Source organism: Aulonocara sp. 'chitande type north' Nkhata Bay, linkage group LG13 (genome assembly GCF_057382095.1).
Source record: "Aulonocara sp. 'chitande type north' Nkhata Bay isolate Kocher_YH1m ecotype deep benthic linkage group LG13, A_spYH_male_GT1.1, whole genome shotgun sequence".
In the NCBI taxonomy this organism is placed as follows: Eukaryota; Metazoa; Chordata; class Actinopteri; order Cichliformes; family Cichlidae; genus Aulonocara; species Aulonocara sp. 'chitande type north' Nkhata Bay.
In genome coordinates this window covers 33,939,113-34,212,077 of record NC_141356.1, presented here as the reverse complement: position 1 = coordinate 34,212,077, position 272,965 = coordinate 33,939,113, and the positions used below count along the sequence as shown (strand labels likewise).

Genomic DNA, 272,965 nt, shown 5'->3' with positions numbered 1-272,965 from the left:
ACATGAACTCCCTCAACAAGATGTACAATATAACAAATTAAAAACACCACCATAAACTAATGAAGAGGCTCACCTTGCACAGAGCTGAATGCCGCAGGTCTTTGGATAGAGAGAAAGGATGAAAGCAGAGGCAGGAAGTAACCAAGGACAAATTCTCCGGTTTTTATTCGTTTTTTACGGTTTTTATTATTATGAATTTGCCTTCAAACACCAAACCTTTCTGAACCTATATGTGGAGAACAATAAGAGATAAAAGACAACCCTCTTGGTGTATCCATCACCAGTAGATTTACACTACAAGTCAAAAATGTGGACACGCCTTCTCATTCAATGGCCTTCTCTCCATGAGCTTCATGAGGTCGTCACCTGAAATGGTTTTCCAGCAGTCTTGAAGGAGTTCAGAGATGCTGAGCACTTGTTGGTCCTTTTGCCTTCACTCTGCGCTCCATCTCATCCCAAACCATCTCTACTAAGTTTATGTCAGGTGACTGTGGAGGCCAAGCCATCTGCCGCAGCACTCCACTCTCCTTGTTGGAAAAATAGCCCTCACACAGCCTGGAGTTGTGTTTGGGGTCATTGTGCTGTTGAAAAATAAATGAAGGTCCAACTAAACACAAAGGCTGGTGACTCGTATGAATTATCCTCAGCAGCAGAGGTGACTCTTGCTCTTCCATTCCCGGGGCGTCCTTGTGTGAGTCGGTTTCTTCATAGCACTTGATGGTTTTTGCAGTTCTTGCCAAAATATTAATTCTAACAACCGTCAAATAGGGCTGTCAGCTGTTTACTGACTTCTACACAACACAACTCATGGTCCCGACTCCATTAAGAAGGCAAGAAATTCCACCAATGAACCCTGACAGGCTCACAAGTATTGAAAGTCAAGAACTATTAAACAGGAAGGTGTGTCCAAACTTTTGACTGGGTGTGTACAAACAAAATTTATGGTTTTATATTATTTATTGCTCTATACTCAAGGGTGAAAGTTGGCTGGAATGACTTGGAAAGACATTCAAGGTGCCAGTGTTAATACGCTTTCTGTTTATTCAACATTTTTTTAGCCCTAAAGTGATTATTTTACAGTTCTGTGTCCTGGATAAGACGGAGTGCTTCACCCGACACCTATAAAAAGAATTGAATCAAGGGACCAGTCTATCCTGCCCAAATAGGGTTTATTCAATTAAACTGAATTGAATTTCTAAACTATTTAAGGGGGGAAAGGTCGCACAATAATTGCGTGAAAACAGAAAAACGTCCAACAGTCAGATGACCCCCCTTGCTTTTCACAGGAAGAAACATCAGGCAGAACCAGACTTAAGAATCGGTGGCCATCTGCTGCAACTGGTTAGGGTTAAAGGGAGGATGAGGCCCTATCCTGGAGCCGGTTCTAGGGAGGGAGCTCGATGATCAGGCTCTACACTGTAGTGAAGCGAGAGCTGAGTGTGAAAGTGAAGCTGTCAGTTTGCTGGTCAAGCAGCAGAAAATAGCTTTTCTGAAAGGTGGCTGGATTGATGAATGGTTCTCATCAGATGACCGTTATGGAGATAATATAACCAAGTAACCTCACACAGAGCAGAAATACTGGGAGCCTGCCTTGTGGATCTAATCTAAGGAAGATTTGGGGTGGTCTATTACTTTGTGGCAGGCAGTGGCAAAAGTGGCCAGAGGCAGTTGCCTTGGCAATCCCTCCCAGGTTACCAAGTCTAGCTTTAGGGGATGAAAACTAATTTCTCTAATGAGGAAATATTCCAAGCTTGTATGTGAAAATACCACTAGATATGAGAAATGAGCGAGAAACACTATTTATTCTATAGTTATAACCAGTGTTGGGTAAGTTACTTTAAAAAAGTAATTCATTACTAATTACTTAGTCAATATTGTATTTTAAATACTTATCTAATTACTGTGTCAGAAAAGTAACTTAATTACTAAATAAGTAATTTAACCAAATACTTCTTAGAATCCCTCTAAACCTCGAGTGGCAGACGATAGAAATTAAACTCTTTAAATAATGAATAAAGACGGAGACTCTGCAGTACGCAGCGGCAGCATCTCTTCCACAGTGTAGCCTGCAGTCGTTTTTAAGCTCACCTTCAGACGCTTTCTGCGCTGCTGAAGTAAAATCAGGTTTTGCTGCCTAGCGGGAGTTGCCGCGGTGTTATCCATGGATGATGAACAAGGATCGCTCAGAAGTGTTCGTCTATGCTCCGTGTCAGGCGCTTCAGTAGATGACTCGTGCTATGAACAGCAGCCCATAGTTTTTACATATTACTGTAATGTTCTTGTCTGCTCGTTTCAGAAAAGTGAAGAGACGGGAATATGTCCACCTCAAAAAACAGCCACTCGCTTCAGTCCGACAGCTTCCGCTGTAGAAAACGACTGTGCAGCAAACCGGTGTGAAATGACGCGCAGCTGCACTACAGCCATGTTAAAGCGGCAGAGTTTACTTCTACGTTTAGAAGACAAATGATTGAAATGAAATATTCAGCCAGTTTAATTATTTTACCATGTAACGCAAGTACATTGTAAGTAACTGTAATTGAAATACCTAAAAATGAACAGTAATCAGTTACTCTACTCTTTCAGTGGAAAAGTAACTTAATTACAGTAACGCGTTACACCCAACACTGGTCATAAATAATTTGTGGAGCACATAGTCGCGGGGCATCTAATAAGCATCTAATGTGCATTATAATTATGATAGTAAGAACACACACACACAGATTCTGTTTTAAAGAAAATAATTAAGAAACAGAATATATTAGATTTATATTTCAAATATGACAAAATGCTGATTTTACAGCAGCAAAATGATTCTATTTCTACAGTTTAAACATTTAATAAGTTTTCTGCCTGCACAGAGTGAATAGTCAAACAAACTGAATTATCATAAATACATTATTTTATATGTATGACTTAATTTTTTTGCTATTATTATTATTATTATTATTATTATATCACTAGGAATAAATAATAAGGAAAAGATTGTGGATCAGTTTTTATTGTGGCCATAGTATATACAGTATTGTGGAGAACGTATAAAATCTCATTGTATGTCCGTGTGTGTGTTTGTGTATAGATTTTTTTAAGTTATTACTCAACTATAAAAACAATAATAAACACAACTGCAGTGCTTTGGTTCTATAACATTCTTCTGTCATTACTTTATCATGGATTAGGTGAAACGAGTTTAAGTGTGGATAATTAAGTAATAGATCAGTGCAATAGCAAATTGTGCCTTGTTGTCAGATGGACAGCAAGTGGAGAGTGATGGATCAGAGGAGATGGAAGGAGAAAGAGTGAGTCACAGGCAGAGTCTAGTTTATTTCCTGTTGCCTTATGGTTCCAAGTGCTGTCACCAATATGATCCCATATTAGATTCTTGATGAATGTGGGTTGTTGTTATTCAGCCTGGTTCTGTGTGCTCCTTTTTAACTTAACCCTAACCCTAAAACATCTCTGCACATTTTCCCGAGTGGATAATCAACCCACTCTGCACTGTTCTACAAGCCTCAAATCCCTGCTTTTTCAGGTGCTGGAAGAAGGCTGGGCAGTGCACGTTTGCTGATAGGTGATAAGTAAAATTTAAAATAACAAAAATACAAAAAACTTGGCACGAAACATGAAAAACACAGCAAAAACAAAATGTCAAACATAATGTCAGTTTTCTGTATAACTCCTTCGCACTCTCTTTCGACCTTCATCTTCCTGATGCTGCTGTGGCGCTGTGCTTGTGATTACCTTAATGACTTAATGAATGAAAAGCACTGAGTCGCTCCTTTCAGAAACCATTGGAATTTTTAAGATTGCACAAACTGTTCAAGATTTACAGTAGTTTAAAGAAACATTGGAAAAACCTTTAGCTGGTGGCAGGTTGGAGGTTAAAGGATTGCTCACAATGAGCATAGCATGTGCAAGCCTTAGAACGGTCACCACAGCAGGTCATCTGCCTTCCTTTCACCCTATCCTTACCATTCTTCTCTGGCACACCAACCGTTTGCATGTCCTCCTTCACTACAGCCATGGATCTTTTTTGTGGTCTTCCTCGTTTCCTCCTGTTTGCAGCTCCGTCTTCAACTTTGTTCAACATATGCACTGTCCTTCTAGTGTACAAGTCCATGGTGGTTTATTAAAAATTGGGTAAACACTGAAAATTTGTAATGATTTATGTTACTACAGCACCATGTAGCACTGTAGCTATTTTAAAAACAGTCATTTGTGGACTGTGCTTATTTTTTGCAAATGATTACAATAAATTCATCTTGTCAGCTGGAAAATACATCACAATTCACTATTGTGAACAAATAAGTATTAGTATTTCTATTGAATTAAATAATGAATGCAGTATTAAAGTATGCATTTATTATTCTGTTTTCTGCTCTGTTGTATCTGTGCTGTCACCTACACAATATGTTGTATTTCTTCCTAAAGGCCTTCCATGGCAGAGGCAGGGCGTCCCATGTCAGAGCTGCATCCAATGGGAGGAACTATTCCACTGCAGCCTATTTTTTCCAACCAGTCCGTCTTTGACACCACAGAGACACCTACACAAGTAACATCACCCTCTGGACTGCCTCAACGACCATGTTACAACTGCCAGGAGAAATCCCCCAGTGAAATCTGTGAAGAACAATGTCATTCAACTCCTACTGCAACAGAAACCGCTAAACACCAACAAAGCCCATCTGAACACTTCCCGCTCATCATGGCTTCAAATCACCCACTTCGTCCAGTTGTGACAGAAACACTTTCAGACAATGATGAGATAGTTGTGAATACAAACACTAATTATCCTGAGACCATCAGAACAGAGCAGAATGTGAAGCTGGCCACCCTGATTGTTCACAGGAGTCACTCGGACACTTTGCCTTTGGCGAAAACTGAAATTGCTTTCCACAGCAGAGATGCAAGCGTCCAAGAGGCTGAGACTCACTCCATGATGGCTTGCAAGCAGCCCATGCAGCTACATCAGTGCAACACTGTTACCACTATTTGCAGTGGAGACTGTAGCTTACAGCATCCTCAGAGGAGAGGTCTCTGTATCTCATCTGATGACGCAGATATCAAAGCGCAGTGTCAAGGAGAAGGCGGCCCTCTTTCCACTAAATGTGACAAGCCACACTGTTGCAGCTCCTATATCCACCATGCCAATTTTGAGGATACATTTGCTGCCTACTGCCATCCTCAGCCTATTCCAGCCCCCTCGCAGATGCTGCCACGTCTGGCAGACTCCAGTATCCAGCCTCCAGTACCACCTTCTTCAGCAGGAAACCACCTTACACTGCCTCGCCTCTTCTCCTCTGTTAGTGAGACTGGCTTAGATGCCAAACATTTGCTGCGTTGCTGCAATCTGAGCTGCTCCTGGATTAGTTCACAGCCACCTGGTACTGGCCCACAATGCTCCCAAAAACACTTAGGTAAAGATGACTGGTGCAGTACGACAACTGGCCAAGAAAGAATCACAACGCGTGACATGGGAACTATGACAGCCCAAAAAGTTCTGAGAGATATCGGGGTGCAGACAAATCAGACCACCGGTTCTCATGTGTTCCCTCAGATCTATCTGGCAGAAGCTAACAAGAGTAAGATGTCTTCTAGCCAGACTGACAGCGACAGAGACAAAAAAGCAAGTGGTGCACCTAAGTCCCCAGTCAAGGAAGTGAAGTGGGATGCAGAAGGGATGACATGGGAGGTCTATGGGGCCTCCGTGGACCCTGAGGAGCTGGGTCTCGCCATCCAGAAACACCTTGAGCTGCAGATCAAGGAGACAGCAAACCGTGCGGCCAAGCTCTCACAGCAAAACCCCAACCCCTCCCAGCAAGTCAGGAATGCTGGCTGTTACAGAAAAAGAAGGATGATGGGCTACCTCCAATCTCCGGCTTGCTGCAGTTGCAGCTCTGCAGCTGTTGATTAACTGAGCACCTGACAGATGAACAGGACCTGAACACTGTGCTTAGTAGCCACAAGGTCTGCTCATAGCGTCAACCTCAAATGTCTGGATGATACTGCATTCTTATAAGACAAACCTCTATACCAAATTGAATGGAAAAACTTTTCAGAAAGTGATCCTTATTCAAATATTGTAAAGATTATGAAAGCCTGATAATGATTAAAGATCACTATGACAAAGAAAATGTTAAAAAGAAATAAAACAAAAAACAACAAATTTTTGTTCCATCATTTCTCAGTGAAATATTACCCAGGGACATATTCTATTTCTCTCTCAGTGGATGCAGACATCATTCATCAGTAGTCCATAATATGCTTCTGTGCACTATTACTGTTAATTAAATTGGTGTTTAGCTCAGTCAACATCTCTTTTCACTGCCAGTTTTGCACAAACAGTACAGTACCAACGTCTAAATAGCATTCATTCTTTTGGAGTTAACAGACTCCATGACAGTTCTCTGGGAAACTGCTAAAACTTCCACGTTTCACCTCTTTAATGCTGCATTTTTATTGGTCATTAAAATTGTCAATGTTTTCATCTAATCTAGTTCTAGCTGTTGAACTGAATCTCTACCTTTTATTAAGAGTGTTTCATGAATGAAAAATGCCTGAAGTTCCCCATATCTTAATATAATAATAACTCACGATTAACTGCACAGTGGTGTGTAAAACACAGTGAGTGAAGGTTATCAACTCATCAAGTTAACCCAGCGTTTCCCCTGCGAGTTCACATCATATGACCCTTCTACAGAAAATGATCCCTATGAGTGCCACCTTCTCAGAGATGTTATCAAACTGTGATTTATAAAAAAAAAGAAAAAATTGTGAAGATCAAAAGCATATACCAATAAAATGCAACACTTTTGTAAAAAGGATACAATACACAATAAGATTTTAATTAATTTAAATACAGTCCCACAACCTGATAAAGGAGATGTGGAAATCACGTCAGTTTGTCACAGATCAAAGTAAAATGGTAAATGGCCTGTATTTGTACAGCGCTTTACTCGTCCCTAAGGACCCCAAAGCGCTTCACACTACATCCAGTCATCCACCCATTCACACACACATTCACACACTGGTGATGGCAGCTACATTGTAGCCACATCCACCCTGGGGCGCACTGACAGAGGCGAGGCTGCTGGACACTGGCGCCACCGGGTCCTCTGACCACCACCAGTAGGCAACGGGTGAAGTGCCTCGCCCAAGGACACAACGACCGAGACTGTCCGAGCCGGGGCTCGAACCAGCAACCTTCCGATTACAAGGTGAACTATAAATGTGACCGATTAACAAAAAACTCCACGAGAATCTATAACACACGTTCCCAACAGTTTTAGTTTTTACTTCTTTATCTACAGACTCTGCTGTTTATGGTTCAAGAGTAAAGATTACATATAAAAACACAATTCAAACATAGTGCAAATTTGATAGAAGTTGTGCAAGTACATAGCAGATGTCCTGTTTCAGGATCTGATATGAAAGCTTATAGAACAATAAAAATATTGCAATGTTTGCTGCTAACAGAGAAAGCATTGCATTAAAAATCTACATTATTTATTATTTGTTGCAGATGCTCTTTAGGCAAGGCAAGGCAAGGCAAGTTTATTTGTATAGCACAATTCAACAACAAGGTGATTCAAAGTGCTTTACAGAGACATTAGAAACAAGAACAAATAAAAAGCATGATTTAAAATTGATTAAAACAAGCAAATAAACTAACTAATTAACTAACAAACAAACAAACAAACAAACAAACAACAGTATATAAAATCAAAACAGATAAAATCAGAACAGTAGATAAAATCAGTAGTTAAATGTAAGTTTTGAAATTTAAGCTTAAAGTGTGGATTTGGTGCTTTATTCAAATGCAGCTGAGAACAGGTGAGTCTTCAACCTGGATTTAAATAAACTGAGTGTTTCAGCTGATCTGAGGCGTTCTGGGAGTTTGTTCCAGATATAAGGAGCATAAAAGCTGAATGCAGCTTCTCCGTGTCTGGTTCTGACTCTGGGAACTGATAAAAGACCAGATCCAGATCCAGGGAAACATAAAGACATTACATGGTATTATTAAACTTCAGGCCCTCCTGCTGTTTGAGCACAGAGGTCCGAGGGATACAAAGGAATATTAGGACCACATTAAGAAAAAATATATATTATTGATCATTATGAGATTAGATTCAAAATTTCTAGATTAACTTCAAAATAATATTTTGAGAGTAAAGTTGAAATGTGGAGATTAAAGCCTTCTAGAAAACGCTTTGTGTACATGAGTTTGTGATCATACTTCAGAATTGTTTTTAGTTAGAAGGAAATAATTTCCTTGTAAGAGCTTTGAAAAGATTGCAGAAAGCTGCATCTGGTCAGAAGGAAGAACACACGACTGTGTACAAAATGAAATACCTGGCATTGGACAGACGCAAGGATAATGATGGTTTACACCCTCAAGCAATAAACACGATGTATGTTGTATCACAAGACCCAATACAATAGATGACGACGTCTATGCATGGCATTTTCTAGAGCAGGGGAGTCAAATTCAAGGCCTCGAGGGCCGGTGTCCTGCAGGTTTTAGATGTGTCCTTGATCCAACACAGCTGATTTAAATGGCTAAATGACCTCCTCAGCAACCTCCTCTTGAACTTCTCCAGAAGCCTGTTAATGAACTAATCATCTGATTCAGGTGTGGTGACCCACGGTGATATCTAAAACCTGCAGGGCACCGGGCCTCGAGGCCTGCAGTTCGACAGCCCTGGCTTAAAATGACAACTGCAGTCTCCACATTTCAACTTTTTTCTCAAAATAGTATTTTAAGTTTAATCTCAAAATTCCATCTTTAATCTGAAAATTAACACTTTTTGTTTAACTTAATGTGCCCCTAATACTCTGTCAGACATGGAATGGTGACACTATTTTCTGGAGAATTGATTGGTCAGTAGGCAATGATTTCAAACCTACTCCAGAACAGGTTACCATGGCAATTTACCCAGGGTTAACCCTGATGTTACCTGGATAAGTCAAAACCCTGGTCCATAGTGTAAGGCTCCGGCCCTAAAAATATAACACTGAGCAGACATGGATCAATATTTTGCAGAGATAAATAGTTTTTGTTTTTTTTTGATTTTGTGTAAGATTGATGAGACATGTGCAAGCCATTTTATTTAACTTTTTAATATTGTTAATGATAATTAAACTATATATATATATATATATATATACATATATTAATATATTATTATTATTTAACACGGTAAAGGCAACTAAAATGTGTTAAACTCATCTGTTTAAAATTGCCTATTCTTAAATTTCTGTATGTTTTAACTTTATCTTCTATTTTTATCATTGTGTATATTTCCAGTTTTTATCTGTTGTACAGTGTCCTTGGGTGCTTTGAAAGGCGCTATTTAAATAAAATGTATTATTATTATTATTTATTATTAATCTGACACTTTTTTAACACAAAAAATCTCACCTACTTCTTCAGATTTCAGGAGTGTATACGCAGAGCCGGACAGCTGAGCCAGAGGTTTGGCCTGGCAGCAGGTCGTCAGATGAAGTGATTTTTAAAAAGGGTCTGCCTGCACCAATTACATGTTGAATAAAAGGACAAAAACAAGCACCCCCTTCTAGCTCTCAGCATCAGCTAGGAGCGCGTGCACCTGGACCAAACCAAATCATGAAATAAGGATGGGGGAGACGCCAAAAACTAAAGCGGAAATCAAGACTTGAAACTAGATCATTTTTAAACGACTGACTTTTACTCAATGCACAGTTTATCCCACCGAGTTCTTTTTCGTAGGCTGAGTGCTTGATGTTGGCCTTTGCGTCTATCACCACCATATCAACCACAAAGAACTGATTATTCATCACCGATAACCACACAGTGCCTCTGAGTGCTACTGACGAATGACTGCAGTTTTTATTCATCACTCAGTGTGAACTGGCGCAAAGTCCATGAACACTGCAGTATGAGCATACTGTGAAAAACACCCGATGCTGCAATTTTGATCTTGTCTCCCGTATAAGAGCCAAATTTCTCCGCGTGCATATTAGAGAGAAACCCCCTGATTCATACAGCTGCTGATGGAGAGGAGAGAACCACTACTGTACCGTAAAGGAGGTGCGGGCGGAGCCAAAGACTCCCCGCCCACTCGGCAAAATGGCAGCCCGCATGGAGAACGTGGAAGAAATTCGGAATCGAGTAATATTGGGAGAATTTGGTGTGACGAATGTAAGTGCGGCTGTGATCGTGGATTTGGAGACGTACAGCATGTCCTCTGTGGGGTAGTGAGGCTCTGACTGACACGCTTTAACTGATACGCGTGTTTGACACGGACTGCATTAATATTACTTAATGAGCACTTATTATAATATACAACAAGGAGGTGAAAGCAGAATGTGTTTCTGCGTTGATTATTCACTAGTAGTATCACCTGCCGGTGTCGTGCCAAACTAGGTATCCCCGACAGAATGTGTCTGATCATACTTGTGGACCTGTGTGCTGTTGTTGTCTCTTATTACTCTCAGCCATTATTTATCTGTTGCTCTTAGGTTCATACTACGGATTTCCCTGGAAACTACCCCGGATATGACGACACTTGGAACGTGGAGAAATTTCAAAAGGTAAAATGTTGTCACTGCGGTGGCCCTGTAAACGCTGGGAGGACGAATGTCATCAGTTTTCTTCTGTAAATCTCACATGGCTTTTCCAAAATGTGTATAAATGGCCTGCATTTGTATAGCGCTTTTCTAGTCCCTAAGGACCCCAAAGCGCTTCACACTACATCCAGTCATCCACCCATTCACACACTGGTGATGGCAGCTACATTGTAGCCACAGCCGCCCTGGGGTGCACTGACGGAGGCGAGGCTGCTGGACACTGGCGCCACCAGTAGGCAAACACGGGGTTAGTATCTTGCCCAAGGATATTTGGCATGCAGCCAGGAGGCAGCCTGGGATCGAACCACCGACCTTCTGATTAGTGGCTGACCTGCTCTGCCACCTGAGCTACAGCCACCCCTAAATGTTTGCACAGCAACAGATTTGTAATTTCACCTATGCATACCACCACATTTCATTTTTAATCAAGTAATCGAGATGCGGCTGAAGTGCAGCCGTTCAGTAGTAACTTAAAGCATTTAACCAAAGTACTGCTTTTAACACACCACAGGGTCATAATTACTCTAAGCATCATTCCTGGCCTGATTCGACGCCAGCAGCACCTTTAGGTTATGTTAGTCACCTGCCTTTTCCTTACATTTGTCTGTCCACCAGTAAAAAGTATTGAATGTGTATTTGGACAAAGATGTGTACAGACTAGAGTGACTAACGTGCTAAATAAGACCAGTGCTTGACTTGTGCCTTTAACAAATGCGTGCGATTCTAAATAGAAATGGAACTCTCCTGTTTCTTTGCAGAACTTCAGAATCGATGTCGTGCATCTGGATGAAAACAGTATGGAGTTCGACATGGTGGGGATTGATGCAGCCATTGCCAATGCCTTCAGAAGGATCTTACTGGCAGAGGTGAGCTTGTTTTGTTGTGTCACTACGGTTTCAGACCTGGTCTTGAACTTTCATTATGTGAGGGACTTTGGTTGATGAAGAACGTGTACATTTTGTGAATTTAGGCATTTAGTTTATTCATTTTATGCAAATATATTTTGAAAGCTGCTAATTATTATTTAATTTTTTTTAGGTGCCTACTATGGCTACAGAAAAGGTGTTCATCTATAGTAATACCTCCATTGTCCAAGACGAAGTCCTGGCCCACAGATTAGGCCTCATCCCCATCAAAGCTGACCCTCGTCTGTTTGAGTACAGAAACACTGGTAAAGCATCATATTGAACCACTCACCCATAAGGCAGTTGACACCAATGCTCATTTTATCCCACTGTGTCATCTTCTTGTCATGTGACAAAGTGCCGGTTTAGATAACATCTTGCTTAGTCATAAGTCTAAGAATAAAGACAGTTTTCCTGCTGTGCTGCAGAAACTGAAACTTGACAATGAGCCTGACCTCAGTTGTACTGAGCATCTGAAACAGATATGACGGAGAGGTCATGCCTGCTTCCTACTTATGCCATGTTCTAGTTGCCTCGTTCATTCATGCGTTATGAGCATTAGTACCTTTAGAACACATCTCGTCCTGTAGCTGTGCTTGGTGGGGAAAAAGCTGTGACTCCACGTGAATGTGGAGTCAGCCATCTGTCCGCAGGTTTGTGCTGTGACTGAAAGACTAAATAATCACTTTTTATAATTTCATGAGCTGCAAATTTCCAGTGTCTCCTGCACTTGATTTAACAGTGATGATGTGCAGCATGTTAAGCAACATGTCTAAAATGCTGCTTTGGTTTTTTTAGGGGAGGAGTCTGCAGAGGAAGAGGGTTCAGAAATAGACACAATTCAACTGCAGCTGAAGATTAAGTGCAGCAGGAATCCCAGAGCAAGCAAAGACTCATCAGACCCACGAGAGCTGTACTTAAACCACATGGGTGGGTATTTTTAGGTGTCACAAAATGGTGCAGATATCCTAGTAAAAAAAAAGTATTCCTGTCTAATTGCAGATATCTGCTCTGTCCACTTTTATCTGCTCATAGTTTATTCCAAGGACATAAAGTGGGTCCCCATCGGGAACCAGGCAGACGTGTTTGCAGACTGCTGTATTGGGCCTGTGCATGATGACATTCTGATAGCTCAGCTACGACCGGGACAAGAGCTGGACATTGTCATGCACTGTGTCAAAGGAATTGGTAAGCTTTGTCTCTGAGCGGCTGCAGTGCTGAAGATAGAGACACTAAACAGGCAAACAGAAACAGGAGCATTATTATTATTATTATTTACATTATAATAACAATGCATTATTTCTATTGGCTGGACAGAGATGCTCATAATACACTGCAGTAAGTAGGTAATGTAACATGTAAGTAAGTAAGTAAGTAAAATTTTATTTATATAGCACATTTCTAGATAAAAGATCACAAAGTGCTTCACAAGGTATAAAAGAAAAAAACAGTCAAAAGTTAACAAAATGCAATTTTAAAAAGATGTTTTTAGCTGCTTTTTAAGAGTAATCACTGAGTCTGCAGATCTTAAGTTCTGAGGAAGAGAGTCCACAGTCTGGCGGCCACAGTGGCAAAAGCTCTGTCACCCTTGCTTTTCAGTCTTGTATACTGAATAACAAGTAGGCCCTGATCACAAGACCTCAGGGACCTGCTAGGGACATAGGGCTGTAAAAGTTCAATGATGTAGGCTGGTGCTTGTTCTTGAAGAGCCTTAAAGGTCAGAACCAGAATCTTAAAGTGGACTCTGAATTCAACAGGGAGCCAGTGCAGCTGTATAAGCAACGGTGTTACATGAGAGTACTTCACCCGTTGCCTACTGGTGGTGGTCAGAGGGCCTGGTGGCGCCAGTGTCCGGCAGCCTCGCCTCTGTCAGTGCGCCCCAGGGTGGCTGTGGCTACAATGTAGCTTACCATCACCAGTGTGTGAATGTGTGCGTGAATGGGTGGATGACTGGATATGTAAAGCGCTTTGGGGTCCTTAGGGACTAGAAAAGCGCTATATAAATACAGGCCATTTATTTACCATTTAGATGTTTTGTCAGAAGCCTTGCTGCAGCATTTTGGACAATCTGCAGATGCTCCAGGGAGTTTTTGTTTAGACATGTAAACAGTGAATTACAGTAGTCCAATCGTGATGAAATGAATGCATGAATAACAATCTCCAGTTCAGTATGAGACACTGTAGGGCTCAATTTAGAAATGCTTCTTAAATGATAGAAGCAGGACCGAACCAGAGATTTGACGTGGACATCCAGGGTAGGAGCAGAATCAAAGGTTACCCCGAGGTTCCTGATAGACGGTTTCACAAATGTTGAAAGAGGACCAAGAGCATTCATTATGTCAGGTACATGTCTGTCTGGAGCACATACAAGGACTTCAGTCTTTTCTTCATTAGGTTGGAGGAAGTTGTCGGCCATCCAACCTTTGATGGTTTCTAAGCACACACTTAGAATCTGCAGCTTAGAAACATCTTCAGATTAATTTCATCAAACTGATATTAAGAAATTTCTCAGTCCGACACAAACCATTGGGATATGTGTTACATCTGGCTCCAGTAACATTATACAATAGTGTTTTAAACAATCTTTGATTTAACAACATTTTATATGTTGAAGTGCTTCCATGTCACACTTTATTGGTTTGGGATACACGTGGTCCCATTAGGGTTTGAAACTCCTGGGTTTGAATCCACTGGTCGGTCAGGGGCTCTCCGTCCTCAGTTTGCATGCTCTTCCTGTGTGTGTGGGTTCTCTCAAGGTACGCTGGCTCCCTCCCACAGTCCAAAGATGTGTATGCACATGCATTAATTGGCAACACTGAATCGGCTATAATGCCTGGATTACACTTTGCTGCGGACATCGACACGAGCAGCTGGAGGCCAGATTCCTGAATAGTAATTCCTGTTATATTTCTTTGAATTCATAGTTGTTGGGTTGTAATGTAAATTCTCAGCAGATGAGTACATACAGTCACAAAAAAAGGCCTGGCCAACGGACATCTGTGTGGACCCTCATACTACTGAAGCATGGAGGAGAGGGGGTGTGATGGTGGGGGGGTGCTTTGCTGGTGACACTGTTGGGGATTTATTCAAAATTACCTAAACTCAATGGAGATGGTTTGGGATGAGATGGAGCGCAGAGTGAAGGCCAAAGGACCAACAAGTGCTCAGCATCTCTGGGAACTCCTTCAGGACAAGAGAAGCATTTCAGGGAATACGTGACAAGCAGTAATCCAAGCAAAGGGTGACTGCTTTGAAGAACCTAAAATATCAAACATGTTTTGAGTTATTTCACACTTTTTTGTTTACTACATAATTCCATATGTGTCCATTGTGTTTTGAGACTTTCAGTGAGATGTGTGTGCGTGTGTGTTTGTAGGGCTTTAGATAGGTGTGTGCACCAAATGGTGGCGTACAGGAGTGGCTGACTTTTTCCATAATATCACGTTCTGGCTGCAGGGAGTTCAAGTACAAGATGAAATGTGAGTTAACAGGTGACCCTGGGTATGTGGCTGGTGCACTACTAAAACATCTCAAGCTAAGGGTGGAATGTTTTCAGGATGTGCTGAAGTGAATGCAGCAGTTTACATACTACTTGGATGTTATCAGTCCAAATAACGGGATAGTCTGTAAACAGTATTTTCTGCTGCCTAATGCTAAAGTGTGTCCTCTGTTGTGTGTTTAGGCAAAGACCATGCCAAGTTCTCCCCAGTGGCCACAGCGAGTTACCGCCTCCTCCCAGAGATCACCCTCCTGGAGGTGGTGGAGGGAGAGAAGGCGGAGCGATTAAAACAGTGCTTCTCACGAGGAGTTATAGACCTGGAAGATATTAATGGTAAGAGTGGCTTCACTTAAATTCAACAAGTTACATTGTATTAACCTGCAATCAGTCACCTGATGCTGCGAATGTTATCACATTTTTTGTGTATTTAAGGGACAAAGGTTGCCAAAGTTGTGAACAGTCGCCTGGACACATGCAGCCGGGAAGTCCTCCGACACAGTGACCTGAAGAATGTGGTGAAGCTTGGACGAGTGCGAGACCATTTCATCTGTACGTTCATGTGTAGCTGCTATAAGACACCATGCAAACTCACTGATAAAAATGCAAATATTCCTTTTACAGTGGCCTAGCCACTCCTAAAACCATGAATCAGTGCCCTGTCTCTTTGTTTATTCCACACACAGTCTGTAACAGAGTCAGTTTGAGAGATCGCGGCATTCAAAGAATCTGAAGTCTATATGTTGTGAAACCACTGCTGCTTTATTCAAGGGGTCAATCCATACCTGAAATGATAAATGATAATGAGTCTTGGTGTTGGACAGATGCGCATTCACTTGTATGCTAAACTATATCTGTACTGATTATTAGTCGGTGTTCTTTTCGGTGTTTACCCCTCGGCCAGAATAAGCTGATTGGTTGTTGTAGTCACCCTACTGGGTGGGCGACGTGGACACTTAAGTTTGTGATTGCATTACTCACCTAGAGTTGTGAAATTGATACCATAGGTGCATCTACTAAAACCCTCAGACGAGTTCAGTGACCTCAAACTTAAAGCCAGGGGTCAGAGGTCGAGTTTTCTGAAAATCTTTTGAATGCGATAACTCAGGACCCCGTGGGGCTGCACGGTTAGCTCGTTAACACGTTAGCGCCGGTGATCCGCGCTAACTTGCTAACAGAGATTTGCCACGTTAATGCGGTTATGGCGTAAACGTCATTTTAACAAGATTAACGCTGACAGCACTAATTTCTACACTTGCACAGACTTTGAAGGATAGGATAGGATAGGATAGGATAGAACTTTATTAATCCCTCGGGTGGGTTCCTCTGGGAAATTCGACTTCCAAAAAAGCACAGCAACGACAGAAGTTACACACACACACACACACACACACACACACACACACACACACACACACACACACACACACACACACACACACACACATATATATAAATACAGAGACAAATATAAATAAAATATACAAAGGGGATAAATAGAATAAATAGGAATAAAAAATAAAAATACAAGTGAATTGCACATTTCAAGTATTGAGTCTATTGCACTGTTGACTATTTACAAAAAGTATTGCACAAAAGGTATTGCACAGTGAGGTGAAGAGGCACTACAGCTTAGTTGTTCCCCCCTCCTTTGTCCTCCTGTTTCCCCTCCCTCTCCCCTCCAGAGAGGAGTTAAACAGTCTGATGGCGTGTGGGACAAAGGAGTTTTTAAGTCTGTTAGTTCTTGTCTTGGGGAGAAGCAACCTGTCACTGAACAGACTCTTCTGGTTGTTAATGGCCGTGTGCAGAGGATGCCCAGCATTGTCCATAATGTCCATCAGTTTCTTTAATGTCCTTTTCTCTGCCACTGTCACCAGAGTGTCCAGCTTCATGCCGACCACAGAACTAGCCTTCCTGATCAGTTTCTCCAGCCTGGATGAGTCCCTCTTTGCTGTGCTGCTCCCCCAGCACACCACAGCATAGAAAAGTACTCCAGCAACCACCGACTGGTAAAACATCCTCAGGAGCTTCCTGCAGATGTTAAAAGACCTCAGCCTCCTGAGGAAGTACAGTCGGCTTTGGGCTTTTTTATACAGGTGCTCTGTGTTGCATGACCAGTCCAGTTTATTGTCCACCCACAGCCCGAGGTACTTGTTGACCACCTCCACCTCCTCCCCCTCTATCTGAACCGGCAGTGGACCTTCTCTGGACCTCCCGAAGTCCACAACCAGTTCCTTAGTCTTTGAGGTGTTGAGTTGCAGGTGGTTTGTGTGACTCCATGCGACAAAGTTCCTCACCAGACTTCTGTACTCCTCTTCCTGATCATCCCAGATACACCCCATGATGGCTGTGTCGTCTGCAAACTTCTGAATATGGCATAATTCAGAGTTGTAGCAGAAGTCAGAGGTGTACAGGGTGAAGAGAAGAGGGGACAGCACAGTTCCCTGTGGTGCTCCTGTGCTGCTGACCACAGTGTCAGACGTGATGTCCTTCAGCCTGACGTACTGTGGTCTGTCGGTGAGGTAGTCGGAGATCCAAGCCACCAGGCAGGGGTCCACCTCCATCCTGTTCAGTTTTTCCTGAAGCATACAGGGCCGGATGGTATTAAAGGCACTGGAAAAGTCAAGAAACAGGATCCTGACTGTGCCTTTTCCCCCATCCAGGTGTGAGTGGTCTCTGTGTAGGAGGTACAGGATGGCATCCTCCACTCCGACACCCGCCTTGTATGCAAACTGTAGTGGGTCCTGGGCATGTTGTACCTGTGGTCGGAGGAGGTTGAGGAAGAGCCGCTCTAGAGTCTTCATAAGATGTGACGTCAGTGCCACCGGTCGGAAGTCATTCAGCTCATTGGGCCGGTTCCTTTTGGGGACCGGGACGATGCAGGATGTCTTCCATAGGGCGGGCACTCTCCCCAGTCGCAGACTGAGGTTGAAGACTCGTTGTAGCGGCTCCCCAAGTTCAGCAGCACACGCCTTAAGCATCCTAGGACACACCTTGTCTGGGCCTGCTGCCTTTCTGGGGCGAAGCTTCCTCAGTTGCCTCCTGACCTGATCCACTGTGACACTGGGAGATGTTTGGGAGGAGGGGAGGGGGGGAGATGTCTTGCTGCTGAGAGAGGGATTGGAGGAGGGGGGTGTCATGGTGTCAGGAAGGGGGGGAAGCGAGGGAGGCAGGAGAGTGGGGAGAGGACTCTGTAGTGAAGGTGAGGGTGGGGGGGTTGTGGGCTGGTCAAACCTGTTGAAGAAGTTGTTGAGTTCGTTTGCCTTCTCCACAGTCCCCCCCACTGTGCTTTTCTTGGTGTTGTGGCCTGTGATGGTTTTCACACCATTCCAGACCTCCCTCATATTGTTCCTCTCCAACTTCTGCTCCACCTTCCTCCTGTAGGTGTCCTTTGCTTCCCTCAGGCAGCGTTTCACCTCCCGCTGTGCTGCTTTCATCTCCTCCTTCACTTTGCTCCTGAAAGCCTTCTTCTTCATGTTGAGGACAGCTTTGACTTCCTGTGTTACCCACGGTTTGTTATTAGGATAACACCGTACCGTCTTAGCAGGGGCGACCGTGTCCACACAAAAGTTGAGGTAGTCTGTAAGACAGTGTGTCGCCCCCTCTATGTCCTCACCATGTGGGCTCAGGAGCACATCCCAGTCTGTGGTGTCATAGCAGTCTCTCAGAGCATCCTCCTTTTCTGGGGTCCATCTCCGGATGGAGCGCGTTGTGACCGGCTGCCTTTGGACGAGGGGTGTGGGAGGTGGCTCTGGATGCATCTCTCACATTAGCATACAGTAGGTCAATTGTCCTTTTGCTCCTTGTGGGACAATTCACAAACTGGTGAAAAGCAGCCAGAGTAGAATCCAGTGTGGCATGGTTAAAGTCTCCAGATATAATAATGAAAGCCTCGGGGTTTTGTGTCTGAAGTCTTGCTGTGACTGTGTGTATTTTCTCACAGGCAGCTGTTGCGTCGGCCCTCGGAGGGATGTAAACACACACACAGATCACATTACTGAACTCCCGAGGTAGATAATATTGCCGCAAGCTAACAGCTAGCAGCTCCAGGTCCGGACGGCATACCGAAACTTTAACGGAGACGTGTCCAGGGTTACAGTATCTGTTGTTAACGTAGACAATGAGTCCCCCACCTCTGCTTTTTCCGCTGGCCTGCGTGTCCCTATCGGCTCTCACGGATGTGAAACCGCATAGGTCTACGTTAGCCTGCGGCGTTAGCTCGGTTAGCCACGTCTCCGTGAAGATAAACAAGCTGCACTCACGGTATAGTCTGTGGTTGTTCAGAGCGCACAGTTCGTCAATCTTATACGTGAATACGTGCATCACTGTCTTTACACTATTTTAGCCCATGGATGTTTTTTCTTTTACAGTTACAGTGGAATCCACCGGGATCCTGCCTCCAGACGTCTTAGTCACAGAGGCGATTAAGGTCCTCGTGGCTAAATGTCAGAGGTTTCTCAATGAACTGGACTCGACTGCTATGGAATGAAAGGATGACTGAGCAGCCCGTCAGACCTCGGACGGTTCTTACTATGCTGTCAGTGGAATGACTGTGTTCAAATATTCTATACTGATAAAGAGTACACAGAAATTTCAAAATGCAGGTGTTTTGTTGGTATCATCTGAGTATGTATATACAGCTTTGTCTGGTATTTTGTATACTTTCCATTAAACAAATGTTGAATTGAAGACAAACATCTTAATATTATTGACTGTCAGAGTACTTTCCACTTTTTTCTCTTTTCTAAATAAAATAGCATTAACTGTTTAGGAATTACAGCTATTTTTATGCACGGTTCTCCATCGTTAGAGACTCAAAACCAAATTGGACAGTTGACTGACAATATGAGATCCAAAGAGATTTCAGTCCAAATGAAGGAGACCACCATGAGATCTATTTTGTTTTCGAGCTTCTCAGTTAGAGAGAAAAACACTGCAAGAATGCCAAACTCATTGTTAAAAAAGGAACTCGCTGCCAACAGGTCCAGAAGACCACAGAAGTGGATGTACTTAGTAAAGTAAAAGGAGGTATGTTTATCGTCGCCAAAATCTGCAATCAAGAGAAATTACTGTTTATTTTCTAGAAGGAGAATCCCAGATCCGACTACCAGGAAGCATGTAAACAGTTCTGGTAAAGAATGTTTGGACAGATTAAGCTGGGAAAAGGGACACGGAGGAGGAGAGAAGCAACTCTTGATTGGACACCACATGTATCAAATATGATGGAGGCAGTGTAATGGCATAGGTATGTATGGTTGACAGTGGGATGAAGTCAGTAGTGCTTATTGATTGTGTGATAGAAGTATCAGGATGTATTATGAAACACACAAAACTATGTCCTCTGCTTCAGTCAAATGCTACAAAACTGACAGAGCTTTACATGGATAGCGACCCAAAGCAAAATGGAAACCGAACCAAAGACTTTCTTAAGGCAAAGAAATGGGATATTTTTCTAGACTAGACTACAAAAACCTTTCCTTACATTTAAAATTGTACTAGTTTGTCCAGTTACGTTTGAGCTTGTGATAATGGGTGACTGTATATAATGTAACTCATAAACAGTTACAGAACTTCTGTTGAGCCCTTTGAGTCTAAAAGTGTGCACTTCTGTCCCGTCTTGACAGTGTGATTTCAAATTCACCATTGTGGTCCGCACAGGCAGAACTATGAAAAACATACCATTGACCCAACTGTATGCACTACTGTCCAAAAGTTGTGGATACTTTGCACAGCTGGACTGGCCATCGGGCATACCGGGCATTTGCCAGGTAGGCTGATGTTGTTTGTTTGTTTGTTTCTAACGTTATAAACAATGAAAGGTGGTGGATTGAGTGGTCATGATCGACTCTGGGCTGGACCAATTACAATACATCCATATTGAGGTGAAAAGGAACGTGATTTGTCCCGTACGTCACATCTGCCTCGGGTACAAACAAAGGCGGCGGTGTATGCATTTACATCAACAACACTGGACCACAGCGCTAGGACTACTGCATGACATCATCAGCAAACACGAGACTGCTCACCCAGTTGCTGCGTTTGTTGCTGCCGGGGATTTTAATCACTGCACCCTCAGGACTGTGGTCCCAAAGTTCCATCAATACTTGAGCTTTCCGACAAGGAATAACAACATCATAGACCAGGTCTACAGCAATGTAAGAGGTGCATACAAGGCAGTGCCTCGCCCGCATTTTGGACAGTCCGACCACATTTCTGTGTTCCTCTATCTGGCAAACAGGCAGCTCCTCAAACGAGCCCCCCAAGTAAGTAAAATTACTAAAGCTTGGAGCGAAAAGACTGATTCGGTGCTTCAGAACTGCTTTGGTGCTACAAACTGCGACGTGTTTAAGACTGCTGCCATGAGAGAGGACTGCTCTGTGGATTTAAAGGAATATGCACCAGTGGTCACCAGCTACCTCACCACATGCATTGACAATATTGTCCCCACCAAGCGCTACAAAACATATCCAAATCAGACACCATGGTTGAACTGTGAGGTACGTTCCATGCTACATGCACACTCCACTGCGTTTGCCTCTGGTGGCACAGAGCGCTACAAAAAGGCCAGATATGACCCACATACAGACTGAAGCTGGAGGGATACTACAACAACTCGAATCCCGCCGAATGTGGCAGGGCCTCCAACACATCACTGATTTCCCCTGACAACATCCCAGGCCATGCTTTGAGTGTTTGCTCTTCAGAGACATTTTCAATTTGTCCCTCACCCAGTCAGCTGTGCCCACATGCTTCGAGACCACCATCATAGTGCCCCTCCCCACGTAAATAACCTGTTTGAATGACTTTCGCCCCATTGCACTCACTTCAAATTGTAATGAAGTGTTCTGAGAGGATTGTCATGTCCCATATCAAAGAAGCCATCCCGGACAGATTAGACCCTCTGCAATTTGCATATCGGAGGAATCGCTCTCCCGAGGACGCCGTTAATGCAGCTATCCACACAGCCCTCTCACACCTCGGAAACAAGGACATGTATGTTCAAATGCTGTTTATAGACTACAGCTCAGCATTCAACACCATCATCCCACCATGAAAAAGCTCTCTACTCTTGGACTGACACCCCCCTCTGTCTCTGGGTCCTGGGCTTCCTCACAGGCAGACTCCAGGCAGTCAGAGTTGGTACCGGGACATGAGGTACAAAGATAGTGAGCACAGCGACTCCCCAAGGCTGTGTGCTCAGTCCACTCCTGTACACCTGTTCACCTATGACTGTGTCCCCTCCCAAAGCAACACCTCCATCATTAAATGACACAACCATCGTCAGGCTGATTACTGCTGGAGAGGAGACTGCCTACAGGGAAGAGGTGGCTCAGCTGGTGCCTGGAAAATAATCTCTCCTTAAATGCTGAGAAGACTAAGGAGATGGTTATTGACCCAAGAATGAGGAGAGAGCAGCACGCCCCACTATGCATCAACAGGACTCAGGTGGAGAGGGTGAAGACATTCAAATTCCTTGGCACCCACATCAGTGAGGATCTCACCTGGACCCATAACACACGGCAGATCATCGAGAAGTCTCAACAACGACTCTTCTTCCTAGGGAAGCTGAGAAAATTTGGATTAACCTCCAAACTTCTCAGCAACTTTTACAGATGCACAGTGGAGAGTATCCTGACAAACTCCATCACAGTGTGCTACGGGAACTCAGGACAGGAAGGCTCTCCAACGTGTCATCAAAATGGCACAACTCATCTGTGGAGTACCACTACAGGACATTTACAACACTCAGGGCAAACTATATCATTAAGGACAGCACCCACCCACAGCACACACTGTTCACACTCCTACCATCTGGCAGACAATACAGGAGTGTGAAAGCTTTGGAGTTTGTACGTGTTTTGTCTCTAGGGCCCACCGTATTTATTTATATATAAACATATATAAATAAAGCCACTTTTTTACATTAGTAATTACTTTTGTGCATAATTTTATATTATTGTTAATAATAAATTAATTAAAGCAACAAAACAACCTGAAGAGCCGGTTTGGAGCCGAAAGAGCCGTAAATCCCATCACTAATCCACAGCAGAGATGGGCAGTAACGCGTTACTGTAATCTGATTACTTTTTTCAAGTAATGAGTAAAGTAAGGGATTACTATTGCAAAAACGGTAATTAGATTACCGTTACTTTCCCGTAGGAACGCTGCGTTACTGCGTTACTAAAACCGTGATTTTTCTGCGAGAACGTCTCATGACAGTGACATAAGCGAGTGCGACGTCCGTGACAACAGCTGTGTGCAGATCAACAATGGATCATATATCGAGTGCAGAGAGAGTATGAGCGTGCAGCGTTTAAAGCGTGGAAGTACTGACCTTACTTTGAGTTTGATTCCATAAAAAGTGACAAAAACATTAGTGTCCGCTGTGCGTGGGAAGAAAACTTCTTTTTACAGCGAAAAAAACCCCTAAACTTCCAACAAGCACCGAGTAGCTACGACGTAATGGGAAACTCACAGAGAAACTCGCGGATTCTTCCACTGACCGCAGCACACCTGCACCAGGGTAAACCTCCGCCTGCCCCACTCCTGCTTTACAGGTGAAAATAGAGCAACAGGACCGCTGAGTCTTTGACTTTATTTATTTTCTGCTGTGTTTTACTTGCATCTATTTGAAAGACTGAGTGTAAACACACAAAATATTTTATTTTATGTGCTGGAATGTGTAGAAAATAGGTTTAAATGTTAAACTAATTTCTTCCAGTCAGTGAATGTTGCAGATAATTACATTTTTGCTTGATGCATAAAGTTAAAAGATTAAAACTAATAAAACAAGTTTTAAAAAGAGACTTTTCCATTTGATTACATTTGTATGATGGATTATGTAGAAAAAGTAGAATTGGGCTGAAAGATCTATCGCTTTTTCACCTCTTCAGGTTGTAAATCGTGTTTTTAAAAAGTAACTAAGTAACTAAGTAATTAATTACCTTTGAAAATAAGTAATCAGTAAAGTAACAGGATTACTTTTTTGGGGAAGTAATCAGTAATTAGTTACTGATTACTTTTTTCAAGTAACTTGACCAACACTGATCCACAGGCCATCAGGCTACTGAATCAACCCACACAAACATTTCAGCGTCAGCTACAGTGACAAAAGTCCAAACTGAAACGCTGAGTCAATGACCCAGGTACTCTGACAAGTATATTATTCCCGTTTTATCCTCACTACACTGGTTGCCTGTCCATTTTAGAGTTCCGTTTATTCTTTTATTTTATTCTTTTATTTATTTTTAAAGCATTAAATGGTCTTGCCCCACACTTCCTCTCTGAGCTCCTAAATTGTGGTACGCACTTCCATTACAAATTAGAAAGGCTTCCTGACTCGGCTTGGCTAGAGCTGGTCTACTCTGTGGCATCACAGACATGCAGTCTGTTTGCTTCTTTCATAGAATGATGACACACTGAAAAGAATTCCACATGACAGAACTTCAAAGTCTATAAAGAGAGGTTGTAACCTTGAGTCATTCCATATCACCTTAGCCGGAGGAGAGAGGAGGTGGCTACGCTCCGTTGAAGAGGCCCGGTGATACATCGACCACCAACCTACTGTGCCACCCGCACAGTAACTGAGACAGACTGCCTTTCTGATCAACACAGCACCTTTACTCGGACGATAACCCCCCCTTTTTTTCCTTCCTCTGTTTTTTAAGCACCTTACAACCTTTTCAAAAGGTGCTGGACTCACTGTCGGCGCCAGAGATATGGTCAGGTGACGTAGCGTTTTAATTCCATACCCTTCTGTTCCATCTTAACTCAGATGTAGAAGAATTTATATATTTATATTTATAGTTATTTTTATTTAATTTATTCACTTGTGTTGCCTTCATTACCATTGTCTATGTAACTATATCCCCCCTTTTTTCTCTCTGTTTTTACTGGGTGGCAGGGTGTGGTTAGTATTTTTATTAGTTTGTTTTTGCTTTAGGGTTTCTTTTCCATACCTTTCTACTGTGCTGTTTCCACTAACAGAGTGCGCTGTCAGTCTTCCCTTGTGTTTTTGTTTTGGTTTTTTTCTTGTCTTTTTGTCTATAGGGAAGTCACTCTTCATTCTGGATTTTTTGTGAATGGGGAGAAATCGGGCAAACTCCTAGCTAACCAAGTAAGGGGTCTAAAGCCATGTCAGTGTATAACCGCCATTAACTCAGATGATGGGCTCGTTACTGATCATGCCAAAATCAATGATGCGTTCAGGGAATATTATCTGAAGCTTTATTCCTCTGAATCTCCCACCGACCACTCACTAATCACAAATTTTCTTAAAAGCTTAGACTTTCTTGAGCTGGCAGACACCCACAGAGAGATCTTGGATGCGCCATTTTTCAAAGAAGAGATTAGCGCTGCAATTTTCTCTCTGCAGTCAGGGAAGTTCCCTGGCCCAGACAGCTTTTCGGTAGAATGACACTCCAGAATGTGTTCTTCGCTTGATGCGGAAAAAGCATTTGACCGTGTCGAATGGAACTATTTATTTGCTGTGCTGGAGAGATTTGGGTCCGGTCCCAATTTCATCTCATGGATCAAGTACCTATACTTCTCCCCTGTTGTGTCTGTTTGCACCAATAGCCAGAAATCAAAACCATTCCAACTTAAACGAGGCACACGTCAGGGTTGCCCCCTTAGCCCGTTGTTATTTGATCTAGCTATTGAACCCTTAGCAATGCTTTTTCGAAGCAGTAAACTTGTTCAGGGTCTACAAATAGGTCAAACTGAACACAAAGTCAATTCATTCAATTTAAATGAACATCTTTCCTAAATTCTTATACTTATTTCAATCTTTACCAGTCTTCATCTCCAAGTCTTTCTTTACAACTCTAGACTCTATAATCTCCTCTTATATTTGGAAGGGTAAACGGGTAGCTAAGGTGCATTTACAGAAATCTAAGATTGAAGGGGGTCTGGCACTCACCAACTTCCGCTTTTACTATTGGGCTGCCAATATTCGGTCCCTGACCTAGTGGTTAAAGTCTGGGGAGGGTGTGGGACCCACCAGCTGGCTGGCAATGGAATTAGACTCAACGCAGGGTATTTCTCTTGCCTTCTTTCTGGGTTCTTCTCTTCCTTTATCCATTGACAACTTTACATCTAATCCGATAATTCGGCACTCCCTCAGGGTGTGGGCGCAGTTCAGGAGACATTTCAATCTTAATAATTTTTCACTTCAAAGCCCCATCCTTTCAAACCACCTATTCCTCCCCCCAACCTTGGACAACTTGTTCCAGGTCTGGTCTAGAGCAGGTATTATTTGCTTTAAAGATCTCTTTGTACACAATAAACTAGTATCATTTGATCAGCTGTCAAAAAAATACAGTATCCCAAAACTCACTTTTTTAGGTATTTACAACTCAGACATTTTTTGCAATCCCACCTGTCCAATTTTCCAGAAGCTCCAGCTGCTAACTTACTGGACGAGCTCCTTAATTTCCAACTATCAGGCATTTATAATAAACTGCAGTGTAACCCCAGCTCCCGTTGTAGGCTTCAAGTCCACATGGGAGAAGGAGTTGGGTATATCTATGTCAGATGACGTCTAGGACTCAGTCCTTTCTCTGGTAAATTCTACATCACTCTGTGTCCGTCATTCCCTGTTACAATTCAAAGTAGTCCACAGGGCCCACTTATCTAAATCCAAATTAGCTAAGCTTTATCTCAGTTTAGACCCTTGCTGTAACAGGTGAGGGTCTCATGATGCCAATCTAACCCACATGTTTTGGACCCGCCCTGTCCTGGCAAATTTTGGGAAGGAGGTTTTCTGCACTTTGAACAAGGCTACCGGCCTGAAACTAGCCCCCTACTTGCTGTCTTTGGTACAACGGGAGAGGATTATAAGTATATTCCCAGAGCAAAGCGTAGGGTGCTGTCTTTTGGTTCCCTCCTGGCTAGGCGTACAATTTTGATGAGGTGGAAGGCCGCTGCCCCGCCCCTCCATGTTCGGTGGCTTGCTGATCTCATGTCGTGCCTCAGTCTGGAAAAGATCCACTGCTCCATCCAGAACCAAAAGGGCACATTTGATAAAATGCGGGGTTTTTTCTGGAAAACTTCTCTAAACTTCAACTTAAGGATGTTCCAGCTGACTAACGGATTTGCTTCTCCATAGAGGTCTGGTGTCTGTCTGTGTTAATGGGAACGTGAAGCTCAGTGATGTCGTAGCAAACTTCTGAGTGGTTCTTAAGGGAAGGGTTAGTTAATATCATAATCCCTCCCAGGTTGTGGCTTTTGTTGTTTTGTTGGGTTTTTTGTTTTTGTTTTCTCTCTCTCTCTCTCTTTTTCCTTTTACTGGGATTTTTTTTGTCGCTTGTTTGATAAATTAAAAGAGCAAAACAATGTTCTCACCTGAGAAATTCTGTTTTGTATTCAATGTAAACAGTTTGTATTTTCCCTCTTCTTTTTTCTTTATAAACTGTGTCCACAATTAATACAAAATATTGTGAATAATAAAAAAAAAAAGATAAGATGGGGCCTGATTATTTAAGACCTTGTATGTGATTAGCAGGATTTTGAATTCTGGATTTAACAGGGAGCCAATGAAGGGAAGCCAATACAGAGATGAGTCCACTGTCAGAGGCCATAAGAAGATCATTTGTAACCTTCACTAAAGCTGTTTCTGTGCTGTGCTGAGCTCTGAAACCTGACTGAAACTCTTCAAATAAACCATTCCTCTGCAGATGATCTGTTAGCTGTTTGACAACTACTCTTTCAATGATGTTTGATATAAAGGAAGGTTGGAGATTGGCCTATAATTAGCTAAGACTGCTGGGTCTAGAGATGCTTTTTGAGTAAAGGTTTAACTACAGCCAGCTTGAAGGCCTGTGGTACATAGCCGATCATTAGAGATAGGTTGATCATATTCAAGATCGAAGAATTAATTAATGGCAGGACTTCTTTGAGCAGTTTTGTAGGAATGGGGTCTAAAAGACACGTTGAAGGTTTGGAGGAAGTAATTATTGAAGTTAACTCAGAAAGATCAATTGGAGAAAAAGAGTCAAACTTAACATCAATGGTACTAAGAGTAGCTGTAGATAATATTACATCTGTGGGATGATTATTGGTAATTTTTTCTCTAATGATAAAAATTTTATTTGTGAAGAAGTTCATGAAGTCATTACTAGTTAACGTTAAAGGGATGGTTGGCTCAACAGAGCTCTGACTGTTTGTCAGCCTGGCTACAGAGCTGAAGAGAAACCTGGGGTTGTTCTTATTTACTTCAATCAGTGATGAATAGTAAGATGTTCTGGCTTTGCGGAGGGCTTTCTTATAAAGCAGCAAACTATTTCTCCAGGCTAAATAATGATCCTCTAAATTTGTGACACGCCATTTCCTCTCCAGATTACGAGTCATCTGCTTTAGGGTACGTGTTTGAGAATTATACCACGGAGTCAAATACTTCTGATTAGAGACCTTAGTTTTCACAGGAGCTACAGTATCCAGAGTCGTACGTAGTGAGGAGGTGAAATTATTAACAAGATAATCGACCTCTGTTGGAGTAGCGTTCAGATAGCTGCTCTGCTCTGTGTTGGTACAGGGCATTGAAGATGATAACAGTGGGTGGATTATATTCTTAAACTTAGTTACAGCGCTTTCAGAAAGACATCTACTGTGATAAAGTCTACTCTCCACCGCTGTGTAATCAATTATTGTAAATGTAAATGTTATCAGGAAATGATCAGACAGCAGAGGGTTTTCAGGAAACACTGTTAAACGTTCAGTTTCTATGCCATATGTTAAAACAAGATCTAGAGTGTGATTAAAGTGGTGGGTGGGTTCTTTTACATTTTGAGAGAAGCCAATTGAGTCTAATAACAGATTAAATGCCATGTTGAGGCTGTCATTTTTAGCATCTACACGGATGTTAAAATCACCCACAATAATTATTTTATCTGAGCTCAGAACTAAATCAGATAAAAAGTCTGAGAAATCAGACAGAAACTCTGTGTAAGGCCCAGGGATGGATTCCGTCTCTCCTAACAAGACCAGGTTTCCTCTAGAAAGTTTCCCAATTATCTATGAAGCCCACGTCATTTTTTTGGACACCACTCGGATGAAACCAGGAGATGTCCTTACTGAATCATCAGAGCTGAACAGGTGATGGAGAAACAGGTTTACCTTTTAGGTCACATGAATGAGTTGAAGGGAAGTTATGAACTGTTTCTGAGAGACAAATAACACCAGGATCGTTTTCTAAGTAGCTGACAGCTGGTAACTGCAGGGGCGGGTCTAGCAACGTTTTGCCAGGTAGAGCATTAACTGCTCAAAATGCCTGGGCCCATTTTTTGTCCCAGTCGAGCCCTGGCAGCGGCTATTTAGCGGAGAGCTCACCTAGTGAAACTGCATCCCCATCCCACTCTGACACCAGTGGAAAAGACCACGAGAGAGTAAACATTGTGAGGTGTGGGCCCTGGCTCACCTGCACCAACTTTCTGATGAACAAAGTGTGGCTGCTGTCTTCATCACACAGGATCACATCAGCATTTAATGTATGTATATGAGAGCTGCAGCTCATGGTGGTTTCAAATGACTGTGGACCGCACTGTCCGGCTGGCTGTTAACAGCAGATTCCGTTTTTCCATCTTTGAAGAAAAAATGGCACGAGCTTCCTATTGAAACGTCATTTCCGGCTCCTCTGTCTCAAAGCAAGATGGCGGCCGTGATAGAGAGAGTTGATGGATGTGTTGGGTCCTTGGACTCAGATATCGTGTCACTAAGACATACACCCCCTCCATCGGACCAGCAGCACCAGAACAACCCCCTGCTGGGCCTGCCCATCGTGGCCATCGAGACCATCCTCAACTTCCTGTCCTACGATGAGATCAGCCTGCTGCGCTCGGTGAGAACAAAAACAGCAGCAAAGCTAATGCTAGCCAGGGCTCCGAATCCTGTTTGGGTAGCACTCGTGTAAAGGCAGCGCAGACATCAGGCTGTTTCACATCCGTGCTCCAGTCTGGAGCCGTCTGTTTGCAGCCACGGCCCGCATTGTGCTCCTCGAATTAGCAAGACAGCCGAGATGAGCAGGGCTGGGATACACGACACAACACTATCACCATCACACAACTGTCAGAGCGCAGATGAGTGTTGGTCACGGAGTTGTTTGCAGCCAGTACCGGGCTCGTGGCTGTCCTTGTGTAACTCTGTGGGGTTAGTAGAAGCCTCGCAGCTCCATTCACCTACACTTCAGTCTGCTCGGCACACAGCCTGGAGGCTTCGTTCTTCTCCTGCTGTGCAGAATCAGTCGCTGTCATGTGTTAGTTTGCGTTTGCTGAGGAGTTCGTGGCTCACTGGCTAAGTGAGGTAATAAGACTGCTGTGCACTACCCGTGTTTTCACTGACATTTGCAGATGAACGAACCGTTTTCCTGCTGAGATACTCATAGCTACTAAACACTCCCCTCTTGATGCAAAGTATTGTGACATGTAATACAAACAAGATGTGCAATGAAGATTTTTTTGTCATTACACAATGCTCTGTGGACTGTGTCATACCTTACTTACCAGTATGAGCGGTGCAGCTGTGTCAGCAGATGCGTATCAGGTCAGTGTCAAATGACTGTTGATATTTGATGATCAGGTTTAACAAAGTGACTTCATGACTTCTGTAAATGTGGACTTTTTCCTTAAGCAGCAGAAAGCGTTTCCTCCAGTCTAACCCAAAGTAGAATTCAGCCATTGCTTTTTCCTCTGATCCCCTTAACGGTGACATCCGGGAGTAGTTTTTGCAGCAGGATTGTAAGAGAGGATGGTAAATATTCCTTTGAAAACAACAGGAATGATAAGAGCCAATGTATCAGCTCTTAAAACTGTGAATGTAGAGACTGGAAGCCCTCCACTTTATCCAAAGCACTGTGTCAAGAATCCCATGTAGGCAAATAACTTGAAACTCTGAATTGCTACGTACTCATCAGATTACCTGTCCACCTGTTCTCTCTGATCTGTCTTCAGGTATGCAAGCGTATGGACATGATTTGCCAGCGTGTCCTGAATCAGGGATTCCTGAAGGTGGAGCGTTACCACAGCCTGTGCCAGAGGCAAGTCAAAGCCCAGCTGCCCAGGTCAGTATCACATCACAAGTTATTCCACTCTCACTGCACTCTGGTTTTCTTCAGGAACTCTCCTTTATTTAATTATTTGGCCAACTTTAAGAAGCTTGGAAATGACTTTATACTTTTTCCTTGATCTGAATGAATTGGCTGGCACTTATGTAGAGCGCTTTTTTGTCATAATCATCTCATCCTTGCACAAGTATTTTTTCTAAATTCTTCATAAGCTGGGATACAAAATTCACATGTACCTTGTACTAAATGAAAGCATTGTATTTAAATGCAGAGGAGGGAAAAGTCATTGTTCATAAAACAAAACTACAGGTACTGGTTGGTGAGTTAGGACATTGGGAGACAAAACCAAATAAAACATCCTTAACAAACAAAGTGTGTTCTCATGATATCCTTCTGGTAAGGTGCTTCTGTCAGTAGGGTGGGATTTAAGTTCTTGATTCCCATCAAGGACGAGAGCATGATGGGTAACGTCCAAACTGCATCCAGGATAGAAACAGCTGCATTATGCTGCTAACCCAACTTCAGCTCCTTCCAAGCACATGCACAGATAGCATGCTAATTCTAAGCTAGCCACGATCCCAGAGTGATGTGAAAACTGACTGAATGCTAAGCCGACCACAGCGGCCAGACCCTGAACTCCAACAGGGAAGAAGCTTGATAATCAGTCAGGCTGCAGTGTCCGTTTATACGGGTTCAGCTTTGTGTTCATACCTAAATGTCAAGAGAAGGGTCATTTGTGTGTCCTTATTAGGGATTTGTGCTGGTGGCTGGGACTGCTTTACACAGTCTGAGCTTTCAGACCCTTTTTATTACCCCTCAGCTGTAAAAGGCTGATGGGGTTTTGCTATCACCCAGCCAGATGAGCAGGCAGTGTGGGCACCCAAGTTTGTGAATGCAACAACTCAAGAATGAGGCGACGTAGAATTCAAACCATAGGTGCATCTACTAAAAATCTTGGATGAGTTTAAATCCGGGTAATCTTAACCTCAAGGTCAAAGGTCAAGTTTTCCAAAAATCATCAGGGATTTTCACATTTCTACTGGTGGCTGCCGGTAGAGCAGGGCGATATGACCAAAAATATTTATCACGATATACATTTGAAAATTTGCGATAACGATATAACTGACGATATAATTGACACTAGACAAAATACTTTACAACTCCACAACTGTATTAGTGCAAAAAAAACCCATCTATGTATTTTCACTGAAACAAGCAGCTGTTATTTATCTGCATTAAAGTTATATAAAAACGTAACAGTGCAAATTCCTCGCTGACAGTTTAACCAAAAGGCATTTCCAGTGGAAACTGGCCGACACATCCTCAGCATAACCATGTATAATATCCACAACACTTAAAAAGAGGTTATACACACACAACACGGTAACATGTTGAAGCACAGTACGTATCGCTCCGCCTACGATAGCCGTAACGCTCCGACAATCCATCAAGCGGTGCGGCTTCGTAGCTTAGCAAAGTCGTACTGAAACATTTGACAGATTTTCGAGCGCCGTGTACATAAAATCGTTTCGAGGTCAGTAAACACAACCAGAGTTCATACATAAGGCACACGGGATTATAAGGGGCTCTGTCGACTTTCAGAAAAATTAAAGGATTGATTTTAAGTGCGCCGTATTTTCCAAAAAACACGGTAATAACGACGGCCCGCTAGCATGCGCTACCAAAAATAGTGCTTTGTTGTGTATCTGAGGGACGAAAGCTAAACCAGTTCCACACACATCTTTCAGACACTGTGTTCTTTTGGGGTTTTTTGTGTTGTTTCTTAGTCAAACCTACAATAGTTTCTTGACGTCATCACAGGCTTTTGTGCTGTGCTGGCTGTGAGTGCCTCCTGTGTCTGTTACAGGCTCTATTTCTGATCCTTTTCAAACAAGTTTGAATCCCACTTCTAAAACAAGTCAAATGAGTCTTGAACAGTAAATCTTTTTCTTAATGATGTCAAGAAAAAGATCATATGAATGATATAAATGACAATACATAGAAATGGATATTCTTTAAAGTTCTCTTCATGTTTCCATTGTCTCCCAGGAGAGAGTCAGAGAGGAGAAACCACTCCCTGGCCCGTCACGCTGACATCCTGGCTGCTGTGGAGACCCGCCTTTCACTACTCAACATGACCTTCATGAAATATGTGGACTCCAACCTGTGTTGCTTCATCCCCGGAAAGGTTAGTGTAGCTGCTACTGGCAAACAACTCTGCAGCATCAGTAGTTTTCAAGACAGAAGGGAAAAGTTCTCATTTAAAAAGCTCATTTTTTCCTTTTGCAGCAAGTCCACATTAATCCACATTTATTTTTCTTTTTTATGTATTTAGTTTATGTTCTATGGACCCCTGTCTGTTAATAAAGTGAAACGAATCCCCGCTTTGGTGTTTGCCGTGACATGCTATAATTTGTTCCTGGGTCTGGCGCTACATGCAGGATGGTAAACAGATGAGTCCAAAGCAATAAAAGCAAGTTTTAGTCAAATCCAGATGCTGAATATGGCTCTTGTGCTTTTAAATATAGCGATATAGGTAGGGCTGCTCAATTAATCTAATTTTAATCACGATTACGATCTGGGCTTTCAACGATCATTAAAAATGACTGAGCCGATTATTAGCCCCTCCCTCATGCTTTACTCTCGCGCTGCTCCGTGTGGCAAATCGAGCGCACCTCTTTGCATTTCGAACACGCGTCACAACAATTAAGAGGACCCGAGGGAAGCTCGGAAAGCTAAGCAGAAGTTATTTGGAGAGGAGAGTGACTGCCGTTGGTTAAAAAGAGGTAAAAACCTTCAGTGGTGTGGAAACATTATGGGTTCATGGAGTCAGACTGGATCAAGTAGACACAGTGTGTAAACTTTGCTACAGTGTAGCTGCACCACAGAGCAACACTGCAAAGTTCACTAAACACAGACGTTTACATTTTTCATTGATTTCTTATATTGCAAACATTTGCACTGTTATCAGTATTTGCACTATTTTATATTATTTTTTAAAGTCATTATTCAACACATTGTTATTGTTAAATAAATATCGTCAAATAATCGAGATCTCAATTTCAGTGAAAATAATCGTGATTATCATTTTTGCCATAATCGAGCGGCCCTAGATATAGGTATAAATATGAATATAAATATAAAAGGACAAGTATGTGTGCAGGTATTTATGGTGGTATACAGAAGTGACAGGGTGCAGTGAGGTGTGATTATTTCTGTGGACCTGACTGATGTGGATGAATTACAGAGTCTGACAGCAGCATGAAGGAACGAGCTCCTGTAACGTTCCCTCAGACAGCCAGGTTGAAGGAACCTGTTGCTGAAACTGCTCTTCAGATTGTCCAGTGTGTTATGTAGGGGGGAGTCATTTTCCATGATTGCCAGCAGTCTTGCCCGCATTCTGTCCCTGATCACCACCTCCAGGGTGACGAGCTTCATGCCAACAACAGAACCAGCCTTCCTCGTTAGTTTGTTCAGTTTGATTGCATTGTCCTATTAAGGTTTATGGAAATCAGTCTGCAGTTGGCTCATCATCAGGAGGGTTTGATCAAGTAACTACCAGGGCTGAGACACTCAGCTGTCACATGACTAATTTATTTATATAGCACCAAATTACAACAACAGTCGCCTCAAGGCGCTTTATATTGTACAGTAGATCCTACAATGATAGATACAGAGAAAAGCCCAACAATCATATGACCCCCTGTGAGCAGCACTTTGGCAACAGTGGGAAGGAAAAACTCCCTTTTAACAGGAAGAAACCTCCAGCAGAACCAGGCTCAGGGAGGGGCGGGGCCATCTGCTGTGATTGGTTGGGGTGAGAGAAGGAAGACAGGATAAAGACATGCTGTGGAAGAGAGACAGAGATTAATAACAGATATGATTCAATGCAGAGAGGTCTATTAATACATAGTGAGCGAGAAAGGTGACTGGAAAGGAAAAACTCAATGCATCATGGGAATCCCCCGGCAGCCTACGTCTATTGCAGCATAACTAAGGGAGGATTCAGGGTCACCTGGTCCAGCCCTAACTATATGCTTTAGCAAAAAGGAAAGTTTGAAGCCTGATCTTAAAAGTAGAGATAGTGTCTGTCTCCTGAATCCAAACTGGAAGCTGGTTCCACAGAAGAGGGGCCTGAAAACTGAAGGCTCTGCCTCCCATTCTACTTTTAAATACTCTAGGAACAACAAGTAGGCCTGCAGAGCGAGAGCGAAGTGCTCTGATAGGGTGATATGGTACTACAAGGTCATTAAGATAAGATGGGGCCTGATTATTTAAGAGCTTGTATGTGAGGAGCAGGATTTTGAATTCTGGATTTAACAGGAAGCCAAAACAGGAGAAATCTGCTCTCTCTTTCTAGTCCCTGTCAGGACTCTTGCTGCAGCATTTTGGATCAGCTGAAGGCTTTTCAGCGAGTTTTTTGGACATCCTGATAATAATGAATTGCAGTCGTCCAGCCTGGAAGTAATAAATGCATGAACTAGTTTTTCAGCGTCACTCTGAGACAGGATATTTCTAATTCTAGAGATGTTGCACAAATGGAAGAACGCAGTCTTACATATTTGTTTAATATGTGCGTTGAAGGACATGTCCTGGTCAAAAATGACTCCAAGGTTCCTCACAGCGTTACTGGAGGCCAAGGTAATGCCATCCAGAGTAAGAATCTGCTTAGATACCATATTTCTAAGATTTTCAGGGCCGAGTACAATAACCTCAGTTTGATCTGAATTAAGAAGCAGAAAGTTAGCGGCCATCCAGGTCTTTATGTCTTTAAGACATTCCTGCAGTTTAACTCATTGGTGTGTGTTATCTGGCTTCATGGACAGATAGAGCTGGGTGTCATCTGCATAGCAGTGTAAATGTATGCTATGTCTTCTAATGATGCTGCCTAAGGGAAGCATGTATAATGTAAACAGAATTGGTCCTAGCACTGAACCCTGTGGAACTCCATAATTAACCTCAGTGTGTGAAGAGGACTCTCCATTTACATGCACAAACTGGAGTCTATTAGATAGATATGATACAAACCACTGCAGTGCAGTACCTGTAATACCTACAGCATGTTCTAATCGCTCTAATAGGATATTATGGTCGACAGTATCGAACGCTGCACTGAGGTCTAGCAGGACAAGCACAGAGATGAGTCCACTGTCAGAGGCCATAAGAAGATCATTTGTAACCTTCACTAAAGCTGTTTCTGTGCTGTGCTGAGCTCTGAAACCTGACTGAAACTCTTCAAATAAACCATTCCTCTGCAGATGATCTGTTAGCTGTTTGACAACTACTCTTTCAAGGATGTTTGATATAAAGGAAGGTTGGAGATTGGCCTATAATTAGCTAAGACTGCTGGGTCTAGAGATGCTTTTTGAGTAAAGGTTTAACTACAGCCAGCTTGAAGGCCTGTGGTACATAGCCGATCATTAGAGATAGGTTGATCATATTTAAGATCGAAGAATTAATTAATGGCAGGACTTCTTTGAGCAGTTTTGTAGGAATGGGGTCTAAAAGACACGTTGAAGGTTTGGAGGAAGTAATTATTGAAGTTAACTCAGAAAGATCAATTGGAGAAAAAGAGTCTAACTTAACATCAATGGTACTAAGAGTAGCTGTAGATAATATTACATCTGTGGGATGATTATTGGTAATTTTTTCTCTAATGATAAAAATTTTATTTGTGAAGAAGTTCATGAAGTCATTACTAGTTAACGTTAAAGGGATGGTTGGCTCAAAAGAGCTCTGACTTTTTGTCAGCCTGGCTACAGAGCTGAAGAGAAACCTGGGGTTGTTCTTATTTTCTTCAATCAGTGATGAATAGTAAGATGTTCTGGCTTTGCGGAGGGCTTTCTTATAAAGCAGCAAACTATTTCTCCAGGCTAAATGATGATCCTCTAAATTTGTGACACGCCATTTCCTCTCCAGATTACGAGTCATCTGCTTTAGGGTACGTGTTTGAGAATTATACCACGGAGTCAGGTACTTCTGATTAGAGACCTTAGTTTTCACAGGAGCTACAGTATCCAGAGTCGTACGTAGTGAGGAGGTGAAATTATTAACAAGATAATCGACCTCTGTTGGAGTAGTGTTCAGATAGCTGCTCTGCTCTGTGTTGGTACAGGGCATCAGGAAACACTGTTAAATGTTCAGTTTCTATGCCATATGTTAAAACAAGATCTAGAGAGTGATTAAAGTGGTGGGTGGGTTCTTTTACATTTTGAGAGACGCCAATTGAGTCTAATAACAGATTAGATGCCATGTTGAGGCTGTCATTTTTAGCATCTACATGGATGTTAAAATCACCCACAATAATTATTTTATCTGAGCTTAGCACTGAGATTCAAGTAAAGTGAATGGCTACTTTGACAGGGTTTCCACACCCCTGTCCCCCAATAGTCAATCTAAGAGTGAGGTTTATTGCTACCAATAACAACAAAACTGAAAGCATAAACTCCAGGTCTGTGAAGGTTCTTTAAGTTGCTCGAAGACGTCTTCAAGCAACTTAAAGAAGTCCAGATGCTTTTCTTTCCAAACTCCTTAGACCATAAACTCCAGGGTGAAAAAAGGTCAAAATAATAAACAAAACAACCTATTCCAAAGAAGTGCTACCTAAACCCTACTCGAAACCAAACTAAACAAAACACAAGCACTACCTTTAATTCCCTAATTTAATAAACAAGAGAAAAAGTGCAAAAAAATAGGGTGTTCACCCCTTCTGCTTCAGTGCTATTTACAAGATCAAGCACTGCCAGTTTGGAGGCCGAGGACAGGTCTGCTGTTGCTGCCTGGGGAACATCTGCGGGAGACAGGGTTTTTGAAATGGCCAGTTCATAGTGGGTGTCAGTCAGCAGGTGGCAGGTCAAAGCCGGCCCAAAACGGCTCCTCCAATCACGTGGAGGCCCTGCAGAGACTCTTAAAGGCACAGAACACACACTGATTCAGAATATGGCCAGGGCCTTAACACACATGTTGAACTGCAGTGGAAGGAAAATGCCCTAAATCAACAACAGTACCAGCATGATTAAAAAGGAAAACTATTTCTTTGATTATTGATGTTGAAACCGTCTTTAATCAGGTTGGTGCCGTTGCTGCTGGTTTAGGACGTCTTAGCTGCACCACAGTTCAACATGTGACCATTAAAAACTATGCTTTAACTGTTAGTAGTGGCTCATACCAGAGCCTTTTTAATTTGTTTCTTCCGACCAGGTCAGCTCCCCACACATGAATGCCGCATCGAGCTTTTAAAAGCCTGTTTCACTCATTATTTCTCTGTTATTTGTATTCTCCTGATCACGTGCTGTTGTGTGTCATCAGGTTATAGATGAGATTTACCGCGTGTTGCGCTACGTGAACTCTACCCGAGCACCTCAGCGAGCTCATGAGGTTCTGCAGGAGTTGAGGGACATCTCCTCCATGGCCATGGAGTACTTCGATGAGAAGATCGTCCCCATTCTGAAGAAGAAACTGCCGGGAGCCGATCTGTCTGGTCGCCTCATTGGCTCTGCACCAGGTAATTGAAATGTGACAAAAACAATAATAGTTGCGCATCCCTATTGCACCGGGTGTCCAAGGTTTTAAATGCAACATGTGAGCCACAGTGGTTGTGCGTTTGTGGCTTTCCATTTGTATCAGAGTTGTCGCTAAATGTGAGAGACGAGAAAGTCATCGTCCTGTTTAGTCTTACGTGCCACCCCAGCCGTTGGTTGTTTGCACTGCTCTGCACGCGCTCTGCATCACACGCTATGCTAACTCTGGAACACGCTTTACTCAGATGTGTGTCTTGTGCCCTCAGTGGCAGGTCCATCTACCTCTTTGACCACCATGTCCTTGCTGGCTAAGAACACACCTTCTCGCTCTGAGATGACCAAGGTGCAGCAGCAGGTGAAAGTGAACGGGGCATCGATGACGGTATTGCGGAGGGAGATGCAGGAAATTCGGGTCAAGCAGCTGGAGCAGCAGAAGCAGCTGCAGGACCAGGAGCAGAAGCTGCAGGAACAGAGCCAGGTGATCGCTGAGCAGAACGCCCGCCTCGCAGAGCTGGAGCACAAGCTCCGTGAACTGATGGAGAGTAGCGCTGCTGCTATCGGAGGACCCAGGCCCAACACAACTGTCCCCTCCACATCCAGCAGCTCTGCTGTGTCTTTCACTGCTGCCAGCACATCTGCTGCTGTCTTGACAGGCGTGGCTGCAGCCTCACCCAGGGAGACAGAGGGTGAGGTAGGGTCTTCGCTAAAACGCACCAGAAAAAGCTCAGACCTTCCACGGCAATCCAAACGGCTGCGCAGCAAGAAATGAGAAACTCGTGTGTCATTTAGCTCAAGTTATTTTGATTTTTAAGGTCTGACTGATCACATCTTAAACCAGTGCCCAGAGTTATCAGCCACTCCACCAACACACTTCCTGTATACTGTCTCACACACAGCGCTGACACCACCTGCTGTGGTGTGGAATAATTCTCTGCTGTCCACAACCAAAGCACTGAACCCTGAATGTCATCCAGGACTTTGCACATGGTTAGGTTTGTCGTTACAGAACTGTTAATATCTGATTTTCCTTTTGTTAAAGACTCGCCTAAATAATACATTACTGTGTAAACACGTCACTAGTTTATAGTTTCACCTTTAAAAAGGTCCCGTTCTCAGCTACTCCACGTTGTAGTTTCTACTTTGAGCAGTGGATTACTCCACATGTGGCGATGTAGTGATTTCAGGCAGTGGACTGAGTCAGACTACAGTGTGACCTAGGGTGACAGAGTGACTTGCTGATGATTTATCACTACCTGCATGATAATGTAACTCTATAGAAGACATTAGGCTTTGACTACACAATGTTTTTTCTTATGCTCCATTCATCAGTGTCCTGGTTCTGCACATAGGGTTTGTTGGCCAGTCCTTGCAAGGCTTCTGAACCACTTAAATCAATAAGGGTATAGGTGGGTGGTTGGCTATTTGCCTCTAAAAAGGTTGTTTCATTGAAATGACTGTACTCTCAAATGAAGATGCTTATATTTGCAGCCTTGTTAACAGAAGTCACCTTGCACATGTGATTTAATGCATTTCCTGTTTGTTAAGAAAATGTTCATATTTGTCATTTTGGGAACATAAACTACTAAAGGATATCGAATGAAAATAGGAAGTGTGATGCTCCTGGAACAGCCTAACTGCGGTTGCATGTTGTCAGTAGTTAGTGATCTTCACAGGGGTCTAAATCAGTTGCAACAGCTTCTTTCTAAGTTTGGCTAAGTGCAATATGAATCGATGAAATAGTCAGTGGTTTATTTCTTTGTAGTAGCTCGCTTTTTCTTTTTTTTCAAGAGCTGCTGCTCAGATGAGTTTTTGATGAATTCTTGAATCTTCATGAAAAGCACGGCTGAAAGGAGGAGAAGGCCAAACTGTCATGTCAAGCTCTTTGGGGGGGAATATGCACATCAGTTTCTTTCCACTCTTTACAGAAGCAGCAGAGAGCACAGGAGCCATGCTGTGCTGAATATGAAAGCAGTCATGCGTTTGAAGCCCCTCATGTCCATATTTGGCTGTTATATGATGCATTACTGTATGAGCTGTGCTGAGGATAAAAATACTATAAAACTGACCTTGATGGCAAACTGGTGTTTTGCATCTGTTCTCTGAATAACGTGAGAAGCCTGATATGAGCTTCAAACATTCTGCATATTCACTGTACACAACATGTACTCCAGTACAGGTCAGTGTTTTACCCTGGGGGGGTTTCATTGTGTAGTCTGTCCTGACTGCACAAACTGGAGACACACAAGGCCTAACTTTGGCAGGCTTGCACAATACTTTTAATACTTTCACTTTGCTAACAGTCTGAAAACTGAGACGACCTTGAATTAAGTACTTTAACTCAATAAATGTAACCTGGTGTCACTTGCTGGCTTTTATCGACATTTTCAGCCACATGTTGCTTGATACAACATTTGGCCAACCTCGTCTGCTGATGAAGATCTGAAGGTTTTAGTCCGTTTCTGAGGTCTAAATGAAAACAACGATCAGTTGTTTGCTTCTTATACTTTTTTGAGCTTTTAAGATTTCTGGGATGTCGTTGTCAGATCATGTAAACACTCCTCCAGTATTGAATTGCAAATATAGAATCCCCGCTGGCTCATACTGGGCTTCTCCCCAGCTTAGGACTTGTAGTACTTCAGTAAACCCAGAGAAAAACACAAGTGTAGAAGTACATGTGGGGGAAAAGAAGGAAGGAAAAAACCAGAACAAGATTGCATTTCAAAGGTCACTTCTAAAACTTGCAGGTTTTTCTCACTTTGTCCCAAATGCCAGCTGATTTTTGTTTTTTCCTTATGTTTTGAAACTCTTCCTGAGACTTCTGCCTCCACCTGAAAAAGACGAGGGAGTGAACCTGATTTTTGGACTTTTTTGCACAAATAGATGGTGGCAGTGGGAACCGATTACCGTTAGACTGCCTGCTTCCTTCTCTGTACAAACTTGTTTTGTTGCCTTGTGGCTGCACTTGTGTTTTCCTTGTTCCAAGTGTTTCTGTTCTTTGGATGACCTGAACTAACACATGGCACATTCATTTGGTAAAGACATTTTGGAAATGCATCTCACGTGTCTATTATGAAGACACAAGGCAACAAAGCACAAGAAGATGTAATCTGGTGGTTCCATCTGAGACTGCGTCTCAGTCTAGAAAACCTTACTGTATTCTTCATGTATTTTAAAGTGCAGATTGTGAATTATTTCATGTACGTATGCCAAGAAAACTATCTTTTGAGTTGGGGCTAATTGTACAGTCTTGTTGCACACATTACTGTTACTGGTGTACAAATCAAACCTATTAAAAATCAGCTAACACATTTGTGTATCTCTGATTGTAAACATGAAGCTGTAGATTTAATGTTAATATTTGAGTGTTCATTCATCATATACATTCATTACGTTTGGTAGTAAAACAAATGTAATTGACATCATTCTTTGCTTGTGTGGTCGGTCATATTATCCATTTTGGTGGATACATGACATTGGCACGAAAGAAATAAAAACAATAACAGGAAATGTTCGTGCTGGAGACAGGAAACCAGTTCTGATGACTAACTAACTGGAGTGCTGTGCTGGTACGCTGCAGTGTGGCAATGAGACTGCATCCAAATCAAAGCCATTTTTTAAACATATGGGCAGAAATCTGTGCCATCAGAAACTGAATTTGAATAAGTTCAATTTGAATTTGAATTTATGGTTTGAAAATGATCATCACTAAATTGAAATTGAATTTATATTTTGAAAATGAATTGATTTGCTTTGAAACTGCATTTTATCCTTTAAAAATTCAGCTCTCGAATACTTTCAGTTTCACTTCTCACCATTCAATTTCAGTTCCAAAATTCAGTTTTTTGGAACTTACATCCGGTTCCGGTTCAAGCGCAGATTAATAGAACTACGTTTTACTAGCGGACCGAAAGTGTTACTGACGGGAATCTACAGCGTCTTGAGCTGAATTAAGACTTCAGAAGTCATTCGTCATGTCGAATGACCAGCGGATAAACTCTCAGGTTGGTAATAAATGTATTACATGTATAAGAACAAGCGTCATGTTAACAAATGATAGCCGTACGGTAACTTTTATGCTTATTGTAGCTGCTAGCTAAAAACGCTAATTTAGCGTAGTTTGCCCTGAATTCAGCTTTGACAACAAATATGATCGACTGTTTCTAGTAGAATTCCAAAGTTGTCATCTTGGACCCTGTCAGAGTACCCCCTCTGTATGCTTGCAGAGACCCCTACAGTAGGGAAACATGCAAAACAGTGTCCAAACCTTTGTGTTTTAGCTTTATTTATGTCTTACACAGCATCCCAACTCTTTAGCTGACTTAATAACTTTAGCTAAAGTGAATAGTTAGTCTAATTCATTAGTGCAGCATTACTGGATCAATTCATTTTCAAAATATAAATTCAATTTCAATTTAGTGATGATCATTTTCAAACCATAAATTCAATTTCAAATTAGACTAATTCAAATTCAGTTTTCAAAAGCATTTATTCAAGTTACAATTCAGATTCAATCGGAGCAATTCAAATTCAAATTGAACTTATTCAAATTCAGTTTCTGATGGCACAGATTTCTGCCCATACAGGTGTTACTTCCTGCAATATGCATTATGTATGGTGCAAATATGCAGTATACGCGTTTCATATAAATTTTCTTTAGCCCAGATAAATAAACATTCCAGTCATAAAATGTGAATTTTTATGTGCTGTACAGCGTATAGAATAAATAAGTAAGCCAATAAGTGAGACTTGTGTTTGTAAACCCCCTGTGTTGTGTAGCTTCAGTTTGTCTTTTTTTTATTTTTTATTAAGCAATAATCAAATTGTTATATGCTTAAATTTACACAAAATGCAAGAACTCTGCCCCGTCATGAACACATTTTTCACCAAGAATCTAAACCCAGTTTTTCATAATTTATTGGCTTAATAACACGAACCTTCATTTCATTTCCAGAGTGTAACAATCAACCACCTGTGTTGAAATCTAAAAGTGCCCATGGTGTTAATTCAAACGGGAGCTTCCTCACCAAGCAAGTCATCAGTATGTTGAAGCTCATCAATTAGTTCCTGCTGATCAGTCACATTATCCAGGACCATTAACAGAGCTTGAAGTCACTCATGGTGATGGACGGAAAAATAAATGAACAAACACACAGAAAAACCACACAAGACAGAGAACAATAAAGGCAGAAACTGAGCCCTAAAACACATTTACAACAGACTGACATGGCTCTTAAAAGTCCCTTACGGAGTTTTAAAAAAAGCAGATGTATGAAGCAATAATAGGCTGATTGATGAAGAACCTGTTGAGAATTTTTTTTTTTTTTCAGAATTCAGAAGCACCTTAAACCAGCGTTCCCTTCATCTGTGTTCCCACTGGCTGCTAGGGACAGGTGGAGAATTTAGTTGTGCTGATGCAAGTTTGACTTGCATTTAAATACAACATTTAAATACAGCAGTATATGAATAAATAAAGTGAAACTACAAATATATACATTTAATCATTTCTGATGCAAAGACAGTCAGTCATTCAGCTGGCAAACCCAGTTTACTGTTCTTTTGTGTTTAATGCAGTGATGCTTGGTCTGCTATTTAATGGTTATGTTTGATTGATAGACAACATCTGGCTGGATTAGAGCATCAACCCAATCTGGCAACACTGACCCTCATTAGAAACTCAAACTTTACAAAGTGGCAACAACAGCAAAGGTGAGTACACGCTTCTCTGTGACTTTACTCTGGATGATGATATGTACTAGTAAGTATGTCCGTATGAATAGTCTTTGAAGTTTATTATTATCTAAAACACTTGTTTAATGTTTTGAGATCGCCCCCGCCCCTCCAGCACTGTCTGCAGCAGGAGCAGCAGCAACTGCTCAACAGCAACATTTTACACATCAGGTAAAACATAGGCTACATTTGCTTTGCATTGTCCCTGCCTGATGACCAGAGATGGGCAGTAACGCGTTACTTGTAACGCATTACTGTAAATCCGATTACTTTTTTCAAGTAACAAGTAAAGTAAGGGATTACTATTGCAAAAACGGTAATTAGATTACCGTTACTTTGCCGTAGGAACGCTGCATTACTGCGTTACTAAAACCGTGATTTTTTTTTTTGCAAGAATGTCTCATGACAGTGAGGTAAGCAAGTGCGACGTTCGTGACAACAGCTGTGTGCAGATCAACAATGGATCACATATCGAGTGTGGAGAGAGTATGAGCGTGCAGCGTTTAAAGCGTGGAAGTACTGACCTTACTTTGAGTTTGATTCCATAAAAAGTGACAAAAACATTAGTGTCCATCGTCCATCCAACTTCTTTTTACAGCGAAAAAAACCCCTAAACTTCCAACAAGCACCGAGTAGCTACCACGTGATGGGAAACTCACAGAGAAACTCGTGGATTCTTCCACTGACCGCTGCGGCACACCTGCACCAGGGTAAACCTCCGCCTACCGTAGTCCTGCTTTACAGGTGAAAATAGAGCAACAGGACCGCTGAGTCTGTGACTTTATTTATTTTCTGCTGTGTTTTACTTGCATCTATTTGAAAGACTGAGTGTAAACACACACAAAAAATTATTTTATGTGCTGGAATGTGCAGAAAATAGGTTTAAATATTAAATAAATTTGTTCCAGTCAGTGAATGTTGCATATAATTAAATGTTTGCTTGATGCATAAAGTTAAAAGATTAAAACTAATAAAACAAGTTTTAAAAAGAGACTTTTCCATTTGATTACATTTTGTATGATGGATTATGCAGAAAAAGTAGAATTGGGCTGAAAGATCTATCGCTTTTTCACCTCTTCAGGTTGTAAATTGTGTTTTTAAAAGTAACTAAGTAATTAATTACTTTTGAAAATAAGTAATCAGTAAAGTAACGGGATTACTTTTGGGGGGAAGTAATCAGTAATTAGTTACTGATTACTTTTTTCAAGTAACTTGACCAACACTGCTGATGACAGTGATATAGTAAGATGTGATTCCATATTAGATTCTTGATGAATGGAGGTTCAGCCTGGTTGTTGGTGCCCTCTTTTAACTTTGAGCACATGCCCCTTCAAACATCTCTGCACGGCCCTGCTCAAAGCCTTAGTATTTCTGCTCAGAGAATGTCCTGTTTTACACTTGTTTTTTACTGTCACATTTTCATTTCACAACAGTTTAATTTAATGTCACTTTTAAAAAGGATATGAACACACAACTGGAGAATAAAAGAATCTCAGTTATTTAACTTGCTCAGGTATGCGGTGAACTATTTTCACTCCAAGTCAAGAGGTTTGACGATTTTTGAGGTGCTAACTCAAGAAAAACAAAAAACCCTCAAGATATATTCTGTAAATATATGTTTCGCTGAAATGTTAGTTTGTTGACATAGCAACAGCCTTAAAACAAGGTTGTCGTCACGTAACAGCGAACACCGTTACGTGACGACAGGCCACCGGGGGGCGGAGTCTGCAGCCTGCCGGCTTTTGCGCACGTCAGCGTCGGGCCATCAAAGACGAAAGGAAGGGAGGCAAAGAAGTTTCTTTTAAAGAAACGACCTTGTGCTATTACTTTTTGGAGAAGTGCTGTAAACCTCTCACTACAGTAGTCACAAAGATGGGAAACCGAGTCGCCCGTGAGGACTACGAATGGGTTTATACGGACCAGCCGCATGCTGACAGGAGAAAAGCGATTTTGGGTGAGCTAGCTTATCCGTTAGCAAATTGCGCATAAATCCATAGTTAACAAAGGTATAACCAAGTTTGGCTTTTGACGACTAACTTTCGTTAAACCGTCTAATTGCACACCCCGACACCATAAAGGCTTAGTTTTTTGAGTAGTTTTAAGCAACGGTAAGTTGCTAATTAGTTTCAAGCTAACGGTTCCTTATGCACCCGTATATGTTAGCTATCAGGCCAACTTTGCTCAATATTTAACCCACAGTGAGAACCACTATCGTTCAGTTACACAATTTGACATGGACACGCGCTCGCGCACACAAGGAAGTTCCAGCTATTTAGGCCATTCGACCCAACTAATATTATGTGAGGCTAGCAAATGGGGAGTTCTCGCAGTGGTTATGTGCCACTCCCTAAGTTTCTCTTGGGAAAACTGCAGTAACGGTTTGACACATAACCGGTGCTCTCGGTGCCTGTCAGGAGTGGTTTGTTGACTTTGGGGGCAGATTTTAAGCGTTAAACGCACATATTATATCACATTCTCGCCCCACACTTGGTATAGTTAAAGCATTGCAAACAAAAAAGGAAAAGTATTGCAATTTGACAATAGCCACTATAAAAACTACAGTATGCTCCGTACGTATTGGGTTTTTGTTTTTTTTTAAAGTTTGTTCTGGTTTGTAGTTTAAGTGGTATAGCTAATTTCCAAGGACTCTTTTTTTTTGTTTTGTTTTTTTGTTTCAGAGTTCAAACCCAAAGATAATGAATTATCGTGACATGAAACTGAAAGACGTACATAAACTTTTTTGCATTTTCGCTCGAAAACTAAATAATCAGAACCATGATGTCTCTCTCTCTACATATATGATTCACATTAGTAACTATAGGCAGCTGACTCACATTGAATGCTGCTTTTCTTCTTTCAAACACACAAAGCGTTCATTGTGTCAAAGTGCCTTTTTCTCTGAATCAGGTGGTCTGCTTTAGCCACTGGACCAAGAGGACAGTGATCAGTGTTTCTTTTGCATTTCTAGTGTCTTTTTCACTGAGGAGAGTCACACTTTCACACAGAGATTTCACAATACTTTAAGTTCACTGAGTTTTTTTTCCTTACAGCATTTTAAGTTGTTTTTATGACTGAGAACCTTCACAGACAAGTTGTTTTTATGTCACATATTGCAAGGTCTTTGCGATTATATACCTCCAAACTTTGTGAATTGTGCCCCTACTAAATATTGGCTACTTGGTCCAATGTAGTTTGTATGTCCATACATATTTGCTTGTAAAGAGCTTAACTGTATGTGGTCTCAGGTCCCTCCCTCTGAGAGCCATCTTGCTCTAGTAGTGGAGGCAGCATGGTGTGACACAGGATGTGTTGAGACACATCTCTCTGCTGTAAGGTCCCACGTTTTGTGCAAATATATGTAGCCTGGAGGCCCTGTGAGTTTGCTCTTTTAACCTGAGTGAATCTGAAATGAGTCAACAGCTTATACTTACGTGGCTTGAGCTGGCTTTCGTCTTGTTTTGACTGAGGTTGTTAAAGGTTTGAGTCATTCAAATTTTTAATCCATTTTATTTCTATTGCACCTTTCATTGCACGTCAGTGGAGTTCAGTCAGATTAAGTTGTGGACTTAATCCATTGCAGCACATTGAGTTTTAGTTTAAGTATTAGTTTCAGTGTTAGTTTTAGTCTTTTCAAGTATTTCTGTGTTGTAGGTCATATGCTGAACGTTGGCTTTCAGTCTTGTAGGCTCTAGTAAACTCAATAAACTTGTCCATCAAAGCGCCATCAGGCAAGGTGTAGTAACATACTTTAGCAGACTAAAGCTAAGGAGATCTCTTTGATTATGTTTATTTTCACAAAATAAATTCAGTTTGTCCCCCGTCCCCCCCCCCAAGGCATAGTTCTAATTATGTACAATAACCTTTCAAAGGGTATTTTTCCATAAGTCTTGGGGTTTATAACTAGTCTGTTTGTCTTTACATGTTAAACTGGATCTTTTGGATTTTTGAAATGCATCTGTCATGTAGGTACAAATGTATCATGATTATAAAACATGACTACCAGGGGAGAGAAAATTTTAGACTTACTGTATGCTAACGTCAAGGATGCATACAGCTCCTCCTCCCTCCCCCCACTTGGTAGGTCAGATCATAACCTGATTCACCTCACCCCCCGCTATGTGCCAATTGTGAGGAGGGAACCTGTGACCACCAGGACTGTTAGGAGGTGGTCAGAGGAGGCCTTAGCAGAACTACAGGGCTGTTTCAAGTTGACCAACTGGGAAACACTCTGTGAGCCTCACGCCGAGGACATCAATGGGCTTACTGAGTGTATCACAGGTAGGGCTGCCACGATTAGTCGACTAGTCACGATTATGTCGACTATTAAAATCGTCGACGACTAATTTAATAGTCGACGCATCGTTTGAAGCTTTATAAGATCACAAAGGACGCAGGAATGAGTAGTAGGATTTAAGAGTGTAATAACGGACTGAAACAGAAGATGGCAGCACTGCATGTACAAGGATGCCAGCTGCCGTTAAACCCCGAAGAAGAAGAAGCTGTGTCCCAGAATTCATAGCGCGGCCCAGCGCAGTTGTCAACAATGGCGGCAGCTAGTTAGTTTTAACTTTACTCTTATTATTCTTTCTGGGTCACAAAATAAACGTTTAACATATTTTCAGGCGAGAATGTAGCTGTGCAAACCTCAAATATCTGCTCAGTTTATCAAGACACCGCATATTTTCAAAAGCGCTCCGACGTTTTCGGAGACGTCTGTTACCCACTAGCTCGTTAGCGAGCCGGGGGCAAGGCTAACTAGAGCCGTGAGAACACCGGACTCCCGGCAAATCGTTTTCAAACCCACCGCCGTCTTTCGCTAGTCAGGTTAAACATATATATAAGTCACTTAGATAACTTAAATGTTATTGTTTGGCTTTCTTTAGTATTTTATTTGTTCCTGAGTAAATCGGTTTGGCTGAGATTAAAGTTATAGTTTTTGCACAGCTAAAACTGTCAAGCAGACAGCTGATTATCAGAAGTGTGAGACGCTGGATAATATACTCCGGTGTCCTGTTATATTTTAGAAAGCAAGGAGTTTATTAAACTTCACCGAAACAATCTGCAAATTTCATTAAAAATTAATAAACTATCATCTTGTCTTTATTTTTAGTTAGCACAAACACTTCAAGCTGTAAGCTAATGATAGTTATATAAGACCAGATGCTGCTGGTGCAATAAGCTGTACGCTGTACGTCCAATGGATGATGATCTGATTAGTCGACTAATCGCAAAAATAATCGGTGACTAGTCGACTATCAAAATAATCGTTTGTGGCAGCCCTAATCACAGGCTACATAACTTTCTGCACCGACTCCATTGTTCCAGCTCAGACTGTTCATTGTTACCCAAATAACAAGCCGTGGGTGACTAAGAACATCAAAGCCCTCCTCAACAAGAAGAAGAGGGCTTTCAGAGGGGGCAACAAAGAGGAAGTGAGGAAGATCCAGGTGTTACTAAAGGACAAGATCAGAGAGGCTAAGGACAATTACAGGAGGAAGCTGGAGTGGAAACTCCAGCAGAACAGCATGAGAGAGGTGTGGAGGGGCATGAAGACCATCACTGGATTCAGGCCAACCAACAGCAGGGGAGCTGAGGGAGGTGAGAATAGAGCCGACGAGTTGAAACTGAGTCTGAGTCTGCAGAGGGTCCCGGTGATGTGGAAGACATCATGCCTCGTCCCTGTACCAAAGACGCCACGTCCCAGTGGCCCCCAGGATTACAGGCCCGTGGCACTGACCTCCCACATCATGAAGACCCTGGAAAGGCTCATCCTGGACCAGCTGCGACCCATAGTAAGACCACATCTGGATCCCCTTCAGTTCGCTTATCAGCCTCGTCTCGGAACTGAGGACGCCATCATCTACCTGCTCAATCGTGTCTACACCCATCTGGACCAGCCGGCGAGCACTGTGAGGGTCATGTTTTTTGACTTTTCCAGTGCTTTCAACACCATCAGGCCGACCCTCCTGGGTGATAAGTTAGCAGCGATGCAGGTGGATGCTTCTCTGGTGTCCTGGATTGTTGATTACCTGACAGGAAGACCACAATATGTACGTCTCCCACAGTGTGTGTCTGACAAGGTGATCAGCAACACAGGGGCACCACAGGGGACTGTCCTCTCCCCCTTCCTCTTCACCCTCTACACCACAGACTTCAGCCACTGCACAGAGACCTCCATCTTCAGAAGTTTTCTGATGACTCTGCGGTGGTTGGATGCATCAGCAGGGATGATGAGACAGAGTACCGGGCTGTGGTCGACTCCTTTGTCACGTGGTGTGAGCAGAATCATCTGCAGCTCAACGTGGCAAAGACCAAGGAACTGATCGTGGACTTCAGGAAGACCAGGAAACACTTGACCCCTGTTTCAATCCAGGGGGTCAGTGTGGATATTGTGGAGGACTATAAATACCTTGGAGTACACATTGACAATAAACTGGACTGGGCTAAAAACACCACAGCACTTTACAGGAAGGGCCAGAGTCGTCTCTATTTTTTGAGGCGACTGAGGTCCTTCAACATCTGCCAGAAAATGCTGAGGATTTTCTATGAGTCTGTTGTGGCCAGTGCGATCCTCTATGCTGTTGCATGCTGGGGGAGCAGGCTGAGGGCAGCAGATGCCAACAGACTTAATAAACTAATCCGTAAGGCCAGCAATGTTGTGGGGATGGAGCTGGACTCCCTCAAGGTGGTGTCGGAGAGGCGGATGCTGTCCAAGATAAAGACAATGTTGGATAACACCTCCCACCCACTCCATGACATGCTGGTCAGTCACAGGAGCTCGTTCAGTGAGAGACTGAGATTACCGAAAAGCACCACTGAACGACACAGGAAATCTTTCCTGCCTGTGGCCATCTCCCTGTACAACGCATCCACTTAACACACTGTTTGCTGCTACAACTACACATGTTTCTTTTCCAGCTATTTATTTATAAGTGACTTATGTATGCATGTATATATATGTATATATTGTACTATTCTTAGTTAGTGTATTGTCTGTCTTGTCTTAATGTTGGTTTATAATGGAGTACTGTAACAAAAAATAATTTCCCCCAGGGATCAATAAAGTATTCTGATTCTGATATTAGCTTTGTGGTGTTGGGGTCAAAGGTTTTATGAAAGGACAGGAAGATACAGAGAGAATTGACACCCAGGTCACTAATTAAGTGGTGGGGGTTGTTGCTGTTTTAACATTGCCTTGACCAAATTTGGTTTTGTAATCTATGCTTTTTTTTTTTTCTTTTTTTTTTTATGGAAAAAATGTGATGCTTTAATGTAAATGAAACATGTTTAATCACATGAACCTGTGGAAAAGGCTTGAGCGAAACACTGTCTTCAGCAAGTCTCTTAAAGTGTCCTGAAGTGTTTATTATTCTTGAGTCAGCCATTAAAATAAGATCGAAATACTATTTATGGCAGCAGTTTTAAATGACTGATTAGCAAAATGCAGTAGTGTTTTTCAAATTTAACAAGGATACATGTGTTCCAAATTCATAAATAGTCTTAATTCAAGGATATCATTGTCTACAACTTTGTATGAAGAGTGTAACGTTTAATTAGGAGCGCAGCTTTACCTCGTGAGGTTGCGATTGTCTTCTTTTCAGCATTTGAATGTTGACTGAACTGACTTTGAGTCTCCTGTGTTTATCTTGCAGCCAAATATCCAAAAATCAAAACGCTGATGGGTCCTGACCCGAGGTTGAAGTGGATCGTGTGCATGATGGTGGTGATACAGTTTGTAGCTTTCTACCTGGTCAAGGACTTGGACTGGAAATGGGTTCTGTTTTGGACTTATGCATTTGGCAGTTGCATCAACCACTCAATGACCCTTGCTATTCACGAGATCTCCCACAATACAGCATTTGGAAATAACAAAGCCATGTGGAACCGCTACTTTGCCATCTTTGCCAACCTGCCGATCGGCCTGCCCTACTCTGCGTCTTTCAAACGCTATCACCTGGATCATCATCGCTACCTGGGTGGAGATGGGATTGATGTAGATATCCCCACTGATTTTGAAGGCTGGTTTTTCTGCACTCGCTTTCGCAAGTTTATCTGGATTATTCTGCAGCCACTTTTCTATGCTATACGGCCCCTTTGCATTAACCCTAAACCCATCACTCAGCTTGAGATGACCAATGTGGCTTTCCAGGTCACCTTCAATGTTCTGCTCTACTGGCTGTGGGGGGCTAAGCCTGTGGTCTACATGTTGGCTGGCTCCATGCTGGGAATGGGCTTGCATCCAATTTCTGGCCACTTCATAGCTGAGCACTACATGTTCCTGAAGGGTCACGAGACCTACTCTTATTACGGCTCTCTCAATCTGCTCACCTTCAATGTGGGTTACCACAATGAGCACCATGACTTCCCCAGCATCCCAGGACGCAGGCTGCCCATGGTGAGTAAAGTTCAGAGACAGTGCAGGTTGTTACCCACACATCCTGACCACTGGAGTTAGTTCCCTGCTAATGTCACATTGTTGTGTACACATGCAAAGTCAACAGATGGTTTAGGCAGTCGTTCTGAGAGAGAAACTGCAATGGTTAAAAACATTCTTCAGCCGAGAACTAGATTTGTCGCATAAAACCTGCCTAATAGAACAGTAAAGCTGTACTCCATGATTTGATTTGGTTCAATATTAAAATTCTACAGAATATTGTGATTGAATGTACTCAGGAGAACAATAAAGGATCCCTGCCCCTCTGTAACCTGAGATATGAAAGAAACTGAAATCAGCATTGAAAATCCTAAAGGAACATGAAGTTATCTGTGAGCAGCAGGCTTTCACAGGAGTTTGATTTCACCACCACCAGTGTAATTTGTGCAGAAACAGTAAAATCATTATGTCTCAAGCATGAAAGAAAATTGTATAGTGAGTAAATGGAGAAAGTTGTGATGTGTCCATTCCTTGTGTTTTGTTTTCAGGTAAAGGAAATTGCTGCAGAGTATTACGCTGACCTGCCTCAGTACACATCTTGGGTGAAGGTCCTATATGACTTCATCATGGACGATACCATAAGCCCATATTCACGAATCAAGAGAAAGCTGAAGGGAGAGGTCAAACAGGAGTAACGCCACTGTGGGAACACTGCTGTGTGTCCGCTGTAAAGGCAGCCTTTCCACTTTGAAAAAATTAACAGCTTCTGCAGATGAGTGCATTCCACATGTGGGCTAAACTGACTAGAGGGATGAGGTGCTGAGTGTGCACAGAACAGGTCCAAAAACGGGTGGTGCTGGGCTTTAATTTGTTGGTGTTGTAGAGCGAGGACAAATATAGGACTGGCTGCACAGAGACCTGATATCTGAACAGCTATGAATCGGTTCAGATATCCGAAAAAGTAAAGCTTCATTCATACTTTTCCTGAGTGCTTCTCAAAGTCAGGTGGTGGGGGCCCTGGAGCCTGTGTGCGGATACTGGGGGTAGGGTAACTCCGGGGCGGGCTGCCAGTCCACCCAGGGCTAACACAATGCAGCACTTCTCTCTGACACACCCTTGCTGTTACAAAGAGGCTTCATTCAGACTGGACTTCCTTTTTAACGGAGTGATCTCTGCAACTTCCATGTCTGCGTCCTGTCCCGCTAGTCGAACTGTTAGAGTATGAGGTCTTTGTGCAGCCAGCCCCACAGATTCCTCTGCTGAAGTAAAGCATCACAGCTGGCTGTGCAAAGCAGCTGGATCCAACCAGATGTTTTCTTCCACTTTAGAGCTCAAACACAGTGTATTTAAATGTAACTTCCTTCCATATAAATTGAATTTCTTGTGAGTGATGCATCTATGCACATTTAAAGCCAACATAAAAGCGAAATTTAGATGTTCACACTTTGTGGCCTGTAATGGCTCCCGGCCCATCCTCAACAAGATCCAACCTGTGACTGAAAATGTCTGAGCTTGTGACATGCATATGTAACTGATCACCAGAGCTTTGTTTTCCATGATTGTGATCTTAACTCAGTTGATTGCTTCTTGAGCAAGACTTTAAAAGATGAAAGTGTTAAAACAATTAGCTTTACTTTATGTTTTAAGCCTGCACATTTACTTATGTTGAACTGAATGAGGTGGACAGTACTGAGGCGACTGTGGTGCTGTTATGATTTCACTGTGGGACATCTCTGGATGTAAAACGCAGAGGAGTGCACTCACTGTTTTGTGCTGTGTGCTTGGAGCAGGCCTGTCACTTCTGTACTGTGCTGTATGTTTCACACTGTTTGCTTCCTCCTTAAAGAGACCAGCGTCACATTAAACTCTGGAAAACAAACGTCTTGGTCCTTCGTGTCCTCTCTGTGTGTCAGGTGGCTGCTCATTTTAGCCAGTGATAAACTTGAAGAAAGAAATCCATTGTCTGATTTTACAGCTTATGGAAGCAAAGTAAGAGAATGCACCTTGAACACTTATTTATATGTATATAAATATAGAAATGGAAAAGAGTGAAAACTAAAAAATGATCCCCACGCCAGTTAGTAAAGCATTTGGTAGTTTTGGCACTTTAGACACCTCCAAGTTTCCATTTAGAAATATACTTTCATGTGGGGCGCCGGTTTGGCTCACTGGGATGGGGAGGCGGCCGGCCGGCATGGGTTTTTGTTCCGCCCAATCTCTACTGTCCTGTCACTCTTCACTGCATATATTGAGGGTGTCTGGAAAAGGGCCAAAAGTAAATCTTTAAAAAAGAAATGACTTTGATGTGGGAAGAGGACTTTGGAGCACTAAACTACAGGCCAGTTGTTTCTCTTTGGTTCAGGGCTGGCTTGATATCGCCTGTGAGACCGTTGCAGTGCCTGTCCCTCTCCTCCCACTGACAGCAGTCTCAATACAAATTCCTGAGCTGACACTTTCCCTTCAGTCAGCGCTGTTGCTTGAGCACCTCTTGCTGCACTTCCTTTGCAGCCTTCATCAGCATGCTTTGATAAAGCACTCAGACGAGCCAGCCTCCTCAGCAGCGACCTTCTGACATCGTCTTCCATGTGAATCTGGTGCTCGGTGTAATTCAAAATGAATGTATTAACCTTTTGAGTTGAAGAACCCCTTAGTGTGGGTGTCCTGGGCTGGCACGTTCAGCATTAACCTGACACGTTTTACAGTTTTATGTTGAATACAGAATGTTTAAAGGCTTCCCTGTTAAATTCATTTGCAACCCCCCCCCACCTTTTTCTACAATATAATTTATAGCGATGCAGTAGTAAGTACTCCTCTGCCTTGTAGTAATCAGAGCTGTGCTGCTGCGTTTAGTCGGCACCCACGCTGTTGCATTTTTAAGCCTCTCAGCTCGTTTTTCAAAGACAAAGCAGCGGCTCGTAGAGTCGGTGTGCTCCAGCTGAAAGAACACGTGCAAGTCGCGTCTGTCAAACTTTAATAGAAAAGTATTATACCTGTATATACACTACAATATTATTCAATCACTTGTGAGTGGGGCTGATGTTTTCTTGGTCTGGCAGTCATCTGAGGGACTCTCTCAGCTGCTCATATATCCTCTGGTCCTACACAAGGAACACACACACACAGTCAGTGCACGTTTGTGGTTTTCACACAGAAACAAAAGTTGAACAGCTCGTCTCCGTTTCTCTGTCACTCACTCAGTCCACACTTATTTTAAACAGTTACCTGAGTAATGATCACATTGACATTCGGTTTGTAGGTTAGTACTGCAGAGTTTTTTGGCATGCAGTGTTTAGCGTGACGAGTCAGACCGGTTCAGGTAGGTTGCGGGACTGTGACTGAGGCCAGTTCAGTCTGCTGTGACAAACACTTCTTATCAGCAGCATGTGGAATGCTGCCAGAGTAATGGACTCTGGCAGCATGAGTTATGGGGAGAGAGAGGAGCGCTGGCAGTCAACTATGAGGTGTGATAAGACTGGCAGCTGCCTCTCCCTGACCTGCTTTTTTTACACACACATTTTATTTCTATCTATCTATATATATACTAGAGGTGGGAATCACCATACATCCCATGATACGATATTATCACAATACTTAACGCACGATACGATATTATTGCAATTTTTTAAAATATTTTGCGATATTCAGATTCTGTACATAAAGGTAAACTTTATCAATATTCATTTTATCTAATATCAAAGTCTCGCACTCAGTCTTTCTCTCATCTCAGTCAGTTTTATTGTTGACAAACTGAACGGTTTGTATTACAGTCTAGTCCAACTTAACTGAATGCAACCATCTGGTACAATTATAGCTATTCTGAACTATGCAATTTATGAAAACTATGCAGCCCCTGAAGAATTTGAAAGTAAATTAAAACAAAATATAATTTTACATTAAATAAAAAAGTTTTAAACTTAATTAAAATAAAACATGTCTTAAAGTTAAACACATTTGGACAGTGAAGGAATGTCAGGATTGTTGCTCAGAAAAGGATCAACATGCTCTGAAGTCAGAGCACAAAAACTTTTTTTGTAACAAAATATCGATTTCTGCTGTCCCTGTATCGATACAAAATATCACGATACTACACAGTACGTACCTACATACAGGCAAATTTCATATAAATAAAAATCACAGGCCACATGGTGTTGTTGATATGTATTGACTCTAAGACCTAATCACTTAAAAAACATATATCATGGTATGTTAACCTTTTTTCACCACTGTACTTGCAGGACACGTCTGAGAATTTGGATCCATCTAGATCCTGATTGAAAATACATTCCCAAAATGTGACCATGCTTTATTACCTTTGTGGACACAGACGGTCGGACCTTCCCGAAGGCATCCTCAAAGTTGTGCTTGCTCACTCTGATGTCAGCAGCAGAGCCAGACGAATGTGTGTGGCCTGTGTGGAGCGTAGAGGCGAACAGAATGGACATGCATGAGTGTAATTAGCTAGTTTCAGTGCAACTGTGAATCGTGTTTTACTTTTTGATAGCACAACAATCGTTAGCTGTACTAAAGAGGAAACAGAAATCAATAGAAAGAAGAGGGAATACAGGTGCTATGATTGTTTCTTCTTTACGTTTATAAATCACTAAAAATAATCTTCAGTGAAAACCCAGGTAGGTCTCGGTTCCACCTCGTAGGCCAGCTTATTGTTGTTATTTGAGTTGGAATATGAAAGTTTGATATACTGCATACAGTGTTCTCTTGTATATGTTATTGTAGGGTCAATATTAAAGCGCTTTGAGGCGACTGTTGCTGTGATTTGGTGTAATATTAACAAAACTGAACTGAATTAAACTGAGTCCATGCACTAACTAGACCGTAACGTGCTAAAGTAAAGTGAAACCATGGGAATGTGTTTGGTGACTACCTGCAGACCCACAGGAGGACTACAGCTGTGGAGCTAAACACTGTGCAGGCATGCAGAGGACGAGTTCAGTTACCAGGAGATGCAGCCGAGGAAGGCTGGGACTTCAGGTAGGTCCTCAGGGCATTAAGAGACGCCTCCCTCACCAATGCAGTCAGGTCAGCTCCACTACGTCAAAACACACACACACCTTTAGTGTGGATCAGATTTCACTCTTTTCAGTGCTGTTTATGTGTCAGTGCAGTTTGAACACTGCAAGCTAGAACAGAAGGCTTTGCAGCCACACTGCTGCTCCACGGCTCAAACCTACCTGAAGCCATCGCAGCGCTTATCTCGTGCAATCTCTTCAAGGCTGACATCCTGCTCCAGCTGAGGTCTGGTCCCCCCCTAAACATGGAGCAGTGAAGTTGATCAACAGCTTTTCTATAATGTCCTTAATCAGCAGTATGTGGCAGGATATTTTCAGTGTCAGCTAGATTTTAAAATACAGTCATCAGTGCACCAACATAACTGTTTAATGTGTTTGTTTCCCCTTTGTTCTCTATTTGATAGTATACAATATATAATGCACACTTTTTCATTTCATCTGAATAGAAACGGTCCATTTCCTACTTTAGTGATTGTATGCAGGATGGTATGGCGGTCTGCTGGTGGTGGCAGACCCACATACAAGGTTTTATCCAGACGGCCTGGTCTCAGTACAGCAGGGTCGATGATATCTGGTGATAAAACAGAACATTGTAACAGTAAAAACCTGCCATTTCAAATCATTTAAAGAAGAATGTGCTCAAAGTATTCTTTTTAACCTAAATCCGCTTCCTGTTCCATGCATCTAACTTCCCAAATTCTACAGACACTTTAACTTTGTCATCAGTAAATGTCCTCAGCAAAACCCATTTTCAGTCTCCAGTTACTCTATATGAGCAAAAGTCCTCGGCCACACCTGTTACTCTTTGGATTTAGTAGTTTTCAGTCCCATTGTGTAGAGTCCAGTCATGCAGCTGCCTTTACAAGCCTTTGTGAAAGAATGGGTTATTCTCAATGAAATAAGGTGGCACTGTAATACTGTAAGATTTTCTCTCTCCTCGATATTCCACATTCAGCTGACATCTAGTGGAAGCAACAGCATTGCTTAAACATACTGAAAAACAGAAGCAACTCAAAGTGGTGGACACGTACGGCGGTGCACAGCGCTCTGCCGAGCTCCTTTAGTTTAAACATCAACACACAAACAGTGAACCAGGAGCTTCACAGCCTGGGTTTCCATGGCCAAGCAGCTCCTTGAGGCGTGCTGTTATGGTAATACATCTCCATACCTGGTCTGTTAGTGGCAGCCATGATGAAGACCTGCCGTCGACTCTCCAAGCCGTCCATCTCTGTAAGCAGCTGGTTGACGACCCGCACACTGGCTCCTGACTGAACACAAACAAAGACAGTTCACGCCTGCTGTGGGGGGGCGGTTGTTTTTTTAGATTTTCTCCCCCTTTCTCTTCCTGCCTCTCAGTGCTGGCATTGGCATGTTGCACATTGTGAGATTATTCTGTTATTATATGTTATCTTATATATGTAGTTAAAGTAGTTGAATTATGATAACAGTTGTAGGTCATATATTATCCTTTAGTTTAGATGGTGTGCTGTGTATGTAGTCTAGTTCTCATTATACTTTTGAGTTAACAGAACATATTCACTAGGGGTGCAACGATATTCGTATCGATATTGAACCGTTCGATACAGTGCTTTCGGTTCGGTACGCATATGTATCGAACAATACAACATTTGTAATTTATTTTATCAACTTTCCTTCTGACGATGCTGTCTGTGTTGAGCGCTCAGTGAATCTGCGTTCGACTACTCCGCCTAGGCTCGACAGTGCAGCCTAGGCGGAGTAGTCGAACGCAGATCCACTGAGCGCTCAACACAGACAGCATCGTCAGAAGGAAGAGCGCAGGGCAAGCTAGCAAGACAGAAGTTAAGCTCTCCTTACAACATGAACCTCCCCCACCCTCATTCAGATCTGGCGTTTGGAATTATTTTGGTTTTCATGTGACGTATGACCCTGAAGGTAAGCGAGTCATGGACTAAAGTAAAGTATGTTGGATGTGCCATGCAATGCTCAATTACATTGGTGTGAACTAGTGTGTTAGCGCAGTTAGCTCGTTAACGTGTTGGCCGTCTAGCCCCACGCACGGAGCGATCGGCGGTAGCTCGTTAACGGAGATTTGCCGTGTTGTGGCGTTAAGGTCATTTCAACGAGATTAACCTGAAAGCACTAGTGGGAACACAACGAATATGACTGCACATTTACGCCGACATCATCCTAGTGCAAAGACAAAAACAACAAGCATGCTACTAACTTTAGCCGAGTCATTTAGACAGCTGTTAGCACATGATTCTCCTTATGCTGCTGAGAATATAGCCCAGAAGAAGCGGATAGTATAGCTTTTATTTTGGAAAGAGACATTTCTCTGTAATAAACTCTCTTTTCCAAAGATGAGTGATTCCTCAATCAGATACAGGGCTCGCAATATCGCTAGCCCGACGTCCCGGAGCTAGCGATTTTTTCAGTCGGGCTACCAAAATCGATCTCTGCCCTGCCCGTCCGGCTATTGTAGGAAAAATATATGTCAATGCTTTTGCATTCTTTCGGAAATGTAGCTGGGTAATTATGTCATTGGCATCGGTGAGCCACTGTCAATATGTGACATATTGAAATCGCGTTTGAATTTGCGCTTGTTTTTTTGCTTTCACTTTGCAATCGTGCGAACTGTGTATAGAGAGCGACAGCACTGATTGGTGAGTGATGATAATTTGTGCACCAATTCCTCTGACATCGTCTTATTAATCGTTAGCTTACTATGTATCAATAGGTAACTTCACATCTGAGCAGACAAGTATCACATGTGGAGTTCCCCAAGGTTCCATCTTGGGACCCCTTCTGTTTAACATCTACATGCTCCCACTGGCACAGATTATAAACAACAACAAAATAAACTATCACAGCTATGCAGATGACACACAAATATATATCACAATGTCACCAGGAGACCGAGGCCCTGTACAGGCTCTTGGTAAATGCATTGAGGAAATCAATGACTGGTTGTGCCACAATTTTCTCCAGCTAAACAAAAACAAAACTGAGGTAATAGTCTTTGGCGCCAAAGAAAAACGATTACAGGTCACCAGAGAACTTCAATCTATACATCTAAAAACCACAAACCAGGCGAGAAAATTGGGTGTAGTGATGGATGCAGACCTAAACTTAGAAAAACACATTAAGACAATAACAAAGTCAGCTTACTATCACCTCAAGAATATTTCAAGGATAAAAGATCTGATGTCCCAACAGGACCTGGAAAAACTAGTCCATGCATTCATCTTTAGTAGGCTTGATTACTGTAACAGCATCTTTACAGGTCTACCTAAAAAATCAGTCAGACAACTACAGCTCATTCAGAACTCTGCTGCTCGAGTCCTCACTAAGACCAAAAAAGTGGACCACATCAGTCCAGCTCTGAGGTCCTTACACTGGCTGCCTGTCCGTCAGAGGATAGACTTTAAAGTTCTGATGCTGGCCTATAAAGCTCTGAATGGTTTAGGACCAAAATACATCAGTGACCTCCTGACCCAGTATGAACCATCCAGATCCCTCAGGTCATCTGGATCCAGTCTTTTATCAGTTCCCAGAGTCAGAACCAGACACGGAGAAGCTGCATTCAGCTTTTATGCTCCTTATATCTGGAACAAACTCCCAGAAAGCCTCAGATCAGCTGAAACACTCAGTTTATTTAAATCCAGGTTGAAGACTCACCTGTTCTCAGCTGCATTTGAATAAAGCACCAAATCCACACTTTAAGCTTAAATTTCAAAACTTACATTTAACTACTGATTTTATCTACTGTTCTGATTTTATCTGTTTTGATTTTATATACTGTTTTGTTTGTTTGTTTGTTTGTTTGTTTGTTTGTTTGTTTGTTAATTAGTTAGTTAGGTTATTTGCTTGTTTTAATCAATTTTAAATCATGCTTTTTATTTGTTCTTGTTTCTAATGTCTCTGTAAAGCACTTTGAATCACCTTGTTGTTGAATTGTGCTATACAAATAAATTTGCCTTGCCTTGCCTTGCCTATGCAAACATGACGCAGCAAGCTTAAACATGTGAGAGGTTGATCGCGCAGAGAATCGCTGAGCTTATGTGAGTGCGTGTGTAAAAGCATTTCAGTTCTGCTGAGCCAAATAAGACAGGTCAGGGTGAAGAAGTGACAACCAAAGAAAAGCTTACCACAAAACGGAGAAGTTATGACAAATCAGACTATAAGGCAAAAAGAAAGTGCAGCTTTATGGTTTCATGGACAAAAGAATTTCTGTGGCTGCGATATGACGAGCTAAATAACCAGGGCTGCACATAAGTGGTCCGCAGGTGCGCATTCGCTGTCAAAATAAAAAACACGCACAAGGGTTAGGGTTAAATTTAAAAACTGTACTTTTGAGTTAAAATATATATTTATAATTTTAATAAATGACAAATTAAAAATGCATGAACATTTTTTTGTATCGAAAAAATATCGAACCGTGACACCAAAGTATCGAACCGAACCGTGAATTTTGTGTATCGTTGCACCCCTAATATTCACTTATTAGTTCATTAGATAAGTGTGCATCACTCTGTATCCTTGATCTGCTGGGAATGTGTTACACTGTTTTCTTGACATGCTTTATTGTTGAATCATAAAAAGAAGGTTGTAAGCAGGAGACTCTGTGTATAAGACAGGGGAGATGGACCACATTCCAGACCCCCACCTTACAGAGAGCAGAAAGACAGGGAGCCGAGGTCATAACTTAGGCGCCGTATGAGAGAAAGAATGTGAATGTTTGGGCTTTTACGACTAGGTGGGGGCCACTAGCGGCTATAAGAAGCTTAGTAGCCCGTCACCAGTTTGAGACTTGCGGTGACCCTCTTCAGGCATGTCTCCCCATCATGATGGTCCTTATGCTCTTAAGTGTTGAATTGTATGGAAATAAAGTATTGTTGATTGAGCATAAATACACCGAGTACTGTCCTTCCTTCAGCCCAAAGATTCAAAGAATTGGGAGATTTCAACAACATGCACATGTGAATAATAACAGAAATTCATAGATAAATACATAAAAGGGAAGATGAGCCCACAGAGGTATTAAAAACGAAGTGCTTGTCCTGCTTGGTGCAGCGTTTGATACTGTCAACCACGGTATGTTACTACAGAGAGACACACTGGCTGTGAAAGGAAATGGCCTGCATTGGTTTGAATAACATCTGACAGATATGTAAATGGGGAGTCTTCTTAACCACAAGTCATGGAGTTCCACAGGGCTTTGTGTGTCTAATGGGAACATACAGTTTAAATGAAATCACACTTTCCTGACATGCTAACATTATGATCTTACCTCGTGGCCTGAGCGGCGTGGACACAGTGCGTCGATCTCGTCAAAGAAGATCACACAAGGAGCAGAGTTGCGTCCTCTTTGGAAGACCTGTCTGACAGCCCGCTCGCTCTCTCCCACATACTGCAAACACAGAGCACAAGTCAGCTCTGAGGTCGACACAGACGGTCGACTTTTATTCAGCACACTTATAAAGAAATCAACAGAAATGAGAATCCAGATATGCAGATAATATGCAGGCATGTGTGGCTGGTGGTTCGGGACAAACCCTCAGAGGCATGTTTCTTGGCTCTGCTACGACTCTCCAAAACAATGCAGCAATGCACAGGCTGAGGCCAGCACAGCAGCAAGCTCTCCAGCTCAGTGACTTACCATGTTGAGCAGCTCTGGTCCTTTGACAGAGATGAAGTTGAGGCCTGACTCGTTGGCTACGGCCTGCCAGGAAAGAGAATAGAAGCATTCAGTGAGGCACGCTGAGAAAATGAGCAGCATGACAGAGCCAAGTTAGCCATAGGCCTTATGCTAAGTTAAGTGTGTTTGTCCAGTCTCCACAGAGACGTGTGACTGATACTGACAGTGACCCTACTTCATCCTCAGAAAGAGACCGAATGTCCTGATTTACTTCATATTAAAGTTACATATAAAATACATATAAAAAAAAAAAAAAAAAAAAAAAAAAGAGTAAACAGTCAAGCTTTGACTGCGAGTACAGAAGCCCCACCCACCTTTTTTTTTGCATATATTTTTGTATAAATTTGTATATTCACGGTGCGCTCCCTTTTACCTGGAATGGATGTAAAATGGATATGTTTCACCTGTGTGGTTTTAGATGAGATAAGTTGCGATAAGGCTTGTGTAATATTTGTCCATATATTAAAACAATTTTTGTATGTAGAAGCACCTATTGTTTACTACTCTGTTCTCCATTTCCTTCATGATTCACTGTCAGAAATTTCGCCAGAGTTTCGCCTATTAAAGGTTTAAAGAAAAAAACAGGCAGTTGTTACTTCACATTTTGACAATTAAAAAAATATTCTGACATTGTACAAATAAGATTCACAAGTAATGAATAAACCAAAACTTCTTTGCATTTAAAAAATGAAAAAAAAAAAAAAAAAAAAAAGTTACATATAAAATAAATAAATGATAATCGATTTGGTTTGAACATGTTTAAAATTCATCACTCAGATTTTCATAACTATGCTGTGCTATGAAAACAGATGATGCTCGTGTATGTGTCGGTGGGCGGGACAACCTTGGCCAGCAGGGTTTTTCCACATCCTGGAGGTCCAGCCAGCAGCACCCCAGACGGAGCGCTCAGCCCCAGAGCTCTGAACTGCTCTGGAGAACGCACTGGAGCCTGCAGGGCACACACGGATGTGTTATCTGTGCTAACACTGATCAGAGACGAGTGAGGCTGAACCAGCTCAAACACAGGTAACGTGTGAGAGAACAGAGGACAGTAGTATAATAAAAGACAATAAAATAAAAGGGTCATGGCTTATTCTGAAATCCATGTGTTTACCAGTATAGCCATGGTGAGCTCCTCTCGGACATCCTGCAGCGCTCCCACATCTTCCCAGGTGACATCAGGCACTGTGGCAAATCCTTCCCTCTTAGCTGAGGGCTGCACACTAGCCAGAGAGAGCTGGAAATCTGACATGAGAATGGACAAGCCAGCCAGCTTCTCCTCTGATAGGGTCTCTGTGCTCTTCAGCAGGCACAGCACGCTCCACAGCTCCCCCTGCTGGACGCAGCACATAACACGTCAGGGCAACGCAGAGGCAGGAAATCCCGTCGAGTCGTTTTGCATTCAAATGCAGCACAACAGAGTGAGTGTGGCATCTCCACAAAAACAGGGCAGCGACGCGTACACGTGCTGTGGTTGAAGCAGCACCAACATATTTAACAGCCTGCCACACTGAAGGTGTGTCTGCTGTGTGATATGAGCCATACAGATCTGTGTGCGCCGCTCGCCTCAGTTTGGCTCTAATCTATGTCAAGTTCAAACTTCTTAAGTGAGTATTTCTGTAAAACATGCAAAGATCTGTGTTCGTGCTCTGAGAACAGCAGTTCTGTTAGCCCGAGTCATCCAAACATGAGCAGTAACAACAGCTTTAACAGCACCTGCAGGCATCTCTCACTCTGATCTCATATACTAACACTGACAAGAGCTCATAAGAAAAACAAATAAGCAGCAAGTCTGTAGTCCTCATTATTTAAGAACGATCATCGTGCTGAGTAACGTTTGAGACCGTCCCGGAGCTCCTCGTACCTGCTGATGATTCTGTCCCGGCTCCTCCTGAGGCACGGGGTTGGCGTCGGTCGCTTGTTGTTGTTCTGACGTGACGTCTGTCAAAGCTAACGGTTCTTTAGCAGATGTCTGGCTTTGGCTGTGCGGAGGCCCCCTCGTTTCCAGCAGCACCCTGTTTACAGCACTCATGGCAGCTTCGCGGCACAAAGCCATGAGGTCAGCACCCACGTAGCCTGGGGTGAGTCGGGCCAGCTGCTGGTAATCAAAGTCCTCTGGCAGCTTCAGCTTTCGACATAACGTCCTCAAGATCCTGGGAGAGTAACAAACACGTTCAAACTGTGTACTCGTGAGCCGAGCGAGAGACTGCTGTGGTAAATACCCAAAAGTGTCAACAATCCCTGCTCCACAAACGGGCACGGTGCTGATCGTCCACCTGCCCAACACTTTGCTTTAGGTCTCAGCATCCTCTGAGCATCTCATCGCCATCTGTGATGGACATGTTATTCAAATCACGACCCCTTCCTTCAGTATCACCTCATCTTTCTGCCACAGAACTGGAGTTCGTGGTGTGATTCAGTTCTGCTCTGCTTTCCACAGAGGTCGCACGTATGCTTCCCTGTTTTTTCAGGACGATACAGGTCAGCATACGCAGCGTATTAAGGAAACCTTGCTTCACATTCCTGCTCTGTTGTTAGCTAATATCGATCAGGCTGCCTGTGATGTGCTCACGTCACTGTTAGATCCCTGACACTGCCTCTGTCACCTCTATTTTCTTTTACTTGGAACCCAAAGTGACCCAAGTGTTTCCCAATAACAGAGAGAACCTCGAGTAGGGAAGGTGCTGTTCCTTTAATTTCTCACCCATTCCCGCCCTGATGGCCTTTGGCTACCAGTCAAGAAAGTACAAAAGGTAAACGTGAAATGTTGACACGAAGCACAACTGAAACACCAATTTGTCCGTCTAGTTGTGTGTAGCTGACCTGAGACGTGCCGCTTCATCTGGGATACCCATGCAGATCTCTCTGTCGAAGCGGCCGGCTCTGCGGAGGGCGGGGTCCAGGGAGTCTGGTCTGTTGGTGGCACCGACGACCAGGAGCTGAGCCGGAACTGCCAGACTATTCAGATCTGTCAGGCAGAGTGCAAAAAAACGTGACGGCGCTGGCGAAAGCCGAGGTGTGGTGTTAATGAACACGAGCGTTCCGGTGCGACGAGCCTGATAAGTGCTTATGTTTGTGAGTCTGCTTGTATTTCCACAAGAGAATTGCATGTCATACCATCCATGCAGGTTAGCAGCTGGGCTACAATCCTCCTCTCCATATCTTTAGAGGCCACCTCTCTTTTAGGGGTGATGGCATCTATCTCATCTATGAAGAGGATACACGGAGCTGAACTCTGCAAGGGAGGAAGAGAAACTACATTCGCTTTACATTGTTACAGTCACGCCACAGGTCTCATGCTTATTCATGCACCGCCTTGATCTCTATACAAGTTTTTAACCACATTCAAAGAGGACTTTCTCTGACACCATAACACGTCTGCACCCGTGAGCCTGCAGCTCCATCAAACCATCTAAACTTAGAGCGTTGCTGCGGCTTTGAGGATCAGCTGCGTTCGACTGCCTGTCAATCACCAGCACGCTGCTAAAATAAGGTGCGGGCTCAGGAGCGAGCCGGACACTTCTGGAACGATTGGAAGTAAAAGTGGAAAAAAAGCAGTATTAACCACAGCGAGGTCAAACAGCTCCCTGAGCTTCTGTTCAGACTCCCCGGACACTCCGGACACCAGCTCTGGAGCAGAAACCTTCAACATGGGCAGGTGCATCTCCTGAAACACACAATCACAGCTTATTTAAGTGCACAACACCTTCATGGACGTCACCCATACTCAGACCCTGTTAGAGAAGTAGCAGCACTTTGTTGCCAAAACGTGATGAAACCAGGCTGAAAGGATGCCGAGGTGCATCTCTATATATGAATTGTCCAGCACTCACCCCAGCCACAGCCTGGGCCAGCAGGGTCTTTCCACAACCAGGTGGTCCATGCAGCAGAAAGCCCCTCGGAGGAACCATTCCCAGCTGCTGGTACACCTCTGGGTGTCGCATGTGTATGAGCAGCTTACACACTTCCTGCAGCAATGTTTTTTATAGAAATGAGTGAACACCAGCTGGACAATTTCATGTGCAGTCAACACATTCTTCATTTACGCCGTGCTGTGTTACAGCAATGCACTTTAATCAAAGAAGCTAATGTAGCTACAGACAAGGCAGCAAGGACGACGGTACTAACCACTAACGTCTCTTCATTTCCTCCAACATCTTCAAACTTCAAAGTGGGGTAGTGCAGCTCGGGCGACTTTGCTAAAGAATCATTCATAGAGAAAATGACTGCAAAGAAACAGACGCTGACAACCACTGCAGTGAAGTCTTATACTAACAGACGTATTGGAACTGAAGTGAAACACATGCCTTATTTATAGAATTAGAAATAAGGGCTCAAAAATGTTTGCATGCAAGTTTTTCTGCAAGGCTGAAAATGTTGTGGGGGGTGGAGCTGAACCCTTTTAAAGTGGAGCCAGATATCGTCTGAGACGTACCTTAGCTCCCACCCACTGCACGAGGTGCATGCTCAGTGAGGCACGGCGATTACCCATAATGCATCTCTGAACAGCACAGCAAATTATTCCCGCCTGTGGATGCCTCTCTTTACAATCGCTCCATCTAATGCACAGGAAGCACTGCAGTAGCTGTATGATCGCACTGACAAACTACACAAAGCGGTACCTTTCTTGTTGAGCGTGTGTGTCTCTGTGGTTTCAGGACTTCTTTCAGCAGTCTTTCTCCTTTTTTTGGACTTCTTGTGAGACCTGTCCCCCTCCAGAATGGACACGTCAGTCTGTTTGTGACAGGCGAGGAGGCCATGTAACGTGAACACAGGACATAAATACTGATCACAATACCGTCTCTTTTTGCATATGTGTCACAGTTACATGTTTCATGTCATCAAATGTTAATATGACACAACTGTGGACTTCATCTATTAATGGGGAAAAGCTAGCCAAGTCTACCGTGGCCTGTGTGAGGAAGTAATTGCCCCCCTCATGAAACGCTGCGTCCAACCACAGTTCAGCTTCGCCACACGCAGGCTTACTGTCAGACATGCTCAAGAAATCAGCTACATGTTAGGTGATTTCTTATCAAGTCCTTTATTTGAGAAAATGAAGTAAACTAAAAGAGCTAAAAAAAGGAACACGTCATTATGATCTAAAGAACCTGCTGGAAGACAAAACACTGCCGTGTCTGGAAAGGATGGATACCGAGCCGTTTCTAAGGCTGGGACTCCAGAAAACCAGGAAACAAGGGGAAGAAAACTGTGGAGAGCTGAAGGTGAAAACCATTGCTGACCAAAACAACACAAAGACTGGAAGCTTGAGTCACGTTACATATGAGAGCAAACTAACACAGCATTTCATACCAGCAGTCAGACACAGTGGTGCTGCTTCAAGCCTGGATAGTCCATAGATTTGTCTCTCTACCAGAAAATCTTGAAGGAGAATGTCAGGCCATCAGTTTATGACCCGACAAGAGCACTCGGGTTACGCAGCAGGAAAATAACCCAACACACGGCATCAAGTGCACCTCTGACTGGCTCAAAGAAGCAACGAACAAAGTCGGGCCTAAATCTGATTGAGATGCTTTGGCATGGACAGTGCTCCAGTGTGGCTGAACTTGGGTCAAAGTGGGGCAAAGCTTCACCACAGAGATGTAAAAGACTCACTGCCAGTGCTTGATGGCAGTTCTTGCAGCCAAGGGTTAGTTTTAGGGGCAATTACTTTCCCACACATGGCCAGGTAGGTCTGGATAACGTCTTTCCCTCAATGGATGAAACAAACATTTCAAATGTGTAACTCAGGTTATCTTTGATATTAACATTTATTTGGTGATTGAAACCTTCAAGTGGGACAAATATGTAAACAACCGAAGGAAGGTTAGTGATTCTGGCTGCTCCCAGTCTGTAAGTTCCACACCAGTGCCAAATTGCTCTCTGATGGAGTATGACTGTACTTCCATACAGAAAGAAAAAGGTGAAGGAGGCATGTTGTCTAAAGTGGTCAGGTAGAGACAAAAGCACTATAAAAGAAGCAGTGCCGTTCAACAGCTTCTTGTCCGTGACCCATTTTCTCACCACCTTTGATTGCACACTTCACTTTTGAGCCACAGTGACCGTCTCAGTGTCACTATGATATCATGTATGTATTTATCCATTTCCATATCCAAACGGTCTTCACTCCTGTGGAGACCTGTTGCTTCGTCCTTGGACCTCAGACACTATTATTAATTTTTTCCTCATTTCTTGCCTTGGCCACTGCTTTCTCCGCTTCACTTGGAGGTAAACGCGTTTCCTTCAAGAGGAAAATTGGAGCTAGTGCCCGCGAACTGTATGAGACTGTTTAGAACTAATGGCCTTGTGCAATTCTGATTCACTCACACGTGATGGTGAGAACAAAATAGGCCAGAATCACCTTTCATACATGCAGCAGTGATTTTGCATGCAAACTCATTTTTTGCGCAGGGTAAGAACAATTCCACGTGAATGTGAGTAAATCAGGCCCAACGTCCTTTGGGCAGAGGACAACAAAGAGCGGCAAACACAGCATATCAGCACAGAGTACAATGGCAGAGCTGCCACACCTTGATAAATGGTATCCAAGTAATACTTTTTTACTCCATTTGAGAACTCAAAGCACTTTCTAGTATGATCCTCATTCACATACCTTTTCTATACTTAAGCACTTCAATATAACATTCCCATTTCAGTGAATGCACTGGTGCAACTGAGAATTCAGTGAGGACTAGGGCTGCCACGATTTGTCGACTAGTCACGATTACGTCGACTATCAAAATCGTCGACGACTGATTTAATAGTCGACGCGTCGTTTGAAGCTTTGTAAGATCACAAAAGACGCAGGAATAATAGCAGGATTTAAGAGTGTAATAACGGACTGGAACAGAAGATGGCAGCATTGCATGTACAAGGATGTCAGCTACCGTTAAACCCCGAAGAAGAAGCAGCTGTGTCCCAGAATTCATAGCGCGGCCCAGCGCAGTTTCCAACAATGGCGGCAGCTAGTTAGTTTTAATGTTACTCTTATTATTCTTTCTGGGTCACAGAATAAACGATTAACATATTTTCAGGCGAGAATGTAGCTGTGTAAACCTCAAATATCTGCTCAGTTTATCAGGACACCACATATTTTCAAAAGCGCTCCGACGTTTTCGGAGACGTCTGTTACCCACTAGCTCGTTAGCTAGCCGGGGGCTAGGCTCACTAGCGCCGTGAGAACACCGGACTCCCCGCAAATCGTTTTCAAACCCACCGCCGTCTTTCGCTACTCAGGTTAAATATATATATAAGTCACTTAGATAACTTAAAAATGTTATTGTTTGGCTTTTTTTTTTTTAGTATTTTATTTGTTCCTGAGTAAATCAGTTTGTCTGAGATTAAAGTTATAGTTTTTACACAGCTGAATAAACGTCAAGCAGACAGCTGATTATCAGAAGTGTGAGATGCTGGAGAATTTACTCCGGTGTCCTGTTATATTTTAGATAGCAAGGAGTTTATTAAACTTCACCGAAACAATCTGCAAATTTCATTAAAATTTAATAAACTATCATCTCGTCTTTATTTTTAGTTAGCACAGACCTTAAACACTTAAAGCTGTAAGCTAATGATAGTTATATAAGACCAGATGCTGCTGGTGCAATAAGCTGTAGTTTTACGGCCAATGGATGATGATCTGATTAGTCGACTAATCGCATAAATAATCGGTGACTAGTCGACTATCAAAATAATCGTTTGTGGCAGCCCTAGTGAGGACCAAGAACACTTCCAGACTGGGGAGCCGGGGATGAACCCAGTCGGAGCTGGACCTCAGCCTGATTGAAATGCTGTGGCGGGACCTTAAGAGAAATGTGCATAAATGATAGTTTGCTGCCTGCAAACATCCATGGACCGGGGGTGGCTGTGGCAGAGCAGATCAGCTACTGACTGGAAGGTTGGTGGTTCGATTCCTGGCTTCCCCAGTCTGCATGCCAAATACCTTTGGGCAAAATATTAACCCCAAATTGCTCTCCGATGCGTCCATCGGAGTGTGAATGTGTGTGAATGTTTATTAGTTGCACTTGTGTTTAGAAGTGCTTGAATGTGGCGTGTTGTATAGAGCGCTTTGAGTACTCCGGGAGAGTAAAGCGCTACATAAGAATCAGTCCATTTGCCATGGACTGAAGCGGAGTGGTTCAAAACTCCTCCACAGTGATGTGAGGGACTGAAATCATGCAGAGAAAGCTGACAGGCACAACCAGCACTTTTCTTATTGAAGCCAAACAACTTCCAATACTGACTGTGATGCAATTCCAAGCACCAAAGAGCACAACCACATCACATCTTAATGATTATCACACGACGCTTACTAGGGTTCATCTGTGCAGACATGTTAGTTACAGACATTTACTGGTTGTTTGGTCGGGTCGTCACAAAGGTCGATGATGGTGCTGCTCTTCTCGGGAGCTCTATCAATAAACCAGCCTCCTTTGGAGACCAGGGTCACTGAAGCCGAAGGCGGAGCAGTGGCTGTGCTGCGAGGACTGCTGGTAGCAGCGTTCCCTTTCCGGTACAGAGACGACAGAGAGCTGTTCATTTGGTTTGTGGGCTGTGACAGGGAGAAAAAGGTCATTAGCAAATTAGTGCTAAACCACACACGCACGCACACACACGCGCACGCGCACACACGCGCACGCACGCTGCCCCAAGAAGTTGATTCTGTTCATCTGGATGTTTTCGTCACTCATCAGGTGACGTCTTCAGTCTCAGCTGAACATTCGCACGGTGACTAACAACAGGCTGTGAGCTCAACTTCTTCATCATTAACATGTAAATCATGACCACTGACCATCGAACTATTGTTTCCTCTGCCTCCATAATGACATCTCAATAAAATCCAGGGTGTTCTGGATGTGGTGTTCAGAGCTGCAGCAGGTTGAGGATCGAAGCCAGAAACTTTGAGATGTTATAGGTGACAGAGTTACAGTCGGTCTTAAAGGTGCACCCTGTTAATGTGTCTTTGGTAAACCATTCAGCCTTGGTGCAGCTTGCGGTCAACAGCATCGTCTTGTTCTAACTGCTTCAGTCTATCCACTTCCTGGGTCTTCTTTCAGGGGCTCATAAGTATTTCTCATGATAGTCTTTCTGGTTGGTGCACCTACGCTTGACAGGATGCATGATACTGTTGTTGTCATTACTAAGGGATGCGAGTGCCTTCCTTTCCTCCATGCAGATGTTGGATGCTGGGTGCTTTGCATTGCTGGGACAAGTTGAAGCTTTTGTCCGCAGCAGCTCTGCTTTGCCTCGGCGTCACAACAAAGTTTTCGCAGCTTTTGCGAGGATGTTTTTCTCCACTTTTTGCTACTCTCATCGAGAAGATCTCTGTCGGATCTCTTTTAATTTTAGCATGTCAAATCTGTCTCACCCGTTCACTGAGCAGCTGGTTCTGGGGCATTTTTGTTGCTGGGAAGCCTTAAATGAAGATTGCATTTGCAGACTTTTAGGAGTAATCCTGCTTTGTCTGCATCTGAATCTCAGGTGCAGCCATCAGTCGTGCTGTTTGCTCGTGCACATGTGCTAGCTTTAGGCAGTCCTTGCTAAAGTCGGTTAAAATTCTGTTCAGAGAAAAGAATCAACTTTTTGGGATTTCCTTACCTGGATGACTGAGCATCCACACACACACACACACACACGCACGCATCACTAATTAGTGCTTACAATGTTCTCATTACTGTCAGAAGCCTCCTCTGAGCTGCTGCTACCACTCTCGTCACTGTAAACACAGATTTAGAGCACATCAATTACACATTTAAAGAGCAGAAGAACAGCAGAGGACACAACAAGCAGAGGGCCTCACCCAGTGTCACGGTGGCTGTGCTTGGCTCTCTTAGCCAGGTGTTTGCTCTCCAGCTCATTCAGCCCAGAATCCTTAATGACTGCTTCATACACTAGAAAAGCCATACATGTCAAACTGAGTGCACAATCATTAGGCTGTAACAGACACACACAAGCTGCAGAGGTCATCTGGGCTTTTGTCATATCGCTGCACGACAAGACTTCCTGTGATGGAAAACCTGAATGATCCTGCCTGTTTTTCATTAAAAAGGTTCAACATGATCATCCTTAACCAGCCTGCTGCTACAGTGGAATCATTCATCCTTCTTGTTCAATATCAATCGAGATGTGTCCAAACAGCAGAACCACACAGACCGTGCTCTCTTACCTTTCTCTACCTGGATCCTGAACGCCGTCTTGTTTCTTCTGCCATAGTCCATCCTAAAGACACAATAACTTCATGTCACCAGGACCAAAGCGGTGGAAGCACCTAAGGCCGACACGGACTCAGATTTATGTGCATTTTCAATTCTATCCCAGCCGTCCTTCACCTCATGCATGTAAAAGGAATGTAATTAAAAAGTGGTGAAGCTAATTAATATAACGGACTACCAGACACAGGAAAGACAACTGATTCACGCTTTCTGTGACAATAAACAATGGACTAATGATCAGATGTTTCTTCACTGATTTTCTCAACCCAAAGACGGAGTTTCCAGAGTCTTTGTACACCTTGTTCTGCTCTCCTCAGTGAGCTCAGTGGTGTGGAAGAGGAGGTACAACCCCTTTCAGTAGTAAGGTTTTCAGGCCATGATAAAAACAAAAAACAATCTGGTCTTTACCAAGTCTGAAAATGAAATAAAGAACCACATGTCATATTTCTTTTTAACAAAAATGAAGCCCGATGCAGCGAATAGGAAAAAAGCACGGCGTAACACTCTGACAGGGACGAGGGAGGTCAGCAGCAGCCAGGTGCTGATGAGCTGATCAGTGTGAACACAGCAGCACTCAGGTGTGTGTTAACACAATGCCAAGGTGGAAGGACATCAGCAATGATCTGCTGCCCATCGGTCTGACACAGGTTACAGGGTCATTTCAAACACATGCCTGCAAACCTCAGAGAACAGAACTTCATCCACAATGATGACAGAATGATGGAGAACACCTTTACTTCAGCTTATTGCTGCTGAAGGAACTCCAACAAGCTCCTTATGAGCACTGACCCCACTCTAAGACCCACTAAGGACCAGATTTGTCGAACTGACAAGTCCAGTGACCGTATGTGTCACTGTTATCAGTGTCTGTGAAAATGTGCTCATAAATTTCAGATATTAGCCAACCTCACAGATGCAGGTCTGCAGTGTGATGCATTAAAACCATGTCAGCCACTCAAGCATTAAAATAGAGCCGATTTAACACAGACAAAGAAGAGTCAACATGCAGGGCTTTTACACCACCACATATCTTCACTGGAACCAGCCGTGCAGATCTCAGCTTTGTGGAACAAGCTCGAGTGTCTTATTTGAGCCAGGACAGATGACTCGCCTGTACAGTTTCTGAAGGTCCAGGGCCATGGCTGACAGATCCACATATTCACTGCTGCTGGAGCCCAGATACTGAAAACACAGTTCAACATTCATGTAACCAAAGTGGTGGACACAAGGAAAATCACCAGGAAACATCATGAAATCCACTCGCTGGCATTATATTTATGGAACATCAATAGTTTTGACAGCTCGATGATGGCCACACAGTGTGAAGCAGTGCCAGGGTCTCTCACACACACACACACACAGCAGATGCTCAAAGAACTCATGCAACACAAATGATGACATCATTGGTTTCAGTAACATGTAATCTGATTACTTTGTACTGGTCTTGGTCGCACTGGTGACTGAGGAGAGACACGTACCTGCTCAACTCTTTGTCTGAGGCGACCGTCCTGCCACCCGCCGCCGTGGCCCTTCATGCCTTCTCCGCGCCTGCTGCAGGACACACCCTCAGCTTTAGTAACCATGGTAACCACAGCGTCATTTTACACTCACCTTTTACAACAGAAAAGCACTGTGTCCAGCTTCCTGTGACAACTTACAACCACTATGTCCCCACGGCGCCTTTACTAGCCTCGTATTAAACTATGATACATCACATTTGCACCGAACTTCAAAGTCTTCATGTTATTGTTTTTCCAAGCCCGCTCAGCCCCTCACTGCGCCACTAATAACACCGGTGTTATTCATTGCTTTCTGTTAGGAGCATCATTTCTCCAATTTCTTTATTTGGACAATTTTCTACACAGTTTGCAGCAGAAATCAGATTTTTCACTCAGCAGCAAACAAAAGCTCTGGGACAGACGGTGGCCTGGCTCTTATTGTTTCTTTCCTTCACCATCTTCAAGCATCCCAGAAGGAACTCCTGTTCATCTCATCTCTATGATTTCTTCAGCACATCCAGGTGATCAGAAGCGACTCTGTGACAGCGACATTCATCAGGCAGGGACGGCTAGAAAACAAGAGCTGTGAGTGTGGGCACAGCTGTACGGCCACTCGCGTGTTTTTAAGCACCCACGTATGAAAGAGGCACAGACTCAAGCGTAGCGGACCAAACAAAAGTCTAAACGGCTCCTGCAAAAACGTGACTCACGATCAAAGTAGTGGAGGGCGCTCCTGTTCGCGTGGATGTCCGGCTTGTATCAGCTGGACGGCATTAAAACACAACCCCGTCACCACGCGGTTTCTCACGCGTGGCTTTTACAGGCACGGGGAAACAGCCTTACCACCAACACGAGTGCGACACACAGTTATCCCGGAAACGAAAATGATCACATCCGGGTGATTATTTTCAAAATAAAACAGCCTTTCTTGAGATTTGGGAAACATCAGAACACACCGGTACGTTTTGCGATGTAGTTTGAAAAGCTCGAAATATGAATTTGTCATAAAGAAAATGAGTTGACCGTTACTTCAGCACTCCCGACACCGAACACGTCCTTGTATCAGTGAGAAGCAGCAGTCCAAACCGCGTGGTTCCTGGCCCCGGGGAAGCTGTAGTGTGAGACAGTAGTCGGCGGGCACGGTGGCTCCCAGTCTGCCGCTCTGTGCCGCACACGGCGTGAGGAGGAGCCGCTGTCGCTTTCACTTCCTCGTCGTGCTGTCGGACTGCCACACTTCCTCGTTAGTCCGAGGTGGTGGGGCTCGTCGCTGTGGTGGTCATGAAGGACGGTACCGGAGCAGGAGGGCCGGCTCCTTCCCGCGGGGACGTGTACGCGGACTATGTCAAGTGTTACCTGGAGGAGCGGGCAGAGGTCGGGCCGTGCCGCGACCCCCAGCTGCAGAAGAGGGCGGCTCAGTATCTACTGAGCGAGGCGGAGACCGGCGGGACTTTCACAATGTTCCCCTTTTACCAGGCTGTGACTGAGCGCTGTGAGGCTCAGAGCGACTTCAGGAAACACCTGTCCGCCTTCATCAGAGCCTCAGAAGTGCTGGAAACTCTGTGCGTCAACCTGTTCCTGCAGCCATGGAAGAAGGAAATCAGGACACTAAAGGTCAGAAGACGCGCCGCGTTTCCCGCACAGCGGCTCTGTACAGGAGTACACTTGATACTCGTTTGACATGTTACACTGTGACTGCAGATGTCATTCAGCTGAACCACACCGTGTCACAACATCTGCTTGTGTAGCAGTGAGTGGACACACAACAGCCCAGTGACGCTTATCTTTTTTCTGCTCACAGCTGTGTCAGGCCAAACGGAAGTGATCACTGAGCCTGTGTACTAACAGATGAACCGTGTTTGTGTTTTCTTTCTCTTTCAGACATTTACGGCTCCATTTGTTTACTGTCTTGAGCCAGTTTTCAGCAATTCCACCATACAGTCTGTCCTGGCCTCCATTGGTTATGTGCCTCATACAGACCCCAAACAATGGTAAGAACCAGCGCAAGAGTGACGCACCAACTGTAGACATTAATCCACAAGGTCGCAGCCTTGCACAGCTCTTTGTCAGGACAAACGTAGACTCCTTAGGGTGGCTGTGACTCAGGAGGTAGAGCGGGTTAAATGGACGCGATCCCAAAGCTGTGTGTGTGTGAATATTCCACTGGTGCTCAGGTCTGAATGTGTGACCGAGTGAGGCTTGTAGTAGAGAGCAGTTTGAGTGCTCAGAATAGAAAAGTCCAGCTCATTTACCACTTTAATTCCACACGTGGACACGTAACAAGCGACACCTGGTGACACAACGTGTATACAAAGCTTTCCAAAAATTCCCCAAGAATGTTTTCATGTGTCAAGACACTCAGCTTGTTCATATATCATATGTGTCCCTCTCAGAATAAATGACTCCAAAACACAGCAGGCAGCTGGAGACAGTCTGATTTTTTTCTTTTTAATATATTTTTATATGACAGCTGGGATAGGCTCCAGCGCCCCGCGACCCTGAAAAGGATGAGCGGAAGCGAATGGATGGATATTTTTTTATAAATATATTTTATTTTATTGACCTCCAGCACACGCCTTGGTCAGCCGAGGTTCTTTGACTTGACTTTCATAGGATCACTTTTCTTACAAAGGTTCCTGAGACCAAGTAAAAACCCGAGTTCAGATTTTACACACTATCTGTACCTAAGTGCTTTCTATCTAAGATTTGCACTGTGATGGATGCATCAGAGCCCAACCTGCAGTATCTTGCCCAAGAATAATTGGCAGACAGGTATCAACCTTCCGATTAGCAGACTCTACCCGCACAGCTGCAGCCACCTCAGTCGTCTGTGGTTCTGCTCTCCTCATCACTTTGTCTCTGTTCTGTTTGATGCATTTCAGTGAGTACAGGCTCAGTGAGGATGTTAATGCAGACAAAGCCATGCTCGTTGGTTTTGAGCTGCTCTTGGCCAGAGTGGAATGTAACCACTTCCTGGAACTTCAGGAGGATCAACTGAGACCACAGGTATGACCATGTTTCATGTTAGTAATCGTCTCATCAGTTACGTTACAGTATATCACATCGATTGTGGTAAGTTAGTAGGGCTGAGCAGCTGTACTCAGCTTGTAGAGTAGATAATCGAACCTGTCTCCTCCAGTCCACCTGCTGAAACATCCTCGGGCAAGATACTGAAGTTCAAGTTGTGCACAGACTCACAGAGACTATAATAAATCCCTGATGTGAGCGCTGTCTCTGCGCTTACACTGATGGCTCATTGATTATAAAAGCACTTGTTAAAAAGAAAAATAACTAACATCTAACTAAGATTTCAACGTTTGTAAACACATGAATTCTGTGAACAGGGGTGTCCGTCAGCTGGTTCAGCTGCAGCAGGAAGGCGGAGTCAGGGAGAAACTCCGAATTTGTTAAAGAAAACCTGCCGGCCAGCAGGTTGAGTACCACAGTAACTGATGCAGAGTTGAGCTTAACTCTTTGTCTCTTCCTCATCTCACAGTTAGCAAACTCTCACTGAGAGTGAAACCTGGTTCCTGGACCCTGCTCCTCTGATCATTCCCCATAAATTATCCCCTTTTTTATTTCCTCCCTTTTTGAAGCTGTGAGTTTAAACGGTGGAACCTTGGAGCCGTGGCATATTCAGTGTGTCACCATGAAATACTAAATGACTGTAACTTTTCATGGTTGCTCAGCTTTGGCACATTTCCATTCTAATATTCAGCAGTGTGAGGAGGAAGTGTCATGTTTTATACTTTGCTCTGAATAAAGTCATGAATCCCAGAATAACAACTGCTGAAAACGGCTCCATGCTGCCAAATACAACCCAATTGTGAAAAGGTTGTGTAGCTGTGTGGAATATAGATGAAACCAGAATCCAGTGATTTGCAAACCTCATAAAGCCAGATTTTATTATTAATAGAACATAGAAACATATAAAGAGAAAATATGAGCCCATTCTGAATTGAATGTGTGCAGAATTCCCCAATGTTGCTGCCTTGCTGCATCTGACCCCTGCTCACCTTAAACAATTCAGGATCTCCTGGGAATTAATACAGAATTCCTACACTAAGTGGCTCTAAAAGAAAAGTAAGCAAAGAAATAATGTAGAGACAAAATCAGAGAAAGGAAAAACAAAGTATACAAAAAATACATAAATTTTTATTATTATTATTATTGTTGAAGCATTATTCAATTCAGTTAAATCAGATTTTTACTCAAACACAGCAGCAAAGTGCTTTGTGCTGTGAGGTAACGAGCATGCAATCAGTACGAGAGGGGGGCAGAATAGAAATCAGTAAAGCATCATGGGAAATCCCTCAGCACAGATCAGGCTGCAGCCTGACACAGGAGTGGCTGTTGGGAGAGGATGTGCAGGTGACACAGACGGCAGGTCAGAGGTCACGCTAGATGGGTTTGGTTTGACCGCCACGTGACGGTGATTGTCTTACTTTACAGGAGTGGCTCGATGTTCTTCAGAGACGAGAGCGAGCTGTGAAACTGACTGAATGCACGCAAAACAGGACGGCAACGGAACAAACGGAGGACGAGGAGGAAAAGAAGACGGAGGAGGATAAAAAAGAGGTAGCTGCTGCTTCCTGAAACCTGCAGCTTTTCCCAGAGTGCTTTACAGAGACCGACTGAAGACACACGATACTGTGTGCATTCATTAAAACAAGTCCCAACAGTTTAAAATAAGCACCCACACGATATTTGATATAAGAGTGACTGACAAAGCTTAATAACTAAACTACATTAGAATCAGCTCAGTTTGCTGTTTATGAATGAAGCTTGCTGAGGGTGCCGGGTGTTACTGTTTGTGCTGGGACACATTCATGCACATCACAGCCAAGCATTTAAATAAGTAGTGTCAGGAATTCTTCACCCGAGGCAGGGTCTCAGTATTAGGCTTCTCCCAGCGTTCAGCACACGCACCGACCCTTCTCTGGTGGTTTTCATGATACTGGCAAGTAAAAATAGCCGAATGTGTGTCTGACAAACATTAACTGGAGCTAAAGTTGAGTTTCTTGCTTCCACCTGTTTGACTTTATTGAATATCTGCAGCTCCACAGGATCGAAGTGTGGAAAAGCTACTTGTAATGGCAGCGACCTCAATAGCTATTCCTTCTTGCCAACAGAAAGGCCATCTTCAGCAGCTGATGGTAAATCGCAGTCTGCCTGTCTCAGGCCGAGGCAGCGTCCTGTGTGTAACATGCTAGATCCACGCAGTTACACACAGCCATCCTCAGGTCGAGCTCTAAGCGCCATCGCGTTTCTACATTTTGTGTTTTTCTGCTCAACTCCAGCAGCACTGCAGTCGTGTGTCAGTGTTCATGCTGTGGACACCTTAGACTAGAAGCCACACCCAACTATCCCCCCACACCTGCATCACAGTACTGGCACATTTCAAACCACAAACACGTACCGCACACAGCTCTGAACCAGGAGCCTTTAGTTGTGACACATCAGTGCTAATCACTGCTCCACTGTGCTCCCCATGTCTGCTGCCCCTTCAGCCCTCTTATTAAACCTGACCTTACTCTGGAAACCCTCTGGCAGTGCAATGTGGTGTTCCAGCACGGCAAGGCAACTCGGATAGTTCCTTTAAAGACTCGTTCTTTAGCCTGAGATAAAACTGAATCTGTTTTCATCAGTAAACTCAGCAGCATTATTTATGTTACATGAATACAACATGTCGAAGCTGGAACACAGCTGGGAAACAGCTGGACTGATGTCTAACACATGAAGAAAGAACACTGGACCACCATACTGCTGTGGTATGTAGAGCAATAGGTTTAGAGGCCTCTACAAATACCATAGTTTTCAGACCAGAAGGCGCATGGATTATAAGGCACGCTGCCGATGAACGGGTCTGTTTTCATACATAAGGCGAAACAAAATCAGAGAAGTCAAACATTACTCAACTCATTCTTCTTGCTTCCTCCACTTCTGTGCCATTGATTCATTAATGCTGAATCCTCTGGCAGCTGCTCTATTCCCATGTTGTTGCAGTACATTAATGACTGACCTCGTATTGTGGATGGATTATCTCAGTTGTTCTCCTGACTGAAGTTTGGTCCGTGTACAGCATCCTGCCATGCGATTGCATTTGTCTCTAACCATCAGGAGCCTTCACGTTAACTTTTATCGAGTGGAAAAAGGTTAGCGTTCATCCTGCAGCTTCACTGTTTATGCTATGCTAACATAGCTGTGTTGCTAGCGATCCCATAGCACATCATTATATACCAGCTAGCCCAACTTCAGTCAGGGGCGTAATTTCCAGGGGGGTTAGGTTGGTTATGACCCCCCCCCCCCCCAATAATCAGACCCAACCAATATAACCCCCCAATAAAATTATGAATTATCTTGCATAAATAGGCTGTTGATTTTCTTTACTCATTTCAGGTATTACCAGCAAAATAGTTGCATGTTTAATCATTTAGGACAACTCTGTTAAATGTAATAAATCCTGTTTTCATGGACGCCTGGATGTTAACTTAATTGTTACACCTGGTAAAGCAGCAACGCTGATCGTTTTATTAAAGGTGAAAGAATTTAGACAGTTTTCAATGCTCAGTGATGCCACAGTGTTCGTTTGACTTTGGGACCTGAAGAAGACGGAGTTTAGACCCAGATTACTCCGCAAGGCTCCTGACCAGTGTTGGTCAAGTTACTTGAAAAAAGTAATCAGTAACTAATTACTGATTACTTCCCCCCAAAAGTAATCCCGTTACTTTACTGATTACTTATTTTCAAAGGTAATTAATTACTTAGTTACTTTTTAAAAACATGATTTACAACCTGAAGAGGTGATAAAGCGATAGATCTTTCAGCCCAATTCTACTTTTTCTACATAATCCATCATACAAAATGTAATCAAATGGAAAAGTCTCTTTTTAAAACTTGTTTTATTAGTTTTAATCTTTTAACTTTATGCATCAAGCAAACATTTAATTATATGCAACATTCTCTGACTGGAAGAAATTAGTTTAACATTTAAAGCTATTTTCTGCACATTCCAGCACATAAAATAAAATATTTTTGTGTTTACACTCAGTCTTTCAAATAGATGCAAGTAAAACACAGCAGAAAATAAATAAAGTCAAAGACTCAGCGGTCCTGTTGCTCTATTTTCACCTGTAAAGCAGGAGTGGGGTAGGCGGAGGTTTACCCTGGTGCAGGTGTGCCGCGGTCAGTGGAAGAATCCGCGAGTTTCTCTGTGAGTTTCCCATTACGTCGTAGCTACTCGGTGCTTGTTGGAAGTTTAGGGGTTTTTTCGCTGTAAAAAGAAGTTTTCTTCCCACGCACAGCGGACGCTAATGTTTTTGTCACTTTTTATGGAATCAAACTCAAAGTAAGGTCAGTACTTCCACGCTTTAAACGCTGCACGCTCATACTCTCTCTGCACTCGATATATGATGCACTGTTGATCTGCACACAGCTGTTGTCACGGACGTCGCACTCGCTTACGTCACTGTCATGAGACGTTCTCGCAGAAAAATCACGGTTTTAGTAACGCAGTAACGCAGCGTTCCTACGGGAAAGTAACGGTAATCTAATTACCGTTTTTGCAATAGTAATCCCTTACTTTACTCGTTACTTGAAAAAAGTAATCAGATTACAGTAACTGCCCATCTCTGCTCCTGACTACAGTAGTCGTAATGCTGCGACAGTCCATCAAGCAGTGCGGCTTCGTAGCTTAGCAAAGTTGACTAAGATCTTTTTGACAGATTGCTGAGCGCTGTGTAGCAGATAACATCGGTTCGAGGTCAGTAAGCACAACCAGGATTCATACATAAGGCCGATGTTGATTTTAAGTGCGCCTTATAGTGCAGAAAATACTGTAAGCCTAAAATAAGGAAGCCTGTATGTAAGATATTTCAGTGGCATGAACAATTTTTTCTTTTAAAATGCCAATCACATGTTATATTAAAAAAACAGACGCTTTTTAAAATAATGGCTCCATGTGATATCTATATCAACTAAGCTTTTAGCTATCAACCGTGTTGAACACGTGAAGGGGGAGCCTTTAACCCAGATAAGAAAGCAGCGTGTAGTGATGAGGAAGAAACAGACCTGGGGAAAAGGCAGGAAAAACCAAAAAGACAACCGTAAGATCGATGGTTTAAGTCTGCTTTCATATTTTTGGAAAATGAACAGATGCAATGGGCCATCTGCAGTGAAGAGAGGAGTGAGTATCTCAGACACAAGCAGCACAGCGAATGTGTGGGAATGAAAGCACAAAGTTGTTTAAAATGCTTTGAGTGCTCAGCTAGAGCAGAAAGGCGTTTACCAGTCCGTTTAGCTGAAGCTCCTCAGCCCTGAAGGCGCTTCAGACATCTTGCTGACAGTCAGAAGAGCATAAACGAAAGTGTGGTGAACGTTAAGAGGCCAGCCTGTGAGCTAAATGTTATTTATACTGTAAGGTAAAACTACAATGATACAATACTAAATCACCTGTTCTGTTTGCCAGGTACTGTACTTGGACACCAGGCTTGTAACAACCCCCCAGCCTAAGCCTCAGCATTACCACCTCTGCAGTGTAGACCCGTCTATTATGGAGATGCAGAGGACCTACCCTGACCTGGCCATCAGGGGCCGGCCCCTGCTTCCAGACAAGCCCCACAAAGTCTGCAGCAGCACTAAAGCTGTGAGTGCCGCTGACCTGCCCAAGACAGATTGCAGCGAGAATCCCTGCACTGCTGTTGCACCTGTGCTCACTACCAACGACGACAGCAAAGCTCAGCAAAGTTTGGACGGCAGTCGGAGAGGCAGGAACAGTGGAGGGGCAAGCGCTCCAGGGGACACCGGCAGCGACACCCACAGAAGCAGAGTGGATGATGAGCTCAGTGGCCCCAAGGCCATTTCCCTCCACATCACACTCAGAGCAGGAGCCACAGCACAGCCTCCAACACAGCACGACACTGGTAACACACACTCACACACTCAGAATACAACAAAATTTGTCATTTGCTCCAAGGGTGCCCTAACAGCCTCCAGCACTTAACTGACACACGCTGATTTTCACAGGGACACAAGACGAGAGTCCGGTCAAGTCAGAGCTTTCCTCTCTCAGCTCCGTGGATGAGGAGGAGCAGGAGCTGAGAGGGTTGGTGGAGTGGATGGGACAAGTGCAGGAAAATGAACATGAGACAACAAGAAAAGAGGGGGACAACACAAACCAAGACAGGAGGAAACAAATAAGAAAAGCAAACACAGAAACAAAGAAGAGAAGCCTCAGGAAGCCAGTGGTGGGAAAAGCTTCAGCGCTGAGTCATGACGACGGCACACACACGAGCCCGCAACAGTGTGACGCGACAGTGACGAACCAGCAGCCCGCCGAGTGTCAGCCCTCGCCTCCAGCCGACAGTACGGCAGACACCCAGAGGCAGCGGGAAGGAGATCCAGGCGGTTCTGGAGACGAGGACGCTGGCCCAGCAGAGGAGGAGCAGGTGGCGCAGAGCTTTGTTATAGTGGAACAATGCAGAGACTGAAGAGCAGGTGCAAACAAGCTGAGCCGAGGTGTAAGTGTGCTGTGGGAGTGTGAGTGTTCTTCCTTCTCTCACTTTGACCCTGTTCTGCTGTCCAGCTGCAGAGCGCCACACAGATCCAGTCACGTTCATTTGTCAAGATGACGCTTTCATAGTTTCAGTGTATTTGGGCAGCTTTATGCTGGATGCCCTTCCTGACACAACCTCCAAGGCAGTTTTGTCTTCAGCTGGAATTGAACCTGCGACATTTTGATTTGCAAGGGAACGTGTTAACTGCTAAATCATCGGAGGAACTCTGAAGAGCAAAACGTGCGTTACTGCTAGGTGGTTGAGCTAATTAACCAGTATGTTGTGCTATTTACAGCAGCCTCATAATTTGACCCCTCCTCACGAACGGCAGCTTTCTGTCTCTTTCCAACGATGGAAGTATGTTTACAATGATCAAAGATCTTCTTTCCTGCAGATAAAGCACAGATAGTCTTATCATCATTTTTTTATAAAATGTTAAATTGTGATTGTTGTGCCTAAATGACCAAAATCAAAGCTGTATACCTTTGGTATATTATTAAAGCCATATAATGTAATGTAAACTTCTTGAATGCATCAATAAATAATCATGTTTTATTTAAAATAAATGAATAAATTAAAAGAAAATGAAGAGAGCTCATGAGTGGGACCCATTTTCGGCTCTGGTTGTGACCAGCATGCAGCATTTCCTGTATATGTATTTGTGCTGTTGTTTGTGAAAGCAGACTCATTCACCGCTGTCAGACTAATGCAGAGGTAGATGCATTGCATGTAGATGCTGTTTGTGTGTGAAGGTCCTCAGTCAGTCGCAGCATCAGTGCAGCCAGGAATGCCCAGACCTCTACATCGGAGAGACCAAACAGCCACTTCACAAGCGCATGACACAACACAGAAGAGCCACCTCCACAGGACAAGACTCAGCAGTCCATCTGCATCTTAAGGATAAAGGTCACTCTTTCGAGGATGCCAATGTTCACATTTTGGACAGAGAGGACAGATGGTTTGAAAGAGGAGTGAAAGAAGCATCTATGTCCACTGTGAGCGACCATCTTTGAACAGAGGCGGGGCTTACGACACCAACTGTCTGCCATCTATAATCCAGATCCTTCCCAGACGCCTTAACGCCCACTCACATCCTGGGCCCTCTGACCTCAGGAAATCACATGATCGGGTGGGGCCAGGTTTCACAATGAGCTCACCCGAAACTCTGGCTGATTGTGACCCACACCCAGTTTCACACCTTGGCTTGTGTGATTAGACCCTTTGTAAAGCTCAGACATGTATATGCTACCTAAACTAAACTTAATTAAGTAATAAATACATTAACTAGTTGTTAGTGTCACTCTGGGATCTAATCATAGAGATGCTGCACAAATGGAAGTAAGCAGTCCTACATATCTGTTTAATATGTGCACTGGAGGTCCAAAATGACTCAGGCTCCTAACAGGAATATGTGACTTCACTATTACAAAGTTGTGACCCAGTATTTTCCTGAAACTGAACATACAACTGAGAAAAATCCTGAATCAGGAGCTGCATCGTTCCCAAGGGCAGCGATGGTGGTAAACTGTAAAGCATATGTTCACACAGGCTTTGATTAAAACTTGCTGTTGTTCACCCTCAGCATCGCAGGTTCATTGATGGAAACATCTGTACATTCGTTGACTGGTGAAAGTTCTTCATTGTGTTTGGTTTGTTCGGCAGCATCAGGAAAGCTGATGTTCACTGTTCAAAAACGAACTGTTGTGAACAGAGTTGCTTATAGATCTTTTTAAAAAGTGGCGATGAATAGATTAGTCTGCTGGTGTTCCTTTAGCTGTGTTGCCTCATTTACTAAAGACCTGTCTGGACTACGTTCACAAATAATGCTCAGCCACAGTTAAACATGTCTGCTTGAAGAATGAAGCAAAGCTTTTACATTTGAAGACACATTTTTGAAAGTTGTTTTGATGCAAGCATGCATGAGCTTAAGGCTCATCTGCAGAACTGCTCCAGTATCCTAGAGTTAGGCAGGAAAAACTGCAAATGATGCAAAACAGTGCAGCTAATAAATGTAAATATTTTTTTTCTCTTCTGCCAGTTTTTTGTTATTACCTTTTTGCATGACAGCAACATAATTTTATTTTATTTATTTTTTATTTTTTTATTTTTTCTGCCTGTCCCGTTTGGCTCTTTTGCATCAGAATTGTTGTCTAAAGGCAAAGAAAGATGCCCAACGGATTTACTTTACCAAATTGACCATCCTAGCCTTGCCGTAATGGTTTATTTGATTCACCTTTTATTGTTTATTTTATTTTCACTTACTGAATACGGGACAGACTGGACTGGGGGAAAGAAGGGGAGAAAGAAAGAGGGAAAGAGAAACAGCTGAGAAGAGGGACGGGGGAGAAGGGCAAAAGACAAAAACCAACAGAATGAGCAGAAAAAAAATGCATATATCAATCACCTGGATCACCTGCTGAGAAAGAAAAAAGAGAACAAGCAGAAGAGAACAAGAGTAATAGAATAAACAACATCACAATGATATATGGGAATATGACAGTAAATACTAAATGTTAAACATTATTATACAGGCACACACAGACACAAACATCCATTCCCACCCTCATGCTCTCATATGCACTTACTCCACACTCAACCAACGTGGAGACAGACATAAAGAGACGCTGTACACACGATCACACTCCCCAAGCGTACTCTACAAACCGGGTCTAGGTACCCTTGCCCCTGGAGGGGGGAACTGCACCCATACCCAGGTGGTGTTACCCTTTTCCCTGCGGTGGGGAGAGGCAGACCGCCCCGACTCCGCAGCAGCAGGGAGGCCCCACACTCCAGACCTCAGTCGGACGGCCAACTCCTCCTCCTAGCCCCCCCCGCTCCAGCAGGCCGCAGAGAATGGGGGTGAGAGAAGACTCCAAACCTCCCTCCACCCGCTCATTGTAGTGTTGATGCATGTGTGTTCTAAGGTGCATTTAAAACCCAGGAGGGCTTGGAGCTACCTGCCAGAGAGCAGCAGGTAAGCGCATGGTCCCTCCTGCTAGCCCTCAATGTCTACGTGTATTCAAAATTGAGAGGTGGGCAACGACGCCAGGGGTGGGGTGTACACCCTGATGGTACTTTGGACTCCGTGTATCGTGCCCACCCCCAAGATCCTATATGTATGTGTAATGAGAGTGTGAGTAATGTGAATGTCTAAGTTGTGGGATAAAATTGAGGCAGAGGCAGCCAGAAGGGGACAGAGGGGGGGGGGGGGGGGGGGTAGCCTCCTCTGCACCCTGGTGACATACCCCCACTCCAAGGCCCTGCATGTGTGGGTGGTTGTGGTGGAGCGGGAAGAGGGAGGCAGCTGGAGATGGGGAGGGAAGGAAGGGAGGGGCAGGTGACCCCTCCCTGGGGCCAGCTCCCCTGCTGACCCCAGTAGGCACCCCCATACTCTGCGACCCGCCAGGGAAAGGGGGCCCAGGCCCATCCAGACCGGGGCCCAGTGCAGCAGCGCCTCCCGGCCACACAGAGCCCGGGACAGTCCACCCAACCCCACCACAGAGAAAACTGCACCCACCCCACCATCCACTCATCTTCCAGACTACATAAGACAATAGACGCCCAGGCTGAGATCTTCCTCCACCTCTCCTGTATCTCCCCCTCCTGCAGAGAGAGTTCCTGAAGAGAGGAAAGTTCCTGCAAGATGTGACAATCTCCCCCACCAGTTGAAGAGCCCCCCAGGTGGCTCGATGCACTGGCGGCACCCTGCTCCTGGGCTGGGCCCCGATGCACCCACCCGCCCACAACCCTGGTGACACACCAACCAGGACCCAAGCCCCCGAGGCCCGGCCCGGGCTCCAGCCCAGAGACGGAGCGCCCCCAGAACCTCACGCCCATCCCGGACCCACCCAGGGGCAGCCAGGCTACCAGGTCAGTAACCCACGTCCGTCAGCACAGACCCTCCCCTAGCCCCGCTGCACGCAGCCGCGAGGAAACAGTCACCCGAGAGCCAACAGAGCCCTTAATAGGCCATGATCGATACCCCGGGTTGAGCCCCCCAAGGAAGACGCCTCCGGGAACCCCCCGACGCCCTAAGCCTGTCGTAAATATTATTTACATTGAAAGTCTAATTACAGACTCGCGTTGAATGCCATTTCTGTAGGATACGAGACAAAAACCCAACTTTGACTTGTAAGAAATATTTTATTAGTTCATTATATGTGTTGGATGGAAGAGTGACGTCTAAGTAAAGTGGTGCAGTGCAAAAACATGTGTATGCATGCTGCCTCTGTGGTCTGAGGTCACTAATCTTCTGTTGGTGGATCTGGATGGAGGACAAACAATAGTTTGGGTCATTTTTTTCCCTTTGGTTAAAAGCTGTCACGTTTATTTATAGCACCAAACCACAGCAATGTTTGAGCTCAAGCTGCTTTATACTTGCAGCCCCAAGACGAGTTTTCTATTCATTACCCAAGTCTGTCGGCCTCCCACAGCCCAGAAAAATATCACCCTGACTTTAACTGATGTGCAAGCAGTTTGCTAATCCCTCTGCAGTCAACACGCCAATAATTCAGTTCAATCATATTGTTTAATTGATGCTTTTGACTTTTATTACACAGAGTGCCAACTCTCAATGAGCACAATTGCAAAGTGTATAAAATAAAACACAAATTTTACACACATTTTATTCCTAACACAATGCAGCCAACTCTGCTTGATCCTTCAAGCGCTGTAAACTCGACTGATCAGTCATGTGACCTGGCAGTGAGTCTTTAAGCACGCTCAATCATCCGGGTAAGGAAAGAGAAGGCAGAGAGCCCACAGCATCACTCAGGAAGCTCCAACGTGTCCCCGAGTTCAAGGCTCCAGGGCGTCAGGCTGTCAGTGGCTGCAGATTTTTCACAGTGCCGGATCACACAGCCTGTTCAAACACTGACTAAATGTTGTCATGGAAATAGGCTCCTTCATTCAGGTGGCAGAGCAGATGGAGGCAGGTAAAGGACAGAGGAGTGATACAGAGTGATGATCAGACCAGGACGTATAACTCGTGGTCTGAAGTGACACAACGCTGTCACTGGACTTGTTCTGTATGAAGAGTTTTCACTTACACACTTCCTCAGACTCACAGAGGATTAATCACGCTCTCAGGAAAAACTCAGCAGATAAGATGCAAGGACCAGCCTGAGCGCGCAGCATCTTTGAAGGCTGACAGGCTTGGGCTCGAGCACTGGAATGATCCGCTCTCATGTTCAGTTTCTCGATAGTTTCTTGTGAGCACATCGATTACATTTTACTTTAATACTGCAATCAAATGTACTGAGATTGGTCTTCATGAATAGGAATGGCTGACCTGGGAGTGCATACAAAAATGTCACATGTGACGAGGTGTAAGATCAGAAACAGCTTAAAAAAGGTGCTGTAACAGCTTCCTGTCAGGTTGGGGTTAGCATGAGTGCGTGTTCGGGAATCAGAGACTTGCTGCTAGGATCTTGGCTCGGTTCTCTTCGTACTGGTGCAGCATCCTCTGCAGGTTGTGGTCAGCAGGAATCACCTGCAAACACACACATCATTCTTAAATATCAGGAAGATCAGGGTTGGCTATGAGGGACTTACTCGACACAGAAAGCAGCAAAAACATGGCTCCAAACCAGATTAAAGCCTGTGTTTTGGGGGAAGCGGGGAAAACAAACAATGATACAGTGTCTCTACGCTGCACTAAAGGACAAACCTGGATAAAACTAATTGTAGGGACGACTTTCCCAAGCGTTCTTCATAGTGGGGTTGAATATGCTTCATCACAAAGCGTAATCCTGACAGCAGACAGTCTTCTGAATCAAAACAGAGCTGGTACTGCAAAAGAGACGGCTGAAAGCTGAAGGCTCCGCCTCTCCTGTGGGGGCTGAACGTCCCTGTCACTGCAGTATTTTGGATCAACTGAAGGCTTTTCAGGGAGTTTTTAGGACATCCTGATAAGAATGAATATGTCCAGCCTAGAAGTAATAAATGCATGAACAGGAAGAACACCACTACACAGGCTCTTCTATACAGTGAGCAGCAAAGATCTTCTAAATGAGTGGATAGAGCTGGATAGAAAGAATAGAAAACAGTGCTCGTATGTGTTGTGTGTGGATGGGTGAATGAGGCATACAGTATGACATGCTTTGAGTAGAAAAGCACTTAATAAGAACGAGTCCAATCACACTGACACAACTCGTGCTTCAAAAACAACTTGGGTCAACCAGACCTGGGAGTTTGGGCCCAGGTTCCTCGTCGTGTTTCTAATCAGTGTGGAAGAGTGCACCGTCCCGTCCTTGTTATGGGCTTAGTTGCAACAATATTTAGGTGGGTGGCATGAGACAAGAACCCAAGGTTTCCCCAATTCATTGTTATCATTCACTGTGTGTGTCTGTGGTGTGAGAGTACTACCTGAAAGCAAAGCTGTGCTCGTGTGAACACTCACCAACACAGGAGCAGGAACAGGCCAGGAGCTACGCCTGATTAGCCACTCCTCATAAAGCTGGTGAATGGACTCAAGGTACTCCTGGTGGATGGACACACACACACACACACACCTGAGAGACAGCTCACTGCTGATATTTATGGGCTCCGCAGTTTAACAAGGATTTTATTTAAGGTCTTTTTATCCGGAACGACTCTAATTCTTTGGGATTTTAAGATTCATGTTTGCTGCCCCACTAAACCTCTTGTGAAAGACGTCCTGAACCTTACTGACTGTTTTAGTCTTGTTCAGTCGGCGCTCCCTCCCACGAGCGTGGACGTACTTTGGATTCAGTCTTATCTCGTGCTCTGTAATTATGTGATATTCTAATTTGCACTTTTGGTAAATGGCCTGGTTCTTATATAGCGCTTTTCTACTCTGAGCACTCAAAGCGCTTTATACAACTAATTCATTCACCCATTCACACAAGCACTTCTAAGCTTAAGTGCTAAGTATCTAGTATTCATAGACATTCACGCTCCGATGGATGCATCGGAGAGCAACATGGGTTAGTATCTTGCCCGAGGATATTTGGCATGCAGACTGGAGCAGCCTGGGATCGAACCACCGACCTTCTGGTTAGTGGCTGATCTGCTCTGCCACCTGAGCTACAGCCACTTTTCTGATCACTGTCATAATTCAAATTTCTGTGCTGACCAGTTAAACCTCTGTTACCTGTGCGCGAGCTCTGCACCATCACTCCTGCTGGACATTTTTCTGCTGTTTCAGAATATTGGGGCCTTTATTTGGGCATCAGCCAGGCTCTGCTCCCTCTTCTCCAACCTGCTCACAGGCAACGTAAACGCGACAGCATTTCCCCAGTTTTGGCTTCCAGTAAATTTTAGATTTGATTTTAAGCTTTAATTGTTTGCTTTTAAGTCTCTAAATGGGTCGGCTCCCTCTTACCTCTCTGAACATACTCCTAACAGAGCCTTCAGGTCTTGTTGTTCCTAGAAGCAGACTCAAACACAGAGCAGGCCGGCCTTTACGGTGGCTACATCGTGACTTTGGAACGCTCTCCTTTTCGCATTAGGACCTCCCTAACACCACATCTTTATTCCCTTACTGTGACTCTTTTCTTTGTTTTTGTGACCTGTCTGTTGGGTTTTTTCCCAGTTTGTGCAGCACTTTGGTCAACCTGTTGTTTAAAAACATACTTATAAATACACTGACTTGAATTGACAGGACGCCTGCTGTAAACTTGTCATGTATGTTTGTAGTAGCAGTTGTCTGGTAAGGTGTAAATATTGATGCCACCTCACTGCAGTCCATGTAGTGAAGACCCAGGTGAACAGAAACTGGAGCTAGGAGGAAGCCGTGTGCTGACGTGTGCTGCTGCTCACATCTTTAGCCTTTTGTTGCATCTCTAGGAACCAGCTTCATCTTTGAAGCAGAGCTCCAGCATTTGTACGCGTTTCAAACAAAGTGTTAAATGCCATTTGCCTCGACAAACCTCAGATTTTTCACCATGAGTTGGAAATGTTTTCAGACTCTCTGGAGTAGCTTTGTGGTCACTTCAAGTGGTCATTAGATTGGCACTACTGTGCAGCTGTCTGTGTCCCTTTGAATTGACAAACTTCAATGAAGTGAAGCACAAGCTCCTCACCAGTGGAATGACTTTCTCCTCTTCTCTGCATCGCTGCTTTAACCTTTCATGGCAGGTCTGAGGAGACGTCTGCAGGTAAACTGGAGCCAGGGAAAAAGCCAAATATGACATGTATCATTATTATTACTGCGACTACATGAACTCATTTCATTACATAGTAATGCCATTTGTATAAACACACAACCTCAAAGACAGAGGTCAGTTCTCATCGTGTACATTCAGACGTGCACAGGATTCGTGCTTTGTTTCTTGATGCTGAGCTGCAGCAGGTTTGTTTGTGTTGTACTCACCAATGAGATCAACAGGAATGCAAATGTTAGCTGTAATCCAGTCAAACCACTCGCTGAGAACAGCATAGTCCACCTCTGGCATTTTCCCACTGGAAGAAAAACATGAAATAAAACTCTAATTCTACTCAAAGCACTTTATAAACATGTCTCATTCACTCATTCACAGGTTCTATCTGACCTAACGAGCTTGGAAAGAAAACCGACTGGACTTCTTGAAATGTCTTGAAGACGTTTCAGCTCTCACCTTAGAAGCATCTTCAGTTCTAAGGTCTCACAGTGATTTCACCCAGAACCTCCGCTGATAATTTCACACGTTGGCACATGATCACTAGCGGGTCAACAACACCAACTACGGCTTAAATACCCGGGACTCTCCACACATTGGAGGTTCAACCATAGACTGTAGCAGTCAAAGATCAAACCATCAACGCTCTGATTAGTAGGTGACCGTCTCTACCTCCCGAACCACCCCAGCTCTCTAAATTCCCAGAAATGTCAGAAATGCTCAGTTACAGGTTGGATGATTCATTTGAGACAGTTACATATTTTAAATGAAATGTTACATTTTAAGTAACTGCTTCTCTGTTTACATAGCTGCGGCTGTGAGGCACTTTGGCCATTACTGCAAATCAACATCTGGACTATTTCATGGTAAGACTTGGCTACAATGATGCATGACTGAACACGACCTTTACATTAGAGACATGAGAACAGATGCTGAGCCTGACTGAAATAACAATCCATCCTCTCTGTCTGTACATAAATCACATGCACAGGTTGCACACTCTCCTACTTCAGCGCTGCAGGGCTGTGTTGTTCAGGTGAAACTGTGTGGATGATCCGTGGATCAGATTACTGTACCTTCTGAAGAGATTCTCCACAAAGATGTACTTGGCGCTGAAGAGAGATCTCTCCATCATCCTAACAGGAGCTGCCTGAAACCAACAAGAAACAGCACGTGTGCCAGCGTATCCGTTTGCATAACCAGCATACAGCCATCAGTGTGCTAGCCCAGGCTATATGGGTGTTAGCATGCAACAAAACAAGCACAGAGTAAACCAGCTGTGGTGCTAGCTAGCAGGACACTTACCACAGCTGACAGGTGTCGATCCAGCATAGTGAGCTGAACGTAGGTCTGTAGCGTGATGCCCCAGCGCTGAGGATCCTGGTACATTAAAGCCTGCGGGGACAGAACCTGCAGGTGAACAGCTAGACTGACATGCAGGGAAGTCACACTACCAACCAGCACTCAACACATTCCCAGAGCATTTGATAAGCTTGACCAGACTCCTGAGGAAGGATCCTGATGGAAGCGGGAGTATACAGAGACAATCCATGGTGTTTACACTCACCACATCTCATCCCAAGTCAACACTGTTCAGCACCAGCGCGTTAAACACCGGCGCGTTCAGCACCGGCATGTTAAGCACCGGCATGTTCAGCACCGGCGCGTTCAGCACCGGCGCGTTCAACACTCCAGCATCATAAAAGCACAAAATGTTTTGGAAGAATCCTTCCAGCTCTGCACACTGACAGCACGGTCATGTACGTTACCAGAGGGTTGTGCCCTCGGACATCTCTCCATTTAGAGATTGGCTCTGTAAGGACCTGCAAGAAAGAGGCAAGGAGAGAGGAATACATTCGTGAACAAATGGTATACTTTGAGCTCGGTAACACTGGAAATCTTGAACGCACACAGCTACACTGCACAAAGACTGACTGACCTCGATACTGCTGGTTTTGCTGAAATATTCCAGACATGTTGTCTTCCCACTGGCAATGTTCCCCTCAACACAGATCTGAACACAGCAACGTACAGGCAGACTGTCAGACACTGCTGTGAGTCTCTGAATATTCATCACTTCCACTGAAAAACTATGGACGATCCGTCCCACATGAGAATCTGCTGTCCACATTAACATTCACATCATTCCCAGCATGCACCGAGGGGCAAACTCAGATTAAACATGGAGGCTCACCACTGCTTTCCTGTCCTCTCCATCCCGCAACAGCTTCCCTTAGAAGGGAGACAACACAGTCAGACTCGATTTCACTTCCTGTAAGTGTTATTGGTTGATTGATTTGAAGGGGGCTCAATACTGTGGGAAATAAAAGATAAAACCTCAAAGAGCTCGTTTTGAACTGTTTGTTTCCCCACATGTTCTTATGACGCTACTCTGAGTCACTCCCTTTTCATCAGCTACTGCTGACAGCACACAACACGTTAACTGACTGCAGATACCTGAGTTCAGACTGAGGTCAGATCGCTGCTGTCGATCTGTAAGCACCGGGGCAGACATTTGAACCCGGCTGGTTAAACGCTGCTTTAAAGCTCGAGTTCAGCACGGGTCTGATGTGTCCTGACAGCGGCAGCACTGACCTGCAGCCCCGGGCCGTGTCCCGCTGCGGGCTCTGGACGGGACCAGCCTGAATCCCCCGGCACACGCTTTCCTCCACCCGCTCCATCCAGCCCACAAACATGCCGGCGCCACGGCACGGCGAGCGGACACGAGTGTGACACACACCGACATCAGTGTGCCATGTCAACAGCCTGTACACGATCCTCTGTACTCACCACACAGGAAGAAGAAGCGCCGCATTTCTTCTTCGAATTATAAGAAGCCGCATCACTGTCAAACAGCGCCACCTACTGTAGACGACCAATCGTCTGCTCGACGGAAGTTGCGTCACCAAAACAACAACAACACGAAGCGGAAGAGCGAAGAAGTCGGCAAGTCCGCTATTTTTTAATGGAAACTGGCATTTCTTCTATGTCTACGTCAAGTTACAGAGTCTGGATTTAGCGGAAACGACGCTGAATAGCGCGTTTAACCCTTTTGCTTTGTGGTAAATGTTAGCCGCGCGCTAGCCGCCCATTTCTAGTCTTTTCAGTGGCTACACCTGCTTTCCGTGGCTCGTTACAAACGATCTGAGATATATGAAGTAGTAAGCGTATTTAATGCCATACTAGGCAGATTTACCGCACTGCCATTTACTACACATTTACCCGTGTTTGGCTATTGTCAGTACATCTCGCTCGTTGTAAACTTTCTTTAAACATGTATGATTCCAGCCTACCGGATGGGCACTTTTGACTTTTTGTAGTTCAGTTCACTGATTGACTCTCCTGCAGTGCTGTTTTCCTGTATTCATCACCTTTAATAAAGTGTCCTGTGTTACAGTAACAGTGAGTTGTGGATTTACTTAATGAATGCCTAAGTTGGGCTTTAATCTGCCTTAGACATGTGTTTTGTATTTTTTTATTATTAAGTTATTCTCTGCCAATAGGTCTAGAAACACATAACAGACCTGAACCAACGAAGCAATGTGTACATGCAGGCAAAGACAAGTTTTGGAAGTATTTGTACAACACATGCCTCCGCAACAACTTCAGCGTTTCCTGGAATTGATTAGGAAACACTAACAGAGCTATTATCTGTTATGGGAGTCAGATAGTCTTGGTTGACTGTGAAGGCCATGGTGTATGATCACGCCATTTTCATAATCAACTATTCAGTCTATTTGTCACAGGACAAACATAATCTCTCATAGCAAGTTTGTAATGATTTTACAACTCTTTTACCTTTGGCAAGTGAACTCTAACATGTCTGTCTGTAAATGACAGTGTCATGAATAATCCTTCAGTTTTTACCAGTACAAAAGTAAAACAGTTACATTGTCTCATCAGGAGAACCTAAAAGACTCCTCTTATGGCTAGTCTTTGCACATGATAATCACAGAAGAAAAGAAAGGAATTGATTTTCAATTGCGCTTAATTTCAGGAGACTTTCCAACCTGTTGGTTCAAAAGAACCAAAAGAAAATCCTCATCGATGTTGGAGTAAAAACTAGATGCTTTTATTGGAATACACACTGATAATGCTTACTGTCCTGTCATTGTAAACCAGTCAGAATACATAAATAACTCATTGTGATCATGCTGACTGACTTATGTATGTATGTATGTATATATATGTATATATTGTACTATTCTTAGTTAGTGTATTGTCTGTCTTGTCTTAATGTTGGTTTAAAATGGAGCACTGTAACAAAAAATAATTTCCCCCAGGGATCAATAAAGTATTCTGATTCTGATTCTGAAGACCACAGACAGCAGTCCAGGCGTCAGGTGGGATAAAGGAGCTGGAAACATCACCTGACAAAGAAAAATCAGACAACAAACTGAGTGAATAAAAGAAGGCTTCTTCGTTGCACATTTTTCACCAATCACAAGCCTGTTCTTTCGCTCTAGACTTTCGACCAATCACCGATCAGGATGAATTGCACTGCTGTACTGTGCATCCCCGTCCGCACAAGAGGGCGACAAAGGAGTGTTTGCACACCGTAGGAGGAGGAGAAGAAGAAGAAGAAGTAGCGTTCAGCATGGCCGCAGGCTGGGAGGCAAAGCTGCAGCTGGTCCAGAGACACGTCCGCGCTTTCCCAGACTTTCCCAAGAAAGGGATCCTGTTCAGGTAAGACACTGCGTTCTTGTTTGAACGGCCCAGCAAACGTAAGGTCTCTTCGCTGTTCTACCGCGAATAGAAACGGGTCTCTGAGAGCTGTAACCAGGTGCAAGGGCACGTGTCAGACCCCTGCTACCAGGAAGCACACTTTGCCCCCACAGTGAGCACTTAGGAACAGCCGAATAGTGTGTGTGTGTGTGTGTGTGTGTGTGTGTGTGTGTGTGTGTGTGTGTGTGTGTGTGTGTGTGTGTGTCGTGCAGTGCAGAAGGAGGGCGGGGCTCTTCAAGTTAAAGCAGCGGCTCATGTAGTCTGTCATCGGTACCAGCTCATCTATGACCTACGATTGTTTCCACAGCCTGAGCTTCAGACAGTGAACGGCCTCCGTGACCCGCTGAGCATGAGGTCAATATCAGTGTGTATTTCAAAATAAAATCCCTTTGAAATCTTGCTGTCAGGATGCCGCAATGGCTCAAAGCACTGAAAGCCTTCACTGTAGTCAGAGAACTGCTCAGAGGTTAACTTCAGAGGCCTTTGAACATGACGATGAGCTGTTTAATAAGGAATACATCACGCAAATGAATATGAAACAACGTTTAACCTTCAGGCTGTTAGTAGTTTTTGACCGTGGCAATATTTTCTTGCAACACTTTGATGACTGTGCATGAAAATTGCCACTCAGCTCTGAATGTTGCAGACACAGAAACAGTTGATCTGTTACAGTAATATAATCGGGTGTTAGCCTTCCAGCAGTGAAAATGCATACAGTGTTTTCTAATAGTACTCCCTAGAGGTAGCATGTAAAAAGTAGTCCGCCCAACACAGAGCCCAGTGACACTACAACATCCAGCTACAGGCTGGTTCAGTTCAAATAACATGCAGTATTTGTTCAGTTAGTACTGTGCATTATAACTATGCCACCTACAAGTCAAAGGCTGGGTTTTGTCACTCCAATGTCAAATATAGATCAGAAATCAACACTTTGCATCTCTAGGAAATGAAATCTCTCTGTGGAAATGTATGTTATAATTCTGATGTGTATCCAAAAGGACTGGTTACTATTTAAGCCTGACTCTTTACCTGGAGGTCCAATCCCCCCAGTAAGTAGACGAACCACTATTCCTGCTGAGCCACAGCTACTCCCAGTATCAGCTGATCATAGGAATTTGCTGATATATCAGTATTGGGATTTATAACAGCTGATAAATGGAGACACAGGAGAAAACCCTTCAGCATGGTTTCAGGGTGTTCCTCCTGTGCTCATGTTGCATTGTTTGTCTATCAGAGGGTGGCTTCCCTCAGAAAAAGATCAGCAGTTATATCTGACTTTTAAGCCACCAAACAATAGCATGAGTCTTAAAAGCCCTGTATCTGCCAGGCTGTAAATGCTACAAACTGTTGTGTCTGAATCTTGCAGAGATATTTGTCCCATCCTCAAGGATGCAGCTGCCCTTAAAGCAGTAATTGACCTGTTTGAAGAACATGTGAGGAACATGTACCAGCACGTGGATCTGATTGTAGGTAAGAAAAACAAAAGCAGAGCTCTGAAACTGCTGTGCTCCACCTTTTAAAGGCGTCTTTTAACACACCTTAAACATCCTCTCAGCCAGCTGTATCGCATGCTTGGTGTTCGGAAAGTCCACTTTATTTGTGCAGCTGTGTGAGATATTGTGTGTTAACTCCTGTGAGTATAGTGGTAAAGCATGTACACTCCATCAGATACTTCTGTTCAATATTTTTCCATCACTTGTTCTTAGTGTAAGCTGTCTTACAACGTCAAACATGAGGCCGCCCTGGACCCAGCTCCTCAGCAACAGCTGCTCAAAGTGAAAGAGTTGAGACTGGCAGGAAGCCGGCCTGTACCTGCTTGCTTCCTTAGTTTATTTATGTTCTTAAGCCAGTCAGGTCTGTGTAACAGTCAACAGCACACGGTGAATAAATGAAAGTGGCTCTCTTTTTATCTGGTTAAGTTACCATGGTAACTCATGCTGAAGTTGGCTGTGTTCAGTTTAGGTTTAAAATTGCCTGGAAAGACAATATTTACATTGACTCTTTATTGTGCAACATGTGTGAGTTAAGCAGTGCTGTAATCAAACCATCACAAACTTGCATTATCACAGGATTATTTGTGATGTGTTTGATCCTTAAGCTGCTGCCGAGTCTCTTTTAGTCTGTTCGAAGTGCAGCTGCTAGAGTACAAGAATATCTGTTACACACTGAACTCCTTTATCAGGCTGTGGGACCGTGAGCTTTACTGCTTCCATGCATCCAGTTTAAATGTGCAGCCGTCACTTTAGTAGCAAACAGCAACCCTGAGCACGCTCAGACACACAATCACTCACAGAGGATTAAATAATCTTATCTGCAACAGTGTTGCAGTTTACTGCTGTTTCTATAGAATTCTAATCATTCAATCACAGTCATCATCTGATAACGTCTCTGGTTTGGTTCGGGCAGGTTTGATGTTATTGTGTCCTTTTAATGTAAATGTTGCTCCTCCCACCTCATTATTGCTGTTTGTGTGTGGCAGGTTTAGATGCTCGTGGTTTCCTGTTTGGGCCTCTGCTCGCCCAGAGGCTAGGTGTTGGCTTCGTCCTGGTCAGAAAGAAAGGCAAACTGCCCGGAGCCACTGTTTCTGTCTCTTATGATCTGGAGTATGGCAAGGTAAAGAACACAAGGACACACTCTGAAAGGTTTGTGTGTTTGGAGGGCGGGCAGGATGAAACTGTTAGAGATGAGGTACTAAGGACAATCCTCATAAAAGTGGAGGAAATATGTATTTTTGGACATTTCACTGCTCGACTTTTTCATCCCCACTCCTCTTTTCCATGGGGCAGTTGAACGCATCCCTTCCACAAGCCGTATACAGAGACACTTATGGAAATGTAGACACTATGATCCTATTCTGCAGACAAGGCAGCAATATCTTAGACACACCTTCAGCCTTACTGGCCTGCTGTAAGCGCTGCGTCCTATAGGAAGGATCCAGCACCACAAACCCAGGATGGGAGGGTTTGTGGTGTTTGTTACATAACAAACAAACAGTATACTAAGACAATGTCAGCTTGTTTTCACCTGTTGAAGTGGAAAATAAGATCCAGTTGAAGTGCATCCTTTAGGTCCTGTAGTGCTAATCACAAATACGTGCACTGCAGCTTGCTGTCATATTCGTGTTTTTGTTTCAGTGACGTGTCTGCACAGCAGCTCAGAGATTCAGAGACAGAAAACCCACTGCTAGCTATCATGATGCAGATATGAGTCGAGGTTTACAAGAAACTCCGTTTCTCCTTTCACTGTTACTTGAGATAAGAAGTTTAGTCTCTGTTGCATCGTTGAGCTTGACCACATTCAGATCTCATTAAAAATGGTATTTACTCTGTTCCCCCAGGCAGAAGCAGAGATCCAGGAGGATGCTGTGGCGCCAGGACAAAGGGTCCTGCTCGTCGATGACCTCCTGGCTACTGGAGGTGAGAAATTGCCCAGTTTAGATGTGATTCAGTCCGACTGAGACATGAATACAAGTTATGTTGCTGAATATTTCCCCTTACTGGCACTTCTGCTTTTACTTCAACATTAGATAATCCGTGTAACATTATGGATGCCACGGGGGGATTCAGCGTTCACAGAAACAACCTTCATGACAGACGGCAGCTCTGATGCGTAGCGGTCGTTTCTTATGGTTTATGAAAGAAGCTGCACAGCTCGCTCGCGGCTGACACACAGCATTAATATTACTAGAATCTTTTTTCCCCCAGTCTCATGTTGTGACTCTGGTTTGACTTTTTTAATTAATGGCAGCTTTCCTGTCTTGAAATGGCAGTGATGAAGGAAAAGTTTGACTAGAACAGCATCGTCCTGTCTGGGCAGTGATGCGCACTACTCGTCTTCACTTTTCATACTTTGTTTAATCTGTGATGATTTTCCTTCACTCTTCTCCTGGTGAACTCGGCTGTTGCCTCCTCCCCTGTTTTGGCCCATAGAGTCGTGCACGTCCAGCGAGGGGCAGTTACATTTTGGAGGTCTGTCTGTGAAACCCCTCTGAGACGCATAACGTGAACGGGACCATAAGTTAGGCTAAAGTCAACCCAGGCTTTCAGCTCAGCTTGAAGCGAATGTTGTTGTGCGCGAGACACCTTTAAGCTTTCTTTCAGCTGCAGCAGCAGGGCTGTAATTCAAACACAGGCTTACTCTGCATGAAAGTTTCATACATCGGTCCAGAAGTACTAACAGTTGCTGTTTTGGGTCATATTGATCCATTAAATATGTTTTTTTATTGATCCATATCACAGAACGCCGAGGTAATGAGGTCTGAGAGCTCTCCCTGTTTTCTGGAAGACTGAAAGAAAAGTTACCTGACAAGCCCAAATCCTGCTTTGCACTGTCGTCTTGGGTCCCCCTACTTCAATAAAAACTCGGTGTAGAGAGAAACAAAGCGGATTGGGCTGTTAGGAGTATCGGTGGGATGCGTGACTTTCTTTGGACTGATTTCTCTTAGGAAGTCTGCCTTTAAGACTTTGACATGTGTGTATTGCAGGGACGCTGCATGCTGCCGCCGAGCTGATGAGGAAACAGCAGGCTGAGGTTCTGGGCTGCATGGTGGTCATCGAGCTCAAAGAGCTAAACGGCATCGACAAACTCAAACCACACAGAGTCTTCTCCCTGCTTCAGTACTGAGGACACTCGACCCAGACAAGAAATCTCTTAATTTTACAGTAATTTTGTTTACAGGGTGTAGCTGCGCCCCGTTATTTTAATGGGATGTTACTGGAAGTACAGTACGTCCAGTGTCTGAGCAGCATCCAAGTTTACTTTGCCTCGGCTCAGAAGGCAGGGTGAGTTTGACCCTGTCTGGGTTCATGTTCAGGCGTGACGACTCTGCCACTGGAAGGCAGCTGCTAGTCACGAAACATGAACAACTGTGATGGAAATAACAGGGAGTGCAGATGAGACTGAAATGACTAAGAATACAAAAGATGCAGCACATGAACACGCAGCAGCCTCCATCAATGTAATGACTGAAAAAAGAAACGTTCCACTGGAAATGACCAAAACCAGCTTTACTGGGTGTAACTTTGCAATAAAGTGTACAACACATCTGTGTCAGTCCAATCATGTAACATCTAAAAACAAACACTGGTTATCACTGATGACTAAATGATCATCACTGTCTATGCTGGAACATTTAAAGCCATGAGACAAGCTTAAGACTGGTTTAGAATCAAGTGTGCAGCTTAAATTGTCTTTGTGTGCAAGTCTTCCAGCTGCAGCCAGCTGTGCTTTGCTCGAGGGTGAGTGTAGTTGTAGAGCACAGCAGCTGTCATGAAGCAGGTCTGCTTACACATCAAACCAGAACGAGCCGAACACGAGCTGAAACTCCGGTTTGGTCACAGCAAAGTCAATCATTACCTTTACTGATGAGTTACATCAGCCTGCAGCTGTTCGAATGGACCCGTTTTCTGCATCAGTAATGAGAACATCAAACACCCACAGCACCCTGCTGAGCTGTTTAAGATCCCCTCATGACCAATCCACCATTCGTGACAGCACAAAGCTGGGTGCAGCTCTTCACTGTGTTTCTTGAACATTCTCATCAAACAGTGACTCTGAATCTAAAATACAAAATGAGTTTACTGCATAGAAAAGTGTTCCTAATAACAAAGTCAGTACATCCGTGTTACACTTTGGATAGAAGGAAAAAACAAAACTGGATCAGTGTTTCGAACAACTCAGCACAAGCATGTCAGGAGGACTCCTTCAACTCCATCCATGTATTATCCAAACCAGACGAACGTGCCAAAACCTGCGGACAACCACTGAAACGTGCTAAAAATACTGCGAGGCGGTCACGTTAAAGGCCACCAGGCCTCAGATCAGAGTCTCCTCCTCTCGGAGTCTGCTGTTCACCGTGTCCGTCACAGTGCTGAGCTCCATGTTCTTATTCAGCTTCAGGTACAAGTCCTTCCTCACTGTGTGAAGAGTCAGCCAATCACCAGCCACTTCTGCCAGCAGATGGATGTGTTTCTCCATTTCACCTGTTGATTACAAAGGATCAGCCGGTCAGCTTCTACCTAGTGAATACGGCTCTACCTGGTTCAGTTTTCTGCTACATTTCTAACAGTTACAAACAGAAACCCTGTGTGGAGGGAGATCTCAGCACAAGCACCACATTGTTCTGTTTCGTGAACCAACCTGTGCTCAGAGAAGATCTGTAGCTTGCCACCATCCGGTTACACGCCACCTCCATCGTTAAAGCCGGTTTCTTCTCTGCAACAAACACACTGCGGAGAATCCGTGCCAGCTCCCCAAGGCGTGACATCATTAACAGGCGCTCCTCCTGCTTGCTGTTACGAGTCATGACTGCCTGGAGCTTCTGTGCCTCCTTTGCCCGAATCTGAGGAGAAAGCAAAGTAAACTATAAAGATGTGTTTTTAGCAGCTGTTAGAGACAAAAATCACATCTTAAAGAAGCTCCAACAGCACTGTGGTCGACCCCCCTGAAGAACTGTGTGCCCGGTCTACCTACCCGGTCCAGCAGAGACTGGGACACCCCTTTCAGGGCATTTGGGACAGCTGATGTTTGGGGGACTGTGGGGTTCTCCTGGGATGTTGGCTCTTTGTGAGCAGCTTTGTCTTCTGTCTTCAGAGCCAGCCCAATCAGAGCCTTCTCCATCTGAACACACACAAAAAGCCAACACATTTAGCGTTACAGTAATTATACTAATATAAAGTTCCATTAAAGAGCATCATGACAATCCCCGGCAGCCTACACCTGTTGCAGCATAACTAAGGGAGGATTCAGGGTCACCGGTCCAGCCCTAACTTCAGCAAAAAGGAAAGCTTGAATCTTAAAAGTAGAGATAGTGTCTGTCTCCTGAATCCAAACTGGAAGCTGGTTCCACAGAAGAGGGGCCTGAAAACTGAAGGCTCTGCCTCCCATTCTACTTTTAAATACTCTAGGAACAACAAGTAGGCCTGCAGAGCGAGAGTGAAGTGCTCTGATAGGGTGATATGGTACTACAATAATGATTGCATTTTATAAAGCGCTTTACAATGCCACTATTCATTCACTCTCACATTCACACACACTGGTGGAGGCAGCTGCAGTTGTAGCCACAGCTGCCCTGGGGCAGACTGACATCATTAAGATATGATGGGGCACAAATATACAAGAATATGATTTTGGATTTCCAAATATCCAACTACGCTCTCTCTCTAGTCCCCGTCACCCAACGAAAGCAGTCCTACATGTTGGATGGAGCACACGTGCTGGTCAAAACGACTCAGCCTCTTAACAGTAAGACGTTCTTGTGACTACACCCACTGTTACTAAGTAGTGCTCACCAGTTTCCTGGAACTGAACATACAACTGAGAAAAATGCTGAATTAGGAGCTGCATCTCTCCAAAGGGATCGATGGCGGTAAGCTGTCAGTCACCATGTTCACGCAGACGGCTTTGATTAAACTTGTTCCTTCTGTCCTTCACCCTCATGAACAGTAGGAGGTGATGCGAGTTTACAAGTAACAACACAAAACACGCGACGCTGGTCTGGTGGCAGACTCAGGAGGGGCTACGTGATTAACTGAGAGGGGAAAGTGCTACAGAGTGTGGGTATGACACAGCTGTTTGTGATTGAGGTCAAGTGTTGAACTGACAGCCTGGAGTGATTACTGCCCATGTGACCTTCAATCTTTTGAGACAACGCCACAAATGTGTGTAAACAACACCTGAAATTCAGAGTGCTAACACCTAACAGATATTAATCTCAGACTACAGTAAGCTCATCGTTTACGCAGAAGCGTGAGAGCGGCGACACTGCTGCAGCACCTTAGGTGTGATGAGTGAGCGGGCCTTGTCGAGCACCTCCTGAGCTGTGGCCAGTTTCTCCGGGCGAGGAGTCTGAGGCAGTGCGCTCGTATGGACGGCTGGCACAGAATCCACATTAAAGCGAGGATGCCAGCGGGTCAGTTTGTCTTCTGGAACCAACACTGGGGGATCCAACGAGGACAGGAAAACCTGCAGGGAAAAAAAAGGAGATTTAGGCAAAAGTTTGAGACGACAACAAAAAAGTAACTGCTGTGTGACTTATTAAAAAAATGAGTGAACCCAAACTAGAGCAGCTGACCTTGTGGTGCTGTTTGACAATGGAAAGCAGGCTGTTATGGAACACACGTCTTCTCTCCAGGAGACGAGAGGCTGACAGCACAGGTCGAGCCTCGCCATTTTCTGAGGAGAACAACCCCAAAAACCCAAATCAAAGCCATGTACTGAGGGACAGTTTACAAATATGGTATTTGGAGAAAAGGGTTGGCTGAGCTGAAGGTGACGTGCGCTCTAACCGGAGACGATGATGGGGTCCACGGTCAGCTGGTAGCTTCCCTTCTTAATGCTGCTGTTGAAAGCTTGGATGTGTTTCTCCTGCCGGAACGTGTAGGCCTCAGGAAACACCGTCTTTATCTGACCCACGTGGCTCTCTTCAAAGCGCCTCAAAGAGGAAAGAAGTCAGTTATTATCTTTAGCAGCGAGCCACAGGTCCAGCGAGCCTTAGCTTAAAAACACACGAAGCTGCTGACAGCTGGAACCTTTCTAGCACAAACAACAGGACTGCTGACACATTCCACTTTCCCACACATTCTCAGCTTTTGTCTCACGAACTCATCCGACTAACCGAACACTTACTTGTGCATCATGTCCTGAACTCCCCGTTTGATCTTGGTGAAGGTCGCGGTCTCGCAGCGGTTGTACAACATGGCGACCACAGTGTCCATGCTTCTGAACATTTCAGCCAGCACCTTGTAATGGTAGGGGAGCGAGAGGCCTGGGGGGGCATCTTGAGCAAGAGTGTGGTACCGCTGATACGCTGGCTGCTCGGTGCTGGACACACAAGGGAGGACATTCACTTTAACATGGACTAAACAAAAGCTCATCTTTGGGGAAATGCAGCTTACTCTCACTTAGCTCTGTGCACATGTGCAAGTGCTCACCTGTCCTGAGCACGGGTCTCAGTCAGCTCATGCTCCACTGCTGCTTTTGCTTCCTTCCTCTTCTGAGCTTTAGCTGCAAGCTCTTTGGCCCGAGCTACAGAGAGCTTCAGGGTCTTAGCTTCAGCAGAGGCCGAAATGATGGTTTCAGGAACAGCAGGGGAGCTACTGTCAGGCACTAAAGATGGAGAGGGTGTAGCTGAGGACGCAGTGGCAGGGATCTCATCTACACGCTTCTTAATCCTCAGAAGGCGTGACTTGAGAGCAGCGATGTCCTCTTTACCCAGGACCTGCCAGAAATGGAAAAAGGTGCTCTCAGCTGGGGCTGCTCAGTTAATCGAATTTTAACCACGATCTGGGCTTTCAGTGAAAATAATGGTGATTATCATTTTTGCCATAATCGAGCAGCCCTACTCTCAGCTGCGACCAAAACACACCAGAGGTCATGTGTGCAGCCCTGCTCCCCACATGCTGATTAGCCATCATGAGTGTTTCTCTCTCACACACAGCAACCTTTGTTAAAGAGAGGCGTGTTTCAGATATGATCAGGCTGCTCTCATTGTTCCAGTATGAAGACCTTATTCAAACTGCTGAGACTGAACCCTCTCAGGAATGATATTAAATCACAAGTTCAGTCTCTGAGAAAAGGCATAGAAACATCTCATTTATTCAGCTGAGAAACCTCGTGAGATTCAGAATGCCGATTTAAAGCCAGATCAGTCCAGAGGAGCAAATATCCAGACACTACAAAGATCTGAGCATGACGAAGAGTACACAAAGCCTGCAACTACAGAGTGAAGGCAGGACAAAGCCTGTGGGTCTGTGTGTACATGCACACGTCTGTTACCTGTGCCGTGTCTGCGGGCAGCTCCAGTTTCTTCCTGGCAGACCGCCTCGCCGGCCTCTCTGCTCCTGCAGCGGCTGCCGGTGCTCCGAGATCCGCCTGCCGCCTCTTCTTGGCGGTGCTGTGCTCGACGGCTGCGGCGGACACGGTCGCTCCGAGGTCAGCCGAGCCCCGCTTGGGGGTGCGGGGACTGGAGAGGGGTTGCTCCGCGCCATGGTTCAGCCCTGCGGCCTCGTCGATTACACGGAGAAACTCTTCATGAACTGTCGACGAACACGAGAAGGCGCTGCGTGGCTCTGTCGGCTTCGTTGGGCCGCCAGTGGCTTTCTTCGTCCGGGAGTAGAAGTCGGTAACCCGAGCCTGAGACATGCCGCTGGCCTCACAAGCGAACACGAAAACAAAACGAGGACGAGCAGAGCCCCAGCACACAGACGCCGTCTGCAAACGTTCTCCGGAAGTGCGCACACTGCACAGGAAGAAGAAACAAATGTTCGCGCGAAATGAATAAAGCCACGCCTCCCCCGGTCCTCTTGGTCGGAGGGTAAACCAGGACTGGAGCAGACCGTGGGCGGGCGTGTTCTTCTTCTGTGTAAAAGTTTTCCACACGCTAAACACGGGCTTTGAGCGGTGCTGTGGATCAACATGTCCAGTGTCTGTTTGTGAAAGTGTAACTTTACCTGTCTAATCACCATGGTTACAGCAGGTGATCACGTTCAAATCACGCCACCTTCCCGATAGTTTGCTGCGTGTTTCAGTGACACACACAAATAACACCGGTCCACCCAACCTCGTGGGTTCACACAAAGGGAGAATCTGTCTAACAAACCACAGTAAAGGTAATGAGAATATTCGTGCTAAATAGTATGCAGTTAATCATGACAAAGTTCAAAAGGGACGTGAATGTGAAAGCTATCCTGAGACTTCTGGGTCACGTGCTAGAACATTTTGTCTTTACTTTGAAATGGGAAAATGTTGTATTTGTTTCTTTCAAAGGCAAAACGGAAGATGTATACTTTATAATAAATCTGTTAGCTATCTTAGCTAAATGTTATTTCCAGAAATGCAAAAGCCTCATTTTAAACACAGCTATACTGATAACTGCTTAGTGGATCACTTAATAAAAAGGCTATAAAAACAATTACTATTTGTACTAATTACAAATTATTTGAATGTAGGCTATGTAACTTTTTATATGCACCCCCTGGCATGTGTTAATTATGTTCAAATACATTCTCTGTATACTGTTGCTTAATAAAGTTGTTGTTGTTTTTTTTGTTTTTTTTTTGGGGGGGGGGGGGGGGGGGAGCAGAATAACACTAGATCACAACCACGTCACTGTGTGTCGACAGGGGCGTAATTTCCAGGGGGGTTAGGGGGGTCAGATTTATTTATTTATTTAGACAGAGAGACCCCCCAAGGTTTAGCACGCTGATGAGCAGTGAGCTTTGAATGGTCCACAGCAGCCACTCAGCCACAGGATGACTGAGTGGACTGTGCGCCATTGATCTCTTCTGTGATTTGCAGCCGGAAGCTGGAAGATAAATCTGTGGCTGTGGCTCAATGCGGACACTGAGCCACAGCCACAGATTTATCAAATCCAAACTTTTGTTGACTTTGTAACTGAAACCTGTGAAAAATCAGCTGATATCTGGAGTTCTGTAATGTGGAAACATCTGGAGAGAACAAGTCGTAATTTCACTGCTTTGCAGTCAGGAGTGGCTGCTGAGCGCCACGAGTTTATTTCAATTAATATCGTTTTTCTAAGTCATCACATCAGGATCAACGCGGTGACCTCTCCACGCCGGTGCTGCGTCACCCTGCGTACGCAGAGGGGCGCTACCTGACCGCGTTATTATACGAATTTTGCCAAACTTGACGTGAGGAGCGGCCTCAGGTACCCCCAAGTACTGACTGACACGGATCTGACACGGGAGAGTGTGAAAGGGTCATTAGAAGAAGGACTGAGTGCTGTGAGCGCTCTGCACGAACTTTAACGCGCAGTCAGACTGCGAGAGAGGGAGGCGACTGTGAGCAGCTGCAGTATGAACGCCCCTCACACGGACCGCCCGTGAATCACTTTTTCCATGTGCCGCGGAGCCGCCTCAGCCCGGCCTCCAGCTATCCCTACAGAAGACCCCCTCCCTCGGCTCAGCGCGAAGCGGAGCTTCAGTGTGAGTGTTCACGTTACGGAGTAACGGCCCGGACAGCGATCGGCCACCTTAGACCAAATGGAGTGCGTCTGACATCGAGCCAGCCTTCGTGCCGTGTGCGCGGCGTTGACGTGCTCTGCCATGGATCTTCAGGTGGTTGTCTGGCTCTTCTACTGCCTTCTGCTGCCCTCCGGCCTCTTAACAGGTAAGCTGAAAGAGAAGCAGCTGCACTGATGCCAGCACAGCGGCTCTCGGCTCGTCCGGGCTCGGCTCCGTGACGCACTGGGAGTTCGCCAGGGAGTCAAAACTCTCCACAAGTTTGACAGAAGTCGTACAGGCCGACACATTTCCACACTGCGTTTATAGTTCAGAGGTGTTCACAGAAACTCTCAGCCCTGCGTGTCACACAGCTCTCTGCTCCGGAGTTTGGCTCAAAAGTGTCACTGCTGCGCGTGCACGAGCACGAGCTTTTCTCCAAGGCGCTGATGTGGAAAACACCAGTTCACATTAGGTAACCGAACTGCTGCATGCACTGCAGGTTTTCCTGAGCGTGAGCGGAAAGTAAGTGTGTCTATTGCGCGTGTTAAAGCTGCCATCCTGTCTGGGCTGTGGAAAAGCTTGTTTGCGCCCCCGTTTCTCAGTCAGCCATCAGTTTAACAGTGGACATGATGAAATGCCTTTCAGTTGGGGCCTGCAGGAGAGAAGACGACCCTCTGTGTGTGGGACAGACAACAATCCAGTGGCTTGTTGGGTGGTGGGTCCTCGCTAAAAGCAGTGTGTGGCTGTGGTCTCCAGCAGCCCGCTGACACACCCTGCACTGACTCGACTGCACTGGTACTTTCCTTTACAGTTGTGTAAATATGACATGTTGGTGACGGTCATTCGTAGTATGGCAGCTTTGTTGGGAGCAGTGCCATTGCTCAGCGGTTCATGCAGACGCTGTTTAAAGATGAAGGGTGTAGCTGTCCCAAAGCTTTTGGAAGAATGGTCTCCTGAATGTTGCTGAACACATCAGCAAACAGTTCATACTGCCATTCTCCTCCTTTACCACCGCAGTGTTTTACTGCTACTCTTTCATAAAGACCTGCAAAAGGCTGGGTCCTGACACGTGTTTGTCTTCTTGCTCGCATGTTCACCGCAAACTTCTCTCAGTTGTGGTTTGAATCAGTGGTGCTGTTCTGTAAAGGCAGTCCCACACAGGTTCCTGCACGCGATACACTGCACTTCTCTAACAAATTCCTCTGAGAAGAATCACAACAAAGTTGTGATTTTGAGCATATAGTCAAAGTCTGAACTGTTGGCTTGGTTTGATCAGGTTCCCAGTGTGAAGCTGTACTAATATCATGGAAAACTCTGGTGATCACAGAGCCTCTTCTTAGGAAACCCAATAATGCTGATTCCTGCACAGAGCCCTCTGAATGCCATGGTCACATATTCAGTTAAAAATAACTACTGCTGTTTATGGATCATTTACACTATCTATTCTGTTTCACCAAAATCCATGTAGTGATCCTACAAAAATAATGACTCTTTTCTGCCATTTAGGGATTTTCCAAATCTAAAGCCATGTTATTTAAATGTTTTTATGCCCAATCTGCTCTGGTTTAGGTTAGGAGTGTCATTCAGCAGAGTTTGTAACAAGTAAAATTAATATTCTGCTCAGATAAAACAGGAAGTGTATGTTTAGCCTAAATCCAGCTGGCAATCTCAGAGGACAAATGTCATAAGCTGGAATGTTAACAGTCTTACTGTGTGGGGCATGACCAGAGGTGGGACCAAGTCATTGTTTTGCAAGTCTCAAGTAAGTCTCAAGTCTTTATCCTCAAGTCTCAAGTCAAGTCTCAAGTAATGTCAGGCAAGTCAGAGTCGAGTCTCAAGTCACTGGTGTAAAAGTCCGAGTCAAGTCACAAGTCTGAAACTTTGAATTTCAAGTCCTTTCGAGTCTTAAAAAAAAAACAACAACGAAAAAATAATGTTGCAGTTATGCTAAATGTAAATATTAGACCATGTAATTTTAAAATCTGTGTTTTTCTCAACACATGACAAAATAGTGAACTTAGAAAATATACACAAATTGTGAAATTGCACCTCTTTAGAATGCAGCTCAATTAAACCTAGCTCCAAGAATAATTTTCACCGACAGTTCTGAGATAAGCTGCATGTTATTCTTGGATGCGGTTGTAGGACCGGCTTTAAAATCGCATGACAAAAATATCATACACATTAAAAAAAACTGTATCACCAACGTAGCCTGGAAAACATTTGCTAGTTAGATGAAGTCAGCTATCTCATCTTAGCATATTTATATGCATATTTATAATTATACGGTTCTTGGAGTGAGTGCACACACTCATGAAGTTTAGTAACTTCAGGTCACTGCAACAAGCCCAGGTACAGTTTACCGACGGATGGGTGCAGGACCTTGAAATGCACCGTGTAGAACGAAAGACCATCGTACGTATCATAAGTTTACCAGTCTCACAAATCGTCTTCATAAATACACATTCGTTAACCGTTTATTAATAGGACCTTTGAGCTCAACGGTAATTAATTAGTAGTGGAAATAATTTCTGGTAGCATCACAGAAATGTAGCAGTGACAATAATACTGTATGCTGTAATCGTACTGGGCAATTAGTGATACAAAAAACCTGTTTTATCCTGTGAATAAAAGTATATGTTTTTGTCAATGTACCATAATAACAGAAGCGAAACACAATATTGTGTCAGGACAATTCACTATTTATGCACAATAAATAAAGGAGCATAGCGCGACAATTTCTGTTCAGCGCCAGACTTGCTTGTAACCTATATCACCAGTTATGTTATGAAAAATGACGCATTAACTACAACAGCAGACTGACCTTCGTGTAAATGCTTGGAGCAGACTAACCTGTGAGCTGGAGTGTTCTGGGACGTTATATTTGATCTTTGAATGGCTGCAATCCAGTCGCCTCTTTGTTACTTTGGAAACATGGCTCGAACAATTTCTCTTCAACGACGTAATCCGATAACAACCGATCTCTTTACCCGTCGGCTTCCCGTGGCTGTCATGCGACCGGCTATTGCAGTTAATAATACAACAGCTTCTTGACATTTTTGTGTTTCTTTTTATCGCTGTATAACTGATTTTAATTGAAAGCCTGCGTGCGCTAGTACCGCTTGCCACGAGTTCCCAGAATCCTTTGCGGTTCTACCCGTGAATGACGTCACATTTTCAATCTCTATATAATATGCATGTTAAATTTTATATTTGGGGTAAAATATCAAGTCTTTTCAAGTAAACCGGTTCAAGTCCAATTCAAGTCCCAAGTCATTGGTGTAAAAGTCCAAGTCAAGTCACAAGTCTTAGAACATTTTTTCAAGTCAAGTCTAAAGTCATAAAATTAATGACTCGAGTCTGACTCGAGTCCAAGTCATGTGACTCGAGTCCACACCTCTGGGCATGACTACTGTTGCTATGAAATGTTGGGAGACTGAGAGAAACAGAAACAGTCTCAGACAGGATGCAACTTGTTACAACTTGCAACATTGTGTCTTTAAACAGTTCACATTGTGATACAAAGGAAGTGAAACCCGACGATATAACAGCCAAGAGGACATTGCATCAACATTTCCTGGAGAATTACCCTCATCCAAACAAACACTTTGTGATCCTGATCATGTGTCGCTCTTCACACTAAAATTTCAAATATTAAGGGTGGTTGTAGCTCATCTGCTAATCCCAAGGTTGGTAGTTTGATCCCAGTCTGCCAAAGTGTCCTTGGGTAAGACACTGGACCTTGGGAGAATGTTTGATAGAAAGCACTTTTATGAATATTGTTTGTAATCAGTTGTTTCAAAACTCGTGGTACATTGACTTTTTATGAACGTTAGTGACAGTGATTTATAAAAACATGCAAACGTACATGGAAGTACAGCTTCAAAGCAAATATTTGTTGTGAGGACCTTAATTTTTGATAGATAGCTGGCAAAGGAACAATGAGACAGGAGCTTCTTGTTGTTGGGAGTGTATTCCAATGCTCACAACCCAGAGTTGACAGATTCCTTCCACCTGTTTCTTTGCAGAGACAGTAAGAAAGTCCATTCCTTACATATAATGATGGATCAAGTATCAACAACAACAACTTTATAAGGGCTGTGGAATAATGTAGTTAAAGTTTACACAAGCACACTTCACTCGAGCGTGTTGAACATAAGTAGCGAGGTGTTATTTTAGGTTTCGGTGAAAGATCTGAATTAAAAAAGATGAGAGGGGGAAAAAGCGCAGCACCACTGGCTGGGTTTGTTTCAGACACAGACCTGATCTGAGTAACAAAAATGAGCCTGTTTACAAGAGAACTGTGTGATGTAGCCTAGTGAGTCAGAGTCATTCCACAGTAGTGCAGTTTAACAGGACTTCACGGCTCGGTGAGAAATCCTCGGTGTGTAGGAGTGAGTCAGAGAGAAGGATTTATTTGTGCTTTAATTTCGCCACCATCAGCACACTGAACAGCAGCTCATCTCACTGTCATTTCTAAGAAAAGGAAACTGTACAACCTGCTCTTGACTCGGAGTCCGATTTTCCTACGTGCTTAGTTTTAATGGTAAAGGTATACTGTTACATGTTGATGCCAGGAGGCAAAGAGGATAGCTACGTTTGGAGAGTTCAGAGTTGGGACAGCGTCTGCTTCAGTGCTGTGATTGGCCTGTTTGTAACAGAGCCTTAACTCATGGAATATCTGACTATAGCTGTAGAACTCATTTAAACACATATGAACCAGGGCAGAGCCAGTGCTTTCCTGCTCTCACAGGCCTTTAACATGCCGCACACTACAGTCACATTTAAGCAATCCCACAGACTGATTTAGTACGTTCATTCTTTGCACTTGAAGCACTTTGTCTCTCTGACATACACTGATATGTCTGAGTTTGCTGTGAGCCACTCAACCTGTATACTGGGCAGAAACATCCTTTGATAAGGAATAGGCTGCAAAGCACCGCTGAGTCTCACAGCTACAGACCTACACACTGTGTACCTGCTTGAAATACTTGGCAATAAGTACTGCTGTATTTTCACCCTGACACAAGTTTTTGTGCTATTTCTCTGAATATACAGATGACAGAATATAAGAGAATTCAGCATCAGGCTGCTGAATGAGTCTGCTCCTCTGCTAGCTAGACTAAGTGTTTTGCGTCTGTTATACCCAATAAAACGGCTCTGTTGTTTGTTAGTTTTGATCAGCTGGTATTCTTTCTGTGGTTTCTGGTGTTTGGTCAGTCAGTTCAACATTTTGGCAGCTTGTTGAGTGATTTCATCAGGCCCGAGTCAAAACTGTTTCTGTTCTTTAAGTGTTTGCTTCAAATCCAGGCTTTCACCTTCAACTCTTCCGATTCCTTCGGCTGATGTATCATCACAGACATTTATGTTATGCAGTGTATTTGTTTTTACTGTCATGGAAACGGTGCAGAGGAGCACTGGGCCATAAATGACACACACCAGCCACTTCATTAGGTACACCTGTTGAGCTGCTTGTTAACACACTTTGAACACAAGTTCAACATGAGCATAAAAATTTGGAAGAAAGTTCATTTGTGTGACTTGGAACGTGGCGTCATTGTTAGTGCCAGATGGGCTGATTTGAGCATTTCAGAATCTGCTGACCTGATAGGATTTTCCCACACAAGCATTTCTAGAGTTTACAGAGACTGGTCTGCAAAACAAGAAAACATCCAGTGAGTGGCTTTGTTGTTAGTGGAGGTCAGACTGCTTCAGGAAGACAACAGTGATTCAAATCACCGCTCACTACAACCCAAATATGTACAAAAGCATCTCTGAACACATCGAACCTTGAACGGGATGGCAACAGCTGTGGGCTGAGCAAAACTGGGCAATAAATGGATCCATCGGCGTCGTAGCAGTGGTTCAGGTGGCTGTAAATGTGTCTCTTATATTTTCCTGGCTCACTTTGTGCCCCTTAGTATCAGCTGATTGTCGTTTAAACCACACGGCCCACCCAAGAATGTTGTTGACCATGTCTATCTATTTCTGACCACAGTGTTCTAGATCAGCGGTCCCCAACCCCCGGGCCTCGGGCCGGTACCGGTCCGTGAGTCGTTTGGTACCGGGCCGCGAGAGTTGAGGCTCAGGTGTGAAATGTCTGGTTTTCAGGGTTTTTATCGGTTTTCAGTGTTATTTTGTTATTGTTTTTATCGTTTACTCGGTTTTCCTGGGTCTTTTCACGTATGTTATGAATAAATCTTATTTTTTTCGGTACCGGTACTAGTTCTATTTTGTTGTATTTATCCGCGACACCTTAAAGGCCGGTCCGTGAAAATATTGTCGGGCATAAACCGGTCCGTGGCACAAAAAAGGTTGGAGACCGCTGTGCTAGATCATTGCAGAACCTCTGACAGCTGCAACCAGCAGGATGATGCACAATGTCACAAAATTAAAATGGATCTCACACCACTGTGCTCAGATGGCCTCACAGTCACCTTATCTTAGTGCAATAGAGCACCTCATCCATCGATGTCATGGATGTAGCAGCTGTGACAGCGTTACATCAATGTGGACCAAAATCTCTGAGGAATATTTCTGGCAGTCTGAAGTCCTACCCAGTGTTAGTCAGATGTAACTAATGAAGTGGCCAGTGAGCATACGTGTGTGTGTGTGTGTGTGCACACACCTTTTTTCTTTCCACAAAAACAGGAAAGTTGCTCAGGATGAACTCTACTACATGCAACAAGAGAATGTTCCATTCCAACAAAGCTGAGCTGGACCTTTATCACCGTTGCTCCTCGCTTTGATTCTTTCCTCAGCAGAAGCGTTTTTACCTTTTAGATCTGAAAAAGAGTGGAGAGGAATCTCACTGACAGAACAGATTGTAATATAAATAGCATTTGATCAAACCTCTGTTATAACTGGAGAGAATGTGATCACCATGTCTTTATTTCATCTCTCTAATCATGTCATCATACATAAAGCTACGTTTAAGAGTTCTGAGGACCTCACATGAAGAGAGCCTTTCTGCAACCTGGAGCTTGCAAAAGTGCACTCATGTATGAGGTGAGCAGCAATAACATAATCTGCCAGACTGAATCTCAGCATGGACTCAAACGGAGACATAAAGTTAAAAATCAAAATGTGGCATTGTTAGTCAGCGAGCTAGCTGTCGCTCTTGGTACTCTTGTATTTGATTGTGGATTTTGTCCTTGGCACATATTGTGCACTTCCTTTTATTGTTGTTTGCCGTTGTTCTGCCCTGTGTATTTGAGTTCAGTGCTTAGCTAAGGTTTGATGACAGGACGCATCAGTTATTGTTCAACTGAACAAGAAGCAGGAAACCCTGGCTTGGAAGCACAATGAGGGATTTTTAAGTTAAATACTAATATAGAGAGCTCTGATAGTTTAGCAGTTTACACATTCGCCTAAAAATGGAAAGACCCCTAGTTTCATCCAGGGAGGAGATACAAATCCCTTTGGCCAAATCAAACATGCCGACCGGCACGCTGAGGCACTCCCAGCAGAAAAGAACGTCTCCCGCTGACACAGAGGATTCCCTTTTGACTTCTCTAAATTGCACTTCTGTTCTAGTTTTCCTCAGTTGTGTGAATAGAGGGTTGCAGAAAGACAAACTTGTGTCAGCAAGTATATTGCAGTTGTTCTGTCCTTGATGCAGTGTGCACTTGACTATCATATTCCTGTGGCACTCTTTCATGTAATAAAAATAAAAGTATTTCCACATCTCCACTGCAGTCTATGAACCTGTATGGAGCTTCCTTTAATTAGCTCTAGCCTGTGTAGGGGAGACCTCAGATGCCCCAGCAGATGATGTAGAAGGCCGTTCAAGAACTGGCTCCAGTGTTTGTTGCTTTGGTAGTTGATAGGTTTGTAGCTTGAACCCATCCGCTGGAACGTTGAAGACAATATAATTACACAGCAAGCAAGACACGAAGTAGGCAAAGTTCTTCATGTTTCTCGTGCACGGGAGAGAACCGGACAAACGCCGTTCCTTCGCTTGACCCCAGTTGCTCTCGTCCGTTCTCCCGTAACACTGTTCTTTTATTGAGGTTACATGAATATGCATAGGTTCATTAACATATAACATCTTACATAGGTATACATGTGAACAAAGAATACTGTGTGTGTGTGTGTGTGTGTGTGTGTGTGGTCAAGATGTGACCCTGTGAAGAGTCTAGCGGGTCCATCTGAACAAAAGGCTCTTATACTTAAACAGATATACGTGTGTTTGCTATGCCATATATCAGCAAGAGAAGATACAGATCTATGCCAGAACACTCTGTAGAGGAGTGAACGCACTCCCCTCTTCATGCTACACAGAGCTGTTACAGACCTCCTAGGATGAGACATTCTTTCAATCTACAAATGATTATACACTTCTAAGCATATATGAGTAAATATTTCTAAGCATAAATGACAATGAACAATACAAAACCTAACAGTAGTGAACGCCTGTCAGTGCAAAGATATTAGATGGTGGTGGTTGTGTCACACTCAGAGGTGGAGCTAGAAAGATTTTCTTTGGGTGGCACGGAAATCAGATGGGCTGGCAAAAGCCATTTCATACACATTTGCAGGTGTTTCATTCTCTGTTCTGTACCGTGTATAGTAAAATACATCAAATGAAGCAAGAGAACATGTTTGATATATCTTGATGCATGCTCAATCATCCAGGTAAGTAAATCTCCAAACGTTGATCCAGTTCATCTGGACGTAGCGTTTTGTGGGAGAAACGTTTCGTCACCCATCCAGCTGACTTCTTCAGTCTCGCAGAACACAAGAACCTCTGTTTCACCTGGATTTACACGAGCAAAGTTTGAAGACATCCAATTATTAATGGCAGAAAAGCATTGTGTTGGGGTTGTTGGCTTAGCAGAAAACTACAGCTACATATTATCAGCATAGCAGTGGTCGGAGATGCATTTGAACATGTTTCATACATGACCCAGAGGTAACGTATGTAGTGAAAACAGAAGAGGTCTAAGTATAGATCCACATACAAGGGGTGCCTAAACTGACTAATATGAATTCTGAAGTATCTGTTAGATGTGTGATAAAACTTTTAGAGAACAGTTCCAGTCAACTCGGCTCTGTTTAGTGAGACTAAAATGGATTACTCACCTTTATCTAAGTGAGAGTATCATTAGTAATTATTTATGATGTTTCTGTGCTGGGCTTTTGTTTTCATTTTCAATTGAAACAAAAAAATTAAATTTATCAAAGATATTATTTCCCTCTGCTACGTGAAAGCAGCAAGGATCCAGATGAAAGGACTGGATATATAATAATAATAATAATAGATTTTATTTATGAGCGCCTTTCAAATCACCCAAGGACACTTTACAATAGGATAAAACACTTAGTAAAACAATGGCAGAATAAGAACAATAAAACAAAAGCACAAGATAAAATGAACAAACAGTGGATTCACAGTGAATATGCAGATTTGAACAGATGAGCTTTGAGTTGGGATTTAAACTGGGAGAGAACCAGTGTTTCTTATTTCAGGGGGCAGAGAGCTCCACAGCCTGGGAGCAGAGCAGCTGTAAGCTCTGCTTCCCACGGTGGTGAGGCGGAAGGAAGGTACAGTAAGCTGGATAGAAGAAGAAGAACGAAGTGAACGGGCAGAACAGGTGGTGGTTAACAGGTCAGAAAGGTAAGGAGGAGCGAGGTTATGAATGGCCTTGAAGGTGAGCAGAAGAAGTCTGAAAATTATCCGGAATTTCACTGTGAGCCAGTGAAGTTCCTGAAGAACAGGTGATGTGCTGGTAGGAGGGGTTCTGGTGAGAATGCGAGCAGCAGAGTTCTGAACCAGTTGAAGCTGATGGAGGGATTTTTGGGGGAGACCATGCAGAAGAGAATTGCAGTAGTCAATACGGGAGGTAACAAGACTGTGTACAAGAATGGACGTAGACTGGGTGGAAAGAGAAGGAAGCAATCTGTTAATGTTACGTAGATGGAAGTAGGCAGAACGGGTGAGATTACTGATGGGAGATTTATAGGAAAGCGAACTGTCTAGGATGACACCAAGGCTCTTAACCTGAGGAGAAGGGAAAACTGTGGAGTGATGGTGAGTGAGAAATGGTTCGCCTTCAAAAGGTGTATATATATGATGGAGAGAAGCTGGGGCAGATGGAGGGGTGATGTCAGTCGGGCAGGAAGAAGAGTGCACGTGTGAGGCAATATCAATGAGAGCTGTTATTGAAATCAGAACTGGGTGAGACACTCGACGAGGGTAAAATCATCCAGACTCAAATTATGATCTGATAGCTTTGAACTTGTCACCAAAGGAATTTAGCAGTATCAGAAAACGTGGTAAGCAAAGAGGAGGAATCAGGAGTAAGTCTAAGTCTGTTAATGGTGTCAAACAAGAGCCTTGGATTGTGCTTGTTAATGAAACCAGCTAAGTAAGATGTTTTTCGCTGGTTATAGTTGAGTGTGCTTAGCAATTCCTTCATGCGATGGTAATGAACATCGCATAGTGAACATAGTGACATATGTAGATGGATATGTAGCTGCGCCTGATGGCTTCTAAGGTCAGTGAGCTGAGCATCCTTGAGTTAGCTGGGGTAACTTTGACTGAAGGTAGTGGACCACTGGGAAAGGTCAGGAAACCAGGCGTCAGTGCAGTGATGACATCAGCAGAGTTGAAGGTGTCAGTGCAGGATTTCAGTCACTCCACAGTAAAATTCAGTAAATCCAATAAAACCAGTGAAAGCTGTCAGAATACAAAGAGAACCAGTTTGAAAAATTAGAGTCCAGAAGTGACAAGTGATCTTAGCGAGGAGAAAGATTGGCACTGTTGTGCGAAATCATCACACAATAGTGCCACAATGGAGCAGCTGCACCATAACCAAAAAGAGTCATGGCTCTATGATAAGGGACTGCAGTTTTTCCAGCCTGCTTCTCCATCACTCTGTCGAAATCTTGGGCTGGTGACGCACCTGAATCTTTATTTGGCTGCTCTGAAAACCGGCCTGTTGTCTCACATCACACCTGGAGAAAGCCGTGGCACACAAATCATGGCACACTTACAACCCACTTTGATTTAAAACTGCCCCAACTGTCAGTGAAAGGAAATGTAGTTACACATTAAATCGATGAGATATTATAAAATTATAAAATATTATTTTTTTACACAAGTAATATACAATCCTAATATGTTATTTATTTATTATTTCATTGTGGACACTGTGAAAAAACAATTTCTATAGTAGATAATGAGACAACTTTACTGTCATTTAATTGTTTTTCTATCTATTATTTTGATGCAGCATGAATGTCTGTGTTAGCTGTAAAACTTTATGCCCTCCTTTACACTTCCCACAGTAATCCAGGGGCCACACTGGATTCTTTGCTGGGCCAGTTCTAGCAGGTTGGTGTCTGTTTGACACCCATGCCTTAGATCAGGGCTGCCCAATCCCGGTCCTCGAGAGCTACCGTCCTGCAGCTTTTAGATGCATCCTTGTTCCCACACACCCGAATCAAATGAATAGCTTGTTATCAGGCCTTTGCCAAACACGATGGCATGCTGAAGAGGTAATCAAACCATTTGATTCAGCTGTGTTGGAGTAGGGATGCATCTAAAAGCTGCAGGATAGTAGCTCTCGAGGACTGGGATTGGGCAGCCCTGCTTTAGATGGACTTCAAATTCAGATTCCTTTTATTTGTCATTTTCATGCTTTGCATACAAAACACATCAACCACACAGTAGTGCATTTTGTAAAGTAATAAACCAATAAATAAGAGCGTTTAATAAATGGACTAAAAATATGCAATAAGATGAAATAAATATTATGAATGGTAAATGGGTAAAAGTACTGTAGCAAGGAAACAGTACAGTCAGTCCCTATGAGCAGCTCACATACTCTGGTTAAGACGTCTGTGTGCTGTCCTTGATCTAATGCTACTGTATCTGCTCCCAGACTCTGAGCATGAACCAGGGGGTTGGTCGAGTCCTTTATGATGCTTAATGCTCTGTGCCTACAGCACTTAGTGTAGATGAGGCCAGGAGAGCGAAAGTGTTGCTGGGCCTTCATGATGATGGCTGCGGCGTCACTGGTAGTTAGCTCATCTATCAGGTGAACTTCAAGGTTTTGGTGCAGTGAGCCCTCTGCATTTGAAAACTGCTGATGGTTAATGGGAGCTGCTGCAGGCAGCTAGTTCATCTGAAGTCATCCATCCTTAGTTATGTGATTCATGGCTGTTAGCTGCTCTTTCCTATGTAAGAAACAACTGTGGTATCATTGCAACTGTTATCACATGATTTGCTGAAGTTAGCAGAGCAGTCATATGTCATCAAGGTTAACAGTAAGGAGCTCAGTAAGACAGTAACAGTGAGCACAGACTGATGGGCCATGCTCTGCCTGTAACAAGCAATCATGATGTAAACAACATATTTCTTCTCAAAGCATCATTAGTTAAGCAATTTGTAACATCTAAAGGAACAACATTTGATTATTAGAATTATTTTTGAAAATTACAACTAATTTACATCTTTTGTCAAATGAAAAGTGTATAAAACATATAATCCACATTATTATTGAAGACGTTATTCACCATCTTTTTACTAATGTATCACATGGTTTTCATTCAAAGCAAGCAACATTATTCTTATTTGTATAATGAAACCACGTTGGATTATTTTGACCATCAAAACAATGTAAATAAGCACACAAGCAGCCGAGAGGTGGAATTCCTCCAGTGGGTCCTGGGTCTATCCTGCAGCCTCCTCGGACATGCCTGAAGCCCCTGACCCAGGGTCCATGTGTGAGCTGCAGTGACTGATGCATACAGCAGTAAGCTAAAAATAACTAGACAAATTATGATTGATTCCTCTTACATTCAATTAATTCAAAGCTGCTGCTGCCTCTTGTTGACATTGTAAATCTGAGTTAAACATTTTGGCTGGTCCTAACTGTGTCATACATCTTTAAAGAGTTGTTTGAAGGTTAAGACTAGGTTTATAGCTAAGGTAAGAATCAGGTTTTAGCTAAGATAAAGATTGCAGTTAGGTACTTAGTTATGATAGTTAATGTTAGGCTAAGGGACTGGGGAGAAGACCATTCCCAGTTTCAGCCAGAAAGTCACTGGACTTCTTGAAGTTTCTTGAAGACCTTTCACCCAGCAGGTCCCTGAGGTCATGTGACCAGGGCTTGCTTGCTGTCCAACACACGAGGCTGAAAACAAAAGGCGACAAACTTTTTGTAACTGTGGCCCCCAGACTGTGGAACTCTCTCCCTTTGAGCCTGAGATCTGTGGACTCAGTGGTCTCTTTTAAAAAACAGCTAAAAACTCTTCTTTTTAAACTTGCTTTTGGTTGATTTTTATTTTTATGTTTTAGCTTCTGTGAAGCACTTTGTGATTTTTATCTTGAAAGAGGCTGTATAAGTAAAGTTTTACTTACTTACTTACTTACTTACTTACTTACTTACTTACCTCGCATCTGAGAAGCTTTTTCAGTCCTAAAGCCAAATAGTGGAGAGTCACAGGTATTTAAGCTGTAGTGGGAGTTGTCCCTTAACAGGGTCGTTGGCCTACTATCGATCATGTGCTTTACCACAAGGTGTGAAAAAATGCCTGGGTCATTATCAGCAGAGACTTTGCCTCACCCTATCATGTGACCCATTGAGATCAACTGATGCAAGATGTGAGCGGGGGTTGAGGCGCCTCGGGACAAATCTCAAAACTGTGTTTGGTGGCAATCAGTTGGTGTTGAAAGCCACCCCCTCTGTTCAAATATAGTAATATAATGTAATAAATAAATAAGGGCTATGGTCCTTTAGGGTGGGGATGGCAGTTGCACATCTGCCAGAATATTGCACACACTAAAATATTGCACATGGAATGGCAGCAACATAGTCAGTAGCTGTGACAGAGTGATTATATGCAAGTCTGTTCACACTCTTAGTTTGCATTAAAAGTTCTGACTTGTCCTGTTGTCTTGTCCATCGTGTCCTGCAGACATAGCTTTATTGAGTGGCTGTTCGGTTTGTCCGGTGCAGAGGTCCGAGCGCTCCTCGCTGCGCTGCACAGCATACACTATGTTTTTTAGCTTGTTTCCAGGTTTTGTCCTTGGGATGAACCAGTTCATGCCTGAGTGTGCGGCTGGCTCTGAGTGCACTGGGATGTCGTGCTTGGAGAAGATTAGGAGTTTCTGAGTTTCTCCAATAAACCTGGTTTCAAAGGGATGACAATCTTGTTCTGTTTGTCATTTACAGTGGGGCAAAAAAGTATTTAGTCAGCCACCGATTGTGCAAGTTCCCCCACCTAAAATGATGACAGAGGTCAGTAATTTGCACCAGAGGTACACTTCAACTGTGAGAGACAGAATGTGAAAAAAAATCCATGAATCCACATGGTAGGATTTGTAAAGAATTTATTGGTAAATCAGGGTGGAAAATAAGTATTTGGTCAATAACAAAAATACAACTCAATACTTTGTAACATAACCTTTGTTGGCAATAACAGAGGTCAAACGTTTACTATAGGTCTTTACCAGGTTTGCACACACAGTAGCTGGTATTTTGGCCCATTCCTCCATGCAGATCTTCTCGAGAGCAGTGATGTTTTGGGGCTGTCGCCGAGCAACACGGACTTTCAACTCCCGCCACAGATTTTCTATGGGGTTGAGGTCTGGAGACTGGCTAGGCCACTCCAGGACTTTCAAATGCTTCTTACGGAGCCACTCCTTTGTTGCCCGGGCGGTGTGTTTTTGATCATTGTCATGTTGGAAGACCCAGCCTCGTTTCATCTTCAAAGTTCTCACTGATGGAAGGAGGTTTTGGCTCAAAATCTCACGATACATGGCCCCATTCATTCTGTCCTTAACACGGATCAGTCGTCCTGTCCCCTTGGCAGAAAAACAGCCCCATAGCATGATGTTTCCACCCCCATGCTTCACAGTAGGTATGGTGTTCTTGGGATGCAACTCAGTATTCTTCTTCCTCCAAACACGACGAGTTGAGTTTATACCAAAAAGTTCTACTTTGGTTTCATCTGACCACATGACATTCTCCCAATCCTCTGCTGTATCATCCATGTGCTCTCTGGCAAACTTCAGACGGGCCTGGACATGCACTGGCTTCAGCAGCGGAACACGTCTGGCACTGCGGGATTTGATTCCCTGCCGTTGTAGTGTGTTACTGATGGTGACCTTTGTTACTTTGGTCCCAGCTCTCTGCAGGTCATTCACCAGGTCCCCCCGTGTGGTTCTGGGATCTTTGCTCACCGTTCTCATGATCATTTTGACCCCACGGGATGAGATCTTGCGTGGAGCCCCAGATCGAGGGAGATTATCAGTGGTCTTGTATGTCTTCCATTTTCTGATGATTGCTCCCACAGTTGATTTTTTCACACCAAGCTGCTTGCCTATTGTAGATTCACTCTTCCCAGTCTGGTGCAGGTCTACAATACTTTTCCTGGTGTCCTTCGAAAGCTCTTTGGTCTTGGCCATGGCGGAGTTTGGAGTCTGACTGTTTGAGGCTGTGGGCAGGTGTCTTTTATACAGATGATGAGTTCAAACAGGTGCCATTCATACAGGTAACGAGTCGGGGACAGAAAAGCTTCTTACAGAAGACGTTACAGGTCTGTGAGAGCCAGAGATTTTCCTTGTTTGAGGTGACCAAATACTTATTTTCCACCCTGATTTACCAATAAATTCTTTACAAATCCTACCATGTGGATTCATGGATTTTTTTTTCACATTCTGTCTCTCACAGTTGAAGTGTACCTCTGGTGCAAATTACTGACCTCTGTCATCATTTTAAGTGGGGGAACTTGCACAATCGGTGGCTGACTAAATACTTTTTTGCCCCACTGTAGTTTCTCCCTAGTTGGCGTCTGACCTTCACTTTAGAACTGAAGAAGCTTCTCAGATGAGAGAAGTCCAAAAACGTACACTGGATCCAGATGAAACCACTGTGTCGTTGGATGTGGTCTCCTTTTTCACTTGTATCCCTACAACCAAGGCAGTGGAGACTGTCAGAAAATGACTACAGCAAGACAGCTCCTTAGAAAACAGAAGTGGGTTTACCCCAGTCTCTGCCTTACCACTGCACACTTTAAATACAACAAGGGTTTCTACAGACAAAAACATGGATGTGCTATAGGCCCCCCAGTGTCACCCAGTATGGCAAACCTTTACATGGAGGAAGTGAAAAGTAAAGCTCTTAGCTATTTCAAAGAGCAGCTATAGATGGATCTATATTAAATCAACTCAATCTAAAAAAAAGAAACAGCTGTGGGAAAATGAGTATTAGAAGCAAGAAAAAAATAAAATATGCTTAACTAGACTTTTCATTTTTAATCATAATATCTTATTTTTTTCATTATAACAAAGAAAAGGATAGCAAAGAGGGAGCAGAGCGCTAACCCACCAACGAAACATCAAACCAGAGACGGCTATATTTGTTTCTTAGAAAGTGCAACGAGTGAAACATACATTCATGGTAGTGTGAATGGACCAGCAATACTATATTGTTACTATCATGTAGTACTGACAGTAGTACTTGAGTAGCCTCTTACCTTATTATGAAAAAATGCAAGTATAACTGCACCATGGTGGACCTGAAGCGTATGTATTTATGTATAAGTTTTATCAGAGAATGAACAAAAGGAAGTGCTTTGTGTTGGAACACTGGACGTACCCTCTGTCTGTCGGGTTTGTTCTGAGTGCTAGTGAGAGATAGATGCTGCCTGTGGGCCTAACGAGTGTTATCATGTTTGTCAAGAGACATCATTTTGGGCGGGTCTGAAGTTTTACTGGGCAGCAGGGTGGAGCTCCTCCATGCAGAGTTTGTCCTGTATGTGAATATTCACAGTGGCGTGTCTAGAAAATTTTTGTTGGGGGGGCCAGGTAGGGGCACAGATTTGGAGAAGGGTGGCAGATTTAATTGGCAGATAATGTTTTAAAAAAAAAAATTCTACCAACCATTAACCATAATTCAATAATCCTATAAACCTAATAACCAAATGCACTTTTAACTCTTATTAGAATGAGATTTTAACCACTACGGTGCAAAGTTTTTAGATACTGCGTTGATAAAGTACAAGAGATACAATCAGTGCTTTGTCAGTGTTTACTCAGCATTCAAGGACAGCAATATTTGCATAGTATTTTTACTGACATGTAGTGCACATATGTTTTGGGCAAAAACATTTTTGAATATTAAAATACGAACATTTGTAACAAACAATTGACAAATTAGCCAATGCCAATGCAAAACTTTCTCTGCCTGTTAAAAAAAGAAGATAATCTTCTCACAAACTGGTGTTTGATTTTGAAACAGGAAAAAAGTGGAGAAACAACTGAAAAGACTAATATTTGAATAAAACCTGAAAGCAAGTAAATACTTTCTATGCTGCCTTATGGTAAACTGTGGTAATATTGATAAAGAACAACACTGGCTGATGATGAAATACAGTCAGCTGGCATGGTGACACTGCCAGTATTAACCTGCAGGGCTGGACTGGGACAGAAAATCGGGCATTTTGACTACAGACCGACCCCCCAGGTATTAAAGCCATAAAGCCTTTGACTGAAAACAAACGTTGTTGTGACAGTGATGTACAGTCTTGTTGGTATATGTATGATTTCTATACATTTTACGTCAGATAAAAACTTTGGTTGTAAGATTTAGATAATTATTTAATAAAAGCGAGATATTTTAAATGAGAATAAGAAAGAAAAGTATTTCTTTGTGCCCCCCTCTCCCTGTTAATGCCCTACCTGCCCCCCTGGCAACACTTTGCTAGACCCGCCCCTGCACAGTTACCAGCTGTCAGCTACATAAAAAAGGATCCTGGTGTTATTTATCTCTCAGAAACAGTTGATAACTTCAACTCATTCATGTCACCTAAAAGGTAAACCTGTTTCTCCATCACCTGTTCAGCTCTGATGATTCAGTAAGGACATCTCCTGGTTTCATGTTTCCCTCTCACCACATATCCAAACTGACATCATGACCAGCAGCTTTACAGCTGTGGCTCCAGCAAACATCAGCTGATACTAGAAATTAATATTAAATACATTCTAACAACAGCTGATCAAGCTTAAACGTGCTGCTGCTGTTTAGCGCGACATCTGCTGGTTTCCTCTTTCTGGCGCAAAGTGGGCGATAAATAAACAAGAGAGAAAAGCTGATCAGCTGATCATTGATCAGTTTCATGATTGAAGTAGCAACAGGAGAGGGAGGGGGGAGAATGAGAGAAGAAGCAGCTGTGCCGCATAACGACAGAATAAATCCAGCTTTGTGTCTTTTTTCCATTCTAGCTGAAGTTCGGGACAAACTGCGTCTCTTCTCAGCTCAATACGAAACGTGTAATATTTTCTCTGAATGAGGGACCATTCCATTTTTTTAAGGAGCCGTTGGCAACTCTACTAACTAACATTATGAATAAAATAAAGTTCACTATCAGTAACATCATAGCACCCACCCACCTAAAAACTCCATCAAGCTGGCTAGAACGCAGTATGAGTTATTGCAACTGACGGTAAAAAGTCAGCACAACTAAAATAAACTCCACCTAAACTTGGTTTATATCTGACCCAGAGAGACTGCAGGTCATAACTTCTTACCTGAAGTTCAGTTCACCTGACACTCGGACTGGCGGCTGCCTCGGGTCTCTCCTCCTGCCTCCCCTTCCCTCATCCACCTGTTGCCTCTGTGGAAGCCCCGCCATAGCCACCACCAAACAACGGAGTTATTTCTACACATCGACCTGCATCTGGCCAATCCACCACCTCTCATTGTTCATGCCGTTACAAAAAAAATAAAAAATAAGTCAAATAAGCCCGATGGCCAGTCCAGCGATGTTAACCTGCAACCAAATCTGCAGCTCCATACAGCAATGTTACGACTTAGATTATATCTTATAACTCATAACTCTTATGTTAGCTCCCCTCAGTAGCATACTGTCTGAAATATTCCACGGCTGCAATAATTCTTTAAGTGTTATTTTTTCCTTGGTATTCTAATTTCACCGAAGTTTACTAAACTCAACAAACTTAATATTACTTACCGGGACATTTATTCTGTCCTCATTTTCTTTCACCGAAAAATTGTTTCCTGCAGTGCGTCTTTCGCGCTTGGCTCTCCTACCTTTGCTAACGTGATGCACATAGCGCAGAAGGATGCTGCATTCACTTACAATCGGATATCTGAGCGTCACCGTGAAAACATAATCGGACATTTGATATTTGATTGAATTTTATTGTTTTGCCTTTGGGGTGGCACCTGGGGTGGCCAGTCTGGTTGGGGGGGTGGCCTGTGCCCCCCCAGGCCACCCCGCTGGACACGCCATTGAATATTCATACAGTAGGTGTAGACATAGATCCACTGGGTGTGGATCTATGTTGTTCCAGACAATTTTGATAGCATGATGTGAGTTATATAGAAGTTGTATCAGCTTTTAGAAGCTGATAAAATTTTAAACCTGTCGTGCAATTTTCCTTATTTTTATTAAATTTCTTGTGAAGTACTGCCTGTTTTCATCATTTCTTCTATCTTTAAGACTTTAACAAATGTAACAAGTAAATCTACAGAACTTTCTAGAGGCGAATGGATTAATATAGTTCATATGTTGCCAAAAGGCTACACTTATCTTTCCAACTATTTACCTTTGAAAAAGATCTATTCTGATGATTGGGCGTGGACACCAAGGATCTCGGCCAGGTTTGATTGGTATTGGCTGTTTTTAATAGTTTGATGAGTAAAGAGTTTGGGGCTTTAAGTCAGATTTGAACTTAAAGTGACAAAAGCTGCGCTTAAAGTCCAGCATGTATGTGACTAATCTAACAGGAAATCAGTGAGTGCCTCCAGCTAACTTCGTATTATGAAAACTGTTCTATATACAGGCTGTCAAAGTATTTAAGGGTGTTAGAAATGTGGAGCTTTTTCATTGTGCAGCCAGACTTTCTACCCATTCTCTCGACACATGTAGATACACTGTTGATTCTGTATGCTGGTGTAGCAAAGTGCACACTGTAATGCAAACTCAGAGTTTTTTGCACAGTCCACAGTGTGATTGACCGCCTGACATGTGTGCAACTCCTCCAGGTCCCGGTGTGCTACTGGGACGAGGCTGATTAGCAAATGAGTGGCAGCCAATTAGCCCAGTTGGCACTGCTCCCTGAACCACTGAGCAACTTACTTTTACAAGCATTTTTGAGCCCTTATAACTTGTATATACAAAACTAGATAATGATAATGGGTGTGGGGCGAGACCAGTGATTGTCGGTTTCTCAAAAAAGAAAGCTAACCAACACAATATCCCACTAGTGACACAATTTTGTGTGTCCTGCAACAACACCAGCTAGGTTTGAACGAGCCATCGGTTCCACAGGGGAGGGCAGCGTGACAGCCAGGGAACAGAGAATGGAGCAGATCCTTTCTTAAAGAAAATAAACTGATTCCCCCTCGATAAATTCACATAAAGTAAGAATAGAGGTGCCTCTAAATAAAACACAGATCTGAAAATAGCAGTTATTGTGGTCTCAAAAACAACCACCAGGGAGAAGAATTTAAACAATGAGCACAGAGGAAACTTGTACAGTCAAGACAACAATAAAAATACTGTCCAGCAAGCTGTTAATTACCAGACAGTCCAATATTTGTCTAAGTGCTAAATTCAGTGACTGTTCGGGTTCTTCTCAGCTCTGAATAGTGAGTCTCAGCTGAGCAGATTGTAGCCGCTCCCTCCTGATGCCGCTTCTAGGGTTGCTCGGTCAGCAGCTCTAAAGAATAGACAATGGTGACATTACCCAGCCACGTACAGCCACTGCTGATCTTACACACTCCCCTAATGAACTACTGTTGCCCAACACCGAGGAAAAACAGGTTACTCACAGGGCTGGGCGAGGCGCTAGCCAGAAAATTCTTATGACAACATGACAAAACTAAGAGAGTTCAGAGTTTGCACAACAAATATGAAACAAATAAAACCAAACACATGCAAAATCCCTAAAAACACAAGAACTTAAAAGACAATCGAAAATAAAAAGATGGAAATGGCACCAGCATGAATATTCTGTTATAACATACATGCAGGCAATCAGAAGGTCCTGAGTCCAGTTCCACCTTCAGGCCGAGGTCTTGCTGTGCATGTTCTCCCTGTGTTTGTGTGGGTTCTCTCCGGGTACTCCGGCTTCCTGCCACAGTCCAAAGACATGCAGTTAGTGGGGCTAGGTTAATTGGTGACTCTAAATGATAGAGTTACCACAGGCAATGGGAGTGAATGGTTGTCTGTCTCTGTGTGTCAGCCTGTCCAGGGTGCACTCTGCTTCTTATCCTAAGACAGCAGGGAGAGGCTCCAGGCCCCCGCGAGCCTAAAAGGGATAAGCAGAACAGAACACACTAACAATCACAAAGCTTAAAACCCCTGGTCGATATCACTGTTCTTCTGAGCTGACTGCAGAACTGATCAAACTAGGAGCTGGCTGGTGCCTGTTTTACCTTCAGCCATTGTCTTTTGTGGAGGACGAAAGGTTTCAAACTTCCAGGCCTTAAACTTCACGTCTCTTCTCCGTGGTAATAGTAAATGGATAAAATAAGGCTGAATGAAAGAATGCTTCCTTGAAAAAGACTTGAATACTACATAAAATAAACCTCATCCAAAGTGTCTTTGAATGGCAGACACAGGATGTGTCTGAGTGTCTACATGAGTCTCACAGGCCTGAACTCTGAACTGTTTGATTTGCTGCTCACCACAAACGAGCAGACGATGCATCAGCTTTTCCTACTGATAAAAACCTTCCTTATGGCCATTCATACTACACAAAGTAATGAAGCAATAAACAATCAAATGACACAAAAGTTTCTTTTTAACTTTCTACTTAAATTGTTTTTTTACAATTACGGTTAAAAAACAAAACAGTAAAGGGAGTCTCACTGGTCCGGCCCACCTAAGGTCAGAGTGCGCTGTATGTGGCCTGTGATGTAAAATGAGTTTGGCACCCCGGCTCCAGACTGCGTGGGCCTTTCTTGCACCAGTGTAGTGTCTCGTGGAGGTCTGGATCGAGCCTCTGGGGTCCCCTTTGTTTGAAAATGGTGGCTCCAGTCTTCAAACAGGTGGACCAGAGAGTATGCTCCAATTATCATCCAATTAATGGGAAATTCTATTCGAGGGTGCTGAAGGAGGCTCTGGCTGGCAACTGGGGGCAAAGGAAAAATAAATAAATAAAAATTGGATCCCTAGTTCCCTGGGATTAATTACAGCAATAATTGCAAGACGAGCAACTCCCACCCGAACACTGTGGACGCACAAATTGGATTTGTAATTTTTTTCTGTTTCTCTGCTCATTCTTGCCTTGTTGGATTATTCCGAGGAATTGGCTCCCTTCCTATCAACATGTATCTACATGCAGCAGAGATGATGGTGTTGGTGGCCAAGGTGTTCCCACTCTCTCCTCTCGAGATCAGCTTTAGCTTTGTGTATTATTATTATTACATCACTCTCAGGGTTCTTACAGGTTACTCTAGCCTTAAAAATGAACAGGACTTTGGAGCCTATTTTTCCAGGCTGCTAAATTTGAACCTAATTAGTTACAGGATGCATGGATTTAGAGGTGAGCTGCTGTTACCGGGTGTGGGTGAAGGAGGGGTGCTTGACCCCAAGGCCACCCTGGCGAGGGTAAACAGGGCTGTGCGCTGTCAGAGGAGAGTAGTCCCTTTACCGTTTTGCTGCTATCCCTCTGTAACAAAGCATCCCTAACACTCGCCTCCACCCACTCCACCCTGTTTGCGCTCTTCTTCATCTCTCTTGTACACGGTCCTTGCTTTTGATAGTAAACAACAGTACTTAAAGTCATCTACCTTAACTACCTCTGCTTATTTCATCTTCACTGTCAAACCCGTCTCTCTCTCCTCTTCTTTGTAACACACAGCTTTGATAAAACAAACACAACTGGTTCTCAGCTGAATTAGTTTTTTCAGTACATATGCAGCTATTGTTTAAACGCTGAGGGCTTTTTTTGGTTATGAATAGTCTCGTTATAAAGAATAAAGCCTTGCTGCTCAACAGTCATTATGATAATGCTTTAGTTGTTATCTGAGTATTTGCATTTTGTTTCTAACTATACACCACATCAGGAGATTCAAACAAGCTAACTGAAGTAATTCAGCTTTGAATCTAAGAATGTAACGAAGGTATTGCAAAGCTATTCACGAGTGTTGAATCTGGTAGCTTTTCACTGTAACTCCAGCAGATTCACAGAGGTCTTGGTGCAAGTAAAGTATGCCCCCACCAGTGGGCTGAAAATACTCAGCAAAGAAGAAAAAAGAGTCAAAGCCTTAATCACCATGTTTAAGGCGAATAATATACCTTTGCAATTCTCGACAATATTCCTAACTGATCGTGATCATCTGCAGGACATGAGAAATGAATATCTTTTTATAATACTTGTGCCAAAAACGCAGTTACAAGATGCTGGCTCCGCCCCCCACTATGTCAGATTGCAGGGACAGTGTGAATGACTCAATTACATTCTCAATACGTCTTAAGAAGAATGTTTTTGCCAAGCTATGGTGCGAGTGGGTCAATTTTATGAAGCCTCTTCAACCAGACTTTAGAGGCTTGAGTGCTGTGTTTTATTTCCTGTTGAGTTCTACGTATGACATTGTTGCCTTCTCTCCCCATGTGCTTTTTGTCTGTTTGTTTGGGGCATATCTGGATGTTTTGTTTTTGATGTACTATGTGTTATACTCCACTTTGTTTTGAAAATAAAAAATAAAAGTGGCTAAATCAACTGTGTTGCCTGTTTCTGCAAAGAAAGCTCAGTAACACAGAAAAGGCCTGAGACAGCAGGCAACAACTTAAAGTGAGCAAAGTGATTCCAAAATGTGTTTCAGGTTAAGACAAATGGCCGTAATTCATAAGCAGTTAATGTGATCGTTTTGTTAAACCTCTTGAATTAAAGCGTAAAGTTTTCACTTTAATAACATGTTGATTGTTTGATGAGTAAAAACAATATGATCACGTGTAAAAGGTTTCTCTCTGAAATCCAGACCTGACATTACATCAAAATCCAGTTCAAATATGGGTATAATTTGAATATTTATCAGAATCGTTTTTCCTGAGATGATTCCATAGTAAGATGATCTGTGTAAAGATGTGCCCACACTGCTGTTTGACTGCGCTGTTTCTGTCTTTGCAGCTTGTCTTTTTCGCCTCAACATCCTGTCATTGGTTTACTTCTTGTACCTGCTGCTCTTACCGTGGTTCCTGTGTCCCAACAAACACACCATCAAAGGTAAGACCATCTGTGTTTTCAGGTCCGACCTTTTATGCATTTGAAACCTGCTTTTCTTTAAGCCGTCCATCCATCCGGGCCGCGAGGGCAGGAGCCTTCTTTCTAGCTTATCCAAGGAACGCCAGGGTGTTCCCAGGATAGCCGAGAGGTTTAATCGCTGCACTGTATCCTGGGTCTGTTCAGCTGGCTCCTTTTGATGTGGAGACGTGGCGGCTCCACTCTGAGCCCCTTCTGAATGGCCGAGCTCCTCACCCGGTGTGTAAGGGAGAGGCCAGCCACCCTGTGAAAGCTGCTTTTCACGCTTAGATTAGATTAGAGATTAGATAGAACTTTATTAATCCCTCGGGTGGGTTCCTCTGGGAAATTCGATTTCCAAAAAAGCACAGCACCGACAGAAGTTACAGAGTTACAGAATATTATATATATATATATATATAATACACACACACACACACACACACACACACACACACACACACACACACATAAATACAGAGACAAATATAAATAAAATATACGAAGGGGATAAATAGAATAAATAGGAATAAAAAATAAAAATACAAGTGAATTGCACATTTCAAGTATTGAGTCTATTGCACTGTTGACTATTTACAAAAGTATTGCACAAAAGGTATTGTACAGTGAGGTGAAGAGGCACTACAGCTTAGTTGTTCCCCCCTCCTTTGTCCTCCTGTTTCCCCTCCCTCTCCCCTCCAGAGAGGAGTTAAACAGTCTGATGGCGTGTGGGACAAAGGAGTTTTTAAGTCTGTTGGTTCTTGTCTTGGGGAGAAGCAACCTGTCACTGAACAGACTCTTCTGGTTGTTAATGGCCGTGTGCAGAGGATGCCTGGCATTGTCCATAATGTCCATCAGTTTCTTTAATGTCCTTTTCTCTGCCACTGTCACCAGAGTGTCCAGCTTCATGCCGACCACAGAGCTAGCCTTCCTGATCAGTTTCTCCAGCCTGGATGAGTCCTTCTTTGCTGTGCTGCTCCCCCAGCACACCACAGCATAGAAAAGTACTCCAGCAACCACCGACTGGTAAAACATCCTCAGGAGCTTCCTGCAGATGTTAAAAGACCTCAGCCTCCTGAGGAAGTACAGTCGGCTTTGGGCTTTTTTATACAGGTGCTCTGTGTTGCATGACCAGTCCAGTTTATTGTCCACCCACAGCCCGAGGTACTTGTACTTGTTGACCACCTCCACCTCCTCCCCCTCTATCTGAACCGGCAGTGGACCTTCTCTGGACCTCCCGAAGTCCACAACCAGTTCCTTAGTCTTTGAGGTGTTGAGTTGCAGGTGGTTTGTGTGACTCCATGCGACAAAGTTCCTCACCAGACTTCTGTACTCCTCTTCCTGATCATCCCAGATACACCCCATGATGGCCGTGTCATCTGCAAACTTCTGAATGTGGCATAATTCAGAGTTGTAGCAGAAGTCAGAGGTGTACAGGGTGAAGAGAAGAGGGGACAGCACAGTTCCCTGTGGTGCTCCTGTGCTGCTGACCACAGTGTCAGACGTGATGTCACGCTTGTGTCCACGAGCTCGTTGTTTTGGTCACTATGCGGAGCTTAGGACCATTTTTGTTCTCATGATTCATCAAGTAATGCTACTGACCAGCCAATCAGTGGCAAATATTATTCCTGTGGTGAGAAGTTCTTGTCCTTAATGTCATGCGTTTAGTGAAAAAAGAATCCACTGGTTCATATCCTGTTCGATTTCCGGTTTAAAAACATAGTTTTCATGGCAGTAGTTAAGATGACTTCATAGGGTTTGGAGGTTCTTGTTCTGGGGTGCGTGATTTTGACTTTTTCAGTTCAGGAGAAAAGCAGTGGCCTATTTATGATGTTATTCTTTTTTAAACCTTACAATGTAAAGCAAGAAGCTCTGTGACTGAAATGTTTTTGACTTTATTCTGTTCTGTGTCTGTCCATGACTCACTCTAGCTGTCCATTAGTATCCATTTGATCAAACATTGTATTGTTGCCATTTTTTATGATATAATTTTGTCTTTAGCGAGTTGAGTGATTTCATCCCGTAGTTTGTGAGAGCAGTCGAGTGCTTTGTTTACATACAGGCCTTCCTTAAGAATCATTCTGGGCCCTCTTCTCTTTTCCCTGTATATCCATGATTTACCGCCTGTGTGTTGTGGAGATGGTCTTCAAATGTATGACGATGATATTCGTATATATTGTCAAATAGAAATGGTGTCAAACATTTAGCACGCGGAGAAACTACTGAGTAGCATTTCTTATAATGAAACTTCAGCAAAATGAACACGCCTGCCACATCATTTGTCATTTTGATTTTGGGATGTCTTTGAATTCTGAAGGTTGAGTAATGAATCAGTAATGAATCCAATGTCTACAGCTGTGTGCACACTGGGAGTCGTTTGCAGTCATGTGGCAGTCAGAGACTACAGAAAGTCAATGATGTCTTCAAGCAAATAAAGGGCGAAATAATCACTGACACTGGGAAGTGTGGGCATGGGCAGGAACCAGGCTGAAGTGACTACCAATGAGAGTGAAGTACACTAATGATTGACTTGGTAGTAAACGCATTAGAGGGTCAGCTAGTCCTCTAGAGCCCAAATGTCCACAAATGACCAGCTATCAGCTTCAGAACGATGGCTGACGCACAAATTGCTTCCAGTGTGGATGCAGCGTAAGCACTTTCATTTGAAGGACCAAAACACTTTGGTCCTTCAAATGAACAGGTACAAAAAAGAAACCAAACACATCAGACATCGCAATAAAGCTATTGCCAAATAAAGGTAACCTGAAGAACAGTGAAATTGAGATGATTTACAAGGATCTTCTAACATTCACACACACTCAGTCACACACTCAGTCACACTGGGGGCAGTTCAGGATTCAGTGTCTTGCATATACTTATTCCATGTCTGTAAAATAAAGATTTATTTATTTATCTTGGTTTTATTTATGCTGCATTTAACCGTTTCTGTATCTCTCCTGTCTTTGCCTTTTAGGTCACACAGGACGCTTTATCAGAGCAATATTCTGCACCAGTCTGCTATTTGTACTGGCTCATATCTGCTTCCAGACAGTACTATACACATATCCTCCTCTCAACACTGCAATAGGTGATAACTGTTCACAATGGAATACCATAAGCAGACATATAGGACTGTCAAGGTATGTAACTATGTATCTAATTCCATGAGTTGCCCCATGTATCCCTGCCAGTGTCACTGATGGGCTGATTGTGGGAAATAGTAGGTAAATGTAGCCTACAAGTAAATGCAAAGCCTCCCACCGCTCTCTCCTTGTCTCCTCACCCTCAGCCAGTGGTGGAGAGGGCTGCCTCCTCCCTGAGCCTGGTTCTCACACATGTTTCTTTGTGAAAAGTTATTTTTTCCTTTGCACTTGCTCACCGGGGGGTCACAGGATTGTTTGGCCTTTCTCTGTATTATTTTAGCACCTTTAGATGAAAGTTGTTGTAAGTTTTACACTATATAAATAAGAGAATTAAAAATAAATTGAACTGAATAGACACCTGAGGAAGAAAATACTGAAATGAAGATGCTTATTTTAAAACACTGCCATTAATACTTTTTCATTTGAACATAGAGCTGTACATTAAATCACATTTAATTCAGTTTACTTTAATGAAAGCGCCTTTTGCATTTAAACCATCTTAATCAACCTTATTCCCATTGTTAGAATTGCACACAGGTCTTCACGGTCCTTGGTAACTAACGTCTTGGAGAAGTTGCAAAGCTTCTACGAACTTTTTGTGCTTTCCCAAACTCACGCTATGATAACGATTAGGGACCAGAGCACCTTCTTCCTGTCAGTGTGCATCTATGTCACATGGGCCATATGCTGTTTTTGTAAAGCTGCAGATTAAACTGATTCGATTAGTATGAACTTGGCAGGAGGCGACCTTAAATCTATTTGCACGAGTGCAACCTTAAATTCACTATTGCCTGTATACATTCATCTTTTAGCATTCTGTATTTATTTGGTCTTCTATTAGCCACGTATCTAACTTTTTGCTTGATTTGCAGTAATGTGTCAAATAACATTTAATAATAATAATAATAGATTGGATTTATATAGCGCTTTTCAAGGCACCCAAAGCACTTTACAATGCCACTATTCATTCACTCATTTGAATAAATCAAGTGTTCCCAACAGAACTCTGGATTGTAATGGTATCCATACATCCACCATGCAATGTGGATATATTTTGTGTATGATATCTCTGAAATGTTTTACATGAGTTGAGATAAAATGAGATATACTTTATTTATCCTATAATTGTAACAGCCTTGCATGTGTACGTGTGTCATAGGCTTCCCTTGGAAGACCCTTGGAAAGTGGCACGTCTCCTGTGCCCAGACCTTGGTGTGTGTATACTTGCATTGGTAACAGTCATCCTCTGCAGCAGATTGGTCAGGAACAGAGAAATGGTGGCTGCTGCCAACATTACATCGGTGAGTCTCTTTGCATATGTTTAAATGTGTATCTTTATGACAGGAAACCAGCAGTGTGGTTGTGCTGAAATCAAAGAAGTCACAAAATTACACATAAAAACTATATATGGTAGATGGACAATCACTAGTGCATGCAGCAAGGAGAAGGTCAAAACAAAACTGTGTTGTTGTTTTTTGTCTTTTAGCATCATAGCAGGTTCTAAAATGATTGAAATACAACCTCAGAGGAACAATAACACGTCATTTTTTAATCAAAAGCTGAAGTAGACTGTGTGAAAAATGAAGTCCTCTTACAAATTGTTGATACTCACACACAACTGTGTGCGCTAATCCGTGCCTCACCAGATCAAGTGCATGGATATTACTCAGTGAAACCAATTCCTCGAGTACAGTACTACTCAAAAGTCTTGAGACTGTTAGGTGACGGCTGTGTGCAAACAGGAATAGGACCCAAGATGCAGACTCCGGAGACAAACTTAAACCAAAACAGCTTTAATGCTGAACGCAAACATAACATAACTGGGAAAAACTGAAAATAAACTAACACCGGTGGACTGGCAAAACACACAGCAAAGTAAACGGTAGATCACGACACAGACACAGAGAAACACAGGGCTTAAATACACAGAGGGAGCAATCAGGGAATGAATAACAGGAGGGAAACACAGCTGGGGCAAATCAGAACTGACGAGACCAAAGAAGCGTAACCTGAACACACTGAGATAAGACACAGACCTTCAAAGTAAAACAGGAAATGCATAACACAGACTGAACAAAGAGACAGGCTCATATGCAGGCACTACAAAGGGAACAGAGACGTGGGAACAGGGCAGACACAAAACACTGACTGAACACGGGGATATAGGAACTTAAGATACACATAGACGCGAACTAGACAAGGGGATGCAGGTGATAGGGGAGACAGAGCAACTAAAGAAGACAGAGACCTAAGCCATAAGACAGAACTCAAAGAAACCAAAAACTAGACAGTATAAATAATATCATAAACTCAAAAACCCTGGGTCGACGACCCAGGCATCCTAACAGAGACAGCTTTCAATTCTTTATATGTTGCTAGAAAAATGGGTAATGGGTACAGCAATTTATCAAAACATTGTCAAACATACAAACAAATACAGCAGATAAGGCAAAGACGAGGGGTGTGCAATTCTTACTACCTGGAACGTCAATATTTGGTATGACCACCTTGATTCTACAGCACAGGCAGTTTTCTTATCATTTATTCTATTTCTGAAGTCTACTTAAACTTTATTTTTTTCTATAACTATAATTATTTTCCAGCCAGTCAGAATTTTTGCACACTGAGAGCAGATGTGTGATCTGAGCGACAGGGGCTGTTATTGTGTGTGTGGATGGATAATAGCCAACACTGAAATTCATTTCTTGCACACAGAAATGAATTTTGTTTGCACAAATTAAACTTTTCTTCTCAAAATACAGCATTTGTTCTTGCAAATTATTTACTGCGCTCAGAATAGAGGCACAAAAATAACGCCACAGTTTTTGAGTTTTCAAGTAAAATCTTACAAATCTAAGGGGGGACATCTCATTGTTGATCTCATTGTTGATCTCATTGTTGCTCACTAACAACTCAGTGTCCCAGAGGTTTAACTGACTTGATGCTGTGCTCTGAATACATGTTCCTTTCATCTTATTGAGAAGTGTAACACATGTTGTAAATACATAATCTTACTAGCAAGGACTACTTTCTTCTTTGAGAACAATAAGCCTTAAATCACTGGTGATCTGAAAAAAAAAAAGCCTAATTAAAAGAAGGCTGGCTTCTACAGAGGAGGATTAAGGTCTCTGGAAAAAGTCAGAATTCTGACTTTAATCTGAGAATTCTGGAAAAGAAGAAAAAAACAGTGGCCCTAATCCTCTTCCGTAGCTTTCAGGTCTGGGGGCAGGGAAGAACTGGAAAGTGCAGAACGGGCTGCGGGTGAATTCACAGAAATGCAAGAATTCCTACAGAAGGAAGCTCGAGGGCAAACTCGAGCAGAACAACAGGAGGGATGGGTGGAGTGAAGAAAATCACTGGGTTTAAGGTGACAGATGGACAGCCATCACTGCAGTGGGCAGCCTGGAGGGGGTGAAGAGCCATTCATTCAACAGGTTTAGGTTCAGCTCTCTGCTACACACTTGTTTGGGTGCAGTGCAGGAGCGTCTCACAGTGCCATCTCCAGTCCCGATCATCTCGATGCCTCAGATCTTCACTACAGGTCATGCCATCTACAGAAACACTCTAATAATTCTGCAGTGGTTACATGTATTAATTAAGAACAGGGGGAGGAGTGGATGGTTTAGTGAGGTGGTGTGGGAGAAATCACCTGCTTCTGAATGTGAATAGGGGGGCTCTGGGAGGACAGTCCATACCCGAGAGTGTGTGTTTTTTCAGGAATGCTGTGTTTGGGACCAATGTCATGTTGAAAAATAAGCTGACATGACAGCATCATGTCAGATGCTTTCCACATGGCATTGCAGGTTGGATCAAAATATGATGGTACTTGAAATTGAGCCTCAAACCATGACGGCGCCTCCACCATGTTTTACAGATGGCTGTAGACTCACTGTTGGATCTCTCCTGACCAACCATAACAATTTGAACCAAACTTTTTAAATGTGTATTCATCAATCCATCAGACTTGTTGCCACTGATTTTCACCTGGTTCTTCTGTGATTGGCGTAACTCTGCCTATTGTTTTCGTTTCCTTCCTTAAACTCCTAAGACCCGAACTCTTTCACGCCATGCAATTTTAAATCTCTTTGCGATTTGGGCTGATTCGGACCCGATGAATGAAAAAACAAAGAATCATCTTTTTACCTGATGTCGTTTCTGGTGATGTTGTGCAAAACTCTTTATTTGTTGTCTGAACACAGCAGCATTTTTCCTGAGTACAAAAACAAAAAGAGAAACAACAGTTGTGCCCCTTTGAGCAATATAGCTAATTTGAGGTGCTGCTAACAGTTGCAGGAAGACGTAACAAAGTAAAAAAAAGTAAAAGATTTCTGAACGTCGCATAAAACATGAAAACTTTCGGTCCAAAGCTGCTACTTCAAACATGGGAACATGTTCACATTGTGGTCTAACAACCTGAAATGTGATGTCCACATTTAAGAGGTTAAGAATTCCTTCCTTTTTACCCAGACCATTTCTCTGAGACTTCAGTGAACAGTACACGAGTTTCAGATACTGTTCATCTACTGCAGTTTTTATTTTTTAGGCCTCACACCTTTACTTTTGCCGTATGTTTGTCCACTTGCCACATATTGTTACAACGCACCAGGTCAAGATATGAAAGATGCGTTCTTTTGTAAGCAGCCGATGTCTAAAGAAAACCTCTGAAATGCACCCAGAAAGCATTACAAAACATCATGAAATAAGGATTGGCTCAAGACTTTTTGCACAGTAATATATATTCAGATTTCGACATTTATTTCATCAGATTTTTACATCAGTAGATAATCACACAGTGAGCTGAGAATGTGTCCGCAGAAATAAAGTGTAGGATATTAGCTCCAGCACTACTCCTGTAACCGAAGGAATCCTCTGGGTGATGTAATTTACAAAGCATGTCTTTCTTTTCATTCCTACACATCATAGCTAGAACATAATTCAACAGACGACACAGAAGACGTTGGGGATGATGATAACAGTGACTGTGATGATGATAATGAAGAAGAGGCAACAGGAGAGGAAGATGAAGAAGAGAGGTCATTAGCTGGTGATGCTGATGAGGTTTCCACAGTAACCAGAGCCAAGCAGTTGGCTGAGCAGCTGAAGGCTACAGCCCAGAAAGTTCTGCGGGACCTGGGGAGGATCTTGGCGATTAGCCTGCTGGGTCTTGCTGGTGAGATCTTAGTGTTGTTTTTTGTTACTTTTTATTACCCCCTCATCTGTAAAAGGCCAATGGGGTGTTGTCGTCACCCTGCTGTGCGAGCAGGCTACGCGGACACCCAAGTTTGTGGACACGATAACTCGAGAATGAAGGGACGTAGATTTCAAATTGATACCATAGGTGCAGGTACCAGAATAATACTTGCGGCAGTAATACTTACTGCCGCAAGTATTATTATCTTTTTGCCTGTCTCAAATAGCAAGAAAAAAGATTGACAGGAGATTTGGAAAAACAGGGAAAATAAGAATAAATGTCGAAATGCTCAAGAAAGAACTGAAAGCAAAAACGCAGCCGAAATACGACTGATGTCTTTTACATGACGACATTTTGTTTGTTTGCCCAGACAAAAGCTGCAAGTTGGTTTTGCTTCATTGTAACGTAAAAAAATCAAAATTCTAAAGGAAATCCACGTCATCTCATGAAATTCTCGTTCATCAACATAGTCAAACGGTGAAAATCTCCATCATAAATGACCAAATCACCCTCTGACTCATGACAAAGATTCATCTGGATTTGCGTAAAAGTTGCTCTTTAAGAAATATTGTGTTTTTCCTTTAAGACACAAAGGAGCATAAAACTTTTATCAGGCCCACTTTGTTTGTACTTCATTTTCTGGACCTTTGTGTGCACTGCATATAAACCTCTGACCTTTTCTTTATAGGGATCACACTGCCATCTGCCTTCTCAGCCATTTACTTCCTGCTTTTCATTGGTATTTGCACTTGGTGGGCATGTCATCTTCCCATCAGCCACCTGGGTTTCAATGCGCTGTGTGTGATGGTGGGCTTCTTCACTGCTGGCCATATGGTGTGTCTGTATTTATACCAGAGTCTGCTGGCCCAGGCCCTGTTCCCCCCACAAAGCCTGTGGGCCAGGTAAGTCTTCATAATAACAGATTATATGCATATGCAGAATTGCAGGGGACAGCGACCCTTTGGTTGCATCATTTCATACCGTGCATGGTTATTCAGCAGATTTCAACAGAAATAGATGCCACATGACCGCAGGCAAAAGTGCTATTTCATCAGTGTTGCAGGACATGTAACTTGGGGGAAAAGAAACTCCAGTTGACATGACGAAACCTCTGGCAGTGCCAGTTTTTGGCCTGATTATTAAAGGCCGTGTATACGTCTTGATACAGTTGGGTCAATAATTTATTGCACAAACAGATTTGTAAGAGTGGATTTTACTGTCGAGATATAACTGAAGTGCAGACTTTCTAATCTAAACAAATAAAAATATTTGAATTCGTTGTTTAACAGTTTATTTGGGTTTCAGCTCAACACTGGTCTCTCTCCGGTGCGGTCGAATCACTTTGAGCCTCACATTTAAAAAGAAATTCCCTGTCGGCCTTTTGTCCAGTTATTTTTGAGCCTCTGATATTTTTGAGCCTCTGTTTAAAGCAGCTTTAATTCCTCAACAGATAATCCAGAATTTGGGTTAAATCCCTTAAATTAGAGCTGAAAGGCCACACTTGGCTCACGATTTACAGATTTACAGAGGAACAAGACAACGTTTTGCCGTTGGTTTTAACATTTGAGTAATAAAGACCCCATCTTTGTGGTGAAGTGACTGTGAGAGGCCAGTATTTAAACACATATAATTCAGCCTACAACAACAAAAATGTCATTTGCTGTGCCTTCATGCCTGTAAACCCTCCTTAATTGTATCAGTACACATATCTGTGGCTATGAAATTTCTCTTTCGGGTCAACTATTCAAGTTTACTGACGAGAAACGAAATGAACGCAGTGTGACTGTGCTGGCATGAGAGGCATGAGTGGAATGAGCCTCCACTGGGATTTACGGTCTCTCTTCTTCTCAGTTTCTTCCTCATGACGTCACGGCCCTCTTGGCAGGTTTCTGTATCGGTATCACTTAGCCAGCTGTTCATCAGTCAGCCTAGTCGACGTTTACCCAGCAAACATACTCCACTGTCATAAAACTGAGTCTGTGTCTCTTTAGTGAAGCTGACGGGAAAATAGTCAAATGTTCAATGTAGATAATGTAGATGTGTGATTATTATTATTAGTACTTTAAAAGAACTCTTAGCCTTTTTGATATTACTGTGCCATGTCCCAGGTGTCAGCTGATCCTAAGCTTCACACTTTGTTTGATCACGTTGGAACATGTTTGGTATCATCAACATAAAGATGAGTTCAACTCTGAGCTGTGATAAAAAAAAATGATTAGAATTGTGATGAAGGCACAGCTATGGAAGCCCGTTTCCGCCACTAAATAAAAACAAAACAGCTAGTATGCATAACTCGAAATTTCGAGTTATTTTCTTGAAATTTAGACTTACTTTTCTCGAAATTTCGAGAAAATAACTCGAAATTTCGAGTTAGCTCTGCCAATCAAAAATATGTGTGAATGAGGTCGCTTTCTTGTTACCCGGAAGCATATGGCGCAGAGGAACGCGCATTCAAAAACGGATCCCAACAAATTGGCGCTTTGGCGAGTACGTTTGCTGATAGTAACACCGTGTGATTCAGCTAATAACAGGGATTTCATCATTTGTGAAGCCAGGCTGAAAACACTCAGCAATCTGTGCAACTGGATGTAATACCGCTTAGCTGTAGCATTTGTAGCTGACGCTTCAGCTTCTGCGTAACGAGGAAATCATGTCAAATTTCGAGTTACTTTGAGTTAATATGTCGAAATTTTGAGAAAATAACTCGGAATTTTGAGTTATGGATCCTTTTTTTTTAGTGGCGGAAACAGGCTTCCATACACAGCTGTTGCATATGACTGAAGTGTGTCTGTAACGTGGATGGTGACAGAAATAATACGATTCTGTTCCTTCAATTTGTTTACTGCATGTAACACAGGTCATGCAAATCTGTGACCCAACGTACTTGTATATTGAAAGACACGTTTCCAACTTAAAACCCCCAAACAAACAAACAACCCCCCAAAAAACGTGTACTAGTGTATCCCACCAAAGATTTGAAAAAGCTTTCTTCTTTTGTCATTCAATTCAAAAAGGTTATTCATTGTTCAGTACACATTTTGAGTTCGTGCTTGTTCAGTGCACACAAACACAATCATAGGAAAGACTGCTCATTGGATTGTTGAGATGATGACTCGCCGAGCCACAGACGCACATTGCTGGAACAAAGCATATCAATGGAAAGTTGACTGGAAGTGAGACTCCTGAGACGACAGTCAAGAAAACCCACCGAGAACCCTGCAGGGAATCTATTGTTGTTGTCAAGAGGAGAGGTCAAGGGTCGGACTCGAACTCCGGCCACTGTGTTCTAACCATGTAGTACGTGGTGGCCGCTCACGCTAAACCAGCACCTGTGAGAAGCTGCGTGCATGATTTTAGTGAGCTGTAAGCTGTAATCATCAAAGTTAAAACAAAAGAACATCTGAAATACTTCCCTTGCAAACTTTACTGAATTGCCTGATGCTAATCGTACTTTAGCATTGTGGCTACGACTCTACATCTTTGCTTTGCTATGTCTATGGTGCCGGATTTTCACTGATCACACCTGATCATAATGTTCTAGATCCTGACACTTGGTCACAACAGTATTAGTAAATCAATTAACACAGGTCTATTCCTCGATTTCTTTCTCTTTTTTTCTGCCTAGACTCTTTGGTCTGAAGGACATCATCATACCAGGAAACTGCACCCTGCCCTATGACCTCAATCTGAACAGCAGTCATGACTGGCCAGTTTATGTCAACCCAGGAATCCTCTTTTTGCTCTATACTACCATAGTGACTGTTCTCAGAACAGGACGTCACGGAGGCTCTAACGCGGTATCTCCTCACTCACTCTTTTTATATTATAACATACAGTGGGGCAAAAAAGTATTTAGTCAGCCACCGATTGTGCAAGTTCCCCCCACCTAAAATGATGACAGAGGTCAGTAATTTGCACCAGAGGTACACTTCAACTGTGAGAGCCAGAGATTTTCCTTGTTTGAGGTGACCAAATACTTATTTTCCACCCTGATTTACCAATAAATTCTTTACAAATCCTACCATGTGGATTCATGGATTTTTTTTCCACATTCTGTCTCTCACAGTTGAAGTGTACCTCTGGTGCACATTACTGACCTCTGTCATCATTTTAGGTGGGGGGAACTTGCACAATCGGTGGCTGACTAAATACTTTTTTGCCCCACTGTATCTTTATATTCTCTTAGTACTGAATGTGCCCCCACTGGCTTTTCTTTGATAAAGTATTTAAACATAATGGAAAGCTTTGTTATCGTATCAAATCTCACATACTGAAACAGTGTTTATACAAAAACCCAAACATATTGATATTCAAAATATAAAAACAAACATAATAAAAATAACTCTTTTATTGAAAATATTTTTTACGTTAGGGAGACGTAGGAGAGCAAAGAGGCCCAGGTGGGTTTAACATGGCACAGACTCTGCAGCTGATGCACTTTTGTAGCTGCCACGTGACTTTTGAAAAACTGTATCTTCTGAAATCTTCTGAGGGCTTGTTCTTTTTCTGCAGGAAAAGCAGCAACAGGAGAAAAGACGCGAGAGGAAAGAAGAGCTGGTGGAATTACAGCCTTGGAATGAACAAAAAGACGACTATGAAGACGACACACAGGTAGATCATTTCTATTGGCTGTACAAAAGGCTCTATTTGGATTTATTGCCTACGGCTGATATTTAAATAGAGATTCTTCTTCTCTTCTGTGTTTTTATATCGTACTAAAGAAATGCTTGTCTATCTTCACTATATATCCAATTCAGTTTCAGTTGTATAGACCCAAAATTACAACAGCAGTCGCCTCAGGGTGCTTTATGTTGTAAGGTGTAAAATATATTGTAATGGAGTTCCACAGGGTTCAGTGCTGGGACCAGTTCAGTTTACATTATGCATGCTTCTCCTAGGCAGTATCATTAGTAGGTATAGCATCCATTTTTACTTCTGTGCAGATGACAAACTGAGGTTCTTGTACTTGGCTCCAAAAATTCGTAGAAATACAGTGTCTAACCAGATTGTTACCCTGGATGCCATTACTTTGGCCTCCGCTAACACTGTGGAGTCATTTTTGACCAGGACATGTCCTTGTTAAATCTGGGACTAGTTTCTTCGATTTTTGTACAACATCTCTAAAATTAGAAACACCTTATCTCAGAGTGATGCTTAAAACCCCAGTTCATGCATTTATTACTGTTAGACTGGACTATTGTAATTCATTATTATCAGGATGTCCTAAAAGCCTTCAGTTGATCCAAAATGCTGCAGTAGCCTATCTCCCTGATCAAGCACTGCTAACTTACTTGTGGTTCCTAGGATCAAACTTTCCTTTTTGCTAAAGCATATAGCTGAGGCTGGATCAGGTGACCCTGAATCCTCCCTTAGTTACACTGCAATATGTTAAGGCTACTGGGGGCTTCCCATGATGCACTGGGTGTTTCTTCTTACTCATACCAGTATCGACCGTGCTGCTCTTTGTGCTGACATCCAGATAGGGCTGGAACTATTTAATATTTAAAACTGTCATATACCCTCCACATAAGTACAAATAAACATCTGTGTGTGTGTGTGTGTGTGTGTGTGTGTGTGTGTGTGTGTGTGTGTGTGTTCTGTGTTTCAGGTCGTACTCTTGTCTGTACCAACAGAAAGCGGAGGGACTGTGACCGAAGACAGTCAGCCCTATCTCGGTACCAGCTGCTATTTTTCACAGAAATGACTAACCAGTATAAGTCACCCAGTATGAAAGTGTGTCAGAAAAGAATCAAACAGTGGACAGCCGTTATAGGCCTGACTGGAGGACATCGATCCGACAGTCTGAAGTGAATCATTTATGATGTAGCGCACAAAAGTGAACGATATTCTGTGGACATCACTGACTTTTTCAGCTTAATTGAAAAACAACATTTAATTGTCTTTGAGGACGTACACATAGAGTATACTCAAACCAAGAAACGAGTTTTAATGGATGAAAAACATGTCACTTATAAGTACACCCAACAGTTATCTGGGATCAGGGGTCTCAGGTTTGGTGCCAGTGAATATCACCCCCTTATGACCTCAGCCATACATAAATGACCATAAGTCCTGTGACTGAGATACTTGCTTCCTGCAGCTCTAGCATAACTCAGTCTAACACGAAGGACCCCAGACTCAGCCAGAAAGCTGCCATCATGGCAGGTTTACATTTACAACATGCTCACACGAGTGCGCTGGTCCGTGCAGCCAAACAGTGTCTGACTTTTCAGCACGGCTTCACCTCTACGTGTCCACTGAAACAGGAGGCAAAACCACACAATTACTGTCAAAGGTGTGCTGACCAGCCTCCACTGGCACTGCCCCCTGAACCCACCCCTCCCCTGCAGCTGATCCTCAGACCACATCCCGCCACATACCCACGTCCCCCAACTTAGGCAGGGGAGCCATCGAGCTTCTGCTAGTTGCCCTTGGTTTAATCCAATGTCATAGAAAAAAGAGCAGTGCCTGAGCGGTTCAGGGGCATGGTATAAGCACCATATTACCTGCCCCGCATCCATCATCCGGCAGTCCAGACGAAGGTGCCCCGGTTACCCACATTTCTAACTTTCCTGCCCTGGCACTTGTGCAGCTCCCGGTGAACGGGATACAGCATCCGTAGCCACCGGGACCTACTGGGAAATGGGACTGGCTGGCTCTTCCCTGCTGGCTGCTTGGGCTCTCGCAGGGACCCTGGTGCTTTCAGGCGATCCTTTACCAGGATTACAGCCTGTTTCTCTCCAGGTGTTTTTGAGTGGCTGCTGCCTGCTCCCGGTGGATCACTGTGAGCTCCACCACCATCGTGGTTAGCACCTCCACCGGTCGAGGCTGTCGCAGGCCTCACACTGATGCACTGGCGAACTCAGGTTTCAGTGATGCTTTGACACCCAGATTTTAGGAGCTGGGGATTAAGTCTCTGAACTTCTAATTGGTAGACAACCTGTCCACCTCCTCCACGTCCTCCTCCTCCTCCTGTCCACCTCCTGAGCCACAGCTGCCTCTAGAGCTGTAATATTGTAGTTTCTCGTTTTACCTCAACAAATGGTTGTTGGAGGTCTAACGCAACATTGTGAACATGGATATGATTCTTTTCTTTAGGTGCAGAGGCGAATGTGGCCTGCAGTGGGAAACGGGGTGAAAGCCCATTCTTCCTGCTGGGAAGAGTGGTCATGCAGCAGAGTTACGTCTGTGCTCTCATAGCAATGATGGTAACCATGAAGTTCTGTTCAGACTCGTTTCAGCAGCAGCGTCACAGACTTTCACACACAGTCACTTTGTGTCCAGGTTTGGAGCATCACATACCACAGCTGGTTAACCTTTGTGCTGCTGCTGTGGGCGTGTCTCATTTGGATCCTGCGTGCGAGGTACTGTTACCACACGTTTGTTACACATCTGTGACAGAACAAGTCAAGCGTCTGCTGCCTGGTTATTGTGTGTAAACATGTTCATTGATACTTCTTAAATATTTATTAATGTAACACCTGTAACACCCTCTAGAGGTTAAAGAACTCAATACTTACTTAATCCTGACGGTGCATCTGTCAGACCCTGATGAAGACTTGGATCGGTCTTAATCAGGTCTGGTTGCTTCCAAGAATGCATTTTTATATAAATTGATCCCAAACAGAGTGCCTCAGCAGCTCCTCTTTGATATATTAAAAAAATCATTGATTGTGGATTTTGCTAATAATAACTGATCATTAAGAAGAATACAGATATTGTAGGGAAAAAATACATCACACAACAATAATTATTAATTGCAGTGTTTTTTAACTGTTGTGCATTTAAAATTGTTTCCCAGTATTTTAATAGTCTGATTGAGTTGGGGGCGGGGTCTGTGTTTTCAGGCGACATGCAGCCACATTGTGCTCGCCATTCATCCTGCTCTACGGCTTGGCTCTGTGCTGTCTGCAGTACGTCTGGGCCATGGAGCTTCAACCTGAGCTGCCCACCACAGTGGGAACCATGAGCCTCGGACAGCTAGGACTGAATAGAACCCAGTACCCCTGCCTCAGACTGGGAGCTATGGTAAGAAGAGAGCATATGTGACATGATAACGAAGTTATGAAATTGTGACGGATTGTAACATTCAGCAGGATGTTTACCCATAAATATGTGTTTGGCTTTACTTATTGGTCTGTACAGCTCCTAGAAGGTTAAACTGTCCAGTTCTCACCATGTGCTCTCGAACAACAACAACAACAATAGCAGAGCTGGTTTCTCAGATCATTTCTACATCAGATACTCACTGATGTTGGTCAGAGGCTGAATGTGCAAGAACTGCATCTCGTGTTCCACAGCACGAGGGCCTTCACCACTAATTCTTAACCTGACTTGATCTAGTAATTATAAAAGTCCACACAGTGAAACAGAATAAAGACACGACTAACAACAGATGAAGGATGAAAACAGCTTCATCACTTTGACAGCAAGTGTGCTGCAAATGCAACACGTGTAACATTAACAGCTTGGACGCTGCAGCTCCGCTTGTGTCTGTTTATTCTACCACAGAAACCTTTGAGCACAGTGATGCACAGAAACACTGCAAACATGAACAAAAACATCAGTGTTGGAGGGAACACAACACAGTAACACAGACAGACGTACTGCTGCTTAGCCAAGAGCCAGCTGTTGGTAAATAAGCTGAAATATGACATTTAGCTTTGAGTTGGATAATATTTCTAATCGAATCTGAAGGCGCTCGAGGGAATCGCCAAACAGTCCGGAGACGTGTCAGCCAGTAGCTTTGGCTGCTTTCTCACCACAGAGCTGACGTTTCATGACTAACCTGGTTTGGTGACTGGACGTTGTGTTGAGCACATTCAGCCCCTCCTTGGGCAAAATACTGAACCCCTTCATTGATCAGAGTGTGACAGAAAATACTTAGGGTATAGACTACAGTGATGTATGAATGTGTGTGTCCGTGCATGAGTGAGGCTGGTAGCAAACAGCACTTTGGAGTCTCAACATTGTTTTCCTTTCAGTGCCCAGCATTGGGCAAAGTAACACGGATCATCCCGTTGTTGTTGTGCAGCTTGGCTCATTTTTGTCTGTTTGGTTACGTTGTGTGTAGTTACTGCACAGACCGTTGTTCTCTTTCACTGCTTTGTCTCGTGTGTATTTGGTTTTATTGTTGATTTGCTGGATGCTCAACAATGATGTTTTGCATGAATTTGCAAAGTAAAATCTCGCTGCTGGTTGCGTTTGTACTTTTGTGTATTCTGCGTGTCTTAAAACTGAACTTGTGGTCTTCATGTTCGTCTTCTTTCCCTCTGTCTCTCCAGCTTTTATTTACCTTAACCTTTTGGCTGTTAGTACGTCAGTCAGTGAAGGAAAACTTCAGCAGGAAAAGGAAAATAGCCACACCACTACAGGAAGTCACTACAGGAGGTCAGAATCACACACACAACTTCACACTGACCTGCTGAATAAATGAAATGATTTAGGTTTGTTTTCATATCAGTGATTAGATGTTAAAAATTCTGGTAAAATAAGATGTACTGTGTTTATCCCAGAGTTGGGAAATTCCTTTATTGCAGTCCTTAATTATTAAGTGAAACACATCAAAAATACAACAAATAGCTCAAATAGGTAGAATCGTACAATGTGACAGAACAAATGTCATAAAAAAGTTAAAAACAAAACATTGATTCAAACTGGATCCTGATAATCAACGATGGATTACCACTAAAAGTAACAGACACACCCCGACATCACAAACACTCCAGTTCCTCTGGCAGTCTGAGTGAGGTCTCGATCATTCAGAATGTTCATTTTCCAGCACTGTGTGTGGGAGGTTATGCATTTCCATCAAGCAGAATACTGCAGTATACTACGACACCACCGATGTCTCTCTTAGCTTTTCATGTAGCCGCAGCTCTGCAGCCGTCTCCTCTGACAGGTCCCGTTCAGCCCGTGTGGCGGCAGCGTGGCTCTCCATCGTTACTGTGCTGTACACCTAACCTCGGTTTCTTCCCAACGTCTCGTCCTTATTAGACGAGGAGGCTGGTAATGAATCTGTGCTGAAGGTTCTGGGAGGCATGGTGATGAGCTGCTATGCCAAATACTGGATCTATGTCTGTGGAGGGATGTTCATCATGGTGTCCTTTGCTGGAAAACTTGTTGCATACAAGATCATCTACATGCTGCTGTTCCTGCTCTGCATGTGCCTTTATCAGGTATGCACACATGTCGTAGACATCATCATGCCAAATAAATGGCTTCTGGCCCTTTTGTGTTAAACTGTGTTAAAACGCCTCCTCGAATGTTTCGTATGTCATAATAAGTAATTTTAAAAATCTCTTTTAACTCGTAACTTGTTCCTATTTTTCAGGTTTACTATTCTCTGTGGAGGCGCCTGCTGAAGCTCTTCTGGTGGCTCGTTGTGGCCTACACCATGCTTGTGCTGATTTCCATCTACACTTACCAGTTTGAAGACTTCCCTGGATACTGGAGGAACTTGACTGGTTTCACAGAAGTACAGTACGTGCTTTAACTAAAGCTTTTTTAATCCTGTCTGCACCGTTTACCTGCCTGTGTGTGTATATATGTGTATATATGTGTATATATATATGTGTATATATGTATATATATATACAGAGGGATAACGAGGGAATGAGACACAGAAGGGGAGCAATCAGGCTGGACGAGACAGAGACGCAAAACTAGAAACACTCACATGAGGCATGGACCTACAAAGTAAAACAGGAAACACACTGACTGAATTCTAAACATGCAAACTTAACAGCAACAGGGGAGACATAACATGGAACACAGGGAAGCCATATGACAAAGCCAAAGAGCAAAACCTAAGATAACCATAACAGATCTAGGGAAACACGAAACAGTACCACAAAGGACTCAAAACATAAACCATGATATAAAAACACGAGATCTCTCCAAAATGAAACAGGAAACATGAGAGGCAGACATGACAACATAAGACAACAGACATGAAACACACGAAGGGCAAGGGAGACTTCACAGGGGTTGAAAACACAAGAGGGAACTAATAAGCAAATGAACATAGGAGACCTGATGAGCTTAACATACTATAAACATCAAAATGAACTAAAACTCAAAACACTGGGTCCTAAGACCCAGGATTGTGACAGGGATGGATTAGCTCAGCGAAGGAGACGTTCTCACTAACACAGATTTAGACAGATTTGTGGACAACATATGGAAGTGATGGATCTTTAGTGTAGTAGAAAATGTTTCAGAGCTTTGAGTTCAGCTCATGAAAAACGGGAGCAAAAACAAAAGTGTTGTGATTATATTTTTGTTCAGTGTTTATACATATATATATAAAACGTGTGAATTTTGATCTTATGTACTGTATATAATAAATAAGCATGAAATCCAGAAAGCTAAACAACATGAGGTGGTTTGTTTACGAGCACGATCTAAGTCAAAGTTGTAATTGATACGTGCTTAAATTTACACAAAATGTCAGAAATCATGAAACATTTTTGGTAAAAATGTTTCATGATTTCTGGGGTGTGTTGGGCCATTTTTGACACAAAACAGAAGAAACAAAACTTTCTGTCCACGTCGCTGTCTCTGTCACTCCCAAAACTTTACCCTCTTCCTAAGCAACCACAGCTCATGATTTTTTATTGGTCGATATGCTACATTTTTCCACCAATAGGAAAGGGCTGGCATTTCTTTTCTTCTTTTTTTTGCACTGTACTTAGAAAATGCTTTTTCCCCGTTTCTTCCCGCATGAAACGTGACGATAGTATTCAGCAAACCCTCTAACACGCACCCTCATTCCACTTCCAGAGTGTAGCAATCAACCACAACCTGTGCTGAAATCTGAAATGCCCACGGTGTTGCTCTGTCATCCTCAGGCTGGCAGCGATCGGCCTGGAGACCTTTGCTCTGTCTGAACTCTTCACTAGCATTCTGATCCCCGGCTTCTTCCTGCTGGCCTGTATCCTACAGCTGCACTACTTTCACAAGCCGTTCATGAGAATCACTGACCTGGAGCAGATCACGCCCATACACAGGTAACACCTCCTGCTGCTGCTCATGACATGTAACGCTGTCACGTCTTAAGAAGCTACCCAAGTTCGTTTTTACGTCCTGTGTGGAGTTGCTGGGCTGGACAGCTCTGTCCTCGTGCTGGAACGGTTAAACATTTGAACCTGGTTTTAAATATTTAGAAAATGTAGAAATGATCAGAGGACCCACAAACAGCTTCGTTGTCCCTGAAATAAGTTGGGTTTTCATTCAGTTGTTGGTCACGCTTGGTTTTTACATGGAGTGACACCCACCACCACCTGTGTTGCGTTATAAAGAAAGGTGATGTTTGTGCTTTGGTCTAATCTTCTCAGAAAAAAGCGCAGCGGCAGGGCAGACCAGACTGTCTCTGCTGAGGTGCAAACGAACCATGACGAGGACCTTGTTGCAAACGCTGATGATGACTCTGAAGATGAAGGTAAAACAAAACCTTCAGGTTTCTTATAATTATGTAAAAGTTGCTTTCTAATATCATATAGAACTATGAGGCTGTTACATCTGAAGAGACAGCAACCGACTGCTAATTGATCATCGGGTTTATTAAGCTGTTTGTCCTTGAATGGGTCACTGGTCCCATTCATTCTGTCTTACTGGTGTTGATGTTCCAGAGCTTCTCGTCATTAGCTCCTCTCTCTTACTCGCAGCGGTCCTGAGGTTTGAGATTACACTGTGTGCCTGTCCAAGAGAATCAAATCCTAAACATTCCCATTAAATCAGAGGACTGAGCAGGCAGACTGGATGCACTGGAAATATACCTTTTAATTTAAGAAGTCATCCCAGTCAGACTCACAGATGTTTGTCTGATTTCTTCATTAGTGGAGCTGATGCCTAGTAAATGGGGTCTGGTGATGGACAGGTTACTGGATCTTTCCAGAAGATTCTCTGACATTCTCACCACAATTCAAGAGTTTCTCTGGAGGCTTCTGGAGCGTCACATCCTCAAGATGGTGGCCTTCTTCGCTGTATGGGTCGCCCTCGAAGAGGTACGGCAACGACTGAAGCATCAAGTTATTGTGTTGTATCTTTATTTTGAACATGTTACAACAACAACACAGAAAAAAGAGACAAACAAACAAAGGAAAACAAAACAGTAATAATTATAAATCACCTGCATGTTTAAAAAGCAGCAGGATGAGCTTATTTAATCCCGCCCCTGCTCTTCTTCCTGTTTATGGCCTATCATCATTACAAATATACTGAGACATACATAAGCATGCTTGTGCAGCCGCACACACTCTTATACACACATCCCTGTAGTGGGCGATCCACCCGGTCCAGCCCTCCCTCCTCTCTGTACAACTGGTTCATGCTGGGACGTTGCTCCGGTTCTTCACTCCACTCAGAGAGGCAAACACCTCGTAGTGTTGGACGGATACAGGGATGTTTGAAATTGAATTCCCACATGCATTATCCAAGCATGATGAGGAATATTCACCCAGCTGCACAAACTGTTTCCTGTCAGTAAATCCTTTTTCACTCAGCCCCCGATCCCATACTGCTCCAGTTTATTAATAACATGTCGTGATTGATTGCATCAAATGCCTTCTAGTTATCGAGGAATAATCCGGCTGCATACTGTTTCTGATCTATAGCATTTATGATCTCCTCGATTTATTCGATTAACGGCAGTGATGATGTTTTGATCTGAGGCCACACTGACTGTCAGAGTCGGTTCTGTTTCTCTGAGATTAGATATTAGCTGTCACTGTCCCATATCCTCCACTGCAGATGATGAATGTAGAACCACAGCGGCCTGTAAAAGTTAGCAGTGAACTCACCAACAAGGAGACATTACTTGGCTTCAAAAGGCGTCATTCAGCATTTCATACAAAACCCTCACGCTGGTCTCAAATCTAAGAGGACCATTTATGCTCGAGTTCACAGTTCAAACCTGTACTGAGATGTCACGCGTGTCAGACATTTATCTGGGCTAAGACTCGGCTAAACTTCTGAACACAAACCCAAATTTTACATAAGCTCTCAAAAAACACACATCCAGCTGCTACACACATGTGACGTTGTTGTTAGTGGTTCATGTAACCGCTACACGGTCTGTACATGCGTTCCCACATGCACGCACAGCACACCTACACTCAGTAATGCAGCTGATCTTTACAGACGCATATTTGCAGGTGAATCTCACATTTTTAATAACGGATAAAGTTTATCTGTCAGGAAGATCAAAGTGACAGCAGGAGCTTCTAAATGCTTAACACTCTTTCCTCTGGATATATGTACGCATAGCAAAGTCAGCTCGTTATATGACGTTGGTGATGATGACGGTGAGAAAGACAATGACAACAAATGTTAAGAAACTGTCCCGATTAGGGGAAAGCATACCTGTTAAAGTGCTGTCTCTCTCTCTGTAGCCATCCGTGATGAATCTGGTCCTGGTTGTCCTCTGGTCTCTGGCGATGCCTTATGACCGTTTCAGATCCATGGCGTCCTGCCTGTCCACAGTTTGGGTGTGCGTCATCATTGTGTGCAAGATGTTGTACCAGCTCAGTGTTGTTGACCCTGACGACTACTCCCGTAACTGTACCATGGTGAGACTCTGCTTTACTGCAGGCGTGCAAAGCCAGTAGGAGAGAAGCGGCTGCATGGTTTGGTTAATACCTGAGACGAGCATGCGTTTGTGCTGAGCCTGTGTTTATGCAGTCAGTTCAAGGAACAAAAAAGAAAGTGGCCGGGGTCACAGACTGGGCTGAAAATGAGCTGAAAGTCTGGTTATGTTCCCAACTGTGACTTCCGGAACATCTCAGTAGTGTTTTATAAATCCGGTGAGATCAGAATAATAATTTTATTACTAATAATTTTAGAGAACTTCTTGTTGTTTGACTGCTCTTGTAGAATAATCATTATCAGCACTGGAGTGAGAAAGTGTTTGTGATCCATCTTTTCTTTTACAGCCTCTTGCAAATGAAACCAACCTGTTACCAGAGGAAATGAAAAACTCTTCCTTGTATAAGGAACCAGTGGATCCCGCCAAATGGTTTGGCATTAGGAAAGATGCTACAGCACTCGGATACAGCAAGGTATATTCATTTCACTTCAAATAATGCAGATGAATTAAACGTGTAGTATAAACACTAATAATGGCATTTAAGTCAAAGCCACTTGGCTCTGTGATGTGTTTGACAGCAGTGTGACCCGCGTAGCACTCTCAGAGTGAGGCCTTTGTTTCTCTTTGTTTAACTTGTACTGTCCAGCAGGATCATTGTACCTGCAGGGTGTCAGCAGCCCGGTGCACAGCTTCTGTGCACTTCTATCACTTACTTCATTAACACAGGTAGCTCAGAATCTAAGATGACTAATGCTTTGTGTTTCTCTGCACATGGTACATGTCAGCTGTTGCTCATAGACTCAGGCTTTAAAGGAGGAGTCACCCACTTCTCTGTGGATAAATCCTTCGCTGCACCTGCGTCCTAGTCCTCAAGTCCTCAGAGTTCCTGGCAATTTCTAACAAAAGACTTCAACCTTGTATTTAATATAAACATATGTGTGCTTCTTCAGAGAGAAACATTTGCATTTTCCCTTTGATAGATTTTGTTAGCGCCCTCATGTTTGAGCCACACATTTGTATTGCTGTCGGTAGAATCTTCATAATTAGTTTTTTACCAGTTTGTGCCTGAGAGTTGCACCTCTGCGTGCAGGCGAGTCCACCCTAGCTTAAAGCTTTACATATCACATTTGAGGTTTATTACAGTCAGCGGTGGCATGAATGCATTGTAGCAGATTGCATGCAGGTGGCTGTTTAATCAAAAGGAATTGCAGACACACGTACACACGTACAATTAGATGTTCTGTTTTACTCTGTGCATCTTACAGTGTACGTGGTTATCACCCAACTGTTATGAAATTTTGGTGAAAGCCTAATCTGATTGTTTCCTAATGCTTTTTTGCAGAACCATTTAATTGTGCTGATGTTGTTGGTTTTTGAGGCAACAGTGTATCGACACCAGGCTCACCATTACCGACAACTCCAGCGTTCCCCGCCCGTCATCCCGGCGCTCTTTCCTGGCGCCACAAGAGACACTTCAGACCAGGGCCTCATATCCTGCTTCAAGTATCTGCTTAACTACACTTTCTACAAATTTGGATTAGAGGTAGTTAAGAAAAGAATCTCTTACTGCACAAATGTGGGCTTTGGATCAGAGTATATCAGTGACAGCTGTGCATTTTGCAGGGAATCCTTTCTATTGTATACTGTAATATTTGTTTTATTTTATTCTAAAGAAGATAAGTTAAATATAGCGTTCCAGCGCATCAGTGTCGTTTTTAGTCTTAATTTTTAAATATCTGCTCTTTTTTAAAGATTTGCTTCCTGATGACTGTGAATGTGATTGGACAGAGGATGAATTTTTTAGTGATAATCCACGGCTGTTGGTTAGTAGCAATCTTAGTGAGGCGGAGGCGGGCAGCTATTGCAAGGATCTGGCCAAAATACTGTCTCTTCCTGTCCATCATCATGATCTACCAGTATCTGCTGTGTGTGGGCATACCGCCAGCTCTCTGCATAGGTGAGTTTTAAAAGCCTTCGATTTTAAAATAAATTAGATGTCAGAAATGTGTAATACATGAATAAAGTATATTCTTGCATATTTCCACACTAGATAAATATTAGTAATACAATATGTATGTTTTATTATGATAAATCTGTGGATGAAGATGCTCACGTTGCATCTTTTTGTTGCATCTTTGCCCATATCAAATCATCCAACTTATTTTGAGACGATGGAATCAGGAGTTGTAGACCTAACAGTCTCCACATGTGTGACTACTTCTCACATGTCTGAAAGAGAGCCCACACATGCCAAGAAGCAATCCACCCTGAACCAGCAGCGTTTAATAGAGAACCATGTCTTTGGAGATGCTCAATCTTTCTCCAATCGTTCTCTCAGGATTGCAGATTCACCCAGTGAACAAATCCAACAATACGTCCATGTCTTCTACAAAACCAAGCACTGTGTGCTCTATTCACTTCCCTTTAGCTCGTATCCCTGGATAACGACTTTGTGGTTTATATCAATGGATGCAGTGCCGTATCTTTACATTTATAACGGTAATTATTTAGGAAGCACTGTGCTGTTCTTGAAAACAAGACTGCATGATGATAAGCATCTTGAAGTAAGTTGATCTGGCACTATATAAAAAAAAATGTAATTGTATATGTTAATAATGAATGTTAATAACAGTTCAGCCTCCAACCTAAAAGCCTAACAGAAAAGAGCTTTACTGGCCCATGTACAGTTTTATTACGCTGCAAAAAAGCTTTTATTTTGAAATATTTCAGTTTTATTAATATCTACTTAAGCCTTAAAATAAATTGGGTCTCATACACCCCATGTCCCCCTTTAGATGCAGCCCTGCTGGTTGCAGATATTGCTGGTTCTGTGCGCTTCCTCAGGTGGGGGCTCCCAGTTTGCACTGGAATTGTTTGCAGCAGAGTCTGACTTGGTGGGAAGGAGAATTAGCAGTCTTAGGGCAGGGGTGGGCAATCTCAGTCCACGAGGGCCGGTGTCCCTGCAGGTTTTAGATGTGTCCTTGAACCAACACAGCTGATTTAAATGGCTAAATTAGCTCCTCAACATGTCCTGAAGTTCTCCAGAGGCCTGGTAACGAACTAATCATGTGATTCAGGTGTGTTGACCCAAGATGAGATCTAATACCTGCAGGACACCGGCCCTCAAGGCCTGAGATTGCCCACCCCTGCCTTAGGACCATGGTCCTCAGACTGGGAGGTGCATCATCCATGATGCAGACACTGTAGCAGTCCAGTCCAAACAGAGCTGAGTATAAAACCAGGCTGATCTTTGTCCCTACACTCACCTATGGTCATGAGCTCTGGGTAATGACTACATTAATGAGACTGTGTATACAGGCTTTGGAAATTATATCTCTCTCAAGGGTGGATGGGCTCAGTCTTAGAGGTAGGGTGAATCATTCGGGAGGGTACTTAAAGTAGAGTCACTACTCCTCCACATGGAAAGGTTGTGGTGGTTCCTTCATCTGATTGGGATGGTTTCTGGGAGCCTCCTGGATGTAGTTTTCCAGGAATGTCCTACCAGGAGCAACCCCCCCCCCCAAACAAAAACCCAGGACACACTGGAGAGATTATATCACCTGGCTGACCTGAGAGCACATTGGTGTTCCCGCTGATGGGGGGCGGTCTGGGCTTTTCTGCTGTACAGCCCGGATGAACAGTAGTGGATGGATGTGCTGTTTGTCTGAATTAGCTGAGGCCGCTCGTATTTCAGCTAGTAGTTTTATAGATGTGTGGAATGTCTGAGAAATGCAGGCGTGTGCGGACTGTCTCCATTTCACTTGTTTTATTTAAATTATGGCCGATTACAAAAGGTCGGTCTTATGTGTCAGTCGGGCACTTTTCAGAGAGGATGTTTACACATGTTTCTATAAATACTACTGTATGTCTCTGCTTTTGTGTGTGCTTGTTGTAGACTACCCATGGAGATGGAAGAGTCCAGTGTTGATGAACTCAGCTCTCATTAAATGGATCTATCTGCCTGATTTTTATACTGTTCCAAACTCCAGAAATCTCATAGGTTAGTCTGTGTGCTTGGTCACTCCATCCATGAGTGAACAAAGCAAACCTTTGTGTCACTGCCACTCCCACAGTGTGGAGTGTGCATATTCTAATGGAGTGCACTTCAGAGTTTGTATGGATTATTATTGGAAATTGTCACAAAAGAGCAGTTTTTATTACACTAAAAGGCATATTTGTGCTGGTTATGTTTGTCGTCTCACAGTTGTTCCAATAACTTCTGCATATTGTTAATGTTTATGACACTATTTACACAATTGTGTGTTAATATAATAATATATGTAGACAAATTCTGCTCTTTATAGTATAAAATCCAGAGCGCTCAGTAGAACAAGTACATTTGACTGTAATGTGTAGTCAGAGTTCACAGTTAACATATTGTCATGTTGTAGTCAAAGGAGCTTGCAAAGGAAAGCGTCTGGACTTCTTTAAGTTGCTTGAAGACGTTTCACCTCTCATCAGAGAAGCTTCTTCAGTTCTAAGGTCAAATGGTGGAGAGTCCCAGATATAAACCTAGTGGGAGTTTCCCCCCACAGAGGGACGAAAGGATAAAGGACACACTTTCGAGGATGCCAATGTTCACATTTTGGACAGAGAGGACAGATGGTTTGAAAGAGGAGTGAAAGAAGCCATCTATGTCCACTGTGAGCGACCATCTTTGAACAGAGGCGGGGCTTACGACACCAACTCTCTGCCATCTATAATCCAGTTTTGAGATCCCTTCCCAGACGCCTTAACGCCCACTCACATCCTGGGCCATCTGACCTCAGGAATTCGCATGATAAGGTGGGGCCAGGTTTCACAATGAACTCACCCGAAACTCTGGCTGATTGGGACCCACGCCCAGTTTCCCACCTTGGCTCAGGCGATTAGAGGATCATCAGGGGTCCTTTTGTCCCTCTGTGGGGGGAAACTCCCACTAGGTTTATATCTGGGACTCTCCACCATTTGACCTTAGAACTGAAGAAGCTTCTCGGATGAGAGGTGAAACGTCTTCAAGCAACTTAAAGAAGTCCAGAGGCTTTTCTTTGCAAACTCCTTGGACTTCACAGACGTTGTCATGTATAGTTTTGTGTGTATTCCAGTTACTAAGAATTCAGTGCTGCAGGTGAAAATCATTGCGTTATGTTGTGTGCGCCCACAGCGGACTTTGTGCTGCTGATGTGTGCATCTCAGCAGTGGAAGGTGTTTGAGTGTGAGCACGTGGAGGAGTGGATGGTTCTCGCAGGAGAGAACACAGATGAACCAGAACCAATGGAAGGTCGATTGTTTAACCCTGCACCTAATTTCATGAATTGCAGGTAAATATCATAAAGTCTATACGTCTATATTTTCAGTCATTTCAAATTTAACCTGCTTTGGGTGATTGGAGTGATGACACAAACAGCTTGACAGCGTGGGAAAGTGGGAGTGATAAAGCTTAGATTTAGCTGTCAGCTCCCAGCAGTGGACAGATGTGAGGCCATAGAGCGTGCTTATTGAACTCTAAGCTTCATTTATGCAAACACTGTTTCAGGGAAGGAAAATAACCACATGGAGCTGAGTTCATATTGTAGATACTGTATAGAAACAACAGAAATCCCAGTGAAATCACTTATTTGTGCAATTTAAAGCCAATGAGATCAATGATCAATATTGAGATAGTATTGGAGAAAATGGAGCCCCCTTGTGGGCTCAGGTGGTAGAGCAGGTCATCCACTAACTGGAAGGTTGGTGGTTCAATCCCTGGCTGCGCCTGTCTGCATGCCAGATATCCTTCAGCAAGATGCAACCGCAGGCTGCTCTTCGATGCATCCATCACAGTATGAATGTGTGTGAATGAGGCATGATGCATGAAGCCCTTTAAGTTAGTTAGTTAGTAGAAAGTTACAAGATGAGAAGCAGTCCATTCACCCTTAGAACAGAAATTCTGCTGAGGCTGTGACCTGTAGAGGGTCAGCCCAGTACCACAGCAAACTGTGTGACAGTGCAGCCACAGTTTTGTTAGTTAGGAGCAAATTAGAAAAAAAGGGGATATTCTTGGAAAACGAAAAGGTAAAGTTTTTATTTATTTCCTTCCACATTTTCCCATATTTGCAAAATACTATTATTATTATCCGTTCATCCACCCGTTCTCTTTCGCGTATGCTTATTGGGGGGGCAGCTAGCCTATACCAGCCATCGTATGGTGAGAGTGGAAATTGTGGACTTGACGTATGTAACAGTATGAATAACTTTGCTTTTGACATTTTGTGATGAAAGCTTTAATGTGATGTTGTAAAAGGACACTTAATCCTTACTTTAACTCTCTGACAGATGGCCTCACACATTACCTTCATGATTTTCTAGCACATGGAAGAAGTGGTTGTAAGACTGTGCACTGCAGCCTGACCTGCCTGTTCTCGATCTAAATCTGAAGAAAAAATGGATTTTACTCATAGTTTGTCTTGCTCTCCTTCTCCATCTCACTACAGGAGCAGCTCTGTCATTCAAATATGTATTTTATGATTTGTTTTCTCTTTTTCCTCTTGTAGGAGTTACCTGGACATGGCGAAGGTTTTGGTGTTTCGCCACTTCTTCTGGTTTGTGTTGTCGGTGGTCTTTATCACAGGGTCGACTCGCATATCTGTGTTTGGACTGGGCTACCTGCTTGCTTGCTTCTTTTTTCTGTTGTTTGGAACGCAGCTATTGGGCAAACCATCCAGAACTCGCCTCAACCTGTGGGACTGTCTCATCATCTATAATGTGGCAGTCATCATATCTAAAAATCTCTTATCTGTGAGTATAACATCTATAGTTTGGTGATGAAATATATTTTACGTTTACATCCACAACTAAGCAACAATGTGTTGTCCTGCTTCACGTATGTCAGGGGTGCTCAATCCCGGTCCTCGAGAGCTACCGTCCTGCAGCTTTTAGATGCATCCCTACTCCAACACAGCTGAATCAAATGAATGGCTTGTTATCAGGCCTTTGCCAAACACGATGGCATGCTGAAGAGGTAATCAAACCATTTGATTCAGCTGTGTTGGTTCGAGGACACATCTAAAGCCTGCAGGACACCGGCCCTCGTGGACTGAGATTGCCCCCCCCCCCCCCCCGTGCTAAAGCCTCAGTCACACAAGGACAGACGATGGTCAGTGACATCGACTGCTAGGGGAAAATGTGTATTCCTCAACCAGATGGCGAGTGGTTTCTGGAGGTTATTGAGGCGATTGAGGCTGAAATAGGTCCACAGTGCTAGGTGTGTTCCACCTCTTCAAACGCGTTTGCTTTTACTTTGAGTTCAGGTGCTCAGGTAGAACACAACCAGCCAGTTGACCAGTTCAAACACTTGCTCGTTGTTTAGGGAGTGTTTGCAGACAAATCAGCTTTGCCCATTAAACTGCTGTGACCAAGGCTTTGTGATCGCTTTCAGCCAGCGTACTCCAGTAACCACTCACCAACCGGTCGAGGAATACAGAGGTCGTCAGGGGGCGGGTACCTGGTTGCTAGGTCGATGTGATTAACACGGTCTGGTAAAGCAGGACTCACAAAGTGTTAGGTGTTGTCATTGAGAGTCCTGTGAAGCTGTCTCTCGTCAGTGCTGTCATTTCTTTATAGGAGCCTTTGAAAAAGCCAGAGGTTCTGTGTCCCACAGAGACGCCTCATCACTTTGTGATATCATGATATAAAGAAAAAGAACAAGTTTGGAATCTGTGTATACAAAACGTCACATATAGAAATACTGACTGTGCTTATGTGTGTTTGTGTGTTTCAGATCCTGGCATGTGTGTTTGTGTTTGAGATGCAGAAGGGCTTCTGCTGGGTCATCCAACTCTTCAGCTTGGTATGCACAGTCAAAGGATACTATGATCGTAAGTTTTTAAAAATACTTGAGCTGCCGTATCAGTTTCTACTCAGACTGAACGTTGTGCCTTCAATCTGTTTTGGGGTTTTTTGCCAAGTACAATATGAAATGAGTCTTGGTTGTACTTGGTATTTTAAAAAGCTTTAATTCTGATGGGGATTGATGTTCTGCAAAATTCACATTTACTTTCTTTGGATTTCTTGACAGCACAAGCAGTTAGTGACAAGACGTGCAGTCTCCCAGTAGAAGAAGCCGGAATAATGTGGGACAGTATTTGCTTCCTGTGCCTGCTGCTGCAGAGAAGGATCTTCCTCAGTTTCTACTTCCTTCATGTGACAACTGAACTGCAGGCTTCTGCCAAACAGGCCTCGAGGTACGACTCGGTGACATCGCTGACTGACATCACGCAAACGTGCATGAGATGTTTGTCCTGAATTTACCCAAAAGAAGTTTTGAAAATGCTTTAATTACTCACAAGTTATATTTATCGCGATGCCAAAGACACAACAAATCTAGACGATTCATATTTCACCTGACCACAGAAGCGCTGCAGATATTACCATTGTGGTTATTTGGTGCATTCACCGGCAATATTTGAAATCTAAAATGTTGCACGTGCTGACCGAAATATTTGGCACAAAGTGTGTGCGTGACCTGGCCTGAAGCAATGTGCACGGGTATCAGTGACACAGCGTCTGCCAAAAACATGTTTCATCACTTCACTGTCATAGTGCACTGTTAATGTGCTGTCACCGTGACAATCACCCTGTCCGCTGCTCAGTAATACTCATTTCATATTTAACATTTTGAAAAAAGGCTGTGGCCATAACCAGCTGGGACAGCAGGTGGCAGCTATACTGACACCTGTATTTACACGCACACACTTTTGTTCACAAACATGAAACGACCTGGTTCCTGGCTGTAAACTGCTGATGGCACTAACTGACCTTTTCCTCTCAGGGGTTTCGAGCTCTTTAGAGCCAGTATTGTGAAGAACATCAAGTTCCACCAACAAGCTGAGAAGAAATCGCTGTCGCAACTCAAGAGATCGTAAGTGCTCACAGCAATGGAAAAATATATCGCAAATTCTAAGAAACCCTGAAAATGAGAGTGTTCAGAAACAAAGCATCACAGAAATGAAGTCCGTGTCCTTCTCTTCTTTTGTCCTCAGGATGCAGAGAATTCGATCCAAGCAGCAGAAGTACAAATATGGACACAAAATAAGTGAAAGCTCCAAAGAAAGCCCGGCTGTCGGTGCGGCTCTTTTTACTGCCGTGTGTTTCCTGTCACTGCCAGAAGTTTAATCAGTGTCATCTGAAATCAATTACATACGTTAGATACAGCTTCTTTTCTTTCTACAACACTTTCTGTTATTTGTGCTTTGTAAAAATGTTTATTTGCAGAAGCATATTTGCTGTCTCCTCATCCTCTTTCCTGCCTCGGTGTCCTGATTTCCCTTCATTGTATTCCTTCCTGTTCCGTACATTTTTCTTCACTTCTGTTAGTCAATAAAACTTCTCTGTGCTGCACGTGAGTTAGCTTCACATTACACCCTTAACATTTACTCTTCTTTTGTATTTCTGTTCTTCCTTCTGTGTCGTTTTAGGACCACTTGTATTAGGAAGATTGTTTCCCCCAAAAAAGATTAAAACACTTGCCAGACTTCTCCTAGTACAACTGCTAGTGCAACTCTAAGCTTCGCATCCCCGCAGTGAGTCTGTCCTGAAAGCTCTTTGAACTTCTGTTTTCATTCCAGATGATCCAGAGATGCAGACAGGAAAAAAGAGGTCCAGGAAGAAGCTGTGGTACCAGCCGTGGTTGGACCATGCTGCAGGTAGCCTGGATGGAGACGATACTGATATGTGGAAAACCATACAAATAACCCAAACCCAAGAGCTCTGTCTGTCCAAACAACAGACAGAGCTCCAGGCTTGGCTACAAGATCTGTAGCCAAGCCTGTAGTCTTAGTAGTAGAACAGTCTCTGTATGCAGTCTTGAATATAGAGTGTTGATCTGTGGAACCAGCAGCCCAATACAGGAAGTCTGCAAAGGCTTCTGGATGTCTTACAGAAACCCTGAATAGCCTCGCAGGCCGGTCCTCCCAACCACGTCCGTCATGGTAGCTCCTCTCTAGATCTGTGCTCCTGAAATACGACTGGGTTTATTTTAACTGGAAAACTAAGCCTAGAATGGTCTGTTACTTTAGAAGGCTGGAGTGACCTGTGATGTAGATTAATACTCAGACTTTTACCTTTACTGTTTCTGTAAAATAGTAAAGAGAAAAGGGAACGTCCACAATTTAGACTTCTTTGATGATGTTTTATTGAAGCAGTTTAGCAGCCTGACTGTAGATGTCCAGAGCCAGATCTTCATTTGACGTCTTCTGCTCATCACAGGAACTAGAGAAAAAAAAACAATGGCAAATGTTCCCGAGCACCATTTTTATACTCTGCCCTTGTGCATCCCCCTCTCTCCTTCTCTCTGGATATCCAATCACCATTGTTGAGATGCAGTCACCTGGTGTCCAGACACACCTCATTTCTCTCCTTATCCCTCTCTGCCTCTCTGAGTACTCTTACGCCCTCTCCTCCATTCAGAGATGGTCTTTCCCTTTTCACGTAAATGGCCTCCTTGACTCCCCATCTCTGAATCGAGGAGGGGGTGAGGGTTAGTGTCTTACATTGCTGTGATTGCAGCCATTCCCCAACTCTCTGTGAATGCGACTCATCACCACTGATCATGAAACTGACCTGACGGCCCATTGATAGTCAGTGATGCTAGTTTCAGTCATTGTGCAAATGTGCTGAGATTTCCTCACCTGGATGACTGAGCTTGCATAACTGACACTTTGTGTTTCATTCAGTTCTTGCAGTGTCACAGTTAGATTTATTAGTAGCTATTTCTCACATGAACATCTATTTCAAACATTGTCCTCACAAATTAGCCCATGTGTCAGTTACATACATATATAGAACCAATATATTCTGTGTCTCTGTGTGTAACTGTTTTCACTCACAAAAAAGAACACAAATAATCAGCTCCGGTAGAGTCGAACTTTGTGACATCTAACATGCACAAACATACATACTCTGAATGCACTGGGAACAACTTGGGCTTCAGTATCTTGCCCAAGGATGCTTTGGTATGGAGACTAGAGCAGCTAGGGGTCAAACTACTTTCAAACGTTCCAGTTAGCAGGTGATCCGCCCTACCTCATGAGCAACATCCACCTCAGTCCACTCATCCATCGATGAAAACCCCTGTGTACAGACTACAAAGCAGGGAGATACAAGTATATCCACCTTTGCTCACCACATCTTGTTGAAGGCAGTTCTGGAGGGAACAGGGGGTGGCTGTGGTCATCAGCTGAGTTACTACAGTAACAACCTGTATCTATGAAGAAGGCAAAGTTAGTCTTTGTCATTTTTGGATGATGCAGTCCTGCTTGTGTCTATGAGCAGTGATGATTTTGGTTTGAACGATGCATTCAAGATCTATAAAATGAGCCGTGTTTGCTCAGAACGGACCATCGTAAATGCTACATGACCAGATTTTCTTTTGGTGCTATGATACAGACCGAGATTCAGATTTAGATTCATTACTTGTCATTGTAGAAAGATACAGTAACATTTTGTGTGCTTACTCAACCACTGGCGAGGTATAAAAGCAGCTTTTTCAAAAAAAGACCCCAAAATAGTCACAATGAAAAGAACTCTAAAAAGTAGCATTAAAGGCAACAATAGCAACATATACAAATGATTGTTATGGCAGCATTAGAGACTTATTTGAGTTATTTACATGACAGTATGTTTTCCTACTTACAGTGCTACACTCAGGAGACTATTACCTGTTTGAATCTGACAGCGAGGATGAAGATGAGCTACAGTCTGAAGAACAGAAGCCTCAGAAACAGACTGCCTGTCAGGTGCTCACACACACAATTTATTCACACAAACAAAAGCGCAAAGTTTTGTGTTGTATGATGTATGCTGTTGCTAAAATGAGATGTCTCTCCCAGTTGGCGTATCAGGCATGGGTGACTAGTGTGAAAACAGCTCTGAGAGAACGGCAGAATCGACAGGGTCGACTGAAGAGAACTGAGGGAGACGAAAGAGCTGATTCACACGAGGCTCTGTCAGTAAAAGGTTGGATTTACTTACATCGATTTCTGATAAGATATTGGATCACACGGCATCCCTGGAGTCAAACAGGAAAATCTGTCATTTATAAATCTGTGAGAATAACATGTGAACTAGTAAATGACTGACTGCTCTCAGCCTCTTAATGTCCTTTGGCAGTAAAACTGTAAACAGCTTTGCACAACTGTTACAAGTATTTATGTGTGTAAAAGCTAAAATGATTGTGATTTAATCCATTCAGACAATTTTACGATGTGACAACGATCAGTTAGAAAACTGAAGCAATTTGTCTACAAACCCTCCAAATTTCACCCCAACAAAGGGTCTTGTTACATAGTTACAAGTCAAGTCCAGTTAAGTCTTTAGTCCAAAATGCAGTGACTAAAGGATGTAGTTCTTGATTGTAGTGTGAATGCTTAAAGCTGCAAGACAAACTTTTAAACTTTGTCTACCTAACGGATTGCAAAATGAAATAAACTGTATTGCTAAATACAAAAAATAGTAGCAAAACCATAGAGTAAAGAACATGGACACGTTGGGGTGAAATAATCATTTGATCCCCTCCTAAATTTGTATGTTTGCTCACTTACAAAGAATCTGTTGCCACCTTTAAGAAAGGGCACTGGACCATGTGCTCCAACAGCAACATTCAAGTCACTACTCCAGGTGGAGCAGTTTAAGGATCTCAGGGTCTTGATCACGCGTACGCTCTGTCAGTGGTTATGCTGATGCTCCAGTCAAGTCTGTCCCGTATTTAGCAAGTGAAAATAAAATAAAATAAACCGTAATAGACCATTACGGCAAGGCTGGGATGGTCCATTTGGTAAAGTAAATCCGTTGGGCATCTTTCTTTGCCTTTAGACAATAATTCTGATGCAAAAGAGCCAAACGGGACAGGCAGAAAAAAAGACTACAAAAAATGCATATAACAATTAGTATAGCTGTGGTTTTGTGGAATATATTGACCCATTAAAGATGCAATTATATATATATATATATATATATATATATAAACATAAATAAATTAAAAAAAAAAGAAAACAAGTGAAAGTTGCTATAGGCCCCTTGGAGGTATGTTTTACTTTTGTTTATATATTTAATGAGTCATTACAAAAATAAAAAAAAAATAATTTCAATTAAGCTAAAGTGGACTAATTAACAGGCTGAATGTGAAAAGCAATTCCAGCTCATTTGAAATGACCGAGCTCTTTACTTTCTCCCTGGGAGAGCCCAGCCTTCTTCACAGAATCGTTTCCTCTTTCAGTCACTACATTTGGTGCCACAGGTGAAGGCATGGATGAAGGTGGATTGCTAAATCAACGGGGAAAAGAAAGAGGGAAAGAAAAACAGCGGGGAAGAGGGACGGGGATAAAGGGCAAAAACCAAAAACCAACAAAATAAGCAGACAAAAAAATGCATATATCAATCACCTGGATCACCTGCTGAGAAAGAAAAAAGAAAGCAAGCAGAAGAGAACAAGAGTAATAGAATAAACAACATCACAATGATATATGGGAATATGACAGTAAATACTAAATATTAAACATTATTGTGCAGCACATAAGATCAACAGAACACAGTGTGCTTTGAGGTAGGAGCCAAAAAGGGTGTAGTTTGTGGGTGTGATCACCCGTGTGTACACCTGTGAGCATGGACGCGCTTGTTTTTTTAAAAGGTTCCTTCATGTAATGATCTGCTAGAGGGTGTGGGGGGGCCACAGCCCCGTCCTCCAGGGCATGAAGCAGGTATGGAGGAGATCAAAACTCCAGACATCCAGAGGCCCCCAGAACACAAGAGACCAAGGAAGACCAACAGAGGGGCAGCTGCGCCACTGTCCCGGAAAGAGCTGAGGAGAGTCCCAGATGAGGGCTCACTCAGCAGCCGCGGAGCAGAAGCCAGGGAGAGTTGCAGTGACGCGCCCGTGAGCTCCGCCGGCAGCCAGCTGTGCCTGAGTGACCGAGCCCCAGGCCGAGAGGCCGGGGGCACCCCACCTCCGAAGTGGCCCGAGCGAGCCCCAGGCTCCAGGCCCCGATAAGCGGCCGCCAAGGAGTGAGCCGGTGTGTACCTGGACGCCCATCCCCGGACACAAAGAACCACCAACGCACCGATGTCTGAGGGGGTCCGCCACTGGCAGGGGAAGTGGTGGTAGGGGGAGATAGGCCTCCAAACCTTGGAGGGCCTGAGATGTCCCCAGAGAGGTGGCGCCTGACACCCAACCTGACATATAGACACAGACATACAGGCACACACAGATACAAACATCCATTCCCACCCTCATGCTCTCATATGCACTTACTCCACACTCAACCAACGTGGAGACAGACATAAAGAGCCCCCCCCGAGGCCCGGCCAGGGCCCCAGCCCAGAGACGGAGTGCCCCCAGAACCTCACGCCCATCCCGGACCCACCCAGGGGCAGCCAGGCTACCAGGTCAGTAACCCACGTCCGTCAGCACAGACCCTCCCCTAGCCCCGCTGCACGCAGCCGCGAGGAAACAGTCACCTGAGAGCCAACAGAGCCCTTAATAGGCCATGACCGCTACCCCGGGTTGAGCCCCCCAAGGAAGATGCCTCCGGGGAACCCCCCGACGCCCTAAGCCTGTCCCTGCCCCCACACCAATCACAACAGTGAAGGCGGGACCAAACTATGACCCCCCACCCCCACTAGGTGATGGAGCTGATAAAAGGAGCCCAGAGCAATTGATCTGATGTGGTGGCAGAGGCTGTATCAAGACTAATGTAATCTAATAGATAATTTCTATATTGGTTAGAATTAAGATTGTTTTTATTTTTCCAGTTCATGAGGACTGTTTTCTTGGCTATGCATAGGGCAGTGAAAACCATATGGGCGATATTCTTTTCTGAAGTGACATTATCTAAGCTGCCCAACAAACACACTAAGGGGGACACTTTCACTCGTTTTCACAACAAGTGGTAGAAGACGAGTTATGTGACAAAAAACTAAAATAATAACAGCTAAAGATTTTATTCTCTTTATAACAATATATATTTTTCAGGTTTTCCACCCATAGAGGTTTAGAGGTCAATACTGTGTGAAGTCAGCCTTCACATCAATTATCACATTTACATCATGTTGCATTAATTAAAATGAGCTGCAAATTAAACTGATGTCAGGTGAACTGGTGATTGCAGCATACATGACACACGCAGACCTGAAATAAACAAAGTCAACACTTTGTCCAAAGCATTAGAGTAAGGTCTACAAGCCTGGTGCCACATCGCATCTCTGGATGTTTTTCTCAGTTTTAAGTGTTCTTGAGCACCAGGTTTCTGGAGAGGATTCATTGGGCATCCACTGCTTTTTCACTCCTTTTCAGTCCAGCCATTGTACCTGATCAATGTTTGTTTTGTTTGTTTTTGTTTTTTGTTTGTTTTTGAAAAACAAAAACAAACAAAAAAAGAGAAATGTGTGTGTGTTTGTTTTTGAACTCGATGGTCAAACCAGCGTTGTCTCTACACATGACAATTTTGTGTCACAAAATACGTTGGTTAATTTCTTTAGTTGAATCAACAGAAAGTGTCAAAGACAGCAGTTTGACGGACATAAAATTGTATTTTTGGACCAACAAAGTGATTCGAGCTGTTTGCTAAAAATTGGCACGTCTTGGTTAAAATGACAAAAGAAGAACCTGCAGGCCTAAAACTTTCTGTCTCTAAAACCCGGCTGGCCACTCTCAGCCGTACGGCATGTGGTCGCCTGCTCAGTACACCGAGCTAAACCGGCGCCCACAATCGACTCGTTCAGAAAAATCCACCATACATTATCATCTGTAAAGTATTTAACTGGCAACACCTTCATTTATCAGCATGACAGTGATCCAAACAGTCACTACAGATCTGACATGATGGCGGTTTGACAGTGTTTGCAACAGAAATGAACAAGTCTCAGTCAGCAGTGGGTTATTATATCTGGTCTTTGACAACTAATGTGAAGAGAAGCAGTGAAACACAAAGGCACATGCTGTTATCAAAACAATTTATAACCATTTTCTTTCCTTCTGAAGACATGCAAAAACCAAAAAGTTGTCAGACTTATTGGTATTAAAAGGTTGCATCTACGTGGTAGAGATTGTACAGATATACTATACTAATGCAGATATTTACAGTCTTTGTGTATTTGATTTTGTCTAGGCTCTGGGGATGATGATTACGAGGAACCCATCGTTCAGGATGGGGAGTCAAAGCAACAAGAGTCTGGTAGGTTCACGTAGTCCCTGCTTTTCTGCTCTTGACCATTTGCAAAGGGGTTCCATCATCATAGTTTGTGTCCAGTTTGTGTGGTTTTGTGTACTATCAGATGGCTTTCTTTCTGTGTTTTACTTTACGAGAATGCACGCAGGGAAATGCAGGCTGAACTAGATTAGGAAGGAACACCAGAGGAACCACCGAGTCACAGAACGACATCATTAACTCAACTTACAAAACACGAGAATCCAAAGACTGAGGGAAAGCATAAAGTCCCGAGGCCCTGATATAATTTGCATTAATTATATAAGAATCTTTTTCAGTGTGGCTTCACATCATACTTTGTTGTCTGTCTTTTACCTGTGCAGGTCGTGGTGAGACGGTGCAGAGGATCTTGGATATTCTGCGTTTCTTGGGGGCGATAGTGCTTGCGATGGTTGATGGACTCACTCAGTGGCTTAATTTACTGACTAAACAGTACAGAGAGATTTCTACTGTTTTGTGCAATGAGCGCTACTTCATCATCCAAAAGATTCAGCAGGTAAACACAACAGAGTGTGCAGTATGCACAAGCAAGTGCACATGCACGCACGCACACACACGGATCGTACATATGCATGCATGCACGTACAAACACATAGAAACGAACACTAACTACAGTCTGTGTGACTCTGGTGACAGCGCGGATCAGCAGCAGACTCCAGAGATGATCAGGAATCTCAGGGCAGTGAAAGCTGCACCCTGGAGACGTGTTTGGACGACACCGATGCAGAAAATTCTACCAGGTACAGGTTTGCAGGGTCACCGATGTTTCCTGTGGATTTGATTTGATGTAGCTTTTATCCCTCTGGGCGTGGTGGGGAGTGGCGTCAGTTTTCAAGTGGTCCTTTGCATGAACATAGTTTCTCAGGAGCACCTAAAGGAATTACTTCAATTTTGGCATACATTTTTATTTTGACTGGGGGATAAAATGAATAGAAGTAGGTTGTCAAAGGTTAAAGTCATTATGACCTCAAAAACTACAATTTTCACCCATAATAAATGTATTATCCAAGGCAGAAATTCCTCTTAATGTATGGAACTGTCCTACTTCAACACTCTTTGTGCTTGCCATAAAATGGACTGCATAATTCTAGAGTATCTTCTCTGCTTGACTGTTTTCTCCAGCATTTATATTCTATATTCTGAGGCTCTAGTAATGAACAGTGCATTAGTTTCATCCAAATGGTAAAAGGCAGGTCACCAGAGGATTTAAATAGTTGATGTTGATTTAATTCTGTAGATGAATCCACTTCTTGTCCTCAATTTTTGTTGGTGTGTGTCTTAGGTGCCTGGAGGATAGCATAAACCAGTGTACCCCCAAGCTAAGACTCAACAGCAGTGGGAATATTCTAACTCCAAAACCGCCATCCAGCAGTACGGGACTGATCCCAGACTTATCCAACCAGCAGCAAGGCAGACACTCCAGAACAGCCAGTGAGCTGCTGGGAGACAGGTAGATGCTGGGGACACTCTGAGTAAAGTTACCGACACTCACAGGCAGTGATTGTACTTTATGAAACTAGCAGTGTGCCACAAAACATCTCTCAAGCAGCCCAATTCTAGCATGTTTCTATGGAAGCCCGTTTCCGCCACTAAAAAAAAAAAAAAAAAAAAGGATCCATAACTCAAAATTTTGAGTTATTTTCTCGAAGTTTCGAGTTACTTTCTCGAAATTTTGACATATTAACTTGAAATTTCGATTTATTAACTCAAAATTTTGAGAAAAGTAACTCGAAATTTCGAGTTATTTTCTCAAAATTTCAAGTTAGTGCTGCCAATCAGTAATCTACGTGAATGACGTCATTTCCTCGTTACCCAGAAGCTGAAGCGTCAGCTACAAATGCTACAGCTAAGCTAGGTATTACATCCAGTCGCACAGATTGCTGAGTGTTTTCAGCCTGGCTTCACAAATGATGAAATCCCTGTTATTAGCTGAATCACACGGTGTTACTATCAGCAAACGTACTCGCCAAAGCGCCAATTTGTTGGGATCCGTTTTTGAGTGCGCGTTCCTCTGCGCCATATGCTTCCGGGTAACAAGAAAGCGACCTCATTCACGTATATTTTTGATTGGCAGAGCTAACTCGACATTTTGAGAAAAGTAACTCGAAATTTCGAGTTAATAAGTCGAAACTAGCTGTTTTGTTTTTATTTAGTGGCGGAAACGGGCTTCCATATGTTTCAGTGTATTCTCTCCCATTCCCTCTTCCTTCACTCAGATTCTTTCTTTTGCACTGCATTCATGTGCAAACGTGTGGTCCTGACCAGCCTTGTGTCTCTACAGGCAGTTTTTGATCGAGGAGTTGGAACAGAGCAGAGAGTTTTTTTCCAGCCAGAGCCGTCTGCTGAAGATGCTGTTTGCCATGTACAACCTGCTGTCAGCCAACTCTGAGCTGGTCTGCTATTTCATCATAGTGTTAAATAATGTGGTCAGTGCCTCCGTCATATCGCTGGTCCTGCCCATACTGGTGTTCCTGTGGGCTATGCTGTCTGTTCCAAGACCAACCAAAAAGTTTTGGATGACTGCTATAATCTACACGGAGGTAAGAACAGAGAAATGTTGTTATTTTCATCGTGTGGGCTTTTTCAGTTCATCCATAAATATCTTACTATGTTGCTCAGTATCATGTGTAGCACGTATGAGTGCCTCTGTCCACACCTCTGTGGAGTGGAGAGTCAACTGGATGCAGCTGTACTTGTATCCAGTAAACTTAATTTGTCCAAATTATTCAGACTAATATCTTGTGTTTTATGATTTAAAGCAGCCAATCGAAAGCTGGCTCATCTGTATATGACTTCTTTAACAGAGGACGGCGGGTCGGGGCTCTTTGCTGGTTTGACCGCTGGCTTCTCTGCTTCTTTTCAGGTTATGGTAGTGGTGAAATATATTTTCCAGTTTGGATTTTTTCCTTGGAACAGTAGTTTCGAGATGACCCTTGATAAGCCTTTCTTCCCACCTCGCATCCTTGGCCTGGAAAAGACTGACAACTACATCAGATATGATCTTCTTCAGTTGCTGGCTCTGTTTTTCCACAGATCCCTGCTGATGGTAAGTCCACCACTGATTTCGGCTCGAGGAGCCTGCAGAGTTGATTTCAGTAGGCCCTTGTCTGTGTGCTCCATGATGAGTGTTCAGACAGCACTGAGAAAAGGGGACATTTCTTTGTAATTTGGTTTGCCTGTTTGTGTACACACAGCGGTATGGCCTGTGGGACCATGAAGGCCCCATGGAGGATCACAGCGCTTCTCCAGAAACGTTTAATGTTGGAGTTAAAACTAGAGAAGGAGATGAAGATGGAAAGCAAAAGGCAAAAAGAAAAAAAGAAGAGAGAGAGGAAGACGGAGTCAGTACAGCCTCCACGCTGGAAAACCTGGAAATAGCTGAAATCAGCCAAATTAAAAAGGTTGGTGTGAATACGAGATGTTGTTTGGTCTCGGTTACTGGGCTGTTTTTAAAAGAATGCTTTGGGACATTCATTAAAAGCTGCAGGATCATGTAACACAATCAGCACATTTACAGTCACCTGCCATTTCATTAGTTACACTTTGCTAGAACGGGTTGGACCTGCTTTAGCATCAGAGTCGTCACGGTGATGGAGATCTGATTACAGTGAACTCATCGGCGTTTTCAAGAAATCCGTCTGAGATTAATTGAATTTTGTGACGCAGAACATTATCCTGCTGGAAGCAGCCTTTAGAAGATGGGTAGCAACAGGTAGGCTGTGGGGTTTAAATGACGGGCAGGTTGGTACTCAGAGGCCACGAGTGTGCCAAGAATTACAATCCCAGCAGATCAGAGGTTTCAGAAATACTCAGACTGGCCCGTCTCGCACCCACAACCACGCCACCTTCCACGTCACTTAAATGAACTTTCTTGCAGGTTATCTTGAGCAAGTCTACATCCCTAAATGCATTCGTTTGCTGCTGTGGGATTATCTATCTATCTAATCTAATCAGTCGATCACGCAGCAAGATAACCTTCATTTAAGTGACTTGGAAGCTGGAATGGTTGTTTAGCATATGTGTTGAAGAGGTGTACCTAATGAAGTGGGCGAGTTTATTGTATAATGATCTGGAATTAAGTCCAAATGTATTAAATCGCTCATTTATCAACACAGGATGATGAGAACTACGTTGAACCGAGTACCAGCTCTGACCTTTCTACCATACAGCCCACTGAATCAACACCCACTGGGTCGCAAGATACACCAGGAGAAGAAATCCTGCCTTGGGTGAAGAGTATCCAGCCGGATAAGAGGGAAGGAGACGATGAGGACGTGACAGAAGAAGTCCCAAAGAAGAGAAGCAGCATCAGGTTCCGCAAGAAAATAAAAACTCCTAAACAGCAGCACGGTAAAGGTTTGTAGGTTCATTATATGTAGACTGTGACGATAAAGGTTTCTCTGTTTCTGTGTGTTATTGTGGGGTCTTTACTTTACAATATAAAGTACTTTGGGGAAACGGTTGTTGTGATTTGGCCCAGTCCAAAGAGCTGATGTTAGTGGGGTTAACTGGAAAGTTCACAGGTGTGAATGTGAGAGTTGGCCCTGCCCCCGACTGCCGACCTGTCCACAGTGCACCCTGCCTCTCGCCCTATGACAGCCAGGCTATAATCTGCCTTTAGCACAGAGACACGTTTTCTAAATACAGTGGTGTGAAAAAGGGCTCCCCCTTTCATCAGGAAGCGATGTCTCACTTAAATGTTTCAGATCATTAAACAGATTTAACTATTAGACAAAGATAACACAAGTAAACACAATCAGTTTCTAAATAAAGGTGTTTATTATTAAACCTACTCTGTGTGAAAATGGCATTGCCCCTAAACCTTTCAGCCTGATTACTTCAAAGTAAAACTAAAGCAACCCAACGTTTGAAGAACTACAGTCCGTTGTGGTGCCAAATATAGAACATGTTATCACCGGTAATTACGTGCCTGTGAAGGAAGCTGTCAATAAATGACCTCATTAAAGTCATTAGTAAATGTAATATTTGGATTGAAATGAAATGAAGCAGAATAAGACTAAAGACCGTTTTTTCCACCTTAGTCATCCCAGTGTGTGTCTCCTCCTATTTTACCTCTTTTATTTTACATCTCTTATGCTTTTGGTTGCCTAGTTGGATTAAGTGTATTAAACTTAGCTTTGATTCAGTTCTTTTCTCTCCTTCACTGTCACCTGTCCAAGACACCAATCATTGTTGAGTTTGAAGTGTTGAATCTAAAACGTCCTCGCTGCCTTAGGCTGTAAAGCCGCCCTAGTGGATCTGAGCCAGAGGAAAAACCGACATTACTGAACTCTGCAGTCTTTGTGGTGCAGTGGTTCGCACTCTCACCTCACAGCAAGAATCTCCTTCAATTCCCTGGCCGGTTGGGGTTCCTCTGTGTGTAGCTGGCATACAGTGGGGCAAAAAAGTATTTAGTCAGCCACCGATTGTGCAAGTTCCCCCACTTAAAATGATGACAGAGGTCAGTAATTTGCACCAGAGGTACACTTCAACTGTGAGAGACAGAATGTGAAAAAAAAATCCATGAATCCACATGGTAGGATTTGTAAAGAATTTATTGGTAAATCAGGGTGGAAAATAAGTATTTGGTCACCTCAAACAAGGAAAATCTCTGGCTCTCACAGACCTGTAACGTCTTCTGTAAGAAGCTTTTCTGTCCCCCACTCGTTACCTGTATGAATGGCACCTGTTTGAACTCATCATCTGTATAAAAGACACCTGTCCACAGCCTCAAACAGTCAGACTCCAAACTCCGCCATGGCCAAGACCAAAGAGCTTTCGAAGGACACCAGGAAAAGTATTGTAGACCTGCACCAGACTGGGAAGAGTGAATCTACAATAGGCAAGCAGCTTGGTGTGAAAAAATCAACTGTGGGAGCAATCATCAGAAAATGGAAGACATACAAGACCACTGATAATCTCCCTCGATCTGGGGCTCCACGCAAGATCTCATCCCGTGGGGTCAAAATGATCATGAGAACGGTGAGCAAAGATCCCAGAACCACACGGGGGGACCTGGTGAATGACCTGCAGAGAGCTGGGACCAAAGTAACAAAGGTCACCATCAGTAACACACTACAACGGCAGGGAATCAAATCCCGCAGTGCCAGACGTGTTCCGCTGCTGAAGCCAGTGCATGTCCAGGCCCGTCTGAAGTTTGCCAGAGAGCACATGGATGATACAGCAGAGGATTGGGAGAATGTCATGTGGTCAGATGAAACCAAAGTAGAACTTTTTGGTATAAACTCAACTCGTCGTGTTTGGAGGAAGAAGAATACTGAGTTGCATCCCAAGAACACCATACCTACTGTGAAGCATGGGGGTGGAAACATCATGCTATGGGGCTGTTTTTCTGCCAAGGGGACAGGACGACTGATCCGTGTTAAGGACAGAATGAATGGGGCCATGTATCGTGAGATTTTGAGCCAAAACCTCCTTCCATCAGTGAGAACTTTGAAGATGAAACGAGGCTGGGTCTTCCAACATGACAATGATCCAAAACACACCGCCCGGGCAACAAAGGAGTGGCTCCGTAAGAAGCATTTGAAAGTCCTGGAGTGGCCTAGCCAGTCTCCAGACCTCAACCCCATAGAAAATCTGTGGCGGGAGTTGAAAGTCCGTGTTGCTCGGCGACAGCCGCAAAGCATCACTGCTCTCGAGAAGATCTGCATGGAGGAATGGGCCAAAATACCAGCTACTGTGTGTGCAAACCTGGTAAAGACCTATAGTAAACGTTTGACCTCTGTTATTGCCAACAAAGGTTATGTTACAAAGTATTGAGTTGTATTTTTGTTATTGACCAAATACTTATTTTCCACCCTGATTTACCAATAAATTCTTTACAAATCCTACCATGTGGATTCATGGATTTTTTTTCACATTCTGTCTCTCACAGTTGAAGTGTACCTCTGGTGCAAATTACTGACCTCTGTCATCATTTTAGGTGGGGGAACTTGCACAATCGGTGGCTGACTAAATACTTTTTTGCCCCACTGTATTTTCCCAGTGTCTTTGAAGCTTCTCTCCAGGGTCTCCAACAAACCAAAGACATGCATATTCTTCTCGTTTGTGATTCTAAAATTGTCTGTAAGTGCGAATGTGAGCATGAGTGTGTTTCTCTGTGTCCTAGCGGCCTGTCCACAGTGTACCCAGCCTCTGGCCCCATTACAGCCAGGATAGGTCCCAGCCTTTCTGTAGCCCTGTAGTAGATAAGTGGGAGAAAATGGATGGATGGTTTTTCTTGCCACCAACAGTGATTAAAATGATGCTGCATTGTTTGAACCTTTCCTTTATGATCCCTGGACAGACCAGATGACCCCATCTTGTGCTTCCTACAGACCTGGATTTCCCTCGCAATAAGATGGAAAATCACCTGCACACCCCGTCCACTTACTTCCCAACATTCTCCTCCAACCTTTACAGTATCCTCTGGTGAACCTGAAAGCACCTGCCCAAGCGCATTAGATCAGCTTTTATAATCAAAGCATCATATCATCATATAATGTATTTAACAGTTAAGCTGGAAGTGGTATTACTGTAAAGTTGGGAATGTTTAGGAACAACACAGCCAAAAGTGTCAGAGCATGTAAAGTGGCATATAATGCATAAACGTCATCAAACCTCCTCTGGCATTAACATCAGTACAGAAACAGCCCAGCATGGGTGTTCATGGCCACCTATGGCCACTCCCTCTCCATGTGCTGTGATTTAAGGCTCACTCTGGTTTTTACTGCTGGGATAATGTGTCAAGTGAACAAAAAGACAAATGTTGCATCTTCTAAAATATAATTCCCCCTTCCTGTTGTGCCGATTGTAGTTAAATCTCTCATCTGGTTTCGACTTTTCCAGTGGAGTCCAGTGGAGCTGAGACTGTTGACTCCAGTAAAGAAATGATGACGAAGAATCAAAAAGGCAGGAAGAGAGAAGCAGCCAGTAAGAGAATACGGGATGTGGGACACAAGATAAAACATGTCTTCATTTACGGGTAAATGAAAGCTGCTCCTGATGATCTCTTAAGAAAATGTATCATTGTGCTTCTTGTGTTAATGAAAAAGTAATGTTAAAAGGTGTGGTGCTGTAGTAAAAGCCGTGTGCAGTGACTTAATGCAAGCTGGTTTCCTGCAGGCTTCAGAGTGTTTACAGGCCAGCTCAGGGTTTCTTCAGGGATATTCTGCACTCTGAGTACCGGGCTGCCACCGATGTCTATGCACTCATGTTCCTGACCGACGTCATTGACTTCATCATCATCGTCTTTGGCTTTTGGGCTTTTGGGGTGAGACACAAGCTCGTCATTTTGTGACTAACGGTAAAATACAGAAATGAAAACGAAAACTACAAAGAGATCAAAACGATAACATTTGACCTAAATCAAGTGTTTTGGAAATGAGACTTTTAACCTCAGTGAGATGTTTGCCTGGATACATAAAAGACAAACCCCAAACATCTGCCACACAGCTGGAACTGAATAGGCCGACTAACAGCGCCCTCTGTATGCCTCATTGTTCCTAACGGTGATCTCAACATGTAACAACAGTCTGACCTTTAGTTTGTTGTCATGGTGTCCAAAGGTATGTAAGTAAATTAGCCAGACTGTGTTTTATTTGTGGTAAGTATTTATATTTGTCCCATTTTTGCCTTTATTACTCCAAAGCCTTTATTTGTAACAATGCTTAAGTTTCATCAAAGAACACAAACACACTGTTGAAACTGAAGCTGAATAATAGTAAATGTCTTAACTATAAAAGTACATGTCATGTTTGGAAGATCATCTTTAAACCATGTAAAAGAGGAAAGCCTTCTCATTACTTTTGTCCTGTTTCTTCAGAAACACAGTGCAGCAGCTGATATAGCGTCCACGCTGTCAGAAGACCAGGTGCCGGAAGCTTTCCTGGTGATGCTGCTCATCCAGTTCAGCACTATGATCATTGACCGAGCGCTATACCTGCGCAAGGCTGTCACGGGAAAACTCATCTTCCAGGTTCTGTTCACATAATAAAATTCTTATCATTAATTATTCACATAGCTTCACGGGGTGATCCAAGTTCAGAGGAACAGTCCACAAAAAACAAGAAACTATTTTAATAAAACTGATTTAAATGTGATCTTTCTCCCATTCAGAGTCATCCTCTCTGTAGGGTGCTATTGTTAGTTTACTCCGTAGAAGCTGCCTGTATCCTCCTGTGATTAAAAATGAGCAAATCCTAAACTTTGAACTTTATTAGTTGATTATGGTCATTCAGCTACATCTTTTACCTTACCTGGATCTGCCTTTATCTGCTCAATCGTGATGAAAAACTAGTACATCACCACAGTAGGAAAAGATGCACCGACTGACCCAGTCAAGGGTAACTGCAGTAACTGTGGCAGGACACAGGGCATTACCAAGTTAAATGCTTCGTCTCCTCTTCATTGATTGTTCTCTTACAACTGCACCACAGAAGGATTCATGACAGGAAACGGCTTCAATATTGTGGTCGCCCTTTACACCTGTATCCCTACAACGAGGCAGCGAGGCTGTCGTGGCTACAGCAAAAACAGAACGAGCTTTACCCCGATCAGATGTGCCAGGTTGAACCTTTCAGTGACCACACCCACCCTGGAGAGTCAACCACAGCACATAAACCCTCACACGGGCCACAGGAGAAAGGGTCAGCGGTCAGCACCTCGGTCGGTCTCTCCCAGAGGCTGTTATAGTAAAATTCCACGTTAAACCAATTCCCATTAGGGAATGCTGGAAAAAAATGACACGTTTGCTCCTAGTCTTAGTTTCCATGCTTCCAAACGCTTGGAAGTTGTGGACTCTGGGTCGTATGCAGCGATCCAGCTCTCGTGACCCAAAACAATAATTCGAGGTAGGTTTGAAATAGAAGTTTGTCTTTGCTCTCTGTGCAGAGTCTGGCATGAAAAGTGCACAGTGGTCAGAGCAGTCAGGGAGTGGTCAGCAGGTCAGTCAGTCTCTACCTGGATGTGCACCAGAGGCTGATCTTGAATGGGAGATTAGACACTTTTACAGTTGGGTATGATTTTCAGTTTTTGTGAACGTGATTGTGTCATATATCTTCTGTCTGGTCTCTTGTTTGTTGAAAGACTCTTTTACATAAAATTGATTTGAATCTTTTTTCTTCCTAAAACGTTGCATCTTTTAAATCCTAAAATCACTCGTAGGTTGCGTCAGAAAAGATTTTTTCTTCTTATGTCATTTAGTGCTTCTGTAATATTTGTTAGGATGGCATCTGTGGAGCCACTCACTGCTCATCTCTGCTGTTGTTTTTCACAATTCTAACTATTTTATATTATTTTAATGACATTTCTTGTTTTGCTGTCCTATTGTTCTTTCTCTCCAGGTGATCCTTGTTTTTGGGATTCATCTTTGGATGTTCTTTATCCTGCCCGCTGTCACTGAAAGGTGATGTCTTGCATTTACTGTATTATTTGTGATAAATTATGACATCGATAATGATCTGAGTCCTGCTTTAACAAAAACAACTCCTTGGAGGAGTAATGGATGATTGTTGACCAGCCTCTAACAAGTGCATGCTTTAATTAGCTGCACCTGTTGAGCTGTTTATTAACACAAATATATAATCAGCCATTTCCATGCTCAAGCTGCAACTACATGCATGTAGGTATGCAGACATGGTGAAGATGATCTGCTAAATCTTAGGAAGTTGATTCTGTTCATCTGGACTGTTTTCAGTGACAGTTCGAGTCTCGACTGCCTTCGAGGTTTTCCAACCTTATAAACTGTACATTTGCACAATGACCCAAACTGACTAACAACAGGCCGCGAGGTCGGGTTTTATGGTCGTTAATATTAAATTGTAATATTCACAGAGAGTTGGGGAACGGCTGCCTTATAAGAGGGTGACAGTTGTACCCTCCTTCTTTCAGAGAGGATCTTTCTGTTTACATAAATGGCCTCCTCGACTTGATTAATATACCCAGACATAACCATCCCCCGTTTTGATCTTCAAAGCAAACATCTACCAGTCAGGGATCAAATTACTGACTGCTGCACTCGGCATGTCAGTGTGTCCTCGGTACAAAACCCCGAGTTGTCCCAACGCATCCATGGAAGTGTGAGGTGTGTGTGCTTAGGCCTAGAAGCACTACAAGCCTTATGTGGGAATAAGGTTTGCAGTGAAAAGTGCTTTGAATGTTCAGTTTGAGTGGAGGAGCTCTATAGAAGAACCATTTACTGCTTCAAGCTCATGGGAAGCTAGCAGCAATGCAAAAAGGCGATTGCTACAACCAAGGAATACTGCAGAGCATCTCTGAGTACGCAACATGTTAAACCTTGAAGCAGGCGGCTGCAGCCACATGGACGCCTCCTGTGGCCAGAGTTTACATGGGCTCATCCAGGGAAGCCTGGATAAACCACCCACCCGTCTGCCAGCCAGACTCTCTCTGCTCTGAGCTTACCACCCTGCAGTGGGAAACAGACTTTTTAATGGGAAATATAAGTCATGTTTCTAAAACTAAAAAGTGCTACAAAAGAGACAAAGTATTAAAAAAAGAGCCTCAAAGAAAATTATTGGAAGAAATAGGAAGTGAGATCTGGACTCTGAAACAGTGACCCCAGATGGTTTTCCAGCTGATTTATACAAGAAATTCAGAATAACGTAGAAAATAAGATCTAAGAAAGCAGCTCTGCACGTGTTTGATCAGGGTTACTTGTTTCTGACAGCGGTCAGACGGGTCACAGAGGCTGCAGGTGAAAGTGTTGGACTGTTCCCGGCTGTTCTCTTTGTCTTTAAGATTTGTGGCGTGAGTGACTTTAAAGGTGTACAAACTTGTATCCCTTTGCTTTACGTGTGTGATTGCTGTGTGTCATGGCACAGGTGAAGCGCTGGGCCTGGTTCATTTGGACTCAGGCACAATTCACAGCACCAAAGCCTGACAGTTAAGGATTGCTGCCTACATTAACATTTCTGTTTTAAGTAATTAACAAACCAGTAGCGTTAGGCATGTACAGCGTGTCACTGCTTCCAAAAATTGAAGACATGAAATCATTGTCTTCTGCAAGCACATTTTTCAGAGACGAATGAAAGAAAGCAAGCGCATGTCAGAGGAGTTAACATGCTTAAACTGGCTGATGCACACTGTCAGAGCAGGCTAGTGAGAGAAAAGGGAAGGGGGACAGCTGGGCACAAGGTACCCACCAAAAAGCCTCTGAGAGTTGATTATGTGGAATAAGGCAGCAGTCTTTCATTCTGCTCCCAGTCTAGTTGGGTCTTTCGTAGCATTGGAGGCCTGCTCTGCACAAAATCCTCAAAATGACTCTCAGATTCTCTCCATGGATGGAGCACGGACAGCACTGGAAATGCTCCAGGACTCTCACGCAGAGCAAACAGACCCCCAAGTATATGTGTTTGTGTTAGACAGTTTGGTGCATATTGCTAATGCTGAGGTCTCCCAAATACAAAAGAACTGTGTAAAAGTTTCAGGTTTGGCATCAGTGATGCAATGTTCACAACTTAGAATAATAATTCAAAGTTGTGGCTGGCGGGACACACGCTGCAAGATTGGGTCCAGTAGGCATAGTGTGTTAGTAATGGTGTTCATGACTGTAGTCCCAACTGGCTTCAGATCATCAACAAGCTTCTCCTGTAATCAGACTCGTTCCTTCAGCCAAGATCTGGCATGAAGCTCCAGACTGAGGCCATTGATGGTCATTTTATAATTCTTCTACTTCTGATCAATCACACACATCGAATGGACCGGTGCTTATAGAGTGCTTTCCTACTCTGCCTGAGAACTCAAAGCACTTCATACATACAGCCTCATTCTCATGAGTGCTTGTTTCCATGCTTAATGCTTCCTATGTAAAATTCACACTCCAATATCTGCAACAGAGAGCAACTTGAGGTAAGCATATTCTCAAGGATATTGTGCATGCAGATCAGGAAATCTCTCCTGGCTGTCGGTACTGGAAGTGCAACCAGAGATTTCAGTGAAATGGGTCATGACGAAACAGAACCTGAACACCTTGACATAAAGAGTGAATATTCAGTTGGATATTTTTTAATAGCCTTTTTGTCTAAATTGTGTTTTTTAAGATTTTGAATTACTAGCATTTGTTGTTATTTGTCCTGTGACTCTTGGTTTTGGGGATTGTTAAATTCGAATTATTGTTATGCAAGTCTCACAATGATATGGAAAAAAAGTCCCGTAAAATTTCCCCAAAAATGCAAGATGTTTCTTTTTTGCATGCTTCTTTAAATCAAATTCAAATCATGGTTAACGTTGTGTTTGTGCTTTTTGAGTCATTGTTGGGGGAGCACTGATACAACTGTGTAGTTTCATCAATAGCTGCGAGGTGGCCTGTCCCTGAGCTCACAGCAACCCAAGACCAAACATTGTCACTGTCTCACAGGTGCTTTTGCGTCTCCTGACAAAGGCATCTTTTGTCAGCAACTGTTGTTATAGCAGACCTACTTTGTCTGAGCCGCCTGTCCAGACTACAATATTCCTCTGGTACTTTGGCAATGAATGTCAAATTTGTGCAGTCACTCTCTGAAGTCACAATTTGCATTATTTTGCACTTTGCAAGCTGTTTTGCTGACTGTATAAACTGGTTTATGAGCTAAGTGTTATGTTCTTTCTCTCGTCTTGTCTTAGGATGTTCAACCAAAACTTTGTGGCACAGCTCTGGTACTTTGTCAAGTGCATTTACTTTGGCTTATCAGCTTATCAGATCCGCTGTGGGTACCCCACTTGTATCCTTGGCAACTTCCTTACCAAGAAATACAACCACCTCAATCTGTTTCTCTTCCAAGGGTATGTACACAAAGAAAGTGTGAGCTTCTCTGTGTTTGTCTTTGCTCTCTCCATGCAGCGTATTGCAGATATCTGTAGGTTCTTAGTCACTCTTGGTAGTTTCGAGTTATTTCAAAGAAAGCTCGTGGACTTATTTTACATTTGTGAAGATGTTTCCCTTCTTGACCAAGAGCTTCTTCAGTTCTAAAACATCTGACAGAAACTCCCAGTTATTTAAGTCTACTATTAATCATGTGAGTCGCCACTTGAGTGTCATTACCGTCACTGGCCAACCTCAACCCACCATCATGTCACCTATTTAAGTGAACAGGTGTGAGTGGGGACCATAACAGGGAGACACTACAGCTAGAGACAGTTAGGATAAGTTACTGAGAAGCATGTGAGATAGAGACCTGACCAAACCAGAAAAGCTTCCTGTCCAAATGGCTCAGGTTTTGCCACATCTCCACTATGGCTGCCCATAGTGGACGTCATCACAGACACAGCAACAAGAATGAATGCCTTACAGCCAAAAGCAGAACAGCTGCACCTGAAGGTTGCAGCGGCCTTATCCATCCAACCGCACCATTCAGGAAAAGTAAACTATCACGTCCCTGAGTAAAGGTCAAAGTGTTAGTGTACTACCCAAAGGGAAGGGGCATTTCCCCTTGACCCACTGTTGTTTCAAGCTCAACCGTCAGATTAAAATCACCACACTTCTCAGTGACAAGAGAAGATGATGCCCCGCAAGCAGCGACAGGAAGAAAATCATTACTTGCCTACAACAATTAACCCTACATACCCAAGGGATGCTACAGCCAACATATGTGGACTTCAAAAAGGAGGAAGCCCGTCCCTCTTGAGTGAGAAGCATAAGCTCTTCATAAGTCCAGCTTAACATTATTAGTCTTCTTGCAAAGGAAAGACACACCATGTACGTCATGTATGTTTGAGATCAAGTGTGATAAATGTATGTGAAATGGGTCAGGAGTCAAAGCTGACTGCGTGTTTGTAGGTTTCGCCTGGTGCCGTTCTTGGTGGAGCTCCGAGCAGTGATGGATTGGGTTTGGACCGATACCACATTGTCTCTGTCAAACTGGATGTGTGTGGAGGATATTTATGCCAACATTTTCATCATCAAATGCAGCCGTGAGACAGAAAAGGTATGAAAGATACGAGCGCAACAAAGTCAAAGTTCATTAAAAAAATGCTCACGACCATTACACGTGGAAACCTTTTGAATACCAGCGCGCTGATGCACACAGGTGTGCGCTGATGCACACAGGTGTGCGCTGATGCACACAGGTGTGCGCTGATGCACACAGGTGTGCACACGCGTGCTCACTGCTCGTAGACTTGTCTGTCCTGCGTGCTGCACAACAACATTCAATATTCAGTATTTACTGCTGTTTACACTTAGCTAGATTAATGCGATGCTGTTGTGTTTAGTATGTTGCTTTGTTTTTTTTGCTTGTTTTCTCTTCTTCTTCTCTCAACAGGTGATCCAGGAGATTTGTTTCCCTCTCTCACTGTCCCTCTCCCCTTCTGTTTTTCTTTTCCTTCCTCTTTCTTTCTCCCTTTCCTATCCCTCACTCATGTCTGTCCCGTCTGTAACATCTGAAAATAAAATATAATAAAAACAAAGGTCGATCAAATGGACCAATACGGCAATGCCACGATGATCCATTTGGCAAAGTAAATCCATCGGGTCTCCTTGTTGGTCTTCAGACAACAATTCTGACGGCTAAAGAACCAAATGGGACAGGCGGGGAAAAAATGCTCACGAATGAGTCTTTTTTTATATTAAACATGATTTAGTGCTATTGTGTTTCAGAGTATTCTTATCTGAACCTGCTTGGCGTTTCCGAGTTTACTGGATGGCTCCTCATAAGCAGTTTTTTTGTCCTGTTTTCTAACTCGTGGTTAATGAGATCAGGAGGACAATAAGTTGTATTTTTAAGAAGTAAGTTAAGAAAATCTATTTTTTTTAGTAAAAACAATCTCTTTGCCCTCAGAAATACCCACAGCCTAAAGGGCAGAAGAAAAAGAAGATAGTGAAATATGGCATGGGTGGACTTATTATCTTCTTCTTGATCTGCATCATCTGGTTTCCCCTTCTCTTCATTTCATTGGTCCGATCTGTCGTGGGTGTGGTCAACCATCCCATTGACGTCACAGTAACTGTCAAGCTGGGTGGATATGAGGTAACACAATCTTCAAAGTTGTTTCTTGGGTATTGATAAAATTGCTCCAAATTAATGTTAATAAATGATTAATTAAATTTATTGTTTATCTGTCAAACACATACGCAGACAGTATACAGGGATGATTTCATACGTTTGCTTGGTCTTGTATTAACAGACAACAGAAAGCAGAACACTAAGAACATAAACTGCTATTTGGCACATTTTAAGACTGTGCTGATTGTGATGAGGGATTAACGTGGAGTTTGGAAGGTAGCCAACCCCGAATGAAACGCCTCTCTGGATATGGTTACAGGACAGGCAACCTCTAACCAGTCACAGTGGCTGATGGTTTTTCCTTCCCAGTGTCACAAAATGCTTGCTCCCACGGGGCTGTGTGGCTGCTGTAGGGTCCTTACCTTTTCATCCTCCTTCCCTTTTTAATATTGAGCGTGTTGACTGTTGTTGTGATTTGGTGCTATAGAAGTAAAATTCGACTCTGACTCCAAACTGGGATCAGCCGTGTTCTTCTTCTGTTTCCAGCCCCTGTTTACCATGAGTGTGCAGCAGCAGTACATCAAGCCCTTTTCAGAGGATGAATATGACCAACTCGCCAAAGACTTTGAAGACAATGCTGTGCGTATTGGTTTCCGTTTGGTTTACCTCAGTGTACTGCAGTGTTACAGTATCTGCATTTGTAGCTGTTCTGTGCTCACATCGATTTATCTCTGCTTGTTCTGTGACACTCAGTGTGCCTCTGTCCTGTTTCACTGTGTAATCACACACCTGTGTTGTGTTAAGAGCATGAATTGAAAATAATTTCACATCCAGCATGTAATAGCACTAAATACCGGGTAGACAGACCGTTTATACTCCGTCTGCTCCATCCCCGGCTCGCTGTGTACTCTGAAACTGTGATCATTTTCTCCCTGTTGTTTTTGTTTTGGTTGATTTGTCATTAAAACTTTCTTCTTCCTTTGCGTGTAGGTCGCCATGCAGTTCATCATTCTCTACAGTTATGAGGACATTGTGACAGCCATGATTGAGGGTAGTTCTGGATCTGTTTGGAGGATCAGTCCCCCGAGCAGGCAGGAAGTCATTAAAGAGTTACTCGGTCCTGTTGACCTCACACTTCGCCTGTCCTGGAATTTTCAGAGGTAAAACAATATCAAACAATATTCTTCATCTAAGCAACATTCGAGTACATGCTTGTTAGAGAGGTACAACAGTTATTGTCTACAGCAGGGGTCCCCAATCCCAGTCCACGAGGGCCGGTGTCTCACCCTGGGTCAACACACCTGAATCCCATGATTAGTTCATTACCAGCCTCTGGAGAACTGAAGACATGTTGAGAAGGTCATTTATCCATTTAAATCAGCTGTGATGGATCAAGGACACAACTACAACCTGCAGGGACACCGGCCCTCGTGGACTGGGATTGGGGACCCCTGGTCTACAGCCATCTCTAAAGAGTGAGGCTCATTTCCGCCGGCGGTGGTGGAGATTTTGTTGATAGAAAAACGCACACAAACACCATCAGTCGTGGATTGGCCTGCAGTGTGGGATCATCTCTGCACATCTGTGATAAGCTGTTGATTTCATATTTGATCTGCATTCCTCAGTCATCAGTGTTACTGGTCCTCCTGTGAGGTGGTTCAGACATCTGACTAGGATGCCTCCTAGGTGAGGTGTTTAGGCCAAGATGTGTAATATCCACCCGATGGGTGGGTGAATCTGATCCTGACAAGTTTATCGTTGTCTGATAGACACTCACTTTTTCACACAAGATCTAGCTTTTATAAACAAAGTAATTCATAAAGTAAATAATAAAAATGGGTTACAATGAAAGCATTCTATCAGATAGAGTGAAACACATGTTGTGAACATAAAGGCTCTCAGACTTTTTGAGCTCTGCTGACGTGTCACTGAGGCTGTAACTGTTCTGCTTTCCTTCCTCTCAGGGACCTGGGTAAGGGTGGAACAGTGGAACATGCCTTTGATAAGCATTCCATCGACCTGGAACCTGGGAACCCAGTCAGAGCAGACTTGGCTTCATTGCTGGTTGGCAACCGCACTGAGCCAGTGTAGGTTTTCTCTCTGGAGCGATGTTTATGTTAATAAAAGTGTTTACATTAATGAAAAACATGAATAGTGCTTCTTTTAACAGGCGCTGTCTTGTATTTCTTCCAGGCTTGTTCCCAGTATGTTTCCTAAGTACATCCGTGCCCCCAATGGAGCTGAGGCCAAGCCAGTCGGTCAGCTGCACGAAGGTTTACAGATTTTATATTATAATGATTACGTTAGTGAACAATTATTTATTTAGGAAAATTTCCACAAATTATTACTATATAGTACTAAGATATATGTATGATACAGCATAGTTTGAACAAGAAGCACAAAGTCACTCACCTAACAGGTAGAACAGAGAAGAATCCTTTAATTGTCCCACAAGGGGAAATTTGGTGGTGGGAGCTGCTGATACTGGCTGCCAGCTCGCAGCAGCACCGGAAGTAGATGCACTCAAATGGGATACTGAGTGCATGAAAGAAAAAATACCTAGTGTATATGAAACAGTTAAAGAAAGGAACGACCGGAGCTGAAAAAATCTATAAGATACATGAGAATAACTGACATGAATAATAAAAAAACTGCAAAACAGGTTACAACGTTAGATTTTTACGTTACAATAGTAAGAAAAACGCACTGGAAGTATTAATATTATTGTCAATAAAATAAATTAAAAAACTCCCCAATAGCAAACACAATGATCAGTGACAGCTTATTGTGAAAGATTTGAATGGTTTTGTTCTTAATGTTCGTCCTGTCATGGCCAACAAACCTGCAGAAACTCTTTGTAACTAGTGTAGCAAACTCCATATTTATAAAGGCAACAGATGAAGATGAAATTACTGCTATAGTGACATCATTTAAGTTTAAGAGATCAATGGGTTATGATGGCTTTGATATGGATTTAGTCAAAGACATCACTGGACATAAGGTGAAAACATTTACCTGCACTGCAAACGGTTTATTCCCTGGAAAGGTTGTGCTGATATACAACGCTGGAGATGAACATCTGCACTCCTCTAAGATACTGGAACAAATAGTTTGCGTCACAAAAAACAATGTTTTGTGTGCAACACTGTGGCTTTAGAACCAACATAACCACAACACATGATCTCAATATGTTTGTAGATACACTCCTGCCAAAAACAAAGAATATGCTGTGGGAGTGTTCTTACAGCTTAAAAAAGCATTTGATACAGTCGATCAAAAACCCGTACTTAACAAACTACACACATACGGGCGTGGAGGAGTCACATTAATGCACATTAATGACATCTCTCCAATTTCAAAGACATTGAAAGTAGTATTGCTTAGTGTGTTGTGGAAGCATCTGAATGAAGTAGAAAATGCAATAAGCTGAAGACCAGGTTTTAAACTATAACGCTATGAGATAATATAATAACAATGAATCTGAGTAAAACAAAATTCATAATATTTCGGGATCATACAGATTCTACTACTAGAAAACAATGAAAGACACCGTAGAAAATCTATAATCAAATCTCTTGGTCATGATGCATCACAAACTACTCCGGATGTCCCGCAGTGATCGTATTAAAGCCAAAACATCAAAGTCTCTTGCAAATTCTTTTTAAAGTCAAAGACTGCAAACATCATATATTCTATATTGTTCAATCATACCTGCTTGCATGACCTTCTGTGTGATATCTGGGGAAATGCTTATAAAACACAAATCCAGTATGCGCTCAACATGCATAAACCATCAAATACACTTTTTATTAAAAGAAATACTCCTAAACTTAAAGACTCGGTCGACCTTGGAGCTGCACAAATAATGTACAAAGCAGCAAACAAGTATTTGCCCCACAACATGCAGGACGTCTAATGCTGACTCATCATGACCTGAGCCAGTGGTTAGCAGAGATGGGCAGTAACGCGTTACTATAATCCGATTACTTTTTTCAAGTAACGAGTAAAGTAAGGGATTACTATTGCAAAAACGGTAATTAGATTACCGTTACTTTCCCGTAGGAACGCTGCGTTACTGCGTTACTAAAACCGTGATTTTTTGCGAGAATGTCTCACGACAGTGACGTAAGCGAGTGCGACGTCCGTGACAACAGCTGTGTGCAGATCAACAATGGATCACATATCGAGTGCAGAGAGAGTATGAGCGTGCAGCGTTTAAAGCGTGGAAGTACTGACCTTACTTTGAGTTTGATTCCATAAAAAGTGACAAAAACATTAGTGTCCGCTGTGCGCGGGAAGAAAACTTCTTTTTACAGCGAAAAAAACCCCTAAACTTCCAACAAGCACCGAGTAGCTACGACGTAATGGGAAACTCACAGAGAAACTCGCGGATTCTTCCACTGACCGCGGCACACCTGCACCAGGGTAAACCTCCGCCTACCCCACTCCTGCTTTACAGGTGAAAATAGAGCAACAGGACCGCTGAGTCTGTGACTTTATTTATTTTCTGCTGTGTTTTACTTGCATCTATTTGAAAGACTGAGTGTAAACACACAAAATATTTTATTTTATGAGCTGGAATGTGCAGAAAATAGGTTTAAATGTTAAACTAATTTCTTCCAGTCAGAGAATGTTGCATATAATTAAATTTTTGCTTGATGCATAAAGTTAAAAGATTAAAACTAATAAAACAAGTTTTAAAAAGAGACTTTTCCATTTGATTACATTTTGTATGATGGATTATGTAGAAAAAGTAGAATTGGGCTGAAAGATCTATCACTTTATCACCTCTTCAGGTTGTAAATCGTGTTTTTAAAAAGTAACTAAGTAACTAAATAACTAATTACTTTTGAAAATAAGTAATCAGTAAAGTAACGGGATTACCTTTTTGGGTAAGTAATCAGTAATTAGTTTTGATTACTTTTTTCAAGTAACTTGACCAACACTGGTGGTTAGTAAGGACTAATGTAAAATATCACAGCATTACAGTCACAGGAGTGAGTATGTGGAACAAAGATCCTTTGATAAATCATCACAACAGTTCAGTAAAAAACTGCAAATCCCTCACACAGTTGTAGCAAATCTACATCTGTGGGTCACAGGCTTTCCATCCATGCTCCAACTCAAAATCCCCAAATTTGGAGTATTTGGAGTATTTGGAGTATTTGGAGTATACCTCAAACACTAGGCAAAATAAAACAGTCACAGGCTCAATGTCAGCATCCAGATATTTTACTCCTTAACATATGTGATATTGAGAAACAGATTGTTGTCTTATAGGTAATGAAGCTGGATACATGGATATAACCCTGTCACTAAATAGCAGTGGGAACCAGGAGTGGTGGGACATTGCTATTGCGAACTGTGACTCCTCACAGTGTGGTGTACTACCCATGGTCATATTCAGTGACAAAGTCAGTCCTCCCAGCCTGGGCTTTCTGGCAGGATACGGGTAAGAAACACAACTACGAATGTAGGAGTTCTGGGCATCAGTCAGCAAAAACATTCATGCAACTGAAACAGTTCAGTTCAATTTTTTATAGCACTAAATCACAACAATGATTGCCTGTTTATATTGTAAGGTAAACCTTAGAATAATACAAAGGAAACAGAGCAAACCCAACAATCATATGAACCCCCAATGAGCAAGCACCTTGGCAACAGTGGGAAGCAAAAACTCCCTTTTAACAGGAAGAAACCTCCAGCAGGAACAGGCTTTAAATGCTTTATGTAAGCCTGCAGTGTGAAGTGCTCTAACGAGGTGCTACTGTGTGTTGCCTCACAGCGAGCAGGCTCATCGCTGTGCAGCCTTTGTATGTTCTCCTAATGCTTGTGGGGGTTCCTTGGGGTTCTCTAGCTTTCACAATCCAAAGACATGCACGTGAGGTTAATTAGTGTTTCATAACTGTATGCGGGCAGACAAAGTCCTTAAAGATGTGACGAAAACAGCACTGTGTGAATGAATGTTTAAAGGTGTAATCTGAGTTGTCATTAAGACCAAATAATCTCGATATAACTGTGAGTCTCTTTCTGTTTACTCGCAGTGCTGCTTTACAAAAAAGGTGCTTGATCTCTATAGAGCTGTTAAGACGTTATAATTGCATTCAGGAAACTAAAATGCTGTTATAAGTTAAAGTTTGGTTTCTTTTACTAGCTGACTTCAGTGTAAACATGTAATAAAAATAAATACATTAAAAAAATTCCCCTCGCGCCCCTGCGGGCGGTTTATCCTTCAAGCTCGGGTCCTCTACCAGAGGCCTGGGAGCTTGAGGGTCCTGCGCAGTATCTTAGCTGTTCCCAGGACTGCGCTCTTCTGGACAGAGATCTCCGATGTTGTTCCCGGGATCTGCTGGAGCCACTCGCCTAGCTTGGAGGTCACTGCACCTAGTGCTCCGATTACCACGGGGACCACTGAATGAATGAATATAGATAGATAGATATAAATAAAATATAATGTAATGTAATTTTCCCCCTTCTTTTCAGTATCATGGGGCTGTATGTGTCTGTGGTCTTAGTCATTGGGAAGTTTGTCCGTGGCTTCTTCAGTGAGATCTCCCACTCCATCATGTTTGAGGAGCTGCCCTGTGTGGACCGCATTCTCAAGCTCTGCACTGATATCTTCTTGGTAAGTGTGCGCTGCATGTATAATAACACACATGCATTTAATGTAGACTCACCAATAACAGAGAATAATTAAAGTTAGTATTTCCAAATTGCTAAACGCACACATACACATTGAAACTACAAAAACACACAGTCGTGTCTGGAGCTGCGATTCTTTAAAATCCATGTCGACTAAACGTCTGTGTGTTTCAGGTGCGTGAGACAGGGGAACTGGAGTTAGAAGAGGAACTTTACTCCAAACTGATCTTTCTCTATCGATCTCCTGAGACTATGATCAAATGGACTCGGGACATTATCAGTCAACACCGAGACGGGCAATGATTGACTGCCTGAGAAATCATGTTTCCCTGGGATAAACTACAGTAAAGCACAAATGCAAAGATCTCCAGGAGACAATGCACGGAAGGGGATTGTTGAGAACACTCCACACTTACCAAGTGGACACCAGCAGACACACAGACCCTAACCCTCCTCTGTGGGACACATGCTGTGGCATATTTGCAGCTCTCTGACAACTTCAGTATACTCAGTACAGAGTGGACAGGAATGAGAGTGGAACTGCAGTTCATATCTGTTGTGCAAAGGTGGACATCATTTCCCTGGAAGGCAAAATCTGTCATATCATGTTGTGTGCATATGTGTGTGTGCACGTTACACTGTAGGTGGAGTCATTTTGCAGACAAAAACCGATGATAAGAAGAAGCAGCTGAAGTCTCTATGCTACATCAAAATATGCAAACTATAAATTAGAAGTATGTCAGCTGGTCACTATTTTAAGTTAACTAGCTCTTTTTCATTAAATTACCATCATTTACAAAAATGCAAACAGCTTAAAAGGGTTGGAACAAATACACTACAAGACTGCAAATCCTGAACGATTCATTCGATGAACTGACTGATAAGTTGGACTCATCAGGCCACACCCCCCTGTCCTCATCAGCTCTGGGATTCTGTAACTGATGTTTTTATGTGTACGACCATGCTGTGCATGACGCTGACAAACAGTCTGCCAAATATGAAGTCAGTTCATGTGAACCCCCTGGAATTAACTTGGTGCCAGAATGTCTGTGCAACTAAGCACTAGTACAACACCTGTTTATACATTATGGTGAAATATACATCATAAAACACTAAATTTCCAGGTTAAAAAACTGTCACTATTTATTCTGTTCATGCAAACATTGTTGCCATAGATATCAAACCCATTGTGACAGGTTTTTGCTGTTCCACGCTGTCTTTACAAAACAACCATTTCTTTACTTTCAGGTGGAGAGCGCATATGTTTTCTCTTTGTTTTTAGATATTAAAAGTACCTGTTTCTACAAAAATAGAGTTCTTGGTTTTTACGACCTGGCAAATGGGCTGAATCTGCGATGGTGTCATTTAAACAGAAAGTTACTTTTCATCGTTGAAGAAGGAACATGGATGCTAATATGGATGTTCTATTTTGGGGGGGTTAAAACTTAAGAGCAGTTCAGTCTGAACTCCAGCATGTTTGTTATCATAAGTTGTCAGAGATTACTCTTGAGATAAGAAAGATATTGTAAATTCAAGCGTCTTATAGTAGCTGACGACTGAAAGGTTCAGAACATAGGAAGAAGTCCTCCTGTGTGTTCTAAGTGGCCTAAACGATGTCAGGTGAGTTTTCCAATTCTAACGTTCCACCAACATTCTACGATACACCATTTTATTAAATAAATATTTAATATTTATTCAAGAAACACCAAAAACCCCATGCACAAAGATTCCCTTTGCCTCTCCCAGAACTTTTAAATGGTGTTTGGACCCCGGGAAACATTTGGCCCAACATCCTGGAGAGGACACAGGAAAGACAGGTGAGTAATCTCATCTCAGCAGCTACTTCTTTGCAGTGCGTTAGACTTTGCACGCACATTTGCATTAGTTCTCCTTCATAGTAGGCCTTATTTGCTCCCAGTAACAATCCTTTCCTCCTCACAGACAACCACCACATTTCTTGATGAGGAGCAGCCGTGCAGGAGCCGGAACAAAAGGCTACCTGCTAATCATTAAAATACTCAATAAATATTCAATAAATAATTAAACCTCTTGTGTGCAAATGTTACTGATGTGCAAACCTATGTTTAAATCTAAATAAAGTGCTGTACAAATTATAATACAAATAATGATATTAAGGGAGTCCTCTTCCTTACATGCCTACATGGGTTCACTCAGTCTAAAATCATGCATGTTAGGTTAACTGACCATTCTGAAATGTCCAGATGTGTGAATGTGAAATATTATTTGTGTCCCTTTATGGGAAGCAGATGCCAGTAAATTTTATTTACTGAAACACAATTGCTGGCTCTGGTTCTGGGCAAAACATTAGGCGTTAGCAAGGTTTGTCCCCATAAAACACTGCAGAGCTGTTAGAGCAGGGGTGTCAAACTCAAATACACAGAGGGCCAAAATTCAAAACTGGAACAAAGTCGCGGGCTAACGTTAATATTTATTGAAAAAAAAAATCTTCCTCCAGATATAAGAATGAATCTCTTCTTATGGACACGTTTTGCTGAAAAACTGAATATGGAACAAGCCAAGCTTAATACTAAACAATATATATATTAGCTGTATAATACCAGCAGGCCAGCTCTAATAGTAATTTGGTGTGGCTTCGCAGGCCAAATGCAATTAGGCTGCGGGCCAAATTTGGCCCGCGGGCCAGAGTTTGACACCTATGTGTTAGAGGCTGTGACCTGTTGGACCTTATTATAACAATATAGCACAGGCATAAGGAGAACACGTAAACATGACAAAGAAACGGCCAAGCCGGCCAGGAAATTAGACCTTCTTGCTGCAAGGGGACAATGCTGATTTTCAACATGGCTGCCCAGCGACCCTCTTTGTTCTGCTTCCCCAAGAACAACTTCAGGTGCCAAGGCAGCGTCGAGAGCGGATCCAGTGATTGTTTCAAATAACCGGACTTGTGATGTTTTACTGTAGTGAAAAAGTGAAAGATGGGTGTGGGTACATTACCGTTTAGTTTGTGGGTTACAGCAGAAAATGATCCATTTCATGTTCCCACGTGGTTCTGGACAAAGACATTTTCCCCAATAAGAGGATAATCACGCGTCTAACCTCGACTCATAGAAACTTTAATGCTCAATATTCTCAACAAGGAAACGGCTCTGTGTTTGTTCCCAGACGTCCTCAACCGTTTACTCTGATTGTTGCACATTGCCAAAGGTTATGTCTGCTGGAAACAGAAACACAGCTTTCTGAGTACATCACTCAAAACAATTGTCTACTTTGTCCCCCCTCTTAACCTTAAGAGTACTTTAATGTACTCACTATGTACTATGTACTCAGAAAGCTGTGAATGGTAGTCCATTGTTAGTCAGTGGAGCTGCAGTCATTGTGCAAATGTGCTGTTTATAAGGTTGGAAACCTGCAGTCAGCTGAGACTGAAGAAGTCTCCTGGATGAGCGACGAAACGTTTCTCCCACTGAAAACGACATCCTTCACATCTTGGTTTGCATAGAGGCCTTTTGCCACAGGTTTCAGAGCTTTTTGTTGTATTTACTTACCTGAACATGTTCAGACACTACAAACAACTTTAGACCTCCCTGAGACCATGAGTGATGAAAATTCAGAGGTTGTTAACCTTGAAATGAGAGAAACAAGGTTTCTGTTCGTTACCAGAGCAACAGACTTCTGATGTTACCTTTTATTTTGTTACATTAAAAGCAAACAAAGATAATGCAGTTTGATAAACAACATTTTCTACACTAAGATGATTAACAGTTATTAGCTGGAACCCTAGCATGACTCAGCATACTCTGCAGTGTCTCCTTAAAAAAAAGGAAACACACATAGTAGAAAAACACAATTTAGATGAGTATCTAAAAGTGATTCACAAAGAGCTATTAACCTTGTTTTTGGAAAGGCAGGGTATTGTTATATCTTTGGACACAAACCAAAGGTCATCAACTACAATTATTGCACTCAGAAATGTTTAGATCTACAACATAAAAATTGTTTGAGATGTATGATTCTCTTCCACCATCACCAAGTGATCTTACACGACTGTTTCATAGAAGTAATCCGTCACCCCCTACAAGGAATGCAGGAATTTGAAGAGTTTCAGTCAGGTTTCAGAGCTCATCACAGCACAGAAACAGCTTTAGTGAAGGTTACAAATGATCTTCTTATGGCCTCTGACAGTGGACTCATCTCTGTGCTTGTCCTGCTAGACCTCAGTGCAGCGTTCGATACTGTCGACCATAATATCCTATTAGAGCGATTAGAACATGCTGTAGGTATTACAGGTACTGCGCTGCAGTGGTTTGTATCATATCTATCTAATAGACTCCAGTTTGTGCATGTAAATGGAGAGTCCTCTTCACACACTGAGGTTAATTATGGAGTTCCACAGGGTTCAGTGCTAGGACCAATTCTGTTTACATTATACATGCTTCCTAGCTTGCTAGCATGCTTTCCAGGCTGGACTACTGTCACTTTTATCTTAAAGAGCTCATCGTACTGTGTCATTGCATACAGATGCAGGCTTCTCTGTGGGTCCTGGGGTATTTAATTAGAATGGGAAACAACCCTTAGCTTAGGTTCCAGGTTCCTCTTCCATTGAATCAAATCCCAGTTTGTGTTTCTATTTCACTTACTGTGTACTGTATACACCACTCTGTTAATTATTAATCTTTGCCTCTCTTCCACAGCGTGTCGTTGTCCTGCTCACACCCAACCAATCATGGCAGATGGCCCCGCCCCACCCTGAGCTTGGCTCTGCCAAAGGTTTCTTCCTGTTAAAAGGGAGTTTCTCCTTTCCACAGTCGCCAAAGTGCTTGCTCAAAGTGGAAAATGTGATTGTTGGGTTTTCTCTGTATTATTCTTGGGTCTTTACCTTACAATATAAAGTGCCTTGAGGCAACTGTTGTGTGTGAAGAAAAACAAAAACTGAAAGTTATTTTATTTGGAAAAGTTTGTTTATTTTTCTCAGTCAGTTCATCCAAATTTCAATGTTTGGCCTACCAACAACAATATCTATTAAGCAGTAAAACCTAAGTACAACAGAGTAATTGGAACAGTCAGCTGAATCAAAGACACAAGACAACTGAGCACCCACACCAACATTGTGACACAGTTCAACTCCATCTGTCCCAGTTCACACAAGTCACATGTCAAAGGGAACAGATCATGTTTTATTCCAGCTCCACAAGCAGGTCTCCTTCCCCCACAGTCTCGCCCGGCTTACAGTGGACACTCTTAACCTGTAAGGACACACGTGCAGTTAAACACAAACTTTAAATAATGCATTTACAGTTTTACAAACACACCACTTAAACTCTATGCTCTGGATTGCGGATGTCACACTCCAGTCTTTCAGGGCCGATGTCTGTCTGGACTAGAACTTGACTGAATGCTGAGGTGGCAGTTCAGCCATTTGATTCATGTTACAGCAGCTCATGAGTGCAATAAACAAACTTTTAGAAGTACATTTTTCTAAAAACATTTACTTATATATATATATTTAAATTTACTTGAGTAGGGTTAGGGGTTGCCTCCTCAGCATGCAGTCAGGTCACTGTAGAGTCTTGCTAATCACATATTAATTTTATTTAGGTGTGTTGCAGCAGGAACCATGGAGAAGTTTGAAGAAACCAGCGTTTGAGGACCGGAGTTTGACCCCCCGACCTAGATAATACTACTGAAATCTAGTGATGGGAGTAACTGTCACATTTCCTGTTACCTTTGCTTGCTTGACAGCAGTCAAACTGTTCTGCATCTTCATGGCTTCAATTACACAAATCTCCTGACCTTCTGCAACCTAAAAAAAAACAGAGTGTGTAAAAGCAATGGCTTAACTGTAAATGTAAATGTTTAAGAAGGGATGACTAAAAGCTACTCCTGCTGCCTTCCGTGCACCATTTGTCAACATGCGCATATTCAAGAGATTTATTTGAAGCTCAGGCTGCCATCTACGAGGAGCGACAGCCCTGTTGAACAGAGACGGGCAGCACGTAGACTCCAAATGTTTCTTGTGACAAACTGATGGCATTTTGTTAACTGCAAAAATAATGGTTTTCCTTTCTTTTCACTGATAGGCTCAATCTCCTGGCTCACCTGGTCTTATAGTGTTTTTCTACTTTACCTGAGCAGTCAAAGCTCTTTATACAACATGCCTCATTCACCCATTCATACACAGGGTGCTTGACCTCATTTAAGCATTACGCTGGTAGTGAAAGATGGGCAGCAATCGCCAGTTTCTGAGGAATATGAATAATGTTAACATGGACAATTATGAGAACCTGACAGAGTAATGTGAGTGAACTGAAGATAAAAACATGGATTAAACAGATAAAACAGTCTAGTTTTGGAGTAAAACTGTTTGGTGTGATTGCAGAGGGAGAAAAAAACCCCATACATTTAAAATAACGCCCAACAACATTCAGTGACTCTAATCTATGAATATATAAGAACATGAAATGTCAAAATACACTCACAGGCTGCAGCATGCATTCAAAAACTCACCAACTTAAACTTTGATTCTATGCTTAAGAATTAAAATAATGTTGAATCTTAATCATTTCTGCACATCTGCACAGTCTTACCAGCAACATGTCAACTACAACAGGCTTTTCCCCATTATGAACTATGAACTCATTAAACAGCATTTAAACGATGTGTACATATTGGAATGTGTTACCGTATCTCCAGGTTTGACAGATACAGCCACAACTGTTCCCGGCATCGGTGAACGCAGGATGCTGCTCGTGTCCTCTGAAGCTTTTTCTGGCATGTAGGAGTTCAACTCTGCAGCCAGCTTGGACAGAACTCGAACCTTAAACTATATATATTTACAAGAAAAAGAAACGTATGGGGAACAGTGGGATGTTTGGCACTGCAATATATCAATAACATGGAAAGTTCTTCTGATCATACATACATACATACAGCCACTAGCCTACATTTTGAATTATTCAGTCTTACCAAGGTGCCCAGGTACTGTAGGACAATCACTCCTGCAGCATCTCTGGAAAGGCACTATAAAAAAGAGAGAATACGTTATCTGTATTACAGCTGACATCTTTCATTATTTTATTGTTACTGGTGAGTTTAGCACATTTCTGTTCTAAATTTGTTCTGCCAAGACGCCGGTGTCCCCCAGTTTAAAAACTATTTAAAAAAACTTGCTGCGTCTTCAGAGGGTCAGGCAGGAATGAGGCATGAAGTAACTGAGTGCACTGATAAAAGCTGCACCACATGGACAGACATTTTGGTTTTACCACTTTTCCACCATATCACCATGGCTCCAATCCGTTTGAGGTCTCTTTACCAACACTTAGCTGTGTGTTACCTGTAGCATTCTGTGTGTGCCGTTGACTGTGAGTGGCAGCAATGGGGAGGCCAGATTCAACGCTCCCCAAACTTCCACCTTCGCTCCATCTATCTCCACCTGCAGACACAGTTAACACAGTCTAACTGGAGAGCCACTCTTTCACATCACACAATGCTCACACTGTTGTTTTATTATCTGAATGAATCGGGACTTCTGATGATCACCAATAGCTTTCCAATCAAGACAAATTCTGGCTTGAATTCCTATTAACTAATCTTTAAATTCATATTAAACTTAATCTGCAGTCAAATACACTCACCTGCCATTTTATTAGATACACCCTTTCCCCTGCTTGCCACCCCATGGCTCCGTTTCTATGTAAAAGGTCAAGTAACTGAATTTAAAGTAGTGATTATTTTCGACCTGCTGTGTGAACGTACTGCTTCTTATTTAGCTCGTTTCTACTCGTTGTAACTTGCCTCGTTCACCCATTTACTCCCATTTGCAAAAGCACTTTTTTCTATGCTCTGTTTCTGTCTCCTGACACAGTGTAGATAAACTTTGCTCCCACAGAGGTCAGTTATCATGTTACCAGTATTACTTCCTCACTGCATACTGGATACTCTGAAAAAGAGCAGAAGTTTGACTCCTTGATATAATTTTTAAATGTGCATTAAAAGCAGATATTTTGTAAGGTGGAGTGGAAAGCCAGGAAAAATAGTTTGTTTTTTAAATCTAGATGAACAAACAAACCCAACCCTAAACTGGGACATCTCACCTCATCACTAAGAGGACAACCCCAGCTCTGTAGCCAAGCTGAGTTAGAGGTCTGCTAAGCCGAGGACTTTAACTAGCGATAACATTTAATCAGACCCACCGTGGAATTCCCAGTGTGGACTGATGAGACTGACACCATCTCTAGTCTTGATATTGTAGAATGTTTAGCTGATTTAGAGTTTAGAAATGTGTTATCATAGAATGTAGAACTATTGTAGAGACACTGACACTGCCCTTAATATAATAAAGGGCTCATTGTGTTGTGAACTTAGGAGTAGATTGTAGGAGACCCCTTTCCCACTGAGTGGAAATTCCCCAGAGGATGTTTGGGTGGGGGTCTCAACATTTGTAACTGGATAACTGTGGTCTGGAAGGGAGATGGGTTTTTATGACCTCTAGGGAGTCACCTACACCCACAGTGTTTTAACTGTCACGCACACACATCCACACGCACACTCACTCATGTGCACTCACATATAAACACAGGTATGCGCACACAGTCACACACGAGCACTCATATAGGCACGCGGGAACGCGCACATGTAGGCATTCACAGGCTCGCGCACACACACACACACACACACACACACACACACGAAAGTATGTAAACATAGTACTTAGTTTTATGGCACCTTGTAGAGGGTTTAGAAGGGGGGTCACTGATACAAAACTGCATGTAACAGACAAAGGAGTTGAGATCTGCAGAGGAGTTCCGGGGTCCTGTACATCTCCCTTCTAGAAGGTGTAATCAATAGGTGTGATCAATGAGTGTGGATTAATAAAAGTGTTGGGAATTGACTACTGAGTCGCCGGTGTTCTTTCTGGAGGCCTGAGCAATCTACGAACCGGGCGAAACTGTGAAAAGGTCACAATATTAAGCTTAAAACGTTCCTTTTTCCTCCTTGAATCGCTACCTTATCGTGGTGGAGGGGTTTGTGTGTCCCAGGGATCCCAGGGGCTATGTTGTCTGGGGGCTTTTGCCCCCTGGTAGGGTCTCCCATGGCAAATTGGTCCTGGGTGAGGGACCAGACAAAGAGCGATTCAGAAGACCCTTATGAAGAGAACATCGAGGGAACAGTTTACCCTGCCCAGGATAGGGTTACCGGGGCCCCGCCCTGGAGACAGTCGGAGGGTGCCCGAGGGCGAGCATCTGGTGGCCGGGCCTTAGTCCATGGGGCCCGGCTGGGCACAGCCCGAAGAGGAGACATGGGCCCATCCTCTCACAGGCCCACCACCCGCAGGAGGCGCCATAGAGGTCGGGTGCATTGTGTGCCGGGTGGCGGCCAGGCGCGGAGGCCCTGGCGGACTGACCCCCGGCTGCCAAGACTGGCAATAGGGACATGGAATGTCACCTCTCTGGTGGGGAAGGAGCCTGAGTTAGTGCGTGAGGTTGAGAGGTACCGGCTAGATATAGTCGGGCTCACCTCTACGCATGGCTTGGGCTCTGGAACCAGTCTCCTGGAGAGGGGCTGGACTCTGTCTCAGTCTGGAGTTGCCCCTGGTGAGAGGCGGCGGGCTGAAAGTTGGAACACATCGCGGAACGGATCACTGCAGTTGTGAGGTCTCAGAATCAAAAGAATGACAACACCATGGAACAGAAGTTTGATACCATCATGGGGAGGCTCGCGGCTCTCCAACGGGAGATTGCGAGACCAGTGTCAGAGTGTTAAAGAGCAGCTTGAAATTCTCCTGGGCTGCTTGCATGAAAAATCAACAAAATCAACATCGTAATGCGGACACCACCACGGCGCCAGCTGCAGGCCCAAGGCTGGAGCTGAACAATCACTCCCTGAAAACGACTGTGTGATGACTATTCTTCCCATCCCATGCAAGGCCACCTGGATTGGCTGGAGGACTGTTTACTTAGCCTGATAGGGCGAAGGACACTGTCTCAGCTGAACTATGGACACGCACACACACACACACTTACACTGATAATCACTCACTCATCCCCCCTCCCCTTCTAATGCCTTCGATGCTTACCTCCCCCATGATGTGGACATCGGGTCAGCTGGCGGTGCAGTCGAAAGATTGCAGCAGTCCCAGATCAGATGTGCACACTGTGTTTATTGTGTTATGATATCCCCTACCCAACCCTGTGGCTTGTCATGTCTTTCACAATGTTGTGCTGTGGCCATTCATGTGCTTTTTTTGTGCAGAGGAATTTTTTTGTTTCCTGTTCTCGTGCTGTCCTACCATGGAAGCACAGCATGAGTGGAGGTCTCTTTTTTTCCTCTTGTACCCTCCCGTTGTTGTGTACATTTCAGTGTTCTTTTCTGTAATGCTACCGATCTCCGACTTGTAACCCCATGTGATGTCTGTGTTATGCGTGCAAGGTCGGGGGGGGGGGGGGGGGGGGGGGCATTGTCACTGCAGGGCAACCTGCTTGTGACAAATAAAGCTTTGATTGATTGATTGATTGATTGAATCCCACTGACACGTCTTCCGAGGAGGAAGCAGAGTCTGGGGATGAGGGGAATGACCCACCAATTTCCGGGGGCGAGGTCACTGAGGCAGTTAAACAACTCCTTGGTGGCAGAGCCCCTGGTGTTGATGAGGTCCGCCCCGAGTTCCTGAAGGCTCTGGACGTTGTAGGGCTGTCCTGGTTGACACGCCTCTGCAATGTTGCGTGGAGATCAGGGGCAGTACCTGTGGACTGGCAGACCGGGGTGGTGGTCCCCATCTTCAAGAAAGGGGACCGGAGGTGTGTTCCAACTACAGGGGGATCACACTCCTCAGCCTCCCTGGGAAAGTCTATGCCAGGGTGCTGGAAAGGAGAGTTCGTCCGTTAGTCAAACCTCGGATACAGGAGGAACAATGCGGTTTTCGTCCTGGTCGCGGAACACTGGACCAGCTCTTTATCCTCTCCAGGATACTTGAGGGTGCATGGGAGTTTGCCCAACCAGTCTACATGTGTTTTGTGGACTTGGAGAAGGCATTCGACCGTGTCCCTCGGGGTGTCCTGTGGGAGGTGTTGCGGGAGTATGGGGTGTCTGGCCCATTGCTACGGGCCATTCGATCCCTATACAACCGTTGCAAGAGCTTGGTTCGCATTGCCGGCAATAAGTCGGACTCGTTCCCGGTGGGTGATGGGCTCCACCAGGGCTGCCCTTTGTCTCCGGTTCTGTTCATAATTTTTATGGACAGGATTTCTAGGCGCAGCCAAGTGGTGGAGGGCTTTCGCTTTGGTGGCCTCAGAATCTCATCTCTGATTTTTGCGGATGATGTGGTTCTGTTGGCTTCATCGGGTGAGGGCCTCCAGCTCGCACTGGAACGGTTCGCAGCAGAGTGTGAAGCAGCGGGAATGAGGATCAGCACCTCCAAATCTGAGGCCGTGGTTCTCAGCCGGAAAAGGGTGGAGTGCCCACTCAGGGTCGGGGATGAGTTCCTGCCCCAAGTGGAGGAGTTCAAGTATCTCGGGGTCTTGTTCGCGAGTGATGGGAGAAGGGAACCGGAGATCGACAGACGGATTGGGGCTGCAGCTGCAGTAATGCAGACGCTGCGCCGGTCCGTCGTGGTGAAGAGAGAGCTGAGTGTAAAAGCGAAGCTCTCAATTTACCGGTCGATCTACGTCCCTACCCTCACCCATGGCCACGAGCTGTGGGTAGTGACCGAAAGAACGAGATCGCGGATACAAGCGGCAGAAATGAGCTTCCTCCGAAGGGTGGCTGGCCTCTCCCTTAGAGATAGGGTGAGAAGTTCGGCCATCCGGGAGGGGCTCAGAGTAGAGCAGCTGCTGCTCCACATCGAAAGGAGCCAGCTGAGGTGGTTCGGGCATCTGACAAGGATGCCCCCTGGGCGCCTCCTGGGTGAGGTGTTCCAGGCATGTGCCACCGGGAGGAGGCCCCGGGGCAGACCCAGGACACGCTGGAGAGATTATATCTCTCGGCTGGCCTGGGAACGCCTTGGTGTTCCCCCGGATAAGCTGGAGGAGGTGGCTGGGGAGAGGGAGGTCTGGGCCTCTTTGCTTAGGCTGCTGCCCCCGCGACCTGGCCTCGGATAAAGTGGATGAAGATGGATGGATGGATGGACGTTCCTTTTTCATAAAGCCTCGTTAGGAGTCACCATGGATCAGGGTCATGTGATCCAGCTCTCAGTAATGCTGCTGTGGGCTCAGACTGGAGGACTTCCCTCCCCAGGTCTATACACACCGCTGCTGCGTGTGATAAATTGTACCCATCAGTTCCCCTCTCAGCCAACCAGTCACAGCAGATGGCAGCTTCTGTCTGAGCTTTTCCTCACCAAGTGCTGTTGATAGTGGACTGTGCGATTTTGGGTTTCCTCTATCACTGCACTTACAGTACAGATGGAGCCTCCTGCCAACTGTTCTGAACTCAAACTGAAAGTGAATGTCTTCAGTGTTCTTTGTACATATTTGTAAGTAAAAAGGTCACACCACACATTATTATTCTTCACAAACAAGAGTCAACAAGTTAGTAAAATGATAAAGGAACAGAAAACAGTGAAAGCTTATAACGTTATATCATCAAGACAGGTATCACCTTTTTACAGAAGGCTAAATCAGGAACTGGAACAGGCCAGACCTGCCCGTCTGTTTAACACTTCTGTGTATGCTCACAATTCACTTCAGTTTTATTTATACAGCACCAAATCACAACAACAGTCACCTCAAGCTGCTTTGTAAGGTAGATCCTACAATAATACATACAAAGAAAAACCCAACAATCATATGACCCCCTATGAGCAGCACTTTGGCGACAGTGAGAAGGAAAAACTCCCTTTTAACAGGAAGAAACCTCCAGCAGAACCAGGCTCAGGGAGGGGCGGGGCCATCTGCTGTGATGGCCATATTCACTACTTACGTTTGTCGTCAAAGGAGCTTGCAAGGAAAGCGTCTGGACTTCTTTAAGTTGCTTGAAGACGTTTCACCTCTCATCCGAGAAGCTTCTTCAGTTCTAAGGTCAAAGGGTGGAGAGTCCCAGATTTAAACCTAGTGGGAGTTTCCCCCCACAGAGGGACAAAAGGACCCCTGATGATCCTCTAATCGCCTGAGCCAAGGTGTGAAACTGGGCGTGGGTCCCAATCAGCCAGAGTTTCGGGTGTGTTCATTGTGAAACCTGGCCCCACCTTATCATGTGATTTCCTGAGGTCAGATGACCCAGGATGTGAGTGGGTGTTAAGGCGTCTGGGAAGGAATCTCAAAACTGGATTATAGATGGCAGACAGTTGGTGTCGTAAACCCCGCCTCTGTTCAAAGATGGTCGCTCACAGTGGACGTAGATGGCTTCTTTCACTCCTCTAAAGTGAAAAGAAGTCCAGACACTTTCCTTGCAAGCTCCTTTGACTACGATGACCTGGATGACTGAGAACCTTCACAGACATACTTAGGTTTGTCCTTTTCTCAGCTTTCTAGTACAGCAAGAATGAACGAGAACAGATGTGCTTTAATACTCACAGTATAAACAGTTCCTGATTTGCTGATTTGCACATCCTGGCGTTCCTCACCCAGCTCCACACACAGCTCCCAGTGGCTGCATTCCACAGGAGTGGAGGCCACCCTGAAATGAACAAACTTTAACCGAGGCCTCATCGCTGCTCCTGAGGTCAGCTAACGCAGTGACCCCATAACTGAGAGATGGGACACAGAATAATGGTTTGGATCTATAGATGTCAGACGTGCTAAAACGAAACTGACAAGTTAATTTTAATAATAATGCCCTTTATTATAAGAACTTTAACTTTAATGTTTAAGACAACAAAATATCATGCAGTATATGAAAATCTGCTGGTGTGTATGAAAGAGATGATGTGGATTGTAGTTTAAAAGTACTGTGAGTGCTCAGTAACAGCTATATAAATGCCAGTCCACTCAGGCTGAACCGTGATCGACTGCACTTTGATTTAGGATACAACTCCAGCCCTATTACTTTCTCCCAAGAATCCCATCACGTAGCACCAAGCAACAAGTACTGCAGCATTCACCTCTGGGTGCTGAGGACCTTTGCTGAACGAAGCTCAGCAGCGATGTAGAGCACTGCTGCTGATGCCAACAGCTCCCTTTTTGCATCTGCCTCTAGCTGATGGCCCTTAAAGCCATCAGGGTAAACCTCTGGGAGGAAGTTGGTGCTGATGTGACCAGAGACAAAGCGAGGATGAGTGATGATTTCTCGCAGGAGAGGAATGTTGTGGGTCACACCTGGAAAGAAAACGATCCAACTTTAGAGAAATAAAACCCAACAAATGTTGTTTTAGTGACAGACTACGAACATGTACTCCACCTCTGATCACATAGTTATCCAGAGCGTCCTCCATCCTACCAAGAGCTTCAGCTCGTGTAGCTCCGTAGGTAATCAGCTACAAATTGATATCAGAGAATATTAATATGTTATTATTGAACCAGTCAAGTCATCAGGAGCTGCTGTGAATCATCACTAACATGGCTAGAGAAACAGAACATCCCATAACTGAGAATGAGCACCTGCACCCTCACAGAGCACACAGGGGAAATTTTCTCACCTGTTTCCTTTTAAACACATGCACTGATTTAATGTAAGGTGTTTAATTCCTGGATACGCGGTGCATGTTGGTATCGTCCTGTCGTATATTAAGTGATGAGCACAATTCCTGTTCAAGGGCTGAGTACTGAGAGCAGAAAAGTGCTGAATAAGAATCTTTACACAAGCAACTACACCACTTTCTATCAAACGTTCACACTTACAGACTCTGATGAACGTGTCAAGAGCAACTCGGGGTTCGGTACCTTGACCGAGGACACTTTGGCAAGCAGGCTGGAGCAGGGATTGAAGCACCGAGCTTCTGATTAGTAGACGACCTGCTCCACAAACACCCCATCTTACCCACTGTGTCCTCAGCCGTACACTAGATTCAACGAGGTGCTGGAAACAATCCTCAGATTTTGGTCCACACTGACACAACAGCATCATGTGAGTCTCCCATTTCACCACATCCGCTGGGCTGAGACCTGATGAGCGTGGAGGTCATCTGAGTGCAGTGAGCTCATCTTCATATTCAAGACACCAGACTGAGATGATCCGAGCTTGGTGACACGATTGCTTCCAGCAGGATAGCTCGCCATCAGAAGATGGTTCACTGTGTTCATGAAGGGATGGACATCGTCAGCAACAACACTCGGGTTGGCGTGGTGTTTAAATGATGCTCGGGTGGTGCTAAGAGGCCCAAAGACTGCCAATAAAATATCCCCCCAGCCTTAAACAAGCTTGGTCACCAGGGAACACTTTTCAGCTTTGTGCAGTTTTGGTGAGCCTGTGCACACTGTAGCCTTAAGTTTCCTGTTCTTAGCTGACAGACACGGCAGGTGGCGTGGTCGTCTGCTGCTGTATCTGCTTCACGGGTCAACATGTTGTGCATTCAGAGATGCTCCTCTACAAACCTTGGTTGCTGTAAGTGACCGACTTCTGTTGCCATCCTGAAAGCTGTCTGACCTCTGGCATCGTGATATCGTGACTCTTACTGAAGGCCTGACTGAGTGCCGTTAACGTGCACGACTGACATCGCTCAACCTTTTCATTTTTATCATTGTATTTATCTTTTTTGGTCAGGATTAAATGTAGAAAACACAGAAACTTGTTTACGGTGACAGAAAGAGGACTTTTACTAGTCTGGCCCACGGCTGTATGTGGCCCACGAGTAAAGGGAGTTTGCGACAGCCGTCTTACCAGCAGTCATCTGTGAAGCAGCGACCTCCTTCAAAGATCTGATACAAATAAACTTTGGAACTGAATGGTTACATTTTGTATCCAATATATCACTGACCTTAGAGATCATGGGATCATAGTAGATGCTGATGTCACTTCCCTCCTGAATGCCGCTGTCTACACGGACCTGGAGGAAAGCAGAGTGAGCCAGGAAACGACAGCGTCCGGCAGACCGCGTGTTTAAAAAGAAAACTGACTGATCGACTCACTTTGTCAAGGTTGAGTGGCTCCTGGTATTGAGACAGGCGTCCAATGGAAGGAAGACCAAAAGACTTGTAAGGGTCCTACCAGAGGAAACAGGATTTTTGGGTGTTTTTACTTTTATTCGTGTTTCACTCAGAAATGATTCTTGTCGGCGGACAACGAGCAACGACAAGTTTGACTGAATGTAACTAAAATAAAACAAAATAAAGATGCTGTCTTTAAACAAAGGCTTTAAATTATTTTTTAATTATTGCACTGCTTTTATATTTTCTGCAGTCCCAACGTTAGCAAAATAAAGGATCATCTTCATATTTTATGTGCTGTATTTTCAACTATGTTTGCAAAGCTGTGTGGTAAAGTAAACGAGTAAGGTTCATGTGATCTCAGTTACCATTACAGGTGCACACACACACACAGACACACACACACCTACCTCTGCATAGACACGGCACTCAATGGCCCAGCCATTTATTGGGATATCTTCCTGTGTGTGCTGCAGTTGGTAACCCTTGGCAACCCTGATCATCTGCTCCACCAGATCCAAGCCAGTGATACACTCTGTAATTGGATGCTCCACCTGGAGTAAAAATAAGCAGTTTATGAAGTACAGACAGGATTCAGCTCAGGGTCAAACTCTGCCTTATCTCAGTGAGTTTGCTCGAGTGTAGGAACAGCAGGCTTTATTTTTCCCTGTGAGGGCCCACAGACACCCTCTCTAGTTTTCAGAGAAGGGTTCAAACTTTCCTTTTTGATAAAGCATATAGTTAGGGCTGGATCAGGTGACCTGAAGGTGAAGGTCTCCACCTTACAATATAAAGCGCCTTGAGGCAACTGTTTGTCATACATATAAATAAAATGGAACTGAACCTGTAGTCGTGTGTTCATCTCCAGGAAATAGAAGTTCTTCTTAGAATCCACTAGAAACTCCACAGTCCCAGCAGAGGAGTACTGCACAGCTTTGGCTAGTTGGACTGCTTGCTCACCCATTGCCCGTCGTGTGACTGGGTCCAGGAAAGTACTGCATGGACACGACACAGAAGCTCAAACTCGTTTCACTGAAACAAAAACAAACAGCTCGAGTCTTCCAGCCACCTTTCATTGCAAATTATTGAAGAGCAAAATTAAAAATCTGTGTTTTATTGCTGATTATTTTACACCTGATTGCTGCTTCGCTCCATCGTACAGGCTAAAACAAAACATTTTTTGAGGCATTTCTCTGACATGGACGGCGTTGTGGCAGCTGTGGGAGAGATGAGGACGGAGATAAACTCCGCGAGTCACAGGCTGATCTGTGATTACTTTGGAGGACCACGTTGCTTCCCTGCAAACTAAAGTAAGGGCACAAAACTCTGAGTAAATATGCCAAAGGAACAGCAAATTAGTCGGGGAGGACACAATGAGAAGTCAATATCAAAGAAGAAGAAAAAGAGGAAGGAAGGAAATTAATGATAATTATCGAGATAACCCATCCTGTTAAAATTAAAAACCTTTAAAGACTATGAAAATAAAGCACAACAGATTAGAGCTACAACAACGTTATCATTTTGAATGATTCCACTTTGCTTTGACACTTGATTTAATGCAGAGTTCTGTAACACTCAGTCGTGATTAAAAACAGACCGTGTGTGTGTGTGTGTGTGTGTGTGTGTGTGTGTGTGTGACTAAACCAGACTAATGTGGGCAGGAAAGCAAGAAATCAGGGAAGTAAGAACTCCGCCTGCTAAGTGTTTTCTTAATTTGGCTCTAAATACATTTAAAAATAAAAAACACAAAAACTATCAAACAGTAAGAAATACAACCATGGACATACAAAGACCACAGTGGAGGTCAATAAGCATGCGGACTAAACATTTTTGTAATTATATAGAACTTGATAGCAGCTCCATGTACAGGGGAAGCAGCCCACAGATGCAGCCTCTAAAAAGCTTTGGAAGAAACAAAAGTGGATGTGAAACCAAAGTAGCCTTACAGAAATGTCAAATAATGTCTCAATGACCTTGTAGTACCATATCACCCTATCAGAGCACTTGGCTCTCGCTCTGCAGGCCTACTTGTTGTTCCTAGAGTATTTAAAAGTAGAATGGGAGGCAGAGCCTTCAGTTTTCAGGCCCCTCTTCTGTGGAACCAGCTTCCAGTTTGGATTCAGGAGACAGACACTATCTCTACTTTTAAGATCAGGCTTCAAACTTTCCTTTTGAAAAAGCAGGTGACCCCGAATCCTCTGTTAGCTATGCTGCAATAGGCCTAGGCTGCTGGGGGCTTTCCCATGATGCACTGGGTGTTTGTTCTGTCTTCCTCCCTTAACCTTGCAGCAGATGGCCCCGCCCCTCCCTGAGCCTGGTTCTGCTGCAGGTTTCTTCCTGTTAAAAGGGAGTTTTTCCTTCCCACTGTCACCAAAGTGCTGCTCATAGGGGGTCATATGATTGTTGGGTTTTTCTCTGTATGTGTTATTGTAGGGTCTGCCTTACAATATAAAGCACCTTCAGGCAACTGTTGCTGTGATTTGCTGTAATAAAATATAATTGAATTGAAATTAAATAGAGATAAGAACAGGTACAGCAGGCGTGGGAGGATATTCATTTTTATGGAGCCTAGTTTGGCACTAAAGGCAGGTAGACCATCCTGCCAAGTCTTTGTTTGCTTCATACAGCTTTGGTGTATTTTTAGTCATGTTGCCCTCAGGATATTTTAGTGATTTAAAAGGATTTCATAAAGGATTGCACTGTTTATTTTAAACGATATATCATAATATCATCCACGAACAAGCTGCATGATTCTGTTGACTGATTTCTATTCCTGTGATTGAGTTTGTCTAATCCAAGTGGAATCTTTCAGTTAGCGAGCCATTCGTTTTAATCTAGCAGTGAGATTTGTATAAATCGCTTTAATGCACTGAATGGCCTTTTCATTAAATCAAAATCTTCCTAATGTTAAACAGATTATTAACTTTGTCGAATGATTTTTCTGCATCTAAACTGATCCAGGCAGCTGATATTTGATTTCCTTGTATTCTCTGTATTACATGTAATGTGCTCCTCATATTGTCTGTGCCTTACAAACCCCGTTTGATATTATAGAGGTGCATGTGTTATACGCTACACTCAGGATAGTGATTGCTCTATAATTTTGACATATTTCGTGTTTGTCTGTTCTTGGTTTGGGAAGTACAGTAATGACAGCTTCTTTCCAGCAGGGGGAGTACTTTCATTATTTAAATATCTGTGTCCTCCCCTTTCTTAGTTCAGTCATAATTCTAACCGTTAACAGAGTTTCCCAGACCGCTGACATTTAATGACAAGATTTTAATCTCCCCATGTTTCATCTCCATGTTTTACTAATTGACTAATGAGTAAAAACTAATTAAAGCGCTTTGAGTGAGCAGAAAAGCGCCATGTAACAACCAGTTTGTTTACTATTTACTTGCTGTATGTCCATTTGAAGCTGTGGTGGGGCGTGGTCTGCGGTGCCGCTGCAGGGAAGATGGACGCACCTGCACGGCATCTGCAATCACGCCTCGCCGGCACAAAGGCTGTGCTGTCTGTCAGTACATCGTTGTTGTGATGCGAGTCGGGCTGTGAGCTGGAAAGCTGCAGCCGACTGAGTCGATTGTGTGAACAACAACCGAGTCAATAAAGATGTCGTCGGGTCTGTCGTGGGTTCTTTACAGAAACAAATAACTGCGAAGCCCAAAAACGTCTCACTAACCTGGGCGCCTCTTCCACTACCTTCTGGTTCCTCCTCTGGATGGAGCACTCCCTCTCATTGAGCCACAGAGCATTTCCATGTTTATCAGCCAACACCTGAAACAGGTTTTCAAGTCAACACACTATGTGGTTTACACATGTCGCTGAACATGCCTGCATGTTAGAAAGTCCAGAAAATTATTCTTTGAAATCTAAAAACTTTATTAAAATAAAAAACACCAAATTCACACTTGGATCCTCAGATGTGAGCTGGTACAGTGATCCTCATGTTTCTCTTCAGGAATGCAAGAAAACCATTCAGCATCTTAGTCAAACAATAATCACGTGTTTTCCTATTTTTCAGGTTTTTGTAAAATGTTAATGATTTTGTTAAATACCAACACTGTTCATTTAGGGCAGCTGTGGCATAAAACCTTTAATTCATTCAATGCATTCCTAAGCGCTGCACACTGGGATCCAATAGTTTGAGCCCACATCAGAACCTGTCACTCAGAGTGGACGGCTGTGACCTACGAACTTTTCAGGCTGGATTCAGCCAAACTCTGCCTCCCGTCTGCAGTCTCAGCAGAGAGGGAGAGTCGTTAGGCTACGCTTCGCTCTGTTCACGGTCTTATTAGTGCAGGCCTGCTGCATGTCTGACTCACAGGAGGCAGTGTGACCTTCTGACTCTTCAAGCTTCTTTGCGTGGTGCATTGTGAGATGGCGTTTTGTGAGAGCTGTTAGGTAACAGCCTCCTCTCGACTCGACTGAACAGACTGTCGTGCAGTTTGTTTCTATTTCAGTGAATCTAGAGCTGAGACGAGGAGTTTAGGAATCAAAGAGTCACCTCCGCTTGCTCTTTTGGCTTTCATGTATCCATCAAAGTTAAAGGAGATCAGTGTAGACAGTCGATATACCTGAATCTCTATATGTCTGGGGTTGTCTATGTATTTCTCAATGAGCAGCCTGTCGTCTCCAAAGCTGGATGCTGCCTCCTGCGATGAGAACCGGAAACCTTCCCTGTTAACAGCACACCCACAGATCACAGCAGTTTTAAAGAGCAAATACAGACTTTCCATTGGTCTACAAGTAACAACAGGAAAACAGTTAAGTAAGTAAATAAGCTTCAGTTTAGAGCACAAGGAGCTGAATGAATAACTTTAGCAACAACAGGTGATTTTGACTAACGTCTGTAAAACACACGGGGACGAAACAAAAAGGAAGACCTGGACTGTTTAATGTCGTATAATATAACTGCTTGTGTTGTTAGGTTATCCAATGAGTTTGTATAGTGTTCTGGAAGAACTTCAGAGCTCACTAATGCCTCTTTTCCACTAGCACCCACTCCATCTGTTCTGGTTGTTTTCCATTACAGTGGAGTACCATTTGCTTGGGGTCATTAAAGCAACGCTGCCAAAACAACAAACATCATGACAATGGGAGACTCCGGCCTGGTACCAGGTACTACCATCTAATGGAAAACCCTACAAACCTGAACTGACCCAAGCAGCTACTAGTGGAAAAGGCCCACACATTTCTGGCCACTAGTTTAACTAGGGGCTGAATCAGTGTTTGGGGCAATAGTATTTTAACTGTGGTATTTGGAGCTACTTAAGATCAAAGAGTTTAACTAATGTGAGCAGAAGACGCTGCACGAGCATCTTCCATAAGCTGCAGACGTACGAGCTAATAGCAGTAGCTTTAGTCCTTATATTTGCAATATAAGACTGTACAGTATTACCTGAGGTAGAGTACTTTAAGTCATTACTACATAAGCAATGCTTGTAATAATAAAAACAATTACTTCTACGTTTTGTTCAACACATAATTGAGTGTGTATTTACTAAAAAATAGTAAATGGCCTGTATCTGTATAGCGCTTTACTTAGTCCCCAAGGACCCCAAAGCACTACATTCAGTCATTCACCCATTCACACACACACTGGTGATAGCAACACTGTAGCTGCCCTGGGGCGCACTGACAGAGTAGCTGATGGGCTCGTGTATACTGAGCACGTGACCAAGTACAATACCTCGTCTCCTCATCGTTCCAAGCAATCCTCATTCCTTTCCCTCCTCCACCTGCAGAAGCTTTGATCATCACAGGGTAACCTGGCAACAAAACAAAACAACTGCAAAGGTGCATTTTTCACAGTCAGGCAACAGAACAGAATGAAACTTTATTACACAGCTGTGGGTGTTACACAGCTCTTATAGCAGGAGGAATATAGACCTAAAGTAGTGTGTGTGTGTGTGTGTGTGTGTGTGTGTGTGTGTGTGTGTGTGTGTGTGTGTGTGTGTGTGTGTGTGTAGGGGGTATGAATGATCCTGGTGAAATATTCAGTGTACAAACAAGATGCAAATGAGTATCAGCAATTACAAACATGTGATATGTCAATTAAACAGGTGATGAGTAAGATTATGTTAAACTGTGTAATAGAGTCTGACAGCTGCTGGTCACAATGTCCTTTGGTAGTGCTCCTTCCTACAGTGCGGGTGTAAAAGTCCTTCCTACAGTGCGGGTGTAAAAGTCCTTCCTACAGTGCGGGTGTAAAAGTCCTTCCTACAGTGCGGGTGTAACAGTCCTTCCTACACTGCGGGTGTAATAGTCCTTCCTACAGTGCGGGTGTAAAAGTCCTTCCTACAGTGCGGGTGTAACAGTCCTTCCTACAGTGCGGGTGTAACAGTCCTTCCTACAGTGCGGGTGTAACAGTCCTTCCTAAACTGCGGGTGTAATAGTCCTTCCTAAACTGCGGGTGTAATAGTCCTTCCTAAACTGCGGGTGTAACAGTCCTTCCTACAGTGTGGGTGTAAAAGTCCTTCCTACAGTGCGGGTGTAACAGTCCTTCCTACACTGCGGGTGTAATAGTCCTTCCTACAGTGCGGGTGTAAAAGTCCTTCCTACAGTGCGGGTGTAACAGTCCTTCCTACAGTGCGGGTGTAACAGTCCTTCCTACAGTGCGGGTGTAATAGTCCTTCCTAAACTGCGGGTGTAATAGTCCTTCCTAAACTGCGGGTGTAATAGTCCTTCCTACAGTGCGGGTGTAATAGTCCTTCCTACAGTGCGGGTGTAACAGTCCTTCCTACAGTGCGGGTGTAATAGTCCTTCCTACAGTGCGGGTGTAAAAGTCCTTCCTACAGTGCGGGTGTAATAGTCCTTCCTACAGTGCGGGTGTAATAGTCCTTCCTACAGTGCGGGTGTGATAGTCCTTCCTACACTGCGGGTGTAAAAGTCCTTCCTACAGTGCGGGTGTAATAGTCCTTCCTACAGTGCGGGTGTGATAGTCCTTCCTACAGTGCGGGTGTAAAAGTCCTTCCTACACTGCAGGTGTAATAGTCCTTCCTACACTGCGGGTGTAAAAGTCCTTCCTACAGTGCGGGTGTAAAAGTCCTTCCTACAGTGCGGGTGTAATAGTCCTTCCTACACTGCAGGTGTAATAGTCCTTCCTACACTGCGGGTGTAAAAGTCCTTCCTACAGTGCGGGTGTAATAGTCCTTCCTACACTGCAGGTGTAAAAGTCCTTCCTACAGTGCGGGTGTAAAAGTCCTTCCTACAGTGCGGGTGTAATAGTCCTTCCTACACTGCAGGTGTAAAAGTCCTTCCTACACTGCGGGTGTAACAGTCCTTCCTACAGTGCGGGTGTAATAGTCCTTCCTACACTGCGGGTGTAATAGTCCTTCCTACACTGCAGGTGTAATAGTCCTTCCTACACTGCGGGTGTAAAAGTCTGCTGCTGAACGAGCTGCTCAGTGCTCGTACAGTCTCATGCAGGGGTGGGAGGTGTCGTCCTTGATGGATGTCAGCTTAGACATCATCCTCAGCAAAACCCCAGCAGCCTTTTAAGACTGAGGAGTAAAACAGACTCTTTATATTCCCACACTGAGAGTTCTGCTTTCATCTGTTCCATCTCTTCAGATATCGTAAACCTACACAGCGTTTACATCTTTAGCTTCTGTGTTTAGCACATTGAGTTTTCCTACAATGATATTTTCAACATAATAAATGTGTTATCTTTTGGTAACAGCTCCATGAAGATGTGATGATTGACAGCAATTCAACAAAAATAAATAAATAGATTAAAAAAAATAATCAGAAATAGGAGTAAACAGCTCGAGTGGGCCAGGAACACGTGTGTGGGAGATCATGTCTGCAGTAAACAAACTCACTAAGATTCTTCCTGTCATCACTAAAGTTTACTGTAAACTTTTAGCACACAGAAAAACCGATGACTTACCAATCTGCTGTGCAATCTTCACAGCTTCCTCTGCAGTCTGACACAGGCGAGGAGTAAAACAAAGTATTTAAGGGCAAATGAATATATGGATCCATTACTATTAATACATGCGGTTTGTTCACAGCAGCAATCACCTTCACAGCTGCACTTATTGCAAGAGGTGCAGAACTATTAAAGTGCTGAGCAACAGATCAGCAAAGCAAACTTTGAGAAGTCTGAAGAAATAAATGATTCCTATTTTAACTGAGGCACAGCTGATCAAAGTCTCAGCTCTGTGTTGTGATATTGTAATTTACTAGGTTGTTTTTCATGATCTGGCTGCTGTAACCAACTTTTTGAGGATAAATAAATCACATTTCATCTTCACAACAAAGGGAATAATATAATTTTATCATCTGTTTACATCCTGTTCAGAACTTTAAAGCTTAAAGCGTGGAATTAAAAATTCAAAGACAAAATCTTTAAATTCCAAAAATGAGGTTTTGCCAACTTGAATTCCTCCCTCAGCCTGAACATGAAGGTTCGTAACACCTCTATGAGAATCACAATGGACTGCACACATCACACTAAAGTGAATGCAGAGGAGAAGGAGCAGTATTAAGCCAAGCGTTGAAACATTAAGAGGTTAGAGTGATGTGCAAGGAGACTTTCTGAAGAAGCTTCGCTGATCAAACGCAATTTTTAGCTGTTTTTTTTAGAACTACGTGACTTTAAAATGTAACACCGTCGTGGTTTTTATTGTTAAAATGGTTAAACATAATTGAATCGTATTACAGCACAGCAAAATAATTGCACGATTTTTTTAAATGACAAGAAAAATATGCCATAAATATTAACATTTGAACATTTGCTATAGATGCAAAAATCCAGTTTAGCTTATGTGAGTGAAGTTGGCCCCCACCTTCTTCAAATCCAACAAAAGTGGTATCAAACGTTTGTGCTGCCTTTGTTTTAAAGATATTAATGAAAAGGTAAAGGTCAAAAGGTCAACCAGCCCCCCCACATTGCCCAAATCAAACAAAATTGATGTCAAATGTTTGTGCTGCAAAAATTTTTGTTTGTGCTGCTAACATTTTAATAAATAATTTTAATAAAATAACGTCTTGATGCGTGCTTAATCATCCAGGTAAGTAAATCCCAAAAGGTTGATTCTGTTCATCTGGAGAAATGTTTCGTCATCATCCAGGTGACTTCTTCAGTCTCAGCTGACTGCAGGTTTCCCCAACCTTATTAACAGTACATTTGCATAGTGAAGGAAACTAGCACCACTGAATGAACAATGTGCTGGGGGCTTAGTTTCATGATTGTTAGTATGCAAATTCTTATGACCATTGATCAATGACAACTAATCAAAGCCTACTGATCAATGGCCATGAGTCCCATTCACAGAAAGTGGGAATGGCTACAATCACAGCATTGTAAGATGGCAAAAGATGTACCCTTGGGCCCCCCTTCTCGATTCAGAGATGGTCAGCATCCTGACAGCCCGATGGAAGAAGCCGTCTCTCAGTCTGCTGGTTCTGGCCCGGAGGCTCTTCAGTATCCTTCCTGATGGTAGCAAACTGAAGACACTGCTGAAGGGATGAGTGGAGTCACCTGTAATGGAGAGGACCTTCCAGATGAGGCAGGTGCAGCTGCTCTCACTACCCGTTGTCATTTTTTCCTGCAGAACCCAGTGCAGGAGTCATACCACACAGTGAGGCAGCTGGTGAGGATACTCTCAACTGTGCCTCTGTAGAAGGTGCTCATAATGGGGGTTGAATCTCTTGTGCTTCTCAGTTTGCAGAGGAAGTAGAGTCGCTGTTGGTCTTCTCCACATTCAGGGACAGGTTGTTGTTGCTGTACCACTCTGGCAGATGGTTAACTTCACCCCTGTAGTAGATCTCGTCGTGGGTCAGCAGAGTGAAGAGAAGGGAGCTCAACACACATCCTTGGGGAGCCCCCGTATTCTGTGCTCTTGGGCTGGAGGTGTTGCTGTCGACCCGTACTGTCTGCTGTCTTCCTGTCAAGAAATCTAGCAGCCAGTTATAAAGCAAGGTGCTGATCACAGCAGATCCAGATTGTGAATGAGTTGCTGGGGAATGATGATGCTGAAGGCTGAACTGAAGTCTATGAACAGCACTCTGACATATGAGTCTCTAGTGTTCAGATGTGTGAGGGCTGAGTGAGGGGCAGTTGATTCCATCATCACTTGAGCGTTTTCACGAAAGCGATAATTTGATTTGATGCATGACTAACCGTTCAAAGCACTTCATAATGATGGAGGTGAGTTTGACAGGACGCTGGTCCTTAAAGCAGGAGGTAGATGACTTCTTGGGTACAGTAATGATGTTGGAGGCTTTGAGGCATGTGGGAATGGCGGTACTGATTTTGGCAAGGGATCTCCACACACTGTCTGGGGCGATCGTGGCTCAAGAGTTGGGAGTTCGCCTTGTAATCGGAAGGTTGCCGGTTCGAGCCCCGGCTTGGACAGTCTCGGTCGTTGTGTCCTTGGGCAAGACGCTTCATCCGTTGCCTACTGGTGGTGGTCAGAGGGCCCGGTGGCGCCAGTGTCCGGCAGCCTCGCCTCTGTCAGTGCGCCCCAGGGTGACTGTGGCTACAATGTAGCTGCCATCACCAGTGTGTGAATGACTGGATGTGTAAAGCGCTATACAGATACAGGCCATTTACGATTTGATCCTGTGATCTCTTATGAACGACCTCCAACGCTTCCGTGACTGGGATGTAACATCTTTCACTGTACATGTACTGTTTATAAAATTAGGGAAACATAACCTGCATTTGCAGGACAAATGTTTGACATCAATTTTGTTCGATTTGAAGAAGGTAGGGGGCCAACTTCACTCACATGTGTTTATAAGGTTGGAAACCTGCAGTCAGCTGAGACTGAAGAAGTCACCTGGATGATGACGAAACGTTTCTCCAACTGAAAATGTCCAGATGAACAGAATCAACCTTTTGGGATTGACTTACCTGGATGATTAAGCACGCATCAAGACGTTATTTTATTAAAATTTTTAAAATGTTAGCAGCACAAATATTTTTGCAGCACAAACCAGCACAAACGTTTGACATCAATTTTGTTTGATTTGGGTAATGTGGGGGGGCTGGTTGACCTCTGATGACCTCTAGAAATTTTTATTAATATCTTTAAAATGATATTAGCACAAACGAAACTTTTTGCAGCACAAACGTAGCACAAACTTTTGATACCACTTTGTTGGATTTGAAGAAGGTGGGGGCCAACTTCACTCACATGTTTAGCTTTAACCTATTAATTGGAAAAAAAATATTAGTGAAAAACAAAAACCATGACACAGCCGATGAACAGCCCTCAGACTTGATCTAGCAAACGCCTTCGCGTTTCCATGCATTGCCGTTTTGATGGCCCTACCTTGACAACGCCATCGAATCCTGGGATAGTGTTGACTTTGGCAGCCTTTGCAATTAGCTTGCTTTCAATTTTATCCCCCATCGCCTGGATAGCATGGGTGTCTGGGCCAATGAATGCCACACCTTCTGCTGCCTGGCAACAAGACAAAGTACCATGAGACTCCTAACAGACTTTGTGCTGAGAGAGAAGTAATTCACTGCATAACTCACCAGTCGTTTTGCAAACTCTTTATTTTCAGACAGAAACCCATAACCAGGATGAACCTTAGAGAGGAGAAAAAAGTCACACTTTCAAACCCAAATATACTTTAAAGGGGGTTTGGAAGAAAACTCCTTTCATGCAAAAAACAATTGCTTAATTGTACTTATGAATTAAAAGCTGTTGACATCAAAAAGAGTCACAACACTATTACTGCATCTGACCTAGAAGGAGACTCTAGCAGGACTGTCAATACAAGTCTGAATGCATGTTAACGGCCTGGACACTCCTGGCCGTAGGACTCCAATGTAAATAGGTATACATCATGCACTTTGTCCCCTTTCAGCCACTGAACAGGTGGCTGTAGCTCAGGAGGCATAGCAGCTCATCTAATAATCAGAAGGTGGTTCAGAGCAAGACACTGAACCTTAGTTTCTCTCTGATGTGTTCAACAGAGTGTGAATGTTAGATAAAAAGCACTTTGATAAACTCACCCACTGTACTTTGCATTGTTTTATAAAACATACATTACAAGCCTGTCCCTTTTATTTTGGAGGCAACAACTTAAAACAAATTACACTCATACATGTGTGTAAGCAACTACATCATCAACATAAAAGCCTCTCTGCAGCCCCACTGTAACATGACGGAGGACACTGCAGGAAATCTGAGCTTCAACTGAAAAACAAAATGACTCTTTGGAATACAGAAAAGCATCATCTTCATCTTAACATGAAGACAGAAGTCGATTCGGACCCAGAGTTACCCCCCTCTGCCTCCTAGTAGATGCACCTGTCGTATGAATTTCAAAATTTTACATCACCTTGTTCTTAAGGTATTCCATTCACAAGATTTTCAGAAAACCTGACCTCTGACCTCTAACCTTAAGGATGCAGTCACTGAGAATCAAACTCCTATAAGATTGTCAGTAGATGCACCTGTGGCATCAGGTTCTCGGGTCATCGACTTGGGCTAAATACACAAAATGAATATGCAAGTAATGTCATTCACTTACAGCTTGTGCTCCAGTCACTCTGATGGCATCCATGATGGCATCCATGTTCAAGTAGCTTTTACTGGTGGGGGCGGAGCCAACCCAGACCGCCTCATCAGCCATCTTTACATGAACCTAGATCCATACAGAGCAGAACATTAACATCCACAGCAGGAGGTAAACCGAGGCTCACTGTGCGGCTAAAACGTCAACAACAGTTTTCACTGCACAGTAATCTACTCATATACCCATTCTTTGATTAAAGATTTTATTCCAGATGATGTGCTTTAAAGTCACTAAAACGGTAAAACAAAAAAGTGAAAAATGAATGCAAAGGTCATATAGAACCTAGGCACACATGTTGGGCTCGCTTTCACATCATACTTGTAAAAGAGTTACAGAGAATCATTTGTTTGAAGCAGCGGAGGCCTCTGTGACTTTTTGCACTGTTTTTAAGGGTGATCTGAAAAGATCTGAGCTCACGCTTCCTGAAGTGCCACTCTGTTTTTGTTTGAGTTTAAGTGCACTTTTTGTATAATGTGCACACGGTGTTGTTCCATGGCATTGCAAGAGAACATGCTCTACCAACGTCCCACAAACAAAGCACCGACAAACATCGTTTAAAGCTCTCCTGCTGCTCACAAAGGATCTTTTTGAGCCAAATGTTGATTACCATTCAAAGTTTACACTAAAAAGGTGATAAACCTTTAAGGCAGTAGTTAGGGCTGCCACAAACGATTATTTTGATAGTGGACTAGTCACCGATTATTTTTGCGATTAGTCGACTAATCAGATCATCATCCACTGGACGTACAGGTACAGCTTATTGCACCAGCAGCATCTGCTCTTATATAACTATCATTAGCTTACAGCGTTAAGTGTTTAAGGTGCTAACTAAAAGTAAAGACAAGTTGATGGTTTATTAAATTTTAATGAAATCTGCAGATTATTAAACTCACCAAAACAAACTCCTTGCTATCTAAAATATAACAGGACACCGGAGTAAATTCTCCAGCATCTCACACTTCTGATGATCAGCTGTCTGCTTGACTTTTATTCAGCTGTGTAAAAACTATAACTTTAATCTCAGCCAAACCGATTTACTCAGGAACAAATAAAATACTGAAAAAAGCCAAACAATAACATTTTTAAGTTATCTAAGTGACTTATATATCATGTTTAACCTGAGTAGTGAAAGAGGGCGGTGGGTTTGAAAACGATTTGCCGGGAGTCTGGTGTTCTCACGGCTCTAGTGAGTAGTGATGGGTCGTTCGCGAACGAAATGGCTCTTAGAGCAGACTCTTTGAAGTGAATGAGGCGAGCCAGCTCCTTATTGGGAGCCGTGAGGTTTGTTTTTGTTTTTTCACCCTCTCTCTCGCCCTTTTTTCCGCTAAACTCCGCACACGCGGCCTGTACTTTGCGCTGGGCAGAGGGGGGGAGGGGCGTTAGTTACACTCGCAGTAGCACAGGAACAGAGCCAGAGAGAAAAAGAGCAAGGGACAACAACGTCACATTAGAAAGGTATAGTAATTATCCACTATTTTCAGTTGCGGATGATAAAGGATTCAGAAATCATGCAGGCCCATATGACAGAGAATGTGCATCTTCTTTTTGTTTTAATATTTTAATTTATATTTAATTGTGTTGTGGTTTGCAGTGTTTTGTGTTGTTTCACGTTAAATTTGTTTAAAAGGAAAAAGCTGAAAATTTAAATAGTTAAAAGTTTAAAATGTAAATAGTTTTTTTTGTATTATATGATTTATTTATTACATTTTATTTGGAGTGAATAAATAAAGTATATTTATGGTGGCCCTTAGAGACAAAGCACGTACAAACCCCAAAACGCGTACAAACTCCAAAACACGTAAAAACTCAGAAGCACGTACAAAAGACAACAGAAGTGCTCCAGGATGCTAGGTCGCAGTGTTGAGCTTTTGTTACCTAGTGGCTACACAAGCCAGGAAGTATCAACAACCGGATTTGGTGTGTGGTAGTAAGATCTTCAACGCACACCTCCAGCCAAATGGTGGACACCAGAGGTGAAGGGAGCCACCAGGCTGAAGAAGGAGTCCTATCGGGCTTGGTTAGCCTGTGGGACTCCGGAGGCAGCCGACAGGTATCGACAGGTCAAGCGTAATGCGGCTCGGGCAGTGGCTGAAGCAAAAACTCGGGTGTGGGAGGAGTTTGGAGAGGCCATGGAAAAAGACTTTCGGACTGCCTCGAAGAGATTCTGGCAAACCGTCAGGCGTTTCAGGAGGGGAAAGTGGTGCTCTACCTGCACTGTGTATAGTGCTGGCGGAGCGCTGCTGATGTCGACTGAGAAAATTGTCGGGCGGTGGAAGGAATACTTCGAGGACCTCCTTAATCCCACTGACACGTCTTCCGAGGAGGAAGCAGAGTCTGGGGATGAGGGGAATGACCCGCCAATTTCCGGGGGCGAGGTCACTGAGGCAGTTAAACAACTCCTTGGTGGCAGAGCCCCTGGTGTTGATGAGGTCCGCCCCGAGTTCCTGAAGGCTCTGGACGTTGTAGGGCTGTCCTGGTTGACACGCCTCTGCAATGTTGCGTGGAGGTCAGGGGCAGTACCTGTGGACTGGCAGACCGGGGTGGTGGTCCCCATCTTTAAGAAGGGGGACCGGAGGGTGTGTTCCAACTACAGGGGGATCACACTCCTCAGCCTCCCTGGGAAAGTCTATGCCAGGGTGCTGGAAACGAGAGTTCGTCCGCTAGTCGAACCTCGGATACAGGAGGAACAATGCGGTTTTCGTCCTGGTCGCGGAACACTGGACCAGCTCTTTATCCTCTCGAGGATACTTGAGGGTGCATGGGAGTTTGCCCAACCAGTCTACATGTGTTTTGTGGACTTGGAGAAGGCATTCGACCGTGTCCCTCGGGGTGTCCTGTGGGAGGTGTTGCGGGAGTATGGGGTGTCTGGCCCATTGCTACGGGCCATTCGATCCCTATACAACCGTTGCAAGAGCTTGGTTCGCATTGCCGGCAATAAGTCGGACTCGTTCCCGGTGGGTGATGGGCTCCACCAGGGCTGCCCTTTGTCTCCGGTTCTGTTCATAATTTTTATGGACAGGATTTCTAGGCGCAGCCAAGTGGCGGAGGGCTTTCGCTTTGGTGGCCTCAGAATCTCATCTCTGATTTTTGCGGATGATTTGGTTCTGTTGGCTTCATCGGGTGAGGGCCTCCAGCTCGCACTGGAACGGTTCGCAGCAGAGTGTGAAGCAGCGGGAATGAGGATCAGCACCTCCAAATCTGAGGCCGTGGTTCTCAGCCGGAAAAGGGTGGGTGCCCACTCCGGGTCGGGGATGAGTTCCTGCCCCAAGTGGAGGAGTTCAAGTATCTCGGGGTCTTGTTCGCGAGTGATGGGAGAAGGGAGCCGGAGATCAACAGACGGATTGGGGCTGCAGCAATGTGGACGCTGCACCGGTCCGTTGTGGTGAAGAAGGAGCTGAGTGTAAAAGCGAAGCTCTCAATTTACCGGTCGATCTACGTCCCTACCCTCACCTATGGCCACGAGCTGTGGGTAGTGACCGAAAGAACGAGATCGCGGATACAAGCGGCAGAAATGAGCTTCCTCCGAAGGGTGGCTGGCCTCTCCCTTAGAGATAGGGTGAGAAGTTCGGCCATCCGGGAGGGGCTCAGAGTAGAGCAGCTGCTGCTCCACATCGAAAGGAGCCAGCTGAGTTGGTTCGGGCATCTGACAAGGATGCCCCCTGGGCGCCTCCTGGGTGAGGTGTTCCAGGCATGTCCCACCGGGAGGAGGCCCCGGGGCAGACCCAAGACACGCTGGAGAGATTATATCTCTCGGCTGGCCTGGGAACGCCTTAGTATTCCCCCGGATAAGCTGGAGGAGGTGGCTGGGGGGAGGGAGGTCTGGGCCTCTTTGCTTAGGCTGCTGCCCCCACGACCCGGCCCCGGATAAAGCGGATGAAGATGGATGGTAGTAACAGGTAAATGAACTTTTTAAAAATTATTTGAATAAATATGAGTGCTTGTCTATAAATACACAAACAATACACACATGCTTTCAATTGTGTAATTTAAGTGATCCGAGTAGCTCTGTTTTGGAAGTTCAGTTAACTCTAGAAATGTGTTTTGGAGTTTGTACGTGCTTTGTCTCTAGGGGCCATATATAAACATATATAAATAAAACCACTTTTTTTACATTAGTAATTCCTTTTCTGCATAATTTTATATTATTGTTAATGATAAATTAATTAAAGAAACAAAACAACCTGAAGAGCCGGTTCGGAGCCGAAAGAGCCGGCTCTTTTTAGTGAGCCGAGCCGAAAGAGCCGGGTCTCTAAAAAGAGCCGGAAATCCCATCACTACTAGTGAGCCTTGCCCCCAGCTAGCTATCGAGCTAGTGGGTAACAGACGTCTCCGAAAACGTCGGAGCGCTTTTGAAAATATGTGGTGTCCTGATAAACTGAGCAGATATTTGAGGTTTACACAGCTACATTCTCACCTGAAAATATGTTAAACGTTTATTTTGTGACCCAGAAAGAATAATAAGAGTAAAGTTAAAACTAACTAGCTGCCGCCATTGTTGACAACTGAGCTGGGCTGCGCTATGAATTCTGGGACACAGCTTCTTCTTCTTCGGGTTTAACGGCAGCTGGCATCCTTGTACATGCAATGCTGCCATCTTCTGTTTCAGTCCGTTATTACACTCTTAAATCCTGCTACTTATTCCTGCGTCTTTTGGGATCTTACAAAGCTTCAAACGACGCGTCGACTATTAAATCAGTCGTCGACGATTTTGATAGTCGACTAATCGTGACTAGTTGACTAATCGTGGCAGCTCTAGCGGTAGTGTACATGGTAATGTCAGCACACAAACAAGGTTTTTTAATCATCAGTCAGGTATGAATAACATTAGTTATTATACCTGACTGTAACACAGTCAGTGCAGAAGCATCAGCTGATTTATCACTGCCCAGGTGTCTGATCCAACACTGAAGTGTTAACTATAAACTATGTAATATAAAACCATTCCTCTTTGCATCAACGTGCATTAACTGTTAACTCTCAGGATAAAGTATTTAAGTTAACCTGAGCTTGAATTTACGTTTAACCTACTGAATCACATTCAGATCACACTGAGTTTGAAAATTCAAATGAAACCCTTGAACACAAAGACAAGTCCTCAGGTAGGTGTGAAATAAAACCAGCATGCAGTTATTCAACACGAGGTTATGTCTAACATCAGAGTTCCCCTGCTCCCTGGAAATGCACAGGTCGTGACTCACAGCGCTGGAGTCTACATCACTGTGAACAGCCACAGTCTGGATGCCCATCTTCTTGCACGTCTTGATCACCTGATTGAAAACAAGGAAAATACCTCACAGTAGAACATATCAGCAGGCACAGCCAACTGCACCAATCAGCTGCAGCATTAAAAGCACTGAGATATGAATAATATATAGAGGATGTCATTATCTGTATTGGAAATCATGGATCCCGGACGTTTACCCCACCACCACAGCCCCCGTGCTGCTACATAATATCAGGCAGCTGGTGGCTGAAAGGTGGACCCACTGATGCAGAAGTTAGCATGAGATGAAGAACGTAGGCAGAGCACCTTTCACAGCTGAGCCCTGCAGAGTTTCCTGCTGCAGCAATGAGACGGGCTGTGAGCTGCAGCTGCTCTCTGCTTCATTTTAAGATGAACAGCTTGACACGTCCACGCATGAAACACATTCATCGTGACCATGACTTAACATTAATCACACACGAAAACTCTATTTACAGCTGTGTGAATGCTGTTTTTGGCATTTGGATAGGTCAGGGGTACGGACCTGTTATTGTCAAGGATCACTTTGCTACCTGTGGTCCCATACGAGCACAAGTACTGTCACATTTAAAGAATTCTGGCACCAACTTGATGTGAAAGTCGATACATATCAGTGGCATTTATCCGTAAAGTCAAAGTGGAATTTCCTCTTAGTCCCCCCAAAACAACCAGCTGTTAACTGTACATATTGTGTGAGTCAATGAGAGTTACCCTGCAAGCAATCTCTCCTCTGTTTGCAATGAGGATCTTATCAAAGGTCTGCGGAGGAAGAAGACAAACAGCAACGTTGCATTACTACAAAGACTTTGTACTGAAAGTAAAATATATAGATTTTCTTAATCAGCATTGTTGAAAATATGAATGAATACAAAAATGAAATAAGCAGACGAGAGCCATGCATTACCTTTTCATTGGGACTAGATATGGTGGAATACTGAGCCTCTCTCTGCACAACACAGCATCTGGACTGGAGAGGGGAACACTGCAGAGCACACAGCACAACTTTACTGTTAGTGCACACACACACACACACACACACACACACACACACACACACACACACACACACACACACACACACACACACACACACACACACACACACACACACACACACACACACACACACACACACACACACCTCATTTCTGATTCTTAGAAACAAGTAAATATCCAAATATGCTACAAAGAGCCTCTCATTGAAGTTTAAGTAAAGTCGGATATTTTCCTTTGAAGTTTTGCTTGAAGACTTCAAAGCATTCTTCTTCATTTTTATTGACAGTTTTGAGCCGGTAGAGCAGTGTGCTTGTGGCTGAAGTTCTACACAGGTGAGCAGGAAGAGACTAACTGCACCTACTTATGCTCGCCAGCTTTGACAATAACGGGGTTTATGCTTGAGCTCGATCGCCACCTGCTGGACTGTCTGCCTGCCTGCAGTCAGTGTGTAACCAAGCAGCTTTGGGAGGAGAGCGCGGAGTGCTGGAAACAGTGAAAAGTGTCACTGGCTGCGCTTTTCCTGCTTTATGTGTCGTTTCTCTGAAGCGTTGGTCCGTGTTCCCGTTGCATCGCTCCCCGCTGGGACTGCGATGATTCATCGAGTAATTCCAACGAATCGATTATGAAAAATTCTCGACACGCATTCTTCGCATCGATTGTCGTCTAACGCGCGGCTCTGTAGCAGATGCGTTTAAACACCAGCGTTTCTCCGACATTTTCAACTGAAACAAAGCTGCAACAGAAACGTATGCAGGAGCAGTGAATGAACGAGAGCCCCCAGCTTTAACATCACACTGCAGAACAACAGAAGCAGTGATGATGACGTGGGCACAGTTTAACGTGGAGCCCGAGTCTGTCCACACACCGTGACATGCTGAGCGTGGAAGAAACAGCAGCGCTGTTCCTGGAATCAACATTAAAACCTTTACAGGGAAAAAGTCACGGGAGGTCTGCATCAAAGCACCTGATCAACTTTCAGCTACAAAGTGTCTGACACAGCACAACATCTGGATCAAAACATGCAGATGAACTGTCAACTTGGTGTGACTCCGTGTTTGAGTTGCACAGCTCGCTGAAGGCTGACAGGTGTCGCGATAAGGTAGCTACCCCCTGCATCGGGAGCGCGCGCTGTGCATGGAGAGCAGTGGGATGAAGCGGGGAGCTTCCACAGACCTTCAATCAGTAGATGACCTGCGGCACCTCCTGAGCTACAGCCACTCCAAATGCAGGACATGGCCTGAGCTTTTAACTATTTGTTCGCAGCTTGTCACCTGGTTTCCGTCTGCCTGTGTTTGAGGTGCCGGTGTCCCAGTTGCACAAACACGGGATGTTTGGTGTGCAGGGTCACAGCAGCCGACTCAGTGCAGACAGAGGAGGGAGAGGGCAGCACAGTCCCGGGAATGTCTGTGGCATGAAAGCGTGAAGCAACAGGCCACGCATCACCCGCAGTATGGGCTCAAAATGTGGTCATAAATATTTTGTACTTGTAAATCAGTTTTGTATGTGTTAAAAGAATTTGTGTGTGCGTAAAAAAGATTTGTATGTGGACTTAGCCAAAAAACCTGCAAGTTACAAGTACGAGTTCTGACCCTATTCTTTTGAAGAACCAGCAAAAAAACCAAAACTCTTGTAGAGGACATAAAGTCAGAGATAGAAAAGACAAGGAGCAGGTGCATCTAGTACAGGTAGAGCTGCTGCAAAAACCCACAGAGCCCAGCAGCCAGCGCAACAAATTCTGGATCCTTTGCTTTTAGTTAGCAGTTAGCATTAGCAGCACATCCTGCGTCCGATGTGAAAGGACTTTTATGCTGCGCACTGTGACTCACAGCAATGGTCCTGGGTCAGCCCTGACTTTGTGTTAAACTAATCCTAAAGTAATAATGGTATTTCTAACCACTGATATAGCACAACTTTATCCTTTCAACAGCTGCTGAAAGTTAGGGGACCTAGCTGCTATCGGATATTTATATAGAGATCCTCCAAACTGTATCACCCTTCAAGGACCTGCAGTTCAACCATCTGTTCTCTGATTGGATTGTTACATTTGTGATTGACATGACATTGACCAATCAGATGAAAGCAAGAGAAATAGGGTCAAAATTCGTACTTGTCACTTGCAGTTTTTTTTTTGGCTAAGTCCATGCACAAATCTTTTTACTTACGCGCGCGCGCGCACACACACACACACACACACACACACACACACAACATTTACAAGTACAAAATATTTATGACCACATTTGAGCCCATACCCGCAAGACTCAGTGTCTACTCTGCTGCACAAGATACGCGACACAGCAGCGCCAACATGTCAAGTTTCAGCGCAAAATACTTTGAAACCTCTAACAGTGTGGTACAGCCCCTCGTAATGGAAACTCCAAGTTTGTTTCCAGCGGCTGTTCCGTCACAGACTCTGCGGACTGTGCGTTAGCTGTTTGTGGAGGTCCTCTGAGTGAAAGCACAGACCCTGGCGGTCAGCTCACCTTTACAGCGAACAGAAGCCTCTTTAACGTCGAAGGAACACTGTGCGCCGCCATGTTGCCGATCATCCACAACGTCATGACGTAGCGTGCAGAGCGCACAGCCGCAGGAGGCCAGTGTGATGCCAAAAAGTGATTTCCGGTACTTAAATAGTAAATACTGAATCATGCCAAGCCAGAAAGAACATTTGTGCCATAAGGTAGAAGTGCCAATCAGTTTATAGCAAAGACACTTTAATATGTTCTTTGATTATGAACTCTGATTGACATTAAACATTAAGAGCGGCCAGGCCAACGGGGCAGCAGCAATTGCAGCAAATATAAGATAGATATTTAAAGTGACCAAAAATGTTTCAGGTAGATTTGGATAACTCTTTTCTCTTAAGAAATCAAATTTAAAAACTCCTTTTTGTATTTACTCAGGTTATCTTTGTCCAACATTAAAGTTTAGTTGATGACTGGAAGCATGTGAGCAATGTGTTTGTAGATATGCAAAAAAACAACAACTAAGAAATGAGGAAGGGGGCACAGCACTGCACATGCCCAGTGCAGGAGTCGTGATTCAAACCTTCCAGAGCTGCAGTCAGCCCTCGGATGAGCCTAATAACTTACACATGCTGAATTCTTTCTTGGCTGGAGAGCCTCCTGGGTTTAATCTAGGTGCAGAAATGTTTGCTTTGCACAAGAGTCCACGAGCACCACTCACCAGAGCTGTGAAGATAGCACACCCCAACCCAAAAGTAACTTAAAATGCTTGGAACAAAATTTTCATTGGTATATAAACACGACTAAACACGCTTACTGAAAATGCTGTCCCTTTGTTTGCCATTAGGTTTCTGAGGGCCTCAGGGTGCTATCCTAGCTGATATTAACACATCACATGTCGGTTGCAGACACACTCACACCCAGACACTTCTTTAATTACATCCTTTAGCCTTTGAAGTTAAAGGGACCCACACAGTTGCTGCAGATTTCTTGGCTGAATTCATCCCCCGTTTCAACCACATCCCAACGGTGCTTTGTTGGTCTGAGCTCTGGAGACTCTGGAGGCCATCAGAGTACAGAGAACTCCTCGCCACGTTCTAGAAACCAATTTGAGATTATGTGAGCTTTGTGACATGCAGTGTTGGACTCAAACTCACAGTCTGGCTCTGGTTTTTAAAGAATAGCATTAAGGGTGTCAAGACACCAATACACCGCCACCACCACCCACGTCCAGAGCTGCAGATACAAGGCAGGGTTAATTCACGCTGTGACATTACATCAAACTGCCATCTGAACGTTGCAGCAGAAGCCACGGCTCATCAGACCAGGCAACGTTTTTCCAGTCTGGTTAATGGACTTACCTTCCAACTCTAAGCAGTCTGACCATTATTTTCTAGCAGAGTCACTCAGCGGATGCTTTCTCTTTCTGAGGTCATTCTCTGTTAACACTACAGAGGTTTGTCTGTGACAGTCCCAGAGCAGTCCACCTGGTAACAGCAACACCTCGTCCCAATTCTGATGCTCACTTCGAAGTTCACTGTTATCTTGACTCCATGTGTAAAAGCATTGTTCTGCTGTGTGAATGGCTAATTTGATCTTTGCATTAACAAGCAATTCAGCAGGTATGCCTAATGAAATAGCATTGAGTTCACTCGAGCAGTGTCAGAAAGCATTTATCTGGCAACGTGCTTTAGTAACTTACCCAAGGGCATGACGATGTATTTGATTGGTGTTGCCTGTAGCTAATGTTACAAGAATGTATCAAATTTTAAATTCTGAACCAGCTGCTGGTCAAAATATAGACAGCTTTCATTTTAGCTTCTTTTCACCCAGATTAGCCCAAAAGCATGCTGCGCTGCTGTGAAACATCCTGGCAGTGGATGAGTGCACCCTCCACATAATCTTACTGCCACAGGCTGGATCGCACTTTCAGGTCTACCTTTCACATCACTGAGTCAGTCTGTACAGGGGAGCCACCTACCTTACTCTCTCTGTCAGAGTATCAAGACACAAGAACATGGAGACTTCCAATGCAGGAAACCCCTGATACAGTCTGCCTGGGGTAAGCTTTGACATGGTAAGTGTGAATACTTGGTGAATTATCATGTTTAGATAGACTTTTGCAATGTGTTCATGGCAAAATTAAATTACAACCTTTTAGGAGGAACCACTGTGGTTATGGTTGGTGGACAGTTCCACCTGCTGCAGGTCTCTGAACTTTTCTGGTGGGTGGATCATGAATCTGAGCCACATATGAAGAGTGCACTTTAAAACAGTTACTTTTTTAAGCAGTTTCAAAAATCATGCACACTTCTACTTCTTTTCTTGATTTATTGATGCACATTGTGTGTAGGACATGAGATTTTTGAAAGCTTGAGGTGCTGGAAATGAAGTGTAAACAAACACAAGAGATTAACTCACTCATAATCCAACCGAGATTCAGTGGGAGATTCAGTACAAACAAGGACGTGAGTATAGTTTCACTGACTTCTGCTACGTTGGATTAAACTCACAAATACTTCCAGACTTCTGTTTGTTACTAAAGACCTCTGTATGCTTCCACAGAGGTGGCGGCCTGACAGCAGAATCAGCTGTTCCAGATCAACCTTTTAAAGTTGTACAAACCAGTCTGCTCGAAGCATACAGAGACTATAAAGTACTCCCCTGTGTACCTGCTGGTTTGGTCCTGCCGTGTTACCTTGTGTACATTGGTGCTGTGACATCAAGGAAACATTAACCTCTTTCCATCAACTTGGCCCCTAAAATTGCTTCACCTAAGTGGAGCCCTTGAATTGGTCATTGATCCGTGTCTCTAGAGGTCGTCATGTACACAAATCTCTTTAATATTCGCTGATCCACTTGCACAAAGTTAACTCCTTATCTTAGTTCAGGTTAGCTAGCCATGACTGATAACTTGCAGTAAAACATTTTGTTTCATAATCAGGAGTTCCTCCCGTCCTTTCGGACACCATTTGAGCCGTTTCTGTTGATCCACACATTTTTAATGTGACACAGTCCCTTTGACCTTCTCCGAGGGCCACCGATGTGGAACCATGCAGCTGCTTGTTCTGGCCCGACCTGGATCTGACGATATGAGATCTGTTCTGCGAGTCAAATTTCACCAGTCCCTCAACTTTACGTGACGTACTCCTCGTCATCACTAGGTTCTGATTTGATGTGGTCTGGGTGAAGGAGAGGAAAGTGTGGTGCTGTAGTCCTGGTACAGACATACCACTCCTTAATGTTAGACAACTGAGGTAAGGCTGGGTTGACTGAGCGCTGGCTCCGCCGTGGGGTCCTGCCGCTCTGCTGCTGCTGGCTCAGCTGGCTCTTCAGGCCTGAAAGAGAGAGATCCAGAGGCATCGCTACCGGAGACGAACTCCGTAGCAGCAGCTTATGGTCCACTTCGCTGGCTGAACGGAGGTCCAATTCGTGATTGGACAGCAGAGAAAAATGAGTGTTTCTGTCAGTAAGTGATGGAGAGAGGTGGTTCATTTTAAGGTCAAGGGGCTCGAGGACAGCCGGATGAGGTTGCTGGAGTTGAAGAGGGATGGCATTGTACAGGTCCTGGGTTTCAGAGGTAGGTGATGACTTGATGTGAACCTTCATGTGTTTGCGCAGGGAGCTGGGGTGGGTGTAAGACTTGGTGCATCCTACTGCCTTGCAGTCGTAGGGCTTTGAGGCTGTGTGGACCTGCGAGTGCTTCTTTCGGTCGCTGCTGTTGGCAAAGCGCCGCTCGCAAAACTCACACTGGAATGGCTTCTCACCTGAAAAACAAACATCACACGCACAATTATCAGCCTTGCAAAGGGAATGGACCTGAAAAACCAACATTCAACTGGACACGTTCAAAGGAGTGATGCTGAGAAATAGCATTGTTATTCCAAAAAAGGACACTTGTTTCTAAAGAACAGTAAATATTTAATGGAATCGTATTTTAACCTCCTAGGACCTGCGTCCCCATATGTGGACGTCACATTTTGGGTTATTTAGACCAAAATACTCAATTTTGCTCTACAAGGGCCTGATATCCACTTACGAGGACATTATGCTGCTACTGTTCTATCAAAATGTTAAACGAATATCCTCATGTGTGGCTCTCATTTTTCTTAAAAACAAAAATAAGGTTAAAAAAAAATCTGGTAATTCTTTGTTTTTACATTCATCAGGTCCCAATCAGCCCAAATATCAAAGAGAAATTAAAAATGCTGCCGTGGAAGAGCTCGGGTCTTAGGAGGTTAAATAATCAAAACTCATATCAAAGTTGGAACGCAGTGACCGATGTTCAGCAACCATCACTGAGCACACAGTTAAAGCAGGTTTAACAAATATGATGCTGCTGAAGAAGTGATCCTTTAGCTTTTAGGCATACATCCCAGTCAGGGAACAGCTTCCAAACCTCAGCAGAGTGATGTTGCTTTTTAAGAAATGAAGGTTGATCCATTGAGAAATTAGCAAAACAGCAGCTCTTGAATGGTGACTGAAAGCTTTGAAGAAGAAAGTAATCACCAACAAGAAGGCGATTGGTTACAAAAGAAGCAAATCTGTGAGTGCAGAACAAATGGTGCTTGATATCCTCTGTCAAGCATGGTGGAGGGAAGTTATGGATGCTGCATGATTCCTTCCCTTTGTTTTTAAATGTAATATCTCCAGTAAATGTAATAAATAGAAGGAAATTTAAACCAAAAAATCTGCTGCAGTTTTAGATCAACAGTCAGGAACCACATTGATTAATGCAGCACCAAATGGACAGAAGAGCTGTGTAGGTCAGGCTCTCACTGCTTCCATGCAGACACGCTGCAGCTTGTGAGAGCCCATATGGAAAAGAAAAAGACAATATACTTATAAAGCTTATATGATTTACTCATGAAAGTGGCCACTTTCTCATTACTTTCATATATTGTTTTAGGAAGTGTCCAAAACATACAAGTTTCATTTCTATAATTTTCAAGGGATCTCATATCTGTTTTCACTCTTGTATGCTTTTCATACACGTTTCACACAAGGCAGATACAAACTTTATAAGATTTATATTTATCTTTTCCATATGGGAGGACAGACACACACCAGGGTTTTTACCTTCTTCTGGGATAAAGAGAAAACACAGTGGGGTCAGCGAGGAAGCACCAGCTAATAAAAAACCCTCCATAAGACTGGATGATTTAGCTTAATGTAAAACGATGAATGATTATCAGCAGAAGAGATAACGACATGCTAAATTTTAACATTTGCATGTTTTGTATTCCTTTTGAAAACACAGTTGTACTAATGCTTTCATGCTGTCTTTAACGGGAATGGGAGTGATGTCTTGGGGAAACTGGAAGCACACATAAAAGCATCGACTGTATTAAAGATGAATGCAGTGGCAGACCTGTTTTTGAAGCTATGTGCTGATCTTTTTTTGCCTCACCACTATAGCTACACCAACACGGGCTTCACTGGAATCTGTGTCCATCTTTTATGTACAGTCTATGTACAGAGCCTCTACCGTGACATCATGCCATCACAGGCCTTCCTAGAAAAAGTCTATATCAGTAACATAAACTCAGTGTTGTGGTAATAAAGCATCTTTAAGAGACATGGTCAGAAAATGGACCTGCATGTATGTGGGACCACTCAGCTACTTATACGGCTGCAGACCACTTAGCTGGAGCCTCTGTGACTCACATCAGAAGCAGCTTTTCTACCAATCAGAGAGCTGGTGGCTTGAGCCCCAGCCCCTTCAGCCTGCATGTCCAAGCATCCTGGAGTAAGTTGATCCATTAGATTGTGAGTGCATGCATGAATGTTAGACGTGGCACTTGTCTATAGAATGAATGAATGAAGGTGTGTGAGAGCTTGTTGGGGGGGGGGGGGGGGGGGGGGGTGCACCCAGTAAGTACCAGTTTTTATTGGATGCAGTTTCAGAGCATCTGTCACACATGCAGCCAGTTTCAATCAGCGCCCTGCGCTACCCTGCCCGTGATGTCGGTACAGCATCGCACTCGTTTTCTGCATTGTGTGGTTGTTTCTAGTTTAGCTGGTGACTTTTATACTTTTACTGGCTTATTGATTTCAAGATCCTAAACGCAGCAAGCGCTGTTGTTATTGATGATTAATAACTGATGTATAGTCATTGCCCAAGGACGGGTTCACCGCTCATACACGTCCTGAGGACTAAACTAAAGCTCAGTGCTGACCTGTGCTGATGCCTGTCACCTAGGAAACAAGGGAGCACTCAAGTCTAATGTGAATCTACACCGAACTAAGCCCAAGTAAACATGGAGGGGATTCCTAGCAGGGGAGAGCGCTGTGTATTATGCTGTGTTCTCGGTCCCTGACAGGAAGCTTGTGTTGACGGATGGCACGGACTGAGCGAGCGCAATGACAGTATCTGCGCTCTCGTAGCAGTCACACAATCACGAACCCTTACCAGTGTGCGTGCGCGTGTGGATCTTGAGGTTTTCCGAGCGTGCGAACATCTTGCCGCAATTGGGAAATGCGCATGAAAACGGCTTCTCCCCGGTGTGCACGCGAATGTGGTTAATGAGTTTGTATTTGGCTTTGAACGCCTTCCCGCCGCGCATACACTCGTCCCACATACAGACGTGACTGAGGCTTTCCAGCCCCGCAGCTACATGCTCGGTGGTGACGTGGTCCACGAGCTCGTGCATGGAGCTGAAAGTTTGATCGCAGACGGATGTCGCCGTCCGCCCAAGCCTCTGTCTTGAAGAAGTTCGGTCAATCCATTTGCACACTAGCTCCGTTTTAACGGTGGGGCCTTTGGAGAAATCCAGCAGGCCGTCCATCCCACCGCCCGCATCGGTGTCGGCAGAAGCGGGGATACTGGTAGCTCTCGGATGGGGTGGCGAGACGATGCTAGAAGCTCCAGAGTTGTTGTTCCCCAACGGAGAGACGAGGCCATTGTGCCTGGCCACCACAGCCGTCCGCTTCATGCTCTGCACGGCGGGCTGTCCCGCTCCTGTCGCCACCAGCACACCTTGCTTTCACTTAAAATGAGTTCAATCCAACTGGCCAAAGCCTCACCACTATCACGCTTCCTTCCTGTGTGTTTTAGTCGAGGCGAGAGCGCATGCGGCAGCGTTTTTACCCCCCGCTGCTCGCTGTTAGCTCCCGAGAGTCAAAGCCTCCATGCTTCTATTTACTGTGAATAGAGATGAACGGAGTCGAAGGAATACAGCAGGACGCGACCCGCTACCATTTGGCGGCGTCCTTGTCTCCTTTCCTTCCTTACTCCAGCCTTCCTTCCTTTTAGTTTTAACTAACGTGTCCATATTGCTGATGTGCGTCGAGGATCAGGAGCGCCAGCACACAGAAATGAAGCATTGCCTGATTTAATGATGACTCGTGAAATAACCTGCATTAGTAAATTCATTTAGAACTGTTTTCATGTCTTTTGTTTATTTAGACATGCATAACATCCATCGTTGTTTATATGTTAAAGGGAAATGAAAAACACAAATATGAATAAATATTTCCAAAATAATCCAACAACAAATACTTAATGTAGTTAATACTAAATATGATTTATAGAAAGAAAAAGAAAGAATCAAAACCTCATTTTAAAAAATGTTCAAATTGAGACTTTAAAAAATGCAAATTAAAAAGAGAAATAAGTAAATGAATTGAAAAATCCAATTAGTTTTGAAATGTTTATTCCACTCACCTTTTAAGTTTCATTTTTCCCGTTAGCTGTAATAATTACTAGATTAGCTATTGGATTAGCTTTTCCATTTCTATGGCTTTTTGGTCCTTGGAGAAAAAGCAATGCAAATTAGGCATGCATGTAAAGAGGTCTCTCATTGGTTGCTCACAGGCATGCTGGCTGGGTTTTTCTGTGCCACTGACAGCTTTTCACTGTTAAGGAGACTTTTTAAAGAAGTGTTTGTGGACAGTTAGCCTCGGTATTCATTGAAAATGTCCAACACAAATATATGAATGATGTGAAGGGAAAATGCAGGGAAAAGAAAACCTGAACCCCTCATGATTTGGCTGAAAGTAATGTAGTAACACAGCTAATGCTAGTATCCCTCCACGTAGCCATGTAGCCCCAGTCTTACCTTGTGAAAATGTGACATACCAGTAGTACTAGCTAGCTTCTGTTTTTAGTAAGCTAATGTGCTCAAATAAAGCTTGAAGAAGCTCAGACTGTTACAATGGTTAAAACCAGTCCTGTTACATTTATACACATTGCTAAAGCAATGGCTGCAACCTACAGCCTTTGAAATCACGATTAATATGCTGTCCTAATATTAATTTTCTCTATACAATCTGTGGCCATAAAGTCTCTGAATGTTGTGTGAGCTACAATAAATGATGTGAAATAATGTTTTTAAACCAGGGCAGCACGGTGGCACGGTGGTGAGCACTGTTGCCACACAGCAAGCAGGTCCTGATTCAATTCCACCTTCAGGCCGGGGTCTTTTGTGTGGAGTTTGCATGTTCTCCCCATGTTTGCGTGGCTTCTCACCGGGTACTCCAGTTTTCTCCCACAGTCCAAAGACTTGCAGTTAGTGGGGATTAGGTTAATTGATCAATCTAAATTGCCCATAGGAGTGAATGTGAGTGAGAATGGTTGTCTGTCTCTGGCTGTATCCCAACTCAGGGTCTGCAGCCTTAAAGGCCGCATTTTAAGGCCGATTACGTCACAGCGGCGCGCCGAAGGCTGTCCCAATTCGAAGGCTGCTCGACATGCGGCCCTGAAATGCGTCCTTCATTTCCCTGAATTTGAAGGATGTGGCGGTGTAGACTTCGTGGCCCAATATATCCCAGAATGCATAGCGCGGCGGTGGGTGTGGATAATTTTGCCGAAAAAAAACGGCAGACGAGGGGCGCCCGAAGAGTGAACTTTAAGTACTGAATATTATGTCACTTATCTATGTGCGAATGTTTAATAACGAAGAACAATAAAACATTCCTGTTGGCCACATGTCGGCAAAGTCATGTGACATTAGTGACGTTTGTACTAACTTGGTTTTAAAGTCTTTACTTTAAAATATACGCCGTTCAATAGCTGAGCTTCATCTCACAGAGAATGATCAAAGCTCATGTAGAAACAAACAAATGAACAAAAGATTGTCTCAAATAATGCTGAAAAGTTTCCAGCTGTTAGTATCATGGTTGCCCGGCAACCTGGGCAGCGTGACGGAGGTTAGACCGTCCCATTTCACAAGCCTCGCACTTCCGACCTTAGCGGTCTTTGAGTACGCGGCCCTTGAGGATCGTTGAGGCTGCGTACTTTAAGGCTGCAGACCCTGAATTGGGAGACAGCCACTTGTGTCTTAGCCCAGACTGGCGACCTGTCCGGGGTGTACCCCGCCTCTCGCCCTATGACAGCTGAGATAGGCTCCAGCGCCCCCCTGCGACCCTAAAAAAGGATAAGCAGAAGTGATTGGATGGATGGAAGTTTTATAGAAATTAAAGTGAACTTATTAAATTACTACTGATATTGTGGGTGATTTTTGTCATGGTACTGGGTCTGCGACCCACTGTTTGTGTTTCAACTTCTGGAATGATATTCTTTGATTACTGATGTTTTGTTTACTTACTGTTTATCTGTGGTTAGTCTCTGGCCCCATGTTTTCCCGGTGCTTTTGTATTTCCTCTGTTCCAGACTCTGTCACCACCTCTGCCTCTACATGATGTCACGCTTCCTGTTTTATTTTGATAGTCCATGCCTTATGTCAGTGTATTCTGCTTTGTCTCTGTATGTCTGATTTGTCCCAGCTGTATTCCCACCTGATCCCCATCCTCTCTTGTCTTGCCTGTGCATTTAAGCCATGTGTTTTCCTTTGCCCTTCATCGTGTTGTACCCTCACTGTGCTGAGTTTTGCCCTTTGTGATCCTGGCTAAGTTCAGGTTCTCAGTTCCTGGTTTGTTTTCCAGTTAGTCTGTCTTATATCTAGTTTTTCGTTTTCATATTTGTGGCTTTGGTTAGTTTTTTTGTGAGTTTACTTTTATAGAAAGTCTTCCCAGCAATAAAGCTGCTGCTTTAAGTTTCCATGCTGTGTACGAGTCCTGTGTTTGGGTCATCCTGACTGCCACAGCACACATCCTGACAATTTTTATCTTTTAAATGGATTTGTGTGTGTAGGTTTGTTTCTGGATGACAACTTGGTTTCCTTTGGGAGGTGAGGACACAACTACATCTGTTCTACACCATGCTGTAATGGGTTTCACAGGTCGTGACCTTGGAGCGCTTTGAGTCAGCTTTGTGGCTTCAGGCACCCCAAGGGGAATTTTTTTTATTGATATAGATATACAGCGGTCCCTCGTTTATCGCGGGAGTTACATTCTGAGAATAACCTGCAATCTGTGAAATCCACAAAGTAGCCAACTTTATATTTTACAATTAATATAGATGTTTTAAGGCTGTAAAACCCCTCACTACACACTTTATACACTTTTCTCAGACAGGCATGAACATTTTCACATTTTTCTCTCTTGTTTAAACTCTCAAAGTTCAAACCTTCGTAGAAAAATAAGTCCAGTATTATAGGATCAAACCAAAGATCAAACCCTGTTTTCAGGTCCAGGACATGGGAATAGAGCAGCTGCCAGAAAATTCAACATTAATGAATCAATTGTACGGAAGTAGAGGAAGCAAGAAGAATGAGTTGAGTAAAGTTTGACTAATCTGGCTGTTTTGTTTCGCTTAATGCGCCTTATAATCCAAAAAAATACGCTAACTTTTACCTTTCTTTTGCATGTCAGGAAGTCCAAATTTTTGTGTGATGGTTAGCATCTTCCTGTTACGGCCGAGAGGGCCAGGCTGTGGGTGTGGACTCAAATGCAGACACAGAGGGAGGCAAAACGGGCGTGAACACAGTGCTTTATTTACAGTGCCTAGTGAACTTACAAAGCAGGAAACTATGAATGCTATGAACTGTGGAAGCTATGAACTGAGAACTGTGAGGCCAAACTATGAACATGAAACTCTGAGTGCTATGGCTAGGTGCTAGATTTCACGGATGGATCCGGGGAATGGAAAAAGGGGCAGCGGCTTGGATGGAGGTACGCAGTCACTATAATGAGAGGAGACAAGTAGTCAGTGGCAGTCTAGTGAATCACAGCTGAAGGATTAGACTATGGTGGTTAGGGCTTACGCGTTGCAGGTTAAAGTGTCATGCGAGGAGGGGGTGTCCAGGGGGTTCTGGGTGAGGAGTGGCCAGAGAGGATCCAGAATATGCTTGGAGTGAGGGACTTGGCAGGGAGGCAGACAGGTGTAGTCCAATGATGGAAAGGAAGCAACCAGATGACAGAACCAGCGTCCAGGCGGAGATGTGAGTAGTTTAGGTTGGGAAGCGCAACTGCCAGGTGAGTTGTGAATTAGCAGAAGAACTGGCAGAGGTCTGTTGTGAATGCTGGTCTTATATGCTGGTGACTTGATTGGAACCAGGTGTGGAAGCTGATTGGAGTCTCTCCCTGAAGGTGGAGCCCAGCGGAGTGGAAAAACCCCGTACTCACCTGGACCATGACACTTCCCTGCCTTTTGGGTGCTACCGCAGGTGCCTTTGACGGTGCAAAACGTTTAGTCGACATTGTTGTGTTTGTTGGGGAGAAAACTTACAAACATACAGTGCTATACTGTATGTTTCAGAGTCACAGTGCTAGCAATTGAAGATTTATGTAAATTTGACAAACTGAACGCATTCTGTACTGTACAGGAGACACGGCACGGAGGTGTCTGACTGACAATGGTCTACAGCCAATCAGGACACAGAACACAATACGCTGTAAAAGAAAAAAAAAGCATGCAAAATTGCACAAAAAAAAATCAGTGAGACAGCAAGGCTGCAAAAGGTGAACTGCATTATAGCGAGGGACACTGTATATAGATATTTCAATCATTTTGTCCGTCTGTATCTGGAAGTCCCACAGGATCTTAGCTCAGTCATTCTCCACCACCCTTGGGGGCATCTCCCATTTTGACCTCGGGACTTCCAGGTTATACTCCGCACAGATGTTCCTGTACACTATGCCGGCCACTTGGTTATGGCGTTCCATGTATGCCTTGCCTGCTAGCATCTTGCACCCTGCTGTTATGTGCTGGATTGTCTCTGGGGCATCTTTACACAGCCTGCACCTGGGGTCTTGCCTGGTGTGATAGACCCCAGCCTCTATGGATCTTGTGCTCAGAGCTTGTTCTTGTGCTGCCATGATTAGTGCCTCTGTGCTGTCTTTCAGTCCAGCTTTGTCCAGCCACTGGTAGGATTTCTGGATATCATCCACCTCCTCTATCTGCCGGTGGTACATACCGTGCAGGGGCCTGTCCTTCCATGATGGTTCCTCGTCTCCCTCCTCTTTCTTGGGTTTCTGCTGCCTGAGGTATTCACTGAGCACTCGGTCAGTTGGGGCCATCTTCGTGATGTATTCGTGGATGTTCCTTGTCTCATCCTGGACTGTGGTGCTGACACTCACCAGTCCCCGGCCCCCTTCCTTCTGCTTAGCGTACACCAGGGGTAGGCAACTCCAGGCCTCGAGTGCCGGTGTCCTGGAGGTTTTAGATGTGTCCATGATCCATCACAGCTGATTTAAAGGGCTAAATGACTCCTCAGCATTTCTTGAAGTTCTCCAGAGGTCTGGTAATGAACTAATCATTTGATTCAGGTGTGTTAACCCAGGGTGTGATCTAAAACCTCCAGGACACCGGCATTCGAGGCCTGGAGTTGCCTACCCCTGGTGTACAGCCTCAGGGTGCTGGACTTGGGGTGAAACCCTCCATGCATGGTAAGGAGCTTTCTTGTCTTTTTTTTTTAAACTCAATTTTTATTATAATTTACAACATTGTAACTTGTACTTGTCAATGTTCACAAGTAGGACAGTTACAGAAACCGCAATGCAGAAATGTAGATCAAAATAAGAACTGCAATTAGGAAGCACAAAGCAAAACTGGAAAGCAAACCAAAACCCAAGCAAGCAAACAAACACACAACAACAAAAAGAAAACAAAACAAAAACTTTATGTAACATTAAATAACGTGACAAATCTAGCCATAAATGAACAAAACGAAACAGACCTATGCTAAACTATTGAAACAGTAAAGCATGTATGGGTCGCCAATGCTCAGTAAACAACTCTCTCTGAATCCGCAGAGCGTATGTTATTTCCTCCATCTGGTAAATTTCTCTCACTTTATCAAGCCACATATTATATGAAGGTGGGTCAAGATTCAGCCATTTAATAGTGATACACTTTAGTGCTGCTGTAAGCAGGATTCTTAAGAGATACTTTTATTGTTTCCCGCAAAACCAAAAATACTCCTAAAATGGCTAGCTGTTGGTCTTTCGTTAATGGTTGTTGGAAAACTGTGTTGAGAACTTTAAATATGTCATTCCAAAATGAGCAGAGTTTTGGGCATGACCAGAATATATGTGAATGGGTTCCTAAATAAGTACCACAATTTCGCCAACAGGTGTCAGGATTTGTAGGCTTCATTTTGGCCATTATCTCTGGGGTTCTAAAATATCTCATGACCACCTTCCATTTAAATTCTCTCCACAGCTCAGAATTAGTCACAAGATGGGCTTCACCGAACACCTCTTCCCAGGTGTCCTCTGAAATTTGAGTGCCAGTCTCAGCTTCCCACCTTGCCTTAATATCCAAAGTTGCATTTGTATTGAAACTCATAAATGCGTTATAAAAATTACTGATTATTTTTGGGGAGGAATTACTTTGAAATGTTTTTAGAAATATTTCCTCAATGGGTGAGGGCTCCAAAATGCAGAAACCTAAAAAAGTCAGAAGAAGGAAGCTGAAACTGACCTCTCAACTGTTCAAATGAGCTCAGGTGCCCATTCCTCACAACATGACATAGTTTATAAAGCCCGCTATTTGACCATGCTCTGAAGCCAGGTGTTGGAGCTATTTGTTCTTTATTTTTGTTTTTGTTCTTATTTTTGAAATTAGTTAAAGTTTGTTAGTTTACTTATATTTTGGGGTTTATTTGTCGGTTAATATTTTGTTTTAAATGATTTGTTTTGTTTGTTGTTATTTTGTTAAATTAGTCAGTAAGAGCTGTAGGGCCATTTTTTTCTATAAATAAAGAGACTGGTATAGGACCAGCATGCATTGGGGTGGGCCTATGGTTTTTTACCAGAGCAGGAGAAGCAGCAGGAAGGATCTTGTTATTGCTTGCCAAGATGGATAAATAAACCAAAACTTTCAACTAAAATGTTTGGACAATGGACTTCTTTTGCCTGCGTACGAAATATTACCTCAGTGCAGCAGTGGCTTGTGGACTTTAAGTTGTGGGACGTTGGATCTTTCAAAAGTAAAGGAATTGCCACTACATAAAGTAAAAAACCTTCCCGTGGACAAAGGAATAATCCTTCATTAATGGATATAAGGATTTCAAGGATCACCGTCGAACTCGAATAAAAGTTATTGGATCGTCTGGTGAGTAATCCAGACGGATGTGATGTTGAGGCCTGGATCAACATGTCACTCGTTCATCAAAGCTGGTGAGTGATAATATTGTTTAAACCGTAAAGGAAAACGGTGAAGCTATTGGAGTTTAAAGACATAATTTCACTACAAAGACTGATGAACTGAGTTTTGACGTACTAAATTGGTGCAAAATTGGATCGCTAATTGAAACATGCCAACGCCCTCTGTGGAAATGTTTGTTCGCTGCAAAAGGCAGGTAAATGGATGTCATGTTTGTACTTTAGGCTATGGACTCTCAGTGTGCTGTGCATCTTTATGAAGTTTGAAATAATCCAAGAGGACAATAAAAATGTCGGATATTAAGAGTAAACGAGAGGATGACACTGAGATGCAAGCAGAGAAAAGAAGCGTTAAATTTACGCCAAAAGGTTTGGATTTGTATATAAAAACATGCCAAGAAAAGCGCAGTTCAATGTGTAAGCAAGCATCTAAGTACATGGGGAAAATTTCCGCTTTAATGACGACACTAAATACCACCATGTGGTGGCCTCACTTGACCCGCTGTCAACCCGCCGTGTGATGACTCTCCTCCGGGATCCCCCAGCCCAGGGCAAGTACGCCGCCCTCAAGGCGCTGCTGCTGCGGCGTTACTCCCTCTCTGATGCTGAGCGGGCCGAGAAACTCCTTTCCATCGCGGGCCTGGGCGACGGCACCGCCCTCGAGCTCATGGAGAGCATGCTGTCCTTGCTGGGCGCGGAGGACGGAGGATTTCTCTTCACCCACCTCTTTCTTCGACAGCTGCCGGCTCCAGTGCGCGCTGGCCTTGCCAACTCCCCGCTATTGGCCACGAAGGATTACCGCTCCCTTGCGGAAGAGGCGGATCGCATCCTCCTGGCTACCAGGACTTTCGGCGTCCAGACGGTTATTCAGGACCCACCAGCGTTTTCCCCCTCCCCCTCACCGATGCTCCACGGGCCCTCCGACTCGTCCACTGTGGCCGGAATCGCTGCACGGCGGCACCGCGGAAAGGGGCTTTGTTTTAATCACCAGCGTTTTGGAGCGAAGGCACGGCGCTGCCTCCCGCCTTGCAGTTTCCAGACCCAGGGAAACGGGCATGTCAGCGCTCTGTAGCAGCCGCGACCGCTGGCAACAAGGAAAGGCTGCTTTTCTTAGAGGACTCACGCTCGGGGAGGCGTTTCCTGGTGGACTCCGGCTCACAGAAGAGCCTTCTTCCCCCGGCTGGCTCGGACAGGCTAGCTAAGGGCTGCGGGCCATTGCTAACAGCGGCTAATGGCTCTCCCATCAAAACCTTCGGTGAAAGGTTGGTGACTGTTTGCTTTCACGACCGTGACTTTCAGTGGAACTTTGTTGTTGCTGCTAGCTCTGTGCCTATAATAGGCGCTGATTTTCTTTGTGCTCACGGACTACTGGTTGATGTGGCTAACAGACGTTTAATTGATGCTGTGTCCTTTTCCTCATTACCCTGTTTGACTCGGGGTGCTCAGCCCGTGGTGCATGCTAACTCAGTAGATTCGGGTGACGTTTTTCAGTGTTTGCTTTCTGAGTTTCCCTCACTCACTGTCCCCACTTTCTCGAGCACGGTGACGAAGCATGGGGTAGAGCATTACATAACTACAGTAGGGCCCCCGGTGTTCGCGCGCGCGCCGCCTCGACCCTGCCAAACTGGCTGTCGCTCGGGAAGAATTTGCCACCATGGAGCGTCTGGGCATCGTGCAGCGTTCGAACAGTGCCTGGCTTCTCCGTTACACATGGTGCCTAAATCTGATGGTCGGTGGCGACCTTGTGGGGATTTCCGTCGTCGTAATAATGTCACAGAGAACGATCATTATCCCATTCCCCACATCCAAGATTTTTCCGCCCATCTTGCGGGGACTTCGGTTTTTTCGAAGATCGATTTGGTACGGGGATATCACCAGGTTCCCGTGCGCGCGGAGGATGTCCCCAAAACCGCCGTAATTACACCTTTGGGCCTTTTCGAGTTTCTGCGCATGCCGTTTGGCCTGAAAGGTGCCGCCCAAACCTTCCAGCGGTTGATGGACTCGGTCTTGCGCGGGCTGCCCTTTGTTTTTGTATATCTTGATGATATACTGGTGGCCAGCAGCTCGAAGGAGCAGCACATGTTCCATCTGCGTCAGGTTTTTCAGCGTTTGGCGGAGCATGGACTGATTATTAATCCGTCTAAATGCCAGTTTGGGTTGCCCGTTCTCGATTTCCTTGGGCACCGTGTTTCCGCCGAGGGCGCGGTTCCGTTGCCTGACAAAGTCCGAGCTGTTTCGGAATTTCCGCGTCCCACGACTGTTAAGGCACTGCAGGAATTTTTGGGGATGGTGAATTTTTACAACCGTTTTCTCCCCAGAGCGGCACATCTGCTGAAGCCCCTTTATGGGGCGTTAAAAGGTAAGAAAGCTAATGACTCCGTTGACTGGTTTCCGGACAGCATCCAAGCGTTTTCTGATGCTAAGTCAGCGTTAGCTAATGCTGCCCTTCTGGCCCACCCATCCCCCTCAGCGCCGATTGCGTTGACCACTGATGCGTCGGACATAGCGGTGGGTGCGGTGCTGGAACAGCGAATCTCGGGTGTCTGGCAACCGCTCGCCTTTTTCAGCCGTACGCTACGTGACAGCGAACGCAATTACAGCGTTTTTGACAGGGAGCTACTGGCGCTCCACCTGGCGTCTCGTCATTTCCGGTTTTTTCTCGAGGGTCGTCACTTTACCGCATACGTGGACCACAAACCCTTGACGTTTGCCATGTCCAAGGTTTCTGATCCATGGAGTGCACGCCAGCAGCGCCAGTTGGCAGCCATTTCTGAGTTTACCACGCACATTCGGCACGTGGCTGGTAAATCCAATCATGTGGCTGACTGTTTGTCCCGTGCGCTGGTTTCTCCCGTCTTTCTCGGCATAGACTACTCCGCCATGGCTGCCGATCAGAGCGGTGACCCTGACATCCTCGCGCTTAAATCCACCCAGACGGGCCTCATACTGGAGGACAGACCCGTGCAGGACGGTGGTCCCCTCCTCGTCTGTGACGTTTCCACCGGCCGCCCTCGCCCTGTGGTTCCCGCTTCCTGGCGTCGTCAAGTTTTTGACTCGGTACATGCTCTCTCTCATCCAGGGGTCCGGGCCTCTGTTAAACTGGTCAGCTCTAAATTCGTTTGGCCAGGCCTTCGCAAATCTGTTAAGGAATGGGCGTCGGCGTGCATTCCCTGCCAGCGTGCGAAGGTTCATAAACACACCAAGGCGCCCCTGGAGCCGTTCTTCATACCCGGCAAACGTTTCGATCATGTGCATGTCGATCTGGTGGGTCCTCTGCCGCAGTCACAAGGTTTTACGCACCTTTTGACTGTTGTTGACCGGACCACCAGGTGGCTGGAGGCGGTCCCCCTGGCGTCCACTACCGCAGCAGTGGTGGCCAAGGCGTTTTTGTCGACCTGGGTCTCGCGTTTCGGCCCACCCGCGGACATTACGTCAGACAGAGGCCCCCAGTTCATTTCCGAGCTTTGGTCGGCCATGGCTGATGGACTGGGGGCTAAAGTCCACCGCACAACCGCATACAACCCGCAAGCTAATGGGATGTGTGAACGGTTCCACCGGTCGCTGAAGGCTGCCTTTCGCGCCTCCTTAAAGGATGGCAATTGGGTTGACCGCCTCCCGTGGGTTTTGCTTGGGCTGCGCTCTGCGGTTAAGGAGGATCTCGGCGCTTCCCCAGCTGAGCTAGTGTTTGGTCAGCCCCTCCGCGTGCCTGGAGAATTCTTGCCTGAAAATCCTCCTCCCTGCTTCGATCCATCGGTGCTCTCTCTCACCCCGCTTTTGCACTCGCTTCGGGTTCCTGGTCCGGTGCACCATTGCGTGCCTGACACCTTTGTTCCAAAGACTTTAGAGACTGCTAAGTTTGTTTTTGTCAGGCACGATGCCCACAGGACACCGCTGCGGCCGCTGTATGACGGCCCGTTCAGGGTTATTGAACCGGGCCAGAAACATTTTGTTTTGGATTTTGGGGGTCGAAGGGAGACTGTGTGTGTTGACAGACTTAAACCAGCACATGTTCTTCCGGACAGTGATGTAGTGCCGGCCCAGGCCCCTCGCCGTGGCCGACCTCCTGCGCTGGGGTTGACAGTCTCTGGTTTTCCCCCCAGGACTACCCCCGGACCACCAACGTTTGAGCCTCCTCCTGCCTTTCCTGCTCGCCTTCACCAGCCTCGTTCACAGGATGGACCTTCCTCTGCCTGTTCTCTCCCTCCCAGGTTCAGTCGTGCGGGTCGTTTGCTTAGACCCAGGGTCCTGGACTGAATGGAGACCTGACTGTGTGTTCAAGGGGGGGTATGTGTGGCGGACCACCAGGTGGCTCCACTCACACACAAGTTGAAAGGAAGTGTGGGGGTGGAGATTTTGGCGCTGACTATATGTGAAGTTCTGTCAGTTAATAAAGTTGTTGGAGTGAGACACTGAGACCTCTCCTGTCGTTGTTACATACCTCCACAACCTCACATGAGAACGTTAAGGAAGTGTCTTCTGAATTTGGGAAGTTTATTAAATGCTATCAAGATGCAAACGCTTTGCAAGAATCCTTTTTAAGTTTGCCACTGCCAGAAGATGAAGTGAAAAGGCAAAATGCACATTTTCAGTCGAAGGTGACAGCATTCTCTGTTTTTATGGACAAAGTAAAGGTTTGGTTGCAGGAGGCGGGCGAGCCGTATACTGAACAAAGCAATACTGCTCTTAATGATCAAGCTGTTGAAAGTTTGGATGAAATAAATCCTGAAGACAGTGTCTCTAATATCTCAAGTGTAAAGCCACCTTCAAAAACCTTGTCACAGCAAAGTCGAATTTCATCAACATCTTCCGCATGCATTAAAGCTGCGGCTGACAAGGCAGCGCTCATGGAGCGACTCGCTGCATTAAAGAAAAAACATTCTATCGAAGCGCAAGAGGAAAAACTGAGAAAAGAAAAGGAGAAACTGAGAAAAGAAAAGGAGACATTATCCTTGGAAACAGAGCTGGCAGCCACTAATGCAAAGCTTCGTGTCTTAAAAATAAATTCAGTTTGTAGCTCTGAGCATTCTGATGGAATGAACTCTTATTTTGAAAGAGGGCACGTACAAGAAGCGCCTAGTTTAAATCCCTGTGCCGATACATTTGTTCCAACATCAAGAGATTACTCTGGTATAAATTCTGCATCTGAATCACAAGTAATCGTACCTAGACAAAGTCAAACCCAACATCAGGTTGATGATTCAGCTCAAGTGACGCAGCAAACACAGCCTCAGTCTCCTACTTTGACTGGGAATTGCACGAAGGAGATTGTAAATATTATGCAAAAACAAAATGACATCACTACTTTGCTTGTAAAACAAAACTTATCTTCTGTCCTCCCCGCCAGAAACATCCCTGTGTTTGATGGAGACCCTTTACAGTACAGATCATTTATGAATGCCTTTGAAAATGGAGTGGAAGTTAAAACTGATAACTGGAGCGACTGTCTGCATTTTTTAGAGCAGTTCACTAGGGGGCAGCCTAGGGATTTGGTGCATAGTTGTCAGCACTTACCACCTGAGCAGGGCTATTCCACAGCCAAAGATCTTCTTGAAGAACATTTTGGGAACGAAAATAAAATTGCCTCTGCATATATGGAGAGGATTGTGAGTTGGGTACCTATTAAAAGTGAGGATGTGAAAGGTCTACAGTCATTCTCTCTTTTTCTTCAAGGATGTTTGAATCTAACACAGCAAGTTGTTTATATGAAGGAGTTGGATTTTCCCTCAAATATGAGAATGGTTGTTATGAAGCTTCCATACAAATTGAGGGAAAGATGGAGAGTTGTTGCCTATGAACTGCAGGAACAAAATGGTTACAGAGCAGTATTCACTGATCTGGTTGCCTTTATAATAAAACAGGTACAAGTAGCATCAGATCCAGTGTTTGGCAACATCCAAGACTCACAATCTGGAAGCAGCTTTAAAGCTTCAAGTTCTACCAAGCAAAGGAGAAAAGGAAGTAGTTTTGCCACTAATGTCAGTACAGTGCCAGGAATCAAAGCTCAATCAACTGGAAGCAGAACAACTTCCGCCGTTCTGCATAGTTGTTTGTTTTGTTCACACAGCAATCATTTACTAGAGAATTGTAAGCAGTTTAAAGCTAAAACGCATCAGGATAAGTTGACTTTTATCAAGGAAAGGGGAATTTGTTTTGGTTGTTTAAAAGTTGGTCACACAAGCAAAGACTGTAGGAGTCGTTTGGATTGCGACGTGTGTCACCAAAGGCACCCAGGGGTTCTTCATATAGAGCGAAAGGATCCAGGTGCGTCTTCGGAACAAACTCAACAGAGGACAAACTCTAATGTCAACTTTTCAACTGCAACTACTCAGACATGTGGGTATATTGGGGCTGGTCATGAAGTTGATGCAATTTTTTCTATAGTTCCAGTTCAAGTTAAGAACCAAAAGAGCAATAAAATTGTGCAAACCTATGCGTTTTTGGATCCTGGAAGTTCAGGTACATTCTGTACAGAAACTTTGGCAAAAAGGCTGAATGTAAAAGGTAAAAAGACCAATATCTTTTTGAGAACAATGAGTCAAGATAAGATTGTTAGTACACAAGTTCTGTCTGGTTTGGAAGCAAATGATTTCATGCCATTGCCAGATGTTTTGACTCAAAAGACTATGCCAGTTTCTACAGTTAATATTCCCCAGATCAGTGGCCTCATCTTAAACCTGTTAAACTTTACAACGTTAATGCAGATGTGGAGCTACTGATAGGCACTGATGCTTCCAGTGTTTTGGAGCCATGGAAGGTGATAAACGGGTCAGGAAAAGGTCTAGAAGTCTTGGCAATACATTCATACGTATACTCTCGATCCGACCTAAGAAAGACAGAGGCAGGACTGTCCATCTCTCTAAATCTTTTTTTATTTTTGCAACTATAACTTCATAATTTACTTTAAACAAGTCTGATAATGAGTGAGGAATCTGAATTCCTAAATACTTGATACCTTCGTTTGGCCATTTAAAGCCACATCGCTCCTTAAATGTTTGTGAAATGTTTCCTCCTATATCCATTGCCAATGTTTTGTCAATATTAACTTTGTAACCAGAGAGGTAACCGTATGTACTAATAATTTCTTTTAAATGAGGTACACTGACTGCAGGATTTGAAATGTATAAAAGTACATCGTCTGCATAGATGGACAATTTATGCTGTTCTCCATTAATTGAAAGGCCCTGAATTTCATGTTCATCTCTAATCAACTGCGCCAGAGGCTCAATACTTATATCGAACAGCAGGGGCGACAGTGGGCATCCTTGTCTACACCCACGTTCCAGCAGAAATCTGGCTGATATTGTTCCATTTACCCGTACAGCGGCCATTGGGTTGGAATAAAGAATCTGTATCCACTTAATTAAGTTTGGGCCAAATTTGAATCTTTCAAGTGTATGGCCCAAGTACTGCCAGGAAACCCTGTCGAATGCTTTTTGCGCATCAAGAGACAGAATCATCGTTTCTTCTTGTTTGGTCTTGTACAAGGACACTAAGTTCAACAATCTACGAACATTGTCCCCAAAGTGCCTTCCTGCAATGAACCCCGTTTGATCTGGATTTATAACCTGTGTAATAATTTTACTAACTCTTTTGGCTAAAATCGTGGTGAGAATGCGCAAATCAGTATTAAGTAATGAGACTGGCCTGTATGATTGACAATTTGTGGGGTCCTTGCCCTCTTTATGGATTACGACAATTGTAGCATCATTCCAGGACGGCGCCATAGTCCCAGTGTGTGTGTGTGTGTGTGTGTGTGTGTGTATGTATGTACACACGTATACATGTATGTATGTATGTACACACGTATACATGTATGTATGTATGTATGTATGTATGTACACACGTATACATGTATGTATGTACACACGTATACATGTATGTACACACGTGTGTGTGTATGTATATGTATATATGTGTGTATATATATATATATGTGTGTGTGTATATATATATATATATATATATATATATATATATATATATATATATATATATATATATATATATATATATATATATATATATATATATACATATGTGTGTGTATATGTGTATATATATATACACACACACACACACACACACACACACACACACACACACACACACACACACACACACACACACACACACACACACACATATATACATGCATATATACATGCATATATATATATTAATTATGTGTGTGTGTATATGTATATGTGTGTGTCACTTACACAATGCACAGGCAAGGTCCTCTTTGTTTGTATGTAGACGTCATATATGTTAATGAACCTATGTATATTCATGTAACCTCAATAAAAGAGCAGTGTTACGGGGGAGCAGATGAGAGCGACTGGGGTCAAGCGAAGGAACGGCGTTTGTCCGGTTCTCTCCCGTGCACGAGACACATGAAGAACTTTGCCTACTTGTGTCTTGCTGGCTGTGTAATTATATTGTCTTCAACGTTCCAGCGAATAGGTTCAAGCTACAAACCTATCATGAAAAAGTCTATTTTTGTAACTTGTTTTATTAGTTTTAATCTTTTAACTTTATGCATCAAGCAAACATTTAATTATATGCAACATTCTCTGACTGGAAGAAATTAGTTTAACATTTAAACCTATTTTCTGCACATTCCAGCACATAAAATAAAATATTTTTTGTGTTTACACTCAGTCTTTCAAATAGATGCAAGTAAAACACAGCAGAAAATAAATAAAGTCAAAGACTCAGCGGTCCTGTTGCTCTATTTTCACCTGTAAAGCAGGAGTGGGGTAGGCGGAGGTTTACCCTGGTGCAGGTGTGCCGCGGTCAGTGGAAGAATCCGCGAGTTTCTCTGTGAGTTTCCCATTACGTCGTAGCTACTCGGTGCTTGTTTGGAAGTTTAGGGGTTTTTTTCGCTGTAAAAAGAAGTTTTCTTCCCACGCACAGCAGACACTAATGTTTTTGTCACTTTTTATGGAATCAAACTCAAAGTAAGGTCAGTACTTCCACGCTTTAAACGCTGCACGCTCATACTCTCTCCACACTCCATATGTGATCCATTGTTGATCTGCACACAGCTGTTGTCACGGTCCTGAGTCTGTGGACTCAGTGTTTTTCTGTTTGTATTAGTTATCTTTGTTTTCATGATGTGTTTTGATTCTCTTGGGTTTGATTTCTGTCACTGTATCCCCTAGTTTAGTCCTCGTCTGTTCAGTTTCCTGTTTTACTTTGAAAGTCTGTGTACTATGTCAATGTGTTGAGTTTTGCCTCCCCTTGTCTTGTCATGTCTGATGAGTCCCAGCTGTACTCTCCTCCTGTTTCACATTCCCTAATCACCTCAGTATGTATTTAAGCCCTGTGTTTTTCCCTGCCAGTTGTTGCGTCCTCCACGTTTGTTGTGTGTGTATCCATGGTCGTCTACCTTCAGCATCTCCTGTCTAGTTAGTTTAAGTTGTTGTTTATGTATCGTCCAAGGGTGACTCTCCAGCAAATAAAGCCGTCGTTTAAGTTAATGTTTTGTCTCCGAGTCCTGCACGTGGGTCCAGCCACTGACAGCCACACAACTCACCGTGACATGTTGTCACGAACGTCGCACTCGCTTACGTCACTGTCGTGAGACGTTCTCGCAGAAAAATCAGTTTTAGTAACGCAGTAACGCAGCGTTCCTACGGGAAAGTAACGGTAATCTAATTAACTTTTTTGCAATAGTAATCCCTTACTTTACTCATTACTTGAAAAAAGTAATCAGATTACAGTAACGCATTACTTGTAACACATTACTGCCCATCTCTGGCGGCAACTCACCCTGAACCCCAACTGGGCAAAACAGTATAAAAAGGAAAATCTTCAGTGCCCTCTCCACTCAGGCAACGAGGTGCATGCAAAAAGCGACAAGAAAAAAAGGTGAGTTTCCCACGCAGCGCCTTCACTCTCTGCAACGATATATAAAAAAGGGTAAACCACTCTCAGATCCAATCCATACATGAGGTGACTACTGATACAGTAAAATAAAGATAAACAAGACAACAATATCGACGGCTGCAGCCGCCACCATAAGCTTCAGCTCTTTGCTGTCGAAGTACACCACTCACAGCAGAGTCCCAGGTTGTGCACATCAGCATCACAGATTTGTACAAATAAAGTTTAGAACAAAGACGTGTTAAATATTAAGCGCTGAAAACAGCTTGGTTGTTGTCGTTTGGAACCTCATTTAATGCTTGTTGTTTTGTTGCCATAGTGATGCCTCCGGGAAAGATTAGTGACCATATCAGTGGATATATGTTGTGATAACTTTGGGTTCTCTTCACTTTTGCCTAACAGTCATAAAGAAACGTATTATATTGTGTGTGTGTACTCATTATTGAGCTTTAATCCTGCGTGAAGGCCGAGACGAATCTCTTAGAGTAGAACTTTACAGGAACTATTGGAATAAATTAAAAAAAATGTAAATAATGCATTTGGGGCTTTCGTCCACACCTAAACAGCAGATTGAGTCACTGAAAGGTGAGATTTTAAAAAACTCCTGCCAGGGTGGAGATTTTTGAAAACTACGTTTTTGTGTTTAGGTGTGGACGAGGAAAACGGAGATTTACTCAGGCAATGTCAAAAGTGTGCGCCGTTTTTGACGTCACGCTGTGACAAAATACTATTGCTGTTAATCTTAGTATCTGCAGTTTATACATGCTGACATATACACACACAGTTACTGTGCCTCCATTTAGAAAGACAGAGGCATCAGAGCGCGCATCAGACGGGGCTTCTACACAGACGCTCTCACAACCCAAATCCTGACGTCGGTTTGGAATAAATTTAATAAAATAAATACATTTATGTATGCTGTATGCATTTTGCCCATTCCAAAGTTGTGAGTGTATTCTAGCCAAAATGCTGTCTTTAGTTATTAACATTTGAAAGGATGAAGACACGTGAAAGTAACACAAAATTAGCGGCTTTTCCAGGAAAAGAAAAACACTTTTCAGAAATGGTAAATGGCCTGTATTTGTCCCTAAGGACCCAAAGCGCTTTGCACTACATTCAGTCATCCACCCATTCACACACACACTCACACACTGGTGATGGCAGCTACATTGTACAGAAGTACGTGAGGTTTTGAGAGGTTTTCCTCCCAGGCTTCTAGACTTCTGATTGGCCAACATTTCTACACAGTTAAGATTTGGCGTGTTCTTGACAGTGTTTGACTTTGTTTTTAGAGTTTACATGTGGAAGGAGATATTTTTTCAAAACTGCACATGTGGACAGGATTTTTTCCGTTTTCAAACATAGCCGTGTACGTGTGGACGCAGCCTGAAGTTATCACAAAAAAGCAAATTCTCTGAACATTCTGAGTTGAGGTTTAGTGACCATTGTTGTTTTGTGTTCCTTGTAGTCAAAATGAGTGGAAGAGCAGATGGATCACTAAATAACCGTAATGGTAAGCACATGTATTCAGTCTTGAAGTTGATGAATAACTGATTTTCAGCAGCTATGAATGCTAATTAAAAGATAAAATGATCTTGGAGGCCGACAGGTTAACCCAGAAATGTTTCCAAGAGGAGATCAGGGACCAGCTTATGAACCTAATAGTGCACTCTTACTGAACTGAACAATCTTTATCTTGGTATCTATAATAACATTTTTGGAGGCTGGTTCATTCATTCATGGAATGAATGAATGAATGAACCAGATGTTGACCGTGTCAGTGATGGCAATGTCAACAATGTCAACATTCACAATATTTATGTGAGGGACAATAATGCCAGTGTTGAGCTGAACCCGTACAGACTTGGTGTAGCTTCCCCTGGGTGCAGCCTGTGGTATGAGGTCCGGTCAGTAGCCTCGTCTTGTTCTAACTGCCTCAGACAGTCTATCCTTCCTGTAGCCACTTCCTGGGTCTCGTTTCAGGGGCTCATAAGTATTTTCTCATGATAGTCTTTCTGGTTTAGCAAAACTGTGCACCTCCCCTTGTCAGGCGCAGTGGCCCGTGGACATGGGATGGACTCAAGCGCAGATTCAAAACCGGAGGCCAGGGGTGAGGTGTAACGAAAAGAGACTTTATTTTTACAATGCTCAGAGGCTAACAGAAAGTGCAGACTAGAATCAATGAACATAAACTAGATGTCTGAGGCGAGAGAAAATACTGTGATGATAACTAGATGGCAGGGATAACTGGGTGCAGGTACTGGGCAGGGAAAACTGTGGCGGGCCCGGGCACTGAAACAGAGGACAGAGCAGTCAGGGGAATCCCACAGAGGGTTGCGAGTGAATCTAAAAAATAGTACACTGAGCTGTCTTACAAGCTTGCAGGTGGGGGTTGCGTGGAGGGGGGAGGCAGGAGAGGTCCAGGTGGGTGCTGCATGCAATGCAGGGAGGCAGGCAGGAGAGAATGGCAGCTCCAAAACGGAGAGGGGTTACCGGTGGCGGCAAACTGGTATCCAGGAGAGCTTGGTAGGTGGTTTTCAGAGGTAAAGTTGGCAGATAATCTGGCGAAGACCAGTTGAGTGCGCCGGTCATAAATACTGCTGGTCCGATTGCCATCAGGTGAGGAACAACAAAGACTCCACCCAGTGGGGAGGAGCTGATGCTGTGGAAAACCACCCAGACCACGACACCCCTTGTCTGCCGGAAGGATGATAATGTTGTTGTCATTACTAAGTGATGTGAGTTCCAGATTTCCAGATTAACAGAAAGAACTTTTGGAAATTTACTTACCTGGATGATTGAGCATGCTTGAGATGCCTTAAAGACGTAATCGCTTCCTCCTCTCTCCCCCTGCTTTCCTTCCTGTCATCTCTTCACTGTCTCTGTCAATAAAGCCAATAAAAGGCCAAGAAGAAAATATTTTCAAAAATGTGTTTGAAACAGACGCTAAGCTTCCACTGCAACCAGCTGCTTCAGGGAATTAAAAAGACAGTCAAAGGGAAAACTTCATTTAGGAGCAGGACTCCACCTCCGTACACTTCCAGCTCTCTATCCATGATCCAGCAGATGGATTAACAGCTTTAATGCTGTATTGCATTACAGCTTAAGACAAGTTTTTACTAAATATCAGAAGAAACACAGATGCTGACCTGTGAACACTGTAAGAGTGGAGACTACATATGTTCATCCTTAGTCTGTCTCCAGAGTCTCCTGCAGTGTTGACAGTGATGTTAAACTGTGGGTACCTGTGGCTGAGCTGGGATCATCGAGGGATTTAGATTGCTCAGCAGAGCACCCTGTCATGGTCCTGGATCACTGACCCAGTATTTTCAGTTTGGTTTTGGAATTTTGGGTTATTTCTTTGAAAGTATGCGATATTTGTGTTCTAGTTTTCTAGTGCTTCTGAGTTTGTTATTTATGATAGATTTCTGGTTTGTTTATGAGTGTCCTCGTGTTTGTTTACCCAGTCACGTGCCCATGTCTGTCTGGTTTCTCTGAGTTCTCTCTGTGAGCACATTTGTAGCATGTCTCTGTATTTTCCGCAGGCGGACACTCCCACTGGGCTTAAATCTGGGGCTCCCCACCATTTGACCTTAGAACTAAAGAAGCTTCTCGGATGAGACGTGAAACGTCTTCAAGCAACTTAAAGAAGTCCAGACGCTTTTCTTTGCAAGCTCCTTGGAAAGAAAAGCGTCAATGACCTGGATAACTGAGAACCTTCACAGATATATAAGAATTACTTCTTCTCACTCCTTTTCGAGCACCTGTTGTACTAGGAGACAGTGTTTTCCTTCCTGTATACATGCTCTATTTTGTTTATATGTACGCAAATGCTCGAAATAAATGATCAATGAAAAATACCAAGGGCTGACAGAGAGGTGGAGGATCGGAGGATTGTCAAGCTCCCAGGCGTCTGGTAGAGGACCCGAGCTTGAAGGATAAAGTCTGAAGAAAGAAAAGAGAAACCAGAGAATTACCAGGGACTGCAGGACCAGTTGGAGCAGATGTTGAAGGAAGGTCTCAGTGATAATAGGAACATTATGAGCTATAACTCCCAAAAGTAGAAAAGTTGCTATAGCAGATTCCAGGAACAACATCAGAGGTCTCTGTCCAGAAGAGTGCAGTCCTAGGATCAGCTAAGATGCACAGATCCCTCAAACTCGCGAGGAGCTTGAGGAACACATACCATCCCCAGGGAGTGAGACAGTGATTTTACTATCCTTTATAAAATCTACATATATTTTTTATTTTGAAAAGAATTTATGATTGAGATTCTGATTAAAATACCTCAGTAGCAGTATCTGCATCTATTTTTTGCTTGTTTCTACAAAGTGGTTGTCTTTCCTTACATCAGTTAAAACTCTTCAGTTGCAGGAGAGTTTTAAGCTTCTTGTGTGTGCATTTTATAAGGAATTTTCTTTGTGATTTTTTTCTGAAATGCAGAATGTACAAAGCAGAGTTTGAATTCAAGCCAAACCTCATAAGCATATATTACTGTATTTTTTTAAAACAGATGAAAATATTTTGTGTGAAATATGTTTAGTGTACAACTAAAGAGACACGTATTATACAATATCAGTGAATATTTCTTATGATTTGATTGGTAATTACACAAATTTTTCTTTGTTTGTGCAGTTACTTTTAAAAGTTTGTTTTTAAACATTTTTTTCATTGATCATTAAATAGGCTTTATAGCCAGAGTTCATTTAACGAGGTAATGTCTGTCCATCCTTTTATTTCCACTGGTCCACAGGGTCACTGGGAGGATTGAGCCGAGTTCACTCACTGTATGTCCTGCGCTTTTATTGTGAAAGGAAGGGCGTAAAACCCATTTCGAGTTCCGATTTGAATTGTCTACGCATTGTCGCGCATGCGTAGATCAATATACGGAAAGCGCCTCTGTTTTCTGCAGCGGTCCGAGTTTTGTCCGTGTAAACAGAGACATGTCGCATTCCCCGGACTCCCACAGCCTACTGTCTGCCTCTTCCCAGCTGAACCTGATGGAGGTGGACTCGGTGAGAGGCTCTTTATTCGTCCTGCTTTGCTGTGTGGGGTTAGCGGGAGCACGAACTCCGCTGGGGTGTAGTTCAGCTGACAGCGGTGACGTTTACAGGTGCATGAAGAGCTGGACTACACCTTGATCTAGGTGTGAAAGAATGACATGCGACTGCAATAAATCACCAACGCACGGGCCTCTGACGTGAACGGGCAGAAACGCCGTGTTAATAACGATCATGATTATCCTCCGATGGCTCAAAATGAGGCCCAGTGGCGCCTGTTTGTTTACACTTTTTCAAATTGCATAATATGATGTAATGTAGTGATGAAAGCCCATACCAGCATTACTGTTTTCAAGGTGAGCTTGGTGAGCCCATTTATGCCCAAGGCTGTATGTTAAAGTGTGACAGCTGTCATGTGACGCATGCGCAATCATCCAGGTGAGGAAATCCCCAAAAGTTAATGTGTTGCACACGCTTAGAATGAACTGGTTTTACGTCCAGATGAGCAGAATCAACCTTTTGGGATGTAATCAAGTAGTTCTCACTGTGCTGTCGGGACGTGGCACAGTTTATCTAAACGAAAACATCGATTCCCCAGACTGGCAATAAGACAGTCATAGAGATCATCCGATTTCTGCTTTTCTCTTTTCCTTAGTTTGACCTGGTCCTTTTTGCAGATTCCAGTTTTCTTTCTAAGAGCTATAACTGACATTAAAGAAAAGCAAAAAACCCCAACAACTTTTCTTCAATGCAAAATATTTGTTATAAAAAGAGAAATAATTCTAATTTTCCCCAAAGTGCTGTAAGCTCCATGATCTTCTGTCATTGAAACAACTGAAAACATGCACTGCTACTGGAGAGCTGCAGCAGATGAAGAGAGAATAAGCTGGTGTACAGCCTCCCACCTTTACCTCACCAGACAAAAGCAAGTGCAGAGATTTTTGTAACAAAACAAATGTCAAGTGTGTCCATCGTTTACCATCAGAGGTTTCTAACTTCAGCATATAACAGGAAATCAGTGCTTTTTTCGTTTTCTCCCCAATTGTCCTTTAACCTTCTTGGGTCCTCATGACGAGGCTAGCTGCCTCTGAGCTCTGGATGTTGTTAATTGTATCCACTTTGTTACCATCTTTAAAGTTCAGCTGACTGAACGTGATTTAGTGTCTGAGGTTTGTTGTCACGCACATTTTTGCAGTTTGCTTTGTTTCTGCACTCACAGCAAAGAGCTTCCACGCTAACCACATGTTAGCTTGTTCTGTGAATGTGTGAGCGACATTGTGCCGCTGAGCAAGTGCTGTGCATGCTTAAAATCAAATGGTTCATAATAATATATGCGAGGCTGCCTGGCCCGTCACTGGTCAGGGCCCAAAACATGGTGAAGATTCTTGTCCCTGGCTGATCGGTGCATCTGTGGTCAGTTTTAAGGAGAATGTTCCTTTTTTAAAAGCAAAAGATGAGCTGTTGCATTTTTAAATGACATTTTTTACACTCTCAGCATTAGTCTTGTATAAAACAGTGTTCATTGTCCTCTGCAAAAACACCTTCAGTGCACAGATGCATTTCTTTTTAGTTCTTCTAATACATGATCTCAGATTTTCCTAAGAAACACTAATTGTCCACTTCATTGGGTACAATTAAGTACAATTGTTTAACTGCATTTGAATGGGAATTCTTAAATCAGCCAATCACATGGTATGAATTTAGTGCATAATTTCCTGGGTATTTCCCTGGGAGTTGCTGTTGTCAAAGGACTGGGAAGAATGGCGAGTCTGCTTCGTGCTGTTAGGAATGCAAGAAGAAGTCAGTCACCACTTGTTACAACCACGATATGCACAAGAGCATCCCTTTATGACAGCACTGTGCTCATTCTCTGATGGCTGCTTCCAGGAGGATAACACCATCTCATATCAGCTCAGATATGATGATGAGTTCACTGTACTCAGATGGCCTAAACAGCCAACAGATCCAAACAGAGCAGCTTTGGGACGTGATGGGACATTTGCATTGTACTGCACCAGCTCTATCATGTCAATCTCAAAGAAATGTCCTGGGAAATGTTTCCAGCACCTGAATCTGTGTTCAGTGAATCAAGCTGTGTGATTAAATCATGATGAAGTAATAGCAAGTTCTTAGGGGATCCTGCTAGATTGGCCATTTGGCTGCTGTTTGCTTGAGGAGCAAGACTTTCTAGACAATGTGGGCAAAAAGATGGGTTCTTTTAATTTAATTGCACAAGCATTTGCCTGCATTAAGAGAAACAAAAGAGACGGCAACTGAAAGAAAACAAATCTTCCATTAGTAAGTATCAGAAAATTGATCCATAAATGGAAAAGCAGCTTTGAGCTTTGAGCTCTTTCTTTGTGTTAGCTGCCTCCTGAAGCCTACAACCTCAGTTGGAGTTAGACAGTCAGCAGCTTTTCAAGGAGTCTTCTGGCTTCATGAGGACAGTCAAAGCTCATTCTGGATTTTGACTGCTTTTCGTTCTGCTCTCTGTCAGAAGGATCTGCCCCTAATTATGATATTACACAGTGGACTGTGTTTCAGCAGTAATTAAAATGTGCTTTTCTACTCTGTAGGGTCTCTTCCTTCAACTGAGACATTCCTAACAGGCTTCACAAGACACTGTGCTGCTGTCATGTAAAGTAATCTTAGTAACATAGCCCTGCATTGTAACCTTAGCACATATTTATGGAAGGCTGTCATAATACAGTGTAGCTATCTAATGCTGCCATCTGTTGGTCAGCTGCATCTAAGCATGTGTACACACAGAGTGCAGTACTTGTCATGTATGTTGGGCTTAAAGAGCAGAGAGTTCAGGATGGAGCAGCTGTCGTTACATGTGTCCATTATGCAAAGCTGTGTATGGAAGCTTTGTTACACGTGTCTGCAAACCGCAGCACAGTCGTCTCTATTGGATGTGACCGAGTGTTTGCTGTGAGAGCCACACAGAGTGGACGTTTCATCTGGAGTCTGCAGGAGCTCGATCTGCTGAAAAAGGGAAATAGTGTCAAAGAATTCTTTTAGCACACAGACTCATAATTCTTACAGAGAAGAAATTTAGAGGAGCAGCAGAAATGAAGTCTGTGCTCCTCATGGGCAGAAGTGCATCAGCTGTTGTCCATATAAAATCAACCTTCAGACTCAATAACAGCAGTGAAAACTTTCCTTTAAGTTGTAATGGCTGGACGGGATAAGTCTGTAAACTGCAGTCTGCAGCTCTTTACACAGGTGGTTTATGTGGCTTAAGCACCTTTGGCCTCGGCTTCCACAGTCAGACTGTCCTGAACCAGTCCAGTGATTAAAACTTCCACATGCTCCTGAAGCTCCAGTTTGTTAAATGGAAAAAGTGTTAAGTTGCAAATGTAGCTTGATTCTTTAGACTCCGGGCATCAAACAGCACCAAACAACAAATAAAGTAAATAGCAAAACAAGCTGGTTTTGCATGGGCACTACCCACATACTCAACTCTGCTGCTCACAAATGTGTTTTCCTTGCAAAGCAAAGCTTAGTTTGAAGAATGTTCAGTCACAAATTACAATAGATTATTATAAATTGCAGTCATAATTGTGCTGCATGCTCTCTTGTGTTGTGCTAAAATGCATTGTGTACATGATAAGTTAAAGCAGGACACCGAGACACTAGTGCAGCGTTCTGATCCTGTATGTTTCTGTTTGACTTTTGTTCTCAGATTGATGATAAGGAGTTTGACATTCCACAAGTGGACACACCTCCCACACTGGAAAGCATTCTCAATGAGGTATTCCATGTAAAAAGTGTTTATAATTAGCTACAAAGCTTTCTATGTGTTGTGGTAAGAAAAGCAAATATATCATTGAAATGATCAAACGATGACACAAACACACACGTTTAAATCATGCTAAACATCAATATTCATGTTTTCACGAGTCTCTGGGAATCATATTCTCGTTGCCAATGAAATGTTTATTTTTAAATGATTATTTTTAGGCCTTTCTCTGGCTTTATTGGATAGTTACAGTGAAGACTGACAGGAAAGCAGAGGGAGAGAGTGAGGGGGGGATGTGTCCGCGGGTCGGACTCAAACCCTGAGCCCGCCGCTCTCAGCCATATGGCATACGGTTGCCCGCTCATCCCACTGAGCTAAACCACACCCAAGTGTATGTTTATTTACAGTGTTTTTCAGTCAGTCCACTCCACACCTTTCCAGCTGCCACACTCCAGCTCAGCCAATCACTGCTCTATCATCAGAAGACGCATAATTAGCTGATGACGCCACACCGTGAACCCACTGCTCCTCCCCTTCCCTGCAGCTGAGCCACAGACCACACCCTGTCCCATACCCCCACTTCTGACTTAGGCCGGGGAGCCGTGCAGCCTAGCCCACCATGATCAGCAGTGACTATGTGTACCCCCAGCCTATGGACCAGCTTGAACTTAAAAGGCTGTAAGGCCAGATAGCACTGGGTGATCTGGCTGTTGGCATGCTTCATGCTTCATGCTACTGCAGCAGGGTTTGATCTGACCAGATGGTGAAAGAGCGCCCCAGGAGGTAATGGCGAAAGCAATCAACCACCCCGTCGACCCGGGGAATGGGATACGCATGAAACTGTGAGACCTCGTTCAGGTCTTATGGTAGTCAACACAGAACCATATAGACCCATCTTTCTTCACCACAAAAACTGTGGGGCGTGAATCTTCTATTAGTCCCATTTTCAGCACCTCCGCCTTTTCCATCTTAACAATTTGTCTTTTGTGTAACTGATGGGGCCGTGAGCACACCATCACGCCAGGGCGCCTGTCAAAATTGTCCTCTATGTGAGTGGTACAACCAGGCAGGATGGAGAACACATCTGCAAAACGCTGTTGCATTGCAGCAACATCCGCTCTCTGGGCCTGTGTGAGATAGTCCTCACAATGGAGGGAGGTGGGAATAGTGAAACATGGCGTCCCCGGCCCCAGCTTATTTTTTCCCTTCACCAGGCTCGCCAGAGAAGTGGATTTAGCTTCTCTCGATGCTTTGAGGAGGTCAGCGTCCCCCACCATGGCTCTTTGCCACTTGGCGAGTAACTTTGAGCTAGAGGAAGGGAGCAGCACAGCACTTTACCTCTTGGTAAAGATGGTCTGGGCCTAGCCCCTCTGTTGGGTTCCTGTTCTCCAATGACAACCTCCCCACTGTGTGTAGCTTTAGTCCAGAACTTATTGAATGTATTTCTTAGGTGGGCTTGGACTTTCCTCCCAGTTTTCTTTAAACACCCCCGCGGCTCCCTGCCATAGAGTAACTCAAAGGGAGAAAGTCCTGTGGAGGCCTGGTGTAGCTCCCAACAGCAGAGGGTCTGGGCAGTGATCCCAAATGCATTCATCCTTGAGAATTGTGGAGTTTTATCCAGCTGCTCCACCAACACATTGGTCTGAGGGTGATAGACGCTGCAAGACACCAACCCACAGCACATTGATTGCTTCATCAAAGGCGGTGCTTTAAAATAATTGGAATGGGTGTCGTTTCTGTAGAGATGATGGAAATGAGAGACTGGGTTTAACCCTTTAAAACCGGTCAGAGCCGGCACGCTCCATTTTGCGTAACTATTTTTAAATCCGGGTGTTCTGCAACCACGTAAGCTAGCGCAATAATTTTTTCTGCATATGAAACCGGAGGAGTTGTACTTACATCTGATGCCATCAGCTTGTCCTCGGTCACGGTTTCCTTCCACATATAGCTTTGCAAAAACTGCATAAAAAGCACTCGCAGCAACAAAAACATAATATTCCAGAAACACGCTTTGCTGATCCGATCAGCTGTTTGTAACACTTCCTCCGTCCATCAGCGCGAACTATCGCATGTCCGCCATGACCTGCCCGAAACCGGAAGTGACGTCATTTTGCGGAAATGTAGTTTTTTACCATCGTGGCCTTATGAGCCTATACTGGTGTTTTTAAAAGTTATCTTTGACTTTATGACTTTCTGTGTGGTTTCTGGGATGCTTAGGACTCATATTGCACTGCTGGAAATAGTTTATTTTGATGCAGATGCTGCTTTTTTTTGCAAATTTGCATTATAATATTTATTTTCGTTTTTCCTGCAGTGTATAAAAATTGGTGTATTTCAAAAATAAAACTATGACGACACTTAAATTAAGTTTCCTGTGGTGGGAAACTATTTTGTGCAACTTTTTTGTATTTACAGTTTTGAGGGATAAGCCTCTTAAATTTCTCTAACTAGAAATATATGTTAAAAAACCAAAAACGATTTTCAATTTTTTGTAGTTTATCGCATTCTTTGCAGTTTTATGTAATTGCTATGCACATAATGCAGACATATTATTAAGATTTGGGCTATAATGGTTGTATTGATGTATAGCAACTTGAAGTGCTCCCAAAAATGGCTCCACAGCAGGTAAAAATATAATATAAGCTCTGGCGGACTTGGTTCTGTGGTAGGTCTTAAAGGGTTAACAATGTCTGTAAACAGTTAATGCAATTCTTTTTTGAAACTGTGGAATGAAAACTGAAAGTCAGTTCCATCTTGATTGCTTGATTTAAAATGTATTGTGGACACGTACGTAGGAAAATGACGACTATGGTGTCTTTGTCCAAAAACATACAAAATACACAACAAAGTATACCAAACTGTACCGTTAGTATCTCAGTGCAAGTTTCACGCCTTGTCTTGTGACACAGGTGGTTGTGCAGTGTGTGTTTCACATAAATATTTTTATGCACAGTATTTAAGGCTTCAGTCAGATGCTGCAGGATGGTGGATGATGAGTGTTTTGTGTTATTATCATTTGACGTCGTCACGCTGCACTTTCCCACAAATATTTAATGAATGGGTCAACGTGACTGTTCACGCTTTGAAATCAACCATGGTAATTATGTAGATAAATAAGAATAAGGAAGTCCACGTATTTAATTCCTCTTGATTACTTGTTATACTATTGTAATTGTAATTAGTTACTTGTAGATGTAACCTTTAGTTAAAGTTTCCTGGGTTTATGTGTTAGATTCTCAGCTCCGGCTATAGAGGAAAGCCGTTGTCAGTTGTCCGACCCTTTGACTGAACATTCCCATAGCGGTTAAATTGCATGCATGTCCAGCAACTATACAGCAAAATAAAAGCCAGTAGATTTTAAAGTGGGCAGTCATTAACCAAAGTGTCCTTGGGGAAGTAAACAGCAGCTAGATAAATGTCCTGTGCCTCAGGCTTTTGCAAAGCTTACTCAGTCTTACTCTGGCCTGTTACTCAGGCTAATCTTTCCACTTTAATGTGTTATCTTTCTTATCCTGGCACGCCTACTTGTGTGCCAGGATAATAAAAGACGGAGGCATATGTTGTGACTTAATACTTTAGCTGGTTGGCTAATAACAACTGATAGCTTTTATGTGTGGATGCTGTTCTGTGTCTGGTGTAAGAGGTGAAAGCACTTTTGTTTCTCAATTTAAATAGTTTTTCATCAGCTGCAGTGACTTCTTGCTGTTGCTTGATGGTGTAACAGTTTTGTGATGCAGGCACCTGTACTGGACAAATAAGAGGGCTGTTACTGTTACTCTGTGTAGAAAAGGAGTGTCTGTAATCTGATTACGATTCATTTTTCTTCCAAACTGACAGTAGACTACAGTGACTTGATGACAAACGGTGTTTGCTTATTCAAAGTGCCCTTGAAAGGACGCCAAAGTAAGCATGTGGGTGCATATAATCTAATCAAAGCAGAGCACATTAGAAATGTGATATTGGCTACTTACCGGTTAACTCCCTGACACAAAGTGGCTGCTTAGTGAAAGAAATAAAAATATTCTGCAGGTGGTATAGAGATAGGAAACACTCTATTTTACCATATGCTGTGGTTAGTTGTCATGCCATACAGAGTTAAGAGCTTAAAAAAAGCAGTCACGAGAGCAAATTCTCGCGAAATAACAAATGATCAAAGTTCTCTGTGATTCAGACATAGTTTGACATTCTGGCAGGGTCTCACGTTTCAGACCCACACTGGAGTTTTCCTCATGGGAACAAGCCTTGCACTGACTTGTGTGACCAGATGGGTGTGCAGTGTTAAAGCTGAGAAAGATCTGTATCCCAGCAAGACTGTTTTCGTTTGGATTGGGAATAGTGAAAATGTAACACTCATAAATGCCTTAATCTTACTTCTATGACGTGTTTCGGCTTTTCCGTTTGGTGGTCACTACAACAGATCGCCTGGCTCTGTCTCAGCCTACCCATAGCATCCTCTTCTCTCACACCAACCCCCCTGATGTCTTCCATTGCTACATCCAGGAACCTTCTCTGTCCTTGCTGGCTGCTCTATCTTCGAGATCCTTTGTCCAAATCCTTTCTCCCTCCTCTGCACGTGTGTCTAGACCTTGGCTGTGGTGAACCCACTCCTTTTCTCTTTCCACAGTGTTCGTTCTCACATAACGCTTTTCCTTTGCCATCTCCCTCTTTGTTGTACATCTAGCCTCCCAGCACTCCTGTCTACTTTGTTCATCTCCATGACTGTTGAACTTTCTCATTGCCAACCTCTTCCTGTGAATGCTTTCCTGTATCACCAAAACTTCATGTTCTCCTTCCTCTGTCCAACAGCATACACCAGAAGTTCCTCAGCACTCCAGTCGTGCTTTCTCAGCTCCTCCCTGAACTTTGTGGACTATTCCTCCTCCTTCAACCTCCACCATTTAAATCCTTGCCTCTGCCTTCACTCGCTTTGTCTTCTTAATGTCTGAAGCCATTCTACAGACTGCCATCTGACAGAGCCTGGCTGCATTCCCCTCTGACACCACCTTACAGTCTCCCCTTCTGCATATGATCCTCCTGTGTCCACTGTCATGCTAGCCTTGCTATGCTATATTCCACATCCTTCTGAAGTATCAGAATCCACCAACATCTGTCCTTCTGCATTTCTCTCCTTAATACCATACCTACTGAACACCTCCTCATCACATCTGTTTTCTTCACCTACATGTCCACTGAAGTCTTCTCCAGTCCCCACTCTCTCCCCTGTGGACACTGTGTCCTACTTAATCCATCTTACTCTGGAAGTAGTCTTTCTCCTTAAACTGACATCTAACCTGTGGTTCATATACACCGATAACATTCAACATCACCCATTAGATTTCCAGCTTCAGACTCACTTATTTAAAAAAAAAAATTTACGCGTTACCATAACGACGAGAGTGCATTAAGGGGCACAGAGGAGGATGTTACTCTCAATGTTGTTGGCGCATTTCAGGAGGAGGCTGCTAATAAAGTTACACAATCACCCCACATAGCAAAACTGGAATGGCCCGGATCTGGCCCACACAATGTGTTTACACATGGCCCACATACCGCAAAGAATGACGGCCTTTTGATGGCCCAGATCAATCAGGTTTGCCAGAGGTGGCCCACACATGGGCCAGCACAAGGCCAGTTGCAGGCACACTGCTGGCCCTGAACAGTTTCAGCTCTGGCCTCAGATGTCAGCCTAATGTATCCCTTAATCAAGCCATGTAATGACAACATGTGCCGGAACATAACAGTGCAAAAGTAACATGACAAACCTCTGTTCAGACAGTGAATGGACTGATTCTTATATAGTGCTGTTCTACTCTCCCGGAAAATAGGAACATAAACACTGCCATCATTGCCAGACCTGGCCCACATCTGGTTGACATACACTCAGCCATGACACCGGTCAGTCAGAAGTGCCAGCTTGATGGCAGATCCGGGCCAGACCTGTTTTCTATGGGCCTGGGCCACATACACCACAATCAGGACAGATGTGCTATAAGACAGTGCCATCTATGCCAGGCCTGGCCTGTATCTGGATGACTTACGTCTCATCATGCCAGGCGTCAGCCAGCAGTGCCGGCGTGATACCAGATCTGAGCCAGACCTGCTCGCTATGTGGGACACGGTGAATTCTTGTTTATTATCATATTTATAGAAGTTTTTGTGTCGGGCGTATCATGTTATTTAGTTGTTTTTATCCGCCACACCTTACAGGCCGGTCCATGAAAATATTGTCGGACATTAAACTTGTCCGTGGAGCAGAAAAGGTGGGGGACCGCTGGTCTAGTGTATCCTTATCTAATAACGTGTATAATTCTTGTATCCTGTTAAAATGTTGTTAAGTTAAATGTTAGATCTGATGCGATGAGAGTTCCCATCCTTCATACAAACATGATCGGGGAGCTCCGACATGGAAAGCAGATTATTGACTTGACTTGATTTGTGTTTTCATAAAGTGAATAATGTCATTCAGACTTATCCCAGCGCTTGCACAGTGACAGGACACCTTGCTGTGTGCGTCTAATATAGGGGTGGGTTAAAAAAATCGATATTCCTATTCAAATTAAATAGTTTTTTCTCTGTCAAAAAGCCCCATTTCTGCTTTTCAGTACTGAAGAAATTTCAGCTTTTACACATTGTGCCAAATTGGAAAATGCTTAGCTAAAATCTCTGTTTGCTCTGCTTCACTTCAGCAGCATCAGGTAATGTTCACATGTTGATTCATGGTTTTCTTCCATTTTTGATCTACTGCAGCATATAGTCAGGGGCGTTATATGCTACAAAAGACCGGGCCAGGAACACCTCAGTGTTTTATCCTCAGTGACTTTGACACAGTCTGCTGTGATGAAGTGTCAGCTTTCTTGTTATACTTAGACAGTTTACACTCAGTTTGTAGTTGCAGAGAAACAGAGTTAAATATTTTTAATTTACAAGGTGTAGCAGGTTCCTACTTGACAGTACATATCCAAGATAAATGACCATAATTATATTTCTGAGTTGACCTTGTGAATCAGAATGAATCGGTTGTAGAAATCAGCAACGATGCCCAGGCCTAATGGAGCTCCACTTGTGTTTCTTTCATGCTGTAACCGACTATTTCATGTTTACCATTCATGCATTACTATCAGGGAGTGACGGTGATGGATATGGGGGGGGGGTTTGAGTAATTGCTAATGTGAATTCTGAAATGATCAAAATGTGACCACATGAAAGCAGTGCCAGAGATTCCAATTCAGTGATGTTGAAGGC

General features: G+C 43.5%; 13 protein-coding genes across 26 annotated transcripts in view; 8 read left to right on the top strand and 5 right to left on the bottom strand.

Moving 5' to 3' along the window:
• Positions 1-6,432, top strand: part of LOC147316577 (uncharacterized) — a 9,040-nt gene extending 2,608 nt beyond the window's left edge. Inside the window, exon 2 of the mRNA XM_086258151.1 lies at positions 4,429-6,432. Within this exon, the coding sequence (XP_086114277.1) occupies positions 4,436-5,911 (1,476 nt within the window). The 5' untranslated portion in view covers positions 4,429-4,435 and the 3' untranslated portion in view covers positions 5,912-6,432. The remainder of the gene's footprint in view (positions 1-4,428) is intronic.
• A 3,615-nt stretch (positions 6,433-10,047) lies between these two features.
• On the top strand, positions 10,048-19,701 carry polr1c (RNA polymerase I and III subunit C). Its single transcript, XM_086260143.1, has 9 exons — positions 10,048-10,177; positions 10,498-10,569; positions 11,364-11,471; positions 11,644-11,776; positions 12,309-12,440; positions 12,546-12,698; positions 15,193-15,342; positions 15,442-15,558; positions 19,377-19,701. Exons 1-9 carry the CDS (start codon positions 10,106-10,108, stop codon positions 19,493-19,495), a joined length of 1,056 nt encoding a protein of 351 aa, XP_086116269.1. The 5' UTR covers positions 10,048-10,105; the 3' UTR covers positions 19,496-19,701.
• A 9,929-nt stretch (positions 19,702-29,630) lies between these two features.
• On the top strand, positions 29,631-43,308 carry fbxo28 (F-box protein 28). The gene is made up of 5 exons (XM_086260141.1): positions 29,631-29,842; positions 30,951-31,060; positions 33,113-33,251; positions 38,372-38,567; positions 38,850-43,308. The coding sequence occupies exons 1-5, from the start codon at positions 29,654-29,656 to the stop codon at positions 39,350-39,352; spliced, it is 1,137 nt and encodes a 378-aa protein (XP_086116267.1). The 5' UTR covers positions 29,631-29,653; the 3' UTR covers positions 39,353-43,308.
• Positions 43,309-46,021: 2,713 nt separating this feature from the next.
• Positions 46,022-54,563, top strand: degs1 (delta(4)-desaturase, sphingolipid 1). The gene is made up of 3 exons (XM_086260142.1): positions 46,022-46,264; positions 51,963-52,705; positions 53,233-54,563. Exons 1-3 carry the CDS (start codon positions 46,183-46,185, stop codon positions 53,377-53,379), a joined length of 972 nt encoding a protein of 323 aa, XP_086116268.1. The 5' UTR covers positions 46,022-46,182; the 3' UTR covers positions 53,380-54,563.
• A 1,075-nt stretch (positions 54,564-55,638) lies between these two features.
• nvl (nuclear VCP like) lies at positions 55,639-76,651 on the bottom strand. Of its 7 annotated transcripts, none has more exons than XM_086260135.1 (24): positions 76,128-76,651; positions 75,078-75,150; positions 74,711-74,781; positions 73,554-73,606; positions 73,188-73,278; positions 73,049-73,103; positions 71,742-71,939; positions 68,014-68,149; positions 67,520-67,590; positions 67,225-67,359; positions 66,957-67,058; positions 66,509-66,626; positions 66,215-66,359; positions 65,256-65,544; positions 64,506-64,727; positions 64,236-64,340; positions 63,353-63,415; positions 62,984-63,103; positions 58,880-58,979; positions 58,176-58,282; positions 57,874-57,950; positions 57,640-57,731; positions 56,995-57,092; positions 55,639-55,782 (listed from the first exon to the last, which is right to left on the bottom strand). In XM_086260135.1, the coding sequence occupies exons 2-24, from the start codon at positions 75,132-75,134 to the stop codon at positions 55,741-55,743; spliced, it is 2,547 nt and encodes an 848-aa protein (XP_086116261.1). In that variant the 5' UTR covers positions 75,135-75,150; positions 76,128-76,651; the 3' UTR covers positions 55,639-55,740. The 7 variants fall into 7 exon arrangements, with proteins under 7 accessions (XP_086116261.1, XP_086116262.1, XP_086116258.1 ...); XM_086260136.1 differs by lacking the exon at positions 76,128-76,651 and adding an exon at positions 75,809-76,093 and having other exon boundaries at positions 64,506-64,724; XM_086260132.1 differs by lacking the exon at positions 76,128-76,651 and adding an exon at positions 75,809-76,090 and having other exon boundaries at positions 68,014-68,125; positions 71,736-71,939; positions 75,078-75,667.
• LOC147316572 (uncharacterized) lies at positions 75,978-86,224 on the top strand. Its single transcript, XM_086260140.1, has 6 exons — positions 75,978-76,709; positions 76,977-77,086; positions 77,978-78,101; positions 79,548-79,673; positions 83,563-84,016; positions 84,120-86,224. The coding sequence occupies exons 1-6, from the start codon at positions 76,377-76,379 to the stop codon at positions 84,581-84,583; spliced, it is 1,611 nt and encodes a 536-aa protein (XP_086116266.1). The 5' UTR covers positions 75,978-76,376; the 3' UTR covers positions 84,584-86,224.
• Positions 86,225-89,173: 2,949 nt separating this feature from the next.
• tk2 (thymidine kinase 2) lies at positions 89,174-95,600 on the bottom strand. Of its 2 annotated transcripts, XM_086260129.1 has the most exons (10): positions 95,365-95,595; positions 94,964-95,001; positions 94,709-94,783; positions 94,539-94,592; positions 94,075-94,164; positions 93,846-93,919; positions 92,985-93,073; positions 92,695-92,774; positions 91,050-91,130; positions 89,174-90,140 (listed from the first exon to the last, which is right to left on the bottom strand). In XM_086260129.1, the coding sequence occupies exons 1-10, from the start codon at positions 95,513-95,515 to the stop codon at positions 90,057-90,059; spliced, it is 816 nt and encodes a 271-aa protein (XP_086116255.1). In that variant the 5' UTR covers positions 95,516-95,595; the 3' UTR covers positions 89,174-90,056. The 2 variants fall into 2 exon arrangements, with proteins under 2 accessions (XP_086116255.1, XP_086116256.1); XM_086260130.1 differs by lacking the exon at positions 91,050-91,130 and having other exon boundaries at positions 95,365-95,600.
• Positions 95,601-97,116: 1,516 nt separating this feature from the next.
• Positions 97,117-102,582, top strand: aprt (adenine phosphoribosyltransferase). The gene is made up of 5 exons (XM_086260131.1): positions 97,117-97,455; positions 98,861-98,964; positions 99,974-100,107; positions 100,832-100,910; positions 101,978-102,582. Exons 1-5 carry the CDS (start codon positions 97,367-97,369, stop codon positions 102,115-102,117), a joined length of 546 nt encoding a protein of 181 aa, XP_086116257.1. The 5' UTR covers positions 97,117-97,366; the 3' UTR covers positions 102,118-102,582.
• On the bottom strand, positions 102,486-107,929 carry cdt1 (chromatin licensing and DNA replication factor 1). Of its 2 annotated transcripts, none has more exons than XM_086260128.1 (9): positions 107,269-107,929; positions 106,425-106,711; positions 106,120-106,314; positions 105,780-105,925; positions 105,566-105,666; positions 105,268-105,456; positions 103,966-104,112; positions 103,633-103,834; positions 102,486-103,475 (listed from the first exon to the last, which is right to left on the bottom strand). In XM_086260128.1, exons 1-9 carry the CDS (start codon positions 107,632-107,634, stop codon positions 103,309-103,311), a joined length of 1,800 nt encoding a protein of 599 aa, XP_086116254.1. In that variant the 5' UTR covers positions 107,635-107,929; the 3' UTR covers positions 102,486-103,308. The 2 variants fall into 2 exon arrangements, with proteins under 2 accessions (XP_086116254.1, XP_086116253.1); XM_086260127.1 differs by having other exon boundaries at positions 105,304-105,456; positions 107,269-107,766.
• A 1,279-nt stretch (positions 107,930-109,208) lies between these two features.
• piezo1 (piezo type mechanosensitive ion channel component 1 (Er blood group)) lies at positions 109,209-196,730 on the top strand. Of its 3 annotated transcripts, none has more exons than XM_086260126.1 (54): positions 109,209-109,620; positions 133,570-133,665; positions 136,655-136,820; positions 137,983-138,124; positions 141,747-141,993; positions 142,703-142,916; positions 145,640-145,811; positions 146,527-146,625; positions 147,623-147,689; positions 149,113-149,222; positions 149,299-149,378; positions 149,862-150,042; positions 151,299-151,404; positions 152,011-152,192; positions 152,348-152,496; positions 153,867-154,025; positions 154,353-154,456; positions 154,855-155,021; positions 156,408-156,584; positions 156,948-157,073; positions 157,944-158,144; positions 158,354-158,558; positions 160,497-160,601; positions 161,745-161,901; positions 163,114-163,357; positions 164,340-164,436; positions 164,637-164,802; positions 165,390-165,479; positions 165,601-165,683; positions 166,186-166,263; positions 168,254-168,354; positions 168,448-168,574; positions 172,720-172,785; positions 173,142-173,314; positions 173,455-173,558; positions 174,101-174,268; positions 175,100-175,358; positions 175,682-175,864; positions 176,013-176,219; positions 176,988-177,174; positions 180,667-180,802; positions 180,943-181,090; positions 181,643-181,795; positions 183,162-183,223; positions 186,439-186,597; positions 187,592-187,739; positions 188,592-188,780; positions 189,303-189,395; positions 189,747-189,916; positions 190,721-190,843; positions 190,950-191,029; positions 194,037-194,208; positions 195,240-195,381; positions 195,573-196,730. In XM_086260126.1, the coding sequence occupies exons 1-54, from the start codon at positions 109,557-109,559 to the stop codon at positions 195,699-195,701; spliced, it is 7,713 nt and encodes a 2,570-aa protein (XP_086116252.1). In that variant the 5' UTR covers positions 109,209-109,556; the 3' UTR covers positions 195,702-196,730. The 3 variants fall into 3 exon arrangements, with proteins under 3 accessions (XP_086116252.1, XP_086116251.1, XP_086116249.1); XM_086260125.1 differs by having other exon boundaries at positions 176,934-177,168; positions 195,573-196,727; XM_086260123.1 differs by having other exon boundaries at positions 176,934-177,174; positions 195,573-196,727.
• A 3,595-nt stretch (positions 196,731-200,325) lies between these two features.
• On the bottom strand, positions 200,326-232,771 carry pcca (propionyl-CoA carboxylase subunit alpha). Its single transcript, XM_086260122.1, has 23 exons — positions 232,661-232,771; positions 230,086-230,163; positions 229,893-229,940; positions 229,138-229,206; positions 223,895-224,008; positions 222,891-222,944; positions 222,682-222,813; positions 219,288-219,324; positions 217,086-217,164; positions 215,971-216,073; positions 215,076-215,170; positions 212,238-212,388; positions 211,804-211,947; positions 211,376-211,450; positions 211,225-211,293; positions 209,709-209,784; positions 209,413-209,626; positions 208,886-208,988; positions 202,711-202,809; positions 202,344-202,397; positions 202,060-202,200; positions 201,103-201,180; positions 200,326-200,623 (listed from the first exon to the last, which is right to left on the bottom strand). Exons 1-23 carry the CDS (start codon positions 232,736-232,738, stop codon positions 200,555-200,557), a joined length of 2,160 nt encoding a protein of 719 aa, XP_086116248.1. The 5' UTR covers positions 232,739-232,771; the 3' UTR covers positions 200,326-200,554.
• Positions 232,772-234,959: 2,188 nt separating this feature from the next.
• Positions 234,960-239,884, bottom strand: LOC147316566 (uncharacterized). The gene is made up of 2 exons (XM_086258150.1): positions 239,055-239,884; positions 234,960-236,409 (listed from the first exon to the last, which is right to left on the bottom strand). The coding sequence occupies exons 1-2, from the start codon at positions 239,575-239,577 to the stop codon at positions 235,778-235,780; spliced, it is 1,155 nt and encodes a 384-aa protein (XP_086114276.1). The 5' UTR covers positions 239,578-239,884; the 3' UTR covers positions 234,960-235,777.
• A 21,987-nt stretch (positions 239,885-261,871) lies between these two features.
• vps8 (VPS8 subunit of CORVET complex) overlaps positions 261,872-272,965 on the top strand; it is a 73,766-nt gene continuing 62,672 nt past the window's right edge. For 3 of the 4 annotated variants that reach the window (XM_086260116.1, XM_086260115.1, XM_086260118.1), the window contains exons 1-2: positions 261,872-261,993; positions 265,667-265,735. In XM_086260116.1, coding sequence (XP_086116242.1) covers positions 261,922-261,993; positions 265,667-265,735 — 141 coding nt within the window. In that variant the 5' untranslated portion in view covers positions 261,872-261,921. The remainder of the gene's footprint in view (positions 261,994-265,666; positions 265,736-272,965) is intronic. The other variant, XM_086260117.1, reaches the window with a different exon arrangement.

What these genes read in the sequence shown, in the direction of transcription:
- fbxo28 (XM_086260141.1), top strand. Translation starts at nt 29,654, where the DNA reads ATGGCGGCCGTGATAGAGAGAGTTGATGGATGTGTTGGGTCCTTGGAC. An exon ending in AGATCAGCCTGCTGCGCTCG is followed by an intron (nt 29,843 to 30,950) that starts GTGAGAACAAAA and finishes ATCTGTCTTCAG; the next exon opens with GTATGCAAGCGTATGGACAT. An exon ending in GTCAAAGCCCAGCTGCCCAG is followed by an intron (nt 31,061 to 33,112) that starts GTCAGTATCACA and finishes ATTGTCTCCCAG; the next exon opens with GAGAGAGTCAGAGAGGAGAA.
- cdt1 (XM_086260128.1), bottom strand. Translation starts at nt 107,634, where the DNA reads ATGTCTCAGGCTCGGGTTACCGACTTCTACTCCCGGACGAAGAAAGCC. An exon ending in GGACCCCATCATCGTCTCCG is followed by an intron (nt 105,667 to 105,779) that starts GTTAGAGCGCAC and finishes TGTTCTCCTCAG; the next exon opens with AAAATGGCGAGGCTCGACCT. An exon ending in CAGATCTTCTCTGAGCACAG is followed by an intron (nt 103,476 to 103,632) that starts GTTGGTTCACGA and finishes TGTAATCAACAG; the next exon opens with GTGAAATGGAGAAACACATC.
- pcca (XM_086260122.1), bottom strand. Translation starts at nt 232,738, where the DNA reads ATGACGTTGTGGATGATCGGCAACATGGCGGCGCACAGTGTTCCTTCG. An exon ending in TATCTAGTCCCAATGAAAAG is followed by an intron (nt 229,941 to 230,085) that starts GTAATGCATGGC and finishes CTTCCTCCGCAG; the next exon opens with ACCTTTGATAAGATCCTCAT. An exon ending in ATGATCCCATGATCTCTAAG is followed by an intron (nt 209,785 to 211,224) that starts GTCAGTGATATA and finishes ATCAATTTGTAG; the next exon opens with CTGATTACCTACGGAGCTAC.
- LOC147316572 (XM_086260140.1), top strand. Translation starts at nt 76,377, where the DNA reads ATGAAGGACGGTACCGGAGCAGGAGGGCCGGCTCCTTCCCGCGGGGAC. An exon ending in AGGATCAACTGAGACCACAG is followed by an intron (nt 78,102 to 79,547) that starts GTATGACCATGT and finishes CTTACTTTACAG; the next exon opens with GAGTGGCTCGATGTTCTTCA. An exon ending in CGGAGGAGGATAAAAAAGAG is followed by an intron (nt 79,674 to 83,562) that starts GTAGCTGCTGCT and finishes TCTGTTTGCCAG; the next exon opens with GTACTGTACTTGGACACCAG.
- nvl (XM_086260132.1), bottom strand. Translation starts at nt 75,182, where the DNA reads ATGGTTACTAAAGCTGAGGGTGTGTCCTGCAGCAGGCGCGGAGAAGGC. An exon ending in GAAATGAAGAGACGTTAGTG is followed by an intron (nt 67,360 to 67,519) that starts GTTAGTACCGTC and finishes ACATTGCTGCAG; the next exon opens with GAAGTGTGTAAGCTGCTCAT. An exon ending in GATGAAGCGGCACGTCTCAG is followed by an intron (nt 65,545 to 66,214) that starts GTCAGCTACACA and finishes TTACTCTCCCAG; the next exon opens with GATCTTGAGGACGTTATGTC.
- LOC147316566 (XM_086258150.1), bottom strand. Translation starts at nt 239,577, where the DNA reads ATGAAGCGGACGGCTGTGGTGGCCAGGCACAATGGCCTCGTCTCTCCG. An exon ending in CCACACGCGCACGCACACTG is followed by an intron (nt 236,410 to 239,054) that starts GTAAGGGTTCGT and finishes TTTGTTTTTCAG; the next exon opens with GTGAGAAGCCATTCCAGTGT.
- polr1c (XM_086260143.1), top strand. Translation starts at nt 10,106, where the DNA reads ATGGCAGCCCGCATGGAGAACGTGGAAGAAATTCGGAATCGAGTAATA. An exon ending in GAAGGATCTTACTGGCAGAG is followed by an intron (nt 11,472 to 11,643) that starts GTGAGCTTGTTT and finishes AATTTTTTTTAG; the next exon opens with GTGCCTACTATGGCTACAGA. An exon ending in GCACTGTGTCAAAGGAATTG is followed by an intron (nt 12,699 to 15,192) that starts GTAAGCTTTGTC and finishes TTGTGTGTTTAG; the next exon opens with GCAAAGACCATGCCAAGTTC.
- piezo1 (XM_086260123.1), top strand. Translation starts at nt 109,557, where the DNA reads ATGGATCTTCAGGTGGTTGTCTGGCTCTTCTACTGCCTTCTGCTGCCC. An exon ending in CTGCTATAATCTACACGGAG is followed by an intron (nt 175,359 to 175,681) that starts GTAAGAACAGAG and finishes GCTTCTTTTCAG; the next exon opens with GTTATGGTAGTGGTGAAATA. An exon ending in AAATCAGCCAAATTAAAAAG is followed by an intron (nt 176,220 to 176,933) that starts GTTGGTGTGAAT and finishes TTATCAACACAG; the next exon opens with GATGATGAGAACTACGTTGA.
- degs1 (XM_086260142.1), top strand. Translation starts at nt 46,183, where the DNA reads ATGGGAAACCGAGTCGCCCGTGAGGACTACGAATGGGTTTATACGGAC. An exon ending in CAGGAGAAAAGCGATTTTGG is followed by an intron (nt 46,265 to 51,962) that starts GTGAGCTAGCTT and finishes TTTATCTTGCAG; the next exon opens with CCAAATATCCAAAAATCAAA. An exon ending in CAGGACGCAGGCTGCCCATG is followed by an intron (nt 52,706 to 53,232) that starts GTGAGTAAAGTT and finishes TTTTGTTTTCAG; the next exon opens with GTAAAGGAAATTGCTGCAGA.
- tk2 (XM_086260129.1), bottom strand. Translation starts at nt 95,515, where the DNA reads ATGTCGGTGTGTGTCACACTCGTGTCCGCTCGCCGTGCCGTGGCGCCG. An exon ending in GTGGAGAATCTCTTCAGAAG is followed by an intron (nt 93,074 to 93,845) that starts GTACAGTAATCT and finishes TTTTTCTTCCAG; the next exon opens with TGGGAAAATGCCAGAGGTGG. An exon ending in AGGAGAAAGTCATTCCACTG is followed by an intron (nt 91,131 to 92,694) that starts GTGAGGAGCTTG and finishes TCCATCCACCAG; the next exon opens with GAGTACCTTGAGTCCATTCA.
- aprt (XM_086260131.1), top strand. Translation starts at nt 97,367, where the DNA reads ATGGCCGCAGGCTGGGAGGCAAAGCTGCAGCTGGTCCAGAGACACGTC. An exon ending in GCACGTGGATCTGATTGTAG is followed by an intron (nt 98,965 to 99,973) that starts GTAAGAAAAACA and finishes TGTGTGTGGCAG; the next exon opens with GTTTAGATGCTCGTGGTTTC. An exon ending in TGACCTCCTGGCTACTGGAG is followed by an intron (nt 100,911 to 101,977) that starts GTGAGAAATTGC and finishes TGTGTATTGCAG; the next exon opens with GGACGCTGCATGCTGCCGCC.